The sequence below is a fragment of the Hesperophylax consimilis genome, chromosome 21 (assembly GCF_061612785.1).
Source record: "Hesperophylax consimilis isolate HC1 chromosome 21, BYU_Hcon_1.0, whole genome shotgun sequence".
Taxonomy (NCBI): domain Eukaryota; kingdom Metazoa; phylum Arthropoda; class Insecta; order Trichoptera; family Limnephilidae; genus Hesperophylax; species Hesperophylax consimilis.
In genome coordinates this window covers 22,166,521-22,454,878 of record NC_142856.1, presented here as the reverse complement: position 1 = coordinate 22,454,878, position 288,358 = coordinate 22,166,521, and the positions used below count along the sequence as shown (strand labels likewise).

Genomic DNA, 288,358 nt, shown 5'->3' with positions numbered 1-288,358 from the left:
ATAGCCCAAAAAATTTTTATGAATTAATGAAATGACTACAAATAACATCATACATGGCCAAATAAACGAAAAGCATTAGAAAGAGATATCCATTCAAAGAATATGTGTACGGATGAAACGGCTATATTATTATGAACGCCCCCCGTTTTTTGCCTCCTCGCAACACCAGTTGCGAGCAAGGCGATCCAATACCAAGTAATGCAAAATCAGATGTTTTTGGTTTGAAAATTTGATTGCTTAGAAATACTACAGATGCTTTAATTAAATACTGCAAGTAGAACACATCTTGGGCTTGTCAGCAATCGATCATTTTTTTGATAAGACATTTTATAAGCCTAGAAAAAAATAAAGTATCAGGCCTAAAAAAAACTCTCTAGTGCAAAATATCCCATTTACAAACCCATTTTCGGATATTTTTTTTATTGTATAATGTGGGAAATTAATTTTTTTATTTGATAATCGAAGGAAATTTTCATATTTGTACCAGAACTTCACAAAATAAAACAAAATATGCATTTTCGCGTTGTTAATTTTTACACGAATATCGATCGATTTTCGGGGAGGTAAGCATTGAATTTGCCATTGTGAAATAAACTCTATGTCGTCTGCGTAAGGGTTCCACGCTTTTATATTTAGTTACCGCCCTGCGCTGACGGGGTAAAGACGTTCTTTATGTTAGTGCCGCTCTGTTCTGTGAAATTTTTTCAACTAAAATCAGTTTACGTGTAATCGTTTTTTTTAATTCCTTGTTTTATACAATGGGGAGGAAAGATAATAAAAAAACTGGGTACGCTCAGTGGCCTAAAACAAAATACAAAAATATGCTTGAATATTTGGGTTAGTTCAATATATTTTTTTTCATAATTAGGTACGTAGAAACAATAACGCAAGAAATATTTGTTTATTTTATGTTATTATGTTTAGAAATAATATTAAAATAATAACAAATATACATCGCAAAATGAACGCACAATAAAATAAATTACAATCATTATTTAAATTTACAAAAAAATTATTATAAATCGGTCATCATCGATTATAATTATCGAACACGTTAGACTATTAGGTAAGATATACTCATGGAGTAGGAATTAATTTTTAATTTTCGATGCATGCAATGTCTTTTGTAATATACTTATTTAAATGTTTTTTACAGGCCTCTACGCAATCTTTCCTTTAAAAAGATTGAAAAATACTGCCGTTTCAATAATTCCTAATTATAATTTATTTAATTTAGTCGATTTATATGATAATACTATTTAAAAAACAACCATGCAATAATTTATTAATACTTCTTTCTGCCAAAAATATGTAAATAACGCACATGAACAAAACAAAGAGTAAAGAGTGTAGAGTGTAAAACCAATTTCAAATTTCGCGCGCTTTTGCGTACCGAAGTGGTAAAATTAATTAAATTAATTTAATAGTCATAAAAGGTTCCAAGGGTTAAGTTTATTACTAGGATTGTTATAAAGTGGTCAATTATTGTCAGTTCACGCATTACAGATTGCTTGTGTTTTATGTTTTATTCTAAATGGTCAATGAAGGTTTTGGAATTGTTCATTTTTCGAGTGAGTTCATTTATAAGGCTTAAAAAAGACCATGAGAGTCCTTAGATACTTTTTTAGGGATCACAATTATCCAGAATAATGATGTAAATCTCCAATAAGACAAACTTTTGATCGATAGATTGATACCATAGTTGATTCCTTTCCAAATAAAATTTTGAGACAATTGGCATTTATTATTGTGATTTACTTCACCTCGGCTTTTATTTCATTTTTATGTTTATAATTTGTCTTTGCGTAGCATTTGGTTTATTTTAAATTAAATTTGAGTAAGTATTTCATCCAAAAAATTTCCAGGCTTGGAGATTTTTAGTTTATTCCATACGTAGTAATGCAAAATCATGTGTTTTTTGTTTGAAAATTTGGTCGCCTAGAAATGTTTCAGATGCTTTAATTAAATACTGCGAGTAGAATAGATCTTGACCTTTAAAATAATCGAGTATTTTTTAGATCAATCTTTTTATAAGCCCAGAAAAAAAAATGTATGAGGCCTATGAAAACTGCTTTACAGATCAAAATCTCCTACTTACGAACTTATTTTTGTACATGATTTTATTGTATAATGTGGCAAATGAAGTTATTTATAAAATGATTTAAAAAAATGAAATATTTATGCCTGAACATCCACAAAATAAAATAAAAGGCACTTTTTGGCCATGTTTTTTTCTTGCATTAATCAAAACAGGCGGATGGTGTTAAGCGGGAATTTAAACCTTATCGCCATCTAAGTAAGGGTTGGTAGCGGCTCAATTTAAAATATTAAACGACGTAGTGCATCTCCTTAAAACACGGCTTCGCTACATTCCGTCCATTATTTAACTGCTAACAAAATGTTTGCATTAATGAACACTTCTCCTCCAACCAAAGCGAATGATTCTAATTCTGTATTGTAAAACATTACTGTGATGTTATTGGAATGTTATTCCTACTATGTTGGTATAGATAACCTACCTTATATACTAGGACCCACCTAAAAATTTACTTAATAAAAAATGATTTAAAAATTGTTGCATAATTTTACTACACAAACTGTACAAATTTTAAGAACATTTCTTTCTTCAAGACCCGAATTAATAAAACCCTTCCTTGACCCTCTTCCTTAATCCGCCCCGCAACCCTGCCCAACCAGTGGCGATATAAATATATATATACTATACATATATTTATATCGCAATTTATACTATACAACACATATACCATACAACATATATATATATATATATATATATATATATATATATATATATATATATATATATATATATATATATATATATATATATATATATATATATATATATATATATATATATGTTGTATGGTATATGTGTTGTATAGTATAAATATAATATAGTATAAATATAATATAGTATAAATATAATATATATATATATATTTATCCCCTCTCGTACTATGTTGATCTCGCGCGACGGTACGCCAGGTATATGTTGATCCGTTTGCATTTGTTGATCCACCCCGGATATGTTGATCCACTACCCAAGCTGGCATACATATGTAAATCCGTACAGATCAACTTGTGTCATCGAGATTTTGCTGTAAGCCACGCCCATTTTTCGGTCGCATATACATTTTACACGATTTATTTTGTTGATCTATATATTTCTGTCAAACTTGACGGCTTGCATGCGTTGTAAATTGAAAACCGCCGATTCCGCGCGCGTCGTGGTACTTTTTAGATTCTGTTAGAACATCCATATTCTATGAAAATGACTTTGTACTTAAAGAGGATAGACTGCCTCACGCGTATTTATATGGAAATGGAACTTTCGCAAACGTCAAATCCATGCTTAAAAAATCTTTTGAACTTGATTAAACAAAATGTAACTTTAATGCATCATTTACTACGTTTCGTGACTTAGCAGGGGTGCCCGGGTTCATGGGGTGAGATTTGTCTAAGTCATTTTATAAGAGAGATTTTGAACATTGATTGAATAAAATTTTATTTTAATGTATCTTTTACCATCTCTCCCGACGTAAGTTTCTTGTAATGATTAAGTTGAAACAAAGCGTAATATCCATAATATGTGCCTATTAAAATTGCGGTGATTAGATTGGTGAGAATTTAATTTTTCAAATTTTAAATTGAAATTGCTGAAAAATTTATTCCAATTTGTTTTTTACTAAACATGGCTAAAGTCATTTCAAGCACCGATTCCAACCAACGATGTTTTAGTATATGTTCGTCAATCAACAGGAGCCATAATGTCTGTAGGTACATCAGAGCCCTCGAGAATTATTACAATTATGTGTACCGCCGCCCCGGGAGCCATTTATTAGATAACCAATACCCCTACCATTACTCACCGCCAACGATTTAGCGAGATAGTTGTTTATTTTTTGTATTTTTTTACATCGTCTCCACACAGGAGGCCCTAAGGAAAATCGTAACCCTCAAGGCCTAAGTCATCTTTGTGAATGCTGTGTTGGGGGTATTTTGAAAGAAAGGAAGGACAGTGAGTTCTGGGAAGTAAATAGGTTTGATGGGTGGGTAGTAATCTGGGGTTCAGTGTGTTCGAGTGATATACATAAGAATCTAAGTCTCCTACTGCGTTGCAAGGCGATGCGTTGAAAGAGGACTAATCGATCCAGCCCACCACGCAGTTATTAGGCAGGCGCATCCGCCGCCAAGCCCCTCACATACCTCACCCCATAAACTCGGGCACACCTGATAAGTCACCAAACATATCAAACAACTTGGGGAGACCTATGGCAGAAGTGTGGGTTATCAAATAAATGGTTCCCGGGGCGGCGGTACACATACCCTCCTCCCAAATTGTGATAAACTTCTACTTTCAAATGTAAAACATAATTTAAAACGTACCTAAATGACGGCCTCCGTTATCGAGGGGTAAGGCTATCGACTAGCAATCCGAAGGTCGCGGGCTCAAATAAATTTTACTAAAATTAATTTGTACTATTTTACAATTAGTGTTTGGTAACCAGATCTGAATAGCCAGGTACTTTCCCACCTTCCTCTACGTCATCTCCTTCGAGGTCCACAATACCTTCAGTCTCACAACAACCCCAATTGGGGATGCCATAGTCTCACTGGCTCCAGACGGGAGCAGTTGGGACTCTGGTGTGGTATTCAAAAATTTTTTTTTAAGATCCACACATCTTCGGATCTACCGGATCTGCCCTGATGATGGACACTGCAACGCTGTCCGAAACGTCGGCTAAAGAAGGAGTTAGCGCAACACGGCATAACACCCCAAAAACAAACAACAAAAATGCTTTTGGCCGTGAGAATCTAAAAACTTACCAGACCTAAACTTCGTTGTTAAGATAATGCAGCTGCGTGGCCGCCCGCGGATATATCCCGGCCGGCGTTCTTTTGTTATAACAACACCCTGATTAGAATACATTTAATTGTTTTGTCTTTGATTTTATAAATATTTTTAATAAATTAAAAACGGCTATGGAATTCCACGTTTTGCCACCGCGTTTCCGTTTACTATTGATTACTTAACACGGCTAAATATTTCAAAACGACTTATTAACGATTCCAGAATGTACTTTATTTATTACTGTTTTAAAAATGTATCTGTTTCTTTAGACAATTTTTTTTTTATAAACTGCCTATAAACTACGTTTTATTACTTATCCACTGGAGCGATCTCTGTCATATTTTAGACCGGTCGGTGGCCGAGTTGACATCGCGTTTGGGTCCCACCCAGGCGCGGCGTAGTGTGTTCAATTCCTGGGCTGGCTAAGTCCTCCATCACAACACAAGCAACATTTTCAGCTGACTGTGGTGGTAGTAGGAGATTTTCAAATATTGCCAGGTTATTCAAAACCCGGGAATGTATGTCTTTCTTTTAAAAAAGTAGTTTATATTGTTTCCGTTTTAATGTTTTCGGGGGATAATTATACCAGTACAACTCAATTACTGTCAAACTTGTTGTGAAATCAGATATGAGCGCATCAGCAGAATGCTGCCTGCTCATTACATAATAATAATAATAATAATAATTGACCCCGTACTACAAATAAACCCAAGTTTTTTTTAAGTTTCTGTGAGTACAGCTCCCAAGTCTTGCTCAAGTGCATGTCCGTCCGTAACACTTAGTCAATGTACTTATTTGTTCGTTGTCCTCTTTCCTAATGTGAAGTTTATATTTTGATTTTAATTAATATATTTACACGTTGTTTGGGGTAAAGTTTTATCTCATTCATAAAAAAAACTTTTTCTTCTTCTGTTTTTATCGAGATTAAAGCAAACTATGATATTAAAATATATTTGTTTTTCTTTTTTTATTACATCAAGTAATTACGGTTCGTGATTAAACAGATTTTCTTGAGGATATATAGTGTATTACGTTAAAAATAATTGAAATTTTGAAGAGTAAGTTTAAACTAATTATAAAAACTGCTTTTCGTCATCGAAGTTATTGAAATTGGACAACTATGTGCCTAAATTCTACATTTCAATCAACATTCCGTTAATGCTGCAATGACCCCGGGGTCGGGGTCATTGCAGCATTTCACTCAATTGGTTTATGAGTATATAGCTTAATTTATATGAGATTGAAAAAAAATCGTATACGAATTTGGTGGGCAGTTAAATTGTCTGACGTTGATTATAAGTATTTTTATCGTAAACTTTATATGCAAGACGTAGAAAATGTTAAAGTCAAATTGGTTCAATTGGCTTTGGTCTCCTCTACCGATGAAGCAAGTGATTTCATTGTATAATATTCATTGGGCCTCTGTGAAAAATTCTTCACATAAAATATAATCGAAAAAATTGATTAAATATAATTGCATTTGTAACCACCTTGTGGTGTTTTTTCACTGAAAGATGCCGACTTCCGGTCATATTGTTTAAATAATATTAAATGTGAGATAATTCTTTTAAATAAGAAGATTTAATTTTATTTAGAGAACTTTAAAATATAACGATTTCCGGTAAGATAATTTATACAGAATATTAATATTTAAAAAATAATGTTTATTCGATTTGAATGATTTATGCCAATCATTGGGACTTTCTTTTCAAGAGTTATGTGATTATAAAGTTTACGATTTTTTTTAAATCCTAATAAAAAGTGATAATCGATAAAAATTGGGTGAATTCATTGGTTATAAAGTTATAACTTATAATATAGATCATTTTGTATGTCTCCATATTCAAATTCGGAGGTATGACTTTTTTATGTGACACATCTCACTAGAGCGCCCCTGTCTTTACACGTTAAATACAGAGAAACTATGTCGCCACCTAGTTGGGCAGCGTTATGGGGCGGGTTAAGGTAGGGTCTGTAGGAATGAATTTATTAATGCGGGTCTTAAAGAGGCCCGGATTATATGGAGGAGGAAAAACAGATGCCGATAGCTCGTTCCACATGCGAGCCGACTTACGATAAAACGAGTTGGAGAAACGACCCGTTCATATATAAACAGGCTCTAATAAAATACCCCTAGAATAGACACAGCATACGCACATTTCGTCATACATGATTTTACCGCACATATGCCTCAGGGATCTCATTTCTACAGTATTCAGTCTACTTTCAGCCTTCTTCTGCCAGTTTCATGCTCATTTCCATATATTAGGGTAGGTACCAGCACTCCATTGTGGACTTGCCGGATCGAAAGAGACTGGTTGAGGGATACCTTTTGGCCATAAAAATCTAAAATGGCGGCAAAAGGAATAATGTTATATGGTATATTTTGAACTTCTTGCCACCTCTCCTGATTACGCTTCGTGACTTAGTAGGGGTGGCCGGGTTCTTGATTATAATGGGTAATTATTTAAAATGGGTAATCAATGGATGATTGAACGCGGTTAGAGATAGCAAAAAACTGTCCAAAGAAGCGAAACTCCACGATGGAGTGCTGGTACCTACCCTAATATATGGAAATGAGCATGAAACTGGCAGAAGAAGGCTGAAAGTAGACTGAATACTGTAGAAATGAGATCCCTGAGGCATATGTGCGGTAAAATCATGTATGACGAAATGTGCGTATGCTGTGTCTATTCTAGGGGTATTTTATTAGAGCCTGTTTATATATGAAACGACCCGTTCTCATAAAGACAACATCAACTTTATTGTGAACGTGCGTTCCGCTCGTGACCGCCGAGTATCACGCACGTGCACCGGGGATCAATGCTGCTAGCTCCTTTTAACAGGCTCTAATAAAATACCTGTAGAATAGATTTCGTCATACATGATTTTACCGCACATATGCCTCAGGGATCTCATTTCTACAGTATTCTGTCTACTTTCAGCCTTCTTCTGCCAATTCCATGCCTCATTTCCATATATTAGGGTAGGTACCAGCACTCCATTGTGGACTGCTAGCTTCTCTTCTTTGGACAGTTTTTAGTTAGCTCCAACCGCGTCCAATCACCCATTAATTACCCATTATAACCAAGAACCCGGCCTACCCTACTAAGTCACGAAGCGTAATCAGGAGAGATGGTAAAAGATACAGGTTCAAAGTTTCCTACGTAACATTATTCCTTTTGCCGCCATTTTGGATTTTTATGGTCGAAAGGTATCCCTCAACCAGTTTCTTTTTCGATCCGGCCCGCCACGCAGTAGATGGGCAAACGCATCCGCCGCCAGGACTTAGACAAACCTCACCCTATGAACCCGTGTACCCCTGCTAAGTTATGATTTTTTTATGGATTTGTTTTTGCGAAATTTTCGTTTCAATCTAAATACGCATACATTTCTTATAAACAATTCAAGCAACACACGTCATTTTGATTTGAAACGGTACCATCTCACAGTCATTTCATGCGATATTCGACTCTAGAGACTAATACTTTGGGTTCAATATCACAAAAGATTACGGAATCACATAAAACCTTGTGATGAACAGTCCACCGATTGCCCCTTGATTGGTTCATTTAGTAAAACCATATATATGGACACAGATCAACTTTGTCTAATAACTTCTTACCTGAATCAACATACTACGGGAATAGATCAATATATATGAGATCAACATAAGTATGCCAATTTGGGTAGATCAACATAAATTGTGCATCCGATTTCCATACAAAATTTGAAAATTTTATTAACAGTATATCAAATGGTTTTTCTGGCAAACTGGCAACATTGATAATTATTGTACCACTGCTGTCAGTTCATACAGATGTATTCCATAATAGCCAAGTTATTTGGTGTTAAAGGTGGATCAACTTAGTCTAACAACTTCTTACTGGATCAACATACTACGGGAAGAGGACAATATATATATATATATATATATATTGTCCTCTTCCCGTAGTATGTTGATCCAGTAAGAAGTTGTTAGACTAAGTTGATCCACCTTTAACACCAAATAACTTGGCTATTATGGAATACATCTGTATGAACTGACAACAGTGGTACAATAATTATCAATGTTGCCAGTTTGCCAGAAAAACCATTTGATATACTGTTAATAAAATTTTCAAATTTTGTATGGAAATCGGATGCATAATTTATGTTGATCTACCCAAATTGGCATACTTATGTTGATCTCATATATATTGATCTATTCCCGTAGTATGTTGATTCAGGTAAGAAGTTATTAGACAAAGTTGATCTGTGTCCCTATATATGGTTTTACTAAATGAACCAATCAAGGGGCAATCGGTGGACTGTTCATCACAAGGTTTTATGTGATTCCGTAATCTTTTGTGATATTGAACCCAAAGTATTAGTCTCTAGAGTCGAATATCGCATGAAATGACTGTGAGATGGTACCGTTTCAAATCAAAATGACGTGTGTTGCTTGAATTGTTTATAAGAAATGTATGCGTATTTAGATTGAAACGAAAATTTCGCAAAAACAAATCCATAAAAAAATCATAACTTAGCAGGGGTACACGGGTTCATAGGGTGAGGTTTGTCTAAGTCCTGGCGGCGGATGCGTTTGCCCATCTACTGCGTGGCGGGCCGGATCGAAAAAGAAACTGGTTGAGGGATACCTTTCGACCATAAAAATCCAAAATGGCGGCAAAAGGAATAATGTTACGTAGGAAACTTTGAACCTGTATCTTTTACCATCTCTCCTGATTACGCTTCGTGACTTAGTAGGGTAGGCCGGGTTCTTGGTTATAATGGGTAATTAATGGGTGATTGGACGCGGTTGGAGCTAACTAAAAACTGTCCAAAGAAGAGAAGCTAGCAGTCCACAATGGAGTGCTGGTACCTACCCTAATATATGGAAATGAGGCATGGAATTGGCAGAAGAAGGCTGAAAGTAGACAGAATACTGTAGAAATGAGATCCCTGAGGCATATGTGCGGTAAAATCATGTATGACGAAATCTATTCTACAGGTATTTTATTAGAGCCTGTTAAAAGGAGCTAGCAGCATTGATCCCCGGTGCACGTGCGTGATACTCGGCGGTCACGAGCGGAACGCACGTTCACAATAAAGTTGATGTTGTCTTTATGAGAACGGGTCGTTTCATATATAAACAGGCTCTAATAAAATACCCCTAGAATAGACACAGCATACGCACATTTCGTTATACATGATTTTACCGCACATATGCCTCAGGGATCTCATTTCTACAGTATTCAGTCTACTTTCAGCCTTCTTCTGCCAGTTTCATGCTCATTTCCATATATTAGGGTAGGTACCAGCACTCCATCGTGGAGTTTCGCTTCTTTGGACAGTTTTTTGCTATCTCTAACCGCGTTCAATCATCCATTGATTACCCATTTTAAATAATTACCCATTATAATCAAGAACCCGGCCACCCCTACTAAGTCACGAAGCGTAATCAGGAGAGGTGGCAAGAAGTTCAAAATATACCATATAACATTATTCCTTTTGCCGCCATTTTAGATTTTTATGGCCAAAAGGTATCCCTCAACCAGTCTCTTTCGATCCGGCAAGTCCACAATGGAGTGCTGGTACCTACCCTAATATATGGAAATGAGCATGAAACTGGCAGAAGAAGGCTGAAAGTAGACTGAATACTGTAGAAATGAGATCCCTGAGGCATATGTGCGGTAAAATCATGTATGACGAAATGTGCGTATGCTGTGTCTATTCTAGGGGTATTTTATTAGAGCCTGTTTATATATGAACGGGTCGTTTCTCCAACTCGTTTTATCGTAAGTCGGCTCGCATGTGGAACGAGCTATCGGCATCTGTTTTTCCTCCTCCATATAATCCGGGCCTCTTTAAGACCCGCATTAATAAATTCATTCCTACAGACCCTACCTTAACCCGCCCCATAACGCTGCCCAACTAGGTGGCGACATAGTTTCTCTGTATTTAACGTGTAAAGACAGGGGCGCTCTAGTGAGATGTGTCACATAAAAAAGTCATACCTCCGAATTTGAATATGGAGACATACAAAATGATCTATATTATAAGTTATAACCAATGAATTCACCCAATTTTTATCGATTATCACTTTTTATTAGGATTTAAAAAAAATCGTTAACTTTATAATCACATAACTCTTGAAAAGAAAGTCCCAATGATTGGCATAAATCATTCAAATCGAATAAACATTATTTTTTAAATATTAATATTCTGTATAAATTATTGTCACATCTTACCGGAAATCGTTATATTTTAAAGTTCTCTAAATAAAATTAAATCTTCTTATTTAAAAGAATTATCTCACATTTAATATTATTTAAACAATATGACCGGAAGTCGGCATCTTTGAGTGAAATATAATAATGCAAAAACTAAAAAAACACCACAAGGTGGTTACAAATGCAATTATATTTAATCAATTTTTTCGATTATATTTTATGTGAAGAATTTTTCACAGAGGCCCAATGAATATTATACAATGAAATCACTTGCTTGATCGGTAGAGGAGACCAAAGCCAATTGAACCAATTTGACTTTAACATTTTCTACGTCTTGCTTATAAAGTTTACGATAAAAATACTTATAATCAACGTCAGACAATTTAACTGCCCACCAAATTAGTATATGATTTTTTTTCAATCTCATATAAATTAAGCTATATACTCATAAACCAATTGTCATAAACCACATAGTTGTCCAATTTCAATAACTTCGATGACGAAAAGCAGTTTTTATAATTAGTTTAAACTTACTCTTCAAAATTTCAATTATTTTTAACGTAATACACTATATATCCTCAAGAAAATCTGTTTAATCACGAACCGTAACTACTTGATGTAATAAAAAAAGAAAAACAAATATATGTTAATATCATAGTTTGCTTTAATCTCGATAAAAACAGAAGAAGAAAAAGTTTTTTTTTATGAATGAGATAAAACTTTACCCCAAACAACGTGTAAATATATTAATTAAAATCAAAATATAAAGTTCACATTAGGAAAGAGGACAACGAACAAATAAGTACATTGACTAAGTGTTACGGACGGACATGCACTTGAGCAAGACTTGGGAGCTGTACTCACAGAAACTTAAAAAAAACTTGGGTTTATTTGTAGTACGGGGTCAATTATTATGTAATGAGCAGGCAGCATTCTGCTGATGCGCTCATATCTGATTTCACAACAAGTTTGACAGTAATTGAGTTGTACTGGTATAATTATCCCCCGAAAACATTAAAACGGAAACAATATAAACGACTTTTTTTAAAGAAAGACATACATTCCCGGGTTTCGAATAACCTGGCAATATTTGAAAATCTCCTACTACCACCACAGTCAGCTGAAAATGTTGCTTGTGTTGTGATGGAGGACTTGGCCAGCCCAGGAATTGAACAAACTACGCCGCGCCTGGGTGGGACCCAAACGCGATGTCAACTCGGCCACCGACCGGCCTAAAATATGACAGAGATCGCTCCAGTGGATAAGTAATAAAACGTAGTTTATAGTCAGTTTATAAAAAAAAAATTGTCTAAAGAAACAGATACATTTTTAAAACAGTAATAAATAAAGTACATTCTGGGATCGTTAATAAGTCGTTTTGAAATATTTAGCCGTGTTAAGTAATCAATAGTATCCGGAAACGCGGTGGCAAAACGTGGAATTCCATAGCCGTTTTAAATTTATTAAAAATATTTATAAAATCAAAGACAAAACAATTAAATGTATTCTAATCAGGGTGTTGTTATAACAAAAGAATGCCGGCCGGGATATATCGCGGCCGGCCACGCAGCTGCATTATCTTAACAACGAAGTTTAGGTCTGATCAAATTCACAATAAAGTATTATTTTTTTAACGAAATTAGTTTTAATGCAGAGAATATCCAAATAAACCTTTTTTGTGTATAAAAACATATCGGCTTCTTTGTCTGGATGTGGTGTGATTTGATTTGTATTTTTTTATGAAACATTATTATGAAGCATCGAGGAACTACCAATATTTAAATAAAAAAATATTGAAGTGTTTTACGCTCTCCTCTAGCTGGTATAAGTATAACATGCAGGTGTTCGGTTCTACACAAACTGTGAAAAAAATCAGCTTCTCATTGGGTGGTCATGTAAAATGAATGTTATTCATTGATGTATTAATGTCTAAAAATATTAGTCTACAATAATAATATTGCTATTGTTAGAATAATATTGAAATTTTGCCATTTTGCCGTGCTAAAAACACTTTATTCAACTTCTCGAAAATAGCTGTAGATTTGTAGTTTTGAATACCACACCAGAGTCCCAACTGCTCCCATCTGGAGCCAGTGAGACTATGGCATCCTCAATTGGGGTTGTTGTGAGACTGAAGATATTGTGAACCTCGAAGGAGATGAGGAAGTTAGGAGAGTACTTGGCTCTTCAGATCTGGTTGCCAAACACTAATTGTAAAATAGTACAAATTAATTTTAGTAAAATTTATTTGAGCCCGCGACCTTCGGATTGCTAGTCGATAGCCTTACCCCTCGATAACGGAGGCCGTCATTTAGGAACGTTTTAAATTATGTTTTACATTTGAAAGTAGACGTTTATTACAATTTGGGAGGAGGGTATGTGCACCGCCGCCCCGGGAACCATTTATTGGATAACCTACACTTCTGCCATAGGTCTCCCCAAGTTGTTTGATATGTTTGGTGACTTATCAGGTGTGCCCGAGTTTATGGGGTGAGGTATGTGAGGGGCTTGGCGGCGGATGCGCCTGCCTAATAACTGCGTGGTGGGCCGGATCGATTAGTCCTCTTTCAACGCATCGCCTTGCAACGCAGTAGGAGAGTTGGATTCTTATGTATATCACTCAAACACACTGAACCCCAGATTACTACCCACCCATCATACCTATTTACTTCCCAGAACCCACTCTCCTTCCTTTCCTTCAAAATTCCCCCAACACAGCATTCACAAATATGACATAGGCCCTGAGGGTTACGATTTTCCTCAGGGCCTCCTGAGAGGATATGTTGTAAAAAATATAAGAAATAAACAACAATCTCGCTAAACGTTGGCGGTGACCTATGGTAGGGGTGTTGGTTATCTAATAAATGGTTCCCGGGGCGGCGGTACACATAATTGTAATAGTTCTCGAGGGCTCTGATGTACAGACATTATGGCTCCTGTTGATTGACGAACATATACTAAAACATCGTTGGTTGGAATCGTAGCTTAAAATGACTTTAGCCATGTTTAGTAATAAACAAATTAGAATAGATTTTTTAGCAATCATAATTTAAAATTTGTAAAATTTAATTCTCACCAATCTAATCATATAGGCACATATTATGGATATTACGCTTTGTTTCAACTTAATCATTACAAGAAACTTACGTCGGGAGAGATGGTAAAAGATACATTAAAATAAAAATTTATTCAATCAAAGTTCAAAATTTCTCTTATAAAATGACCCAGACAAACCTCACCCTATGAACCCGAGCACCCCTGCTAAGTCACGAAACGTAGTAAATGATGTATTAAATTTACAATTTTTGTTTAATCAAGTTCAAAAGATTTTTTTTGCATGGATTTGACGTTTGCGAAAGTTCCATTTCAATATAAATACTCGTGAGGCAGTCTATCCTCTGTAAGTATAAAGTCATTTTCATAGAATATGGATGTACTAACAGGATCTAACAAGTACGACAACGCGCGCAAAATTGGCGGTTAAGTTACAACGCATGCAAGCCGTCAAGTTTGTCAGAAATATATAGATCAACAAAATAAATCGTGTAAAATGTATATGCGAACGAAAAACGGGCGTGGCTTACAGCTAAATCTCGATGACACAAGTTGATCTGTAGGGATTTACATATGTATGCCAGCTTGGGTAATGGATCAACATATCCGGGGTGGATCAACAAATGCAAACGGATCAACATATACCTGACGTACCGTCGCGCGAGATCAACATAGTACGAGAGGGGATAAATATATATATATATATATATATATATATTGACCTCTTCCCGTAGTATGTTGATCCAGTAAGAAGTTGTTAGACTATGTTGATCCACCTTTAACACCATATAACTTGGCTATTGTGGAATACATCTGAATGAATTGACAACAGTGGTACAATAATTATCAATGTTGCCAGTTTGCCAGAAAAACCATTTGATATACTGTTCATAAAATTTTCTAAATTTGTATGGAAATCGGATGCATAATTTATGTTGATCTACCTAAATTGGCATACTTATGTTGATCTCATATATATTGATCTATTCCCGTAGTATGTTGATCCAGGTAAGAAGTTATTGGACAAAGTTGATCTGTGTCCCTATATATGGTTTTACTAAATGAACCAATCAAGAGCAATCGGTGGACTGTTCATCACAAGGTTTTATCTGATTCCGTAATCTTTTGTGATATTGAACCCAAAGTATTAGTCTCTAGAGTCGAATATCGCATGAAATGACTGTGAGATGGTACCGTTTCAAATCAAAATGACGTGTTCATTCGACTGTTTGTTGCTTGAATTGTTTATAAGAAATGTATGCGTATTTAGATTGAAACGAAACTTTCGCAAAAATCAAATCCATTAAAAAAATACCTACTGCGTGGCGGGCCGGATCGAAAGAGACTGGTTGAGGGATACCTTTTGACCATCAAAATCCAAAATGGCGGCAAAAGGCATAATGTTATATGGGAAATATTGAACTTGCATCTATTACCATCTCTCCTGATTACGCTTCGTGACTTAGTAGGGGTGGCCGGGTTCTTGGTTATAATGGGTAATTAATGGATGATTGGACGAGGTTGGAGCTAAGAAAAAACTGTCCAAAGAAGCGAAGCTAGCAGTCCACAATGGAGTGCTGGTACCTACCCTAATATATGGAAGTGAGGCATGGAACTGGCAGAAGAAGGCTGAAAGTAGACTGAATACTGTAGAAATGAGATCCCTGAGGCATATGTACGGTAAAATCATGTATGACGAAATGTGCGTATGCTGTGTCTATTCTACAGATATTTTATTAGAGCCTGTTAAAAGGAGCTAGCAGCATTGATCCCCAGTGCACCGTGCACGTGCTTGATACTCGACAACTGCTTGATACTCGACAACTCGACGGACACGAGCGGATTGATGTTATCGATACATATATGAACGGGTCGTTTCTCCGACTCGTTTTATCGTAAGTCGGCTCGTATGTGGAACGAGCTATCGGCATCTGTTTTTCTTCCTCAATATAATCCGGGCCTCTTTAAGACCCGCATTAATAAATTCATTCCTACAGACCCTATCTTAATCCGCCCCATAACGCTGCCCAACTGGGTGGAGACATAGTTTCTATGTATTTAACGTATAAAGACAAGGGCACTCTTGTGAGAGGTGTCACATAAAAAAGTCATACCTCCGAATTTGAATATAGAGACATACAAAATGATCTATATTATAAGCAATGAATCCACCCATCTTTTATCGATTATCACATTATTTTAGAATTTAAAAAAACTCGTAAGCTTAATAATCGCAGAACTCAACTCAACTTCAAATATTAATATTCTGTATAAACGATTGTTACATCTTACCGGAGATGACCAGATAAATCATCAAAATTATAATTCATCACATCTTTAAAAAGTTATGTAAAGTCATGGAAAGTGATGAAACAAAAACATTATTAACTGGGTTAAGTAGGTTAGGTTCGGTTAGGTTTAAATTTTTTATTCATCGTTTCTAATGACTTTACATCACTTTTTAAAGGTGTGTTGAATTGTCACTGTGTTGAGTTATCATGGAACCCTTACCGGAAATGTTTATATTTTAAAGTTCTCTAAATAAAATGAAATGCTCTTAAAAGAAACATCTCATATTTAATATTATACAACAATATGACCGGAAGTCGGCATCTTTCTTTGAAATAAATAAATCATAAACTAAAAAACAGCTACAAGGTGGTTACAAATGCAATTATATTTAATCAATTTGTTCGATTATATTTTATATGAAGTTTTTTTTACAGTGGGCCAAATGAATTCTATATGTGGCCAATTGAACCAATTCAACCAAAGTTGTCCAATTTTAATAACTTCGACGAGGAAAAGAAGTTTTTTAATTAGTTGAATAATAATTTTTCAAAATTTCAATTATGTTTAACGTAATACACTATCTGGCATCAAAAAAATCAGTCTAGTCACGAACCGTAACTATTTAGTGTAATAAAATAAAAAAATAAAATTATGTTTATATCATAGTTTGCTTTAATCTCAATAAAAAAGAAGGAAAAAAGTTTTTTTTTTATGAATGAGATAAAACTTTCCCCCAAACAACGTGTATATTTAACTAACTAACTAATTAACGATCACGCCGTTTCCCCGCAGGGGTAGACAGAGAGGACGGACCGCCAAACAACTCGGTCTTGGCACACACTTCTTGCCTCATTCACATTCATACATCGTCTCATAATACTCTTCTATTATTCTGACTCTTGACATGACCCGACTCGAGTATCTGATTCACTTGATCGTGCCATGTCTTCCTCGGGCTTCCCCGACTTCTGCTACCATTCACATTTGCATCATATATCCTCCTTACACTCCTATCTTCGCTCATTCGCTCTACATGCCCAAACCATCTAAGCGTCCCTTTCTTAATCTTAACCACACATACGCCTCAGGGATCTCATCTCATCTCATTTCATAAATATGAATTAAAATTAAAATAGCAACTTCACATTAGGAACGAACAAATAAGTACATTGACTAAGTGTTACGGACGGACATGCACTTGAGCAAGACTTGGGAGCTGTATTCACAGAAACTTTAAAAAAATAACTGACGTTTAGTTGTAGTACTGGGTCAATTGTTCTGGTATCCCCCGAAAACATAAAAACATAAACAATATAAACTAATTTTTGAAAAGAAAGACAAACATTCCCGGGTTAAGAATAACCTGGCAATATTTGAAAATCTCCTACTACCACCACAGTCAGCTGAAAATGTTGCTTGTGTTGTGATGGGGGACTTAGCCAGCCCAGGAATTGAACACACTATGCCTGGGTGGGACCCAAACGCGATGTCAACTCGGCCACCGACCGGTCTAAAATATGGCAGAAATCCTCCAGTGGATAAATAATAAAATGTAGTTTATAGGCACTTTATAAAAAAAAATCGTCTAAAGAAACAGAAAATTTTTTAAAACAGTAATAAATAAAATACATTCTGGAATCGTTAATAAGTCGTTATGAAATATTTAGCCGTGTTAAGTAATCAATAGTATCGCGGTGGCAAAACGTGGAATTCCATAGCCGTTTTTAATTTATTAAAAATATTTATGATATCAAAGACAAAACAATTAAATGTATTCTAATCAGGGTGTCGTTATATCCCGGCCGGCGGCTAGAGACGGACGCTTCGAGTCCTTTGACTCGGGCGCATTTACCGACAACAATCGGAAGTCGGGCGACGCGAAGCGAAGATGCCCGAAGCGAAGCGAAGTTCGTGCCCACACTATCGTATTAGGTCAACTTCGATCAATTGTTTATAAGAAATGTATGCGTATTTCGATTGAAACGAAAATTTCGCAAAAACAAAATCCATAAAAAAATCATAACTTAGCAGGGGTACACGGGTTCATAGGGTGAGGTTTGTCTAGGTCCTGGCGGCGGATGCGTTTGCCCATCTACTGCGTGGCGGGCCGGATCGAAAGAAACTGGTTGAGGGATACCTTTCGACCATAAAAATCCGAAATGGCGGCAAAAGGAATAATGTTATGTAGGAAATTTTGAACCTGTATCTTTTACCATCTCCCCTGATTACGCTTCGTGACTTAGTAGGGGAGGCCGGGTTCTTCATTATAATGGGTAATTAATGGATGATTGGACGCGGATGGAGCTAACTAAAAACTGTCCAAAGAAGCGAAGCTAGCAGTCCACAATGTAGTGCTGGTACATACCCTAATATATGGAAATGAGGCATGGAATTGGCAGAAGAAGGCTGAAAGTAGACAGAATACTGTAGAAATGAAATCCCTGAGGCATATGTGCAGTAAAATAATGTATGACGAAATGTGCGTATGCTGTGTCTATTCTACAGATATTTTATTAGAGCCTGTTAAAAGGAGCTAGCAGCATTGATCCCCGTTGCACTGTGCACGTGCTTGATACTCGACGGTCCGAGCGGAATACACGTTCACAGTTAAGTTGATGTTATCTATACATATATGAACGGGTCGTTTCTCCGACTCGTTTTACCGTAAGTCGGCTCGCATGTGGAACGAGCTATCAGCATCTGTTTTTCCTCCTCCATATAATTCGCGCCTATTTAAGACCAGCATTAATAAATTCATTCCTACAGCCCCTACCTTAACCCGCCTCATAACGCTGCCCAACCGGTTGGCGACATAGTTTCTCTGTATTTAACGTGTAAAGATAGGGGCGCTCTATCGAGAGGTGTCACATAAAAAAATCATACCGCCGAATTTGAATATGGAATAATTTCCTTTTGCCGCCATTTTAGATTTTTATGGCCAAAAGGTATCCCTCAACCAGTCTCTTTCGATCCGGCCCGCCACGTAGTAGCTGAGCAAACGCAACAGTGTACCCCTGCTAAGTTATGATTTTTTTATGGATTTGATTTTTGCGAATGTTTCGAATAGCTCTAAAGATGATTCTTTTAAAATCATCCCATATTTAATATTATAAAACAATATGACCGGAAATCAGCTGAACTAAAAAAACAGCTACAAGGTGGTTACAAATACTATTATATTAAATCAATTTTGTCATTTAATTCCCAAACAATGTGTATATATATATTCCTTTAAATTAAAATAGCAACTTCACATTAGAAAAGAGAGGACAACGAACAAATAAGTACATTGACTAAGTGTTACGGACGGACATGCACTTGAGTTTATAAAACTTGGGAGCTGTACTCACAGAAACTGGAGTTTAGTTGTAATACGGGGTCAATTGTACCGGTATAATCATCCCCCAAAAACATTAACACAGAAACCATATAAACTACTAAATGCGGTTTAAAGCTAACGAATCCACCTAGATTTAATCAATAATCCCATATTTCTAGATTCTATAAGTACCCACTCTATTGTGTACCTAGAGGTAAAACTAAGATATTGCACAATATTGGCAAAATATGGCAGAAATCGCTCCAGTGGATAAGTAATAAAACGAAGTTTATAGGCACTTTATAAAAAAAAATGTCTAAAGAAACAGATAAATTTTTAAAACAATTATGAATAAAGTACATTCTGGAATCGTTAATAAGTCATTTTGAAATATTTCGCCGTGTTTAGTAATCAATAGTATCGGGAAACGCGGTGGCAAGACGTAGAATTCCATAGCCGTTGATTATCAAAGACAAAACAATTAAATATATGAAATTCTCTGTATGAAATTAGTTTTCATACAGAGAATATCCAAATAACCCTTTTTTGTGTATAAAAACATATCGGCTTTTTGGTTAAGATGTGGTGTGATATGATTTGTATTTTTTTATGAAACACTAATATGAGGCATGAAGGAATTACAAAATTTAAATAAAATATATTGAAGTGCTTTTAGTTGGTATTACTATAAACTGCACGTGTTAGTTCATCTTCTGCCATGTTTGTGCTAAAAATACTTTATTCAACTTCTCGAAGCAAGCTGTAGCTTTTTGTAGGAAATATGATATCTGATTATAATATTGTCAATATTTCTTTTTTCATTTTTTACAAATAAAAACTTGTGTGAATACCGCACCAGAGTCATACAGTCCTAACCGCTCCCGTCTGGAGCCAGTGAGACTATGGCATCCTCAAAGGAGACCTCAAAGGAGATGACGAGGAGGAAGGTGGGAGAGTACCTAGCTATTCAGATATAACCAAAAACTAATTGTAAAATAGTGCAAATTAATTTTAGTACAATTTATTTGAACCCGCGACCTTCGGATTGCTAGTCGAGAGCCACCTCAAGTAGTTTGATATGTTTGGTGACTTAGCAGGAGTGCCCGGGTTTATGGGGTGAGGTTTGTTCGGTTCTTGGCGGCGGATGCGCTTGCCTACCAAATGCGTGGTGGGCCGGATCGATTAATCCTCTTTCAACGCATCGCCTTGCAACGCAGTAGGAGACTTGGATTCTTATGTTTATCACTCGAACACACTGACCCCCAGATTACTACCCACCCATCATACCTATTTCCTTCCCAGAACTCACTCTCATTCCTTTCTTTCAAAATACCCCCAACACAGCATTCACAAAGATGACATAGGCCTTGAGGGTTACGATTTTCCTTAGGGCCTCCTGTGTGGAGACGATGTAAAAAAATACAAAAAATAAACAACTTTCTCGCTAAATCGTTGGCGGTGACTAATGGTAGGGGTATTGGTTATCTAATAAATGGTTCCCGGGGCGGCGGTACACATAATTGTAATAGTTCTCGAGGGCTCTGATGTACAGACATTATGGCTCCTGTTGATTGACGAACATATACTAAAACATCGTTGGTTGGAATCGGTGCTTGAAATGACTTTAGCCATGTTCAGTAAAAAACAAATTGGAATTAATTTTTCAGCAATTTCAATTTAAAATTTGAAAGATTAAATTCTCACCAATCTAATCGCCGCAATTTTAATAGGCACATATTATGGATATTACGCTTTGTTTCAACTTAATCATTACAAGAAACTTACACGTCGGGAGAGATGGTAAAAGATACATTATGATAAAATTTGATTCAATCAATGTTCAAAACTTCTCTTATAAAATGACTTACACAAATCTCACCCCATGAACCCGGGCACCCCTGCTAAGTCACGAAACGCAGTAAATGATGCATTAAAGTTACATTTTTGTTTAATCAAGTTCAAAAGGTTTTTTAAGCATGGATTTGACGTTTGCGAAAGTTCCATTTCAATATAAATACGCGTGAGGCAGTCTATCCTCTTTAAGTACAGAGTCATTTTCATAGAATATGGATGTTCTAACGGAATCTAAAAAGTACCACAACGCGCGCGAAATTGGCGGTTACAAGTTACAACACATACAAGCGGTCAAGTTTGTCTGAAATATATAGATCAACAAAATAAATCGTGTAAAATGTATATGCGACCGAAAAATGGGCGTGGCTTACAGCTAAATCTCGATGACACAAGTTGATCTGTAAGGATTTACATATGTATGCCAGCTTGGGTAATGGATCAACATATCCGGGGTGGATCAACAAATGCAAACGGATCAACATATACCTGGCGTACCGTCGCGCGAGATCAACATAGTACGAGAGGGGATAAATATATATATATATATATATATATATATATATATAAATATACAGACAGAGGCGCTTTTGTGAGATGTCACATAAAAAAAACGAAGAGTTTAAAAAACAGTATTTTGTGCCTCCTGTAAAATTTGATAAATGGAAGAGTTATGCATTATGCCGATATTATATTATACCGGATTTTTGACAAATTTTACCAGTGTGCGTTTATGGGCGTAATTGAGTCTGGGGTTCGGATTTCTCTTATTGGTTCTTAAGTTTTTTATAACCCATGCCAATAGGCCGCGCCCCTTCCAAATTCGAAGGACATCTGGAATATGAGATCGTCTTAAAGCGGCCCACTGACGAGTGAGCATATCCGCGGCAAGCACAATCACAGCGAGCGACGAACATTTTTGTCATGCTCAGACTGCTCGCCGCGCACATGCTTGCCCGCATTCATTACCAACAAACGAGCAAGCAGAGTAGTAAAATACGACGTACTGTCGCTAGGTTGTCCTTCATACTCTGTCTTACTTTATTTTATTCTAAAAGAATTATGAACAATTGTATTTATTGAAGTAATAATTGATTTTTGATTTCACCACCTCCTAATTAAAGGCGCTGGCCTACTGGTTATCCAAGCACAACGGCAACTATCACAAATAAACATCAACAGTGTTCTGTTTGATTGAAGGCTAATTAGACACTGTGAGTCATAATAATACATAAAACCGATGTAAATTTTGTCAACGTTTTAGTTAGTGTAATGAGCGTAACTCGGAGACCACGGAATAATTAAGAACGTATGTATTTGATGAATGTACAACGCGAACGTATAAAAGCCCGATACGCGTGTTCATTGTTCTCTTCCAATTTTGATCGTCTTACCAGTTGTACTCTTTAATAATATACTTGTCGTCTAGGAGTTATTAATTATTGTACTTTGAATTTAACAAACAAGACACATGTTAGTTAGTTAACATGTAACAAACCAGAAGTTTTGAAAAAAAATGGGGGAAATGGCATAATGGTTAGTAAGCATTCTCATTTTAAATCATCGATATTCCCAGATGCTCACAGAAGTACAGTCAATCGAAATAAAAACACACTTTGTTGTGGAGGCAGTTACCTACTAGTATTATACGAGTAGTTGGGCAGGTACTTGAAGATGATGAAGCTGTTCAGGTGAAATTACTTTTTAGAAAGCAATTTAGCTTCAAAAGCCTTGTACAAAGTGTCCCTTTACAAAAACGACCGTGAAAAAAGATTATTTATTATTATTGTCATCGAATTCGCCCAAGCCGCCCACTCGTATCCGTAGGAGTATATTAGAAAAATGATGCAGAATTTAGAAATATCAAATAATTTTTCAATTCAATTTCGAATCAATTAAACCAAAAATTATTCACATCAATATAAGATTTAATTATTATGAAGGTTATAACCGTCAATACAATAAATAATTAAAGTTAAGTAAAAATTTAATATTCATTTAGAAATAATTATAAGTTTAGAAATAATATAATTATACCTGATATATCAATACAAATTTAAAATATCTCCCGAGTAAAAATAAATGCCGCCAACTGGAATTGAACACGTATCTTTAGATGTCCGGTCAGGTGCTCTGAACCACTAAGCTATGTCGGCTTTTTTCCAACCCGCAAATAATTCAATATGTACTAGTACATTAATCAAAAATTACTGCTTATTATATTTTTTATTCATTTAGACTTTTACAAAAGGTCAATGCGCATTCCATATGAATGAATTGAATTGAAAAGCTAGATGGATTCAGGAAGACAGAGTTTAAAAAACTTATTTTTCACAATTACCCTACAATATATAGACAATATTTGAAAATCTCCTACCACAATCTTTATATTTTTAGTATATTTTTTAGGATGATTTTTCTATGAAAAACTTTGAATTTCACATTCTTTATCTGCGGTTAATAAGACCGCTAGTATGAGGCCTAATAACAATGTAACATTCAACCAGGGTCGAATTAATCCAAGAAAAGAGCAGACACATAGGGCCCATAAAATGTATGGCCGAGGTTTCCAACCTCATCTGGCTCATCAACCACTTTTCAATAATATTTTTTACAACGCCTCTCCCTCTTCATTAAAAAAGTATGACCATATACGGAAAAAGCACGGCAGGCTTTTTAAAGTGACAATTACATATTTTGAACGGTACACATGCAATATTCTATGGTGTAGGTACCTATTACTCATTTGACTTCATTAGGAAAATGTAATTTTTTAAATGCCTCTGACCGTCATCTTTCACCGCCCCCCATTCGCTCCCGAGGCCATCACCGCCCCCCTAAATCGCTCCACCGATGCTCTCAGGGGAGCGATATCGCCCCCGTTAGGAATCACTGATTAAGGTCTTAAAATATGTCACTGTAATTGTCTGATACTCCTTTCCTTTTTCCCTTGAGTCAAGAGTGGTCGAGTTTTTCGATCAAGCTCATATCTCCTTATGTCTCCTTCTCATAAATATGAATAGTACGTGTTTTTAAAGGTAAACTTATCAAAGGAAAGTCCGGGACTGAATCCGCACCATCTTATTCTAATATATTCGAGGAAAGGAGAGCAAACCATGAGACCCATAGAGCGCCTATATTGGAAATGGTATTAGAGTGGGTGAAAGGAGGTTCTGTTTGCTCTGCGGTGTTAATCAGTTAGACCAACAAACAATAGAGCGATGCTGGAACACTAATTGGGAAAATAATAAGAAAATCTCGGCTGAAACATTATTTGCTGAGTGTTAGAAATCACTCCAGACTTCGGATTTTTCTAAAGAATTTTTTAAAACTCTACGTTAAAATTTGATTTGTTCTGTTTTTATTCGATAAACCACATAATGTCGACAAACCAATGTATTATTAGAGATAGGAAACTAAAAATAGAAAGAAAAAGCAATGTGTGTTGTTAAATAAATATTATAAGATATTATTTATTTGCGCGGATGTGCACGGATAGGTACTGTTGTTATCCTAATCTGTATCAACATACTCGTATTATAAAACTAATTTTTTATTTTCTGTATGTCCTTCATAAATATTACGAATCTCGGCAAATGTATATATTATATGCACAGAGATATAAATACAGTCCATCTAATGCAGTGATTTCCAACTTGAGCAATGTAACCTTGTTTAAAGTATCTTGTCGGGCAACAATGGTTAAAAGGGTTTTAGGATCGATTTAATTAAGATTTTGGGTGATGGGCATTCATGCTCGCTTTTCTACTCGGCCGAGTAGAGAGCGAGTGAAGCGCCAGTCGAGAATGCAAGTGGAGGGGGTAATTACTCGACCATTGGAGGGGACCCACCCTTTCCCGACGGCTGTGTGAGGAAACTGATTGTTTAACCTCTTTAGCCGCACACGTCAGGACTCTTATTTTTTTTGTAAAAAAAAGCTACATTTATTTTAAAACGATTCTAGACCCTCCAATGTCCCTGTATGCATGATTGTTAGTACGAAATAATGTATGCATACTTACATTAATAGTAACACAAAATAAGAACACATATAAAATGTGTTCGTCTGGTGGTTTGGCATCTAAAATTAAATAATAAATAAGGAGCACAAATTTTATAAGTGGAAGTATGATTGAAACATAAAAATATACAAGCCGCGTATCGAGGGCAGTTTACCCCACTATCACGGGGCGGTCCCGGCAAGAATGAGCGTGGCAAGCGGCCTGGCCACAACGATCCCAAGCACCCGCGTCCCTTAGACAGTTTTCCGAGAGTACCCTCGAAGAAATGTAAATGGGGGGTGGGGGGGGAGATACTCCCAAAGACCCTAGGGAATGAAGTGAGCCTTAGGCCACCGGAGGCAGGACGGAAGGGGACCGGGCTCGCGCAAACATTCCCCAGGCCCGCTCATGATGCCGGGGGAGGCACCCGTGGTTCGTGGGACAGCCGCCCCGGATTGATGTCACCTTACTGGATGCAGGAACAAGGTCTATCCGCCCCCATGGTGGGGAAATGAACAATACAGTACGATAGAGTTCAGTTCGACAACCTATTCATAAACCAATTTGTTAGTAACAAATAAGGCAAATAACAAACGTAGAAAATAAGTTGTGATCAACAACAAATTGACCGTTCATAATAGAAAAAAAAGAAGGGAAAAAAAAGATTAACATAGTATTAAAGAGCTAAAACACAAAAAGAAACAGTATTATCATTATCAACGCGTTCCTAATAAATAAGGCCCAAATTCAAAAGTAAAAGGAAGAATGTGCATAAAAAAAAAACAGTGTAAAGAACTGGCAAAAACGGTGTAAAAAGACAATATACACAATAAATGAATAAGAAATAATAAAACAAACAAATAAAATAATAAATGCATTGCGATCATGCCATAAGACAAAGAAAGTAAAACCAATGAGTATATAAAAATAAAAATAAAACACAAAGCAATCGCGCATAAACAATATTAAAGTTGTTATAGAGGAGTAACCGTGGAGTGACAGGAACAATACGCTTGGCACCTGAAACAAAGATGATTTTAATCTAAATCAGCAACTCTAAGCACAGGCCATCTCTCTACCCAGGACTTTACAAACTTTTTGAAACATTCAAAATTCTCTCTGTTCAACACGAGATCGGCATTCCATGCCGGTCTTGTAATCCCTCTCAAGCCATCCAACATTTCCTCTCGGGCATCCTTCATCAACTCGCAGTGCCACAGAATGTGCTCGGCTGTCTGGTTAGTGTCACCACATGAACAGTTCGGATGAGGAGGCAAGGTGAGACTATGTAGCCGCCCCCTGAGCTCCCCATGACCGGACACCAATTGCGTCATATAGTGATCCAGTTTTATGTGCGCCCCTTCCATTCTGCTTTTAACTGAAGGGAAGAAAGAGAAAGTCAATCTACCCTTCGTCGACCTATCCCATCGCTCTTGCCATACACTCAGCGTTCTATCTCGCATGGCTTTCAATAAGCCAGGAAGGGACACCGCTCCACCGGGTGTCAGTTCGACTCCCAGGTGGACAGCGGCCTTACCTCTTGTCAATGCCTTTTTTGTCAAAACTTCCCTAATTTTCAAGTCAATCGGCAGTGCACCAGCCAGAACCGGTAATGCATCATTAGCCACAGTCCTATATGCGCCCGAAAGAGCCAACAGGGGAGTCCGTTGGCCCCGCTTGAGGGCCAAGTGGATCAATGCATTATCCAGCCGGTGCTCCCACACAGAAGCGGCATACGAGACATGCGTCACGTAAACACCCCTATATATGAGGCGAAGTGCTGGAGTCCGCAATCCCCACTCAGCCGTTGAGAGCCTTCTCAATTTCAAGAATAGGGCCTGGGCCCTGCTAGAAACGCTCTTGACGTGCGCTAGGAACGAAGAAGATCTATCTAAAGTGACGCCTAAATACCTGGTGCTTTCAACGAAACGAATAGTGGAGCCTCCCATTCTGATGGTAGGGTTTCTGGCACGACTGAGCATACCCTTCATCAAGAGTCCCACGGTCTTATGGGGAGCGAAGTTCAGCCTGTTTCTCTTACCCCATTCAAGAATTTCACGCAGACCCTCTTCTGCTTTACTCTCCACTTCCTTTCTGCTGTCCCCTGAGACCAAAAGAAACTTATCATCTGCGTAGTCGACCGATATGCATCCTTCAGGCAAGGGTAACCTAGAGGAGTCGTCAAAAAGGATGTTCCACAGGTCAGGCCCGAGGACTGACCCTTGTGGACAGCCCATGTTAACGTCACGTATGATGAAAAAATCACCATACATCACAATAACCTTTCTGTTACGTAAATAATCACTAATAATATTGAACAGTAAAGGCGGGCAATTACGACTTTTCAACTTAGTTAAAATCATCGGCCACCACGCATGATCGAAGGCACCCGATATGTCCAAAAATATTCCAATTACATACTTCTTGGTACAAACCCTCACCCATTCAAGCGCATACTTAATGGCGTGCTCAGTGGACTTACCGGGGACGAACCCAAATTGGCGGTCGCAGGGTGGAGACAGGGTGAGACGGAGCCTATGTTTGATGATTTTTTCCAGTATTTTACCTAAGATTGGAAGTGAAATGATGGGTCTGTAGGCTCCGATATCTGTTCTCGGCTTGTTGTTCCCCTTTGGTATAATCCGGAGCACGCCTTTCTTCCATTCTGTAGGGAATACTCCTCTACGCAAGCACGTTTCCAACACTTGATAAAGCTCCTCTTTAGCGTGGATCCAAACATTCTTCGCTATTATGCCGTTCAATCTGTCAAATCCCGGTGCCTTCTTCGGACCCAAACCCTTAATTATGATTTCAACCTCTGCTCGACTTAATGGTGGTACGCCGTCCCCCTGGGCGAGGTCTCTAGGTGGAAGCCGTGACAGGTTTCTTACCTGTTGATGGTGAACACTTTCCCCATTAACTGAGTCTAGAGGAACTAACTTGCCCAGAAGTGTCTCAAGAGTGGAGACTATGTCAACACTCTCTGCGTTCCCAAATTACTCGACCAAGTCAATGGACTAGCCTCGATTCACTGTCTCGTCTGAATTACTCGCCAGCTACTAGGCCGAGTACTGACTATACTGATCACACCAGCCGAGCACTCGGCCAAATGCACTGTCTCGTTCAAGCATTCGGCAGGTGTAATTCTGGCATTACTTTGATTATAACACTATGAATAAGAAGTCAGTGTACAAAATGTTATCGATTTATGAATAAAACTGTAGATTAGTACAAAACAAAGTCTCGCGGCCACGCCGGGACAATTATTATAATGATAATACATATAAGTAGATACAAGATAATGGTAAAATCTGTAGAAATCGCTGATCAATAAAGTGTTACAAAAACGTGTTACTGTTTTTTCATGGTTTTTAATGGTTCTCAGCAAAAATCTTTATGTTTCACACTAATCTTTGTAATGTGATTTATGCGATGTACAAGTTCTAGTTTTTCATCAAATATAACTCGGAAGTCTGTAATTTTAGTTGATATCTCCTTGTATATGGTTTGTCGCATAATTGAATAGCATTGGAGATTTTTTTCGAGAGAAAGTTATTGATTTAAATTTGTTAATATTTAGAAATTGATTGTTAGTTACGCACCAAATATAAAATTGATTGAAGAGCTTGGCAATCATAAATGTTAATTTCTTTGTAATTTTTTTATGTCATTAGCAATGAGTATAATTTGAACGTTGAAGCAGGATGTTATGTCATTAATAAAAAGTAGAAATAGCACAGAACCATAATGGCTACCTTGTGGTAGGCCGCTAGGTGCGTACAATATTTCACATTTTGTCGTTTTCACGTTTATAAATAGTTTTCTTTTACTCAGATAGTTAGCCAGCCAAATAAGCAATTTTCCTTGTATTTCAAATCCTTTAGTTTGCGATAAAGTAATTATGTAATATTTATTGTTAAAAAAATCTTTGGTAAGTCAATTTTGATATGGAAGCAAATTTGTGGTTGTTGACCTATATTTTACAAATCCATGGTGTAGTTTGAATGCATCCCGGACGATAGCTTGTAATATCGGTGTCAACACCTGTTTTAAAAATATTAGTAATGTAACTTTCTCTTCATTTTGAGGGGAAATGTCCAGTTAACAGAAGTATATTTTTTTAATAACAGTTTTGCGAAATTCATTTTGTTTTATATATGGCAACGTTGTGATAACTTTTTGCAGAAAAACGGAACCGTTGTTTTATTTGAACACTTTTAAAAACAAAAACATAATGAATGATAAAAATAAAATAAAAAATGTGCCATTGATACAATCGCCATATACAAGTAAGGCACAGAAGGCCTGTGTTAACAGTGGTACTCTACAAAGTACACACACTTGCAAAAAGAACAATCAAACCGCGAGTTTTGACTTTGGTGCCCTCGCGAGTATGTGGTAGGTAAACCAACTAAGCCTCTGTTCGCCCGAAGCCAATATGAATGAAGCAAGTAAAAAATATTTGTATCATGAATGTTCTGCTAAATATTTAATTATTTTGAGACTAACAAAACAAATGTTTTAAATTTTTTCTTTTATGAAATGCCCCTAATTCATTGTTTTTCTTTTCAATGTTATTTTTTTTGGTAAAAATGGGTAGGCTTTGTTTACTGGAGTAAATACTAGTATGGTAGGCTGATTTAGTATGCATCAGTGATTGTTTTGCTTATATTATAAACGTTCAATAATGCATTCATCTACTAGGTAATTTTGGATTCTTTCATATTATATCTTTCACATAGTACGAAACATAACATGAAACTTCATGAAATGTTCTTTGTTTATTCCTCGAAATAAAATGTTTGCCAAAATGGATTCACTGAATTGAATATCCCATTCACGCAGCTGCCAATAAAAACATTATCATTTCTATTTTAATAATGTTACTTTTAATACACTTATGTAATTTATTAAGGCTTGTTGTATGTAAAAACCCTAAGAGCGTAAATAAATATTACATATTTGAAGCATTACATCACTCTCTAACTATAATAAGGTTTGTTTTTGAAATTTAATTATAAAACGTTTATCGTTTCAAAGCGTTTTAGTAACTATAAATCTCATGTTTTATTTTATTTTGGTTATTTATTCATGCAAAAATAACTTAAATTATTGGTTACATGTGTAAAAATGACATTATCATCAGTTTGAAGCTGTATAATATATTAAAACAGAGATACTTTAATTTAAATATTTTTGGTAAATCAGTATTTTTTTGTTTATTTAAAATTTATCCTTTTTTAAAGAATACCTCTATGGTAGAAAGCACAATACAAAATGATCAGTGAAATATCTTAATATTTAGTAGAACATCCATAACCCCAATTACACGACGAAGCACGGAGTCTTAATCCCATAGAACCGATGGTACATCGTGACTTTATGTTCAAATGCCTTTTTATGTATTGTTATTAAGTTTAATTTGTAGAACTCCATTTTATTTTTTTTATTTTTTATATATTCAATAATATTGTTATTGGGTTTATAAAAACAGTTTATTTTTAAACAAGTTCTGCTGTGTAATTATTATTACGCGTGACAGCTGTTTCGCCCTCTGAAGGCATTATCAAACTGCCTTTTTATGATTGAAAATACCCTTTGAGGATTATTTTGTTATGATTTTAATGTCTTTTTTTATGCAAGCAGAGTGAACATACTCGTTCGTACAATTTGACTTGAAGTAATTGAAATTTTTATAGTGTTTTGGTTGTTTTTGAAGTCTCGTATCGTTAATATTGTTTATTTTATATGTTATACATTATACATTATACATTTTTTGTTGTTGATTTGGTTTTCGATGGTCCAGGAAATGAACACATTATCGAAAATATGTGTTAAACAAAAAGGTTATTATGACGAAATAATTTATTTATTTAACTAATATTGCACCTTACTTAGTCTTTTTAAACTGTTTACTACCTGGTTTTAAAAATAATTTTGTATGTCTCTTCGTTCATAAATTTAATCTTCAACATTCTACAGTGTTTATGTTTCCTTATATTTTATGTAAATTTCTAGAATAAAATTTTTAATTTCTCGTATTTCATATTTTTTACTACTATTTAAATATTGGTTTCGTTTGAAATTCTTTTAACATATTATATTTTAATTTATATCACTGAAATAACACAAAAAAAAAAAATTGTACTTAAAACTATGTGATTCATCACCGGGTACTCCAGTAATTTATTTTTCGTACTGCTAATAAACCTTCGAAGAAATAAATACGTGTTGAAAACGTAGCTTAAAATAGTTTTTAATGACTCTTTATCTAAACTTGTGATATTTTGATTTTTTCTGCATGTACCCTATGATACATTCTACAGTATAGTTCAATAAAACCACTTGCTTTAATCAGTACAAAACTTGAAAGGTATAACGCTTTTTAAATGTAAAAACAGTCTCTACTAACTAACGCAAACAGTCCCAGTATGGCTTTACGGAAGGAAAATCGATGTTAGTCCTAGCGCCAAATATCTTGGATACATTATTACACATGACCTGAATTACATCGAGGATATGGAAAGATAAAGACAAGCGGTATATGTTAGAGCAGGTATATTTTCAATGCGTTTTCACTTTTGCAGTACAAAAGTCAAAGGAATACTATTCAACGCATTCTGCAGATCGCTGTATACATCAGAATCATAGATAGATTTCACTGCATTCCAATGGCCTAAGCTAAAAGTCGCTTACAATAATGCTTATCGCAAACTATTCTGACTATCCAGATACTGCAGCGCCACGGACGAGACTTTTTCAGAGTACACCTCCTGCAGAGCCACGGACGAGTGCACTCTTTCAGAGTACATCTCAGTCAGCGCATGTGAAGTTTATGGCGCAGACTACGGCAATCGAAGCATATCATTTTCAATTTATTAATTAATTTATTTATTGGACAATTTGTATAGCGCCGCTTTTGTGATAAGATATCAGATAGATATCACCACAAGGGCACTTTATTGTTGATGCAGGTATTACAACAAAATATAAAGATTAAAAAAATAAAGTGAAATCAAGTTAACCACTCGAACGATCGCGCGTCAAAAAACTTTTTTCTCCGATTGCTCGCGGTTTTTTGGCGACGATTTTTAATATTTTCCGCCAACATTAAAAAAATCAAACCTCCGAATTTTAATACGGAGACATCAAACTGATTGTAGTGCTATACAGCCAATGAATTCACCTATATTTTAATAAGTTTTCTATATTTTTAGAATTGATAGATAAATTTTTAAAAATTTTAAACTTTATAAATGCGTGAAATTAGCCTTTTTGTGATTTGAAATTGCCGCCAGTGGCAGTTTTAAATATCTTTATAGAATATTTTCTACGTTTTTATGTTCTCTATGGCCTGTTTGATAACCACTGATGCAAAAATATAATAGAAAAATAATTTTTTGTACGTTATGCTCTCTTCAAAAGTTTGGTTAGAAAATAATTTTTTAAAATTTGAGTGCGTGACGTGTCAAAATTGAAATCACTGTATTATACTATATAATAAATTTACCACAAAAACTGGTATAATGTTAGGAAGATACATTAACTGTCTACAATTATTAATAAGCATAGTTGCCGTGTTGGCTTTATTTTATTCATTTGATGAATTATACAGAGAGCCTATTTCACGATGTCAAAATCATGGTGCTACTTTTTAAATAATTGTAAATTAGAACTGGAGATTTGTAACCATGTTTTTATATAACGTGCAAAACGAGGAAATAAGGCTTAAAATGAGATATATATCATAGATATAAACATTGCCAATATTTCAGGGGGATACTTTGAAAGTTGATGAAATTCACCAATATTTGACGAAAAATCACTTCTGACAGCTACCTTAAGGTCAATCTACATAGGGTAAATCGGAATATGTAAAATGATGATAAATTTGTATATATATATATCAAACCTTTGTATGACCGTAGAATGGCAAATAAAATCATAGTGATAATTTTATATCTAAACGCAAAGGTATCGAAAAAAAATGGGGTAGGGAAAATAATTGATGGAACCAATAATTGATTTATTTATTAAGCCCTAATATCCTTTTAAATCAATATTACAGTTGTATGGTTACAATGAAAGAGCAGTATATTGATTTAAACATTGTTTACACACTTTGTCATAATAAAAATGTATTCAGTTTATTGGTTTATTCATAATTTAAGAAAATCAATACATAATATCATTGTGCCTCGCTATAGAGTGAGATTCTGAGTATCGCTCTGGTGAGGGACCACCATTCAGAATTGAACATTGCTTGAATTGGCTTAGTTATGTTTAGTGACTAGATCTGGAAAAGCCTCTTTACAGAAAAATTGACAAAATATAATTAAGACATAAAAATAAAACGAGTTATTTAATGTGTACAATAAACAGGGAAAAATGAGAATACCTGTGCATTTGTTAACATGCATATTTCAATGATCAGAATTGAAATATACATATTAAATGTCCACCGAACCTTATCATATAGAACCTTTGAGGACAACATAACATGAGACGTGAGTATGCGGAAAGAAATGATTAAGTCCAGCCATCCAGGCCATCATAATTGATGTTCAAACAAATTTAATTAAATTTATAAATTTGAATTTCATAACTAAAAAACCAAAAAATAAAAAAATGAAATAAAAAAAACCCTCAGCAAATCTATATTGTAGTGAGATATAGCTTCATGCAATCATAGCATAATGCCACATCACACACATCACACTTTGTAAGGGTCCTTTTGAAAATGTTATTTATGTTGCACCACGCACATTTCACCTTTTTCCCGCTACGGACCTTTCAGGATAGGTCGCAGAGTCTTTCCTTCAGCTATTAGGCCAATGGTCCGCACAGTCGTGTCAATTTGACTACGACAGAACAGCAGAAGGAGTTCATCCGCAACCTCACTCCTGAAGTTTCGGTACAAAATGCGTTTATTTTCCTTTGCTGAGCTTTGAGCCGTACAATATATACGCATTCTGCACCGAAACGCTTAGTAGTCTCCTGAAAAGCTTCTTGTACCAGACCAAGTTTAATGGGGAAGCCTGACAAAAGCTGATCTTTTCGGCCAACCCCCCCCATTACCTTATTATAGTCTAGTACGAGTTGAGGTTTGTAAGTCTGATTGATCTGCATACCTGTTGGTCTCTCTCGCGATCAGTTCAACGAAATCTGCATCAAAGATTTTAAGAAAGGCATCCACAGGTTTGCCCATTTCGTCGGTATTGAATGTTGGTCCTGGCGTGCATGTGAAAGTCTCCCTTATCCCAGTAAAACGTAAGATATCATTAGACCAATCGAAAGAGTAACCTTCAGGCGGCAGAATCGAACGCATTGCCTCACTATCTACCTGGTCTTGTCTACTAAAGTCTATGGCCATAGCGGAGTTAGGTGAAACGTTGATAATATTATGATAAGGTATTGGTGGCATGCAGAAGGTATCCTCATCGCTCTCTTCGTGGTCGACGTCGCTCGCTTCGTCATCCTCGTCGCTCGATCTGTCCATTTCTGAAACAACAGAAAACCCAAATTAATTTAATGTGTCTATATTACGATAACCCACTGCCTCTGGTACGGCTTATGACTCGCAATACGATGGTCGCGGGATCAAATCAAATAAATTATATTTGAATAATTAGTGTTATTTTCACACAAAATTCATTAAAAATAATATATATTATATTTGCGGCACGTTCCAGAGTGGAAGATACCCATAGTATCGCCCTGGTGTAAGACCCAATTCAGAATTGAAACGTTGCTTGAAATGGCTTTAGCCGTGTTTGGTGACCAGTTCTGAATAGCCAGGTACTTTTCCACCTCCCTCTTCCACACCTCCTTCCCCTACCCGCTACCTTCAGCCTCACAACATACCCCGATTGGGGATGCCATAGTCTCACTGGCTCCAGCTGAGGCTCTTGTGAGGTATTCATATAAAAAAAAATATAAAAAGATAATCAAATACTTGAGGCGGGCAATGTCAGGAGTCAGAATAGCACAGTCAGGTAGGTATGGAATGAAGAAAAGAGTGTGTGTGCCAAGATCGAGTTGCATGGTGGTTCATCCTCTCTGCCTACCGAAATGGCGTGAAGGTAAGTTAGTTACTTTATAACTCACGGTTTCCAAGTACAAACTCTTCTAGTACAGCTGCCTCGTCCACGTTACTGTTTCTGCCCATGTCTGACTCTGAAATAAAAGAAAACACAAATTTACAGTAGAATTTGGATATAATGACTTTGCATTTAACAGTCTACTGTTTTAAGTGACGATAATGTAAACTTTAGTAAGGTTTCATAGCTTTTAGTAGGAAAACGTATCCGTTTAAAGTGACCAACTACGTAAAGCGACCTATTTTAATGATAATTTGTCCGGTTACAAAACCCACCTACCAATACAGCCTCGCTTTTGACTAGGAAGCTCGACACAATGAGTCCCGTGAAGCGAAAGTGTTTTTTCAATTTAAGAAAAAAGTGCTGTATTACACCGTTTAGAAGCCGGTGAATCAAATGTAATCCTCGCAAAGAAGTTCGGCATGTCTTATTTCTCACTCTGCAATACCCAGAACAAAGAACAATACAGAAAAAAAAGATGTGTAATGATGCATCCACGTCATAACAACAATACATTTTGTATGTTTGTTATGTGGAATTTTTAAGTACTATGCTTATTTCCTGCCAATATACCAACAGTGAAACTGTGCTAGGGATATCAATATAAAATATAGATAATTGATTTTATATTGAGCCCCTGGTATGACATTTCAAAAAATAAACTCACCGTTCCCAAACGCCGACAATTCTTGGTAGAATGGCACGTCCACCCACAGCTCGCTGTGGTAGCCGGCCTCCGGAGAGAAGAGTTCCCCACACTGGAGTTCCCCACTCCGCGATGTCCCAGGTAACGGCTCCGAAGATGCTGCACGGATTGGCATAATTGGTGCATTGGGAGCCGTTGATTGGGTCTGTGCGGGAGTGGACATCCACGGTGGTGGAACGGGTCGTGGCAACGGTGAACACTTGTGAAAAGGGACACGTTGTTCTCTCCGGAGATGGAATTCTGAAAACACTGAAAACAGACGAAGTCTTTACACACTTTTACATGTAAAAAAGAGTCAACTTTTTGACATATGACTTAAAATAATTGGTTAGCAAATATCTGTATTAATAATGAACCAATTCAAATAAAACTTATATATATCTCTTTGTTTTGTGTCACTGTGATGGAATATCTTTTGACCGGTCAGTGGTTGAGTGGGCATAGCGCTTGGTTGTATTTAACTTTTTTTGTATTTAATATTTGTCAATATTTTTCTGTTTTTATTCAATATACTGCCATGTATTTTAATTTTGTTTTATTTATTTAATTATTATTTCGAAATATGGAATACATAACATTGCACTACCCCTGCATATATTAAGGAATGAACTGTTGTTATCTATAAAAATAAAAATGGAAATGTTCGTTTATTCAAAATCCTCAATTTCAGATAGTTTTTCACCGATTGATTTGAAATACGCATGTGTTTTTATATAATAATAATAATAATAAGTGTTTTATTATCTTTTTTTGTGTAACAAATAGATATGATGATATCCTCACTGGGATCTCCCGTGCTGAGGATATATGGATATCTATATCATATGGATGTCACCTGCGACAGATAAAAATAGATGTTTTTTTAAAACAGCCCCATCTGTTTGTTTCTCTAATTGCAGAGACAGACTGAGGTACAGTTAGTTATTATTAATATTCAAATAACCTCATTAAAGTGTTTATTTCAGTGGACATATATATAGGTCTGCTGCGTAGGATTACTAATCAAAGAGTTTATTGTAAATTTTTCCCAGGAACAATAGCCTTCCTACACTACCTTTCAAAAATTAATTTTAGGCACGAACTCAAATAAAGGATGCCAAAATATACCCCTGCTAATAAAAGGCCGCGTTTGAATAACCTTTGAATTTATTGGAGTTGTGAAATTTTGGATGAATGACGTTCCGAGATTTTTTTCCTTTTAATGCGTAACAGCTTTAGTACCCGGCTTTGCTAAATACACTTATTTCGCACAACTTACCAACATTAACACTCATCCGTGAACGATATTTTTTATGATTTATTTTAATTCGTCAGCACAAAAAACCTGTTTAAGGGTCTGCCGTGTGACATCGCAAAATAATATGTACATTTAGCAGTAAGCGACTTTCCTTCTGACTTGTTCAATCAACAGAAAATACGTTTTACAGGAAATAAATTTAAACAGTTACCAACGCCAAATTTTAGGAAGTTAATTTCGTACCGATAGCTTTTGCACGCTTCAAAATTGGCTTTACGGACAATGATTTTCAAAGATTTTCATATTGGTATTTTAACTATTCGCCTCCGTGGTTGAGTGCTTCCTTAGCCATGGATCCAAAGGTTACGGGTTTTATCCCAACGTGCGCAAGTAAATTTTATCAATTAATTTATAAAATTACAGAATTTAAAATTCTACATAAATATATTGTATATTTGCGGCTCGTTCTAGAGTGGTAGATGCTTTGAGTATCGATCTGATAAATGACAAATATTCAGAATCGAAACTTTGTTTTGTATTTGGTGACCAGATCTGAATAGCCAGCTACTTCCCCACCTTCCTCTCCTCCTGTCTTTCAGCCTCACAACATGCTCCTATGTGAATGCCCTAGTCTCATTCGCTCTTACACTCAAGTTGACGATCTGGCATTACAAAAATAATGTCCATATCATTTGAGAGCTCTAAATCTAATTATGTCATTATTTTTAACAAAAAAACTATTTAGGTATTATTTACTAAAGAACTCAAAATGAAAAATGGTATAAAATTTGCTTGTTTCATAAGAAATGTATTTATTTTGGTCTTCCTGAAAAAGTGAGAAAATGTTTAAAATGTAAACTTTGATTTACAGCCCTACAATTTAAAACATAGGGGTAAAAAGAAAATAAATTTAAAAAAAAATGAAAATATTAAGAAAAAATCGTATAAAAAATGCTCAAACTATTTTGAATTATGAACTGGTATGATCATTAATATAATATGAATAATTCGATGCTAAAGCGGTGATTCAAAATGACTAATTAACGGTTAAAAAAATTCAACACAAATATCATAGAAAACCGTTTAAGTGAACAATATACTACTAATAATAATGATAATATTTAGATATTTACTGCGTATAGCGCGGTTTTTATGTAAAATCACCAGAAGAACGCTCTACAGTTATGATTTCGTAGGTAAGATTTATTTTTATTAGTTACAAAAAAAAAACAAAATACTTTTCTGACAGTGTGACGATAATACCTACAATTTAATTCGTACATTTTTTTACAAAAATATATTCAGAACAAGAGAAGTAAGACAAATTCTGTTTTTATTTTAGCATCACTGTAGGACGACCGTACACGATTTACTAAAAAATTTGGTACAGCGTAGCTGTACCACTTAACAGTTCCGTTTACTCGTACATCAGTGGCTGTTCGTGGCCTATTCATCTACAGTTCAATTGGAGATTAAAAAAGGGATAAAAATTGCCCCTCTGTAAATCTTATGTTTGTCGCTCCAATAATTTTGTATATTTTTCCCTAGATATAAAGATTTTTCATCACATCATTGCCCAAAGGATTATCTACTTTGTCATAAACTCCCCACATGAGGCCCCGAGGCAAATAATTCCCCTCGGGGCCTATGTCTGCTGTTTGGAGGGTCTTTTTAGAAAAGGAAGGGTAAGAAGGAAAAGGTATGAGGGTTGGGTAGGAATCTGGGGGTCAGTGTGTCCAGGAGTGACAGATGTATGAATCCATTCCTAGCACTGCGGCGCAAAGCGATGTCCTGAGAGCTCTGCTGGAGAGGTCATAAGGTCTCCCTCAACCTATCTCTCCAGATCCGGCCTACCTTGCTTACACCTTGGTGGGCAGACGCATGTGTCGCCAAGACCCGGACAAACTTCACTCCATGCACCCGGGTATCCCTGCTTAATCATCAAACGTAGCGAACCACTCGGGGTTACCCATTGTGTTAATTATCCAATAAATGTTCCCCGGGGCAGCGGTAGCCTTATTCGCCTCCCAAATTGAAATCGCAACAAGATATAATTTTCTTATTATTCATAAAGATGTCTGTGGTTCATGAATGTATTTCCGTACAAGGAGAAAAATAAGTGTTGCTAATTTATTAATAATCTGGTTAAAAACGGGACTTCAGTATATTTCCGATAAATTTTACAAGTCAATTCTTAATGCACCTGCGTTTTTTTTAATAATATATAATGACGAAATGCGAAAATGTTAGGATTTTTATGAAAACTTGTTCCGATATCGTGACAAAACATTGGAATTTAACTAAATCCTATCCGAATTGATAGGTTTAACCTATCAATAATGGCCCGCAAACCCGTTTTTAACCGGATTACGAGTAATTTTAGAATATTTTTAATAATTAAGCAATATTTTTATCTGTAAGTTTTCTCCGAGAAGAAGTCACAGATTAAGATTTGTAACATATTGTAAAGTAAAACTATTTAAAAACAAAATATATAAAAAAGTTGATTAGAATTTCGTTTTTATCTATATCTATACCTATGAAAAAATATTTTTTCAGTAATTACCTTATTTCAATAACAACAAAAAACACGATAATCCCAGAAAAATGTATGATTTATTGCAAATTTTCTGTTGACAAATCTCATAGTCATTGCGCATCCGGGCAGCCAACAGATGGATAAAGTTTAAAAGCTTGCAAGGTTTACTGTTGATGAGCCACTAGTATGTTTTTTTATGAACTATTTCCTAGAACATAAAGTCGCAGAAAAAATTACACATTACCGGACGGGTGAATTTTTTTGTACTGAATTCGAATTCCTGTTTAAAATATGGTAAAATCATATTACTAGAATGTCTTCTTTTTATTGGAGTTCTGGACAAAACCGCCACTGGCTTAAACCATAATGAAGTGTGTAATTGAACTGCCAAGTGTCAGCCTCCTCTCAGGAGATCGTGTCCTGTCCAGGAAATTTGTCAGGCCATCAATTAACCGGAGAAAAATAACTGAAAACACAAACTGTCTCTCACTTTGATGCCTTATAATACCAACACTTAATAACACGTGGTTCTCGCAATACAAAACACTTCAGACTGATTTGACGACGCACTTTTTACGACAGGTTTTTTTAGCAATTTGTATAGCTTAATTTAACAATTATTATAAGTTTTATAATTGAGACTTCAATCCGTTAAGGGAAATCAATAAATACCACTAATTAGCTAAAGAATAAACATTAGCAGTTATTTGTTTTAGGTCGGTTAATGAAATTGAATTACATTCTTCAAAGGGTAACAATTATTTTACAAGCAATAATTATTCGCCTGAAACACTCATCCACATTGAAAAATCTCCTGATAAAAGATACATGACGCCAACGGGACTCGAACCCGTGTCCCTTCGATTTCCGGTCGACAGCTCCGACCACTGAGCTATGGCGGCTTATCTCTTACCCGCGAAATGATTCAATATATACTAGTGTTTCATTCAACAATTACTGCTTGTTACATTTTTTCACCTGAAAACAACCAACTTTATTTTATATGAGAAAGGCATTGTAAGTGCTAACTCTCTCACTAGATGGCGTCGAGACAAATTGTCTACATTTTTAGGTGAAATACTTGAACTTGTCAAATATTAATTATAAATTTTTTTTGGTAAACTAATGTTTTTTAAGACAAGATTTTTATGCATAGCACAAAGGGTAACAAACCCTGTAGTATTGTTACCCTTTGTGTTATGCATAAAAATCTTGTCTTAAAAAACATTAGATTACCAAAAAAAAAATTATAATTACATACTTCAACGTAATATTATCATATTAACTTGTTTGTTTGCGGCAATCAACGGGCTGTGGGTGTTTATATTTGAATGGTAAAATATGTTCTATACCTACAAATGGAAAAATTTCACTTTGTTGGTAAAAAGAAAAAAAATTGGCAAATAATAACATATTTATGTTGACGAATGAATTTTGAACTGCCATTCAAAAATTTGCCTGAGCTTTTGTGACATCACACCGAATAAGGGTTGTAATAGCTGTTACCTACGTCATAACCAAATTTAAACTGATTTTTATCGTTTTAAAAATCACAAAAATATAAAAATACAAAAAAAAGAAACTTCTTCAATAGTTGCAAATACGTTATAACCTACGTCATAATCTAAGTCGTAACCTACGTCATAACCTACGTCCTAACAAAATTCAAACCGTTTAGGAATTTTCGATTTTTGATAGGTTTCAAAAAATAAAAATATATTTAAACTTCTTACTGTTGCAAAATTACTTTTTCATTTTAATATAATTTTTAAACTTTACACACAAATTCCATTGCACCCATTGAAAAACTACTATAAAGTAGAATATTAGGACTTTTCTTTTTACTTGTATTTATTTATCTTATTTTATTGTATTATTTTCTTTTTAAATATATAAATAAAACACAAAGATTTCTTTTTGCATTTCAAAGCTTTTATAATATTCCTGTATAATTTTAACCCTTAAATGCATACTGTTGTAAAACTGCAACATACCGTTCAAACCACCTTTAACTCTTTGGTGTATACTTAATGCATGCCGTTTTAGAATTATCAAGTTCACGGTAATATATTTTATCGAGTGGCATCACCTTTTTTTTTCTTTCGCGAATGTCAAATGTCACTTTTTCTTCAACAAAGTGAAGATTCTCGAAAATTGGTTGGAGGTTAGAATTACAGTTTTGTTTTGCTGTTATTATTTTGATTTTCTTAGGTAAGTAGATACAATAATACAATACTTATATGTATTAACTCGTATTTTTCCGGTACACTTATTAGTTTTGAGAAATTTTTTCAGGTTTTTTATTTTTTTTTTCATACGTAAATTGTTCATATTATTTTTTATTAAATACATGGTATTGTAAATTTGCAACAATTTTTTTTAATCAAATATCATTAAAAAATTACAAATAAAATAAAGTCTCTATATTTCCTTGCATATGCATGTAAATATCTACAAAATATATTTTTTCCAGAAAATTTAATAAATCATGCATTTAAGGGTTAAATAATAATTTTATAAAACAGCAAAACGCCGAACAGTTCACTCATTTAAAGTTTTGCAATTTTTTTTTAAATAATTATTTTTGTAAAAAACGAACTAAAGCGATGGGACGATAATCTTTTTAAAACGTTTTTCTAACTGAATATTTCACTACAATAACTTCATGTTCAATTTTGTCATGAAAAAAATACATAGACTGGGAAATGAACTAATAAATGTCGCTGATATTTTCGATTTAAATTTGGACAAATTCAAACCGGAATTAATTCAGAACTAAGAATACTGTTGTTGTCAATTTAATTCATAATCGTTATATAAAAGCTTTATAGTGTGTAAATGTGTTTTAAATTTCGTTTGAAGTGGAAAATATAATTTACCATTGGTAAGCAATTTTCAAAAATTTTGCAAAATTTTGAGCTATGTTTTCGTCTGCGATGGGTAAAGCTACCAGTGAGCCTCACATTATCTAATCATATTTTATTAAAAAAAATACTGAATGTATCAATAATGCATTTTTTTTTATTTGCCATTTGTAAAAACAAATCTGGATATGGAATACGCCCAAAAACAGCGAATCTCTTAAATAGAATGTCACACCGGAATATTTTATTGTGTTAACAATATCCCCATTTGTGTCCTCGAATCTCAAATAACTACCGAAAGATTTGAAGTTAGAAAATATTTATTTTTTACGTGTGATTTAATCCTCGATTACTCGCGCGGTTCTAACTTCGTGAGCACTCGCGGGGAGTTGTGGCCACCCCACATACTCAAACTACATTTTTATACATATAGTATCATTTAATTTAATTATACCAGCATTTTATTATTTTGGGTTGTATGACGTAGGTATATAAAAAAACGTTAATTTTATAAATCAACTTTATTGCTGTTCTACAAATCATTGTAATAATCAGCCTTTTTAATCATAATATTGAGATCTTTCATCAAAGAACCAAAAAAAACCAATTTCTGATTTTTAAAAATAAACTTTCTCATTGAAAATCATAAATATAAGGGTTAATTAACGAAATCAAATAAAATTGTCTTACTTATCGTAACCTTGCTGATAAAGTAATCTCCGCAAAAGTATAACACGAGCACTCGCGGGGTGTCGCGACCACTGCCCCTCCCTCCCCGTGTCGACAGGTTTAAAGGTCACTAGAAGGTACTGAGACGTGCGGACTCGTAACTAGACAAATTATTCAAAAATGCGTGGGGTGCTGACATCACCCCGCACGAGTGATGGAGGGTTAAGTATCGATTAATCTCAGAGGCGAGTTAATCGAAAAGTACTCTTACAATTTCAGTTTTTATCTCCGAAAACTTTAAAAAGGTTACCCAAAGAAAAGTATAAAGTCATCCCATTACCAACGGAAAGAAGTTCGGTTATTTCAGCAGTTGTTGAAAGAGAATGTCATTACCTGAGGGAGTTAACAAAACAAGATAAAGAGTTTTTCACCAATAATGGTAAATAGTATGGAAAATATTTCAATAAGATATGAATACAATAAAAAGTTCAGGTATAAGATTTTAACTTCTTATATATTTTGTTTTGTTTTGTTCATGAACAATGTTATCTGAGAGGCGTGATTGTTTAAATATTTTCAAATTCTACATTTTTGACGCTCTTGTAGAATACTACAATACAGATAATACACACTCGAAACGCCTTTCATTTAGATTTGAATGGATATCAATGTCAGCAGTGACATAATACAAGCTTTTAATTATCACCCATTTAACACGCGCTCTGTCTCTCTTAATGAATATGAATGAAGCAAATCTTAGGGTGATGATTATTTAGTTGGTAATCTATGAACGAATATAGTACACTAACGTGTTATTGCATTAGACTACGATTGCCTGCAACATGGCATGCAAATACCTGCAACTATCCACCACATGATGGGAACTATCGGAAGATCAAAGCTGCTGCAACTTATGACCGTGGATATTGTCCATCGCTATATGATATCTGGCTTTAAAGGGCTACCGGCTTAGCTCCAATGCCAGTGGGTGGGACAGATGAAACGGGTAGACTGGGTGGAACAAGTGGGCAGGGAATTAGGGTGGCATGAAAATAAGTGGGTGGAAAGGCTCCACTGGAAAACCCGCAGCCTGCAAACAAAAGAATAAGCATCCCTTTGCAGAGGACAAAGGATTGGTGCTGCAGCTGGGAACGGAGAGGAACTTACCGTACTTGTCTTATTAATTTTCAAATTCGGATTCTCCTATCTTATGATTAATGTGTAAAGTAAAACAACGGTTCATAATTTTTGATTAGGGAAGAAACTTCAAACGTTTGTGAAGGTAATTTAATTTTGGAGATATTATGAGTTTGAAATTATTTGTTTTGGTAGGTATTTACCTCACTCACTTTATTTTCTTATCTCAGACGTAAGTTGACATTTTCAACGTTTGTACTAAAGTGTTTATTTAATATTTTTTATGCTTTTCATTCCATTATTTTCAGTTTTTTTTAAATGTTCACCAAAACCAGATCACTTTCAATCGAGTGCTGAAATTCTGGGACTAACTACCATAATATGTGCTTCCCATTGTCTAGAATACTAATGGATACTAATGTGTATCCTTCAGTGAAGATTTTTAAATCTATCATTAAATAAATACAAAATATTGCCCCAGTTCAGCAAGACAAGACATGTACAAGAGTCATAGTTTAATAATTAATAATTTTATTAATTAATTAAATTAATTTTATTCTTTTTAACTATTCCCATAAAAAGCCCCTAAAAAGGGTTTTAAAAATAGATAATTATGATTCTACACCAGAAATATTAAACGTGCATTTTTTTCAAGGTTAGTCAAAATTTACGTAAAAAATTTATATCTTACCAACATATATTATTTAAGCAATTTATGAAACCACCAAATCAATCTTCCGCGCCAAAAATTAATCACGTACTAAGTACATATTGAATTTTTTGGCGTGTTGGAAATAAGCCAACGTAGCTCAGTGGTCCAGAGCACCTGACCGGACATCAGAAGGTGCGGGTTCAATTCCCGTCGGCGGCATTTATTTTTACTCGGGAGATATTTTCAATTTGTTGTAATATTTCAGCGACTAAATATTGCTTATAATAATTTGGTATTCTTCTAGAATGTTTCCAATTTGTTAACCTTTAAAATAACTGTTTTGATATACTCAGTTAGTCGTCTTCTGAAGTGATAATTTAAAAGACTCTATGACATCACTTATTCAGTGTTCCCAGTGAGGTTCGTAACCAAGTGACGGAGATCTAACGTGGGTTGATCGGTTGATGATATCTGCCCACTCCGTTTTATTATTTGTAGTAGAAAATATGAAAATTTCCCAGTATTCTTCTGCAAATGAGCTGATATAATTAACTCGTTCACGAAAATCCAGTAACATCATATAAATTATAATAATGTATTGTATTAGTGAAGATAACTAAATTTGGTTTCCGTAGAAAAGTGTTTACGAGAAGGAAAATGATTAAAGTTCAGAAACTTATACCAATGAATTACTTAATTTATCGAAATTCGTTAATAAAATATGACATGTTGTGTTTAAAGAATGCATAAAAAGTACGCTTTTTCACAGATCTGAATTAAAAGAAGCTCGTCATATGCTAGGCGTTAAAATTAAAATTTTTAAAAAATTACGTTTCGGTTTATTTCATTTTTTAATCTCTGGGATGATGATAAAGATAAGTGGTATTAACATAAAAAATCTCAAAATATATTTCCTTTAAAAATAAACAAGTTTATAAAAACACAATGTAAATTCGTATTTTTTCGATTGGTACTAGAAGTGCAAGTCAATTTTTACCTATTTATTTATTTTGTGAGATATCACCTCAGGACGCTTTACAGATGATTTTATTTTATTTATTTATTTAACGCCTAGAGGGCTTTTACATGGTTGGTAGTATAATTTTAATTTGACAGATACTTTGAAACATAAAAAATAAGAATAAAATTACATTTGATAAAAGCTATGCAACAAGTCATTCAAACACAAGAAACAAAAACATAAAATTACAGCTATTTGTAGGTTTACATGATGTGTTTAGGAGTATTGTTGAAATAAATGTTTTAAATGATCCACAAAACTTGCCAAGTTGGTATTGAATATGTCAACATCACCCAAGTAATGATTTCCCATGGTGTAAAGTCGTTGTATCGGAGAGTGGGCAATGTAGTTACGCTTATGTGTGCTGCTGTAGAATATTGTATTTTGTCGTGTTGTTACTGTGTGTGTATGTATGTTTATAAGTTGCAAGAGTTCATACCAGTCGAATTTAGAGTTAAGTATTTTGAAGAAGAACGTTAAATCGTTTATTTTACGTCTATCTTCTAATGTACGAGTATGTATTTTTAGAGTATTTAAAAAGAAATTGTATTTTAAGTCTTCGACAGGGATGTTTAATTTAATGCAGGTTGATTTTTTTTTTATTTGATGCATGTATTACAAAATATATAAATATTACAAAAATAAAGTCAAGTTAAGTAAAGTAAAAAAGTACTGGAACAGGTGACACGAAGATAGAAGATGGAGACTCTGCAGCGAGAATCCTAGGTGGTGAAGAAATTGGACAAGCTGCTGCAGCGAAAGAGTCCACCGCGTCCACCAACAGTGCCAGCACGAGGTTCGTCGTCCGTCCAGATATGTGTCTGCTGCTAATAAAGCGCTGACACAATATCCTCTCATAGATATCCGACCTTGGCAGCACTGCTGTGACGTTCGACGAAGATAGAAGATGGAGACTCTGCAGCAAGAATCCCCACCAAAACAAAGTAATTTGTTCAAAATATTTATTTTTTTAAATTATGATCTTTTCTTTGTTTTAAACCACTTCATTTGAGTTATATAGATCTATTAATTTCGGTTGATCTCAACCTTCTTCAGGACAATGGAAATATAATAAAAAATACAGAGGAAAATTACAAGGTAAACAAAAGAGAAAGAGAAACAAATAAGAGAGGGAAAGATCATTGGAGAGGCTTTTTGAAGGAGTGGGGGAAGAGTAAACGTTATACAAGGAGAAATGAAACAACAAAATTGAACTGTCGGTTAACTGTTTGTTTCAAATTGGGCAATTATTTTTATGGATCAACTTTTTCTTATTATTTCGAAGGTTATACCATCAATTTAATATATCATTGAAGAAGAAGATAATACTAATTTATCTAAACGAAACATGAAACAGAAAAAACCATCCATACCTATTTATTAAACGTCATATTTGTAGATATCATATTTCAAATTTAGAATTAACAATATCATATTCCGACTAATTTTTCTCATATTTTGGCAGCAACTTTTTCTAAATGTTCACAAAGTTTCTAATGAAATTGGTTTATAACCTAGATAGCGTCTCGGATAAACATATCCGATTTTTGTTCATATAGAATATCAATTGCCTTTTTTTAAAGAATAAATTAATATTCAGGCAGAGCTTTAAAAATATTTTTTTACGGTTATGTCAGAACAAGACACAGAAAAAAAAGATAAGATAAGATTCACTTATAGGAATCGAACCCAAGATCTCTTGTCTTAATAACTTGACCATTAGGACTTATTTATTAAACGTCATATTTCAAATTACACCTTCCTCTTCCCCATCTCCTTCTCTTCCTCACTACCTCCAACCTCACAATATACTCCGATTGGGGATGCTATAGTCTCACTGGCTCCAGATTGTTGGGAGCAGTTGGGACTTTTGTGCGGTCTCACATTAAAAAAAATTATTGATGGTGTTTTATTTTTATTAAAAAACAACATTTTATTACCTATGACATTTTATTAACTAGCCACAGACGCCAAAATGAATGTCACTGCTAGAAAGAATTTCTGCTGAAGTAATATGATGAAAGTACTATCTATTTAAAATTTTATTTTTATTCTCCGATTGAACTCCCGTTCAGATATGCCACGAACCGCCACTGTATATTATAGTAGTATTACAAATTTAGAACAGAATGAATAGATGAAACTACAGACAGCAAAGACAAAAATAAAAAATGACATAAATAAATAAAAAATCTATCATCTGAATAGGTTCGAATATTTAGATAAACCTTTTCATGGATCAAGTTAGTAACACATGCCTACCTAACAGATATGTCATAACTGCTGTTTTAAGAAGCAATAATAACTGATATATCCTAGCAAAAAGTTACCGCCGTTTTATTCTGGTTCAAATACATTCATAAATAAAATCTTGGAAAAGCTGACTTCATAATGTCAAAGGGAGCTTAATTTTTCCTTGGGGATTAATTTCTCCTCAATTGATACCTCTTAAAAATATTAATGTTTGTTCTCCATTATACGAATTAAAAGCCAATACGTTTCAGGCATTGAAGTGGAATAGACTAGATGAACTTTGTAATATATAGTGATGAATTTAAAATAAATTTGACTTTTTAGTCCCTATCAGGCATGCGGAGGGTTAAAAATAATCTATTTAAAAGTAATTTAGGGATCCACCCCTCATACATTTTTCTTAGCAAGAACTTCCTCTCCTTTCTTTCCTTAAAAGACCCTCCACACAGCAATCCTAAATATGACATAGGCCTGTGGGAATTTATTTTACTCAGGGCCTCCTGAATCTGACTAAGCTTAAAAATGCAACCGCGTTTATCGTAATAAATAAAACTTAACTAACTTACAAGAATTTTTTATATAAACTCTCTTTTAAATATTTTCCCACTCAACTGGTCTTTCCCGTCTAACGATATTCTAATTCCTAATTCTATACTCTTACCCCTCTCCCCTCCTTCCACTTCTTCTTTGGTGTATACTTACTCCTGATGAGGTGAACTTCGTTCATGAAACATGTAGTGGTTGTATATAATAAAGTGATGTTAACAAAGTTATTTCTGTTTTAATAAAATAAATAATGCCAGCACAAAGTGATAAGCTTCCAGAAGAAATCTTCTTATTAAACGCTTGTTAATGGTCAAGTAATTTTGCATAACTATGAGTACTGTTAGCTGCAATATTTAAATATTCGCGCCAGTCATTTGGTTCGTTCTTATGCCGCCAGAGGTGCGCTATGTCGGCCATCTATAGCCACGTATTGGCAATTTTCAAAGAACGCGTGATTTTTTACAAACGTCAAACATAATCACGTAATTGTGGATAATTTTCATCGTAATGTAATTAATCCAATCGATTATGAACTTTCTAAAACATATTTTCTTAGATATTATCCAAAAAATATATGAGCAAAAACTATGAATTGAAGAAATCTCGTATTACATGTGGCGATCCTATTTCAGTATGAAATCGGGTCTTTTAAAGTCTTATTTTTTTGGATCCGGTCGCCTGGAAACTGAAATGAACCTTACGGTTGGTTAAAATTGAGGGACAGAGTGGAATTTTTTGCGTGCAGACCCCCTATACAAACATACGATTTGAATTCGACCAATGAGAGGGCCTAGACCGTCCAGACGCTAGCGTAATAATACTATCAGATGACGAAATGCATAACACATTTTTGTTTTATAATATATAACTTGTGATATTTTCCTTCTTCTCGCCATTCTTTTATTTGTTTAAAACAATATAAAATTTTCTTCTCTCTTGGCTATGACCGATATTTAATTTTTTTTTCTAAGGCTTTGCATATGTGTTCGCAGGGATGGAAAATTCCTCCCCTACAACACATAAGCCTCCATGAAAATTGGACCCTTTTCTTTGATATCTACAGAAAGCTACTGAAAGCTCTCTTGTACTATATATCTTTATAGACATATGTACTTAACTAATTAATACGTTATTTACGAACTTGAACGCAAATATTTCCGTATTTATATTGTAATTAAATTCCATCAAACGTTGTGTAATTTTTTGATTTATGATATAGGATTTTAATTACCTTCATTTTTGTGGTAACCCCCTTGGTTCTGATCGAGGCGTTGAGTTTCAAAATTTAATTGGTCTTTCCATTGCAAACCTAGACTTAAATGAATTCTCTGAATGAGCTAACTTTCCTATTGTAACTATTCTGATTCCTTGCACCCTAACAAAGTCGTAGTTAATCGAGGTAAAAGATATTATACATGTTTATTTGGACAGGTAATTTAATATAAACTCAAATGGTTAATTGTTAGTAAATTTGATTTTGGTAAACTCTTGTGTCTGTTTGGCGCCACTCCTTTATGATTCTGCTGCTATAAGGTACATGTAAAGATTGATTTAATAGGTTAATGTAATTAGTTAATTGCATATTTGACGAACTCGGAATAGCCCATTTGCTGGCATAATTTGGCTCCTTCCTCCTGCAAGTAAACGAGATGATCGTGGGTCAACGAGAAATTCGCACAATCTTTTGACACGGTTCATTGATTGGTGCCTAAGTCACCGCGTCCCAATAAACCTTCCACGTCATCATACACTGCCTTCAAGTTTCCCCTCGGGTCCCGATACCCCCAAATTCCGACTCCTCCTTGGACTACAATTTACTTAGGGCGAACCGGTTTCGTCCTATATACAATCATATACTCACGGTTGGTGTGGACTTACGGGTCGTGAATCCTCATTCCACGTTTAAGAGAAAATGCGAGAATAGTCCAGAAGACCTAAAATGCAAGCTGTATGCAGGTCCGCATTCTCCAGTAAACAGTACATAAGAAGATATATATGTATACATAAGTTTTTGGGAAAGGTTTATAACTTGCAATACAAGGCTATTTACCTCGCATCCCAAGCTCGGATCTCGTGCCAAGAACTCTGCGAAGTCCTAGGTTGAGTAACCGAATAAATACGTACTAATAGGGTGATACTAATAAATACTAGTAGAATAAGGTCTTATTGATAGTTTGTTTTGGAGAGCTATCGAACTCCAGGCTTTTTGTTTGGTTTTGACGTTTTTATTTAAGAGAATCGTCATCTCTATTTGGTTTGGTTAGTGGTCTTGTTGTAGGAGCGACCACTGCCTCCTATCTGATGAACTGTATTTGTTTTAAATTTTACCTCCAGGTTTCAACATTAATTTTGTTCATCCTATCCCGTGATTTTCCAATTGTTTCAAGTAGTTGGTTGCCACATTAGAGAGTACTTGACTCTCAAATGTCTCAGGCAACTGATGGGGTTCTGTATGAGCACCCAATCAATAATATTCAAATGTTTCGTATAATTATTCGATATAAATCTTACTAACCCGTGATTTTTCAATTGTCGATTGTGAATGATAGGTATTTGTAAGCACGCAGCTTCCAGCTGTTTCAGGTAACTAATAAAAATCTATGCGATTATCTAATCAACGGTATTCAAATGTTTTATGTAATTTTTCGATATAAATCTTGCTAACCCGTGATTTTTCAATTGTCGTTTGTGAACAATAGGCATTTGTGAATGACCCAAATCGCTCCACATTGCACAATGACATCCTGATGATCATCTAATTGCGGCCAAGGTCGTTTCCAAACTATTAGTACGAGAGCCCACGACCAAAATTTTTGTCTCATAGCAATACGGCCAAAACCGCATCAAATCGATAGATACGATTATCCTGAACTCGAAAATACCAATATCAGACATTTTCCGCGTAGCGTTTGATCTGACCGAATTTTCAAAATTGTCAAAGAATTTTACCGAACTGCATCATAGCAATATGTCTGATTTGCAGACTGTAGTTGAATGATAGTTCTGAGATACCGAAAACATATTTTTCAGACGTTAGTGGTGTAGCGCAAACCCGTAAAATCACTTAAAAAAATTAAAAATGACACAAAAAAAATGTCTCATAGCAATACGTCTGAAAATCTTTTTTATTAGTAAATTTTGGTTATTTGATGCGAACAAAACAATTTTCAGACGGAAATGTGAACGCATTGAATTTTGAGACCGTTTTGAAAATGTTAACAAATTTTACCGATCGGTATCATAGCAATATGTCTGAAAATTGTTGGACATGATAAAATAAGTTGTCCACATTTGCAAAAAATTTATATCAGACAAATTAAGTGTAGCACCTTCTCTATCAGACAACTTTTCGATACTCAGATATCATTTAAAAATCGTATTGAGGCATCTTGAATTTTCTGTTACAAACCAATGAATACGTTGCGACCCTGAATTTATTAGATGATAATTAACAAAGAAGACAAGGGAGATTCTTGAATATCTATGAAGGCTGTAAATTAAAAAAAATATTTAACAGAGGCGTCGGCCAGGCGACTCCAAAACGTTATTTTCGTTTTTGGGAGTATATGCTACACTTAAAGTGTCTGAAAACAGGTTTTTGGTAATCATGGCAGCAATACGAAAAGTTGAACAAAATAATTATCCGTATTGCTATGATACAGGTCGGCTAAATTTGTTGACATTTTCAAAAATGCGCTCAGGCTATATGCTACGCGCAAAATGTCTGAAAACAAACTTTTTCGAAATACAATTATAAAATCTATGTACATTTTCACTATCAGACGTATTGCTATAATGCCGACTGTCTTTTTTTTTGACACAACAGAAATGGCCTCCCACGCAGTTGCTACACTTTCGACCGTTACTACACACCTAGTCGGGTTCAGAATCATACAATCTAACGATTTTATAGGGTTTTATGCCGTATTGCTATGAGACATGGTTTTGGTCGTGGGCTCTCGTACTATATGTAGTTGACCCAGTTCCCCGTATGTTTTTTATTTGTAAACAAATAATGTAACCATCTCCTGACACACTAACCTAAATGTGAGATTTGTTTATTTTAAAATTCCTTAGAAGTCACTTGTGTCTCTTTACTGTTATTGTGCAATATTAATTAAAATATATATATTTTTTTTCTTTATTGAAGTTAAACTATTTTTTCATTTTCCGAATTTAGTAAATTTACTAGGTTAAATGAAGAATAAATATAAATATATATTTAAGAACACATATCTCGATTGTCAAAATATGTTAAATAAGAGTACATATATTAATAAATAAATATAAAATATATGATTCTACATAGTCTGGAATATTAATAAATACATATTTTCTTTTTCAATAATATAGATATGTCCTCGGGTAGGTATTAAAAATCGCTACCATTTCGATGCTTCGATTAATAAATAAAATACATATATATAATTACATTACTCATATATATATTCTTTATATACAATATATTATTTTATATTTATATATATATACACAAATACACAATATACATATTTTAATGTGAAATTCTTTGTTTTGTTATTTTAATAATTTAAATGATATACCATGATCAGCTGTGCCTCCTCACTCCTTGGGCCTGAAAATTATTTATAAAAGGAAAACTCACCCCCTACAAGATTTTTCCGGTTGGGTGCCACACAACAAATCTTGCCGAAAAAAATCCTACCTAATTAACTGTATTTTCCAACTAATTTCAAAATAAATCTTTTCGACTATTTATTCCTATTTAATATGTTATTTCTTGCTTGATTCATATAAATTAGTTGATATTTAATATTTGTGATATAGATGTGCCGGAAAAGTATAAATTATTTAGGTCGAACTATTTTTGTTATTTTCACTCCTTTTTAATTATTTTTATATAATTTTATAAGAAAATTCATCCCGAATTGCGCAAACTTTTAATTATTTCGATTCTGAATAAATTAAATATCTGTTAAAACTTTCTTCTAAATTGCACTGGTTTCATCAATATTTTAACCTATCCACAATTAGTTTTTTTTTTTTTGAACTTTTCTTTTTGAACAAAGGATTGGGCGTTTATTATTATTGAATCCTTTTTTTGTTTTGTGTTTCTTTTAAACTAAGATGAAGGTATTTACTATTAATAATTTAAACAAAATTATAATCTATTTTTAAATATTAATTCGCGAACACGTTAAAAAAAAACTCTCAATTAACTTTGAAAGTTTTCACTTTGAATGAAATAATAATTTTTAAAATTTTAATTAATTCACAATTCACTTTTTAGCACTTCTCACTTTACACTTTTAAGCACTGAATTTAATATCTATCATTTTTTTAACACTGTTTGATTAAATTAAACAGACTTATTAAAATTTCACTGATTTTAGCACTTGTACTCTTTCCGAAATTCTCTAAGTCCAGGGACTTATTCAAAATTTAACACTTAAAGATTTTTCACTGTTAATCCTACCAAAGAACGTAGTACTGCCACGTAACAACTTTTCAAATCCTCGGCGTAACTCCCCGAAAACTGGTCTGCACCGCCATTTTATACCTTTCTCAGATTCCAAAAGACGTATCTGAATTTCCTCTGATGATCGATTCTATCTTTTACCAACTCGCAAATCCGAACATCCCTGCCATTAATATCGATTGTGCTTCCATAAGATCTTCTGTCGTCCAGCTCTGGGCGGTAGTTAGTTTTTATCTCACGACTCTAAATCGATAGGGTCCGAATCGGGTAAGTCTGCGTTAAATGCCCAGTTTCCCTTTGTGCTACGGTCCATACAAAATGTAGTTAAAATATCATGGTTTTGTGTTCCTTTTTTTTCCTCAATTTGCGATAGGTCCGTCCTCAATAACAAATATATAGATCTCAATTTTATGCACCTCGTGTGAAAAATGCTTAAATCCATGTCGAAATCTTTACTATGCAGTTTCGAATTTCGATTTATCTAAATTCTACTTAATTTTATTGTCACCTATATGAGCTTTTCCATTTTCACCCGTACCTTCCCTCTTTATGTCGCAGATTTGAGTTTTCCTTATTTTTTTGGATTTTCTTTTATTCGCGACGTTTTCCTCCACAAATTTCTTCTTTATTCTTTTGTTATTTCTCATAACTCTATAACTAATTATTTTCCAAGTCGTATTTATTTATTTCACGGATAAATTTGAATTGTATCACTTTTCTCCACTTGGATTATTCCTTATCACCGTTTTTTACCCTTTCTTTTATCTTTTCTCCACTTTTCCCGATGTGTGTGGTCTCCAGGAAAATTTCATACTTCATCTATTATTAATTAATATATAATTTTCCACACTTCTATGAGAGATATACCTAATTAGACTCTGGGATATCTGTCATTTTTATTGTTTTATTCAATCTCCGCCCCATCCTCTATCTTTGTCATACAAGATTTCACATAAATTATATGTCTGGACACCTGTTTACGTCTCTGATTTTAGGTACTATGGTCGTTAATTTTATTTAATTTCAAACCTATTAATTTTAATCTCTTTTGCCTTATCTAAATATCTAATAAGCCCAACGTTAAAGTTAATCGCTTTTCTAATGGCTTATCACCTTAACGTAAACAAAAATCATGTTCGAATTTCGATTGTTTATCCTCTGAAATACACATGAGACCGTCAACCTTTTATCTTGTTTCGATCCCTCTGTAATCTTGTGTAACTCTAATATCTATCTACCCTGATAATTATGTAAAATGTCTACTTTTCCTGAATCTAATCTATCGCTATATGTTTAGTTTTATTGCTTTCCTCTGATACTCAATTTTCAAGTCCCTAGGACCTTTGTAGCAGCTCAAAATCTCTGTATTATCCTTCCATTCGGTCGCCGCACTTTTCTAAAATGTCTATTTTTTTTGCGAGATTTTCATTCAAAATTGATTTACCAATATGTCCGTTTCATCTTAAATTGATAACGATTAATTTCCATTGTTTCCAAAACTCTCACCTCTCTCTAGTACGATTTTTATCGAACTTGACACCCTCCTTCTATCATAAATAATTGTACTACAGTTGAAAATTCTGCCAGTAATTTCCCTAAGTTTTTCCGCCCTCTCTTATACTATCACGTTTATAATTTTTTCATTGCATTTTTGTGTGTGTGCTTTACAACTTGTAAAACTTCCAAAGCCCTCGATTTCAATGGTTCGATACCTCATAAATGTCTCAGTTATTGTAAACATTCCCAGGGCTTGTTCCCTTGAACGTCGATGTTTACTCTATAGTGCATTTACCTCTCATTTTTGTGGGAAAGAAGAAGCCATTACTTATCTTTTTTATTGCCGGTTCCAAAGTTCATTCCTTTGTCTGTAGTTGATGCACGCCTCTCCGTTCACTGATTGGTTATTCAAAATTTTTATCGTTCTTGACCAGATCTAATTGGTCGACAACCTTCAATATTTATTTTTAGGCCTAGAAAGGGGGTTCCTTTCTCGTGCTAGACGATTTTACGACCTCTCTGCTTTCGTCCCGGAACCTTGATTTAATTCCAACTATTACAGATGCCTATTGCAAGCAACTGAATCACTTTTTAAATCAACAGATGTCGCTAGCATGTCCGTTTTCATAAATAATTTGTATATTTTTTTGCAACTATGGTTTATCTGTTTTTTTCACTGTGATTTAAAGCCTTTCATCACAAACTTCACCAGTCTGCTTCGAGCTATCTAGATTACCTGACATTGAACACCAGATAATGAAGAGTGTATCCAAAATAATGGCAATATTGCTTGAATTGGTTAATTTTTGACCAGCAGAGCCTATTCGTGTTTTTAGTTGCCCGGGCAGCAGAAATACGGCGGATATAAAGCGGGATTAAAGACGTAATCTATATGATCTGACCTCTGGGGGCTGATCTTTGAAAGGAAATATCAGTTTCAGAATAATAAAGTCCTCAATTCATTTGTGGGGATAATACAATCCTGTCCCTTCCCCCCTTTAATCTCTCTCCCGCCCACTTTTGCCGTTTAATACCGTCGAGATTTAAATTCCTTCATACAGAGCGATTTATTGTCTACTGGTCAAATATATATTTTTATCATTTTATTATTATTTACTGGCTGCACCCCTCCACGTTGCTGTTGATCAGTTTATCTTTGCAGATAGAGCAACAATAGCGCGTGTTGTTTTTATGTCCAACATAAAGCGTTGTTTTAAAAATACTGTATTTACCTGTAGCAGTCTACAATAGATTTCATGTACCTACTCTGATGTGTGGCAGTGAAACATGGAACTGACAGAGCAAGGATGAGACCATACTGAATGCAGTAGAAATGAGATGTATGGTAAAACAGCTGATAATGATATAAGATACAATGATAATTATCTTTGCTTTATTCTGACTATGGGACATTTTTTAAAATTTATCTTAGCTTTATTTTCACAATAAGAGACAATTTTTAAATTTATATTTGCTTTATTCTGGCTATAAAAGAGATAGTGTTTTAATTTGCCTTTGCTTTGTTCTGGCTATAAGAGACAATTTTTTAATCAATCTTTGCTTTATTCTGGCTATAAGAGACAATTTTTTTTATTAATCTTTGTTTTATTCAGGCTATAAAAGACAATTTTTATAATTAATCTTTGTTTTATTCTGGCTAAAGAGACAGTTTTTTAATTTATCTTTGCTTTATTCTGGCGAGACAATTTATTTCCCTTCAACGAATATTTTCTCCTTGATTCTGCCATTTTTAGGACCCGTTATGAAAATATCTCTTCGTCTGTTTTAGAATTTGTAAAATCTATTTAGTCATTTTAATCTTGCGATAAATTGCTTTACTGATTCACACTCTTTTTGTTTACCGATAAAAAAATTTGCACGTTCTTGAAACAATATTTTTGAAACATCTGCATGATTTTCCAATAATGATAAGTTTTCTACAGGCAAATTCGTAATTTTCTAAGCAAAACACAAATCAATTAATTGTGTCAGTGTGCGAATGGGAATTAATACTGCCTTTTCTTTCCGATTTAATTGATCTTATCATCATTGACAATAAAAATATGTTTAAGCTGAAAAAAACGTCCCCAACTTCTAGTTCCCCTCTTTCAAATGACAAAACCTAGGCAGTTATAATGCAACCAGAAATCAACAAAACTTAACTCTTGACTTAGCTCTCTTGGTCACGCACTTTCGCGGACCATCTCCTGGCTCTGGTCTCCTCCTTGGTATCCTTATTGGTTATGGATCCTTTCCATTAATGAGGCTCCTGGTGTCGTGATCGTCCTCCTGGATGCTTTTGAATTTGCAGACTTCAGAACGTCACGCCTTTCCGTGGTGCTCTGCTCTTCATCCAGACTTCTTGGCTGCCAATTTGATGTTGAACTAGCGCCTTGATTTTTTGTATGGATGCCTACTGTAGTATTATTGGAACTTTAATGGTATTTTTGTTAATATAATTTATTGTGAATTCTTACTTTTGCAATTTTGCAGTGCCAGTATTTTTGATGTTCAACGATTTATTTTGCGCATTTCTTATTTCTATATCAACTGCGCAAATTTTTGGTAGACTATTCCAATTTATAATCCTTTTGTATCACACTTCTTCTTCAGAGACTAAGTGGATGATCTTTGAAATTTATAAATAACGAGTAGACTAATAGTAACAGAGTGTATTTATTTTTTATTTATTTTATTTAATACATGTTACATTATTATGAAATTTACATAAAGTAGATATAATGAATCACCATACTAGGCGGCTGCCTGTTTCATGGTGACCAATTGAGTGTAATTAATTTGTATGAAATATGAAATCTAGTGTAGACATATGAAATTAGTAACTATAGATGAAGCTAAAATTTTGGAAAAATTGTAATAAAAAGTAGAAGATAAAAATTAGAAAGGAGAAAGAAGTAAATTAGCAATAGATTGTAAAAATGTACATAATTATATATATAATTTTTAATATGTGTGCATGCAAGCACACATGTGTATATAGCAGCAGACATACCTATATACATATAACAGCACATGTATACATACACCCATGTATGTTTAATATTTACACTGTTTATTGTCACACTATTGTACAAGTTAATTGAAAGAAAATTACTGAAAAAAAGATACAATAAGAAAGCAGACATACCCCTTTTCACCTCGGTGTAATCATCCTGAAGATTGATGCTAAGCTTAAAATTGTATATCTCACATTTCATACATGTTTTGTTTACATTTTAAGATATAATTTAAACACAAGAATATTAAAATATAATTTTACTACTACGCAATGAATTCGACTGGGGTTTTAAAGATACTAAGGACGGGTTGTTTAACAAAATTATAACAATTTATCAAATTTTCAAGTTCAAGTTTCATGGTTCAGTGGCATCATAGAACTTATACAATAACAAAACATGAATAAAACTTTCACAAAACTTGAAAATTAACTTAATTAGTTGTTCAAATTTTGTGAAACAACTCGTTCTTAAAGTTTTCTTTTGAAAATTTAGTTTTTTTCTGTTCTTAGGTCCGTAGGAAGATCATTGGATGATTTTATACTTTTACATAGAATATTATGTTTTTTCAAAATATAAAATAAAAACTTGGAGAAAAAATAGAGTTCTACAAATTAATGTTGATAACGATACATTTAACAGATCAAATTCAATTTCTATACTCAGTCAATAGGTAAGGTCATCTGAAACAGCTGTCATGCGTAATAATAATTACACAGCAGAACTTAAACAAAAAGAAAAATATACTGTTAAAAATACAATAATAATATTACTGAATTTGTAAAAAAATCTTGAAATTAAAACGGAATTCTCCACATTAAATTTGATGACAATATTATAAGTATACTTCAATGTACTCAGTATTTCTCATATCCTTTCATATGAAATTTTCAATTATTTTATTTTGTGAAGAAAATACAATTTCAGACGGTCAGGTATTTATTTGTCTTGTTGCTTAAAATATCACCAAACGGTTGAGGAAAATAGTAAATCATTTTGACTTAATTTTATCATCCTAAGCCGAAAGAAAATATTATTTGGATCTCATTCTGTCCCTAGTGGGGCTAAGAAAACTTTTTATTCTTTCAGCAGATTCTTTGGAAAAAAATAAGTGAGGAAAAGAAATGACTTAAATGACTGAAGTATTTTTATGTAGACTGAAGTATTTTTTTGACATTTCAGGTAATTTTTTTTTAACAATTTAACTATGTGCGGCTTGCTTATTCCCTGCTAGCTAAAAATGGTAGGTGCGTACTTGTGTCATTCAGTCAAATGACACTTAACCCCTCGGGCCCAGAGAAAACAATCATTTATTTAATGTCAAAGGAATAAATAATGTTACGTCATCAAATATTCCCGGCTTTTCTTATTCTGAATCCGAACAACAGTCTCAACTGCTCTCGATCGTCTGGAACCATGGGCTATGGCATCCCGATTGGGGTGTGTTGTGAGCCTGAAGGAAGTGGGGAAGGGAAAAGGATGGTGGGGAAGTAACCTCGGTTTTTCACGACGACAGTCGGGCGCTCTGCCTCTAGACCGCGAAGCTGAGTTTGGAGAGTGACCTAAACTAGGTATATAATATAAGCTAGCCTACCTGGCTCTTAAAGAAATGTCTTCCGGATATAACGCCTATAATTACCGCAATTATCCAGAAGTCACTAGTAAATTCACTTGTACCGGGAACACTTAAAAAATCAATTATAACTCCGATTCTAAAAAAATAAAATCTTGGTACAGACAATACAGATAATTACAGGCCAATATCTAACCTACCATTTCTGTCAAAACTGCTTGAGAAAATCGTTGCCAAACAATTGGTAGGGTACTTGAACTCGGCCGGTCTATTTGCCAAAAATCAATCTGCTTATCGACAGTTTCATTCAACGGAAACTGTCCTTTTGCGGGTAATTTCAGATTTGATCATCGGAATGGAAGCAGGTAAGTTTGGTTTGGTATCTGTTCTTGATATGAGTGCGTCATTTGACACTGTAGATCATAGTATTTTATTAAATGTGCTTGAAACCGAATTTAGCGTTCGAGGTGATGTACTCCAATGGATGTTATCGTACCTGTCTGGACGAGTAGCTTCAGTAACTTTCAATAAATATATATCACCTGAAACTCCCATCGAATTTGGAGTTCCCCAGGGTTCTGTACTGGGTCCCATTCTCTTCATTCTATATACTAATCGTCTCGAACGACTCATTCACTCAGCTGGCTTTGAATCACAAGGCTACGCGAATGATCGTTTGATTTTCAAGTTTTGCTCCCCGGATGAAAAAGACGTCCTAAAAAACTAGGTGGTTAGTTTCATTGACACGGTTTCAAGTTGGATGTCTGTTAATAAACTCAAACTTAATCCGACAAAGACGGAATTTATTTGGATAGCTTCTCCTGGAAGACAAGCCTTCAGCGACTCCAGTCCAATCCGTATTCAGAATACAAATATAATCCCTTCTACGGAAATAAAATTTCTAGGTTTCACTTTAGACAATTGTCTTTCTCTGGAATCACAAATTTCAAAAACTGTAAGTGCTGGCTTTTTCCATCTAAGGCAGATAAAATCAATAAGGAGATGCCTTCCCTCTGATGGAGCAAAATCACTCATAAATTCGTTCGTTGTCTCACGTATGGACTATTGTAATAGTGCATATGCTGGCCTACCAAAAAAACGATTCAACAGAATCCAGTCCGTTTTCAATGCTGCGGCGAGAATGATTTTTCGTGAATCTAAGCACTGTCGTATAACCCCGCTTCTAAGGGATCGTCTTCATTGGCTTCGATGCCCTGAAAGAATAGAGTTCAAGATCTGTTTAATGACCTTCAAAGCATTGCAGGGAATTTGCGCCAGCCTATATATCGAAATTATGTGTCCGACAAAACCTAAGCAATAGACAGCTTACTCCGAGGTCAGCAGATCTAGATGTTACCAATCGTTTAATCAAACTTTCTCGGTCAAATCGAGCTGTTTACTATGATCGCTCTTTTCGTGTAGCTGGCCCACTCATTTGGAATAAACTTCCCCCAGCCATTACCAATATACAAAATTTGGCTGAATTTAAACGGGTTTTAAAAAAAAATTATTCAAAAAATCATATCATTTATATTCTCATGAATCTAAGCTTCTTTTCAATATACTATAATAAGCCAGGTTTTGAAGTTTCCGGTAATTGTTTGGTTTCGGTTTCCTCCTTATTGTACTTTTATGTTTAATGTCCACCTATTATATAATATTTTAATGTTTTCCTGTTTTATATAATATTTTAATTTTAAAGTTCTTATTTTTCGTGCACTGTTATTGTCTTTTATTGTTGTCCTCTACTAACATAGCACTGTTATTGTTAAATTTTATTCTCTGCTTTTCTGTAAGCCGTTTATTCTTTATTTCATATTATGTTATTAATTTTTTTTTTTAAAGGAACACAATAAGAAATTTAATTTTTAAGTTTATTATAGTTAAGCGCACTTGAAATGAAACAACACAAAACTGCGCTTTATAAATGCTATGTTATTATTATTACCAGGCTCCTATAGCAAAATGATCACGGTTTTTCGCGACGGTCATGAGTCGGTTTTACTCCGGTCCTCGAAATTGCATGACGCGCGTAAAGAAGTTTCACTTCAAAAATATTTTTATAAATTAGTGTCAGATATCTAATTTCACCAAAATGAATACCTATCCACTTAAGACACTCACATCAGCATCTCATTCGGTAATTCTATAATGTGGGCAGATTAAGGTTTTATCCAAAAATAGCGAAAGATACGCCGCTAATACGTGTCAACACTTGTGTCACAGGTTTACTTAGGTTGTTCCGACCGCACCGCCCCGCACATAGCGCCACGCACTCGTATGGCGGCGGATCATTGTTTGCGTTACGTCGGTACACAATGCTTCACGCGTATCACTTTCACGTTCTGATCTGCCTCAACTAAAGTTGACAGTCTCCGTGAGATGTGGCAGGAGTCGAAAACAATGATAACATTTAGGACACATCTGAAATTTTTTATTAGTACTTTTATTTTTCAGTTGTGTAAAAATATTTATTTAAATGCATCAAAATTGATTAGCTTGGTGAAAATAGACAATAATTTTATTAAAATACCGAAATTTACAAAGTATGGTAGATGTTGGTAATTGAAAGAGACCTGATTTCGTGTTTTACATCAATTGTATCATCTTCATGAACATTCTGGGGCTGTTTTTATGAACCGAGAACGTTATTTTCCAGAACATTTGACTCTTATTTCAAGTTCTATCAAATTCTCTAGAATTTCTTAAAGCATAACAGAATAATTTTGCGAGATAATAAAATTTGACTTCAGATATTATTTTAAGTAAATCTTATAACTTAAAAATAATCTAGATTAGTATAAATCGCTGGAAGATTGTTTGTTACTAGGACCGAAAACATTTCAGAAAAAAATAAAGGTGAATATTGTACATGAGATAATGGATGAATATGAAAATATTATATTTTCCTTTTTCCCCGACTGAACAATATTTGATTACCATTTATTATGTGATAATCATTTATTGGCTAACCAACACCTCTGCTATAGGTCATACCAAGTGGTTCGCTACGATTGGTGATTTAGTAAGGGTGCCCGGGTTCATCGGGAGAGATGTGTTCAGGATGCGCTTACCCACTAGCTGCGTGGTGTGCCAGATTGGGAGAGGCTGGTTTGAGGAGACCCTTTCACCTCTCCAACTTTTTTCTCCACCAATCGCCTTGCGCCGCACTGGGAAGGATATATCCATATGTCTGTATCTCCTGGATACACTGATCCCCAAATTTCAACCCAACTCTCATACCTTTTACCTTTTCAGAACTTTCTCTCCTTCCTTTTCTCAAATAATACCCTCCATACAGCAATCAAAAAGATGAGATAGGCCCTGAGGTAAATTATTTTCTTTAAGCCTCCTGTATGGGGTTAATGCAAATAAGGTCAGATCACGCCGAGATGTGGATCTGTGCTCAACGCCGTGCGACCGCGGTGAAGAAAAAGGATCTTCCAGTAAGATGCTCAATACCGTCGGTGGTGGAGATGAAAAATTACGCACTAGTGTGAGCTAAATAAAATAAATTTCAACGTACACAAAATAACACTAACAGACCAGTTAGATAAGCGTACAAAGAAAACATAAAAAACTCCGACAGTAAATTCAAGCTTTGGACAAAGACACTACCAGTACCATGCTATAAAAGCTTTCAACAGTGTAAAACTTGAAATTAAAATTGAGGAAAATAAAAATAAATTCACACACAAAATTACAAAATGCATTAAAGAACAAAAAAGACAATATTACCAAAATGTCATAGCATAAAATTAAAATAAAACCTACACGTAACACACAAAACCAATATAAACACAAATAACACATCTGCCCTGATGATGGACACTGCAATGCAGTCCGAAACGTTGGCTAAAGAAGGAGTTAGCGCAACACGGCATAACACCCCAAAAACAAATAACAAATATAAACACACATTACTCACAAACACACAAGATTATATGTTAAATGTATTATTTTCTAATTATTATTTTTTTGGTAAACTAATGTTTAAGACAAGATTTTTTATGCATAGCACAAAGGGTAACAATTATTTTTATAAGCAATAATTATTAGCCTGAAACACTCATCCACATTGAAAAATCTCCTGATAAAAGATACATGACGCCAACGGGACATAAACCCGTGTTCCATTGGTCCATTGGTTCCGTGTCCCGTTGGCGTCATGTATCTTTTATCAGGAGATTTTTCAATGTGGATGAGTGTTTCAGGCTAATAATTATTGCTTATAAAATTTTTTTTTTTTTTCTCTTTAAATGTATTATGTGGATTATATTTTCATATTATAAAATGAAAGCCTCAGCACGGGCAAGCCACCCAGTGAGGCCAACATTAGTGGAAAACTCTGAAATTTAAAAAATTTTGTACCAAATAAAAAAATCCATAGATTTGAAAAAAAAAATTCAATTCGCCTAACCAACTCCTACGCTCCATAGAAGTAATTTTTTGATCTGTTAAATGGAAAAAAAATAGATATTTCGGGCACACTGGACACACTTACCACACATTAATTCTGTGTTGCTCTTCAGTGGGTAGTGACTCTCGTAAAATATCAAAAAATCCCATCAAGTCCAATGAAATAAGGTTAAACTAAAAATAATTAGGTAAGAAATCTGTGGGTAGATTTAAAAATACCCAAGGATATTTTTCGTCGTGGAAATTCCTGCAAAAATTCCAGCAAATTGATTTAAAATTGGTATGAATGTCTGTCGACCCCATTAAGTTCCATCGGTTGGTTGGTCGGGACATTCAAATGAGATGTTAAACTAATGGACGGATTTGTGGGGTGTGCCCGTGAATAATCATCGCTTTGCTGTGTGTTTTTTCCTCTTTCCTCTTGTACGCGATGGATGGGGTGAAGATGAACAGTATACAGTATACACTGTATCGCTAAACGGTATTGTTGCGAAAAGATCAGTTTGATTTAGCGCCTGATTATGCAGATCGTTAAAAAAAATTGATTTGAATGGATCTCAAAAAAAAAATTTTTTTTTTAATTTTTTACTATACATTATACACTTTACAAATATAAGGTAAAAAGTCCCGATAAACTGCTTTTTAGCAGTTTGTCTAACGGGTTCTTTCATTATGAAATCTTATTATAGTGAGTTTACAGTTATATTTTTACAATTATATGTATAAAACAAAAAATTAAATTTTTTAAAGAAATATAGCAAAAAAAATGATGAAAAACATAAATAACAATTTTAAGTCTTTAGAATAATATATCATTGTAAGCTAATACAAATTAATTCTTTCAGTTAGTTCACCAATTGTTTGTTTTGGGTACAGTTTTTAATTTCAGCAGGTAACATATTAAAACAATTGGGAATCATAACGTTTTTTGTCCATATATATTTGTATGCTTATATACAATAAGTCCTCCATTAAAGTTAAAACGAGTATTATGATTGTGTTCTAGCCTGTTTATATATAAGGGGTTATTTATGTGCTGAGATATAATTTTGTACCACAGAATTGCTCTCACTGAAAGAATTTTTGAGACTCTGATAGAAGTATGGAATATTGTGCCTTTCTTTGTATAAATTATTTTCAGCTAATAATTTGACCAATGAATTTTTTCACGGATTGAACATTGTCGATTTTAGTTTTACAGGAATATCCCCAAGCTGTTATTCCATACCTTATAACAGATTCAGCTAGAGATAAATAAATTATTCGAAGTGTGCAGATTGGAACAAAAAAATTTAGTTTATACAATCTGCTCACAATAAATCTTAGTCGTGAACAAACTTTGTTTATTTGTATATCCCACTTGAAAAAGCAATCAATATGGACACCTGAATAAACATATTCTTTAACTAGTTCCATATTTTCACATGTACACATTGCAGGAATACCGTCGTGTAAGCAATCTTCGTATGTATGGGTCTTTATTTCTGGTGTAATATATACCTTTATATTAGGGGATCTTATGTGTAACAATTTAGTTTGTTTGGATTCATGATTAAGCCAGAGTCATGAGACCATTTTAAGAGTTCAATGTAGTCTTTTTGTAAAAGGTCTATACAAGTTTGGAAATCACTACTAGTAATCACTAAAGCAGTATCATCCGCATATAAAAAGTGATTTACATGTCTAAAAATGTATTTTAATAAAAGACACATATATAATATAAAGAATTGGACCTAATATGGAACCTTGAAGAACGCCGGCAAAAAACTTCTTTTTTTTGCTTAAAGAGTTTGAGTTTTAATTTCATGCATCGGTTGTTTAAGTAATTTTCAAAAAGTTTTAGTAGTTTTCCTCTTATTCCTATAATTTCTAGTATTTTAAGTAATTTACATTGGTCAATAGTATCAAAGGCTTTTGAGTAATCTATAAATAAGACTTGTGTATGTTTTTTACAGTTTAATTCATTATTTATCATGTTGGCAAATTTTTAAAGCAGCAATTCTGTACACCTTTTTTTGGAAACCTTATTGATTAGTATCTATTAAAGAAAAATCTTCTAAATATCTTATTTATTTTATTTGAATATATTTTTCAAGAATTTTTCATAGATGGTAAGATACTAATTAGTCTGTAGTTACCCAATACAGTGTGTTCACCTCCCTTATATAAAGGTCTTATAATACTACATTTTAAGTCATCAGGAATTTTTGCTTTAAATAAGATTCTATTTATAAAATGGGTTATAATTGGACCTAAGATTAAAATATATTTTTTAATATGTTTCATCGTGATATTAATATATAATCACACTTGCAGTGTCTATCATCGGGGCAGGTAGGCAAGCCATGCTTCTCAATTAGCTGCCAAACTAACAGAACACCTTTTCACGGTCGTTTTAATAATCAGGAACAACTTTTTCTTTTACTTTTTTGAATCAACCCATCAATGTAATTTATCAGTTAGACTTTTAGAAAAAGTCAATAGGTATAACGAGTAAATAAACATCGGATATGTTTTTCCGAGAAACTATCTAGGTTACAAAACAATTCATAGGAACTTTGTGATTATTTGTAAAGACAGTTTAAAAAATTGTGATAACTAACTAACTCCCCGCAGGGGTAGGCAGAGAAGACGGACCGCCAAACAACTCGGTCTCGGCACACACTCCTCGCCTCATTCACATTTATACATCGTCTCATACATACTATTCCATTATTCTGATTCTTGACATGGCCCGACTCAAGTATCTGATTCACTTGGTCGTGCCAAGTCTTCCTCGGGCGTCCCCGACTTCTGCTACCATTTATATTTGCATCGTATATTCTCCTTACACTCCTTTCTTCGCTCATTTGCTCTAAATGCCTAAACCATCTTACTCATTACGCTTACATCAGCCTTGCACTCTTTGCGGATCTCCACATTTCTCACACGATCATACATGGTTTTACCACACATATGCCTCAGGGATCTCATTTCTACAGCATTCAGTCTACTTTCATCCTTTCTCTGCCAGTTCCATACCTCACTTTCATACATCAGGGTAGGTACCAGCACTCCATTGTGGACTGCTAGCTTTGCTTCTTTGGACAACTTTTTGCTAGCGCCAACTGAGTTCAGTCCTCCATTAATGGAGTTACCTAAATTAAAAATTGTGATGATTTTGATAATTCTGAATTTGAAATATGAGATCGACAAATATGACGTTTGATAATAGGTCCCGATTTTCGAGTAGTCGATGACCCGGTAAGACAAGAAATCCTGAGTTCGATTCCTGTTTGTGACCGTTATCTTTTAATTTTCTGTGTCTTGTGCTGTTTTGTTTAGAATTGTTAGCATTATTACTTCTTCAATGATATTTTCGTAATTGCTTTTAACTTTTGACGAATAAATTAGTGATGAAAAATTCTTATAAATGTCACTATGGATACAATTATATTGTTGTTCAATACATCAGATGTACCAATCGTTAGTTGTTTAAAAATTATATAAATTAGAAAAAAAACTTTGCTTTTACCTTTCAAAATCTTATAACGACTTTTGAAAGTGATGATATTTCTATAAAGGTAGAAACAACATTATCTTGAAATGCTATAGATTTTGTGTGTGAATGTTTGGCGACATAAGATTCTAATAACGGAGATTTGCTCGACGCTCACATTTTAATTATATCTTATGAACGTATTACTAAAATCTAAAATATTTCTACAGGGATCACTCGGGAAGTTAGTACTAACATCTAAAAAAATAAATTTGATGCTACCGCTAATTTTATAGTTGAAAAACGTTTAAAATGATTAAAATATACCCCACGGAAAGATTGATTTTCTTGGCCTGCCAGGGCAAAGTCGATCGTAGGTCCATATGTTTCACAGGGCCGCGCACTGAATATTGTTTTTACGCTACTCCATCACTTATGTCGAAAATGAAAAGGAAAATTCAACCGCATGTCTGTCCCATACACTATATCCGCGCGTCGCATATTTTTGTGCACGGCTGCTTTACTTACGTCCTTAAGACTCTGGCTTTATTTTAGGGTTTTGTCTCTTCTTAACGAGAGAAACTAGGTGCTTGTACTTATGATTTATAAGCTGTGTTCTATTTTGTATATTTTTCAGTTTATATTTATGCCGATGCACAGAGTTTCTCACTATATTTGCTACAGTAACCGGATCTGACATTACTAAAGATAGTGTAAACAAGTCTAATAAAACAGCCAAACCTCTCCAACCGTCAATTTTGGAGTCAAGAAATCAAAATCGTCCTGAAAACAACACATCTTTTTCTCTCCAGAAAATCTAGGTAAATTCAAGTGTTTTAGCGCACAATGTTATTTATTAATTTATTTCTATCATAAACTGACGAACTTATTATATCTATGTACTGGGTGTCCGTGGGTAAAATACGCTAACTACGGCGGGGTAATTCTACAACATAGTACAAGTAAATAAGATTCTTTCGAAATTCCAACGTTTTAGGGCAGCTTTAAGGCAAATAAATTAGAATATTTTCATAATAAAAACACATAAATTTGTTTTTGACCACGATAGTTTTATTTTCACTCTACCGGTTTCGGAAGATCCCTTCCTTCGTCAGGAGAATATTTAAAACTGATCTACTACACAAAATATTGACACATAAATACAAAAATGTTAAGTGTTTGAGGGAGATGTGGACAAAGTGGAAGGGGTGATTACGGTAATTCCGGGAAGAACAGAGCGGTTAACTGGAAATACGTCAAGAATAGGACTATAAGACAGATTAATTTGGTTATTTATTATACTGGAGTTATTATTGAGTGCTTTTCTGATTTCAAGTGCTTCTAAATTATCTAATTTTTTGCCTTTATTACTACGGTGAAGAATTTTAACTCCTGTATCTTTACTAAAAGTATGATCGGTGGAAATGAGATGATTGGCAAACTCCGAAAAATTATTGTTATTTAAACATCTTAAAAGTTCCGTGATTCTAATATTTATATTTCTAGTTGTCTTACCTATGTAGAACGATGGACAATCGTTGCAACATAGTTGGTAAATGCCTGAGTGGCTAAATTTGTGATCTTTATCTTTAGTATTTTTAAGTAATTTTCCCAAGTTGTTATCCGTTATGCGTCTTCCAACAGAGCCAAGGGCTACCTATGGGAGCTCCTACCAGCCCACTGTTGGCAGATATTTTTATGAATAACTTAGAAAATAAGATTTTTAATTGTAAGTCATCACTCTTAGATAATGTTCTCATTTGGAAACGATATGTAGACGATATTTTTTGTATCTGGACGGGAACAGAGCGGCAACTAACTAAATTCCTTCTTCTTATAAATTCATTTCATAAAAACATTCAATTCACTGTAGAGGTAGGCAGTAATGCATCGATTAATTTTCTGGATTTAACACTAACTTCAATAAATAATACAATTGAATTTAACATCTATCGTAAACCGACATTCACGGATATAACTATACATAACACGTCAAACCACCCGATATCACACAAACATTCTGCCTATCATTCAATGGTACACCGCTTAGTAAAAATCCCACTATCAGCTGTTAATTTCGAAATTGAACTGTCAAAAATAAAACAAATTGCTCTAAATAATGGTTACTCGACACACTTAATTGATAAAATCCTGAATAAGAAACTTAAACTCATTTCGACGAATACATTTTTATTTGGTACACCTGAAACTAATAATAAAATCATAAATCCCTTTCAATGGCGTAAAATCTTATACATATCCAATTTTTCTTCACTTAGTACAAAAAATTTGCCTACCCACATTAAACCCGCGTTCTATACGGATAACAACTTGGGAAAATTACTTAAAAATACTAAAGATAAAGATCACAAATTTAGCCACTCAGGCATTTACCAACTATGTTGCAACGATTGTCCATCGTTCTACATAGGTAAGACAACTAGAAATATAAATATTAGAATCACGGAACATTTAAGATGTTTAAATAACAATAATTTTTCGGAGTTTGCCAATCATCTCATTTCCACCGATCATACTTTTTGTAAAGATACAGGGGTTAAAATTCTTCACCGTAGTAATAAAGGCAAAAAATTAGATAATTTAGAAGCACTTGAAATCAGAAAAGCCCTCAATAATAACTCCAGTATAATAAATAACCAAATTAATCTGTCTTATAGTCCTATTCTTGACATATTTCCAGTTAACCGCTCTGTTCTTCCCGGAATTACCGTAATCACCCCTTCCACTTTGTCCACATCTCCCTCAAACACTTAACATTTTTGTATTTATGTGTCAATATTTTGTGTAGTAGATCAGTTTTAAATATTCTCCTGACGAAGGAAGGGATCTTCCGAAACCGGTAGAGTGAAAATAAAACTATCGTGGTCAAAAACAAATTTATGTGTTTTTATTATAAATTATGATGAGCCACAAAGTGAATGCTTTTTACAATTACGTAGAATATTTTCTATTGGAAAATAAATATTCTTCTTTGGAAAAATATTGTAATATCGAAAATTTCGTTATTTAAATTTTTTACTTCTACCATCATGTATGTAGAATCACCTCCCGAAGTTAGCGCACTTTACCCCAGGAAACCTCGTATATATTAAATGTGCTACCGATTTGGGTACTCCTTTCCTACATCTACTGCGAAATACTATGACAATACATTATATTGATTATTAAATCTCATCTCATTTATTGTTTATTGTTTATTGCAGTATTTTAAGTAGGTACATAGTTATCTATGTCCTATTACAATCCTTATATACATATAATTATAGTAACACATTTAAAATGAATCAATAACATATTTTCGTAGTTAAATTTTAAATGTTTTTATGTTTTCTTCTAATTTTATTTCTTCTGGTAGCTCTCGAAATATCTTCAACGCTCCGTACATCAATGACTTTTGACTCTGTGTTTTTTTCCTGAAGGGGAGTCTCAATTCATTTCTTTTCCTCGTCTCATGTGTGTGTTTGTTCTGTAGTTTGTCAATTTTTCTTAGGAATTCACTAGACGTATGGCCATTGATTATCTTGTAGATTAAAAATATGGTATTAAAGTAAATAATTTGTTTAAATGACAAGATATTTAACTCCTTCAACATGTTCTTAATTTTTGTGTATCTATTTTTCTTCAATATGGTTCTCATTGCTCTATTTTGTAGAATTGTCATTTGTTTCATTAAACCGTCGTTTGATAAGAGTAGAATGCTGCTACAGTAATTTATGTGTGGTACAATAATTGCGCTGCACAAATTTTTACTGGAAACTTTGTTAAGGAATCATCTTTAAATTCCCAACAGTGAGATTTTTTTGGCAATTCTTTTAATAATTTGTTTTGTATTTTGAGCAAAAGTTAATTTGGAGTCAATTATTACCCCCAAATATTTCATTTCAAATACTTCTTTTAATACTTCACCGTCTATCAATATGTCTTTTTTTGTTTGCGTTACTTGTTTTCCAATGTTCATGAATTTTGTTTTGTTTACATTCAATTTAAGTTTATTTTTCTTCAGCCATATTGATATATTATGTAGGTCTTCATTTATATGGTTCATTATGAGTTCATAATTTTCTCCTGTTATATATATCAGTGCGTCGTCTGCAAATAATCTTATTTTACAATGTTTCAATACTTTTACCATATCATTAATGTACATTATAAAAAGAATAGGTCCTAGAACCGACCCTTGTGGTACTCCCAATGTAATCTTTACTAGTTCAGATATTGTCTCACCCACTTTTGTGGTTTGATATCTATTACTTAAATAATCCTTGAACCATTTCAATGCCTTTCCTTTTATTCCATTTTTAGATAGTTTTTTAATAATTATATCTCTATCTATCGTTTCAAACGCTCTCTGAAAGTCCAGGAAAACCGCGATCACATATTTATTTTTATCTGAGTCTTGTTTCCAGTCCTCCAGAACTAGATTGAGAGCCATTTCACAAGATTGGTTATTTCTAAATCCACACTGTTCTTCACATAATATATTCCATTTTTCTATAAAATCAACAAGTTGTTTTTTATTATATGTTCAAGTATTTGTTCATACTTAGGGAGCGTGTTTACTGGTCTATATTCTTCACATTTTTTTGTATTTTTTATTTTCGGTATTGGGATGACTCTTGATATTTTCCATGATTGAGGGAACTTTCCTAAGGTGATAGATTCATTTATAAAATTAAGTAAGTAATTCTCAATGATTGGTAATTATTGAATTATTAATTGTATTGTTATTCCATCAGGACTGAGTTTTGATTTCATTTGTTTCAGAATAACTTTTAATTCCTCCTTTGTTATTTTTTGAAATTCCAATTCTATATTTCTTTCTTCAATTTCATCATGAACATTATAGACAATTTTCGGAATACTCTCGTTCATATTTTCAATACTTTTTATAAAATAATTGTTGAATTTATTGGCTATATTTAACCCATCTGTTCCAGGGGGGATATTATGTCTTCATATGCAATACTGTTATTTTCATTTTTCATTAACTATTTTATTGTTTTCCACATTTTATTCTGATCTCCCCTTTCTTCCTCTATTTTAGTTCTGTAGTATTCATTTTTTATGCTTTTTAATTGAGTGGTATACCTGTTTCTATAGATTTTGAAGTTTTCCAGTTGTCCGAGCTCCTCGTTATTTTTGCTATTTTGTACAATCTGTCTCTTTCCTTTTGCATTCTTCTAAGTTTATTGTTGTATCATTTATTTTTTGATTGGTTCTTAGTTTGTTTTTCTGGTACAATTTTATCAATTGAATATATTATATATTTTTTATGAGTGTTTCTACCTTCATATCAAAATCTAATTCCATTATTCCATTCCAATTTTGTGCTCTGAGTTGTAGTCTAAGTTCTTCTTCGTCATATTTTGCATAGTTCCTGTAAACTTTGGTTTTTATAAAATGATTTTTCCGTATTTCTATTTTGCTCTATAATTTGAATTATGAAGTGATCTGTGATTCTGGGTGAATCTAAAAGATTTACCTGTAGTTCAAATACATTTGTTATCACCAGATCAATTAATGTACTTGATGTCAGAGTCACTCTAGTGGGATCTTTTACCAGTTTTTCATCCCATGGAACTCAATGATATTTTTAAGTTTTTTTGTATAAGTGTCTGCATTTTTATTCATGTTTATATTGAAATCTCCTACTATAATATTCGATTGTCTTTCTTTGATGTTCTCTGAACATCATTTTTCGAAGTGCGTTAAGAAATCTCTCATACTCGAATTAGGTGAACGGTATACAATACAGTAGACCCCTTTTTACTTTTATCGCCAACATCCACGCTGTTTTATCGTGTTGTTCATTGGTTATTATTTCAAATTTTATATTTTGTTTGATTAATAGAATTACTCCACTCGTATGTCTGCTATATGAGTTACACTTATAGTATTGTACTGCGGAATATTGATTTCATTATCTTCTATGTCTTCTGTGACATGTGTTTCACTTAACATAACCATTTGTGGCTTTCTCTCCTCTAATAATATTTGGAGCTCTTCATGGTGTGATATAAGGCTTTGTGTGTTTAGGTATAAGATTTGTTCCTTCAGCCTAAAAAATCGATTTTTTTCCTTTCTATTTCAACTTTTCTTTTATATACTGGGCATTCCTTACTTGTAGCTGAATGATTTGTATAAAGTTTGAGTCCCAATCTTTTATTTGTCATTATGCAGTTTATGCACTGAATATCCTCATCATCTGTGCATTCTTTTATGTCATGTTGTTTTGCACATTTAGAGCATGATTTTTGCATTCTAGTGCCTTGTGGTTATATCCATTGCACTTAAAACATCTCATTATATTAATGTTATTGTACACCCGGCATCTGTCCCACCCTATATATATATATATATATATATCTTTTCGGCCTTTATTATTCTCATGTAAGTGTTTCCGTCGACTTCCGCATATACTGTATAATTTATCTGGTCTCTTTTATTTTTAAACTCTTTTATGTAAGTTACTTGAATATTTGAACTTTTTTCGAATATGTCTTCATTTTGTGATTTTATTTTTGTTTCGATTTCCTCTCTGTCTTGCTTCTGTGTTATTCCAACAATTTATTCCAACATTAAATCAAACTCCTTTCTGAACATTTTTTGAATATTGTCAGATAGATTTTTTTCATTTGCATCTTGCGACACATTTGTTGTTGTTGGTGAGGATTTTGCAGTAGCGGCGGTGGTAGAAAAAGCAGAGCTGGTGTAAGTGGAAATTGATGCCATCTTATTGGTCTTGATTCCCTTTTTTGTTGTTTATCCATGACCTTTCTACTTTCGGCTCGGGTTTGTCTTGGAGACTTAGCTAGCTCTGGTCTGCAACTGCTCCGGATTATCGGTGACCTTGGCGTAGTTCCCGATTTTTTGAAGGGATCTTTAACCCCTGGGGGGGTACATGGGGAATCTGCCATTCAGAAATTATTGTTTTTAATGTCTTACATATCACTTGTATTGTTTTTTTGTTAAATGTTATGTTATGTGTTTTTTTGTCTGTGGAATAGATAGGGACGATTGTTTGATTTGTTTTTTTTTTTCTTTTAGTTTTTTCTATGGTCAGATCCAAAAGTTTTTTCTATGGTTTTTTCTATGGTCAGAGCCAAAAGTTTTATCTGTGGTTTCGTCTGTCAGTGGGTAGTCAGGTAACAATAACAGAACGTCTGAAAATGGGAGATTTTAAGATATCAATAGGACGAATGCCCTGTATTGGGGGCCCGAGATAACACTCGATGATGATTCTACACTTATGATTTACTATTTAAAGTTAAGATTGGGTCGAAAAACGAGTTATTTCTGTTAATTTTGGGATAAATTTCCAGAGTAACTAGGAACGATGTTCAGATTAGATAAACTTTTAAACTCTTATTTAGAAAAATAAAAGTTGAAAGTCAACTAAATTTATTAATGATAAGCTTTACACTCGAGTGTTAGACTCTCATAAAGGTAAATATGCTTTAATTATAATTTCAAATATGTGCTTATTATTTTAATTTAAATAATTATCCTGCATGTTATAGTAAATAAATAAAAAAAATTATCAAGTTTTGCGAGAATTTTAATTTACATTATTTATTTCCATTTATTTTACAGTTATATTCTTTTAATAAAAATAATAATAAAATCATTTTCTCATACATATATAAGCAAGATTTTCAATACTACTATACTTAAGTCAGATTGAAGTTTATATATTGTAAATGTTTTAAATATTATAGTGTTTCGTGAACCGGGAAAACCTGTGCTGAAATGTTAAAGTGTTTTTGTAGTTATGCATTGATTTATTTTATTTATTTATTTTATTTATTTATTTATTAGATACAAATAATTACATACATATTAAGGAAGCTTTGGCTGTCCAACTAGGAAATTTTCCCGTTTTAGGACAGCCAAATTGCCTGGTTTAGTTAACATTTGTACACGCTGCTGTTATGAATTATATTTCCATACTTTACATTAATAGTTACGCTAGTAATATAGTCTATATACATATATATTTATCAAAGTAATCAAAATAAAAACTTTTTCAGACATATTTGTACACCCGAATATTAGTTTTTTTTATGAAAACACCTGATAAATTTTATCAAGGTACATGTAATAATATGCAATTAAGGAACACTGTATCAGGGTACATGATAACATATTGGATTAATTCAATTTATAGTTACAATATAAGAAAAATATTAGGTGGGTTTCTTAATTTGATCGCTATTACTGTGCTGTGTATTAATTTACATAATCAAGGTACATATAATATAATATACATAATCAAGAAACATATAAACAAGGTACATGAAAACATATTGTATAAACATTATCAATCGCATTGTATAAATCAGATGCATGGTAGGAATTTTTTATTTAACTGCCAATAACAATGAATAAATGTGAGTACAGAACATTTTTGTTTATCTGTTGGTCATCATAAGTTCGCTTTCGACTCTTCCCAAGTCTAGAAGCCAATAATAAACTAATTTACGCAGAATGCTTATGCTTTTCGATTTCCATAAATCGGGTAAGAGGTTGAATAATTTTGGACCAAGGTAATAGAATTGTCTTTGGGCAAAGGATGTCATAGTAGTAGGTGGAACAACTGGATTCCTCCTTGAATGTCTAGTGTCGTGATAATGATCAATGGAAGGGTAGTGGTGACGTTGTTTTTGAGTGTGTAATATAATTTTTTTTATGTATAGTTGCCTGACATCAAGAACTCGTATCTCTTTGAATAATACATCACTGGGGTACCTAAATGGTTTTTTTAGGATGACCCTTAGCAGTGATTATGTTGTAATGTCAGATAAAATATTGAAGGAAAGAAAAAACAGATTGAAAATGTCTAAGTAAGATATCCACTTACTGTCAATAATTAAAATAAATTAAAGTGTTTCGGAGAACCTATGCTTATACTGTTACTGTTACTCGGTAATTATTAAGAGTTTGTATTTTGTGAGAACGTTTTAAAAGAAGATAAATCTTAGCGTTACTGCTAAAGGATGGTAACTTCATTTTGTGGTTTTTTTAGTGAGCGATGATTTTAATGTTTATTTATTATAAATCTATATCTGGAATCAGTTTGGGTCCCTTTTATGTCGGTAAGTAGGTACCTATAGCTACTGATTTTTTATTAAACTTGGTTACATCTTTTTAAAAAATAATTTATAGACATGAATTTTTTTATGAAAACCCTTTAAAATTACCTTATTTGTTTTATTTAATTTTGTATTTCATAAAATATAAAAAAAATCGATTTTGGTGATTTTCTCAATTACCATACTAGGCTCATGCCTGTATTATGGTAGTCGATAATGTATGTAAGAATAACAATAATAAAACGTTAGGGTAAAGGAAATTTTTATGGAAACACAAAAATTTAAAAAATTCACATTATTATAGAAACCATATTTAAAATTTTCCCAATCATATTAGAAACATTACACCTTTAAATTTATACGACGAGAATGCCAAAATTTTTATAAATCCTAACCACGAATTATTAGATTCTTGGTAAAATAAAATTTTACACGCAAAACACTTCAATTATCACAACCAAACGTATGTTGACAAATTTTCGTCAAACAAATGGTTGAGTATTGGAGAGTTGAGCGCAAAAATATAACAATTTATGCTTGCCATTCAGGATAGTCATTAATACTAAAAATTATAGGAAGCATATAATCAAAGATACAAATCAAATTGATGATTTATGTAGAAAATGTTTGGCTTTTCCGGAAACTATAGAACATATTATATCGGGATGTTCTATATTAGCACCGTCCGAGTATACATTTAGGCACAATCAAGTTATAAAAATAATTCACCAAAGTTTGGTAATTAAACATAACTTGATTAACTGCCGTAATATAATACCATATTATGAATACGAACCGAATTCATTTTTAGAAAACGAATTTTATAAAATATATTATGATAAAACTATACTAACAGACCGAACGATTAGTCATAATAGACCCGATAAAGTTTTACATGACAAAATTAAAAAAAAATAACTTATATCATTGATGTCGCTATTCCGAATTCCTGTAATATTCAAAAATATGTTATGAAAAATAAGAAAATACACAGATTTAGGAAATGAGATAAAAATAATTTGGCATTCTCAGACTATGAAAATATTACCATTCTTTATTTCGGCTACTGGCATTATACCTAGCTCTCTCATAAAAATTTAGGCGTATTAGATCTATCAATAAATTTATATATAAAAATGCAAAAATCAGTCATTTTAAATACATGTAGGATAACGAAAGATTTTTTAAATATTTATGTTGAGGGATCAGTAGGATTTATAGGCCCTGTTAGGAGTTCTAGCGAGCCGGATCCTCTGATATGAAAATATCTGGAGTCGGTGAATTATTTTCCCATTTGATCTCTGGTGACTTGACGTGTTGTTCTTGTATTGTTTTGTATTTATTTTGCTTATTAAATGCACTTGCATAATGTTGATTGACTAGATGATCATTTGTGGAAAAGTGAGTGAAAGTGTTTAGTTTTTCCTATGGGGAAGATTTAACCCGGACATAAAATCGGAAACATGAAGATAAAGATATTTTAATGAAAACACGTCTTTTTTTTAAAAAACAGGTAGGTACTTATTTAGATATATACATATTTACGCATTTGAAATTAGCGATATAAAAACAAATTAAAGAGTTAAAACTTTTCTCTTTAAACAGTGTTCAGTGTTACAGGATCGTCCCCTTTCAAGTAGCCAATGTTGAACACGGATAAAGGGATATATAATTAATTGTCCTTATATCGGTGTTCAATGCATTGTGTATTTTAGGATAGATAAACCTGAATTGTCGTTGAGCAAATTTGGTTCTAGTTTTAGGGACAACGCGTTCCAGGTATAGTAAAAAGCGGGTGTGTGCTTGATGTTGTGGAGACACCACCAGGTTATTTTTCCGTGCGTAGCACAAGTCTTAGTAAATAACTGGTTTACCAAACAACATTATACAGATTTAGAAAAAAATAACATTAACAATATTTCCCAAGCCCTGATTTTATAGTGAAGACTCTTTAAAATAAGTTTACTGCAAAACAACTTTTTGTAAGTTACCATTTTTGGCAGTAACCCCACGATACGTCAGTTAACAGGAAAGTATTTAAATAGTAATTAAGATTTTTTATGAGTCGAATTATGTTTGGTTTGATGTTAAATTTTGAATAAAGAGAATACCTTGATCTTTGATCTAGGCTGTGATATATTTTTTTGTGAATAATTGTGAGTATTTGTTTAGTACTTGTTTCAGTTTGTGATAGCTATTTCGACGTGCAAGGCAATTATCAAACTGTAAATTGTTTAATGACTTTAAATTTGAGTTTTAAAATCTTTTTTTGCGTTTGGATATATTCCTGCCCCATTTTAATTTGTATAACGCTTAGAGATAATTAATATAAATAAATAAATTAAAACCGATTTACCAATATGTTAAACCTACCAATTTAGAAACCAAAACTCTGCCAATAAAAAACTCAATATTATTAAATTTGATTTACAATAAAAATAGTAATTATGGATTCACTACTCTTTTATATATTATAACATAAAATAGTAGTGAGAAGTAAATATAGTATTATAAAAATAATAGAAAAAATCAGTGCAGATAGGTCATATAAAATAAGTCGCAATAAAATACGAAAAATGTCACATTTTCTTTTATCGCAAAATATGTATTTTCTGAAAACAATTTCAAGTGGGCTTATCGCGAGATGAAAGAAAATATAACATACAAAATAAACATTTCAAAAAATAATATTTATCCGAGGGAAAGGAATTTTTCTATTCTACTATTTCAAGAAACTTCATTTTGATAATCGTTTGTTCAAAATCTTATATGTCCGAAAGTTGTTCACAAAAAAAAATTTGATACAAAGTTGCATTCGAATACGCATGTGTTTTTATATACCTATACTATATAGATGTCTCCTGTGACAGGTAAAAAAATGTTTTTTTATAAAAAACCAACATTATCTGTTGCACGTATAAAAGCCACACGCTCTATTGTTTCTCTATCTGCACAGACAGGCTGTATCACAGCAACGCGTGGCGCAATTTATTTATTAACAGCTGGTTATTATTTTCTTTGTTGCGACCAAATTACTTATGATGCGGAGCTTATCAACTATAATTTACTCAGATCTAGTTGAAGTCTCCCGTGTTGCACGGGCTTTACAAAGAGTTTTTAAAAATAATGTGTAGACATTATTTTACTCTTTATTTTGGATGTCAAATCTTCAAAATTACATCAATCTTAGAATAAAATTGTAGATTTGTTCAAAAACAAACTCACCTGATTATATAGTTATAAACAATAGCGCAGACCCGTTAAAAATCCCAGGATATTGTAATTGTAAATAATTGCATTTTTGCTAAAAAGCGCAGACAACCCAATCAAGATTAACACTAAGAAATTTAAATAATACACATTTTAAATATTATAGAATTAAAATAATTTTCTGGAAAAATATATAGATATTGTACTAAATAGCTAGTCTGAATCAAGAATTCAGAGAGTACAAAGATTCATTCACCAGTTCCAGTTTAAAAAATGACAAATAAAATAATTTTCTGTCAAAATATTGTATTAATAGGTAGATAAGTAATGACACTGACTTAAATACAAAACTCCTACGAACCAGTTACAATCACTCACAGACAGACTCACAACCGATTTTTAAATATATATTTTTTAATGTAAATCCGCACAAAAGTCCCATCTGCTCCCAACAGTCTAGCCAGTGAGACTATGGCATCACCAATTGAAGTATGTTGTGAGGCTGCAGGTGATAAGGAGGGAAAGGAGATGAGAAAGAGGTAGGCGGTGAAGTACCTGGCTATTAAGATCTGGTAACCATATAGGGCTAAAGCTTTTCAAGCCACGTTTTAATTCTGAATGCTGGTTTTACACAAAGGTGATACTGGGAGTATCTTCCACTCTGGAACATGCCGCAAATACAGTATGTATTATTTTAAATTACTAAATTATGAAATATGCAGCACCTCATTCCCTAATGAACCATGCTATTTCAACATTTAATAATATTTGTCTAAACTCTAAAATTGATAATTTTTTCTCTCTAAAATGGAACCAAACGCTCATCACTCCTGGACAGCCTGAACCCCAGATTCCTACCCACCCCTCATACCTTTCCTTTCCAGACCTTTCCTTTCACCTCCTACCCTTACAAAAAAAAAAAAAAAAAATTAAATTCATGAACATACAACACAACAATTTTAACATCATTACAGCGGCGAGTAGCAGGCGTCCCCGGTGCGGGCCAAAACTGTTGGTAAATTTTGCCAACATTCGCGGCCTGCACACAAATTTAAATTCCGTCCATCACCATCTTTTGTCCCAACGTCCCAACCTTCTTTTCCTATCCGAAACTCAGATAGCCGAGCCGCCAGACTCCTCCTATCTGGACTGCCCGGGCTTTACCCTCGCAAGCAAATTCCGACTGAAAGGAGGAGTCTGCCTCTATAGTCGAGCTGACGTCAACTGTGTGCGACTATTGAGTCTGGAAAACTCCAGATTCGACATAATGTGGGTGCGCGTCAATCTTGCCAGTACGGCAAGATTCTACGCATGTCTATACCGCTCACCGAACCATAGCGAATCAGACACTTCCGAGCTCTTCAAACATTTGAGCGATACTATTGATGATCTCTTGCCCCGCTACCCTTCGGCCAAGTTTGTTGTTCTGGGGGACTTCAACGTTCATAACGAACCATGGTTGAAGTTCTCAGGCCCAACGGACTCGGCTGGCCGACAGGCGGAATCCTTTGCCATTTGCTACGGATTAGAGCAATTGGTTCAGGAGCCTACAAGGGTTCCTGATTTCCAGACTCACCGCTCCAATCTGTTAGACCTATTCTTAACTACTGTGCCACACGGTTATAAGATTGACGTCACAGCGCCTCTGGGATCATCTGACCACTGCCTAGTGACGACATCAATCCCCGTTAGCCTCAGACCAACCAATGAGAGGCTGAGGAGAAAAGTGTGGCACTATAGGTCAGCAGATTGGTTCGGTATGCGGGCCCATTTCAATGCTTTTCCGTGGTCAGCTGTTTGTTTTCGGACTTCGGACCCTTCAAGATGTGCCCAGGAGATTGGTGAAGTCATCAAATCGGCGATGGATGGCTTCATACAATCGACTACTAAAGAAACTGGTGTGGGCTCAAAGCCCGTGGTTCAGTCGACAATGCTCCGAAGCAGTTCGACGAAAAAACGCGGCTTACCGAGCCTACAACACATCTCGAACGCCCGAAAGCAGATCAGCATACAACAAATCGGCAAAGGAATGCAAGAGAATCATCAATAGGTCAAAATTCGAACACGACCTGCAGATCAGCAAAAAGCTGGCTGCCTGCCCGCATGGCAGCAGAACATTCTGGTCGCTTGCGGGCTCAATAGGTCGAAATTTTTGCAAACCCAGTTTGCCACCTCTTACCAGACCTGACGGCTCACTAGCAAACACCGCCACCGAAAAGGCAAACCTTTTAGGGAAAATGTTTGCGGAAAACTCGACCCTCGACGACGGGGGTGCTGTTCCGCCGTCGGTTCCTCACTGCGGCTTCTATATGAAAAAGCTGAGGATCCGGCATCGGGATGTACTCCACGTCATACGGGGGCTCGATGTTAACAAAGCTAGTGGACCTGATGGAATACCTGCCCTGGTATTGCAGAGGTGTGCTGCGGAAATAGTTCCAGTTTTGACAAAGCTCTTCAAAATGTCCCTGAAGTGTGGCACTGTGCCCTCTGGTTGGAAAAAAGCGGTAATTCACCCTATTCCCAAGAAAGGTGACCGCTCCAACCCGGCCAACTACCGCCCCATAGCGATCACATCAGTTCTGTCCAAAGTGATGGAACGTGTGATCAACGACAAACTGCTCACATACCTCGAGAAGAACAAAATTATCAACGACCGTCAATACGGATTCCGGCGGAACCGCTCGTGCGGTGATCTTCTCGCGTATGTGACGCATGTTTGGGGGCGGTGCCTGGAACGTCACGGTGAGACCCAAACGGTCGCACTAGACATATCCAAGGCCTTTGACCGGGTCTGGCACCGAGGACTTGTCAACAAATTGCATTCTTACGGACTTCCCGCATCCCTGTGTACGTGGATTGCTGACTTTTTAAGGGATAGGTCGATTCAGGCGGTTGCTGACGGTTTCACCTCTTCCTCGCACTCCATAAATGCTGGCGTCCCACAGGGATCGGTTCTGTCTCCGACTTTGTTTTTGTTGCACATCAATGACCTTTTGACATGTGCACCGATTCATTGTTACGCGGATGACAGTACAGTTCATGATAGCTTTTTGTTTGACAAGCCCCCAAAGGGCACACAAACTCCAACGGCTCGGAGGGCTTTGAAGCAGAGAATGGACGGTTATCTCGAGAGTATTTCCTCCTGGGGTAAAAATAATCTCGTCGAATTTAATGTTTCAAAGACCCAATCCTGTCTGATTACGTCTAAAAGGGATCCAAATGATAATCTAGTCTCCTTCAACGGAAGCAATCTTCCGAACAGGCCTTCCATTGATATGCTTGGTCTAACTATAAGTGACCAGCTCAGGTACGGGGGCTCCATCGAAGCCAGAGTAAAGTTGGCCTCTCAGAAGCTGGGCGTACTGTACAGGGCCCGCAGATACTTTAATAGTACACAACTGCTCACCCTGTACAAATCGCAAGTGCGCCCTACTGTCGAATTTGGCAGCCATCTCTGGTCTGGAGCCCCAAAATACCTGAAAAAACCCTTGACTCTGTGCAGAAACGGGCGGTCCGTTTGATAGATTCCCCAATCTTAACAAACGGACTGCAATCTTTAGAGCACAGGCGTCAGGTAGGTATGCTGTCCTTGTTCTATCGGTATTACAATGGAAGATGCTCTGAGGAACTAGCGTCATTGATCCCTTCGGCACCGGTGCGTAGTCGGGATACACGCCAAACGCGCGCCCAACATTTGTACACAGTTGACACTTGTCACATGAGAACGGGTCGCTTCTACGATTCGTTCTTAAGTTCAACAGCTCGGCTGTGGAACGAACTGCCGGCCTTTGTGTTTCCTCCCTCCTACAACATGGGACTCTTCAAGACCCATGTTCACTCCTTCCTCTCCACAAAAAGACCCTCCACACAGCATCCCCAAAGATGACATAGGCCCTGAGGGAAATTATTTTCTTCAGGGCCTCCTGTGTGGAGTAAATATATAAAAATAAAAAAAAAATCTTTTCTCTCTTTAACTCTAAAATTGACAATTTTTTTTTGTGACATATCTGTAAAGTGATTCTTCATATGTTGTGTCTGTATGTTGCTTCTGTGAAATGTTTTGTAAATGTTTTCTTCATACATTGTGTCTGCACATTGGGTTGGGTTGGTTATTTTTAATTTTTAATCTAATTTTTCTGTACAAAAATCTTTTTTTAATTTTTTTACTCTTCTATTTCAAAACTACCAATTGGCGATCCCTTAATGAGCTTAATAACTCATGGGAATACAACATCGTTTGTTGTATGTTTAAAAAAAATGTTTAAAAAAAAATAATAAAATATTTGTCTGATTCACTGCCCAAATTTATAAGTAGTATCATGTCAATAGTAGTGTAGCGCCCTTCGTGGCAGCCGGACGCTTCTTAACGCGTCCTAAGCGTCAACCGCTTTGTGTTTTTTTTTTTTAATATTTTCAAGGGAATTGAAGCAACATCCCTTTGAAATTATTTTATAATCAATCAATCAACATTTTAAATAAACTGATCAACCATTTATTAGAACTTTATAATATATGATTTGAGAGCAGTGAGTTAAAAGTGAATATTCGGAAATTTTATTCATAATATTCGACATTCCAAACGAACGTCCATTGATAAATGCACCCCAGATGTTATCAACGGAATTCTCGGAAACTCTGAAGGGCCTAGCAAGCTAAGCCCAGGGTAATTTACTATCCAGACCATCGCCTTTTATTGCGGGCAGAATGCACTGCTTCAATAATCACCAGGATGGACTCGCCGAACGTCTATGTGAGGTGTCAGCGCTTTATTAGCAGCAGAAACATACCTCGACAGCGGTACTGCCAAGGTCTGGTATCTGCGAGATGATATTCTGTCAGCGCTTTATTAGCAGCAGACATATACCTGGACGGATGACGAACCTCGTGCTGGCACTGTTGGTGGACGCGGTGGACCCTTCCGCTGCAGCAGCTGGTCCAATTTCTTCACTACCTAGGATTCTTGCTGCAGTCTCCATCTTCTATCTTCGTGTCACCTGTTCCTGTACTTCATTTTTATTAACTTAACTTCACTTTATTTTTGTAATATTTATATTTTTTGTAATACCTAAATCAACTGTAAAGCGCCCCTGAGGTGATCTCACAAAAGCGACGCTATACAAATTGTCCAATAAATAAATAAATGATATTATAAACTGTTCAATGCGCATACACACACACGTACACAACTATACACTACACCCGATAATAGCTGAATATACGCACCACATTTGAGACATTTCAAGAATACATCTCATATTTGTAAATTGTTTCATCACTGTTTGTTTCTGTAATATAAAATAAATAAATTACATTTGTTGTACTTCAATTTTTTATATATTTGTCAATTAGTTTTTTTTTCAATATTTTTTTTTTTACATCATTAAGTATGTACTTAGTTTTAATTTTTAAATCAACCAATCTATGTATATTTATGATTGGTCTGTTTTTTTCCTCGTCTTCTGTATATTATATTAATACTGTGTTTGTTCCTTAAATAAATAAAAAATAACTCCATTGAATCACATAAAATTACCTTGCGCACGCTAGGATTTGTGTGTCAATTAATACCTACGTTCAGTGAATCCTTCGTTCATTTCAAGTCACAGGGAGATGAAATATGACTGACTATATATTATTTATTTGATTTGTCCTATTGGAGAAAACGAGAAAAATAATATATTTGTAATGAAGTTAGTTAAGGAGGTCAGTGATACCACTCTCTTGATGTTAAGTACATTAAGTGGCAATACAGACTTGATTACTCCAGATGACCAATCATCTGCAGAGTGCTTTCTGATACTCCGCGGTCCCGAATGATCATTTTACCAGTTAATGTGGCAAATAATCATTCGGCACAGAAATGCTCTCAGGTTTGTTGGATAAGTGGCGAGTTTGAGATAATGTTGCTTAGTTAACCTTACATTTATTTAGCGTATTGAAACACATGTGTATTTTAAGGCAGCTTACCCAATAAGAAGTAATGGTGTAAATTGCCTGTAGGGTTAAAGTATTGGAACAAGTCGGAGAGATCAAAAATCAACGTAAATACTATTCAATTTTTTTATAATTAAAGTTCGTTCACCCTTTTCATGTTGCAAACATATGGCGAAACCTAGAAATATAAGTGAAACGTTTTTGTTGAAACTGTCAGCATCGACAAAAATACTATTTGTAGATGAATTATAATTACATTCATCTGCTAATGATTAAGGATGGAATGTTTCACATAATTTGAACAATTCATCAAATTTTAAAGTTGATATTTAAGTTCTGTGAAGGTTTTGTCTAAGTTCAGATATTGTTTCAGTTTTGTGAAGCAACTAGCTAATAAAGGTCGGTTTCAATTGAATTGTTTAAATTCTGTAAAACAACCCTTTCTAAGTATCGCCCTGGTGTACGACAACCATGTAGAATTGAAATGTCGCTTGAAATGGCTTTAGCTGTGTTTGGTGAACAAATCTGAATAGTCAGATACTTCTCCACCTTCCTCTTCAAAATTTTTCTCCTCCCCATTACATTCCCCAATTGAGAATGCCATGATGGCTCCAAGCGGTTGGGTGCACTTGGAACTATTACCACGCTTAAAACTTAGCGTTGGCAATTATATTTGTTCATATTTATTTTGAGGAATTGAAATGGTAAAGGAGGGATGAAAGTAAGTTAATGATGTAGAAATGATATAGTATCACTGTGGAATATGTCTGGTAAAACCATGCACGATCTTGCGTGAGAAATGCGGAGATTTGCAAAGAATGCCAGACTGATGTAAGCGTAATGGATGAGATTCATGAGGTTTTGGGCATGTGGAGCAAATGAACGAAGAAATTTTATTTTTTTATTTTTTTTTTATTGCACAACAGATAGATTATCCAATTACTGTACAATTCTCAATTTGACAATCTTAACACCTATGAAGATAATTATTATACAAAAAAAACTTTAGGCTATTTAAAGAAGAATTATATATATCTAGTGCTTCTGAGATTTCATTCAATAGCACCATTCCTCTTGTCATGCTATGTTGTGCTAGAATATCTGTTCTGCCATATGGTATTTTGAATAAGTCGTATCGACGACTACGGCTGAAGTTTTCGGGCACGTATAAACCATAGCATTCCAAGAGGAACGGGCTATCAATATAGTTATGGATTATGTTAAAACTAAGTATTGCAAGATTTGCATGACGTCTAGTTTCCAAGCTAAATCTATTTGTTGCCTCAAGTAAGTCCACATGGTGCATAAACCTTGGATAAGTTCCACGCATCCGCATATAGACATACCTGAGGAATTTTTTCTGGATTTGTTCCAGCATATTAATATACTTAGTTTGGTGCGGAGTCCACACACCACTAGCATACTCCAGCTTATTTCGTATGACGCCATCAAACATGGCTATCATTGCATCTGGGTCGTGAAATTGTTTACATGTTCTGGTGATAAATCCCAGGAGTTTGTAGCATGCTGTAGTAAGTCGTGATATGTGGTCCGAGAATGTTAGTTTGGGATCAAAGACGATACCGAGATCTTTATAGCTATTGACTCGGCATAATTTTTTCTCTTTAATGGTGTAATCAAAAACTACGGGCTTCTGAGAGCGGGTATATGTCATTGTTAGGCATTTTTTTATCTTAAATTCTAGTTTGTTTTTATCTGACCATTCTGCTATAGCATCAAGGTCAGATTGCATTTTTAAGCAGTCTTCGTAAAATATTATTTCCATCAAAAGTTTGAGATCATCCGCAAATAAAAGACATCTGCTATATTTTACACAGACCTGGATGTTGTCAATAAGTATTAGGAACAACAGAGGACCAAGGTTTGACCCTTGGGGAATACCTGACAAGGCGGGGAATTGTTTAGATTCCTGTTCATTTATTGATACATATTGTCTTCTGGATTTTAGATATGACGCGAAGAAGATAAGTGTCAGTTGATCGAAGCCAAGTTTAAACATTTAAATGAGACTTTTACGAGAATATATGACGCAAATGTAAATGGCAGAAGAAGTCGGAGCACGCCACGATCAAGTGAACCAAATACATGAGTCAAGAGAAGGGTATTCACGAGACGATATATTATAAGATAGTGATTGACGCAAGGAGTGTGTGCAAATACCGAGTTGTTTAACGGACCATCCTATCTGCCTACCTCTGTGGGGAAGCAACGTGATGACTGGTTAGTTAGTTTATTTAAAGATAGACAGACATTTTTGGTCTGAAAACCTCCTAATACAATATTGAACCCAAATACTCATTTGTCCACTAGGCAAATAAAAATATTTTTGTTTTATTTATTCAAGGAGAAAACAGATCGACAGTCACTAATACGACAACATACAACATTCTAAAGAATTCTCCTGTATCCTATATATATTTTTAACAGATTAACTTTAGCAGCATGTTTAAAAAAATTAACATGTTAATTTAAAGGGCATAATATTATTTTATATTAGTTATTTTGAGAAAAAGTTCACTTAGTCTATAAATGCACGTAAAATATCATGATAATGTTTTGTGACAAGTTATGGAATGGAATGGGTGTTGTTCCATTCTCTGCATATTCTGGTGGTGAACGTGCTTTATATTTAGGTGTTAGGGCATATGTCATCTTTGAAAATGCTTTATGAAGGGTTTCTTTAAGGAATGAAAGGAGATAAAGTTTTGGGATGGAAGGAGAGTATGTAATAATCAAGAGTGACGGACATGTGAATCCATCCTTCGCTGTAATAAGAGAGTCCGGCTGGAGTGGTCAAAGGGTCACCCTCAACCAGCTTTTCTTGACCCGCCACGCAGCTGTTAAGCAGTCCAATAAATCCCTCTCAGCCTCCTGAAAAGTCTCCCCTGAAAAGTCGGGGGAAGGCAAGGAGAATGTCAAACAAAAACTACCATTGAATATTGAAGTCAAGATAGATACTGAAGCAATTGAATAATTTGAGTTGATTTTTTTTTCTTTTTAAATCGTTTTGTGAAAAACATCGTTTTGTGTCATCAGTTTCCTTTAAATAGTGCTCCGAAATGTGATACCGAGGACTCTTAAAATAATACTATTTACCATACATCTAACTAAACATTTATTTTCATTTGGTAGAGTTTTTTAAAATCTTATACAGTAAATCAATATAAAATGTACGATAGTAAGGATCCATTGTTTTTTAATGTTAATGGGAAAAGAAAATTATTGTTTGTCTTTAGAGACATCTAGCTCTAAATGCTGAAGTTTCAACGTTTTCCACAGTTGCAGAATTTCCAAGGAACGTTTAAAATCCAACTTTCGGGAAATCCTAAAAGATGGCGCTATACACAATTCAGCCGAGATTCAGACCATTTATTATTTAAGTGTTTTCTTTTTCAAACAGGTCGTGAGAAAACGTTTCGACTTTTTATCAATAGAGCATTTCCAAAACTGGTACTAAGAAGCTGTTACAGAATAATCTCGCATTTTGAAATTTCGCAATCTGTGAAACCCATGGTAGGAGGTTTGAACCTGATGTTACATAGATGTCTCGAGTAAGTCAAACAAGAATGATGTGGCAAGTCGAACTCACGACGCCTGGGTAGGATCAAGACGAGATGCAAACAACAAATGACCGGTCTAAATATTTTTACATGCATGATCGGTATAAATTACTAAAAAATATTTTATAACTTATAAGGAACTTATCGCTGTGGAACAAAGTTGTAAATTGTCTTAATCATTGACTGAGTGTAGCGGATTCCTGTTTTGACTTGACCATTTTTCATTTCGACTGTCTGTAAATTTGTTTGAAATCGTCGTGTTTATTTTGATTTTCTAATCGCATTTTAACAATATCATGGTACCTAGCTGCGTGTAGAATGATTGAAAAAATGATTGTCTAAAAATAGTGACGTTTCATTGAATAAGTTATTTAATTCTTCATTTGAAATACAAAAATGTTAAGTCAATGGTACATAACTAATTAGTAGGTATTTAAGTACGTACTTATTAAATAAATAAAAATATATATAGATAGTACACATATTTTTCACAACCGACAAATAATTACTTACATATTACCTAATTTTTGTAACTGCCTTAATCATTTTATTTTTATATCTTTATTTTATTATTACTTAATATTCCATTCCAATTAGTTAAATTTAATATAATTTCAATACAGTCTACTTTATTTATATTCCTACATATTTTGTCACAAGCAAATAGTAAATTGGGGTTCTCAGCACGAGTAAGCACCCAGAGAGGTTACGAAATAATATTTTATATAGAACATTAGAAGAGATTTTCTTTGTTCATCCTCTCATTCAGAATCTCATTCATACAGTTTTCAGCCTACTTTTACATCATTCACATCAGGGTTAGTATCAGAACTCCATATTGGACTTCACTTCATTCTTTCTGATAATGATTAGAATTGTAAATGAACATATTTTATTTTCCGTAACAACTTATTTTTAAGATTATACCCAGCAATGTAATACAGGGTTTTCCAATAAGAGGTGTTATTTTGAATAGCCCGCTATTTCGGTAGATGCTACTTTTGAAGCTGTCATTTTTTTACCTTTGACAAGTAAAAACTACGCCATTAATAAAAATGGAACGATACACGCTTAAACAAAGCATTGAAATTATTAAAATTCACTTGAGTGAATCAAATTCAAATCATCTTGAGTGATGAGGCCCATTTCCACATCGGTGGCTTCGTCAACAAGCAAAATTGTCGCATCTGGGGCTCGGAAAACCGAAGAATTATTGTTGAAAAGCCTCTTTATCTTCAACGTGTGACTGTTTGATCATTTTATGGTCCGGCGGAGTCATTGGAACTTACTTACTTGAACAACAGTTACGGTGAATGGATTGCGCTATCGAGAGATGATTAATGATTTTTTATGACCAGAATTGGATCGTATTGATCTGGACAACGTACTTTAAACAAGACGGCGCTACGTGCCACACAAGCAACGAAACCATTGATCTTTTACGATTGAATATCAAAATAACACCTCTTATTGGAAAACCCTGTATATTATTGAAGAGGAAGATAATACTAATAAATCTAAACGAAACATTTATTTATTTTTTTTATTTATTTATTTAATACATGTTACATTATTATGAAATTTACATAGAGTAGATATAATGAATCACCATACTAGGCGGCTGCCTGTTTCATGGTGACCAATTGAGTGTAATTAATTTGTATGAAATATGAAATCTAGTGTAAACATATGAAATTAGTAACTATAGATGAAGCTAAAATTTTGGAAAAATTGTAATAAAAAGTAGAAGATAGAAATTAGAAAGGAGAAAGAAGTAAATTAGCATTAGATTGTAAAAATGTACATAATTATGTATATAATTTTTAATATGTGTGCATGCAAGCACACATGTGTATATAGCAGCAGACATACCTATATACATATAACAGCACATGTATACATACACCCATATGACGCATCCTCACGCATATAAACAATATATACACCTCTATCTGAGTACTTGGAATAGGCTACTAACACTATAACAATCACACATCAAAAAATCCCCGAGCGCTTTCCTGAAACTGTCGTATTTGGCTATTGATTTTATTTCTAACGTTAAATTATTGAATATTTTTGGAGCAAGAAAGTTAAATTGTCTTTGTGCCATTGAGGTTTTTATTGGGGGAATAGTATAATTCGATTTGTTGGAATATCTTGTATTATGTTCTTGTACAAAAATATTTTTTTTCGTATGTTTGAATTTATAGTAGGAGGATATGTTTTTGACGTATAAGGATTTTATGTTGAGTACTTTGAAGTCGTTAAATAAGTCCTTCGTGGGGTGAATATAGTGTACTTTGTAAATAGTCCGCATTATCAATTTTTGAGCTTTAATTAATGGATCTAATATCGTGTTAGAGCATCCTCCCCAGACTATTATACCGTAAGATATAATTGATTGGCATAAAGAAAAGTATACCGTTTTTAGTGTATTTTTATTAAGAATATTTCGTAATGACCTGAAGATATATGCCAGTTTCCGTGTACGGTTTGTAACATTTATTACGTGATCTTCCCATCGTAGTTTATTGTCAATTATTACACCCAAATATTTAATGGAATCTACTCGTTCTAGTGGATTGCACAGACAACTAGAGTTATCTCTACAAGAATGTATTTTTAGTGTATGATTGATTGAAGGCTGACTCGGAATATTAAGACTAAACGTTATATATTTCGTTTTAGTTATGTTTAAGGTGAGTAGATTATCATCCAACCACTGTTTAATAATTTGCAATGTTAGATCCGCTCTGTGAAATGTTTCTTCCCATGTCTTACTTTTTAGTACTAGGGCAGTGTCATCGGCGAAAGTGATTATATTGCCATCAATAATAGATAGTTTACATAAGTCATTGATATAAATGAGAAAAAGTGTGGGACCGAGTACACTGCCCTGTGGCACACCAAAGTTAATGCTAGTTGAATGGGATGGTTCATGCGATGGTAGCTTAACACATTGCTTTCTGTCTGTGAGGTACGATTTGAACCAATCAAATGCCTTATTCTTTATTCCGATTTTTTTGAGCTTGGCTAGAAGGATTGGATGAGATACTGTATCAAATGCCTTAGCTAAATCCAGAAATATTGCCAGACATTTATCACCTTTGTCTAAGGCTTGTGTTATATGTGATGTTAGTTCTAAAATAGCTGAATCTGTATTGAGTCCTTCTCTAAAGCCATACTGGTTTGACGAGAGTATGTTATATTTTGTAAGATGGTCGATAAGTCTTTTTTTTACTATTTTTTCAATAATTTTTGATAGTGATGATAATATAGAAATTGGTCTGTAGTTTGTTATGTCAGTAGGATTTCCGGACTTAAAAATTGGTTGGACTAGGGCAAGTTTGAGTTTGTTTGGGAATTCACCTTTAGTGAGACTGAGGTTTATGATATGTACTAATGGATGGATTATAAAGGGTTCAACTGTTTTTAGTATAGTTGAGGAAATTTTGTCATGATTGCACGAATGAGAGGGCTTTAACTGTCTAATGGTTTGAGAAATTTCATCGTAGTTGGTCGGGTTTAAGGTGAGTATATTATCTGTTTCACTGGCACATTGATTGATAATGTCGGCAAGGGCATTTTCATCGGTTGATGTCTTATTTAAAATCTTTGATGCTAGATTTTTACCGATATTGCAAAAGTATTCATTTATGTGATTGGTCACAGTGTCTGGATGGTCATTTAGGGAGGTGTCTTGGCCGTTGATGTTTAATTTATTGATTAGTTGTACTGGGTGATCAGTGTTAGATATTTCTTTGACGATATTCCAAATTTGTTTGTTATTATTACCAACTCTGGACAGTTTTTCTTTGTAGTAGTTTTCTTTTGTGGTTTTAATGATATTATTACATATATTTCTGTACTTTTTATAAAATATTTGGGCTTGAATGTCTGGATTATTGAGTAAGTTTTTGTGAAGCTTGTCCCGTTTTTTAATACAAAAAATTAGGCCATCTGTTATCCATGGTTTCAGTTTTTTATTTTTTGAATTATTCACATGGGATTCTTCAGTGACATCCTCAATATGTTGCAAGAGAGTTTCAGAGAAGGTATTAAAAGCAATGTCTACGTCTGTGGAGTTTAGAGTGGAGAGCCAATTTTCTAAAATAATTTTAGAAGTTAGTTTCTCGAGATTAATGTGTTTCTTTTTTATATTACTACGTGACGTTCCGGTAGTGGGTTTATTATGCATAAGACCAATTGCTATTGAGAAATGGTCCGTTATGGTTGATTGATATATAATTCCCTTTGCATTTTTTTTTGTTCGTAGAAATATGTGATCAATACATGAGTTACTAGTATCAGTTACTCTAGTAGGGGCATTAATATAAGAAATAAGCCCGTGTTGAGTCATGAGATTTTTATAGTCGAGAGTTTGTGATGCTTTTGGTTTAAGTAAATCTATGTTAATGTCACCGATCACCATTAGCTCTTCATTTGGTGTACAGTTAAATAAGGCCAAGTCTAAGGATTTAAGGAAGGATGAAATATTTTGGTGTTTAGGTGACCTGTATAGTGCAAGAATTGTGGTTTGGATGGTTTTTATTTTAAGGCAGTTGGCATTATCAATGATTAATTCAGAGATAATCGGGTCCAGCTCAGATTTTACATAGACAATTACTCCATCTGACTGTGTCTTATTATTTTGTGTATTGAAAACTGTAAATCCTGTAATGTTTTTGTGAGTGTAATTTGATTTGATCCAACATTCAGTTAAAATTATTATGTCAAAAATATTATTCAAATCGGCAAGTGTTACAAGAAGGTCATTATAGTTCTTATCAACGCTTCGAATGTTTGTTGAGAATATTTTTAATCGTTTATAGGATTTTAGAATATTTATGCACTTTGAGGCATCATTGGTTTCAGGAGAAATCACGTTACCGTGGTTTTCTATTTGTAGATTAATATCAATCATTTCGTTTGACTAGTACCAGCTAATTGTATCACGAGCATGTATGAAGAGTATGGGTAAGTGTGATGAATAGATAAGAACAAGGTTAGTGAACAAAGATGTAATTAAAACAGAGTTAGAGCATTTCCAGTAACTTTCTTTCCAAGATTTAAATAGTATTGAGGTAAATGTATTAAGTGTTGTCAAGAAACAACCGCAAATTATAATACTGGTGAGAAATATTCGTGTTAATAAAAGTGGTATTATTTGTTTATATGGTGAGAGTGTCGAAAGATAGGGCAAAACATTAGAATTTGTGACAGTAGTTATGTCAAAACTAGAGGAATCTGTTAAGGAAGGTATGAACACATTATTTTGGGTAAATACATTATTGATGATGGTGTAAATCATATAAAAACATGTGAGTAGGACAATACGTATGGAATGATCTACTGTTTTCTTATAGAATATTAAAGAGTCTTTAGTTTTTATCAAAATTAATAAACTATGGTAAGAGTAATTACAAGATAGATTAGCAATTTTTGCAATAGTTATGCTGTTACAAGAAAGTACGAATATGTTAATTTGAATGGTTAATAAATGGAAAATAGTTGTATGGATCATACAAAAACATGTTAGGAAAAAAATATTTACAGAATGATCTATTTTTTTCTTGAATAATGTTAAAAAATAATGTGTTTGGATGATAAGAAGTAAAATATGGTGAAAATGTTTAACAACAATATTAGCAGTGATTACAAAAATTATGTTCATACAAGAGAAATCTACTAAAGAAGGTAAGAATACATTATTTAGAGTATTTAAATTGTTAAGAGTGATACGAGACAAAGAGAAACTTGCAAGGAAAATAATATTTACGGAATGAACAAATTTTTCCTTAAAGGGTACTGAAAAAACTCGAGTTTCAAACAAAGGAGATAAAATATAGTAAGTAGCAAGATTAGCAATTATTACAATAATCGTTCTGTTACAAGATAAAAATACTAAAGACAGTAAAGATGCATTATTTTTTGTATATACTTTGTTACTAGAGATCCGGCACATATAAAAACTTGCGAAAAAAAAGATATCAGCCGAATGATTATTATTATTATGTAGCACAGTAAAGAATGAAATACCTTTTATCAACCGTCACAGTGATTGACGTTTTTGTCGATCGAGATCAAGGACATTTTTTATTGTGATGATTTTGGAGGTGTCCGTTTTTCTCAGCAGAATACGCCCCGAAGCCGTCCAGGAGTGTTTATAATCGTTTTCTTTTGAAAATTTTTTTGTTTGCGAAAGTAGATATTTTCCTTTTTGTGTCAGGTGTTCGGACACATAAATACGTTTGGCTTCTTGGGACAGTCCTAGGTCCGCTGTGTTTAGTTTATTTGTGGTGGTCGCAGTGGATTTTTTATATGCTTTAATTTTGTTAAGAAAATCATCACGTGATTTAATATTATTGAAAGACACTATTAATGATCTGGGATTCTTCTCGGACAGTTTCGGTCCTAGCCTATGTATCTTCGTAATTTCAGATTGTAAGGGTAGTGCGGTATCTCCATAGTTAATAATTTTGGATATTTTTTTTAGTGTTTCAATATGATTTTCAGTGTTTGATTCTGGAATACCTCTTATATCGATATTGCATATTTGGTTTAGGTACTCCAGTCGGTCAATTTTGTCTTCTTGTTGGGATATGGTATTTTGTAGGATAGAATTACGCTTATTTAATTCCATCATATCAGTATTGACTGTTTTCTATGATTGTTCAATGTCAATTATGCGCTTTTTTAAATCATCCTGTTGTTCCGATATAAATTGTATTGATTTAATAATTTCTTGATTTTGTAAGATGATCGATTCATATTTTTGGGCATATGAGTCTAGTTTTTTTTCAACAAATTCCATTATATCAGTTTTAAAATTTGATAGTTCATTAATAAATAATCCTGAAGTAAGAAGCCCATTGCCATCTGTGGTTGTAATTGATAAACTATCTGTCCCTTTTGGCTGGACGGGTGCAGTTTTTGGTGATTCACTCATCTGTTTACCTTGTTTGACGATAGATGGCTCTTCATCATTTAATAATAAAAAATCATTTTTTGTCATCTGCTTCAGTTTATTTTTTGGATGTTGAATGCATTTTTTACACTTCCATTGTGTATTTCTTGCACTTCGACGGGAGGATTCCACAATTTCCGCACAGCCGAGATGATAATTGCTTTCACAGAGACAACAGCATACAAAGTCTGATGGGGTGTCAATATTTCGTTGACATATGATGCACTGAGTATTCATTTTGGATGTTGTTATAAGCGAGATCTACGTAAAAAATGATTTTTAGATGATAGCTTTCAATATAAGATGGTAATCACTTTAGTTGACACTTGTTTACTTTATAACGGCAGAGTTTTTTTTTCCGAAAAGATTGACACTTGGTGACAGTTTTGTACTTGGGGTAAAAACAGTAAAAAACGCAACTCCGTGAGATAAGAATACACAGGTGTGATGCGCGATCCTCAATTTATTATAAATTAAAACTTTAAACTTGGTACACTATCTTTTTGTTTGTTGATTTTGTATTTGTTTAATGTGGACATAGAGAGACGTCAACACTAGACTGGGTGGGTATGTTGTACATGAAACAGAATAAGACACAGAAAAATAAAAAGATAACGGTTACAACTAGGAATCGAACCCAGGATCTCTTGTATTGACGGGACAGGTATCTTAAACAACTTGACAATTGATACCTAATAATTAAATTATTAAACGTCATATTTGTCCATCACATATTTAAAATTCAGAATAAACAATTTAATCTTACAACTAATTTTTCCCGCATTTTTGAAATCTATCTTTTTTAATGGAAACAAAAGTTTTAATCAAATTGGTTTGTAACCTAAATAGTGTCTCGGATAAACATATCCGTTATTTTATTCATAGGTTTCAATGGTATCCCGATAATGTGATCCTAGGTTTAATTCCTAGTTGTGCAGTTATCTGTTTATTTTTCGTTTAAATTTACTAGTATTATCTTCTTCAATGATATATATGTAAATTTAATTTTCCGACTTTATGTCCGGGTTAAATCTTACCCATAGGAATAACTAAACCCTTTCACACACTTTTCCACAAACGATCATCTAGTCAATCAACACTATACAAGTGCATTATATAAGCAATATAAATACAAAACAATACAAGAACAACACGTCAACTCACCAGAGATCAAATGGGAAAATAATTCACCGACTCCAGATATTTTCATATCAGAGGGTTCGGCATAAATATTTAAAAAATCTTTCGTTATCCTACATATATTCAAAATGATTGACTTTTACATCTTGATATATATTTTTTTATTTATTTTATTATTATTATTTATTCGATTTATTATTTAAATCTAGATAAGTTATGGTTGTATTCGAAAAAAATCACAGTAAAAAAATATAACACGTAACATGCAGGAATAAAATACATAGAATTCGTTTCATACTATTCAAATATGTTCCAGTAAAAAGTTCATGTTTTACAAAACAATGATGAAAGTAAATGAGTTCGGAAATTTTACTAATGGCGTCAGCATGAGTTGAAAGCTAAACGTAACCAATAAATAAATATAATATATAGCTTTCTGTACAATACTCCCTTATTGGTAGAAAAACCTCGTCATTATCATTCGACATATTACATTACATTTAAATTTTTTTTTTTACAGTATCGAAAATGTTTACAATATAGTAGATGATATTCTTAGAAGAATGAGATAATCTAAAGCAAAAATAGATTTTCATATGACGCTTAAAGAGACAAATAGCTGTTGTACGGGTATACCGAAGTAATGTTACCTCTGTAAAGCAAAATCTGAACACTTGTAACACAGTTATTAAAACATTTCTCATGAGAAGAATATTTTTGTCTCATTTTGAGTGTATGAAATTTTTGACACGTGTTTTCCCAAAAACCGCCCCTTAGTAATGTAATATGATATGTTTGGTATTTTCTAGAGAATGTTTGGAACATAGATAGGTGAAATAATGGCGTAACACATATTATAACAATGTCATGTTTGATCTACCGATCTAAGATAAAACCATTTCGGGGCTGAATCTCGAATGCTCACATAATAAAATTTAAATGCTTTGGCATTGTACAAATAAATGTAGGAAAATAATTGTTTCTGTTGAATACGACTATGTTATAATATTACGTGTATGTCATTGTTACGGACAATTTTTCTCGGCGTTTTTACGGACAGACTATGAAATCGCATAAAAGTAGACTCCGGCAGAATAGAGGGTTTTCGCGAGTCATCAAAAGATATTGTTCATCATTCTAAATCGTTTCATAATCATCCTACTTTTCAATGTAAACGAAAAATACAGAAAATATTAGGTTGTCGAATGTATCCATCCAAATACCCATATAAAATACTACGATTTCGAATGTATCCATTCAAATACCCATAGAAAATACTACGATTTCTAATGTATCCATTCAAATACCCATAGAAAATAATTAACGTAAAAATGATCTCACCATACATTCGTTAAACTTTTTTTTACTTAACATTAACTTCACACAGGAGGCCCTGGGGAAAATAATTTCCCTCAGGGCCTATGCCATCTTTAATGATGCTGTATGGTGGATCTATTTGAGAAAATGAAGTAGAGGCTTTTCTGGAATGGAAAAAGGGATGAGAGGTTCGTAGGGATCTAGGAATTAGTGTGTACAGGAGTGACGGTCTTATTAATCTATCTCTCCCGCTGCGGTGCAAGGCGATGGTTCAAAAGAGACGAGCTGGAGAAGTCAAAGGTCTCCCTAAAGCAGCCTCTCCCAATGAACCCGGAACCCCTGCTAAATCACCAAACTTAGCGAACCACTTGTGGTGACTAATGGCAGAGGTGTTGGTTATCTAATAAATGGTTCCCGGTGCGGCAATACCCAAAACCGCCTCCCTAATTTAAACATTTAGTTTGATTCAAAATTACAAGGTTTCGCAGATAAACTATTTACAAATATTGGAGACGAGAAAAGTGTTAACGTTAAGTCAAATATATTCAATAATCAGAATAAAATTGTAGACAATCCCCTTTTGAATATTTAACCATTTTTCTCCTTCTAATGATCATGTTATTTCCTAATTAACCCCCCCTTCCTACTTCTTCCCCTCCTTCATCAATTCTTCTACCAATTAGGCTTTACCCCTCTTCCACGCTTTCAGACTCCTCTCGCAATGTAAATTTATATTTAACATTAGTATACAAGAGAACACCTGACGAAGAAAACAATATTTTCGAAAAATGTAGCTCGACCAGCCCATCCCACCCAATTGAATGCCCATTCGGAGAATAAAAAGTTCCTACGTTAAAATACTTATTTGTTAAAAATTAAAATATTCAGAATTAAAAAACAAAAATATAATTACTCATTCGTAACCGAATATCTTCCTACACTGAAGTATATACTCGTATTTACGTGCCCTAAACTAAACACTTATTTTGTACAACACCGTTGACCAAGGAAAATGTATAGAAAACGCCAATGTCTGGTAAGACGTCGCCTGAACGAACACGTCGTTCTGTCAACAAAAATGACACATTTTAAATGGTTATAAAATTTTTATTCGTCAACCTAAAATAAAAATAAAAATGAATTCATTATCGGTATTATGCCGTGTTGTAGTACCTCCGTCTTTGGCCAACGTTTCGGACAGCAAAGCATTGTCAATCATTAGGGCAGATGTGGGCCGACGAAACTTTGGCTAAAGAAAAAGGTAGCGCAACATGGCATAATACCTTAAAAATAAATCACTAAAACACTTTGCCGTGAAAATCTTTAAGCTTATGTTAATTTCATCATATTTACGATATACCCATATTTATTTACTTTATAAATATGTATTTTTTAGTCCTCGATTTGAACGTAAACTTATACAAATATACCAGAATATTGTTACGCTGTTATTTTTGCATTAATTACCAGTATACAAATATACCAGAATATTGTTACACTGTTATTTTTGCATTAATTACCAATATATCGATATACCAGAATATTGTTACACTGTTATTTTGCATTAATTACCAGTATAACAATATACCAGAATATTGTTACATTGTTATTTCTGCATTAATTACCAATACACTAGAACATTGTTACACCGTTATTTTTTAAATAATTACGATTATACCAATATACCATAATCTTGTTACATTGTTATTTTTGCATTAATTACCAGTATACTAATATACAAGAATATTGTTACACTGCTATTTTTGCATTAATTACCAGTATACAAGAATATTTTTGTAATGTTATTTTTGCATTAATTTACCCTACGTCTTCCAAAAAACCAACAAATGTTTCTATTGGAAAAGTAGTGAACATCTTAAGATATAAAATAACCAATTTAAAAATATTGATTTTACGTACAAAAATTTTATTAATAAAAACAAATAAGATTTTATCTTCAATATAGAGGTGAAAAAATAAATTGACTTTTATTTACATGATTATTTTTTATGTGTATACTGCACAAGAGTCCCAATTGCGCTCAACCGTATGGAGCCAGTGAGACTATGGCATCCCCAATTGGGGTATGTTGTGAGGCTGAAGGTAGTGGGGAGGAAAAGGTGATGGGGAAGCGGAAGGTGCGGAGGACTTGGCTACCAGTGGTCACCAAAAATAGAAAATAACTGAGATATCTTAGAAATCTTACGTACAGCAGGGGGGGAGGGAACGTAATTTATAATTTGATTAATTTTCTACAATATGCATTTAGTAAACTGAACGAGCATTCCGAAATTACATGTACTTTGTCGTCGGCACTTGTTGGTAAGAATATTTTTAAAACTGAAAGGCTAGCTAATAAACCTACCTTTGGAAACTGAGAAAATTAAATATTGGCGTAACACCCCTGTTATCCTCTTTTGATCTTCTGTTTCCCTGATGTATCCCGAGATAAATTACCTCGGAATTAGATATTTAGCGTGGGTAGAGCCAGGACTACGGGGATTAAACGGCTTGCTTGCTAAACGAACAAACAATATTATATGGGAACATTATTATTATAAAGACACGTACATAATTGGAAACAAATTCCCAGCTTCAATCCATCAAACACTTCAGTGGGTAAGCAATGTCTTCGAAGAAGGCCATATGATGGCAATACATAAATTGAAATATTTTTATACCACACAATTTCTAATGGTTACTTGATTAATTTCTATTTTATTGAAGTGAAACTTCTTTACGCGCGTTATGCATTTTCGAGGACCGGAGTAAAACCGACTCATGACCGTCACGAAAAACCGTGATCATTTAGCTATAGGAGCCTAGCTAATATTATATACCTATGTAGATTAGGTCACTCTCCAAACTCAGCTTCGCGGTCTAGAGGCAGAGCGCCCGACTGTCGTCGTGAAAAACCGAGGTTCGATCCCCGCTTTAACTATTTTTTTTTTTCTTTTTGTGATTTTTTTAATACGAGAATGTGAAAATCAACCCACTCCCCGACATCCAATAAAACTGAAATTAGACAAGTGAACTTGTTGTCGAGGACAATGCATTCTATGATCTTTTTATGACATTCACGCATACAAACGCACACACACACGTATTTCTCTGAAATTGTGTGACATTATAAAATTGACTACAATTAATAAAGTTTCAGGCCAATGAAAACTTCTTTTAAGTGCCAAATCTTCTGTTCAAAAACCCCATAAAACATTATACAAAATAAAATATAGTATAAAACAGCTTTGCGGTTCGTTATTGCGCCCCATCCTCAATTGAAAAGTTATCCACAACTTACAGGACACCATGTATGATTATTTATATTGTACTCCAAGTAGAGAAGCTATCTACCGTTTTTGGAAGTCTTATAAGAATCAAAATCTTCAATAAATCGTGATTTAAGATAATCACTTAATTTTTTTTGTATACTTACAATGTGACACATTCAAATGTGAATTATAAGTAAATCAAAGGTCTTAATTATTATTCTTTCATTAATGACAGCAAACATAGAGTGAATACTGTAATTAAAGTTATTATAACACAATTAAAAATTAATTAATAACCTCTTAATTTTAATGTCCACAACCCTTTTAATTTACTGTGGAGTCGCATGTACAGTGTGTGCCAGTCAGTAGCGGTTCGTTGTCTTTTTAATTGGGGGTTCAGATTATCAAGAGAAGATATTATATTTGTATGTTGACCTATTTTTTTCAAGCCCCCTTTCACACAAACTTGCATTATCTTTTTTTATGTAAACAATACAATGTACAATATTAGGTATAACTAACAAGAATAACAGAAAAATCAGTAAATGCAACCGCTTTCTAGTCGAAAGCCGAAACTAAACTAGAAAAAGCGCAGCACAATGTTGCATCAATAGCGACTTGAGATAATTAAGACAAAATCTGTTTCCCAGAATATTTACAGTTGCCAAGCAAACGGTTGAAGAAATGCAAAAAGAAGAAAATAAAAATGTACAAAAAATACTATGAACCGCTAAAGAAAAATAACACTTATTTGCATCTAATATAGGTACTGCAAAGTTCAGGCACGATTAACGCAAATCATAAGTTTTTCTAGTTAAAGTCAAGTCCACGCTGATGGATGTTAGGCTATATATGGAAGTAGTTATATTTTAATAATTCTAATTTTTTCAATCAAATGTAACATTTTTAAATATTGTGTACATAGCGTTTTAGTTTATTCTTTTAATTAAATAAACTATTTAATTAAATATGCACAAGTGTTATTATGTCTTGTCAAGGTCAATATTAGTTATTCCTTCGTAACCAAATACTCGACAAAATGCCAAATGAATTGTGTTGTACAAATATGAAAACAATAGTAAAGGTTTTTTTTAACAAACGTTGATCTATAAAAACCTCATTAATATGAATAGTTTCACTTCTATGTACTACAACACAATCTACAATCTACACATCTGCCCTGTTGATGGACACTGAAAAGCTCACCGAAACGTTTCCTAAAGAAGAAATTATTGCTAATTTATTAAACATCTCTTCAAATTATTGGTAATCTTGTTTAAAACGGGATTGCTGACATTAAAAAATGAATTAACAAGATTCCTTGTAAACACTTAGGACGGGTTGTTTCGGAGAATCTGAACAATTCATCAAATTTCATCGTTCATTTTCGGGTTTTGTGAAAGTCTTAGTCAAGTTCTGTTTTTATATCATTGTAGGCTAGTTGCTTGACAAAACTGAAATAAAAACAGAACTTGAAAAAATCTTTCACAGAACTTGAAAATGAACGTTGAAATTTGATGAATTGTTCAGATTCTCCGAAACAACCCGTCCTTAGTGTTTAATATGTCATAATCCGACATCGTGATAATATATTCGTAATTTACTAAAAGTTTATCTGGAAACTAGTCAATTCATTTGAAGAGATTCTTAATAAATTAGCAATACTATTTAAAAAAAATTAATCACGACGATATTTTTGGCCGTGAAAATCTTTAATCATACCTCGTAAAAGATTTCAATAACATAGCAGTAGATAATAAAAGCGATGGTTTTTTTGTGCCACATCTAGCACCAACGTACGTTACATAAGAAAATTCCATAAGACTCCACCGGTATATTATCTCCTAGAAGTGAAGAAGCTACGAGTATCGTCTTCGTTCGTGCTCCCTGCATTAGCTCGGAGGATTAATCTGAGCGCTTTATTTATATGCTTAGTTGTTCAGTAGCTTAGGCCGTATTAACTGATATACAATCTTAATAATAATAATAAGTACAGAACCGCTTTAATAGGTATCTTTTGCCATTTTCCACGTACTGCATTATATACTAGTAGTTGTACTACAGTAACATTAGATCTCGCCTCCAAAATAATTTTAATAAATAAAAACAAAATTTCCTTTGAAATCATAGGATTTATATTTAGACTTAATTGTAATTGTAATGGATTTTGCGTAAAGTTTTAAAAAAAAAAATTGTAAAAAATTATTTTACATTTTTTTAATGTGAAACCTCACAAGAGTCCTAACTGCTCCCATCCTTCTGGATCCAGTGAGACTATGTCATCCACAATTGGGGTATTTTATGAGGTTGAAGACTGTTGGGAGGGGAAGGAGATGGGGAGAGGAAGGTCACGAAGTACCTGGCTATTCAGATCTGGTCACCAAACGCGGCGAAAGCCATTTGAAGCAACGTTTCATTTCTGAATAATATATTTTATTTTAATGGAGTTATTTGTGAAATTAATCAAATAAAATTTACATGCTCCATCTCGCTAGTAGAGAGCCTTACCCCTCGACCGAAATGTCAAAATTTTTCCAAAAGAAACGAATCTATCTCAATGACAATTCTTTTTTAAAACTTTTGTTCAGGCCCGTAGGAACGATAATATGTATTATTCCGATTTGACTGCTCGTAGTAGGAACCACGATCGTGTGAACTCTGGAAGGATAAAAAGGTAAAACGGCCACTATCTTGAACCGGAACCGGAACGTAACAAATAATTTAACAGTCAGATAAAATGTCAAATGGTCTAGAAAAAACAGGACTTCGCTACGATCGTTTCCAAAAAATATGTTTCTAATTTTCTCTTATTTAAAACAAAATCAAAAATTTCCTCTGAAATCAATTTACATTTGTAAGTAGGTACTTAAATATCAACCTACTTAGAACGAATTGATTCACAGAATTTTAACAATTCATCAAATTTCGATATCAATTCTAACAAAAGCGGTTCAACGTTCACCTTGTAGGTAAATTAAACTTGGGAAGAAAAATAACTAACAAAGCGATCAATTCTAAGTACGATGCATACCAAAGTGTATATTTGACAAATTTTTAAAATTTTGTTTAAATTTGTTTTTTTGTGGTTACGTATTATAGAATGTTATATTATAATTTTAAAATGCGTTTGTATGTAAATATATTTATATTATTATTTGTAATTAACTAATGTATAAAAGATAAAGTTTTTTATGCATTACTTTTTTTAAATTTTTTATAGTGAATACCTCACAAGAGTCCCAACTGCTCCCGTCTGGAGCCAGTGAGACTATGACATCCCCAATTGGGGGATTTTGTGAGGCTGAAGGTAAGTGGGGAAGGGAAAGAGGAAGGTGGGGAAGTCCCTGGCTATTCAGATCTAATCACTAAACACGGCTAAAGCCATTTGGAGCAACGTTTCAATTCTGAATGGTGGGCTTACACCAGGGCGATACTGGCGTATTTTACTATGCGTAATAAAACGTATTATTTTTAAGCAATAATTATTTTATCTTTTCCGATTTTATGTCCGGGTTAAATCTTCCCCATAGGAAAAACTAAACCCTTCCACACACTTTTCCACAAATGATCATTTAGTTAATCAACATTATGTAAGTGCATTATATAAGCAAAATAAATAAAAAAAACAATACAAGAACAACACGTCAACTCACCAGAGATCAAATGGGAAAATAATTCACCGACTCCAGATATTTTCATATCAGAGGGTTCGGCTCGGTAGAACTCCTAACAGGGCCTATAAATCCTACTGATCCCTCAACATAAATATTTAAAAAATCTTTCGTTTTTGAAGTGAAACTTCTTTACGCGCGTCATCAATTTCGAGGACCGGAGTAAAACCGACTCATGACCGTCACGAAAAACCGTGATCATTTCGCTATAGGAGCCTAGCTAATATTATAAACCTAGTTTAGGTCACTCTACAAACTCAGCTTCGCGGTCTAGAGGCAGAGCGCCCGACTGTTGTCGTGAAGAACCGAGGTTCGATCCCCGCTTTAACTAATTTTTTTTTTCTTTTTGTGATTTTTTTAATACCAGGAAAAGTGATAAAATGCTCTCGTGCTGCGACTTTTAGATATTTTGACTTTATGATATTTTGGTCGAAATATAGCTTACAAATCGAGCCGGTAGAGTCGCTCGGTATTTTGATTAATTATTTTTATTTTGAATAATTAAAATTACTAATCAAGGCCGATAACGCGACTAATTACCCTCGCAGACGTGCGTGACAAGTTTTTTTTTAGTAAAAAACACAGCCGTAAGTGAGTTTTTAAAAATTTAGAAATGTTTTTCAAATTTAGACTCCATACGGGTATGAGACTGTTAAAACACGATAGATCTTCTCCAAAACGGACAAATATAAGGAAATATTTTGAAAAACGACAGATATGACTTCACACTGCCGATATATCTTCGATTCGACCCTATGTAAAGCGTTAACGAGAAGTTATGTGATATTATTCATTTGCCGTGCTTAAAACAAAAAATTACGCTGGACAAGTCAATTGAGGAGTAAACGTTGTATACGCGGTTCTCGTCGCGCGAGATACCTCTCCTCGCGGTCTAGAGGCAGAGCGTTCGACACTCGTTATGCAGGACCCTTGTTCGAATCCCATATTTTTATAACTTTTAATTTTTTTTATCACATGCTACTTATAAATATGTCAATAGACAGAAAAAAATTGAGAATGAAATGAAAAGAGAGATAGAAGAATACTAAAAGTTTCATTTCTGTCGTGCGTAGGCTTGCCACAAACTGTATTTTTTTTATTATTATCTTATCGCCATTAATAAAATCTTCTTTTTTTTATTTTTTTTTAAAAAGCAGTCACTTTGTGGTTTGACATATTATTAAATATTTTTTTTTTTTAAATTAAACAAACACTTTTTATTTATTTTTGTTATTATTTATTTATTTATTTTTGTTATTATTTATTTTTGATATAATTTATATCCTGATGAAGCTTGGTTTAAGCGAAACCGGTCGATGTGTAAAATAATAAATATTCGTGGTTAAATACAAAGTGTTTGTTTTATTTTAAAAAATATAATGTCTAACCACAAAGTAATTGCTTCTTATGAAAAAAAAAAAAATAAAACACTTTGTTTAACCTTTTCGTCCCGGAGAGAAAAAAATCACATAAGATCCGAAGGGGGGTCACTAGTGACCCCAATTTGTTTTGCTTATTAAAGGATGTTAATGGCATAATATTGTGTAATTTGTTTTAGTAATAATTAGGGGGGAGTATATTCGAAGTGTTTCAGAAGTCATTATCAAAATATTTTCATAAATAAAGTCGTAGTTAATATTCTAATGAATTTAGATAATAATGCGCCTTTTTCCATACAAAACAGGGAAGGCGGGCCGATAACGAGCATAACTCCTCGATTCTGAATCTCGACTGGCGATTGGCGATTACATCGTAGCTAGTTTGTTGCACAGGGTGGTCCGTAAATGATGGATCTATTTATAAATACATATTTTTAAGTTTTAAAAATCTACCACTACTAAACTAGGTACGGATGTTATTTCGAATATTATGGAATATTTAGATGTTAGTGAAGGTTATAATTCCTAATTTATGATATTATGTAGTATATTTACATTTAGGGTCAAATCGTAGTGTTTGCCTTACCATAAATAATGGGTTCGTTTGTATGTCGAGGGGTTCGAAATACAACGAATTTTTCGAATATAGTGAAAAAAAGGTATTTTTAGAACTTAAACGTGGAGTAAATTTTATTTTACTGTAACCTCAGATATTCCTGTTTTTGATTTTTCTATATAAAACACCACAACAGTCCCAACTGCTCCTATCCAATCCTATGTGTATAAACCAGTGAGACTATGGCATTCCCAAATGGGGTATGTTGGAGTGGCGGCTCGGAACTTTTAGGTGTACTAGAGTTTTTTTAATTTTTTTTATAGTGAATACCTCACAAGAGTCCCAACTGCTCCCGTCTGGAGCCAGTGAGACTATGGCATCCCCAATTGGGGGATGTTGTGAAGCTGAAGGTAAGTAGGGAAGGGAAAGAGGAAGGTGGGGAAGTACCTGGCTATTCAGATCTAGTCACTAAACACGGCTAAAGCCATTTGGAGCAACGTTTCAATTCTGAATGGTGGTCTTACACCAGGGCGATACTTTTTATTTTTATTTTTTATAGTGAATACCTCACAAGAGTCCCAACTGCTCCCGTCTGGAGCCAGTGAGACTATGGCATCCCCAATTGGGGGATGTTGTGAGGCTGAAGGTAAGTGGGGAAGGGAAAGAGGAAGGTGAGGAAGTACCTGGCTATTCAGATCTAGTCACTAAACACGGCTAAAGCCATTTGGAGCAACGTTTCAATTCTGAATGGTGGTCTTACACCAGGGCGATACTGATAGTATCTTCCACTCTGGAACGTGCCGCAAATATACTATATATTATTTTAATTAATTAATTGTGAAATAACACAAATCAATCAAATAAAATTTGAAAGAGTGATAATATTACAATTAATAGTAGACCCAAAAGTCACGAGCCGGTACTGGTATTTTGTAAGGCTAAAGGTAGTGGGGAGGGGAAGAAGATGGAGAAAAGGAAGTTGGGGAAATAGCTGGCTATTCAGTACTGGTCACCAAACAAGGTCAAAGTTATTTAAAGCAACAACCTAAATGAATTCTAGTCAGTAAATTGTGAAATATCACAAAGATTAAAACTTACTTGCGCACACCGGGATTTGAACCCGCGACCTCCGGTTTACTAGTCTAGAGCCTTACCCTTCGACAACGGATGCTGTAATATTTATGAAAGAAAAAAATATATAATATCAAGTTGCAGGGCGGTAGATGCTTTCAGTATCGCCCTAGTGAAAGACCACCATGTAGAATCCAAACGTTGCTTGAAATTACTTAAGCCTATATGGTAACTAGATGTGAATATGCATGTACTTCCACCTTTGTCTTACCCATATCCTCCCCCTCGCCATCCCCACTATCTTCAGCCTCACAAAATACCCCAATTGGGGATGCCATAGTTCCACTGGATAGGACTGTTGGGGCTCTTGTGCGGCTTTCACACAAATTAATTAAAACCATAGCATTTTATGATTTAATTTAAAACATTGGTAAATATGCCGTAAGAAACTGCAATAAATACATGCCGACTGATTACATAAATTCTAATATTAAAAGTACAGAATAAATATTTTACAATCCTGAAATAGATATTAATTTATAAACACCATTTCATAAGTAGGTATGAATGAACTTCTTACCAGTCTGAAGATGCCCATAGCAGGGCGAAACTAGTCCGGTTTTGCAGAGAATTATTTACCACGAAAATTAAGAGAATTAGCAACTATAACCCAATATAAAATTTAACAGACGTTTGCGATAGACTTTTTAACCATATAGTACTCTGTTTTTATTCAAGTTCCTTCAAATTACTTAAAAATGTATACAAAATATGTGTCTCTTTCTGACCGATTTATTTTCCATGTGAGAAACAGAGACAGATATAATTTTAATGTTGTCTCTAAACATGAAACATTTACCGGATGCAAGCTAGACAGGCCGATCTTTGTCCGGCAAGTGAACATTTTAGCATCGCAAAAGGAAATACCAGTAGTGCAGTGTACGCGACCGGGAGTTAGCCCTTTCCATAAAATGCAACTTTTACGGTCCAGTTCGTAGCTCGCTGGATCGTTCTCGGTGGTGAGCGGATAGTGGGGATGGGGACGGGGGAATTTTAGCCGATGCTACGAAGCTGAGGTGCGGGGCAGGGGACAGGAATTTTGCCGGAATTTTGTACAAATTATTTAATATCTAAGAAACTAGAAATAAAATATATATTTTTTAAATGCAGATCGATAGCCAAATAGTTTTTTTAGGATTAACTAAATTACAGAGTATGTGGTGTAAAAAACAACTTAGATATAGCATAAAACTCTCGTTAGTGTAAGTGTGCTCCCCCCGTCCGGTACGGGAGTGTTAAAAAGTATTAATTATTGTAAATCTTACTAAGACCGACCGGTTTCGCTTCGTAGAAGCATCTTCGGGGTCGAAAATTTAACTAATCAAAAATACAATGGGTGTGCTTATAATATGTATATTATAATAGTATATTATGTCCAGATTAGAATTAAAGAACATCTTAGATGCTTAAAAAATAGTGGCTTTTCTGAATTTGCCAATCGTCTAGTAGTTAAGTATCACACTTTCAACCGGTGCTAATATTTTACACAAAAACGAACATGATAATGGACTAAATAAATTAAAATCCCTCGAAATAAAGAAAGTTGTTAAAAACCAAAACCCAATTAATTCTCAAAGCTATTAGACACATCGAACTGATTATTGATCAGCACCCTCATTGTATTTTTGATTAGTTAAATTTTGAACCCTAAAGATGCTTCTTAATTAAAAAGACAATTTACACGAGTGCTGATTACGGTAAACCCTATTAATCGATAAAAGGTTATACCATTGCTTCCATATCTTTTCCAGTACAACTTGTACAATATCTCAGCGTGCTTGTCGGAATTATTATAATTTTGTAGTAACCTACTGAAGCCCGTTGTATCTCACAGCAGACAATGAACCGATGTAAGTGGCCCATACATTGAACGCCGATATTGGCTCTATTTGTATACATCAATGCTGTTATTAGATCAATGAACCAATGAACTAGCAGTTTTGCAGTAAAATATTAATCAATCAAATACCAATTATTTAGCCAGAAGAGCCATTGTATTTATCCCATATGATGGATTGGTTTGTATTTTAAAATTCCATGTAAATTTTCTTTGACCCTATTTGCCATTCACCCTCAGTGCGGTGTTGAATAGTGCCAAAGCGATTGGTTCTCCGATTGCCTTTCAAAATCAGACACATGGCGTTTTCAACCCCAAAACATAAACCCAAATAAGATTCATTTTCATTCATTGTGGGCCGTGAAGTTCCCGGGAAGCTTTGTACGCGAAATCAATCAATTTATTTATTGAAATGGAAATCACGTTAAATTCGTTTTAACACGCTGGTGAAATATTAAAAGCACCGAGGGAAAAACATTTTTAGGTTGGTTAGGAGTTTTACGTGAAGTTTTTTTTGTACTTGTTCGTAAAGTAAAGAAGAATTTTGAATGTTGGCCGTTAGAGGTTCTAATCTTGATTAAATTTTGTGTTGATTTGTTTCAAGTGAAAAACAGTAATTCATGTACTTTTATTACTCCGAATACTTTATGTGATTTAAGGAAAACTGAAAGAAGCTTTGGAGTATGATAATTACAATTTTGAATTAGTTTGTTTATAATTAAGTGTTCCACTTTATTGAATCAAAATAATTTAAAAATTTTACTGTGTTAAAATTGTACCGCTCTTTTATATTGATTTTAAAATTTGCTATTTTTTTAAAGTCTTCCGCTGAAATTAATCATTAATTTTTACCAATAATTTACCTTGAAAAATGTCCTCCACAACACAGGTGGAAAAAAATTACAATATTTCATAAAAATAAACAAGTAAAATTGAAATTAATTTTTTTTTTTTAAATCCTACATTTTGTATCGAATTCATTTTGTTAAAAATTGTAAACTTTAGATGGAGATAGTAGGTAATTATTTAATCATAGTAAAAGTTTTTTGGAAATGTCAATTTATATTTTCTTTGAAATTTAACTTTGTCCAAATCTTGCTCAGCTTTTAAAAATGATTGAATCTAGATTGACAATATTTTGTTAGTGTGATATTTAATTTACGTAAATAAGTATTGGAATACAATGTAATTTATTGGACAATTTGTATGGCGCCGCTTTTTTGAGATATCACCTTACGGGCGCTTTATAGTTGATGCAGGTATTACATAAATATAAATATTACAAAATAAAGTGAAGTTAGTGTAAAATGAAGAACATGAACAGATGATAGGAAGATAGAAGATGGAGACTCTGCAGCAAGAATGCAAGGTGGTTAAGAAACTGGACCAGCTGCTGCAGCGAGAGAGTCCACCACGTCCACCAACTGTGCCAGCACGAGGTTCGTTATCCATCCAGGTATGTGTCTACTGCTAATAAAGCGCTGACACAATATCCTCACATAGATGTACAGCATTCTCAGTTGAAACGCATATAGGACAGTGTTTGTATTTTGTAAGAAGATAGATGACGAAAGTATGTTCATTTCATTCAGGCTACATTATATGCTTTCCAGTTGTAGCAGAGCAATGTAGTCAGAACATGATGCCGGAAGTTCGCTAAATGATCAGCAAACACCCGAGTTGCATGGACTCTCAAGGTTCTGCATACAGTTAGCATCTGTTAACCGACGGTTGTTGGGACTCTTCTTCTTCATCTTTTTTCGTCTTTTCATCAAAATCAGGAAACTCCAATAAATATTATATAAGCAGAAGATTAAAAAGTAAAATGATTTGAAACCGCAAACAACCGGCTGAAACCTAGTTTATTTATCTTTTTAAAGTTTTTATTAATTCTCCGTAGTACTGCTGGACAAATGGCAAGGTGAAATAATCGATTATCGGATAGAAATATGTCTGCAGTTAGTGTCCCGCTCAGACCGGAAATACGTCGCAAATGAAATGCTCTTTCCTGCCCCCTGGTGCTGCGGGGGGGAGGAGTGGGGGACAGGGGGAGAAAAGGCACCGGAAGTAGACGGAAATATCCACGAAGGTTGTATTGGACTGCCACTCAAAAATAATTATTTTTGAAACCGTGACGAGTTTTGTGACGTCGCGTCTAGAAATCAATTCAAATCTTTGAATTTTGTTGCGGAATATTCATAACGCGAAGACACATTGAAAGATAACCTTCAAAATGATATTTTAAGTAATTTAAAAAATCATAGGTACATAACTTCGTAGAATGTTAAAATATTGTATCTTCAAATAAACCTATAATCTTAATAAGTTTAAATATTGTATCTTAAATTTTGGTCGAAAATGAGTTTGGTATTGAAATGCATAAAACAAAGATAGCTTACATTTTTTGGATTGAAATATTGCGTTTCCTAAGTCTACACAGCTAAGCAAAGATGCAAAAATATATTGTAAATCCTCCATGTAATATTTTTATGAGCACAGATATTGTATCTCCATAAAGATAATATTTTTATACATCACATAAAGATATCATGAAAATAAACACTTATTTCTGTTTTACAAAATCTAATGTCCCAAGTTTGGCAAATTTTCTTTTTTTTCTATTTACGAAGACACAATATATTTCAACACTCAGCGATTAACTGGTAGAACTAATATATTCTATAGTTATTTCACAAAACATATTCGCAAAGCATAACCTACATAAACGGCGAGTTTTCCATATAAAATGTGTAGTCTTGTAAATGGCTTTGAAAAATAAAACCCATGATAAGCAGAAAAGGGAAAAGAGACTGAAGATAGAAATAATTTTTCCCTACCATTTCTCTTTTAAATCCTTTGTTTCGTTGCAACTAGAGAACAATATGGGAATTGTGACAGACAAATGACCTAGAAGGTTTCTCTAGTTACTGGAAAACCCTTCGCAAGGCATAATCTCAATTTTACAATATTTTTTACATTTCAGAGTTATCCAGTAATGTTGGCCTCGCTGAGTGGCTTACCCGTCCTGTAGCCTTCATTTTATAATATAAAATATAATGTACATAATACATTTAATGAGAAATTAATTAATTTTAAATATAATCTTGTGTGTTTGTGAGTGATGTGTGTAGGTTTTTTTTTAAATTTTATGTTATGAAATTTTGGTGACATTGTCTTTTTTGTTCTTTAATCCATTTTGTGTCAAAAATATATTTTTGTTTTCCTTAATTTTATTTTCAAGTCCAAGACTGTTGAATGCTTTTAAAGCATGGTATATAGTGTCTTTGTCCATAGCTTGTATTTACTGTCGGAGTTTTTATGTTTTCTTTGTACTTTTTTCAATTTTTATTCTTTATTAAAAATATATTTTCAATAATGTAATTACTTGTCATAATTCCGAATTTTGACTACATGGAGATGAATAAACAACAGTTTTCGTTGATTAAATTCATTCTTTGGTCGACACTGCTCAAGAATCAGTGTCTATAAAAACCCGAGTAAATATAGCTTTCAAGAAACTGGGCGACTTGTGTAGGGCTAGCAGGTTATTCAATAGAAACCACCTGTAATATACCTGATTAACCTATAATAATCCAATTTAACCTAACCTAACCTATAACCTAACCTAACCGTTAATAATCCAACCTAACCTAACCTATAATAATCCAACCTAACCTAACCTAACCTAACCTATATCCTAACCTAACCCAACCTTAACTATAATAATCCAACCTAACCTAACCTATATACTAACCTAACCTATAATAATCCAAACTAACCTAACCTATAATAATCCAACCTAACCTAACCTATAATAATTCAACCTAACCTATATCCTAGCCCAACCTATAATAATCCAACCTAACCTAACCTAACCTATAATAATCCAACCTTACCTAACCTTTAATAATCCAACCTAACCTAACCTTACCTACAACAACCCAACCTCACCTACAATAATCCAACCTTACCTAACCTATAACAACCCAACCTTTATCCTAACCTTACCTACAATAATCCAACCTAACCTAACCTATAATAACCCAACCTTTATCCTAACCCAACCTGTAATAACCTTACCTTTTTAATTTTTCTTTATTTATAAAACATACCAAAATATATTTATTTTATTTTTCGAGTTTAGCCAAAATAGTACCTACCTAGTATTTGCATAGAGTAAATGGTATAAAATCTACCCACTCGTATCAGGAATACCAACAAAAGAAAATGTTATCAACAGAAATCATTCTAGCTGTCATCCCATTCAACGAAAGTGAATTTTCGATTTACGTAATTAAAAATTAAAATGCTAAAATTAAAAATACCCTAAATGCAGTCAGAATCCTTTTATAGTAATGATGGTAAATCAGAAGGTTTTATTTAAAAATATTTCATATAATCCTTGTCCAGCGATTCTGAATAATTACCTTTTTTTTAAATCAACTCTCGTTTTACCATAGGATATTCGTTATCGTGCTGGGAAACGATGACATTGTCGATAAAACCTTTATCAATGTGCTTGTATCGAGGTAGCAATTTATTGTAATCTACAACAATGACTAAAATCTAGGTGTACAATTTTAGTCTGACCAGTAGGAACCCAAATATTTTTTTATACAGTAAATATGTTTATCGGCTTAAGTAAAATAATATTGGTTTTGTATAATCTAGCGCATACGGTGGGTGGCTGCGGATACATGTTGTGGTGTTAACCTTTAGGTGGGAGGATAGGAGAATATTAGAGTTTAGTTAGTTAGCGAAACCAAAGTAAGTAAATATTATATGCTGATTATTTTGTTTGTAAACAGTAAAGTTTGATTTGTGATTATTGATTATTTTATTAATATATCTCATAATGATATTAAAGATAAGAAGATGAAAAGATACCCTCAAGAAAGATCTCCTAATGTCATTCTTATTAGATCTCCTAATTAGGTAAACAAATACAATAAGATTTATCGAATTTATGCTTTTTTTTGCAGATACGTTCTAATAACACGGCATACATCCACTATCCGGTGACCGGATAAATCATCAAAATTATAATTCATCACATCTTTAAAAAGTTATATAAAGTCGTGGAAAGTGATGAAACAAAAACTTTATTAACTTGGTTAAGTAGGTTAGGTTAAGTTACGTTAAAAAAAATTTTTTCATCGTTTTTAATGACTGTTGAGTTAGCATGGAACCGTGGGCTTAATGTAAAAAAGGCGTCTACCTTAACCAGAAGATTGCTGATAGGGGTGATCTTTATTAGATGCATGTCAAAAATAATAATTTTCATTTTCATTCCAACTTTCGTTCCCCCGATTTAGAGCCCCGATGATAGCCGACCTCCAATAGGAGAGTGCCCAGAAAAGTAGACAAAATATTAACTGTTTTATCAACCTAAAATTATTGGATCATTGGCCGCTAAAAGTGCAAATCACTCACGCCTTCTACAATTTATTGTGTATTATTAGCCAAACGGTAGCATAAAGGTTAAAGGCCCGTCTAGTTAATATAACCCAGCGTGGGTGGGTGGCAGAAGAAGCAATTTATAGGCGGTGTTCAGTACAATGACGCCGTAAAACCTGCCCGAAAGTGTGCAGAGTGTGCTTTTTGGTGAGAATTATGTCATTTGCTTTTAAGTTTGACATAACGAGCTGTAACGAGAGCACACATTTTTTGCTTTTAAGAATTGACACAAGATAATTTTAAAAAAATACACCGTCCCGTTTTCTTGATTTCGGTATTTACGATTTATGTCTGAGGAGACCACAAAAAAAACAAAAAATTGGTATCTCTTAATATTGCTTTGCGGAAAGACCACCATTTATTTATAATGAATCAAAAGATGCTAAATTTTTTAAAATTATGTTTATTGTTGCGCATAGGTGATATTTGTCAAAAATTGCGCAATTTAAATTAACTAAATTTTGTTAATATTAAGAAGCTTCAGACAAGTTTGGTGACCACATCTATCTTTATAGACAGGTACTTGCCAACCGTCCTCTTCCCCATCTTTTCTTCCCCATTCCTTTAAGTCTCATAATATTCCCATATCCCCACTGGCTTAGGACAATCGTGAGCAGTTGGAACTCGTGGGCGGTATTCACATTCGCATTCACAAAATAATATATTTTTGCTCTAAAATCGAACCCACAAGCCCTGTTTTAGCAGTAGGCAACAACCTCACGTTATTATCAAGTCATAGAAAATGACTGCCGAAAGAACAAGTGACACTCTGGGAAATGAGAAATTTGAGTGGTTCCTAAACTTTGCAGTAAACCATGTAGTGACAGATGTGACCGTTTCCTTTTCTGATTTTTCTGTTTCAGATTTTCGTTTAGAAATCACTAATATTGTCTTCAATATTTAAGTATTACAATTTGAGGTTTTACTCAATAAAGTTATTCTGAAAAAATTAAAAATTTTGTGAAAAATTGCAAATAATTCCCTTCCTATTTTGTTTTGTTTTCTATTAATAGATGTAATTAGTATAAAAAAGAATTTAAAAATGGAGTGTTCAATTAATTTTAATTAAATTAAATAACCCAACTCACAGATTTGAAAGCCCTGCCGTGGATGCATCTTACGAGAGAATTCACATGAGAAATCAACAAATGTGCAAAATGATCATATTATTTTGTAGTTGCAACTGAGAGAGCTGGAAATACAATATGTTACACTAGCCAAATTATGCACTTTGCGCTATGCAGTGTCGACATGACGTCAAAACTGAAATATCGATGGCCTAGCGCACACATGTGTTAAGCAGTTGTATGTAGAAATGATTACGTGTTTTGTAAAGCATTTATCAAGATTACTGACTTTGTAAATACATTTTTCGTGGGGAATTTACAATACTTATTTCATCCAGAATCATTTTGTTGCTTTGTATCTTATAATTAACCCAGAGAATTCTTATAAATTGAAATTTCACATATGTGTGCGCTAGGCCATCGAAATTTTCTTTGTATGTATTTGAAACTCGCTTCCTATAAACAATATTTCGATAACTGATACATTTTTCAAAAGAAAGGAAATGAGGTATAAGAAATACAAATGTAAAATCTATTGGCACATGCAATATAAAACATCTCACATACTAATTTTTAAGTTTGTTTTAATGTAATACCGCACAAGATTCCCAACTGCTCCTGAAAGTCTGGAACCAGTGAGACTATGGCATCTCCATTGGGTATGTTGTGAGGGTGAAGGTAATGGTCAACTATACATTTTGTGATAAAATCACCTCTAGGGCGTTTTTTTGCATTCGGAAGGGAAGGTTACCTACCAGACGCGGTCCCGCGGTTGTAAGGAGAAAAACAATCACAACTAAATAACTAACCATTTTTCCGCATGGGTAGGCAGAGAGGACGAACCGCCAAACAACTCGGTCTCGGCACACACTCCTTGCCTCATTCACATTTATGCATCGTCTCATACATACCTACTATTCTATTATTCTGATTCTTGACATGGGCCGACTCAAGTATCTGAATCACTTGGTCGTGCCGTGCTATCATCATTATTAGTATTATTTTTTACTATAAAATGAAATTTTTTTTTAGTCATTAACTGCATAGCTGAGCACTGTTGCTATTAACGTCCTCAGAGACTTGACCTGACGCACACACCAAAACGACGCACGCACACGGTGAGTTTAAATACGTAGGCATACTTACATTCCCAATTCTAGAATACACAGATGCCATCGATAGAGTGGAGTGTATTTTATGTTTATTCCACATCCACAAAGGACGAAAGTATTAGAATTTCGCATGTGCGCATTCGGTCCCGTCTGCTTTAATCTTTGAATGTAAAATAAGCATCCGCCAATAGTATCAAACTTCCAAAAATCGACTTTAATTTTATATGGGAATAATGCACAAAAGGGCACACCCTATTTTGAATCGAGTGGTTTATTATTGATGATTATCTACTGACACTTTAGCTTAAATGACTGGAAGTTTATTAAGAAGACTTATTTGTATTATTGTATAAATTACGATTAACTATTTAATTTCGGATCTGTAATTTTGAATGTTGTGAAGTAGTATAAAATAGTAATCAAATAAGTATTTACAGAGCATATTTGAAATACTATTTTTGTCAGTAATTACTTCTTGTTTGATAGCCTATAGATATCCATATTCGATAGTATGTAGTGAGATAGTCATACCTATAAAAAAAATCAGAATGTGTATTACGGGTTTACATAATCATTTTACAATAAACATGACTTATTTTACAACTAGTTTATTATTTTGAATGTTGTTACTGTAAGGGCCCCATTCCTCCTATATCGGAGACTTTCGTAGCGCCTTTCAGAGAGCAATTCCATTGATGCATTCTCATATAAAGATACCTTATAAACTTTTTTGAATTTGTTTTAGTAGTTCTATCTATTTTTGCTGGTATCATCCCTTCTAAAAAAAGTTACCGGCTGCCACTGGTACCTGCCTATTATATATATTTGTGAAAACTAAACTATCTTTGGATTAGTCAAATATGTAGTTCGTTCATTCGCTAGTTCTGTTTTCATCTACCTGCTGAGGTAAATATGTCAAACTGTACAGTGAACAAAGTAATACCCTGCACCAGCTTCAAAGAAAATGTACTATTTTTTCAATATTCTCAAAAGACTTTCAAGTTTCTAGTCATTGATGTAGTCTCATTAAGTCAATGTTTCTAGTCGCTACATAATTTTGGTAAATTAAAAGTCTTTTATATTTAAGAAGAACAATGAAAATGGCTGCCTGCAACTAAGTACCTACAGCTTATTATAGGCTATTTTTTTCTGCAAAGCCGGTGTATGGTTACCACCACTGAAGAAATACACTGATAGAAGTGTGCATAGGGCAATTCCATGTGCCCGAAGTAAGTTAATTAAAGATCTGCGACTAATATACATTTAAAAAACCACTAATAAAGCACATTTATGACCAAAAAACCAAAAATTCAACAAACAAAAAATCCTCAAATCCCTAAAAATAAATTTCTGCTACTTCATTCAAAGCGGGACAGGGGTTCGATAATGACAAAAGATTGATATTTTACAACGATATATTATGGCAGGACTTCGTTCACCAACACAAAGGTGAACGAAACAGAGTATTACAACTTATACGTACGGGTACATGGTAAACATATATGGTACATGGTTATTCTACCTAATTACGACCTTTCTCTCTCTGAATTTATATTTAAAAAAAGGCACTAAATTTTATCATAGCACATGAATAGGGGTTAAAAGGATCAAGCTTACATAGGTTTCTTCTATCGGTGATGCGTGGTGAGGCATCAATTTTGTACCACGCGCTGCGAGCACGTTAGAACATGAATCAGCATGACTAGATTTGCTGAGAAATCCAATCAGGAGTTTATACTCCATTCCTTCTTGAAAAATAGTAATTTAAGGGTGCGTATCCAGATTTTAGTCTGGAAACTCTTTTCAATTTGGTTTTAACTTCCGCGGACCGCACGAGACATGCCCAGGATACGTGTGGTTGTTTCGAGCGCGGAATCATAAAGAGACCGGTCAACGGCTACAAGCCGCGAACCCGCGTGCGTGGTTAGTTCCGCCGATAGCTTGTGGTAGCATTATTGTTATTCTCATGATTTAAAACGGCTAACATATAAAAACATATTGCTTTAAAACTGCTCTAAATATTTTATATTTATTACTTTACTTAGAAATCTACATATTTCAATTAAATTCGTTTAATTTAACGTTATTTCAACACAGTCCATTTTATTTACATACATATCAATAAAAAAAACTTTTTTTCCTTACTCTTCAACTGAAATTAATTTCTTGAACAGATTTTCAATTCTTTTGGCATTATCTGGAGCTAAGGGTCCAGTTGACTGGTTAGTTAAAGGTTTGACCACAAAAATTTTCTTTCAAATTGATCACACTTCTACGGCATATTTGTTCCGTGGTTATCATTAATAGAGTGAGATATTAGAGCTGCTAAAAAGAGGTGAGTGTTCAGGGGTGTATTATTGGGTGGAAAGTGGGGGGAGGGGATAAATAAAAAGGGTGTGGAACCAAATACCTCGTTGAAAAACTTTAGGTTATTACAGAGTATTCTGTGTAACGCGAATCTGAGTTGCACCAGGACACCAATTTAGTAAGAGGGAAGTTACTATCATGATTAACATACGAAATTTAAGTGCTTATGAAAAAAAAAAATTAATTCGTTTGTTTTTTTTTTGCACTTCTATAGAATCTAACGCTTGTGTTTAGAAGTGGAGTGATCATCGTGATGAAAAGTATAATTTAATCTTTAGTAGGTATATTTTAATAACTACAAAATACCAATATCTCGTCTACGTATTTGTTTCATTTCATTTTGAGTTGAAAATTTTTATTTTAATATCACAAGACTGAAGAAAAAATGTGTAGGTACATGAATTTTTTTTTACATAATATGTACATGTTTTAATGTATTTTTTAAACTTATTTATTTCCCCTTTTCTGTAATTTTCGGAATTTCACACATTACACTATTTTAGAAACTTTTTAGAGTTGTTTTTTGTGTGTCAGCTATTTATTCCAAGCTTTTCTGAATCGCTGGCCACGGATAATACTAAATATTTTTAATAAATCCTTCTGATTTACCTTAATTACTATAAAAAGGAAATTGAAATGGGAAATTTTTAATTACGTAAAATGAAAATTCGCCATCTATGTATGGGATGACAGCCTGAATAATTTTGGTTTTTGTTATTCCTGATACCAGTGACTAGAATTTTTACCAATTACTCTATTCAAATACTAGGTAGGTACTATTTTGGCCGAACTCGAAAAACAAAATATTTATTTTTCGAGTTCGCTTATTTTATAAATAAAGAAATATAAAAAAGGGTTAGGTTATTATAGGTTAGCTTAGATTAGTGTAGGTTAGGTAAGGTTATTGTAGGTTAGGTTAGGTTAGGATAGATTAGGTTGGGCTGTGATAGGTTAGGTTAGGTTGGATTTTTAAATTTGAAAATGTCATTAACAGAAATTTTTCGGCAGTAATCCCATACAACTTAACTAAAAATTAAAACGCTAAATTAAAAAAATCTCAAATGCAGTCAATTACCTTTTATTGTAATTAGGGTGATCAAATGGTTTTATTTAAAAAAAATCGTACTATCCATTGCCAGCGATCCCGAATATTTACCAATTTTACATAGTGTTCTTCAATATTAAAAACAGATAAACTTCAGAGTAAAAAATCTCGACTCCCATACAAAATAATGCGCCGACTGAAAAGAACGTTGGCTTTTTGAGACAGTAAAATTAAAACTACTTAAACTATACAAAATTATTAAAACTGTTTAATTATTTTAGCTACAACAATAAAATAATATACTGATATTAAAATTATTATTACTAAAAAATAATAATAAATTAACGGGAGTTCCGAATTAAAATGTAAAATTTGTTTGGAGAAAAAATAAACGCTTCTTTGTTTATCCGAAAAATACTTTTATCCTAATAATTTATTATATCAGTATAAATCGAATCAAGTCAAACTAGGTAGAAACATTTAAAGTCAAATGCGAGATGATAATATAAAGGGTGATGTTAAAAGTTTGACGACTATCAACTGAATCAGAGAACAACGGAGAAAGGAATAAATCTCTCCTCTGCAAATATAAATATAATTAAAACTTAACGAATTCAGAAACAGGAACGTAAATAGATTATCAAGAAGCTCTTTACTAAAACTTTCTCCATTCTCCACTCTCGGGTTTTAGTCAAGGAACTTGTATTACGTTGTACATAGCTTCCCTTTGTCATGGTACTTTTTCGTTAAACTTATTTATTAAATGTAAAGTAGTATTTTTGAAGTGAAACTTCTTTACGCGCGTTATGCAATTTCGAGGACAGGAGTAAAACCAACTCATGACCGTCATGAAAAACCGTGATCATTTCGCTATAGGAGCCTAGCTAATATATTTAAAAAATATATTTTAAGCGGGGATCGAACCTCGGTTCTTCATGATGAGAGTCGCGCGCTCTGCCTCTAGACCGCGAAGCTGAGTTTGGAGAGTGACCTAAAAAAGGTATATAATCTCATCATGAAGAACCGAGGTTCGATCCCCGCTTAAAATATATTTTTTTCTTTTTACAATTTTTTTAATAATATATTTTTTTAAAGTAAAAAAATGCTTTTTTTAAAAGTGATAAAAGACTTTTAGATATTTTGACTATATAATATTTTAATCGAATACGTAATAACCGCGGTCTAGAGGCAGAGCGTTCGACACTCGTTATGCAGGACCCAGGTTCGAATCCCATATTTTTATAACTTTTAATTTTTTTTATCAACGATTTGTATTTTCTTTTTATGATTTTTTTAATAATAATTTTTTTTAAAGTGATAAAATACTCTCGTACTGCGACTTTTAGATATTTTGACTATGTAATATTTTGGTCGAATACGTAATAACCGCGGTCTAGAGGCAAAGCGTTCGACACTCTTTATGCAGGACCCGGGTTCGAATCCCATATTTTTATAACTTTTAATTATTTTTTTTAAGGATTTGTATTTTCTTTTTATGATTTTTTTAATAACAATTTTTTTTAAAGTGAAAAAATGCTCTCATGCTACGACTTTTAGATATTTTGACTATATTATATTTTTGTCTAATACGTAATAACCGCGGTCTAGAGGCAGAGCGTTCGACACTCGTTATGCAAGACCCGGGTTCGAATCCCATATTTTTATAACTTTTAATTTTTTTTATCACATGCTACTTATAAATATGTCAATATACAAAAAAAAGAGAGAATGAAATTAAAAAAGAGAGAGAAGAATACTAAAAGTTTCACTTCCGTCGTGCGTAGGCTTGCTACACACTGTATTTTTTTTACAGTTATTTACGCCCCAAGGGTTTTTGCATAAAACAAGTCTTAGTAAATTATATCTACCTATAAGGGCATTCAAATTAATAATAGTATGCCATCCCGGGAACAGTTTATTGGATAATCAATACTTTCTGCTGTAGGTTACCCGAGTGATTAGTTGCGTTTGGTGACTTAGCAGGGGTGACCGGGTTTACGTGGTGAGGTTTGTCTTGGTCTACCCACCGGCAGCGTGGCAGGCAAGATCGCGTGTGATTGGTTGAGGGAGACCTTCTGACCTCTCCAGCTGGACTTTCTCGAAACATCGGGACGGATTCATCATGCCCGTCACTCCTGGACACATTGACCCTCAGATTCCTACCTACTCCTCATGCCCTTTTCCGTTTGAGAGGAATTATTTTCCTCAGGGCGTCCTGTTTGGAAGTAAAGTAAAAAATAATACTGGCTATAACAAATACAAAGAAAAGAAAAGAATAGAACAATGTTAATAACAAGTAACTACAAACCCAAAATTTGGGCAAAAGAGCTTCCTTTACTATTGTACTAATCTCTACAGCAAAATCCTACTCTCATTCAAAGCTCGCAACAATAGTTTAACATTTAAATCTCAAATAAAAAGCTGGATACAAAACAGGGAGATCAGAAATAGATAATATACTGACAAAAAATACAATTTGAAACGGAAACCACTTAACTGGACAAAAAACACCTTGTCATACATTTAAAATTATTTCAGAAAAAAAAACACTATTCAATATATATGCAGTGGTTAAGGTTTGTTTGGCAATATCTGTCATAGCAACTATAATGTTTTTAGAAGCTTCTTCACCTTATAAAAGCGACAGCGGGAAGGAATTCGACAGTCCGTCACGAATTAGCAGTCTCCGAGTCATCAATCAGCAATCCACCGCTACACGGACCTACCACACCTACGCCCGGCTCTGCACGGATTATCATGGACTCTTCGGAATCACATCAGCGCCCTGGTCCCGGTCATCATTCTCAGGCTCCTAGACCCTGTCACTACCACTTCACCGGTCTGCGCCTCGGCCCCGCGCCATCGTCACCGGCTTGCATCTCCCGCACATCTGCCGACAAGGTCCATCACACCTTCGGCTACCCTGTTCACACTGTACCGGAAAGATTCCAAGTCTTCACCAGACATATCGACGAGTCCGGTCTCCATCAGCGCGGTGTCGACTCACTGATCGATTGACCATAGCCGTCATCGCCGCCTACACCTGGTGTCATCCTCATCGGTCTCAGTCATCTCCCAACTGCGAAATTCTACTGACTCAGAATAAACGCTGTGTCACAACAACCTATCATCTTTCATTCGTCTCCCTACCGGATCCCTAAATATATATTTATTTTTTATTATAAAGATTTTTAAGGACTACAGTTTTCAATTACCATACTAGGCTAATGTCCGTGTATGGTAGTCATACAAATTATACAATGTGTAATGGTTCCAATTCTTCTACATTTATACCTATATTGAAATAATGGTTATTTCTCCTGCCTGATCTGCAAAATGTTGTAACATCCTGGTCATTGTCCTTCGATTTTCCTAAGCTGTTGGTGGCGCCCTTAAAAGGACTACCTTAAGAGGAAACCCTAGCTAAGCCCTTCGATCCCCGCATGGAACATACGGCAAAAGATCTTAAGATTTAATTCGCAATAATGCCCCCTTTTTCAGCGTTGTGTTTCTTTTTTGGTTTTGAAATTCATATGAGATATGAACGGGCTATTAATGCATATATTTGTGGTAATCCTGGTTCGTTTAAATTAGAGTGAATGATCCCCTTACCATTGAAATTTTAAAAACTTTCCTATAAGACCGCGTGTTTAGCCTACTCCTGTCACCTGCAGTACGCCTAACTCTTATACAGTGGTAATCGCTTGTAAACCTTTCTTTTAAGCTCTTTCCTACCTTTAATAAATCCAAGGACATGAAATAGTTTCGTTATTGCATAAATTAGTATAGTATGGTATTGACATGCATAGTGCGACGGTTTTCGTCATCTCAGCTCCGGGGTCGCCTCCATTCTGTTTTACATATATTAATTTTGTTACTCGACACTTAATCTTTTATAGGGAAGGGACGAGAGGGGGGGGGGGGGGAGGAAGGGTAAACTATATGATTGAAATGTTTTTTTTTTGCAAATTACGTTGGCTCCTCCGCTGACCAAATACGAGAACGGTGGATGGTGATCAGAAATCAAACGCTGACTCCGACGTGGCTAGACTATACCCCATAGCTGGCGACCCATTTCATAAAGGTACCCTGACCTATCGGATCTATTCACGTCCAAGAGAAAGCGGATTAAGTCATCACGCCATTTCCGAAATCGCTCCAACGCCCATTCCTCCGGACGAACTACTTTACTGAGTCTAGATGGGGAAGGTAATTGCATCCCATATCATGATACTAACGCGATAAGTGTGTCGTGTAGGTTTTGCCTGATGAAGCTCAATCTCCCACGTGCCGTCAGACCTACAGTTCACCTCAAAGAAACTGCTGTAATTCCGCCAAGGGAGCGTTCCAGTTGGCTTACATCAGCTTCTCGGTCGACACCATTGGATAATGTGATAGCGCTGCGGACTTATTCCCACGTATCCCACGCCGTCGCCCTCCCACATGGATTTTCACAGACGTCCAAAGTGCCTTCAGACTATGCGCCCCAACTGCTGACCATGTTCCCGTTCATTACCAATTGGCATCACTATTTCCATTCCACTTTCGCGCCCCTTTTCCAACACGGCCCCGTCAGAGGAAGTAGCCCTCCCAGCTCTCCGTTGGTCCGATCCGCCCACGTTGGCAACCCCTCTCACGTGATAGCGTGAGAAAAAAAATCCTTCTGTCTAGTCCGTGTTTGTGAGAAACGGATTTGCAGCGACACTATCAGACATTACCCAACTATGAAGTTTAGTCGAGGGGTAAATTTGGGAATGGGGTAAGGCTTGAGGGTCATTATATTGATATTGTCGGGGAATCCTGAAAATTGACATGTTGGTTTTATGTACATATTAAAGTGGATTAGTAGTAAGTGTCAGTCGGCAAATATCAGCATCACGCGTTCTAAGTCCATCTGGGAATTTGGTTGAATTGAATCGGAAATAAAAAAACTTACCAAGCCCCTATCCGCTAAATAACAACATCTAGGTTGGGTTTTACACAACCGTTCCCATTTTGGGGGGGGTGTTCGCGAATATCACTAGATTTACCCTGAGCTTATACATAATATTTTTACCTCTACCTGATACATCCTCAACCTTATCTTCCTAATTTTGATTGTGTTACCCTCTATATTTGCCGTAATGAATGTGCTTCGATATTCCCTCCCTAACCTAGTAGTAATTGAAAAATTTTCGTTGTAACACGGCTTCGATCGAGCCCAAAACGCGATAGCAAGACACTTAGGTATATAGATTTTCAGTTATAATTTGACTTTAGTCCGAGGCTTCATTGAAGAGATTTTAATAATTTCGTTTATTTTTATCCGAGAAGAATATTTTGGGTTTATTATCTTTTGATTACAATCTTTTGTTTATGATCCGTGGCTTTATTTGAACCCATAACAATCGCGTTCAACTTTATTCGAGAAGGAATTTTAGCGTTTATTAATTTTAATTACAAATCATTTATAATCCGTGACTTTATTTAAAACATAAAATCGCGTTCAACTTTATTCGAGAAGGAATTTAAGCGTTTATTAATTTTAATTACAACTCATTTATAATCCGTGACTTTATTTAAAACATAAACATCGTGTTCAACTTTATTCGAGAAGGAATTTTAGCGTTTATTAATTTTAATTACAACTCATTTATAATCCGTGACTTTATTTAAAACATAAAAATCGTGTTCAACTTTATTCGAGAAGGAATTTTAGCGTTTATTAATTTTAATTACAACTCATTTATAATCCGTGACTTTATTTAAAACATAAAAATCGTGTTCAACTTTATTCTAGATGGAATTTTAGCGTTTATTAATTTTAATTACTGAATTTAAACCAATTAAACTTTTCAATCTGAATTTATTATTACGTCAAGGACACTGAGTCTAATTTCTTCAAACACTGAATTGAACTGTATGTTTTGACCAGAAAAATTCTAAGTCCAGAATAAATTACCAAAGTGATAATTCCTCGTAGCGCGGCGCGTATACTTCCTTAGGTCCTCGGCGACTTGTGACGAACTATCCGATTTGTGCCCGCGCACGATGTTTTATAACAGTAATTAACTACGCTTGTCATTGAAATCCAACCTTTATTGAAGCGTTACAGCCCTATCTTTCCTGCCCAATATCCCCTGTGTCACTTAAAACTTATCAGGTCTATACTTTTGCGTTTCTCAGAAAAAACGGACATTTGTTGTTTCACAACACAGGCCCGTACTGGTGAAATTCTTAAGTTTGCCTCATCTGGTAGGTGCCTTCTAATTCGTCAAAATTGACCTGTTTTTCTAATTTAAATTTTTTCGCGTTCCTATTTGGTCCGTGATGTGTGTTCTGATGACCTTTCCATTAGTGCGCTAAGACGTCCTCTTACGCGTAACTAGTCAAAATTTCCTCTTAACTTTCCGTTTTCGTTGATATATCCTACAGCCTACCTTCAGTCTTCTTTCTTCCGTGTGAAAATAGAACTCGCAACTCGCCTTTCGTCGAATTGAATGGTGTACACGTCCGTCCCTCCCTTTACCTTCTGAATCGATCACTTCTGACAAACATTCCCATTCCTCCGTATGATAAATCCCTTGCGTAAGGTTGTCTCTTACATTTCACATTTAGTCACCTTTCTTTTCCGTGGTTTAGTATAACTATCTCACCTCTCACCGATTATTTCAGGTTCCTATCGGTATCCGCTCTAGTTGATATGCCCCAGTACACATTATGTCAGCTATTTTTGTCCCTCGCCCAAGTCCGCTTCGATTTGATAACCTGTTTATTTCTTTGGCCAGTTTTATTCCTAGAATTATCACTGGATTTTCACGACCCCTCTCTGTAATTTTGGGTGTTAACTCCGGCGATACCTCCACACGCCAATCTTTTGTCTTTGTCCCCCAACTCATTTCACATTAATCAGAAGTTTCAAGTTCCCTTCATAACAAACCCGTATGTACTTGGTCATAATTCCTCTACTAATCGTTTTACTATTAATTTTAATGTGTTTCGTCTTCCATAAGCCACGTATAAATTTAGTACCTTCGTTTAACTGTTATTACCGTCTAAATGATGCAAAGCCATGTTCGAATTTTTTTCCAAAATCAACACTTTCGAGTACCAGAAATCGACAACCTTTTACTTCTTTTAACCTCGAGTAACAGACCTGTTGCCACCAAATCTCGCTTCGTCCGAGTGATGCTACGCCTCAAAAAAAGGTTTTGAACCCCTAAAATGTCAAGTGATTCAACCTTCGTTCGTTCACCTATTCATTTTGTGGGAATATTTCCAAGGTCGATGCTATATAAATCAAAGCCTAAACACGCCCCCTATCTGTAATTTCCTTTGTCCTGTCAGAAAGTCACGCCTCCCTATTTTTTATGTGACTATGATTGGGCAATCCAACCTTTTTGTCGCAACCCTAGAGGAAACCTCCCACCTTTGCATGCAGTTCCCTGTAATTCATATGTGTCTGTTCCGATAGATGGCTCTAATATGATGGTTTATATCATTTACCTCGGGAAAGACCTTGGTTCATCACAAATGTGATAAAAATAAAATAATATGAAGGCGAAAAAACTATATATATATTTTTTTTAAATTAATTTTTTGAGATAGTTTTAGAAATTCTTTAAAAAATTCTCGCCCCTTTCAAACATCCAGCTTTGAACACATATAGTAAATAGGGATATTTATTTATTTAACCCCCATAGGGCTTTTACATGGTTGGTAGTATAATTTTAATTTGACAAATATTTTGGAACATAAAAAATAAGAATAAAATTACATTTGATAAAAGCTATGCAACAAGTCATACAAACACAATAAACAAAAACAGAAAATAACAGCTATTTGTTGGTTTACATGATGTGTTTAGGAGTATTGTTGAAATAAATGTTTTAAATGATCCACAAAACTTGCCAAGTTGGTATTAAATATGTCAACATCACCTAAGTAATGATTTCCCATTGTTTGAAGTCGTTGTATCGGAGAGTGGGCAATGTAGTTATGCTTATGTGTGCTGCTGTAGAATATTGTATTTTGTCGTGTTGTGACTGTGGGTGTATGTATGTTTATAAGTTGCAGGAGTTCACAACAGTCGAATTTAGAGTTAAGTATTGTTATGAAATGAACTTTCTTAAAATTAAAACTTTCAACCCCGTAATATTTTCTTAAAATCAAGTACTTTGTATTTTTAAATTCTTTCATATGGCCACCCCGTGGTTGCGTTTAAAGCGGGTGTGACTATTATCGAAGGAGGCGGGGAAAAAGGGGTCCTCAGCTCCGAACGAAGGGAGACCGGGTCTCTTTGGATTTCAGCGCTGGTTGCGAGAGGTTGTTACGTGCTCCGCTTTGAATTCGAGACTTGCTTTGCTAAAACAGTGTTTGTCAATTAATTACTAGTACATTTCGATTCATTCTTTCTACAGTGTTTGTCAATTCATTACTAGTATATTTCGATTCATTTTTTCTACTGCCTGCCCCCTGGACGTCTACAATACTACATGCGGTATCGTTCCCTGCTTTATTCTATTAATTTCTGTATCTCCTTTCTTCCCAGTAATTTAACTTCATTTTTTCATTATTTTAACCGTCCACAAAGAGATTTAAGCTTTTTTTACGCGTAGATCTAAAATGCTGTAATATAGGTCTTCATGAAGACATTTACCAGCACCACAATAATAGTGTTTTATTTCAAAGAAGCCCTTTTGTTCTACCCACTTCTAGAAGGCGTATGTTCTCTCTTAAAACCAACGAACTGAAAACACGGAACCCTGCTGGAGCTAGCCAGGTATCCTTAATATTACATTTCTATACGCGGTTCGATTCCGTGGAAAGGCATTATCTAACACTGGCGCCCAACGTGGGGCTTTATTTGAGAGAATCGCTTTCCTGTTGTAACTTTTTATTGTTGTCGTGATGTGCATATATGTGTGTAAATAATTGTTTTTCCTACATCTAGGTACCCCTGTGTTTAAAGTCAACGCGTGTTTTGCATTCTTCGCCATTTTTTACTCATAGCGTCAGTGTGTTTAAGAGCCACGTGTGTTCTGTAATCACCGCCATTTAATAAACATTCGCGAACTGGTGTTTAAATTCAACGCGTGTTTTGCATTCTTCGCCATTTTTTTTACTCATAGCATCAGTGTGTTTAAAGCCCACATGTGGTTGGCAGTCACCATTTTGTAAACGCTCGCGAACTGGTGTTTAAATTCGACGCGTGTTTTGCATTTTTCGCCATTTTTTTTACTCATAGCGTCAGTGTGTTTAAAGGCCACGTGTGTTCTGTAATCACCGCCGTTTAATAAACGTTCGCGAACTGGTGTTTAAATTCAACGCGTGTTTTGCATTCTTCGCCATTTTTTTTACTCATAGCATCAGTGTGTTAAAAGCCCACATGTGGTTGGCAGTCACCATTTTCTAAACGCTCGCGAACTGGTGTTTAAATTCAACGCGTGTTTTGCATTCTTCGCCATTTTTTTTTACTCATAGCATCAGTATGTTTAAAGCCCACATGTGGTTGGCAGTCACCATTTTGTAAACGCTCGCGCCGTTTCGTTTAGCCCACACATGTTTGGCACGCATCGCCATAGAATCATAGTGTCCTTTAAAAAAAAAATAAGAAGAGTTTCGATAAATATTTAAATCTTGCGACGGTTTGCGTTCAAAAAATAAAATAAATTTCCGCGTGTTTTCCTAACAATTTATAATTTCCTTCCTACACTTCCGTGTTTATTTTCGGAGCGTAGTTTCGGATTCATTCAAGTAATATAAAGTTAGGTTATAGAATAAACTCAAAGCGTAATAATACAGGTACCTACTTGTGCGGTTATATTCGTGTAAAATTTAAAGACAAAAGATTTTGAAGGTTTCTTTCTCATTTTAATATTGCTAAATTGGGTTTTGGAAAAATAATTACTTCCCAGAAATACGTCCAAGGTGGGCCGGTAGCCTTTTATGATACCTGGAAAAAACCTAAAATACGTTAGTAACAGATTTTATAGGTCGTGTTCATTTTAATATTGCAAAATTGGGTTTTGGTAAAAAAAATTACTTCCCCGAACTGGAAAAACCGCGGACAATAATAAAGGGAAAGCGCGTACCTGGAATCTATTCACTACTAAGTTTTGTCTCAATAGTACACAAGTAATTCTAAGAAATCAAGTCGGCTAATTTAAATAAAATTAATAAAATGGACGCCTTAATTCGCTTTAAGGAAGGCATTATCGTCCACGTTGATTCTTCAAGCGTTCCGCAACTAAAAAGGGCATTGAGAAAACGTGGTATTGTCGGGAGTAAAGATTTGCCAGCTTTGCAAAAACAAGCCCGCCAGTTTAACAAGGCTTTCGTTCGGCGTATAAAACCCGCAAACGACAAGGTTGATCCTATGCCGTGCGCTGATACGGAAGTCCTGGAACGGCCAGTAGAGATTAAGTATATTTTGAAGGAAACAAAGGTGACGAATTTCGCTTCATGGAACCTTAAATTTAACGGAACGACCGATGTTAGAGAATTCGTAAGCCGGGTGGAGTTATTCACCATATCCCAGGGTGTTAATTCTTTGGAAGTTGCTAAATGTTTCATCGAACTTTTAACGGGAATGGCGCTGCTATGGTTTCTCTCCTTACCGAGAGAGAGTTTATCCTGGTCCGATCTTAAAAAGCTGCTTCTAAGCAAGTTCGAACTGCCCAATTCTAAATGGGAACGTAAACTCGAAGTTTACGTATCCAAACAAGCGCACGGGAAGACGGCTAGAGATTTTTTTTATTGAAACGCGTCATAAAAACCACATGTTAGAATCGCCCATGTCGGAAGAGGAGCTGGTGGAAACTCTCAAACGTGGCCTCCTCCCCCAATACGCTAGTATGTTGACCATGCATAGCAGTAGCTCTATCGAAGATTTAGAAACCGCGTGCACAATATTCGAGAGCTACCAGAAACAAGCTTCGCGCCCGCCCCGTGAGGTGAGATCGGGAGGAAATAGTTACTTCAATAGCGTGGCTTCATCAAGCCCTGCAGCTCTACCGGCAGACCCCGGGAAAAATAGCTCAGACAGCGGTTTTCGCAATACTCGCGAACAATATAAACATATGAGGGCGGGCGGTGGCCGCCGTTACGAAAATACGCGTAATAACATATCCTCCCACCCGTCACCTCAGTCAAGTTTTCTCCCCGCGGGAATAGATTTAACCCGACCACCGCCCAGAATACCGAATTCAAAAAACTAATTTCCAGCCACTCAAATAGCCCCCTTCCACGACAAGGTGACGCTGGCCGTGGACGTATTGAGTGGCTAGATGACCAAAAATTCTTAGAAGAAACGGCACATCTTATGGAAATTGAATGCATTGAAGCCGTAGACGGTCGCCCTTACGCGCAGTTTACTATAAATAATGTGCCCTTTACGGGATTATTAGACTCGGGGGCAAATGTTAGTTGCCTAGGAGGAAATTCATACGCGTCATTCATTAGTATGGGAGTACCAATGAAACCGTATAGGTCTCCGGTGATCACGGCTGATGCAAGTCACCAAACCGTGTTAGGTGCGTTATCTCTGTCACCTGCAGTGGATACACCGCTACTATAGATTTTTTAGTCATGCCGTCATTATCACCTAAATTTATCCTTGGTACCGATTTTTGGAGATCCTTCAACGTGGCCCCGAAGATCATCACTCCGACGGCGAAAAGAGTTCCTTTATCACCTCCGAAAATAGACGAGATCAGAACTCTTATCCCAGTTGAAAATCTTACTGCCTCGCAGGCCGATAGCTTACAAAATATCACGAATAAATTTCAAGATATCTCCTTTGAAAAATGCGGCCTCGGGCTGACTCACCTTGTCGAACATAGCATTGAAACCACGGGACCGCCAATCAAACAAAGGTACTATCCTCTTTCACCGATCAGGCAGCAGCAATTGGAGCGAGAATTAGACGAAATGTTAGCACTAGGCGTCGTGCGTCCGAGTCGTAGCCCCTGGACGAACCCTACTCTGATTGCGACCAAAAAGAACGGCTCGGCCCGCTTTTGCCTCGACAGCCGCAAGCTCAACTCGGTGACCAAGGCTGACGCTTATCCTCTGCCATTCATTCACCGCATTTTAGACCGATTGAGAAATGCGCGGTACATCTCCTCAGTAGATTTAAGTAAGGCTTTTTGGCAGATACCGTTGGCTAAAGCCTCGTGCGAAAAGACAGCGTTCGTGATACCAAACCGCGGAATGTTTGAATTTACCCGCCTACCCTTCGGGTTGCGTAACGCGCCGGCCGAGCTTCAGAGATTAGCCGACAAACTTTTTGGACCCGAGTTAGACGAGCAACTTTTTTGCTACTTGGACGACCTTATAATAGTGAGCGATACCTTTGAAAAGCATATAGCCACTCTCCACTTGGTGCAGGAACGATTAAAGTTGGCCGGGTTAACGATAAATTACGAAAAATCTGAATTTTGTAAGTCTCGCCTCTGCTACTTAGGGTTTATCATAGACAACGCAAGGCTCCGCACCGACCCAGCCAAAGTAGAAGCAATAGAGAATTTTCCCCGTCCTGTAAATTCCAAGCAAATCAAATCATTCATTGGGTTGGCTGGATATTATCGGCGCTTCATAAAAGGTTTCTCTGACATAGCCGAACCACTGACTAAACTCACCGGTTGTAGAAAAGGCATAAGCAACTTTAAGTGGTCCGATTAAGCCGAGCGGGCCTTTGTAACTCTCAAAGCCGCCTTAGTATCAGCACCGGTGCTAAACTGTCCGGATTTCAATCTCAATTTCTGTGTACACACAGACGCTTCAAATGTGGGCATTGGGGGAGTACTTACGCAAAATTTTTCCGATGGCGAACACCCCGTTGCATATTTTTCCCGTTGCTTAAATAAAAATGAACGAAACTATGGTGTCACGGAAAAAGAACTTTTGGCGGTACTGGAGTCGGTACGTTATTTCCGCGGATACATAGAAGGCGGAAAATTTACTATAATAACGGACCACTCGAGCTTAAAATGGTTACACTCTCTAGATAACCCTTCTGGGAGACTGGCCCGCTGGGCCACACGTCTTTCGCAATACTCTTTCGATATTGTTCACCGACGAGGAGCACTTAACGTGGTACCGGACGTCCTTTCCCGCGTTGAACCCGGAAAAATATCAGCTGTCAGCACGCCACCGGCTACCACCGATACCTGGTACCTAAGCACTTATAACAACTGCCTAGAATCCCCGCAGAAATACGCGAACTACACTATCCGCGAAGGGCAGCTATTTCGACACTGCCTTGCCGCGCTCTCTGTACGGGAGGATTATTCGTGGAAACTCGTTGTACCATCCGAACAGCGGCAAGCTCTAATAGTAGAAAATCACAATTCTGATAAAGCTATTCACCCCGGAATATATCGCACTTATAAAAGGCTTAGCCTAAGACACTTTTGGCCGGGACTGTATCGCCAGGTGAGCAAATACATATCGAAGTGCGGGATATGCAAAGCATACAAGCATAGCACGTCCGCTCTTCTGGGACATATGAGCACCCAGAAACGTGTGGACAGACCTCTACAGGTGTTATCCATGGATCTGATAGGCCCTTTTCCGAAAAGTTTCGCCGGGAATATGCATATGCTTAGTGTCGTAGATACGTTCACCAAATTTTGTTGGATATTTCCGTTAAAAGTCGCCAAGGCCGCAGCTATAATCAAACTTTTAGAAACACGTATTTTTTTACTGCATGGTGTGCCTCTCACCGTGATATTAGATAACGGGAAAGTATTTATTTCACGAATATTTAAGAACTTTTTGAGTAGTTACGGAGTGCCGGACATATTTTACAACAGCTATTATACCCCGATGAATAACGTTGTGGAACGGTATAACCAAACGATTGGCACGGCCCTGGCCATAGTGGTAGAGAAAAATCAACGGACATGGTGTAAACATCTGGATAAAATTCAGGCGGCTTTAAATAATTCCGTAAATCTAACCACAGGATATACGCCGTTTTTCTTGGATCACGGCTATGAGCAGGTACCACTCGGTGGCCTTCATAAAACTCCATTCCCCAGAACCACGCTAACAACGAACGAATACGCCGACCGGCTAGAAGAACTATCCGCCGTTTACGGCGATGTCGGTCGATATTCCGTCGGTGATACGGTTTGGAGGAAAAATTTCACTCCGTCAAATTCCGCTGCTTACTTTTCTACCAAACTCGCCCCGCGCTTTGTGAAGACTAAGGTGATTAAAAAGGTTTCCGACGTCATATATGTGTTGGCAGATGAGTCAGGAAAAATCTTGGGTAGATACCATGTAAAAGATATAGTTAAATTAGGTAGCTCCGCGGAGAACCAGATCGATTCTCCTATACCCTAACCCTAATCCCTAACCCCTTAGGAATTTAAAAACAACAATTGGCAACCTACCCCAATTGGATTCTTGGAAAAATCTGTTTGAAATCTGGTTAATGCGATGAATATTGGAGAGCCAGTTTTGTTGACTGCCCGGATGGGAAAATATTCTATTTTAAAGGAAAAAAAAATTCTATTTTAAAATTCGCAAGGAAAGATAAATAAGGTACAAGTACTCATTGAACATGCACATCCACACAATACACGGCGCTGTCTTCGAGGGGGCCCCTTCGAAGGCAGTGTATACAGACTCCAACATCACAGTCACTCCGGAGTAATTAACCGGAGGCGGCTAAATACACGACACTATCTTAAAATATTCCTACACACAGTACGACATTCACATTGTGTCTGATTCGTACCCAGTTCCTACTTGCTATTAATTTGGTACAAACTTCACCAACTTTATTTAAAATCTGAAAAAATTATAAAATAATAATTTGTGACTTCGATCCTACGGTTGCTTGTTAGCCATAAACAAGATGGCGCCCATATCGGTATATATATTATTATTTAATAAATTCCAACCCATTATAATCCATTGTATACGAAAACTTCAAAGTGCAATGACTTGCGACAAAATATTTTTAATTTGTTTTCTTGTTCTTGTGTTGTTCATTTTGGGAGGTTTTTTGTATGGATGCAATGATTTTCCACACAAATAAATAAGGTCCACAGCACTTAGTATTTGAAAGATACGTCTCGTATTATACCTATGTCAGCAATTCTTACAAGATTTCTGGCGATATGTAGGTCACTAAAGGAGGACGATTTTGATTTTACTCGTATGTTCAGCTACTCTTCAAACAGCTATCTGGACCATTAAAAGGTAGATATGCTGATTAAAAAAAAAAAAAAACTAAAACGTTGAAGCCGATTGCACCGAAACAAATCCGTACCATTAAAAGGTGGATATTGATTTTCGTGTGTGTTTTTCAACTTATATTGTTTGTTTTGTGTTATTTCTTTTCAGCTACTCTTCAAACAGCTATCTGGACCATTAAAAGGTAGATATGCTGATTTAAAAAAAAAAACTAAAACGTTGAAGCCGATTGCACCGAAACAAATCCGTACCATTAAAAGGGGGATATTGATTTTCGTGTGTGTGTTTCGACTTATATTGTTTGTTTTGTGTTATTTCTTTTCAGCTAATCTTCAAACAGCTATCTGGACCATTAAAAGGTAGATATGCTGATAAAAAAAAAAAAAAAAATAAAAAATAAAAAATAAAAAAAAAACCACTAAAAGGTAGACGCCGATTGCACCAAAACAAATCCGTACCATTAAAAGGTGGATATTGATTCTCGTGTGTGTTTTTCGGCATATATTGATTATTTAGTGCTAATTAATGATTTTAGTATGTTTTTCGCCTTATGTATAAAATATAAACATATGTGTGTGCGTCACGATATACAATGGGAAGTTCTGCCTATATACTGCTCCCCTGTGCAACTATATTTACTATTCAATATTAGTTTCTCACTCCTTATGTGAACGCGATTTTTTTTTTTGGTTCATTGCCCACTGCTTATTTGCATTTTTTTAATATTTTCTTATGTTTCGCTTTCATGTTAACGCTTCTCCTTGAATCGTTCCCGCCCGGGATCGAGACATCTACGCCATGACGAACGAGTTTACGCTACTGCTTGCGGCCCTTTGCAGAGAGAGCCAATGCCATCACTTGAGAGCCGATGCCATCACTTGCTGCTGTTGCTCTTACGATTGTCACCATCACTTGCTGCTGTTGCTCTTACGATTGTCACCATCACTTGCTGCTGTTGCTCTTACGATTATGTGCACCGTATTACCAAAAAAAAAATGTATATATATAAATAATAATTTGAAATAATAATATGTAACTTTTGGGCGTAGGTTTTTAATGCTGAATCTCTATGTGGATGACTTCTTTTGTAGCTTTTGTCAAAGGGGTCTTGAGCGATTTAGAGTCAAAAAACTTTCATTCCCACGGCAGTTTTTTCGTTGTGTTTTCGGGGAAGTGTTATGAAATGAACTTTCTTAAAATTAAAACTTTCAACCCCGTAATATTTTCTTGAAATCAAGTACTTTGTATTTTTAAATTCTTTCATATGGCCACCCCGTGGTTGCGTTTAAAGCGGGTGTGACTATTATCGAAGGAGGCGGGGCAAAAGGGGTCCTCAGCTCCGAACGAAGGGAGACCGGGTCTCTTTGGATTTCAGCGCTGGTTGCGAGAGGTTGTTACGTGCTCCGCTTTGAATTCGAGACTTGCTTTGCTAAAACAGTGTTTGTCAATTAATTACTAGTACATTTCGATTCATTCTTTCTACAGTGTTTGTCAATTCATTACTAGTATATTTCAATTCATTTTTTCTACTGCCTGCCCCCTGGACGTCTACAATACTACATGCGGTATCGTTCCCTGCTTTATTCTATTAATTTCTGTATCTCCTTTCTTCCCAGTAATTTAACTTCATTTTTTCATTATTTTAACCGTCCACAAAGAGATTTAAGCTTTTCCTACGAGTAGATTCAAAATGCTGTAATATAGGTCTTCATGAAGACATTTACCAGCACCACAATAATAGTGTTTTATTTCAAAGAAGCCCTTTTGTTCTACCCACTTCTAGAAGGCGTATGTTCTCTCTTAAAACCAACGAACTGAAAACACGGAACCCTGCTGGAGCTAGCCAGGTATCCTTAATATTACATTTCTATACGCGGTTCGATTCCGTGGAAAGGCATTATCTAACAGTATTTTGAATAAGAACGTTAAATCTTTTATTTTACGTCTATCTTCTAATGTATGTATTTTTAGAGTATTTAATAAGAAATTGTATTTTAAGTCTTCGGCAGGGATATTTAATTTAAAATTTATAACACGTAGAAATTTTTTTTAATAACTTTTAATAGATTTTATATCGGTGCTCAATGCGTTGTATATATTAGGAGCGATGAACCAGAATTGTCGTTGAGTGAATGTGGTTCTAGTTTTTGGGACCTTGCATCCCAGGTTTGATGAAAAGCGGGTGTGTTCTTGATGTTGTGGAGCCACCAGCTGGTTATTTTTACGTATGTAGGATAAGCTTGTCTTAGTGAATATTTGGCGAATATCTAAGACCCTGATTTAAGCAAATAGCACGTTGGAGGGGTGGGTAGGTTGGCATTTAAATATAATTCTCAGTATTAGTTTTTTTATTTTTTATTTATAATTACTTTATACTATCCATACTACTAAATGTTAACCATATGTAAATGAATTCCTCAAAGATCCTAGTTAAGATATCATTATATCCATTTGTTACAAATAAAAAACAAAAAAAATACTTTACGGAACTAGCATTTATTTGCAAGCCTATGAAGCCTTTGTACTGGGGAACGAGTAATTGTATTTGAAGAATAAACAAAGAACAATTCTGAAAGTTCCATTTGATTTGGTATGTTCATTCATTGAGCCATTAACTATGGTTCTTCGGCGAGATAAGTCGGTTAAATGAAGTAATTTCAATAAATGAACATAATTTTTTTGTTTTTTTCAAGCTTTTTTCAGGCATGTATCAAAATATTGAAAAATTGCGAACAAGAACACCACTATTTCACATTATATATTATTATCATCTTCTAAATCTACTAACTAGACATAACTTTTTTTTTCAAAATTCTTAACTCTAAATCGACTGTTGCGAACTTCTGCAACTCATAAGCTTGCAGAATACACGACAAAATACACTATTCCACTGCAACACACATAAGCGCAATTACATTGCGAACTTCCCAATACAACGGTTTCACACTAATACAATACAGTGATGTCGATATATTTAATATTAACTTTGCGAATTTTCTGGATCACGTAAAAGATTTATTCCTAAATAGAAGTTCTATTTTTTTAAACCAGTCAAATCGGTGTATATTTTAATTTATGTTCTTTTTTTTATTTTTGTTTCTTTCATATATTTTTTAATGTAATTTATTTTTACTATTTCTTTCTTATGTTTCAAAATTGTCTGTCATCAAAATTGTACCACCTTTATGTAAAAACCCTCTGGGCGTTAAATAAATAAATAAAAATCTTTATTAAAAAATTTATGAAACCATTTTATAACCATTAAAACAGTCAAAATTGCAAAACAGTCAAGTCAAAAAAGGATAATTTTTTCTGTAATTGTAAAATTCAATTGAAATAAAATAAAAAAATTATTCAACGCACGACGCGTAGGTAAACACACATGGCCGGACAGTACACCAAATTACTAAAACAAAGTCAAACTACCCGAATTTAGCCTCGTATTGCCACAGCTCGACACAGAACAGGTGTGCACAATTGTGCTCACTCAATCACACTCAATACGCTACGTATACACCAGCCAAACTGTATACCCGTCGACCACTTTGCAACATATTCAATTCATTTAAAATTGCAGCATACCTGAGACTTCTTGCGGCACACAGTTTGGCAGACACTCCTCTAAACACTCCGACCGCATTAATTAGAAACTTTAAATTGGTTGTTAGAACCTGATGAAATCAGGACATATAAACCACTCTTGCAAGATTTTTTACAACAATTGTTTTTTAAATTTTAATTCTTCTCATTTCTAAATCTGTTTTATACTCAATTGGAGAAGATCCTAGTTATTCGGGGTATTCTTATGAAATCGTCTCATCCAACTAAATTTCATGTTTCTTACAAATAGATTTAGAGCATGCTTAGGATAGAAAATTCAGAATTTTCGGAAAGATATAAGTCGTCAATATGTTTATATTTGTGGTCGGCCGAACATTTTGTGACTTTACTCAACAACGCAGCGGTACTGCAGCCACGTCATTCGAATTATGAATGTTACGAATCGTTTCTCGAGTGACGTCACAAGACAAAAGCTCATAACTCCGTCATTTTTGTAATTATCGGAAAAAAATTGCAATTTCGTATTGTAGAATTTAATTAAAAGAAACAAAATATTGGGAGACGACCTAAATGGGGTCACCTTGTAGAGCTTTTTATCATCCAAAAGCCTTTCTTAACCTCTATTTCACCTGTCATTGCGAGGACAAATTATCTGAACCCACACAGGTCGAAAATTTAAACTCTTTCAGTTTGTCAAATACGCCAGTTCTCGTTATTAATTAATCAAAAAACGTGAGTTAAAACCAAATAACACCACAGTGGTCTCGTAATGATTCATACCCGAAGAGAGAAGTCCTCTGCTAGAAATAAATCCGGTGTTGGTACCGTAAAATATAATTATTCTTTACGTAAAAAGGTTTAAAATCGATGTCGGCTGTGGGGAGGTGATTTAAAATTTTCATAACCTCTGCTAAAAATAGACAATTCTGCAGGGAGGATTAAATTTAAAAAAATTGTGCCAATAATGCTTCCAAAATTACGTCCAAAATGAATAGATGATTTTATCTAATTTACAATTTATAGTAGAGGTTTTTTATAAGAGTAAGCGATATAGCATTGGATCTTTCAAACTCACATTTAATACCATCGAATCAACGATCAGCGACATTTTTACGGTCCCAGTTGATCGTAGATTCGTATATAGATTCGTAGATTCGTAGAGATCGTACACGTGTCAGCTTTTGGTCATATTTTGATTAGCTAGCAAGCATAACTTTCTCACGCCCGTCTTCTCTCCTCTCCACACTCTCACGCTCATAACATTGGGAATGCCATGGTCTGACTGGCTTCAGCAGTATTAACTCTTGTGTGGTTTACACATTAAAAGCACAATGTTATACATTATGCCGTGAGAATAACAATGCAAGACATATGAGTAATTAATTGTATTAATAATTAGGTAAAATGCTTCCACCTGCCCATGATATATCACTATTTATAAAATATGTTTACTTCCGCATGGACCTACTTATCTTTTTACTTCATTGTCAGATAGAATGACTATTCACGTAATCCAAATCCTCATTGAATGGACCTTTGAAAAGGACGAAATTCTCTTCCATTGTACCCGTATTTACGAAATGTCATGGGAATTTTTGTACGGTTAATATGTTTTGAACAAATGGAAAGAGTACCACAAGGACTCTTTAATGGATACATGTTATTTTAATTCCTTTCGGCCTACACAACCCACATACAAAAATAAGGTGTTAAATCTATCTATCTTCTATATTAATAAAAATGAATGTTTCTTTGTTGTAAAATACTGAAAAACTACTAGACCAGGATCTGATTAATGCCAGGAGTGTTTAGATAGTGGTGTTCGTGGTATAAAAAGTCGAGAAATATTTCTTCACTGGAACAAGGTGCGGAGTTGAATTGAAGTCAATAAAATGTAATTTTTCAACAGTTGGATTTCACAATACTACATCAAGTGAATGGTAAAAAATACGGGGACGCCCGAGGAGGACATGGCATGATAAAATTAATCAAATAATTACCTGTGGTAAAATGTGGCGTACTTGATGAAAGAAGAAAGGGGTCTGAGGAGAATGTATGACTTGGAAGTCAATGATAGAAGAATTCGAGGACGTCCGTAAACTTTTTTGTTTATTTAAGATAATATTATTTCTACCTAAAAATTAATCCAGTTTTTAGGTATATATAAGAATTTACAACGCCGGATACACGTCAGCTGGTAAGATACATTTTACTTTACATTTATTTGTCAGTATGTATAAATCTATTATTCAACCAGCCTTAAGACGTAACCGGGCGTTGATTTTTCCATACAAACGTAGTCCCCATTTATCTTTCTGAATTTTAACCCTAGAGCAAATATTTTTTTAACATAAAATAGATATCGGCAACTTGCGTGTCGGTACGTTTTGTTTTTTTTTGATAAATTGCTTCTTATAGAAGTTATGACCTTCCAAAAATCAATAAAATTGCCTGATTTAAACGCAGTCAAAAGACGTTCAGTCTACAAACTAGACAATATATTTGAAAAAAAAGCAAAACGGTCCGATATAGAATAGTTTCTTCTTATGTAGTTGGTAAAAAAAAATTGAAAATCGATTAACTTTTGGAGGAGAAAAATGGGGAATACAAAACCTCGATTTTGAAGATTTCATTTAGGTATTTGTAGCCCGAGCTGCATGTGTCCCTTTCGCTCAGTATTCGGGAGGTAAGGGTCGGGGGACAGGGATTAGATAAATACGTATGTATTTGTGCGAAGTGATGTCACGTAGTCATAAATCGATATTCGATATTCTAGTGTTGTGTTGTCCCGAGTAATCGATGTTTTTTTATTATTTTTTTCCGTTTGGTCGCTTTTGTGTTTGTTTGGTGAAGTATTCCGATATTCTTACTTTAATTTCATATGTTTACGTAAAATAATATCTGTAAAAAAACATCCGTTACGGCCAGACCAACTCCTAGGTGATTTCGTTCCGTATTGCCAATATGGATACAAAACACTCAAATGGATAATTTTTTTTAAAATAACTTTTGGGTAACTAGCATAATATTATAATTCTTCAATAAATTTCAAATTCTCCAAAATAGGGCAATGAGAACAATACTCAGACGAAATAGGTATTCAAAAGTAGATAAAATGTTAAACGAACTAAATTGGCTAACGGTGAAACAGATGTTGACCTTGAACACGATGATATTTTTACACAAAATTGTAAACAACCTGCTACCCAAATATTTTTCGAATAAAATTGTATACAACAAGGACATACACAAACATAAAACTAGGACGTACAATCAAATTAGGCTACCAAAGAAGGACAAAGCGAATACCCAGAATACTATATTATATAAAGGGATGAAATACTATAACGCGCTGCCGGAAAACCTTAAGTCTGCCCCAATTGAAAAGTTCAAGATGTTGTGTAGGAGCCACATCAAGCAAGAAAAAAAAACATAGTATATTTGTATGTAATAATTAATTAGTCATTTGTAAACATAAATGTACAAATTACTAAAATAAAAACAATAAATAACCCATAATGTATTTTGTTATTTTATTTATTTAACTTCTATTTCGACAAATAAATATACAGCAAAGTGATGTAGCGTAGTATATCGAATTGTGTCGGTGCACTAGTGTTGTCTTTTCCCGAGTTATTGATATATTTTATTAGTTTTTTTTGGTTTAGTGACTTATTTCGAGTATACCATACTTGCCGATCTTACTAAAATTGGACCAAATTCAATTTGTATACGTCAAGTACTATAATAATTTTCAATTTGGGAGGTGTTATAGGTACCGCCGCCCCGAGAACCATTTATTGGATAACCTCTGTCATAGGTCACCCCAAGTGGTTCGCTACGTTTGGTGACTTGAGCAGGGGTGCCCGGGTTCATGGGGGTGAGGATTGTCCGGGTCTTGGCGATATATGCATCGGTCCGCCAGTTGCGTGGCAGGCCGGATCGGGAGAGACTGGATGAGGGAGACTTTTTGATCTCTCCAGCCGGACTATTCCGGAACATCGCCTTGCACCGCAGTGGGAGGTATGGATTCATATGATGGTCATTCATGAAGACATTGACACCCAGATTCCTACCCACCCCTGATGCCTTTTTCCTTCCCAGGACTTCCTTTCCTTTCTTTCCTCAAAATACCCTCCACACAGTATCCCATAGATGACAAAGGCCCTTAGGGGATTTTTTTTCCCTCATGGTCGGCCGTATATCCTCTCTCCCTTTGAGAACACTAAGCTATATTATCTATAAGTAGATATAGCGTATTCCATCCCTACCATTGTTGTGCAAGGGGATTGTTCGAGAGGCAGGCTGGAGTGATCAAAAGGTCTCCCTCAACCAGTCTCTCCTGATCTGGCCAGCCACGCATTAGGTGGACAAAGGCATCCCTCGCCAAGACCTATACAAAATAAGAATAATTACACAATAATAAGATTCGTTCCGGCGTGGTCGAGTGGTAAGACTCGACTCCCAATCCAAAATTCGCGAGTTCGAACCCGGCGTGCGCAAATAATTTTTATTTGATTAATTGATCTTATTTCACAATTAATTAATTAAAAATGTTTCAAATGAGATTCGCTTACATTGTCTTCAGTGATTAAATGAGATTTTTTGTTTGTTAAAGGTTTTATTGTACAAAATTTTAATTGTTTTACAAAGAGATAATGAAATTAAAACAATTTATGGTTTAGATCTTTCTCTCGCCGGTAAATTTCTTGGTATGCGACCGTCAATTATTTCTGGTAAAAGGCATTGGTGGTAGAAGTCGTCCAACAGTGGTTTGATTTTTTTCCAGATTGAATCGTCCCTCTCAATTTTTTCATACAGTAAACCTTTAGGACTCCACACAACAAAATAACAGTAATTACGACGAGTAATATGTAACTGGCCTTGTACTTGGTAGAAGTAATTGTGATTCCGTTTTAATGTTAAAGCATTATCTTCAACTTTACAGTAATCAATTTTCTTTTGTTCAATTCCCTCTTCTGGTGACATGTGTGCTATATTATAAGGGCATTTAACTTCAATTATAGAATCCTCACCGATGAGGCCATCCGGACTTGCCGCTAAAAAGTTTTTGTTTTCATCGATAAATAGTCCACAGGCGGATACCTGTAATTTCGTTTCTTTTGTAAATTGCTCTATTGCTCGGTTTTCATTTTCTTATATTTGGACGAGTATTATAACAAAACCCTGTAGCAACCCGATACAGAATTTGGTCGTAACATGGACATGTACCTAGCATGAAAGTCAAAAAATCCTTAACTAACAATGAATAAAGATTTTTTTTAAATATACATTTTTAAAAAGATGCCATTTGCGTGGTGATCTGTTATAACAAAACACAGTAGGAAAAGTTGCGCCGTTTAGTCATGACATTTTCTATTATTTTCGAGTTACAGGGATATTTAAATACTAGTTCATTTTTACTCATGATCCGATTTTCAGAACCCCGACATGTCTGGAGGTAGAGTGGAAAAAAATGGAGGTTTCCTCCACAACATTTGATTTGCAGTGTGGTGATTGGCAAGGGTGTTATGGCTTTCATGTCATTTTCAAAATTTTAACGAATGGCATTGGCGTTGGCTCTATTAAAAAAACACAATAATAAGATTTGTAAAACAAAATAGTGAACAAAAAATTGCAATATTATATCGAAAATTGGTCACTTGCGATGTTTATGTGGTAAAAATTGGTAATTTTGGCCAAATAAACATCGCAAGGGAATTAAAACCTGTTGATTTCAGGAATTTTACTAAAATAAAAAATTAATATTTTATTTTAATACTTTTCCCTGTCTCAAACAACTTGAATTGTTTAGTTAAGTTTTGATAAACAAAAAAGATAACTATCTGTCCAAACAAGTATTTTATATTATTTTTAATTGATTAATTTAGCAAAACGACACAAATTAATTTAATAAAATTTACTTGCGCACGCCGCGACCTGCGGATTCGTAGCCAAGAGCCTTACCCTTCAACCACGGAGGCAGTTCAAATGTACGCACCTACACATTTTAGTAGGTGTACCTATATGGGTAGTAAGATTTTTTTTAATTTTTAAAAGAAAGACAAACATTCCCTGGTTACGAATAACCTAACATTTGAAAAACTCCTACTACCACCACATTAAGCGGAAGATATTGCTTGTGTTGTGATGGAGAACTTAGCCAGCCGAGGAATCGAACATGGGACGCCCGAGTGGGACCCAAACGCGATGCCCACTCAGCCACTGACCGTTCAAGTAAGTAAGAGCAATACAATAAATTATGAAATAATGTACCTAGGCCTCCTATTTTATTACGAAAATGTACCTATTTAGTTCCTTCAGTCTAAAACTGGTTTTTAGATTAGGCAGAATAGATTTTGAACAATTATTAAAAAATGTCATCTGAGGCTCATGTATCTCCGCTTTTATTTCTTGCGTGATATTTTGTGCGTGCAAAGACAATATGTATATAATAGCTTATTTAGGTGGCTAAGGATGGAACGTCCCGTCACAAGAAATTGATTGTTATTCTTGCACACACATGCAGATAGTCCTGTAACGACTTGCGACTTGCGACTTGCGACTAGCCGCCGCGGCCGGCCGGCAAACATCGATGTAATAATAATATGATACCACAAAGCGAATTGGCAAAGGAATCATTATTTGGCGGGCTTTCTCGACGGAGTGCGCCAACAACGCGCGAGCTTCACACACTCACACATCTACAACACGATGACTGACCGTAGCACAGAGCGGAATAGCAATAATTGGGCTAAATACCTATTAAACAAGTTTTGGAATTACCGGAATTCCTCTTAAGTAATTTAGTTCCCTGGAGGTGAAATGACTACCTCAACACAGGCTCGCCTTACTAGCCTAGTGAGGCAGGTTATAAAAATCCTCAACTTTATTTAATTGTTATGTATTTTATATATTTACATGTTTATAGTTGCAAATTTATTAAATAAAGATATAGTTAAAAGTCCATATTTTTATATCGATTCTACAATAATCAATGAAAATAACATTACCGTGTCCACGCCCGTTATGACTGCTCAAACTTGAAAATTGCGCTCCTGAACAATTTATGAATCTCAAGTGATTTGGCACTTTTGTGCTCCAAAGGGTCGTAATGTCGAACAAACAGAAGATACAGGTATATCTTGCGATGGTGTTTGAGTTCCAAGTTATTTCGAGGCAGATAATTATCTTTAATATCGGAAAAGAAGGAGATTAACGAAACACGAAGGTGCAACAAATCAATTGATCACAAAATTGCACAATGGCAATAAACCACTTAATCAATAAAATTGAAATTTCTTTCATTTATATCCGTGAGATAATGTAATGAGTTTTATCATTATTATAATTATCATTGACAAACTGGCGAAACTAAAGATTGGGTCAATAATAAAACCATTTGGTTGTTATTTTGAAATGAAAAATAGTCAGGAAAGCAATTAATTTACAATTTGGTGAAGGATGTTAGTAATATTTACCATTTGTAACTATTAAATTAGAATTTGTTTTCACTCGTTCCATATTATTAAGCCGTACATTTTAGATTTTCCTATAGTTACTGAATTGGTTTAAATTCAACGAGGTCATGCTTGAAAAATGCTTTATCTACATCACCGCGTATCGCTTTTTTAATTAACTTTAGGATTAATTCTGCATCATAACGCTTAGCTGATAGTATCAGTCATCGATTTTTGGTTCCATGATATTTAATCAAAATGAAAATTCAACACACCTGTAAAAAGTGATGTAGAGTCATTAAAAGTGATAAAAAACTAGGTTAAAACTAATAGTTTTATTTCAGCACTTTTCATGACTTTATATCAGTTTTTGTAGGTGTATTAAATTGTCATTTTGATGATATACCCTAAAAATACTTCTGTTTAAAATACTTATATTTATTTTTTAGAACAACAAGGTTCCTAACAGAATAATAGAAGAGTATTTATGATACGATATATCAATGTGAACAAGACATGGAGTATGTGCCAAGACCGAGTTGCTTAGTGGTATGTCCTCTCTGACTACCCCTGCGAGAAGACGGAGTGATGTTTAGTTAGTTAAAGTTCCTTTTGCAATTGAAGAGCATCTTATAAAACTTTATTTCTGTTTTCAGAGCAGGAAGGTTCCATTTTCAAATTTTACTGGCAACTTTATTCTTTCCGCCATAGATAAAATATTTTTCGAGGGACATGGTTCCAATTGCGTTGTTATTAGAACTCATTTGCCGGCCGCGCGAATTAAGTATGCGGACAATTGTGTACCAAGTTGCCTTACGTATGCTCGTACACAGATTACAACTGTTGTTTACAAATAATTTCAAAAGAATTCATGTTTTGGTCATAATTTTTTTTTAATCTTGTAAAATATTTAAAATGATTTTTTTTTCATACCGACCCGAGTGGGATTATTCTTACTGTTAACCTACAAAACCAGGGTACGTTTGACGTCACTTATACCCCGTCAAATTTCGAGCATTTTGGTGCCTTGTAAAAGAAATTTATTTAACAATGAAATCCACATTTATAAGTGTTTTTTAAATACTGGTATTTTTGTTAGATGGTAAACTTTCATAATTTAAAAAGATGACTGGAATTCCCTACTGAATCATTCCTAGGTTTAAGTAAAAACGTGGAATTTAGCAAAAAAATATCAAATAATCAAATAGAACCCTCGTTTCATTGAGTATAGAAAATTTTAAAGCAGTTTTAAAAATGTTTTTTTTTACTTTGTTATTTGTCTAAATGCTACGTGTTTTTTTGCATAAAAATTTCTTAAACCTAAAGAAAATTGAATCTCAATATGTTCGTCTCATTCAATCTTAAGAAATATAAATTCAGTCTACTTATGTTTGTACTCACAAAACTCGAAAAGTAGTCGACCGACATCGATGATTCTGATCTTATTAGTGCCAACAGTTTTTAGAGAGTGGTTGTAATGGTAAAAAAAGTTGAGGATGCCCGGAGAATACTTAACGCAATATCTCCACACTGGAATGCGATACAGCTATATATATGTGACATAAATAAATTAGCAATCGTGAAGCATTGTGGGGTCCACTAGTCCATAAAGTTTATACAGTAGTATGTAGATTTCAAGAGTTAAAATTTAATAAACTTTTACTACACAATATCTCAGGTTGGTAGATTTCAAGAGTTAATATTTAATAATCTTTTACTTCACAATATCTCAGTTTGGTAGATTTCAAGAGTTAATATTTAATAAACTCTTACTACACAATTTCTCTGTTTGTTAGATTTTAAGAATAAATATTTAATAAAATTTTACTACACAACTTCTCTTTTTGGTAGATTTCAAGAGTTAATATTTAATAAAATTTGAGTACACAATATCTCAGTTTGGTAGATTTCAAGAGTTAATATTCAATAAACTTTTACTACACAATATCCCAGTTTGGTAGATTTTAAGAGTTAATATTTAATAAACTTTTACTACACAATATCTCAGTTTGATAGATTTCAAGAGTTAATATTTAATAAATTTTTACTACACAATATCTCAGTTTGGTAGATTTCAAGAGTTAATATTCAATAAACTTTTACCACAAAATATCTCAGTTTGATAGATTTCAAGAGTTAATATTTAATAAAATTTGACTACACAATATATCAGTTTGGTAGATTTCAAGAGTTAATATTCAATAAACTTTTACTACACAATATCTCAGTTTTGTATCAACGGTATCAGGATAACAAATGGCAGATAGAACATTTTTAGAGCAAGTATATAGGAGAATTTCGGTTTCACGTTACAGTCCACTCCACAAGTCTCCCGGTGCAATTGCCATTACTATTGCTGCGAGTATTCCCATCTCCTGTTTCCGCTGAATTTACTCTAAACATTATTTGATATCGAAGCAGTATTATACGTTTTTCATGATAGTAATAGTAACCGGTGACCATGTACTAAAGAGCCAATGCGAGGTGTTGGGCATCTGGGAGTTTTGAAAATACATCGTCACGAAAATGTGTAAAACAATTTTATAAACATATTATAAATGTATTTATTAGTATTACCTTCTTATTCATTGATGGATATAACCTTCAAGATAAGATAAACATAAAATTGTGGCAGAATATTCATTAAGATTTTTTTTAAAGTCAAAAGGCATCCCATATAAATAAAAATCGGCTATGTTTATCCGAGACACTATCTAGGTTACAAAACAATTTCATTAGAAACTTTTTGATCTTTTAAAAAGGTAGCGGCCAAAAATATGGGAAAAATTCGTTGCAAGATGATAATGTTATTTCTGCATGGTTTTGTTTAATAAATAGGTCCCAATGGTCGAGTGGTTCATGCCCTGTAGTAAGCGATCAAGATAGATTGAGAGGGAGATATCTAAATACGAATGTTAGAGGGAGTTCGATTATATTAAAAAATGATAATAAAAAAGCGAAAATATTAAAATATTTAATACAACACCACTCGTTTGAAATAGAGCAAAAATCTCTCGAAAAATGTTGCATTTATAGATACACTGTGAATTTTTTCATGCTTATAAGATATTAAATAACAGAACAAAAGGTGTTTTAAATAATTTTCAGAACATAGTTTGCTACTTCAAAAAACATCCTTTTTCTTAAGGAATTTCTTTCTTAAAGAAAACTCTTGCATCAAAGCATAAAAAAACTACATACAAATGCGCATACGTGATTTCATTGTCAGACGCGAAATACAATGTTTGCCGGATTAATTTTTTTATTAGTACCTATTCGAATCTAAACTTTTACAGTCTTTATACAATGAGTAATAAAACAGCGTCTAACAGTTGTGGAGTGATTTTGTATCAGTATTTGAGACAGGGTTTTAAAGAGATAAACATTCTAAGAAAATTGCAAAAAAGTACATTTTGGTCTAAGTGTCAGTCTTTTGTCTTATTGTCCCGTGGGCACGATAATCTGAGGTACCTACCCACCTGGTTGATCTTACTCCGCTGTGAAGTAGCTGGTAAACGTCACACCGGGGACCTTAAATTACATCTTTATTGCAATTAATTTCATGTTTCAACAATAAATTACTGAACACCAGTGGCTAAATTCGTTTTCAAGTTTAGCAGTAAATAAAGCTATTACACAGTTGATGTGATTTTGTATGAGGATCTCAAATGAAGAGTTTTTATTTATTTCTACACTCGGATATAAAGTTTACAGGTAAATAATAAGTGCAAGTAATGCAAAACATCTAGAGCCAGTGAGATTACGGCATTACCAGTTGGGGTATGGTGTGAGGCTGAACGTAGTGGGGAGAGAAAGGAGATGCGGAAGAGGAAAGTGGGAGTACCCGGCTGTTATATCTGGTCACCAAACGCGGCTAGTGCCATTCGTTGTAATTGTCTTACACCAGGGCGATACTTATTCTACAGGGTTTACCAATAAGAGGTGTTATTTTGAATAGCCCACTATTTCGGTAGATGATACTTTTAAAGCTATCATTTTTTGACATTTGACAAGTAAAAACTACGCAATAAATAAAAATGGAACGATACACGCTTCAACAACGCATTGAAATTATTAAAATTCACTTGAGTGAATCAAATGCAAATCATCTTGAGTGATGAGGCCCATTTCCACCTCGGTGGCTTCGTCAACAAGCAAAATTGTCGAATCTGGAGCTCAAAAAACCAAAGAATTATTGTTGAAAAGCCTCTTTATCTTCAACGTGTGACTTTTTTGTGCGGTTTATGGTCCTGTGGAGTCATTGGACCTTACTTTTTCGAAAATAAGGCTGGAGCAACAGTTACGGTGAATGGATTACTCTATCGAGAGATGATTAATGATTTTTTATGGCCGGAATTGAATGGTATTGATTTGGACAACGTTTACTTTGAACAAGACGGCGCTACGTGCCACACAAGCAACGAAACCATTGATCTTTTACAATTGAATATCAAAATAACACCTCTTATTGGTATACCATGTATCTTCATGGCAGTAGAGTGCAAGGTAATCAGTAACTGTATGTAAATGGTTAAGTAGTAATGTTTTCTTAACACCTCACTAGGAGAACCTGCGCTAACTAAACTAACCATCACGCCATTTCCCTGCAGGGGTAGAACGGACTGCTAAACAACTCGGTATTGGCACATACTTCTTGCCTCATTCACATTCATACATCATCTCATATATACTCTTCTATTATTCTGTCAAGACTTGGCCCGTCTCGAGTTTATGATTTACTTGATCGTGACATGTCTTCCTCGGGCGTTCCCGACTTCTGCTACCATTCGGATTCGCATCATGTATTCTCCTTACACTCCTTTCTTCGCTCATTGGCTCTAAGTGCCCAAACCATCTAAACACCCCTTTCTTAATCTTAATCCTGCGCTATGTATAGTATATATACAAGCCCCCTTACGTATAGACATGTTTTTAAAGTTTACACAGCTGATAATAAACCATTAATTTGCCCATACATTAATGTATTGTAAGGGACGCCGGTGTGAGGGGGCGCAATTCCCCACGGGGCCCGTCGTAGAAAGGGTGCCTTGGAACAAATCGGCGTTAGCTCAGGTGGTAGAGATTGAGTTCCATGACATCAGGGATTAGGTCAGCCAATTGGGCTTTTACACGAGGGACTGAAGGCCAAACAACCACTCCATATTCGTCAAAGGAAACGCAATGAATGGGATATGAAAGTATATTCACAAAGCACATTTATATAACAGAATACACACATGAAAAGAGTAATAAACATCCTGACATTTCTAGCTTTTCGTTGGGTCAATCTCTATTGGTATTTTAGGTACTGGCTGGCAAGCTTGTAGGTGAGCATGATTCAACATAAAAGGCACATACAGGGGAATTATAGTTATCAGCTTACATGGGTTTTGCAGGATGAATCTCGTACTTGTTGAACCACAATTAGCGGTCATCGGCTGTACTGTACGCGCTATTGCGCGCACGGTTCTTCATCGTGATTTGGCACAGAATTGATATAGGTTTTATAAAGTACTTGTGCGAGAAAACAGTCGTTAATTTAGGCGCGCTTATGTTTGCGTCTCTGTTGGCGGTAACGCTCACATGTTATCAAGGCCGAGGCCAGATTGCGAGTGGGGGCGGCCGTTGGTGAATGCCCGCGTGTGTGGCGTTGTGCAGTTTACCAACCTCACGGTGCACGCATGCGCACCGCGAACAATGGTTACAACTGATAGGTACTAATTTGAATTCGCGGGAGTTTTGAACGTGTCAATTCGTTACGTGACACATCCCCGCCCGCCCGAGAAAAAGCGACGTGGCAATGAAGCAACAGGCTTAAAGAATCCTCTTTTACTTAAAACATGCCACTGGCTTCTCAGAGAGATGGCTTGCCAGAAACCAGAGAAAGAGAAAGATAGAGATGTTCCTAACTAATTGAGATTTTACAAATGTGAAAAAAAATATGTTTTCGTATCAAGAGGTGACTCTGTATAGTCCATTCAGTGCAATAGTACTGAATACAAATCCACTGATACAAGAACATGTTTGTGCAATGTGACAGAAAATAACTTTTTTTGAAAACAATTGACCTTTCATGGTCAATGTTATCGCTGAAGCGGTAACAACGTAAGGTTTTCAAAGAAGAGAACATAGTGAATATATTTCATTGAAGGGTGAAGGGATGATGGGAGAAGGGGTGAGAAAAAAAAGATTCGTGGATGAGGTTTGTCCTATTTGACAGACGATAAGCCAATGCTTATCGTACTATTTCCAAATCCGCGAATAATTTTCTACAATATGTACATGGTGAAAGTGATGACGAAAAGAAACGGTTGAGTATAGAAATCTGCTGAAAACAGGCTAGAGTCCAGATTCGATCTTCAGGAGAGAGCGAAATATATTTGACAGCAGGTTTCCTGACTCATTACATTTACAAGAAAGTGTGATGAAACATAACATACAACATAATACAATTCTAGTCTTTCATGTTTATTGGATGAAAGACTAGGGGTCGATTTAATCTTCTACAAATTTGTGAGAAAATGACAGACCCTTGTTCAAATTTCACAAACCTGGGAGTTTTCTTATTCGTTTCCCAGCCGACGAGTTAGGTGTTTTTGTGTCATGTCCCGATTGATCTCCTACGACACGATACCTCGTAATCAAAAGTGAAGCCGATGATTAGTCCATGGTCAATGGATAGTAGATAGTTCTTGGGTTTAGTTACAAGAAGTCCACAGGCATCAATTCGACCAAAATTTGCTGAATGCACAGCTTCAATGTTATTTTTTAAATTTCTCTTTCAAGAGGGAAATTTCCTGCTGTTTGGCAAGTTTAACAAAGGTGTCAAATGTTTTTAATGACAAGACATATCCGGGTAAAATGATCTACGTCAGGTAGTTCAAGTATAAACAGGTGGCAATCTTATTTAAGAAAAACCAATTGATATTATATCGTTCACACGAATCACGGTAAGTATTATGACGTCTTCACGTATCATGTAAAAATTGAACGATTTGAAAAAAGACGAGCCCAGTATTGAAAGGGTGTAAGACGGTAGGTATTTATAACAAAACATTGAGAAAAATTACTTATTCGCTGCGTTGGCGAAAAAATAAGTGATTATGACGAACTTCTCGTATAGCATTGGATTTTATAACGTTCGCACGTATCATGGTGGATTTTATAACGATCTCTCGTATCATGGTGGAAGACAAGTTTACGTTCAAGTTGATGAAGAAGTTTCCATTTCAATACAAACGGAATATACACAAAATACACAATAAACATATACGGTGATGTCGATAGTTATTGGTACTAGCATAATACAAAAAGTAACATGACAAGCAGATACAATTGTACAAGACATGTGATGTGATAGTAGTATTACTTACACAGTGCACAAATATAGCGAAAGAGACCTATTGGTTTTACTTACTCTTTGCTTACAATATACTGTGATGACACAACCCTAAGTTGAGTTTACACGGTATGTGATGACACAAACATAAGTTGAGTTTACGCGTTGTGTGATGACACTAACTTATGCTGAGTTTACACGGATGGTTGGCAATAATACAAGACATATGTCAACAAGGATGTTTTATACAAGACAAAAAAGTTGTGAATATAGCGAAAGAGACCTATTTGGTTTTACTTACTCTTTGCTTACAATAGAAAGGTTTGTAGTGGTTTATTTAAGACCTGATTGGGTTTTACCTACTTAAAATGACCACACAAAATGAGCAAGGAAACACACTTGGTGTTACCACAGTTGCCACAAACACGAATGTTGTGAACTATACATGTTATACATTTTTATATACAAAAGGGGCACCTTGAGACACAGGATAACTTAATATGAGTGACCTGGCTTGGTGTATTTTAACAAAGCAAATTAATGTCATTCAAGACAAAATAAAGTGCGACAATATAACAGGTTTAGGTCAGTAAGTTGAGATCCTATGATTTTACATACTCAATGTGACCGAAAGGTGTTATGCATGGTACAATGTTATTGATGAGGAAGACAAATTGCAATTTGTCATTCTTTACAACAACTATTTTCAGAAATGACGTGTCAATATCAAATTCTGAAAAAAGACAAGAGCAAATGGGATAGTTGAGCGCCATTCAATTTTGGTAAAACTGAAAAAACTTTAACATGGTAATTGTAACTTGTATTTGTCACACCTGTGTAACTTGAATCAAATGACGATACCGAACTGGAATTACACACGCATTATGATTACAAATTACAGGGGTTGAACATTCACCTCAATTGGGTGCATGTTGCAAAGGGACATTGTTTTATGTACGATGAAACCCACTAGAACAAATATGAAGGACAATTGCGAGAACATGGGCAAAAAGAAACAATAATATAAAGTGATATGACAAGAGAACTTGGTGTGTTGGGAACAGGGAATGGAGAACATTTTTGAGCATCACGCGTACCAAAAAATACAAACCGACATTGAGGAGGTGTCTCTTTTCTGAAATGATCAGTTTCAAAAAAGGTGTATACATAAGAAAAGGTGAAATGTGAGAAAAGAATAGGAACAAAAGTTTATATACAATGAAATAGTGTGCCGAGGTCAAGGTTACAATTGACACTTATTGTACCTTGTCGTGTAAGATTTACTTACGACAAACCATAATGGATGATTAATTTATGAAAATCAAGAACATAATGGTCAAAAGGCTAATGATTTCGACAAAAAACGAATAGCACTTTGGTAGACGGCTTGTGAAATCAATAGTACAAGTCATAAATAGTTGTTTATGCGAAGTTTGTAGTGTATGACAGTGGTTGTTTCTGCCAATGAGGTACAAACGTAGGGACAGGAGCGATGGTTTCTATTGTTTCCATATTTCCAGCCTTGACAATGTCCTTTATGTGGTAGTTGCCTATGTGTTTACCAGAAATGTCGGACAGGGTGTACACCAAATCTGAGATTTTTCTCAGTACTTTAGCCTTGATTCAATTCAATTTTCAATTCAATTCAATTTGTTTATTAATTTCAAAAACATTACAAAATTTGTTAATTTTAAAGCGTTTTTAAAATAATTTTTATAATAAGAATTAAAAGATTAATATTTACAGTGTGTATATTAACTATACCAGTGATAATAAAGCTTGCCTTTTAAAGGAAGCTTCATTGATGGCAAACATGTCGATATCCGAATTGATTCTGTTCAACAGCAAGATTGCTCTCCCCACAGGCATGACCATTGGCAAGTTAGTTCTGCAAGCTGGGAGATAAAATAGTCTATGTTGTCGGTGACGTAGATAACCATCGGGAACATAGAAATGAATGCTCTCCATGATGACCGAGTTTTCAAACCATCCACGAATCAGTCTAAAGAAATGTGTAGCAATGCGCACATCTCTCCTGACCCGTAGATAGTTCATTCCGAGCATACCCAAAATAAAGTCAGTGGGATAGAGCCACGGGTAGTAGCCATACTCCCTCATGTAGAGAAATCTCAAGAATTTCTTCTGAACTCTCTCCAACATGAGAGAATACTTTACCTGGTGTGGACTCCAAATCACCGACCCACTTTCAAGTCTACTCCTTACTAAGGAATTAAATAAAACTATAAGCACCCGGTTATCTCTGAAATTCCTTGCAGTGCGTAGAACAAAGCCCAGAATTCTAAGTGAAGTGCTACATGCCGCCTCAATATGAGCATGAAATGTCAGTCTACTATCAAACATGATTCCAAGATCCTTCATTGTCGAGACACGTTTCAAACTTCGGGCGTCCATTGTATACCGGTAATACCAGGTATGACTCGCCCTAGTGAATGACAAAATTAAACATTTAGAAACATTAAACTCAATCCGATTTATTTTACTCCATTCAACAATTCTATTAATGTCTGACTGGAGTTGATTGCAGTCTTCTAAATTTAGTATTTCTAAGAAAAGTTTCAAGTCATCAGCGAAGAGAAGAAACCTAGAATGCAGAATCACTTCTGAAATATCGTTTATAAATATGGAAAAGAGGAGTGGGCCTAAATTACTGCCTTGGGGTACCCCCGATCGTACAAAGAAATGGTTGGATTGGAATAGTCCATGAGACACAAACTGTTTCCTGTCTGCAAGATAGCTAGCAAAAAAAGTAAGTAGTCTTATGGAGAATCCTATTGTAGCCAGTTTATTGAGTAAAACGTCGTGATTTACAGTATCGAAGGCCTTTGAAAAATCATTGTATGAACAATCTACTTGATGGCCTTTGTCTAATGATTTAGATACGTAATCCGTAAACACCAATAGGTTGGTTTCTGTCGATCGACCTTTTCTAAATCCATGTTGTTCAGAAATTAGAAACGGTTCAACTTGTGGTAGTGCGAATTTATGAAGAATCGATTCGAACAATTTAGCCGGTGCAGATAGTATTGCTACCGGTCTGTAATTTTCCACAGAAATCTTTATGCCGCTTTTATAAATCGGACAAATTTTTGATATTTTCCACAAATCAGGAAATACACCAGTTTCTAGGGAAAGGTTAAATAAGAAGCTTAGTGGCAGTTTTAAAAACTCGGCACAACCTTTTAAGAAGAATACCGGAAGAAAATCTGGACCAAGTGAATGTGTATTTTTCAGTTTCCGAATTGAAGATTCTATATCCGATTCATCAATTTGACCAATATCGATATTTTGGGCTCTCTTTACATTCGACTTTGCAGCGGTATTGATATTTAGAAATGGAGACTCATTACTATACACGGATTGGAAGTGTGTTGCAAATGCGTTAGCTACATCCACTCCTCGAACTTCCCGATCACGATGCATCATGGTGTCTTGAATACCACCATCTTTACGTAGTGATTTGACGTAGTCCCAGAACATCTTTGGATCATGTTTGATATCGTGTTCAATGGAATTTATATATGATTGGAAAGCAGTTTGAATGTTGCGCCTGACCACGGCTCTATGCGCACTGAACAGATCATAGTCACATCGACAGCCAGAAGCCTTCCACTTTTTATGGAGAGCATATTTCACTTTAATGCTCGCGATGGTATCTCGACAGAACCATTTCGGATATCGACGACCACCTCTACTGGGAGGTTTTCTGGGAAAACAGGCATCAAAAATACTATAAATACTAGCATAAAAATGGTGTACAGCCTCATTTATAGTGCAATAATTATAAAGTTCTTGCCAATCTAATTGGCTTATCATATTATATAACTTATCAACATCACCTTGTTCAAAATTCCATCCACAAAAAGCACGCTTGTCATTTTTAGGAATTGTTGTAGCCTTGATGTTGTTTTTACATGAAAAAATAAATTCTAATGCGGGATGATGTTGATCTTCGGTTAAAAGAGGAGAAGTGCTATGAATAACATGTATGGCTGTATTGCAATAAATTAAATCTAACACTCTTGAATTTATATTTAGAATGTTATTGAATTGGGAGAAACCGAAAACGGCGCATAAAAAATTCAGGTCGTTTTCAATATCCTTGCTACCTCTTGATGAGTGTAGGTTGAAATCTCCTAGCACAATTACATTTTTTCCACCAATAACATCTACATTTTGATGTATTTTGTTGAAAAACAACTGATATGTGTCAAAGTTTGACGCAGGTGGAAAGTACACAATACATACATAAGTTACACACGAATTAAATGTAATTTTAACCCATAAGTCCTCGTTGACAGTTTCCAGAGCAGGTAAGTGCTCTGCCTTAATAAGGCCATTCTCGCTCTTCGCAGCTAATAGACAGCCTCCTCCCTGCCTACGGCCACTACCATAATCTCTGTCTTTTCTAAATACTATGAAACTGTCATCAAAGAGCTCTGGATTGAACACACTTGAGTTTAGCCACGTCTCAGTGAGTCCAATTACGTCATAATTGTTTGCCAAAACATTAGAAAAAAATGGAGCGCATTTACTTTTCATTCCTCGAACGTTTTGGTAAAAAAAATGTAAATTATTTGTATGTCAACTGGGTTTGAAACCAGGAAGCCGCGGGGTATTCACTTTATTTTCCCATTCTTTCAAATACGAATATTTGGGCCAATTTTCCGGTTTGAGTACCTCACTTTTAATGGACATAGGAATGCCTATCTTAAATGAGGCGTATTCTCCTTTAGATTTTATTTTATTCACTTTAAATGAGGCGGTACTCACAATAGATTGTAAATATGCAGATAAATCACTACTCGAAGTATCAGGATGTAACGGGTACAGGTGGAAGTACGAATGGGTGCTTTCATCCTTTAGATTTCCTCTTATAGTAGCAGGCCGTTTCTTGCGACCAACAACAGTCCAGGGTTGGTCACAATTAGCCGGAGATTCCGTCGAGCATGATGGCCCTGCCGAGGTCTGCATGCTCGAGGGCTGCGTCTCCTTAGTTGGTTCGTGGCCATCAGAAGTTCCAACAGATGTTCCTGCCAAAGATGTAACTGATTCAGGTTGCTGGCTGTCCTTTTGGCAGGTAGGAATCCTTGTCCTTTTCTCCTTACTCTTTGTGCCAATATGGAGTTCGGTCGAATTCGATCCCTTAACTTGCGAGCGGGTGACTCTGCCAGACGGTTGATAAAGCGGGGTGCCAATTTGGCAGAGAAGTACATGGCACCTTGTGACAATGTGTTATTTCTTCTCCAGACAATATCTTCTTTATTAAAAGTGACATGTTTCCTGCGTAAGTTGTATCTGTCCGCACTTTTTTGGTGGGCCAGTAATAAAGCGTTTGTTACTTCGCTGTAGATAGCAGAGAGTTCTTCTAAACGGTGGGCATATGTTTCTACAGGGTCTTCAGATGAGGGGACCGATGATGGAAAATCAATATTCCGATGTAGAGAGCCGTGAACAATTTGTTCCATGCCGTGTTTGAGGAAGAATGGGGTGTAACCGGTTGTAAGATTTACCGTGTTGTTCATAGCTGCTTGAATTTTTTCCAAGTTTTTACACCAAGTGCGTTGGTCTTTATCAACTAGGATAGCCAGGGCAGTGTTGATGTTTTGGTTATAACGCTCTACAGTGTTGTTCTGTGGTGTGTAGAGAGTGTTATAAAAGATGTCCTTAATGCCGTATTTGGACAGGAACTCCTTAAATTCAGTTGCGATGAACTGTTTTCCGTTATCCACAATAATTGTACGGGGGGTTCCGTAAGGTATAAATATGTGTTTTTCCAAAAGGCTTACGACTGCAGATGCGGTGGCTCTTTTTAAAGGAAAAAATCCAACAATATTTGGTGAAAATGTCCACTACACTGAGTATATGCATGTGTCCAGCATAACTTCTGGGGAAAGGTCCAATAAGATCCATTGACAGAGATTGCAGTGGTCTATCGGCGCGTTTGGGTTTACCCATAAGACCAGCAGGGGGTGCGGTGCTGTGTTTATAAGCTTTGTGTTCCGTAACGCCGATCGCTTTTGACAGGCTGTGTAATAACCAATCGTATCGTCAGAAATTAAACTGTATAATTTAATTTCGCACATGTCAGCTGGAATCACGGAGGCCGTGGGCCGACCAGTCGCACAAAAACCGTTCGTCCCGTCATAACAACATTGCCGGTTCCTTATCGAAATAATTATCTTACGTATTTTTTATCGCAATTTAATCTAAAATAACGAGTGCTACCAACCACGCTAAACGTTCCAGTGCTGACAGATGATGCTCACTATGCAGATTTCACCATCTCCTCCCGGTAAGTTGATTGTGAATTAACGTTATGCATTGTGTTCTCGCATCGCCTGTCACAAGCTATATAATTAATTTATACCTTATCTGTGTGGAATAGCCCTGTAAAGGGCGGCTATTCCAACCCCTGTTCGTTTTTCGAACATTTTTGGTGCCGAAACCAGGGAACTTTAAGATTATTATCTATCTATGCCAAAACGGATAATGCTGTGGAATGTTTCTTAAATTTTGAATAATAATCAATTCGAACAGTAATTAGGTAGGTACCTAGCTCTTGAGTATTTACGACCTACCGCGCATATAATTGTAATAGCTTATATTATTATTATTTATTTTCGTTTCGTTTTTGGGTACGTTTCCAATCGTGTTTATTCAACATGGCCCCAGCAATTCAAATATTGCGCCGGAAACGGACATTAGCGAATAATAGATTACTCAAGACACATGAAATAGCAAAAAGCGCTTTGCACGATGCAACTAAGTGCAACTTACTGTTAGCGCATTATACTACTCTGGAAAAGATAGTTCTTGAATTTGAAACGTCTCACGCGGAAATATTAGCTTTAGATGACACAAACGAAATTGATGAGGATAAAATTCGCGAAACCTTTGACGAGATGTATTATCAAATTGTTGAAATTTACCAGGAGTTAACCAGTCAGCCTCTCGATTGTAAGACCGCGAATGCGTGCACAAACGTTAAATTACCAAAAATAAACATTCCAATATTTTCTGGAAATGTCAAGCAATGGCCCGAATTTTACGACATGTTTAACGCTCTGATTCATGAAAACAAATCTTTATCCAACATCGAACGCATGCAGTATTTGTTCTCATGTTTATCTGGAGAAGCTTTAGGGTTAATTCGGACATTTCCAGTACAAGGAGCTCACTACGTTGAAGCATATCAAAGATTAATCGCGCGCTATCGTAACGCGCGTGAACTCGCATTTACGTGTTGGCGGGAAATGCTAAATTTAAATTTTCCGCCTACCGATCCTTTTGAATTTCGTCGCGTGTTCGATGTATTTAATGAGGATTTAACAATTTTAAAAGAATTGGATCTCCCAATAGATAATTGGGACTTCGTGCTTTGTTATTTAATTCTGTCGAAATTAGATTCACCTACAAGATGCGCATTCGAACAACTTCAGTCTCCTACCGACCTGCCTTCATATTTGAAACTCAAAGAGTTTCTTTATAACAAATGCGAAGCTCTTGTACGAGACTTACATTTTTCGACTCGCGATAGCAGTACTATTGACAAACCTCTTGAACGGAACTTTAATCAGGCTGCCAAAAAACTCACTTCAACGCTTCTTTGCGATCTTAAGAAAGGACAGCCTAAAACAAATAGGTCCTCGAACTCCACCACTTATCTGAAATGCTCCTGTTGCGGGGAAGACCACTCCATTTCCAAGTGCAAGGTATTTGCACTCAAGTCAGTTCACGATCGCATACAGTTTGTTCAATCACACCGTTGGTGTTTCAATTGTTTTCATTCTTCTCATTATCTTAAAGATTGTAAATCTTTGTTTACATGTCAAAAATGTCAGCAAAAACATCATACTTTGCTTCATCGAGACGAAAACGCTTCTTTGGAAGATCAGCATCAACACTCCACGACGTCTACGGACCAGGAGACGTCTTCCGACTCTAAAATTCAGGTCCTCACCAACTTAGGAGACAAGTCCATAGTACTATTGTCAACCGCCAATGTTGGCATTCGCGATTCATCCGGCCGTTTCCAAACCTTTCGCGCATTGATCGATTCGGGCAGTCAAGCTCACTTCATCACCGATCGTGCTGCGGAGCTCGTAGGCATCCCTCGTCAAGCCAGTTCTCAGAGAGTTAGCGGCTTAGGCCAATCTTCCGCAACCACGTCGGGAGTCATTCAATTAGAGATCGGTGTTAAGGGACGGGTTCTCTTCAACATCAAGGCACTTACGCTGCCTAGTATCTGCGGCAACATGCCAACTGTTCGTCTAGATAAGTCATCGTGGCATCAGTTGAGAAACTTGCCTCTTGCCGATCCTGACTGTCATAAACCGGGACCGATTGATCTTCTTCTGGGTGCTGAGGTTTTCTCTTCTCTTCTGAGACCTGGTAATGTGAATGGTGGTCCACGTCAGCCATCAGCTTTCAATTCTGCATTTGGTTGGCTTCTTCTAGGTTCAGTTGGTTCGAACACTGCTCACGAAACGAAATCTTTCATCGTTACTAACGAGGACCGGCTTCACGAAGAGGTCCAGCAACTGTGGGAGTTAGACACCATTCCCCAATCTTCACACCTTACTCCTGAGGAACAACTTTGTGAACAAATGTACTGCACTGACCACTCACGGGACGTATCTTCGGGAAGATACATCGTATCCTTGCCTTTCCGAGAAAGGGGAAGGGATATCTCTTTCCCAGGGTCGCGTGAGATCGCTTTACGCAGATTCCATTCACTCGAGCGCAAACTCATAGCAAATCCAACCTTACGTGAACAACATTCTGCTTTCATGACTGATTATTTACACAGTGGTCACATGACTCGTGTTCCTGGAAAAGATTTGCACAAGGGAAAGTATCACACACCTCATCATTGCATTCTTCGTCCAGGCAGCGCTAGCACTTACCTAAGAATGGTTTTTGACGCCTCAGCGACGGATGTGAACGGATCCTCGTTAAATGATCCCTTGCTTATCGGTCCAAAGCTTCAAAAGAACCTGTTGGAGCTTTTACTAAAATTCCGTTCACTATCGGTAGTGTTTACGGCTGATGTACGTCAAATGTATCGCCAAATATTGGTTCAAGAACCAGATCGTGCTTTCCAAAGAATATTTTGGCGTTTTCATTCGTCGGAACCCATCCAAGAGTACCAACTAAACACTGTAACCTATGGTGTCTCCTCCGCCCCATTTTTAGCCTGTCGTACTGTCAAACAGTTGACCAAATATGAAGGTTATGATTTACCGCTAGCGCGTCGTGTGCTAACTTCGGATATTTACATAGATGACATCGTCACCGGTTGTAACAGCTTGGAACAAGCTCAACAAACGAAAACCGAAGTTATCGAGCTGTTCAAACGAGGTCAATTCGAATTGCGGAAGTGGGCTAGTAACAAACCAGAATTCCTCGCCGATCTGCCTCCGGAATACTGCCTCAATTACTTGCGAATCATGGATGTTGACGATAAAGTCCAAATATATTTGGTTTGCGCCAAGTCTCGAGTCGCCCCCACAAAAAAGATTTCATTGCCTCGCCTTGAACTGTGTGCGGCAGTTCTTCTAGCAGATCTATTAAAATTCGTCAAAGATTTATACGTACCATTGCTTCCGATCTCCAATACCTTTGCGTGGTCGGATTCAACCATCGTGCTCGCCTGGTTACGTTCTCTTTCGTGTCGCTGGAAGACTTTCGTGGCTAACCGTGTCAGTTACATTCAAGATGCCCTCGAAGGGACTTCCTGGCATCACGTGTCATCTGGAGATAATCCAGCGGATGTCGCTTATTGTGGTCAATCCTCAGCCGATCTGATCGATCACACGTTATGGTGGGCGGGGCCTTCGTGGCTGATCCAGTCATCCGATTCTTGGCCGTCGTTCGATGGCAATTTCGACGAAATTGAACTTCACTCTGAGGAACGAGTTCGATCTTTATTTGTCCAACAGGACGAAAATCTGGTGGACCTATTTCTAGTTAAATTTTCTTCGATTCGGAAGATCCAACGCATTCTCGGTTACTGTCTTAGATTCATCTACAACCTACAGAATAACGAATCTCGTCGTTCGTATCTTCCATTAAACCGTGCCGAAATTCAAACTTCAATTTTGACAGTAGTTAAACGCACTCAACATCTACATTTTAATGATGATATCACGCGCTTGAAGGATGGCAACCTTTTGTTGAAACGAATGCGGAAGCTTAATCCCTTCATTGACGATCACCGTGTGCTCAGGGTGGGTGGCAGGTTATCTCAATCTGGGCTCGAATTCGAGTATAAACATCCTGCCCTATTTCCTCGCGAATCTAAGCTTACTTCTCTTGTGATAGACGCTCTACATCGAGAACATTGTCATCCAGGCCCCGACGGCGTTGTTCGTATCGCTACGGTTCGTACATCGAATGGTTCTCTTCTCACGAGACCATCAACCAAATTATGTCCATTGCCTAGTCAATGTGACTAATCATCTTCGCTTCCGCGGCGCATTCTTTCTTATCATTTGCATTATTATTATTAATATTTTTTTTTTCTTTTTCTTCTCTCTTTTCACTGTCTCTTCATTCACGCAACGTTCCACAGCATTGCCCGTTTTGTTTCTAAATTTTCTTTAAAATACACGTTGTTGTATTTTGGTGGGCGGAATGTTCCGTAACGCCGATCGCTTTTGACAGGCTGTGTAATAACCAATCGTATCGTCAGAAATTAAACTGTATAATTTAATTTCGCACATGTCAGCTGGAATCACGGAGGCCGTGGGCCGACCAGTCGCACAAAAACCGTTCGTCCCGTCATAACAACATTGCCGGTTCCTTATCGAAATAATTATCTTACGTATTTTTTATCGCAATTTAATCTAAAATAACGAGTGCTACCAACCACGCTAAACGTTCCAGTGCTGACAGATGATGCTCACTATGCAGATTTCACCATCTCCTCCCGGTAAGTTGATTGTGAATTAACGTTATGCATTGTGTTCTCGCATCGCCTGTCACAAGCTATATAATTAATTTATACCTTATCTGTGTGGAATAGCCCTGTAAAGGGCGGCTATTCCAACCCCTGTTCGTTTTTCGAACACTTTGCAAGTGTCGCATTTAGAAATATAATTTCGCACTTGTTTGAAAAGACCAGGCCAATAATATTTCAAGGATATTTTCTTATATGTCTTGAAGGTTCCGGGGTGTATGGATTCCGGGGCACTGTGGTTGTTGAATATTATTTGTTCTCTTTCTTCAGGAGGAACAACCAGTTTCCAAGCATGGTCTTCGAGGATAGACAAAGGAGGTTTGCAATTACGGTACAATTGTCCTTCTTTTATGATGAAATTGGGAAACTGTTGAGGAGAGTTAATGCAACCGTTGAATATCTTTAGATACCAGGTGTCCTTAGTAGAAGAGATGGGGGCAGTTGGTTCGGTGTTTAGGAGAGCAAGCTCGATTCTTGAGAGTGCGTCAGGTACAATGTTGTCGGCGCCTTTGCGGTGTATGACATCGAAAGTGTATTGAGACAAACGTGATGACCAACGAGCGAGTCTACCGGATGGATTGTTCAAGGAGATTAGCCATTTTAGGCTACTGTGGTCAGTAATTACAGTGAATTTGCTACCATCTATGTATCCTCGAAAGTGGTGAATAGAATCCATTACTGCCAGTAATTCTTTTTCCGTTATTCCGTAGTTCTTTTCGTGTTTGTTTAAACTACTGGAAAAGTAAGCTACAGGGTGTTCGCCATCGGAAAATTCCTGTGTTAGTACTCCGCCGATTCCAACATTAGAAGCGTCTGTATGGAGCGTGAAAGGAAGCATAAAATCAGGACAGTTCAGCACGGGTGCTGTTTGTAGAGCAGATTTCAAAGTGATGAAGGCTTTTTCGGTTTCAGGGGACCATAGGAAATTACTGATGCCTTTGCGTGTACCAGTGATTTTGTTTAGGGGTGCTGCGATGTTGGAGAAGTCTTTGATGAACCTTCTATAATAACCGGCAAGTCCTAGAAAACCTTTGACTTCTTTTGCGTTTTTGGGTCTGGGGAAATTTGCCATGGCTTCAACTTTAGCTGGGTCCGTTCTCAGACCTTTTTCGTCGACAATAAAGCCTAAATAACGCAAGCGGGACTTGCAGAATTCTGATTTCTTCAAATTGATGGTGAGACCGGCGAGTTTGAGTTGTTGGAAGACTTTTTCCAGCATTTCAATGTGTTTTTCGAAAGTGTCAGTTATGATGATGAGGTCGTCTAGGTAACAAAATAAGTTGTTATCCGATTCTGGGCCGAATAGTTTATCCATTAACCTTTGAAGTTCGGCAGGGCTGTTTTTGAGGCCGAATGGTAACCTTTTAAAGTGGAACATACCTCTACCTGGTATGACGAATGCAGTTTTTTCACAAGATGCAGCGTCTAATGGTATTTGCCAAAAAGCTTTGCTTAGATCAATTGAAGATATAAACTTGGCGTTTCGTAGTTTGTCGAGGATGGCGTGAACAAATGGAAGTGGATAGGCGTCAGCCTCAGTGCAAGCATTAAGTCTTCTACTGTTGATGCAGAATCGTGCAGAGCCGTCCTTTTTTGACACAAGTAGAGTTGGGTTTGTCCAGGCGCTTCTGCTAGGAACTACCACGCCTAAACTCAACATTTCGTCTAACTCTTTTTCCAATTGTTTAAGTTTCTGGGGAGCTAGGTTATAGTACCTTTGTTTGATGGGTGGCCCAGTGGTTTTGATGTGGTGTTCGACCAGGTTAGTTAGTCCTAAGCCGCATTTTTCGAAAGATATTGATTCGAATTTGCTGATCATTTCTTTTAATTGTTGTGATTGAGCAGAACTTAGATTTTCGTAAGGTATTACTGTACGAATCTCACTGACTTGTGTGGAGTGAGAGGTGTTGTTGCAAGTGTTAAATACCTGGGGGGCGACATTAAAGGCCTTCCAGAAGTCTACACCGAGGATGAAGTTCTGGGATATCGAAGGAATTACTAAGAAGTTGATCGTGATTGTTTTGTTTCCGCAACTGACAGGTAGTGCTAGAGAACCTGTGACAGTTTGAGCTGTGTTGTCTGCGGTTGTAACGTGTGTAGAATGCATTTTGATTCTAAATCCGCAATTGACGAAAGGTATGTGTGCATTATTGCCGAGGCAACTAATAGATGCGCCACTATCCATAAGTCCCGAAAAGGTGACATTATTGACGGAGAATTGAGCGTAGGGTCTTCCGTCTTGAGCTTCTTTGCAACTAACAGTTGAAAGATGTAAGGCCTGGTTGAAGTATTTTACGTGTCTCAACCACTCTATCCATTCCTTAGGCTTTGGAGTGAAATGGATTCCCGAGAGGTTGGGTATTAGTTTTTTTGTTTCTTGTTTACCCAATTTGGAGGGGGTTTCGAAAAGTCCGGTGGAGGTTTGACAACTTTATTGGGAGCGTGTAATCTCTCGTGGTTGTGTCTCGATTTTTTGAAAATTTCTCGTAGATTGTCGCGAGGTGGAGAGCGATTTTGGGAAGAATGTCTCTTAGGTGCTCTGGTGTCCCGGGGTTCTTGGAGGTTAGCTTGCCTAAAACAAGTAGTTTGAGAATGACCGGTTTTTTTGCAGAATGAGCAGATTTTTCTTTCATTATATTCCGGTTTGATACCAGAGGATCTTCTTGGTTTGATGATTTCGTTTGCATCGTTAGAGTCCTTTCTTCTGTTTTGGTATGTTTCCAATAGAAGGCAAACGTAGTTAAGTTGGTTTATGCTGAGGATTTTTTGTGATGTAATGATGTTCTCATATTTATGGAGGAGACCATCAATTATAACCGGCAAAAGTTCGTCGTCCGAAACAGGTGAAGAGAGCCTGGCGTTTGTGAATTCAGCTTTTTGTATGAAGTTGGCAACTGATTCGTTCGAAAGTTGCTTGATTGCAAACAGCGACAGTTTTATTTTGTGCTGTGCTTCCTTTTTTCCAAAATTGTTGATGAGGGCTGATTTTAGTTTGGGCCAAGAATCTGCCCTTTTTTTGTGTAATTTGTGCCACGAGAGTAATTCGGGAGCAATGAGGTCGATAAAGTTGCGATGTAGGATTTCTATGGGAATTCCTCTGACTTGGGCAGTTTCTTCTATTCTGTCAATAAAATTTTCCACATCGGAGCGACCGTTGAACTTAATTTTCCAGGAAGTTAGGTCGTAACTTTTATTTTGTGGAATGACTGGTGTTGGTATGTTTTTAGACTCAGGTGGTACTGGTGTAATTATTTTTGCTTCCACTGGTTCGGGGCAATTGAAACGTAAATTCCTGATGTATTTCTTGTTGAAGTACAAGGCGTAATTTATGAGTGACTTCTTTGATTTGTTAGTTTGCGACAGGTCCCTTTTACGAAGAGCTTGGAGTAATATTTCTCTTTTTGATTGGAAAATGTTGGTGATTACACCAAATGTAATTCCTGTAGGTGCAGTGGGTGGATCCATTTTGAAGGTTTGCTTGATGTTTGAGAAAGAAGACGATTGTGTTCCGGAATTTTTGAAGTGTTTTGAATTTTTGAAAATTTGGCCAGGACTTTGCTTTGTAAAACTGTGTTTTTTAGTTTCACTAGTCACTTTCACTTGTTGAGAAAAAAAAAAAAAAATTTGCCAGGACTTTGCTTTGAAATTGAGAATTTTGAAGAAAAGGAATGAATTTAATTTCACTTTTTCACGTCACTTGCTGTAAGGATAACACTTGTCGAAGGCACTTGGAAGGTTAACACTCGTCGAAGGCACTTGGAAGGTTAACACTCGTCGAAGGCACTTGGAGGGTTAACACTCGTATTTGCACACTAGAGGAAAAAGCAGTTGTACCTATAATTTATTAGGAATAAATGTGTAATTAGTGTTGAGACAAACCCGTGCTTTTATTTAAACTCGTTGGAGGAAGGTGATTTGTCTGTAGGTAATGTTTACTATGCGAGGGACATTACGATCCTGAAATGAGCTTGGAAAAAAAATAAACAAACACGAATTCGTGATGTTTATACTTGCTGAGAAACAAAAACAACTCTGTTGTATTTGTTTTTGGTTGTCGTGTCTGTTTTCGTGACGCGGCAAAGTGTGAACACGAAGGACCGCCATTTTGTGAAGCGAGTTTTGCGAGCGCGCCAAAAAAACGGTTTTTTGGGACGGTTTGTGGACATTTGCTGAGAAGGAAATCACATGTTGTTACAAGTATAATGTACATAGAGAGGATTTCAATTGACGAACATGAGGTAGTCTGTTGTTGGCTTGAAGGGATGACAAAAAAAAATTGCCCCATGTTAGGCGACAGTGTAAGGGACGCCGGTGTGAGGGGGCGCAATTCCCCACGGGGCCCGTCGTAGAAAGGGTGCCTTGGAACAAATCGGCGTTAGCTCAGGTGGTAGAGATTGAGTTCCATGACATCAGGGATTAGGTCAGCCAATTGGGCTTTTACACGAGGGACTGAAGGCCAAACAACCACTCCATATTCGTCAAAGGAAACGCAATGAATGAGATATGAAAGTATATTCACAAAGCACATTTATATAACAGAATACACACATGAAAAGAGTAATAAACATCCTGACATTTCTAGCTTTTCGTTGGGTCAATCTCTATCGGTATTTTAGGTACTGGCTGGCAAGCTTGTAGGTGAGCATGATTCAACATAAAAGGCACATACAGGGGAATTATAGTTATCAGCTTACATGGGTTTTGCAGGATGAATCTCGTACTTGTTGAACCACAATTAGCGGTCATCGGCTGTACTGTACGCGCTATTGCGCGCACGGTTCTTCATCGTGATTTGGCACAGAATTGATATAGGTTTTATAAAGTACTTGTGCGAGAAAACAGTCGTTAATTTAGGCGCGCTTATGTTTGCGTCTCTGTTGGCGGTAACGCTCACATGTTATCAAGGCCGAGGCCAGATTGCGAGTGGGGGCGGCCGTTGGTGAATGCCCGCGTGTGTGGCGTTGTGCAGTTTACCAACCTCACGGTGCACGCATGCGCACCGCGAACAATGGTTACAACTGATAGGTACTAATTTGAATTCGCGGGAGTTTTGAACGTGTCAATTCGTTACGTGACAGTATATTTATCAGTTATGTAAAATATAAAACAATTTTATTAGTAAGACGCTAGGTACATAACTAATGTTTATGGTAAGCGGACAACTCAACACAATGACAATTCAAAACAACTTTAAAGTGATATAAAGTCATGAAAAGTGATGAAACAAAAACTACGTTGAATACTTTTAAGGTTGTGTTTAACTGTCGTTGTATTGAGTTATCATTAAACCATTCTTTATATTATAGATCGCCAATCATCGATTATTAGAAATTAAAATGAAATATTTAATTAACCCACGATAATGCGTCCTTGAAAAATGGCTAAAAGCGAACATATCTAAATGCTATTGACGTCATCCTATACCGATCGCGACGCCATTGCAGAGTAATGCGACGTTTGACATTATATATTGTGACGTCATCTGATTCAAAATCGAATAGCGCGCTTGACAATTTGAATCGGGCCCAGTTTTACCAGAATTCTTTTTCTCCTGAAAACACTCTCTTCCAAAACTTTTTTAAATTTGGGAGGCGGGTACGGATACCGCCGCCCCGAGAACCATTTACATACATGTGTTATTTACATTTATAGAGATTTACTCTTTCTTATTAAAACTGCTTATGTTTTACGCATGCCTAGTTTATCAATACCTAAAAGTTTTCAACTAGCAATAATCGCACCTCGGATAAACCTCATTGGTTAGGATATCGCCACTGCGCAAAGTTGTATTTTTTGATATGTTATTATTATGAGATTTAGACGCTACCATTAATGTAAATTTAAAGTTCTTACGAAATTCCTGCTTTAAAGTAACTATATATGGAATGCTCCATGTAAATATTGATATATCTTTTTTTATTTATATATATCTTTTTATTTACATCTTTGATTCTATGTAAATTCGCACTATCTAAAATTAAATCAAACTCCCACCACCTCAGAACAAGTTCAGCCTAGTGAGGTGGATTATACCAAAAAAATGTATGTTAATTTATTGGTTAATAAATAATAATAATATGTATATTTGTATAAATGTATGTGTATGTGTAAGCATATATATATGTACCCGCCTCAGTACAGAAATCTTCTAGTGAAGCGAGTTACTTTCATGTTTGTATTATGTTATTGCAATAAACGCCCGGGTTGCCGGCAATTAAAAAAAAATATTATTATTATTATTGGATAATCAACAACTCTAAACTCTACCATAGGTCACCCCAGATGGTTCGCTCCGTTTGGTGACTTAGCAGGGGTGCCCAGGTCCACTGTGGGAGGGATGAAGTCTGGACGGGCGGATGCGTCTACCTACCTGCCGGGTCGAGAGACTTGTTGACTTTCTCAACCCATCGCCTTGCACCGAAGTTGAAGGAATGGTTTTATACGCCCGTCACTTTTGGACACACTGACGTCCAGTTTTCTACCCACCCCTCATACCTTTTCCTTCCCAGAACTTCCTCTCCTGCCTTTCCCTAAAAAAAACCCTCCACACAGCATCCTTTAAGATGATATAGGCCACGAGGGAAATTATATTCATCAAGACCTCTTGTGTGGAGCCAATGTAAAAAAGAAGATTAAAAATACGCGTTTGAAATATCTCTCTATATGAATAAAAATGTTAATATTCATTTGTTCAAAATCTTAAATTTTGACACTAAGTTGCATTCGAATACGTGTTTTATATACCTATATTATAAAGATGTAGGTGACAAAAGAAAACATCTGCTACACACGCTATTGTTTCTCTATTTGCACAGACAAGCTGAGCCACAGCAACGCGTGCCGGGGTACAGCTAATTAAAAATAAAATCTTATTTTATAAGCAATAATTATTAGCCTGAAACACTCATCCACATTGAAAAATCTCCTGATAAAAGATACATGACGCCAACGGGACTTGAACCTGTGTCCTTTCGATTTCCGGTCGACTGCTCTGACCACTGAGCTATGGCGGCTTATCTCTTATCCGCGAAATAATTCAATATATACTAGTGTTTCGTTCAACAATTACTGCTTGTTATATTTTTTCACATGAAACAACCAACTTTATTTTATATGAGAAAGGCATTGTAAGTGCTAACTCTCTCACTAGATGGCGTCGAGACAAATTGTCTACATTTTTTGATGAAAATACTTGAACTTGTCAAATATTAAAAATAAAATCGTCTGCAGTTTTAATAATAAGTGTTGCAAGTATTGTTGAAAGCTTGGTATTTCGATGTTTATCAGCCGTAAAACAAGGAATGATAGCATAATAATTATATATCATAAACATAACGAGCCTCCTGAGAATTGACACCGGAGACTGATCCTTCTTTATGTTTTGACATTCGCCGGCCCCAAGTGTAAAAGTAAGGGTCATAATTTCCCACGTGAAATAATGGTACAGAGTCCGACACCTGCAGTATGATGTGGTCAAAGCTCTCTTTGTAATAAATAGCTGTCATGAAAAAAAGAATTCTATTCTTCCTGATTGAACTATTTTTAAAATGTATTTATTTATTTACCAGCCGAAGTCCTCGGTGTTGCCCGGATTTAAGCTGCATTTTTCGAAATCTGATGCAAACAAAAAATGGCTAATTTTTTTTTTTTTTTATATATTATTGATTACATTTTATGATTTTGACTGTTCAACTAGGAAGGATTCCCGTTTCAGGACAGTCAAATTTACAGGATTCAGTTATCCTAGACGAATACAGGATTTAAGACTAAATTTAGCTAAAATAGGTATGTTAAAACGAAGATACATAAAAAGATACATAAAAAAGATACATAGAGGCGTTCGTGATTTCAAATAACATTTTTGAATGTCAAGTGTGCAAAATTTCATCAAGAAGTATCAAAATTATACTTTAACGGAGTCTAAAATGAGATGGGGCTGTTTTAAAAGTCACCTACCACTTGAAGGTCAAGTGTGCAAAATTTCATTACAATTTCGTAATAAAACTGTAGTTTTGTGTAGAAAACAAACCACTCTTTTCTTATTTAATATAAAGATAGATTGCATAATAGTATTTCCAAAAGATAGTAATTTGTACAGCTAAGCTACAGCAAGTTTTATAAGCATCAAATGATTTAAAATCAATTTAATCCTTTCCTGATAAAAAATACCTTTTTTGGGACAAAACACGGGAACAACAAAGAATTAACAATAAAAATAAAAACAGGTAAGAACAACCATGGAAGCAAAAAAGTTAATTAAAATAAAAATACAGCAAATTGAAAAGATTCCATAGTTTTTTGCCGGACTCTGTTAAAAGGTGTATTTTCATCAATTTAACGATTTGCGACCGGCAATAACACCGAAATACTGTTCTTATTAACCTTTTTACTGCCCCATTTTAACCCCCCCTCCCTCCCAACACGCACCATCGTAAAACCAAACGGCATCTGCCGGACCTCCTCAGAACTACGGCTCAAGCCGTTTTTCCAATAATTTATCTAAGATGGACCCGACTTGGCCTTACTTCCATTCCGCAAAAACATATCCATAATCACTGAACAGAAAATCTCTAGAATTGTGATAAATTATACCGATTTTAAAGAAAAAGGTGTCCCAAATATATATACGACTTTTCGAATCCTGACCTCCAGAAAAACCAACGAAATTGATTAATTACTTAAGAATATATACCCAAATTTGATGAATCAATTGCATTAAATGATGCTGTCTGGCAGGAGAATTATGTCAGATCGGTTATATTACAAATAGTCATTAACAATTTAACTGTCAGCCCTGCCGTCGTCGCCACTATTAAATTCCATGCACCAACGAGTAATACAACCAACTATCAAACACATTCATTATCTAATAGGATGGATGATCTGGCCAACAGGTTTGAGGGTACTATTGATATATTTACTGCTCCATTATAGAATTAAGCGTAATCTATACAAGCGCTTTGACGAATCTGAATGCAGAATCTTAAAAATTAAAGAAGCGTAGATAATGAACAGGATTTTCCAATAAGAGGTGTTATTTTGAATAGCCCGCTATTTCGGTAGATGTTACTTTTGAAGCTGTACTTTTTAAACATTTGACCAGTAAAAACTACGCCATTAATAAAAATGAAAAGATACACGCTTCAACGACGCAATAAAATTATTAAAATTCACTTGAGTGAATCAAATGCAAATCATCTTGAGTGATGAGGCCCATTTCCACCTCGGTGGCTTCGTCAACAAGCGAAATTGTCGCATCTGGGGCTCGGAAAACCCAAGAATTGTTGTTGAAAAGCCTCTCTATCATCAACGTGTGACTGTTTGGTGCGGTTTATGGTCCGGCGGAGTAATTGGACCTTACTTTTTCGAAAATGAGGCTCGAGCAACAGTTACGGTGAATGAATTGCGCTATCGAGAGATGATTAATGATTTTTTATGGCCGGAATTGTATGGTATTGATCTGGACAACGTTTAGTTTCAACAAGACGGCGCTACGTGCCACACAAGCAACGAAACTTTTACGATTGAATATCAAAATAACACCTCTTATTGGAAAACCCTGTAGTCTTAGAATTTTATCTTACACTATTTTTTTTATTTCTAATTTATTTAATGTTACTGTTACTTGTTTTAATGGTACTCTTTCATATTTAGTTAATCAGTTAGACATTAATTACTACATGCTTTAAAAACTTGTAAAAAAATTGATTAAAAGTAAAAGCTCATTACGTACATTCTTTTCTTAATGTAATATTAATATTAATAATATTTGGATGATTTGTGTAGCGCCGTTTTTGGGCAAAATGTCTATCTTATATAGATAACTGTAGAAATGTATGATATATTTGTACAGCGGCCTTGAGGTGATTTTGCACGAAAACGGCGCTAGTCAAACTATTATCACTATACTTTGGACAAAAACACTACAGATTCCAGGCTATAAAACTATACAATTCACTTCCAACACAATATAAAACATCTACTCTTACAGAATACAAAAAACACATATGGAACTGGCTACAATCGTTTTAATATTTAATTTTTTTATATTTCACTTTTTTTTGTTATAACTATGGAAAAATCGATTTTATATTTTAATTTTTATTGTTACTCTGTGTAACTAACTCCACTGTATTGTTTTAGTATTATATAACTTTAAAATTGAAAAAGTCCTCCACAACACAGATGAACTCCTAGCGTGGAGGACAATATACTATACCTTTGTAATACAAATATATTTCAGAATAAATAGATAAAATATTCACTGAAAAAACCTAGTAGCTGAAGCTAAACGTCGCTTACGATAATGCTTATCGCCAACTTTTCCGCCTACCGAGATATTGCAGCGCCACGGAAATTTTACTGACTTTCAGAGCATTTCTCCACCAGCCCACGGGAAGCTTATGGCCCAGATTACGCCAGTCGAAGAATTCCGATGGAGTCCCCCCCCAATGGCCTGCGAGGAGACGGGGAACAGTCAAATATCCTTCCATAAAGGGCTATTTGCATACATTTTTGTGATAAATATTTTTCATAACTTTTCTGTTTTTGTTGTATGTGTTGGTGTTGTTGTTTTGTCTATTTTTCTTTTAATTAATTGAAATTGGAAATTCAGCATAGACTCTAAAATAAATAATAATTACTAGCAGTTAAAAATGCACTCCGCGGGTTTATTGTTGCTAGGCCCTGCGGGCGACACTTGGTTGGGCTTCGCCCAGTTTAAGTGCTACTAACAACAGTTAATCTATAATAACCTAACCTAGCCTAACCAAACCTTACCTAACCTATCCTAATCTAACCTTTAATAACCCAACCTAACCTAACCTAAACTAAAATCAAAACGCTTTATTTAAAAAAAAAGTCGTATTAAGCGTGGCCAGTTCCCGACTAATTGCCTAAATGGGTAAAGCTAAATTAATACATATTATATAAATAAATATACCTGGCAAAATGATTGTTTTATTATACATACGTAATACATAAGTACTAATTTATTATAAGGACTGATTTATTTATGAACTCACCTGTGGGGAGAGCTACGTGCTTTTTGAATGCGGTAGATAAAAAAATAGAAAAAAGATTAAAAAAAGTCGCCGTGTGGACATATCCACAGTTTGATAATGGCCTCAAAAGCCGAAACAGGCACGTCACATTAAAAACTGTAAAAATAACAGAAATACTTTCAGAACTTAATAATTATCATAACATTATTAAATTTGATTTATTTTAAATTTATTTAAAAAAATTAAATGGAGTTCTACGAATTAAACATCAAAACAATAAATAATATTAAAAAAAAGATTTATTTTTTGTGTCCTATAGCGCATTTGCGAGATTTATGGCATTTCATATACACTGCATAAATGGTACAATTATAACGTCTTAGGCTATATTACCTGTAATTGTTATAAATAAATGTATAAATTATATATAAATAAATAAATGTCAGATTAGAGATTTGTTGGCTAATTTTACAATCAACAGAGCGTTTATAGCTTCCGACTGTGTGTTTATGTTTTTTTTTATTGGGTTGGCAGTGCCTACACTTCTTACAAACAAACGCGTATTATGCGCGAACTTCATATCGGTGTTCTGTCAAAATGGTGGGATATTATTATTTTCGTAAAAAATATTAAATATCAATAATTTTCAAATGGAAAGAGTTGTTGTTTTTTGTCATTAAGTTAAATCAAATGTTTTTTGTTTTTAAATACGTTATATAACGGTAGTTGTAGGTAAATAATTGTAAAGAAAGGTAAAGAGCCAGAGGTGCGCTCTGTCGGCCAATATGGAAACTACTTCCGCGGCCAGTAAAACACGATTTATTTATTTATTCCAATGTGGAATTTAGAAATTTGAGATTTGAATTTGACCAATCAGAGGGCCGAAACCGTCCAGACGTTGGCGTAATAATACTATCAGATTATAATCTAGGTAGGAACCCAGCTGTAAAATCAAACATATATTTTTTTTAATGAATTAAGAAAGAATTTCAATAGATAATAAATATTTTACCAATTTAACCCGTAAGATAAAAATGTGATTACTGCGGACACACAGACACGCCCACTATACATATGTCGGTTTATCTTTCAGTGTTCCGAATAAAGTCCACATGCTATCACGTTCTTGCAATTTGTTGCAGATGCGAGGCGAGACAATATGTGGGCCCTTTATTTGTTTTTCACTTGTCTAGTGGCGGAAAACACTTTCATTTGGAGGTCCTTTTTGGAATGTGAAAATTAGAAAAAAAACAACGTAAGTAATCAAGTAAACGAGATTAAAATGGAGTTTCATCTCGTTTACTTGACCTAAAAGATTTTTTTTATTTTATTTTTATAGTGAATACCTCACAAGAGTCCCAACTGCTCCCGTCTGGAGCCAGTGAGACTATGGCATCCCCAATTGGGGGATGTTGTGAGGCTGAAGGTAAGTGGGGAAGGGAAAGAGGAAGGTGGTGAAGTACCTGGCTATTCAGATCTAGTCACTAAACACGGCTAAAGCCATTTGGAGCAACGTTTCAATTCTGAATGGTGGTCTTACACCAGGGCGATACTGGTAGTATCTTCCACTCTGGAACGTGCCGCAAATATACTATATATTATTTTAATTAATTAATATATTATTTTAATTAATTAATTGTGAAATAACACAAATTAATCAAATAAAATTTATTTGCGCACGCCAGGTTCGAACCCGCGACCTTCGGAATGGCAGTCCAATGCGTTACCACTGGACTATGCCGGCCGTCAAAAAATGGATCTAGATTGCATTAAATAGATTCAGTAATGTCGATATTTGGTACTTTAAAATATTTAAGTACGTACATTGCACGTCGTTCTGATGTGAAGACGAATTTTTTAAACGCAAAATTGTTCTTATATAGATAAGTACGTATTGTGGCTGATTTTTTAAAAATATTCATTAGACGGTTTACTGAAATCTCTCTTCAATAACACTGAAGAGAAAGTCACCATAGTCTGAATTTCTTGTCTGGATTAATTGAAGGTTCAATTATCTTAATGGCTGTAAAAGTAGGTATAATCAAAATAATTTTTTGATACTCTCTCCTTATATCGAAAATACCGTCCATTATATTTAATTCGCTTAACAAATACATTTTATTAAACACTTGCTGAAGTAGCCGACGTATCCTTGCTCTACACAGAGTTTTTCAAAATCAGATGTAGGCGGTAATTTTCCACCTACCTTGAAAGTCAAGTGTGCAAAAAATTTCATCACATATAAAAAAATAATTTTAAGGGGTGAGAAAGAGAGTTTATAATGTTTTTTTAAAGGTGTAGACAGAGACCTCCCTCTTGTTTTGAATGACAAGTGAGCAAATCAATCTAAGAAAAAAAACACAGTATTTTTTTTAACAAAGCCACAAAACCTTCAAACTACAAACCCATACCAGACACTCTACTTTATAATATATATATAGAAGATAAACTTACCAAAATATGTTATAGTAATAATAATAATAAAATAAGAAAATACACAGATTTATGAAATGAAATAAAAAGAATTTGGCATTCTCAGACTATAAAAATATTACCATTCGTTATTTCGGCTACTGGCATTATACCTAGCTCTCTCATTAAAAATTTAAGCGTATTAGATCTATCAAAAAATTTATATATGAAGATGCAAAAGTCGGTCATTTTGAATACATGTAGGATAACAAAAGATTTTTTATATATTTATGTTTAGGGATCAGTAGGATTTATAGGCCCTGTTAGGAGTTCTACCGAGCCGAACCCTCTGATATGAAAATATCTGGAGTCGGTGAATTATTTTCCCATTTGATCTCTGGTAAGTTGACGTGTTGTTCTTGTATTGTTTTGTATTTATTTTGCTTATATAATGCACTTGCATAATGTTGATTGACTAGATGATCATTTTTGGAAAAGTGTGTGGAAGGGTTTAGTTTTTCCTATGGGGAAGATTTAACCCGGATATAAAATCGGAAGTTTTATTCCAAAATGTTGGGAGGTTAGTGCAATCCCACACGTCCCGTATAGATATACATTTTTTTGTATAATAGATATAATAAATTAACAAATAAGGACAACTATGCAGGGTGTGGTCTTGAGTGCGCTTGGGCCCAGAGCTCACTCAGGAGTGGCGCTTGGTGCTGGTAGGCTGCGGTCACCAACGTGTTAGCGGAGGCCATTAGCAGCATCCTTTATGCTACTGTTTGTAACAAGATAGCTTACGAAGTAGTAAAGGACGACAAAGATTTCTCCTTATTTTTTGCCATAGCCTAAAAGCACGTGATTTTTTTTTTCATTAGGTACACGTAAAATGAAACTAATTTTAATTTGGTATTAGAGACTGTTTTTATTGGAAACAAAGAAAAACAAAGATATCATAATCTCGGTGCTCGGAAAACCGTCATAAAGAAACAGAGATTCAAAGAAATGTCAGAGGGACTGCGAGAGCCTTGCCTCTGGAAGACGGCCACCGTGATCGAGATGTAAGGCAATAGCAATCTGTTGGTTGCAGGATCAAATCTCGGCGTGCGCAAGTAAATTTTATTTGATTAATTTCCATTTTTTCACAAATTACTATTTTAAAACAATATATAGTGTATTTTTGGCACTTTTTTAATTTATTTTTTTTGGGTGTTATGCCGTGTTGCGCCAACTCTAAGGGACATCGTTACACATCTGCCCTGATGATGGACACTGTAACGTTGTTCGAAACGTTGGCTAAAGAAGGAGTTATCGCAACACGGCATAACACCCCAAAAACAAATAACAAAAATCTTAAATCGTATTTATTTGTGGCACGTTCCAGAATGCAAAATACTCTCAGTATCGCCCTGGTGTAAGTCCAACATTCAGAATTGAAACGTTGCTCGAAATGGCTTTGGCCGTGTTTGGTGATCAGATCTGAATTGCCAGGTACTCCCACACCTTCCTCTTCCCCTTCCCAATACTTTCAACCTCACAACATACCCTAATTGGGGATACCATAGTTTCACTGGCTCCAGACGGTTGGGACTTGGTTTTATACTAAAAAGGGGGACAATGTTGTCGTGATTATTTTTGGGTAATTATGCGGTGTTATTCTCCTTCTTTTAACCGTAATCTATAACGCTATTCGAAATAAAATAATTACCCAAAAACTAATCACGATAATTACTTTACAAGGTTCACTGTTTCTAAAATTTATTGTAGCATTCGATATATTATAACTAAATAGTCAGCACGTCCAACAAATTATATATTCTTTTGAAATTTAAATCTATAAATGCACGAATTCTAATAACAATTTCGATATTCCCGCAATGAGTTTATTAACTCCTGGGAGTACGATGCTTTATATAATATACTATATTCTGTATTGTATACTTTTAATAAATAAAAAAAAAAAAAAAAAAAAAAATAAAAATAAACAAACAATAGATTATATTTTGCCAGTGTTGACCAACAAATGCCATGCCATTTTAAATATAAGATCGAGACTCGTTCGAATACCTTTTTTGATTAGGGTATTTGATTATAATTATTATAATTCAATGTTTTACCTTACTCTCCTGTTTATAACTTTACAATAACACCGATCACATTATGCTCACAGAACATTATTTCAACAACCAACTCACCGACCCACCTCAAACCTTTTACTAACCTTATTGGTTTCTGATTGTTTTTCCCGCCAATAAACTTGTTCTCAAAACAAAAACCTGTGATTCTGTTTAGAGCATAAACGATAAATTAAGTTATTTTCTCAATGAATGTGGGGAGATTTGTGCAATCATACGCCTCACATAAAACATATATATGATAATAATACAACATTATCACAATAATAAGAATAACAAAACAATACGTTAAGCATTAGATTGATGGGGCCAACAACTTTCTCCAGTGTGCTGTGATGTTTGAGTCTGGACTCTGGAGGGATTCCATGATAAGGATATTTTGGAGTTGTTTGTCCTCTCCCTTAAGAGGAAGCTACAAGCCAAAAATGTGTATATTTTTGGTATACCTTATATCGTAGGTAATAGGCATAACAATTGCTTGACAAACGGAGTCTAGAAACGTTCGATTTCAAGCACAAAAGTGGTTTTTATTTATTTTGTAAATAATTTTATAAGAGAGCAAAAAAGTTAATCAACTGAAACTGTCACAGATAATTTAGCTAAAATACTGTATTTTTTGAAGTTATTTCCTTTATTCGTTCATACATTTCTATTGAAAAAATATTGTTTTTAGTAGTTTACATTTATATTTTTTCTTGAGTAATTTATTTTTTATTTGTATTCTACTCAACGATAGGTAAACCTTCAATTTATATAAAGCATATTTTTGGTATTCATAACGTACATAAATTCGTTATAAAAAATAATCAAAATAGTGATTGGGCATAATTCGCCTTAAACCTGCTACCCGGTCTCTTGTGTGGGCTGCAAAACCTGGTACTCACCCTTCTGTGAGCTTGTTGGAAGCGCTGCAGTATCTGGGAAGGCCAAACATCACGCGGTAGACGTTGTTATACTGCGCGCGTAGCCCTTCACGCTTGCCGAGCCACGCAAATTTAGCGCGCTTTCAGCGTGGTCTGTCACAGGTTTAAATATTAGCATTATTTTTATAAGTGCGCTACAAAGCCGAAACCTTCTACGGAGCAGTTTCGCTATTATCGTCGACGTTACCGTCGTCCCTCAGCTTACTGTTGATGATGTTCCCTAGACACTTTGTTTCCTCTACTACTTTCAGAAGCTCACCGTTCAGGAAAGTCAATGAAATGCTTTTCGGACCCTGTAGTACATAGCAAGTACGGAAAAATTTTAATCAATACTGAAGACAAAATATGATAATTTAAGCCACTCGGGTTTTTTTAATTGAGATTTAAAAGGTGTTTGTCCATTGAATCACCATACAAGACAACTGCCGGTTTTATGGTGACCAATACATTATAGTTATTTTGAATAAAGGTTTATTAGTAAGGTTATGGGCCTTACTTATAAACGTGTTTCAAGCCCTACACAACAGATAACCAATCCTTAATGTAGAGTAAATGGTTGTTTCTCAGCTGCACAAAATTTAAAACACTCCCATTAGTAAGGGAGTAGAAATATTAATATAGGGAATACATGTAGTTTTGAATTAACGTTTTGATTTATTTATAACAACACCTTCGTCAAAAACTAAAGGGGTAACATATTATCTACTAAATAAAATTAAAATAAACTTAGCCGTTATGGTTTTTCCTGTTTCGGAAAAACATTTACGTTGGAGTGAAAAAAACACTTTACTCTGTTTAAATGGTCAGGATTTTTTTGAACTTTATAAAAGCCTATTTTAATAATAACCTATTTTCGTCAGATCACACTTTTAATATAATTATATAATATGAAAATTTGATAATTTAAAAATATTATTTTTATGATTTAATCTTTTTTCCTCTCACTGGGATCTCCGGTGCAGAGAATTTCATTTACATATGATTCAAATTTGGTAGTATAGATAATATAATGTTATTATAAATACAGGGTTTACCAATAAGAGGTGTTATTTAGAATAGCCCGCTATTTCGGTAGATGTTACTTTTGAAGCTGTTATTTTTTAACATTTGACAAGTAAAACCTACGCCGTTAATAAAAATAAACGCTTCAACAATGCATTGAAATTATTAAAACTCACTTGAGTGAATCAAATGCAAATCATCTTGAGTGATGAGGCACATTTCCACCTCGGTGGCTTCGTCAACAAGCAAAATTGTCACATTTGGGGCTCGGAAAACCCAAGAGTTATTGTTGAAAAGCCTCTCTAACCTCAACGTGTGACTGTTTGGTGGGCTTTATGGTCCAGCGGAGTCATTGGGCCTTACTTTTTCGAAAATGAGGCTGGAGCAACAGTTACGTTGAATGGATTGCGCTATCGAGAGATGATTAATGATTTTTTATGGCCGGTATTGGATGGTATTGATCTGGACAACGTTTATTTTCAACAAGACGGCGCTACGTGCCACACAAGCAACGAAACCATTGATCTTTTACGATTGAATATCAAAATAACACCTCTTATTGGAAAACCCTTTATATTGAGAAGTGTTTTTTTCTGAAATAATTATTGTTTTTTGTTCAGTTGAGTGGTTCCGGTTTCAGTCTGTATTTGGTGTCAGTATATTATATATTTCTGATCTTTCTGTGTTTTGTATTCAGCTTTTTATTTGAGATTTAAATGTTAAAATATTGTTGTGAGTTTTCAACGAGAGTGGGATTTTGTTGAATAAAATTACAGGAACTATTATTTTGCATAAATACGGTATATTTATTAAATTACACAATTTAAAAGCAGAAGATTAGGAAATCTTTAAAAGACAAATGCGTCAAAATACTTACTTAATAAATTAATTAAGTACGTATCAAATACATTAATTAGCTAAGTATCAAATAAATTAATTAGGTAAGTATCAAATAAACTAATCTAATGAAAAATGTTCACATTATGGTCCCATATTTAACTTGATTCCCGCAATAACGACCCGGACTAAGTATTTCAAACACTCGCTTGTACCTAGATGACTTTAAGATAGTAATAGGTACGCAAATGTAGCGAATCTATTTAACCGTACAGAAGCTGAGTACAAAAAGGCTATACATTTCTTTTAAATTACTATGAATTAAACCTTAATCTACTCATACTTGCTTATAATATTTTGTATGAACTTTTCTTTCTCCTTCTAGAGCTTGTATTAATTTTATACTTTCTCTCGTCATTTTATGATCGAATGCCACAGTTAACCTTAAATTTACAAAAAAACAGTTTAGTTTATGTGGTACTAACGCTTTTGAATAGGGAATCAGACGATTTGTCTAAAGGGATCATCTCAATATCAATTATTTTTCACTTCATCTTTCTTCAGGCATCATAATATTGATCATTCCGGTTTGAAAGTTACAGAACACACGTGAACTCTGGCGGATTAAAAAGGTAGTATCCAACACGGTGAACCGGAAACGAAACACACAAATAAATTTACCGATTTGTGAAATGCCAAAAAGTCCAGTTAAAACAGGACTTGCTCAGTCAATCAACATCACCAGGCTGCGCTCAGTCTATCAACATTGAACATTTCCCATCACCGAATGCAATTAATCTTATGTAAATCGATGTTCGCTTCCGCAAGAACTTAGTTTCACGCATCCTTTGAGTGTGTCCTTTGAGTGACCACTTTTCGTCAGGTATTAATATATATTAATTATTATTAATAATTCAGTATTAATCTTACGCTCGTAACGGCAGCCCGCACGGTACTGTCTTCGCGCTCCCGTTACACCGCAACGTAACACTTTCATGACGGTAGAAGAGTTGTTAAATACGCTAAAAAATGAAGTTCAAAAAATACAAACCGTTAAAGACTCGAAAACTAAAACAAATATCGAAAAAATTATTATTGATCTTGACAATGAAGTGAAATCTGAAATATTAAAAATGCAACAACAAATAATTCAACTACAAGACAAACTTATCGAAAAAAACGACCAACTGGTGGGAAACTTTGAAAAAATAATGAAAAGCGCATCAACACCATCCTATGCACAGGTATTATCAACAACCAAAGTCACTCCTCGAGAAGAAGAGAGATTCTCAATCATCATTTCGTCGACCAAAAATAATGCTAAAGCAGAAGAAATTGAAAAGATAATAAAAAAAGAAATAAATTTAAGCAACATAAAGATAGGAATAAATGGTTTGAGAAAAACAAAAGAAGAAAAAATAATAATATCATGCCCAAAAAAGGAATATGCAAATACCTTAACCGCCGAAATAAAAAAACTGAATACCGATTTGGTGGTAAATGAAATTCAAAAGAAAAGACCAAAAATAATAATAAAAGGATTAAAATCCAATCTTACTGAAGACGAAATAGTTTGCGGAATAATTACCCAGAACGAAGGAATTGAAGATGTTTACAAGGAAAGTGAAGACAACAAAATCACACTTATAACGGAGATAAAAAACACAAACATAAACGAAAAGCAGCGCCAGTTCACTAGCTACATCATGGAAACTAGTGGCAAAATGCGAAAAAGTCTCCTTGCACTCGGTAAACTAAATATACAGTTTCAACGAGTAAAAATTGAAGATTGCGATCCACTGACTCAATGTTTTCATTGCTGTATGTTCATGCATACGGCTAAAAGATGCCTACACCGAACCAGCCCTCCAATTTGCCCACACTGCATGGGCGATCACATCCTTTCAAAATGTCCGGGAAGAGAAAAAACAGTACCAGCATGTGTAAACTGCACCAGACAAAATTCTAAATATGGAGAAAAAAACACCACGGACCACGCAGCCAACAGTATTAGGTGCAACTATAGAAACAAAATGCTGAAAATTGCGAGGGATCGCATCGATTACGACTAATGATGCATATTATTAATTACAAGTGTAACGAAAACCTAAATAATATGCACAATATTTCAAAAAAATATTACGAAAAGCCCGCCCGCAAAGTGTTAACACGCAGTGATAATGTACAAGCAAACACATATAATATTATAATTGCAAATGTGAAGTGTATTCCCAGCGCCAACATTATTGTTAATTTTATTACTACCTCAAAATGAACGACTTTATAATAAACGCAATAGATAATTCATATAAAATAGACGAAAGGATTTTTGACACGGTAAATAATACAAACGATTTTATAGATATAAAACCTACAGCCAGCCTAATAATAATACACATGAACGTTAGATCTTTGGAAAAAAATTTCGAAGAATTTCTAATAACTATTAAACAATTAAATAGACTTGACTGTATAATACTATCAGAAACGCATTCATCGAGTGAAATTAATTATAATATACCGGGTTACTCGTACTATGCAACAAAATATAAAATTAACAGAAATAGCGGCGTCGCCATATTTGTATCAAATATTTACGCTGTCACAAGTGTAAATGAAATAATGGTGAATAATGTCAATTTATTAAACTTGGAGATAAATTTTATGAATTATTCATTTAATATCATTGCTATTTATCGGACACACTCTTCTGCTATAACCACATACATAGAAGAATTAAAAAAAATATTACAACATCATAGAAACAAAAAAACAATACTCATCGGAGATATTAACTTAAATATCGCTAATGACTACTCCTCTAACGATAAAGATAACTATTTAAATATGTTAGCAGAATTAAATTACATTTCATGTATAAATTCATACACCAGAAACATTATCGGACAGCGACCATCTTGTATCGATCACATATTCACAAACACCAAAGATATACAAAATATATCATCTGCGGTAATTAAAACATCTGTAACGGATCATTTTGCATGTATATTTAAATATGACTACAAACATCAAAACCTCTCATTACCAACCACAACGGCCGTTAATAATACTGATAAATACAACTATAGTATTAATATAAATTCTCTCACTAAAATATTAAGTAACGAAAAAGAATGGCAAGAAATATATCAATGTAACGATGTAGAAGAATGCTGCAAAATATTTGATAAAAAACTGAGTTTTCACATAAATGCTTGTAGAAATATTAAATCTAACAAAACATCTTCAAAACTAAAGCCAATCAAACCATGGATAACTCACGGATTAATCATCTCAATTAGACACAAAGAAACACTCTACAAACAATATACAAAACAACCGGAAAATATAACATTACAAAAACATTTCAAAGCTTATAAAAAAAAACTTACATATCTAATAAAAAACACAAAGGATGACTACTACAAACAAAAACTTGAATTATCTGGAAATGACAGTAAAAGGATTTGGTCCATCATAAATGAAATTGTCGATAAAAAACATTTAAAAAATAAAACAATCAACAATGTAAATCATAATGATTCAAAAATCTGCTGTAAAGATAAACCTCTAGAAGCCGCAAATGTATTTAACAATTTTTTTGCTAATGTAGGAAAAAACCTCGCTAAAAAAATCCAACAAGGCCTTACCCCAAATGACCCAAATACTACAGTAAATAATGAGCATAAATTTGAATTATTTCAACCAACAACACCAGAAGAAATTGAACAAATTATTACAGGTATGAAAGGAGGTTCTGCCCCTGGTTTTGATGGGGTCACAATACAAACACTGAAATGTATAAAATCACAAGTATCAAAACCATTAACTCATATAATCAATACAAGTTTTCAAAGCGGAGTTTTTCCATCCATGTACAAACAATCTGTAATTATACCAATATTTAAAACCGGCAATCCGGAAGAACCAACCAATTACCGCCCTATTTCTTTACTATCAAACATTGCAAAAATATTTGAAAAAATTGCCAAAAAAAGAATAACTCAGTTCATAAAGATTAATAATATAATTCACGAAAATCAGTTTGGATTCATGGAAAACAAAAGCACAAAAGACGCCATTGCTAAATTATCTAGTACCATACAAGACGCTTTAGACAAATCATTAAAATGTGTTGGTATTTTTGTTGATCTCCAAAAAGCCTTCGACAGCATATCTCATGTCAAACTAATACAAAAATTAAAGATCGTAGGTTTTAATGACACAGCATTAAGTTGGCTAAAAAGTTATCTTCACCAAAGAACACAAGTTGTAAAAATTAATCACGCATCTAGTCTACCACTCACAAGTGATTTTGGGATACCACAAGGTACTGTTTTGGGTCCTTTACTTTTTATCATGTACGTAAACGATATTTTCAAACAAAACCTCAGTGGAACAGTTATATCTTACGCAGATGATACAATTATCATAATTAAGGGTAATGACTGGAAAATTGTAAATGAAAATGCAAATAATGACATCCAAATCCTAAAAAACTGGTTCGATACAAATCTACTTACAATTAACGCAAAAAAAACAGTTTATATACCATTCACAATAAATAAATTCAAAACTAACCCCAACATTCATATAATAATACACAACAAAAAATGTAACAAAGATGTTTGTAATGAATCATGTACCATACTAAACCAAACAACTGAAATAAAATACCTCGGTGTAATTGTAGACCAACATATGAAATGGAACAGACACATATGTGAACTTGTTAAACGCATTAGAAAATGTATCTATATATTCATTAGATTAAGAAATGTTCTCAAGATAAACAACCTGAAAAAAGTCTATTACGCACTAGTCCAATCATTACTTCAGTATAGAATCATTGGGTGGGGAGGTGCATATGAAAAATTTTTAAGCTCTGTTAAAGTGGTACAAAAACTAATTATCAAAGTAATTTTGAAAAAAAAACCAACTTTCTCTTCAGCATCATTGTTCAAAATTTTCGAAGTACCAAAAATTGAAGACCTCTATAAAAAAGATGCAATATTACAAATATATAAAGAAACTGTAGTAAAAAAACTTAAATTTAACTCATCCTTAAGGCATAATTTTAACATCCAAATTCCTCTATTTTCAACACAACAAATGCACAATAACTACATTTACAAAGGCATAATATATTTTAATAGTCTTCCCGAAGAAGTGAAAAAAATACCAGATTTTATTTTATTCAAAAAGAAGGTCAAATTTATCTTTAAAAAAAATTAATATCACCTATCAAATGTTATAACTTCAATTCATGTTTCAACCAAAATTAACGTCACAATCCTCTTTTAAGTTTATATTTATTGTACTGTAATAATGTTAATTACTGATATAAACATGAAATAATTGTCAAATAACTCCTACGCCAAGCTCAAGAGCTAGCACTCTTCATTGGAGTAGAAATTCAACAACATATGTTTTACACTATTACTTATTTTTAACTTATTTTATGTACAATGTAACAATGTTATAAGTTAAACAATAAAAAAAAAAAAAAAAAAAAAAAAAAATGTGGGTGCTTGTACGCCTATCCGAATGCCTATGTTTATTTCACCTTTGGTTATATACACGGAACGACTGTGGTCCACTGCCTCACAGTAAGCAGCCTTCAAAGCCTTTATGACCTCAACTACCTAGCCATACTTAGGAACGTGGTTTCATTATGAACAATTGATAAACAACGGTGTTTTTAAAAACCCTTCTAATGGAAACTCACATTCAACAGCCATAAAATAGTTCACAGAAAAAAATATACATTGCTTGTACAGCCAAAAAGGGTTGTTCATCTGTTGTCCAAGCTTGAAAAAGATTTTATATTTTTATTTATTGGACAATTTTGTATAGCGTCGCTTTTATATCGTCGTATAACTCAGGGGCGGATTGCAACAATAACATTTGGCTGTCATCAGTTGTTTTGTTTTGCTCTATCTAAAATTAATTTTTTACCATTCTTTTTTGTTTTCTGGCAAAAAAAAGTGTAGTGTGTTGTGCCTTGAGGTTTCTTCTCCCTCCTGATCTTCCAGGAGTCACTTTTCGCTGCTGATTTCCAGATATTTATAAACTTTTTTACTTCTGTCATTTTTCATACTATTATTGTAGTTGTTTACTGTTGTGAATAATGGAGGAAGATTTCCCTCCTGGACCCCCTACAAAGCCCCCAGATCCCTCTCCAGACCCCCCAGACGGGGAAAATGTAGAAATTTCTGACAGTGATTCTGTCATATTGACTTCTACCAAAAAAAGGAAATTTACTCCTTCTTCCCCAATAAAACTTGACTCGCCTTCGACTTCACTGTCCCCACCAGCACTTTCTCAACTTCCTCCAACAAACTTTTATTCTCCTCATTCCCGTGGCCCATTCATAGCATACGCCCAAAAAACTGAGCAAGGAAAAACCATCCACCCTCTTGAATTTGGCAAATTCCTATCAAATAGCAAGAATCTTTCAATCAAACCTGGAGGTGTAAAAGCCGAGGGTCGCTTCCGAATCTCCGTCGAATTCCTCTCAGGGCCAGCTGCCAACAGTTTCATCAAAAATATCTTCATTTCATCTAATTCAAAGTTCAAGGCATATATCCCTACTTTCAATGTCACTCGCATGGGCCTGGTCAGAGGTATCTCGACCGATCTGTCCATCGAAGAAATTCTGTCTTCACTTTCAACCCCCCAACACATTGGCAATCCCATAAAAGCCAGGAGGCTAAATTACAAGGACTCCTCTGAGGGTATAATTACCTGGAAGCCCTCCCAATCTGTTGTTATCACCTTTGAAGGTCAATCTCTTCTCTCCCATATATATTTATTCTTCAACTCATTACCAGTTGAAATGTATACATATCCCACCACTCAATGTTTCAATTGCTGCCGTTTTGGTCATACCAAAGCTGCATGCAGATCTCAACCCAGATGTTTTAAATGTGGAGAAAACCACGCAGCTGACCAATGTCCTTCTTCCTCCTCACCTAAATGTTTTAACTGCTCAGGCTCACATACAGCTATCAACACATCTTGCCCAGAACAATCTCGCCAAAAAAATATTAAAATTTCAATGGCCTCTCAGAACTTGTCTTTTCTGCAGGCTTCTAAATTATTCCCGCCTGTCAAAAAATCATTTGCTGAGGCTTTATCCAGCAACTCCTCATCCAACCCTCTTCCCTCCACTACAACAACTTCTTCTCGTTCAACTAAATTCACATACAAAAACGCTATCTCTAAACCGGCTCCTGGATACGATCAGCAACAACACAACTCACTGCTCTTAAATCCCAATGGTTCACCTCTTTCAAATGCCACAAATGGGTGTGCAAATAATTATAATCCGTCCTCAATGAACTCTCTTAAACTTTCTGAAAAACTCTCCCAAGACAATTCTTCATTTATCCAAACTCTTATTATGCTTCTAATTGACCTTATTTCTTCTCAAAGTAATCTACCGTCCAACGCTGCTACTATTATTTCCACATTAAAATCATCTATTCAAAATGGCTCTTCAGGATGTCAGAATACTTCAGTGGAATAGCCGAAGTGCTATTTCTAACAAATCTGATCTCCTTAACCTATTAAATTCCAACTTTATTTCTTTGGCTGCTATCTCGGAGACTTGGTTTACTCCATCCACCCACTTTAATGTGGGAGGGTATTTCTGTCTCCGCGACGATCGCCCGGAAGGTTCGGGCGGCGGTGCTGCCCTTTTTATTAAAAAAATCCATATCATTTTCCCCAATAAATAATATCAAACCCCCCAATGCTGACTTCCAAATGGTTGCAGCTAAAATAAAGGACACATCCTTTATTTCAGTCTATCTTCCCCCAACAGCCCACTTCAATAAACAAACTTGGTTGCAAATTGTAAGTCAACTAAGCCCTCCTTTCTTTATATTAGGCGATTTTAATGCCCATTCCCCCGTCTGGGGTTCTGCTTTCTCCGACCGAGATGGTCGAAGTGTGATGGATTTCCTAGATCAATCCAACCTTTTCCTTTTGAATGACGGATCTCCTACTAGGATCTCACGCCCCAGCACAAACCCCAGTGCAGTGGATCTCTCGATATGTTCTACTAGTCTGGCTTCTCTCTCCTCATAGGTGGTGTCCCCCGACCCTTGCTCCAGTGATCATTTCCCGATCATCATTACTTATCAAACTTCTTTCCAATCGGACAAGTCTCATATTTCGACAAAGATTAAAACGAAACACACCAAATGGGATGAATTAAACTCTCATATGGACAAGTTCCTACTAAATTCACCCGCCACCGATATATTTTCCGTCAAAGATGATTATAATAACTTCAAATCAATGCTCATAACTGCAATAAATAAATCAAATCCTCCCCCTAAAACTAAATCTCTCAAAAAACTCCCTCCAACTCCCTGGTGGGATGAGGAATGTTCCAAAGTAGTAAGAATTCGGAAAGCTAAATCTCTTTCCTATCGTTACAATATGACTATGGAGAACTATCTTATATACAAAAACGCTGAATCCAATGCCAAAAGGGTATTGAGGTCAAAAAAAAGATCCGGATGGTACAACTTTTGCAGTTCAGTATCTCCGAACACTCCAATTTCGGAAGTTTGGTCTATGATCCGAAGATTTCGATCCTCCTTCAGTTCACCATCTCCTCGAGCGTCCCATTCTAAATGGATAGATGAATTCTTGGACAAAATTGCCCCCCCTTCTGTTCCTAACTTAGATGAAATAACGCCCATCTATAATACTCCCATGTCTAATCATTGGCTAGACTCTCCATTCACCTTAATTGAGCTAAAAAATTGTTTATCAACAGTCAAGGACTCATCTCCAGGCAGAGATGGTATACCTTACAGCATAATCAAAAATAGTAATGATAATGTTCTAAACCACTTCTTAAGCATCTTAAATAAAATCTTCCAGACTGGTATAATGCCTGATGACTGGAGTTCTCAAATAATCATCCCTATTTTAAAAACAAACAAATCTCCAAATTTTGGATCCAACTACAGGCCAATCGCTCTTTCATCCACCCTCAGTAAACTTTATGAAAAATTAATTAAAAACCGATTAGAATTTTTTGTCGAGAGTAAACAGCTTCTCTCTCCATCTCAATTTGGATTTAGGAAAAAAAATCCACTCAGGATAACCTTGCCATCATCAGCACTGATATTAATTTATCAATTTCTAAACAGGAAGTTTGTCTTGCCGTCTTTATAGATATAGAAGGCGCCTTTGACAATGTTTCCATCCCAATCCTGAAAAAAAAACTTCTAGGCCTTGGCCTTCCCCCCATGTTTGTCCAATCAATTATTAATCTATTTCTAGATAGAAAAATTTTCATTGAACTTCCAGATATTTCTCCTCAAAGTAGGTCTATTTGGAAGGGTTTACCACAAGGCGATGTATTGTCCCCCTTACTGTATAATATATACACATATGATATGCATGTCACTATTCCCCCACAAATAAAAATTATCGAGTTCGCAGATGACATAGCTTTCTTCTTATCATCCAAAATCATCCCTCTTGCCGTCAAATATCTTAACGAAGCCATGAATGCCCTTTGCACATGGCTCACGTTACATGGTCTTGAACTTTCAATCCAAAAGACTCAGTGTGTCACCTTCTCAAACCGCCATAAAAACCCCCCCGTTCAAATTTTATTTAAAAATTCTCCAATCTCCAACGCTTCTGAAGTAAAATTTTTGGGAGTAACATTTGATAGGAAACTTAAATGGTCTTCCCATATTAATAATTTAGTTACTAAATGCGAAAAAAATTTAAATATCATCAGATCATTATCTGGCGTTTGGTGGGGAGCTCACCCTACTTGCATTAAGTTGCTTTACAATGCACTTATTCGAAACCATCTCGACTATGCCTGCCCACTTTTTAGTACTGCCTCAAAAAATGTACTTAATAAATTAGACAAAATTCAATCTAAATCTTTGCGAATAATAACTGGAGCGATGCAATCGTCACCCATCAATTCCCTTCAAGTAGAATGTTCTGATCCTCCTCTTTATTTAAGGCGTCAACTATTTGCTGACAAATTTGTTCTTAAATGTTTAAATTCTAAATGTCATCAGGTTATCCCCAGCGTCTCGTTGTTCATTGACTCAAACCATTCATCTACAATCAGAGCTTCAACTAAACCTATTCCTGACATCTGTAAAAATTTTAAGTCTCTCTCAGAGCTCCACATCATCCAAAATGATCTACTTCCCTTATACAAACTAAAATATAGTCACGTCACCCTATCCCCAACAATATTAGAAGGGATTGGAATCTTTAAAAGTCATTCCAATCTCCCGGCCCGAACTGTCAATAATATGTTCAATGACATTATTTTATCTAAATGGCCCAACTTTTCTCTTTTATTTACTGATGGATCCAAATCTCCCGACTCTCCTAACTGTGGTATAGGTATTAACGTTTACCACAATAATTCTAATGATAGAATATTTCATTCAATTTCAAATCAATTTTCAATATTTTCAGCTGAGTGCATTGCAATAATAGAATCTCTCAAATATATAATCAAAAATAATTTTGAACATTCCCTCGTTCTCTCTGACTCTCTCAGTTCCCTCCAAAAACTTAAATCCAGTCCTCTTCTTCATCCTGATGATCATTTTGTATGCCTTATTCGAGAGATGATAGCATCCATTCAAAGCTCTGGTAAATCTGTAACTCTGATTTGGATTCCTGGACATGTTGGTATCATGGGTAATGATATTGCGGATGCCTTGGCAAAACAAGGAGCGTCCAACCCTGTTGTTACCCTCGTAAACCACATTCCCTTATCTGACATTTTTTCCATCATCAAAGAAAGATCCCGCAATGTTTGGTCAGAGTATTGGCACATTGCTAGTCAATCCAAGGGAGCCTGCTATGCCTCAATACAAAGGACTATACCATCAAAACCGTGGTTTCAGCAATTCCCTCATTTTTCCAAAAAAGAAATTTCTTCACTCATTCGAATGAGGATCGGTCATTGTTCCGTTCCTTCCCATCTTTTTAAAATTCACGTCCTTGACTCCCCAGATTGTACATTCTGTGGTCTAGAAGTGGGAACTCTAGATCACATATTTTTTGGTTGTCCCTCTCTAAACAAATATCCTCTCTTCTATCAAGCCTTAAATAAAATTGCCTCCCCTCCATTCAACATTTCATCTCTTTTAAGTCTGAACTCGACTCCAATTTTCATTATAATTTTGAAATTTGCCTATTTAAATAAAATTAATATTTAAATTCACCTTTCAATACACCTTTCTCAATAATTTTAAATGATGGCCAAGAACACCCTTGAAGGGTGAAAGCCAGAAATAATAGAAAAAAAAAAAAAAAAAACTCAGGGGCGCTTTACAGTTGATGCAGGTATTACAAAAAATATGAATGTTACAAAAATAAAGTGATATTATGTTAAATGAAATGAAGTACAGAAACAGGTGACACGAAGATAGAAAATGGAGACTCTGCAGCAAGAATCCTACGTGGTGAAGAAACTGGACCAGCTGCTGCAGCGAGAGAGTCCACCGCGTCCACCAACAGTGCCAGCACGAGGTTGGTCATCCGTCCAGGTATGTGTCTGCTGCTAATTAAGCGCTGACACAATATCCTCACATAGATAACAGACCTCGGCAGCACCGCTGTGACGTTCGGCGAGTCCATCATTCATCTCCATGTAATCTTGTTACTGGTGATTGTGTTAGTGGTGCATTGTGCCCACAATAAAAATTAACGGTCGGGATAATAAATTTCCCTGGGATTAGCAAAACACTTGTTAGGGCCTTCCGAATTTCCGCGAATTTCGTTGAAAACATCTGGCGTACCTACCAAGTTCAAGTTTTTAGCAGAATTTTCGTTTATTCACTTTTAACACTTTTTTTGATAACTGGGTGCTAAGTTTATTCATTGATTGTCTGATTTAAAAAATAATTTCAAAGGTATGTTGTTTCATTTCTCTTGAAAATATTTTAAAAAAACACAAAGCGGTTAGAGGACGCAAGGACGCGTCCTGATATTCTGTTCTTTTCAACAGGCTCACGTTTTAACGTTTACTTTATTTATAAAATACCTTACGCAGACCTGTGAAAAATCACGGGATATTATATTACCAATTTTGAAAGAATTTTTTTTTTAATTCGTGTCATGTTGTATCAATAGGTATCTACTTTATCGGTAGTCTGAATTTTTCACACGATCAGTTCTAATTTTGACTAAGACAATTAAATTCAAGGCCAACCCTAGTTCATTTAACCGGAATTATAAACAAAAATTAAAAAACAAAGCCTACAGCAAAGATTTTTTCCATGTCAGATCCATTAATTCCATAGCTAGTAGTTCAGAATTGCGGCAAAGCTTGACAACCAAAACCAAAGATTTTCGTGCCTTATGTACTGACGTTCATGTTCGAGATCCATTTCCTTTTGTCGTAACGAGTATTTTTCCAGAGAGAATGTCAAAATGTAAGCGTTTGAAGTTTCTGAATAAACACTATTCTATAATATTTTGAACGTTGCGAGATCGGAAGAAGTTGGTAATATCCCTGTTGTGTTCTTAGCGATAAACAATGCGTCTCGTCAAATGATCATCGATACCTTTATCCTGTTAGATACATTAGTATCATTAATTTATTGGATTGTGACGAACCTCTCTTTAAACTACGTACCCTGTATATCGATATGCCCATATCGCCATATTACCCCCTTATCGACATTTCTAACCAACCCGTGTTGCATGTGAGATGAGTGTACCTTTTAGGCCCCCGCATACCCAATTTCTACCGAATTATTTTAGTTTTTATTTCTAGTTCACTCTTTAAGTGATATTATCTTTGAAAAAAACTTTTTTTAAAGATAATATCTATAGATTTGTTATGCCAAAACGTTAATTATATGAAATTCCCTCGATAGAAAAAATCGCAAAATAAGCTCGGAAAATTGTTAAAAACACTTATTGTTCTTTTTTATTTTTCGGAATAACTTTATTGAGTAAAACCTCAAATTTTAATATTTAATTATTGAAGACAATATTAGCGATTTCTAAACGAAAATCTGAAACAGAAAAATCAGAAAAGGATACGGTCACATCTAGGATTCGAACCCAGGACCCTTGTCTTTCCGGGACACCGCTCTACCAACTGAGCTAATGGGATCCTATCCCCCTCGGTCACCAACCCTTGCGATCATACATAAAGATAGTTGCCAATAAAAATGTGCGGTGAAAAAAAATGAATACAATGTTGGTAGTTATTATTCGAAGTATGATACAGTTAAAAGTAACCGAGGGGGATAGGGTCCCATTAGCTAATATTGTCTTCAATAATTAAAAATTACTTATTGTTCTGTTATTTAATAATGTTACAGCAAAAAAAATCACAATATATTATTAAAAGCTACTAAAGCATTTGTTTTATTGAATATTTTCACTTAATTAATATCGTTTTTAATATTAGCGCGTTTCCTCTAACATGTGTATTAACATATCTCCCTTTCAAACCATTTTTGAACGTTTACTACGGGGCCTTAATAGGTTACACGCATTGATCTGAACTAGTAAGAATGGCCCGTACATTTTCTTATGTGAATACCATGCACTGGACTAACAGCAAATAATTTTACCACACTTTAAAACTATAAATATATACTTATTATTACAAATAATAATAATTAATTATACATTATCTTCTACTAAATTAACATATTATTATTTACATATACTTATTTTTTTATTATCTCATTAATTTACTAACATTTTTTCACTTAACTAAAAGAATTTACCTTATTCTTCTTTTTTTGTTCATAATAATTATTCATACCATCCGCTTGTCATAGTCAGTATGGTCACCCTATGATTGTAGCTGACAAGCCACCACAGATACTTTGTAATACTTATTTATTTTACAGTATAATTTTATCAGCCCCAACTATAACCGTACTGCCCAGATGTTATTTTAGTTTCAATAACTTATTACATAGTGTTTATTTTTGGAATAATTTTGTAGGTTTTTATTTTTGATGCACACATCTATTTACATTAAAAACATCATTTTTATATAAAAGATTAAAAATTCGAAATATTTATGCTGAGGAATCAGTAGGATTTAAAGGCTCTGTTAGGAGTTCTACCGAGCCGAACCCTCTGATATGAAAATATCTGGAGTCGGTGAATTATTTTCCCATTTGATCTCTGGTGAGTTGACGTGTTGTTCTTGTATTGTTTTGTATTTATTTTGATTATATAATGCACTTGCATAATTTTGATTGACTAGATGATCATTTGTGGAAAAGTGTGTGGAAGGGTTTATTTTTCCTATGGGGAAGATTTAACCCGGATATAATAAACAATTTTAAATACTAATTGTTTTAAAAAAATATTTGGAAAGCTATTTTTGTAAGTTCTATCGACGCTATTAAAGATTTCTCCTGTTTCTGCATATTGGTTACCTAAGCTGTGTACAAATGGTTTATTGGAGTTTATAAACGAATTTGTATTAAAATTATTGTTGCAGTGAAATATATTCTTAATTCGCGTGACTTTATTAAAAATATGAAATGAAATCAATTGCAATAATTGCCTATCAATTGTGGAAAAAATGATTTTTAAAACAAAAATGACATCACATACCAATTTTCTGTCTAACAGCTTTGCCAATTTTAGAATTTTAAACAGTTCTTATTGTTTTCATTTTCAATACGAATAAAGTTTATAATTTTTGGTATATTTTTTTCAGTGGAATATGAGTGAACCTCATAATGCGGTGACTAAACGGGTGATTTATTATTTACGTTTTGATTAATTTTTAACTTATTTTGAAGGTACGAGTATCTATCAATGTAATATAAGAAGAATATAATACTAATAAATCTTAACAAAACATGAAACAGAACAAGATACAGAAAAATAAAAAGATAACGGTCACGACTAGGAAATGAACCCAGGATATCTTGTTTTACCGGGACAAGCGTCTTAAACCACTCGCCTATTTTTTTAAAATTATTTTTTTAATTTTTAAAAAGAAAGGCAAATATTCCCGGGTTACTAATAACCTGACATCATTTGAAAATCTCCTACTACCATCACAGTAAGTGGAAAATGTTGCTTGTGTTGTGATGGACGACTAAGAAAGCCGAGGAATTGAACTCAGCCACCGACCGGTCAAAACGTCTTAACTTCTTAAATATATATATTTATTTATTTATTTATTTATTTATTAGATACAAATAATTACATACATATTAAGGAAGCTTTGGCTGTCCAACTAGGAAATTTTCCCGCTTTAGGACAGCCAAATTGCCTGGTTTAGTTAACATTTGTACACGCTGCTGTTATGAATTATATTTCCATACTTTACATTAATAGTATAGGTCGGGCTCTCGGAGCAGCCTGACGCGTTTTGGTCGGTCTCGTCTTTCTTCGACAATTACAAGTGAAATTTCATATATTCCGCCCTTAAAAGTGTCAATAAATGTTCCTTACTGTATTTAAGTTGCTTAAGTGTACTAAAAACTAATTTTACTGTGACCAGTGTGGACGTATAACGACTTTAAGAAAAGGTGACAAATAATTTTGTTAATCCTAAGATGTGTGAATTCCTGTGCCTATAATACGAGATCAGTGCTTTGAACATTCACCAGATGTGATCATCCCTTCGGCCCTTGCCCCTTGCCCCTCGTCCACCCGCACCAATACTGCAAACCCCGCTGTCCGACGCATACAGTGCTTATTCAGTGCCGTTATAGAATGTGGGCCATATGACATTGCTTAGGCCACAGAATCATCGTTTCTCGGAATCTACCCTGAACCCGCACAAGAAAAGAGTCATTTGGCGACTCATGCAACCCCTGCCGCAACCTCCGCTCCCCACCGCTCGTGCCCTTCCGCGCGTGGAATAATGACATCGGAAATGAAGGATGAAATCGGAATGAACCCGCGCTCTTTGGTTTGCTGTCTACATGGAGTGTTTTAAAACAATTATATAGTGATAAAATAACTATTTTTAGTGGTAGTTTATTTGTTAAGTTAAATGTTATATTAAGCGTATAAATATGTATTATTTGTTTTATGTGTGTAACGATATGATAAGTTGTATAATTAAGATGTTTAAGTAGTACTTGGAAGGGAATGGCCGACAAAGATGTCGATGAGGTTCGCTATCCATCACATCGCCAACCCTTCGGTGGCGCAAAGAGGAGGACGGAACGTGATCAATGTCGAATTGGTACATGGAACATTAGAGGAGGAATGGAAAGAAAGATGAACGAACTGTGTGATACTATGGTGAGCAAATGTTTGGACGTACTTTGTATAACAGAGAGTATGAAAAAAGGTAGCGGTACAATGCAGCATAATGATAGGCTCGTCATTTGGTCTGGGAGACCAGATACGGAGAGGGCTTGTCAAGGTGTTGCAGCGCTACTGTCTCCCAGAATGATTGAATGTATGTTGCAGTATGAATGTGTAAGTCCGAGAATAATGTGGATCAGATTTAAAATCGGTTTGACAAGGGTGTTTCTTGTTATTTGCTACGCCCCTGTTAATTCTGAAAGCGATGAAGTGAAAGATGATTTTTGGACTGGTGTGAATGTTGTAATGAGACTAAAAAATATGAACGAAAGGATTATAATGGCAGGCGATTTGAATGGGTGGGTGGGAATTAGACGTGACGGATTTGATTCGGTCTTAGGTATGTTTGGGGATAAAAGAACGAATGACAACGGGAACAGAATGCTTGAAGTATGTTTAGAGTGGAACCTGTTTGTGTCGAATACTTTCTTCGATCATAAAGGTATCCACCAATATACGTGGGAAAGAGGAAATGAGAGGTCAATTATTGATTTTGTAGTAATTGACTCTAGATTGAGAGCTGTTACCGAGGACACAAGAGTTTTCAGAGGGGCTGAGGTCGAAACTGACCACTTTCTTGTAGTGTCGAGAGTAAACCTCTTTCGCGGTTGGCGCTCTAAAGTGAAAACGGTACCAGCTCCGACAAGAGTCAAAATAGAAAAACTGCAAAACGATAATGTGAGAAGTAAGTATGTGAATTGTGCAGAGATAAGATAAGATAAGAGAAACCCAATCATCAAAATGGGAGACTCCAAAATCAAGTTCGTAGAGACAGTAAAATATCTTGGAGTTACTCTAGATCGATCGTCCTCCTTCTTAGCCCACGTTAAGAAAGTCTCCACTGAGGCCCAGGCCCTTTTTCTGAAGCTGAGGAGAATCTCCACTACGGAATGGGGATTGAGGACACCAGCGATCCGTCTCCTATACAGGGGGGTTTTTGTGGCGCAAGTCACTTATGCCGCCTGCGTCTGGGAACATCGTCTGGATAATGCCCTTATACTCTTGGCTCTCAAGAGGGGCCAGCGAACTCCCTTGTTGGCACTTTCTGGAGCCTATAGAACAGTCGCTTCGGACGCACTTCCAGTGTTGGCAGGTGTCCTGCCAATCGATCTAGAGATTAGGGAAGTGCTTACAAAGAAAAAGCTGACTAGGGGCCTCCCGGCCAACCACCTCGGTGTAATTATTACACCAGGCGGTGCTGGGACCCTACCCAGTCGACTTAAACAAATGCGAGAGCTGTCACTCAAAGAGTGGCAATCTCGGTGGGATAGGTCGAATATGGGAAGATGGACCTTCTCCTTCTTCCCATCAATTAAACTCAGAATGGAAGGGGCTTTCATCAAACCAGACCACTATATGGTTCAACTGTTGTCCGGACATGGGGAATTCAGGGGGAGACTTCACAGACTCTCCCTGTCACCCCATCCCAACTGCGCCTGTGGCAATACGGACCAAACCGCCGAGCACATTCTGTGGCACTGCGAGATAATGACGGATGCGAGGGATGAATTACTGAGAGGCCTAGATGTAATCACGAGACCGGTTTGGAACGCCGATCTCGTTTCGAACAAGACAAATTTCGAATGTCTGAGGAAGTATGTTAAGTCATGGGTTGAGAGATGGCCAGCTTTGAGAGTCGCTGACTAGAGTAAAATCAATCATAACCTGGTGTACTTGCTCCTGACTTCCTTGACCATGATTTGTATACTCTTTTACACCCTCGCCAGATTTTGCTGATAATTGTTCTTCACCCAGCTCAGATGATAAACACCAGACCCAGGAGCTGCAGCTCCCATCTTTGTGGATACCTTGGAATGACAAATAATATATATATTATTATTATTTTTTATTTTTTTTGCTATGGAAATTGTAGCTTCTACCAATTCTCAATTTCTCTTTCATACTTTTGTTTTATTTTTGCTTCATAATTTTCTTTATAGTTTCCTCACATTTTTCTTATGCTTTCTTTTCTTATATTTTGTTATTCAGGTTATACACCCATATAGAAGACATCTTTAGGGGCAACACGAGTCCGGGATGAAACTGAACATCAATGTTCTGTCAATGTCCATTTTCCCCACAAGGGGGTGGATAAACCTCGTCCCCTCATACGGCCAACGGACAGACCCCGGAAACAGGATATCCACAAACCTGACGCGCCTCCCCCGAGGACAGTAGCAGGTTTGAGGGATGGTCGGTCGACCTTAGGGGATCTTCCTCCCCGCCTCCGACGACTCGACGCATCTCTCCCTAGGGTCTTCGGGTATCCACTCCCCCATCTCCCAATTACACTTTCTTCAGGGCACCACCGAGAAATCGGCTAAGGGGAGCGGTCCCCTGACTTCGTAACCGATCAACCCAATCACCAACTGACTCGCCTCGGGACCGCCGAAAAGAATGTGGATTATTCCTCTCCGGACCAGCACCAGATGTTTTTCGTTTATACTTTTGTTTTCTCTAAATTACTATGCACATACTATGTAGACAAACAGTCTACACCAGTTGTTTTTATTTTTGTATTTATTTTTTTCCTCTTCTACTAACATAGAAACAGAGGCAAGTACTCTACTAACAAACTAACATTGTACACAGTAAGCACTCGCAGACTGCTTCCCTAAAAACGTATGCGGGGACATTCGAGGTTTAGCTTCGTTCTTATTAAATGTAGAGTCGTTCTTAACAAAAAAATTAGCGTCCTTGCAAGAGCCCTGAAGGGGTAACCATAAGCTACCTATACCGGGGCGGGTAAGTGGTGGGATCCTCGAATGTGCAGAGATAAGATTGAATGCGAAGGAAATGGATGGTCTAAGCATAGACGAAACATGGAACCACATAAAAGTGTGTCTTTGTGAATCTGCTAGGGAGGTTTGTGGAATAAGTACGCAAGGTAGGAAGAAAGGTGATGCATGGTGGGATGATGAGATTAAAGCACTGGTCTCAGAAAAGAAGAAAGCATGGTTGTGTCTGATTGCGGCTGGCAGTGCTTCCAGCGAAGAGAAGTATCGAGCGAAAGAAGTATATAAGGAATGTAAGAAAAAAGTAAGAGTTGGAGTGAAAGAACGAAAGAAACGCCTGGAAGAGGAAGAAGGAATGAAAATGACAAACCATTTCCAAGAAAACATTAAGTTGTTTTGGAAAGAAGTCAAAAGGTCCCGGAGTGGCCCAGAAAACGGAAGCATGAAAGTGATAAAATCAAAAGATGGAAAAATGTTGACGAATGAGGAAAAAATAAAAGAGAGATGGATGAATTATTTCGAGGAAGTCTTCGAAAGCGAAGTGAATGACAGTGATTCCAGTGGCGAATCAGATATGAATGACGATGGAGTGAATGTTACCGAAATTAGCATGGATGAGATAGAAAGCTCGATTAAATGTATGAAGAATGGTAAGGCTGTTGGGTTTGACAATATTGCTGCTGAATATTTTAAAGGAGGTAGCCGTGTAATTCTCACATGGTTGTGCAATCTTTTTAACCAATGTTTAAAGGAAGGTTACACGCCTTTAGATTGGAGAAGGGCTGTGATCATGCCATTATACAAAGGTAAAGGGTCACGTATGGAATGTGGGAATCATAGGGCTATTAGCCTGCTTAGTTCAGTTGGCAAGCTGTATGGTAGAATTTTGATTGAAAGAGTAAGAAAGGAAACAAAGGATAAAATATGGGATGTGCAAGGTGCTTTCATGAGTGGAAGGGGGTGCATGGACCAGATCTTCTCATTGCGTATGCTCACTGAGAAGTTTCTGGCAAAAAACCAGAAACTTTTCTGTGCCTTTGTAGATTTACAAAAAGCATACGACCGAGTCGACAGGAAAAAGCTATGGAAGGTGTTGTCCAAGTATGGAGTGAATACGAATCTGATTCAAGCAATTGCGTCTCTGTATGAGGGAAGCGTTGCATGTGTTAGGGTAAACGGTGGTTTTACGGGGTGGTTTGATATCACAAAAGGTGTTAAACAAGGCTGCGTAATGTCACCGTGGTTATTCAATCTATACATGGATAATTGTATGCAAGAATTGAAAGAGGTGGGATTGGGCGCAAATTTGAATAATTTTAAAGTATGTTGCCTGTTGTATGCTGATGATGCGGTGCTGATTGCTAATAGTATAGATGATCTACAGTCTCTCGTGTCTAGGATGAACGAAGTATGCATGAAGAATGAGTTAATGATGAATGTAAGTAAGTCTAAAGTAATGGTGTTTGAAAGAGAGAGTACGAAAACAGTGTGCAATATAATTGTGAATGGGGAATACTTGGAGCAGGTGGATGAGTTTGTGTATTTAGGAAGTATGTTTACGAGAGATGGGAAGGCTGACAGAGATATCGAAAGAAGGGTAAATGCAGGTAATTCCGTTAATGGAGGACTAAACGCCGTAGGCGCTAACAAAAAATTGTCCAAAGAAGCGAAGTTAGCAGTCCACAACGGAGTGCTGGTACCTACCTTGATGTATGGAAGTGAGGCATGGAACTGGCAAAGAAAGGATGAAAGTAGATTAAATGCTGTTGAAATGAGATCCCTGAGGCGTATGTGTGGTAAAACCATGTTTGATCGTGTGAGGAATGTGGAGATCCGCAAAGAGTGCAAGGCTGATGTAAGCGTAATGAGTAAGATTAAGAAAGGGACGCTTAGATGGTTTGGGCATGTAGAGCGAATGAGCGAAGATAGGAGTGTAAGGAGGATATATGATGCAAATGTGAATGGTAGCAGAAGTCGGGGACGCCCGAGGAAGACATGGCACGATCAAGTGAATCAGATACTCGAGTCGGGCCATGTCAAGAGTCAGAATAATAGAAGAGTATGTATGAGACGATGTATGAATGTGAATGAGGCAAGGAGTGTGTGCCAAGACCGAGTTGTTTGGCGGTCCGTCCTCTCTGCCTACCCCTGCGGGGAAACGGCGTGATGGTTAGTTAGTTAGTTAGTTACATTAATAGTTACGCTAGTAATGTAGTCTATATACATATATATTTATCAAAGTAATCAAAATAAAAACTTTTTCAGACATATATATATATATAAAACGTCATATTTATCTCTTTATATTTATATATCTTGTTCTTTTTCACGTTTCGTTTATATGTATTAATATTACCTTCTTCTTCAATCATTTACGTATTATTTGACTTAAATTCGCCAGACTGCTAAAAATCAATGCGTATCTAGCGCAAACTATTTCGTTGTCATCTAATTTCCTCGAATAATAGTGTATGTAAATGAGTTCGGCGTGGGTTGTTCCGCTCGGCTTGGTCACTTCATACGTCTTCCTTGGTGTGACATGGTGACACCTATTGGCGTGGTTGTGAACCATGGGCACGTAATCCCATGGATGAGGGGAGGAAGCAGATGTGATTATGGGAAGAAAACAGAAATGTCTTTATCATGCTAAACGGTTTTCTTAGTCATTCATATAAAGGTCACGTGCTTAAAATTACATTATAATGATTTGGGATGATTTTCTATCATTTTTTGTCGTTGGGTAAACCGTTTGTTATTCAAATAGTGGTCGTCGTAATAATGATTAGGTTTCTTAAGAAATTTAGTCACATTTATTGAAATGATCACATATTCGACGGGCAAGGGGATAAGTCGAGGATTAGTCGAGGGATAAGGCTCTGGACTAGCAATCCGGAGGTGGCGGCGTCAAATCCTGGCGTGGGCAAGTACATTATATTTGATTGATTTGTGATTTGTATATTAAATGTTTCATAAATAATTTATCGTGTCTTAACTAAATAATTGAACAGCAAGTAAAAGACTTAACAAAATGTAAGTCAAACAAGAAACAAAAAAGTGTAACAAATTAAGTAATTAACGAGCGGTTAGACCAGATAGTTTTAGCTAGGTTCCTCACAGATACCAATGGACCGATACCGACACAGACATGTCTGTCCCCAAGACATACAGAAAAAAATCGGTTAAAAAGTAATCTGCAATAAAAACCATTGAGACGGGAAAATAAACAAATAATAAATTAGTAACATATTTCTTCATGTCTGGAGCTGGCCACTGGCCAACAATAATTGCGTAAAGATACCAGTATAATGTAGTAAGTTTATCTCATGGTTACTAAATGCACCTAACTCATAGACTAAATACCTAACTACATCATCAAACATACTTATTTTGCTTGTGGGTCTGTCTGCAAATGAACTCGAATCTGTATCGAATTTTAAATTTTTACTAATTGTGTCAAGAATTCAAACAAACGATAAAGTTTCATCATTTAAAAAAATCATTTAATTCAATTTATCGAAAATTGAAACTGTTTTTTATTTTTTTCTATTTAAGAAAACACAGATACAGACACTAGCAAACATGACAGTAAAAAAACATTAAGGCGATGCACTACGTCGTGTAATATTTTAAATTGAGCCGCTATCAATAACAACCCTTACATAGATGGCGATAAGGTTTAAATTCCCGCTTAACACCATCCGCCTGTTTTGATTTATGCAAGAAAAAAAACATGGCCAAAAAGTGCCTTTTATTTTATTTTGTGGATGTTCAGGCATAAATATTTAATTTTTTTTCGATCATTTTATAAATAACTTAATTTGGCACACTATACAATAAAATCATAACGGAAAATGGGTTTGTAAGTAGGAGATTTTGAACTTCAAAGTAGTTTTCATAGGCCTTTACACTATTTTTTTCTGGGCTTATAAAAAGACTTATCTAAATAATACTTGATTATTTCAAAGGCCAAAATGTATTCTACTCGCAGTATTTAATTATAGCATCTGAAACATTTCTAGGCGACCAAATTTTCAAACCAAAAACACGTGATTTTGCATTACTACTTATGGCATCGCCTTTATTGAAGAATTCGCCTGCATTCTAACTATTTCTCACAGATTAACAAAGATGTGTGTCAAGAATTCAGAAAAACTTTAAAATACCTACCTTTAATTTAATATTTTAATTTACTTCAAAATTGAAACTGAATTCTCAAGAATTCGGGAAAGCGATTAAGTACCGATTAGTTTTGTAAGATTTTTTTCACAAAAAGTTATTCAATTCTTTATTTAAAATTTGAATTTCATCTGCTTAAATTTCTTAGTGTTAATCTTAAAAAGTAAAGTGAGGTGTCGTAACTTTTCAAGTTTCTACGATTTTTCAATTTTCGAGAAGGCGTTAAAGATTTACTAACATAATATCCCGTAATTTTTCACGGGTCTGGGCTAGTTACTAATAACTTTGTGTTGGTATTATGGTATCTAAGTCACTCGTGACTTCAATTGCTATAGTGGTGATTATGTAATAAGTGAAGAACGCGGTAATAACAGAGTCTACAACCCGCGGCAGTGTCGGTTGGATGTAAAGGCACCTCAGGCTTCAGGTGATGTTGGGGTTCCTTTGAACAGACTGACACCAGAGACGCTTGTATGAACTTGGCTACACAATTACGATCAGAAGTTAGGTTATATGGCCACCTATGGTCCGTGAGCTTTTTGGCGCAATAAATTCCACATCTATTTTCATCTACAAGACTTCATATTTGTAGTTATGTATAGGCAGTGGCGGCTATCTCTAAATTCAGTTAATCTAAAAATAATAATTATCAATCGATAATCATATCATCGAAAATCAAAGCAAATAAGAACTCGATTTTTTTTTCTTTGTCACGTGTCATAAGTCGCGGGGTGCGGGCGAATTCCATATCGCTCATCGAAAAACGTCACCCGGAAACATCAATTATCTATACGTGCAGAGCGTAGATGTCGACAACATTATTGAAATTTGTCAGAAACATGAACGGCGCTCGCCAATGCCTCTTAAACTCTTCGGTGAGATGGCGCCACTGGAGTTTACAGTTCGCATACCGATCATTCCAGTAGGTGATTCCAAAAATTTGATGCCGCTGACAGGGAGGATTGACGAATCAAAGGAAGGCATTCATCTAACACTGCAACCAGCGGTGGCTGGTACTAAAAAATGGGTGGTGCGCTAAACACATTGTCAGCCCATCCTCTGCCCTACGCTAGGTACAAAATACAAACAATTTTGGAGCCTATGCCAACCTGCTATAATTGTCCGTATGCGAGCTATGTACTATGAGCTAGGTTCAGTGGACACACTTGTTATTTACTGCATTTAGTATCATACTTAAGTCCGTCGGTCAGACGTGAAAAAAATGCCATGAGCCTTTTGAGAAATGGAAATTCTCGAGCAAAAACCAAATCATATCAAAAATCACTAATTTCAATACATACAGTTATTCACAATGCTTTTTGATATCCGAAAACGTTAATCGTCGAATAAAATAAGTTAATCTTCGAATGCAGAAACACATAAGCGTATTATGGTATGCAAGATCGACGTTTACCTTATCGATCAAGCATACTATTGGGTGAAATGTAGAATAAAATAAAGGTGGTTAGATTTCACGGATTTGTATTTATTGAGTTAACGTTAGAATTTAGAACATATTCACACGACACTAAATATCAGAAGAGGTATAGGTGAAACACGCACGCGAGTGGCTAGTCCAGGCCAGCACCCAGCAGGGAATGGCGGACGCACGAACTTCCACTCAGTAGACAAATGCGCTGCGTACGTTGGGGATACCATTGGAAAAAATAATATTTTGTGGCTACTGAATGCGCGCATGATGATTGCCTATAGTATGAAGGATAACATAGTGACAGTACGTATGTCGTTTTCTACTACTCTGTTCGCTCGTTTGTTCGTCGAGAAGTAGGAAAAAAGCTGCCCACTGACGGGCAAGCATGTCCACGGCGAGCAGTCTGAGCATGATGTCTTGCATCATATCCGGCAGATATCCATACAAAAATACTCGTCGCATGCCTGTGACGTCATGCTTGCCGCGGACATGCTCGTCCGTCAGTGGCTCCAACTGCTTCGCGAGGAACGCGTACAGAAACGAGGGGCGTTCATAATAATATAGCTGTTTCACCCGAACACATATTCTTTATGTAATGACTATCTCTTTCTAATGCGTTCCGTTTAGTTATCGATGAAGCCATTTCATTCGTTTGCACATATTCGTTGTGCCCATGTTTTTCTTGCGTTTCGTTATTCGATTTCAATCTAGAAAAAGGAACGTTCTATAATTTTTGTTTCATTGTATGAAAATAACGCGTCTTTGTATTTATGTAAATGATTCTTCGTAGCCATCTGGGTGCCAGTCCTGATATTATTGTTGAAATTAAAGATAAATTTGATGTCATTATTTTTGTTTTTTTAATTTTATTTGATACACAAACAGAACATTTAAAGTACATTCTTGTGGTTAGTATAAAATAAATTGACATATAAATATAAATTTCCCTAGACTAATGTGTCTGCAGCAATCACATTTGCACATTCACTGAAGGAAACATAACAATAACAGTATTCTTTTATACAAAGCTTAAAATTACACAAATTACAAGACATAATGATTTAAAAAAAAATTAAACTAGGTATATAATAGAAAATATCAACCATCAAAAATCAACAAACGATATTTGTTTTTAATGTTTTTTTTTAAGTACAGAAATCGTGGAGATATCTTTTGAAACAAGTTTTATTATTTACGAAAATATCTACGCAAGCATGTGTTTTAGAAATATCGTTGTATTATTGAGACATTCTAGACATATGATTAAAATAACCAGTGTTATTGGTAAAAAATTTTGTCCAAAATATGTTAAGATTTCTAGTGAATTTGGGCCTAGCGTTTAACTTGATTTGATGGACTATGTTATACTTGATTATTCACAATTTTGTAAAGCATTAAGAGGTTATTTATGTTTCGTCTTTTAATTTGACTCTCTAATTTGAAATATATAAGTCTTAGTTCGTGACCGTCTAGTAGATGGTAGAAACCTGATCGATAAGACAAAATCCGTGTAAATTTTCTTTGAACAGATTCAAGTGTATAATTCAACCTGTGTGATATAATGTGGATTCCAGACTGTTGACCCATATTCAAGAACAATGCGGATTAACGAATTGAATAGAATTATTAGGCTATTAGGATTCTTGAACAGTTTAGTTGGTCTTAAAATAAAACCAAGTAATTTATTTGATTTACTTACAATGTCAATGTGCTGGTTGAACGTTAGATTGTTTTCGATTATAATTCCTAAATCTTTGATCGATTCAACTGTTTCCAGATTGTGACCAGATATGCTATATGAATATAGGGTTTTGTTGGTTATTTTATTTTATTTGTTATTTTTTTATTGTGTTTTCTATTCCGATACTGTATTGTATTTTGCAACAATAATATAGTGTAATAATAATGATAATAATTTAAATAAAATAACTTTGTTTGAATACCACTTTATTGTACATATTTATAACCAACCGATTTCAGTTCAACCCGAACCTTCATCAGGGTTAATAAAAACATATTAAATTAATTACAGAGGTGTATGGGTACTTGGTTTAATGGTTTAATATTGAACTCTCTATAATCAAATCTATCGCCATAAATAACGGATATACCCATACCTTAATTGATAAAATCCTTTCAAAAAAACAACGACTCATATTTTCTAATAAATTCCTGTACAATAGTATCCCCAACATCGCAGTAAATAAAAACCACGGTTAGCGTAGAATTTTATACATTAATAATTTATCGTCCTCGTGTGTTTTAAAATTTCCAACAGAAATTAAAGCCGCTTTTTATACAAATAATAACCAAGGTAAACTTTTAATTAACTCCAAGGATAAAAAAAATAATTTAAGCCATTCTGGCATCTATAAACTTAAATGTAATGATTGCGAAGCATTTTACATTGGTAAAACTACAAGAAATGTTCAAACGCTGGTAGTCGAGCACTTGAGATGCTTAAACAACATATGTTTTTCGGAATTTGCAACACATTTAATAGATAAAGATCACTCATTTGATAAGCCTTCAGTTATAGATGTATTACATAGAAACGGAATAAAAAAATCCCTTAAAGTCAATAAAAGCAATTTATTAAATAAACAATTAGATTTAACAAACAGCCCATTTTAAATATATTTCCATTCCCTGCACCTATTTTTTCCCCCCTTTCTCTGACCTAAGTCTTCCACCCCCACCAAATTTGATGTTCTCTCTCCCTCTTCCAGCTTATCTATAAGTACCCATACACCTCTGTAATTAATTTAATATGTTTTTATTAACCCTCATAAAGGAGCGGGTTGAACTGAAACCGGTTGGTTATAAATATATACAATAAAGTGGTATTCAAACAAAGTTATTTTATTTAAATTATTATAATTATGTATACAAATAAATAAAAAAAGGAATAATAATGCCTGCTTCAATAAATTAAAATAAATGCTTTAGTTACTTTTGTAGTTAAGTGCAATGCACATTTAATATCGTTGTGACGCTATTTATATTAGAATATTAAAATTAAAAGAATCAAAAGATTGAAGTTAATGTAGTGTACTGTTGTAACAACAGGTAATGAAGAATAGACATTAAATATTTGGACAACTGTTCACGGCATATTACAGTCCTTTTTTTAACTTCAATCTTTTGATTCTTTTAAAAGATTGAAAAAAAGGACTGTAATATGCCGTGAACAGTTGTCCAAATATTAAATGTATTTGGACAACTGTTCACGGCATATAACAGTCCTTTTTTTAACTTCAATCTTTAAAAAAAGGACTGTAATATGACGTGAACAGTTGTCCAAAAGATTGAAGTTAATGTAGTGTACTGTTGTAACAACAGGTAATGAAGAAGAGACATTTAATATTTGGACAACTGTTCACGGCATATTACAGTCCTTTTTTTCTCTCTCTCTCAAACTATGTAAACTGTAGTTGTACGGTTGTTACACAAAGGTAGACAGTACTTATCATTAGACTAGATATTATTTAATTTATGAAAAAAACAAACAGTTTATTTATAAACAAGTTCTGCTCTGCGTGACAGCTTTCGGATGGCAATATCAAATTGTGGTGAGGCCACTTACAGATGACCTATTTATATTATTTCTACTCATTACGAAAATCAAATTGCTTTTAATTTTATTACCAATGCTCGTTTTGATTTCTGAGTAAATTATCTGAAATTATTGATGGTTATTACCATATAAAGTTTCCCCGCTCATTGTATTGTGTAAATTTTACTAAAGGTCGTTAAAGCAAGATATTACCAAATTAATAATTTGATTAGCGTTTTTTGTTTTTGTTCTCTCCGTGGCTTTGTCTTTGTTTTCTTGCTGTAACGCGTAATAATAATTTAATTACACAGCAAAACATGGTTATAAATGATGTTGTTTTTTTTTTTATATGAACTAACTAACTTACCATCACGCCGTTTCTCAGAGGACGGAATGCCAAACGTCTCGCCTTCTCCTTGTTTCATTCAAATTCGTAAATCGTCTCATACATACTCTTCTTTTATTCTGACTCTTGACATGACCCGACTCAGTATCTGGTTCACTTGATCTTGCCATGTCTTCCTCGGGCATCCCTAACTTCTACCATTCAAATTCTTGCCATTTTTTTTGTTTATTCGTTACATGTACAAATCAACTGATGGTCCCTTTCTTAATCTTATTCATTATTTCTTATCTCATTTCTACAACATTCAATCTACATTCATCCTTCTTCTGCCAGTTCCATGCCTCACTTCCATATCAGGGTCGGTACCAGCGCTACATTGTGGATTGCTAGATTCGCTTCTTTGGACATTTCTTTGCTAGCACCAACCGCGTTCAGTCCTCGATAAATAGAGTTTTCTTCTTTCAATATATCCATCAGCGAATATATAAAAGAAGAACCAAAAATTAAAATGGAGTTCTACGAATAAAACTTGATAACCATATTTTATGCATATATCCTTGTGGACTAAATAACTAATAATTCCTTCAAAAACCTCAAAGCTCCAAAGAATGGTTTCATTGTAGAATGAATGTGAATTTTCTCCCGGTAATAATGAACGTTCCCGGTGACCGCCTAGCATTGGTGTTTTCCTGCGACGGACAGATCGATTCTGTGCAGAAACGAGCGGTCCTTTCGAGAGATTATCCTATCTTGATTGCAATCTTTAAGGCACAGTCGGGTGGGAATTTTGTTCTCGTTCTACCAGTATTTCAATGAAAGATGCTCCGAGGAACTAGTGTCACTGTTTATTTCGGCACCGCGCCAAACGTGTGTACACGGGTACCTACAAGAGAACGGGTAGACAGTTCTAGGACCCGTTCTTGGGTTCAACAGCTTGGCTGTAAAACTATTTGCCGACATCGATAAAACAACATGGGTTTCTTTAAGACCCAGGTTCACTCCTTACTTTCCACAAACTTTAATTATTAGCTTCTTCTCTTTCTTTCCTTTTCCTACCCTATAACTAACATACTTGAATAACGCGTACTCATTTTCAACTCTCACATTACGTGGATAATGTGACATAATTTTCAGATATTAATGCTTTAAAATCATGGTTCGATATTAACCTGCTCCCATATAATGCAAAAAAAAACAATATATGTCTTATTCTCCTTAAAGAAAATACCTGATCAGAAAGTTAGTGTTATAATCAACGACAAAAAATGTGATAATGTAAACAGTAAACAACACGATTCTATTTGTACTGTCATCAACTCTTTTTCTGAAGTTAAATATCTCGGTGTGATCATTGATCAAAACCTGAAGTGGTACAGCCACATTACAGAGCTAGTAAAGAGAATAAGGAAATGTATATATATATATATTTGTTAGGTTAAGAAATATTCACTTCTTCAAATTTTGCAATTTCACTTTGTGGCACCATTTTATTAATAAAATAATTAAAACACTTTGTTTTTACCACGATAATCTTTATTTTTTATATAAAGTCAACATGTTTCGAGAACGATGTTCTCTTGATCAGGACAATTAATGTACAATTAATGTACTAATTAATGTACATTAATTGTCCTGATGAAGAAAACATCGTTCTCGAAACATGTTGACTTTATATAAAAAATAAAGATTATCGTGGTAAAAACAAAGTGTTTTAATTATTTTATTAAGAAATATTCAATCAAAAATGTGTACTATGCCCTTGTCTACTCTTTGCTTATCTACGGAATCATAGGCTGGGGAGGATCCTATAAAAACAATCTAAACTCTGTAAAAGTTTCACAAAAAATCATCATAAAAGTTACAATAAAAAAATTCTACCTTCTCAACAGAATAATTGTTTCAATTGTTTCCAGTACCAAATGTCAATGACATATTTAAGCAAGCTTCCATTATAAAAATGTGCAAAGAAATAAATAACAAAGAATACCAAGAATTTTACAAACTAATGAGAAATGGAAATCAATTTATTACACATAATTTTAAAACAACACAAATGCAAAACCATTTACCAAGCCATAAAAAACTTCAATAATCTCCCTTCTGAACTGCTTTGTATTGTCAACCAATCAGAACAATAAATGAAAAATTGAAAAATCTATACTGTATACAAAAATATTATTACAAAATAAAACCTATGTAAGAATCGTGGCTCCCTTATCAGACACAAGAATTCCTCTTTTCTGATAAGGTATACATAACCAATAATTATCTAAAATGCAATATTGTTAAATATTAATACATCTATATTTCATTTTTACAGTAAAAATTAAAAAATATATATTTTAATGCTCATCGTAAATTTAGATGAGTTCTAAGGAATTGGCAAAAGGCGATATACCCGACTGTGCGCACATAAATACATTTCGTAGAAAGCAGCCAATTTGCGTTTTAACATCATAAATGAAATGATAATAAACTTTGCTTAGTAACCACATTATTAGCAATATACAATGCTATCGAGCAATGCTGGGAATTTGGCTATATCTGGGTAGAAAACTTACTTAATATTTTTTTTAGGTGAAACCGCACAAGAGTTACGACTGCTCCCAAGTGAGACTATATCATCCCCAATTAAGGTATGTGATGAGGCTGAAGGTAGTAGGGAGTCCAAGGAGATGGAGAAGAGGAAGATGGGGAAGTATCTGGCTATTCAGATCTGGTCACAATTGATCTGGTTTCAATTCTGAATACTGGTCTTACACAAGGGCGATACTGAAAGTATCTTTCTTTATATTATTTTAATTAATTAATAATTTTAATTTAATTAGTAATTTGTTAAATAACACTAATGATTATGATTAATCAAATCAAATGTACTTTGATATACTAGGCAATTGAAGTGTCATCTGGTTCAGATATTAAAATATTATAGCATTTCACTACATTAAAATAATGATGACCAGATAAATCATCACAATGATAATTCACCACATCTTTAAAAAGTTATATAAAGTAGTGGAAAAAGATGAAACAAAAACTTTATTAGTTGGGTTAAGTAGGTTAGGTAAGGTTAGGTTAAAAAAAAAATTTTCATCGTTTCTAATGACTTTATATCACTTTTTAAAAGTGTGTTGAATTGTCTTTGTGTTGAGTTATCATGGAACCTAAAATAATATATAGTTTATTGCGGCCCGTTCCAGAGTGGAGGATACTCTCAGTATCGCCCTGGTGTAAGACCACCATTCAGAAATGAAGCGTTAATTGAAATGTCTTTGGTTGTGCTTGGTGACAATATCTGAATTTCCAGGTACTTCCCCACCTTCCTCCTACCCATCTCCTTCCTCTCTCCATTACCTTGAGCTTCACAACATACCCCAATTCAAGTTGCTATAGTCTCACTGGCTCCAGACGGTTGGGAACAGTTGGGACTGCAAATTCCAAAGAAATTTGGTTTAATCCCAAGGCTTTTTATCATTTAAATTAGTTTAATTTATAAATTTTGTAAGTCGTTCAAATTTATTTAAATAATTTATGAAGCGGAAATTGAACTCACGCCTTTTCTAGTACAAGCTACAATAACTGTCCATTAAGCTGCAGATGCCGTAATAATAATTGTTGTTACTACCTTATCAAAGCAATCTGAGTTGGTCACCTGTTTTATTGTTTGCATCAAAAGAGTTTTCCTGCTTGTCACCTTTCACTGCAGTTCCAAATCAATTAAAATTAAATTCAAATTAGTGCATTATAAAACTAAATCAAATTTCACGTCTATTAATGCAATTTTCATGAAGTAAAAATGGCATTCACTTTAGAACTCTTCTATTTTTTTCGCGAACAATCAAATCGAACAAAGTTGTTAAAAAATAATTAGTATCGGCCATTCCACGTTATTAGATGTGACATGGAAATTATATAAATTACAAACAAATTTGGTACATTTCATAATGTTGAACAATCGAGAATTATTTGATGGCGAGTAGATAGTGGCAACTTAACTGATGAAATGTGGGTATAATGGGCAATTGGCTCCAGTTAACTGATTAAGTGCCGGCATGACTTGAAAATGAAAGTTATTGTTCTGAAAATTGAAGATTCTGTAACGTTGGTGTTGGAACATGCAACCATTTGAGTATTTGTGTCAATGGTTGTATTGACCAGCAACCGGGACGCACACCGCAAGATGCAGACGGCTAGCGGGAATAACAAACGCAGTTCTCAAACTCTCATTGCTTCTTTATACATAGTGGAAACAAGTCTTCAGAAATATTACCACGGTCCGCGAAACGTACACGGAGATTTTAGCAGACCACACTGCTAAATATTAGCTTAAAGAATACTTCTGTTGGTGGACTGACTATACCACCCGTACGAACCACAACAGCACAGAATCACTATGTTTATAAAAGGAATAAAATTATTTAATCAATTACCCGCTAATATAATTGCTTTTCAAATTGTTTCCAGTACCAAATATTGATGATATATTTAAGCAAACTTCCATTATAAAAATGTGTAAAGAAAAAAATAACACAGACTATCAAGAATTTTACAAACTGATGAGAAATGGAAATCAATTTACTACGCCAATCTTTAAAACAACTCAAATGCAAAACCATTATATTTACCAAGCCATAAAAAACTACAATAATCTCCCTTCCGAATTGCGCTGTATTACGAACCAACAAGAACAAATAAATAAAATCAAACTTTTTTTCCAAAAAAATTTATTGTAAAAAAATTATTATAGTAAAAAATTTATAGTAAAAAAAAAATATATATATATATTATATATAGTTTACATTTAAGAATCTAAGTAAGAATCGTGGCTCCCTTATCAAGCACAAGAGCTCCTCTTTTCTGATAAGGTATACATGACCAATTATGAACCTAAATATTATATTTTGAAAAATATGTATGTATTAATGTAACCCATATGATCTATATTAAAATAATTATTAAGAAAAAAAAAAAAAATATGCGAACAGAAAAAAATACGACAAATATTAAAAAAAATTAAATCATATTTTTATAGAACCACCATATAATTTTAACTTCCTTTCAGATATCTTCTTGACTGTTTTGTTATTCCTGATGTTTTATGTACATCCTATATACATTTCTTGTTTTAATTACGAGTACCTTTATAATCTTAAAAAATATTATATCTAAATCTCTAATATGTTAAATTCTTAAGTTTTTTAAGTTATTGATAAGTTGTCCCCTCCTAACCACAAGCGTCAGCTTTTTTAGGAGAGTGTATAAAATATGCTTTAAAATGTTAAAAAAATAATAATAAATAAATAAAGAAAATTTTAAAAATTCATCTTTTAAATAATTTTTAATTTTTTTTTCTAATAAGTTTTGGGAAAATTACGAATGTATTATCACGATGTGTTTGTCTGCAATCCCGTTTTTAACCTGACTACCGACCATTTAAAGAGATTATTAATAAATCAGCATTACCTATTTTTCTTCGTGTAGGTGGTCCATTTGTTTAATACATCTAAGAAGATCTCGCAAGGTTATTGAAACCACTGATTATTTTATCTTCTTTTGGATTCCTTTCTATTTTAAATTTGTGGGACTCAAGGTAGTGGGGAGGGGAAGGAGATGGGGTAGAGGAAGGTTGGGAAGTACCTAACTGTTCAGATCTGGTCACCAAGCACGGCCACAGATATTTGAAGCAACGTTTCAATTTTGAATGATGGTCTTACACCAGGGCAATACTGAGAGTATCTTCCACTCTGAAACGTGCCGCAAATATACTACATATTATTTTAAATGGGTTATTTGTGAAATACAAGTTAATAAAATAAAATTTACTTGCGCACGCTGGGACTCCTGTTTTGACTCGACCGTTTTGCATTTCGCCTGTTTGTAATTTTTTGCACGTTCCGGTTTCGTTTCAAAATGGTAGCCGTTTTAAGTTTTTTTTTCGTTTATGAAATCGATGTGTTCTCATTCGCATTTTTTCAATATTATGGTAACGACTTGCAGGAAAGAAAGTTTGATGAAATAATTTTCACTGAAATAGTTAAGTTTCTTTGGATAAATTTGTTAAAATTCCTTATTTGAAATTTTAAATGTTACCTAAATTTTTATTGTTTAAAAATAATTAGTTAGCTATTTAAGTTGAAACTATTTACAAATCTTCTTAGATAACAAATATACGACTATTCCGTCCCTGGCGACCAATTATATCGATTACTCTACTTAACACTTACTAAATAAGATCGACAGCCTTCAGTTTTTACTTTCTTCATACTGACTACTGCCTTTGTACTGGTGACTAGCTGCGGACAAGTCGAACAAAAAACTTCGATTGATTTGTTTCGAGGGCATTGACCCCACGTGTAACAGATAGTATTGATTGGTATTTTACACTTCAGTAGATAGCTTATGTAAAGGAATATACATTCACGTGATTTAGTAATTTTTAACGCAATTTATTTGTACGAAAAAGGTTTCCTGGACTGGCAAGTTATTAGGCTGGTTTACCTATTTTTACAATATGTATTAAATTCACAAACAAAGAAAAACATTTTTGACAAATGCTTAGGAATAACCAATACATTTTTTTAAAATTAACTACACTACTCGAAAACCTATTTATCTGATGATTACAATCGGGAATTACTTAAATAACAAAGATTATTTGGTGATAAATAACAAGTAGTTCTATGAACAGAAGACCTCGGGTCTTAAAAATAGGTCTCTAATTTTTTCAAATTTAAAAAATCCAATTCAAAATCTCTGCCGAATTTAAAAGATTTGTAAGTAGGTACTTAAAAATGTTCCTATATAATTATTTAACTTCATCTTTTATGTCAAAACGTCACTGACTCTGTCAATTCTATTTCAAACTTTCTTCGGGCAGGGTGTTATGCCGTGTTTCGCTAAATCTTTCTTTAGCCAACGTTTCGGACAGCATTGCAGTGTCCATCATCAGGGCAGATGTGTTATTTGAGGTTGTGGTGAAATGTGAGCTTATGTATGAGGTTGTGATACCGTGTTGCCAGCTCCAACCTTCTGAGCTAACATTAAAGTATCATTTTTTTATTTAAAGTGGTTTTCTTCGTTTAGCTCTGGTGTAGCCGTCAATTACCGGATACCAGGAACTATTGAGCTTAGCTCCATCGTCTCTATTAATGTTCACGGGATTTTTATGGATTTAAATGGCCTCCGTAATCAGCCGTGCTCTATAAGTTTTAGGTCTCCCCAGGACTTCAGTAACAAATCCAAAGTAATGCCCGGTGTCAATCAAATGCTCGGCAATTGCCGACTTGTCAGGGTGGCCGAGTTTACAAGCTCTGAAGTGTTCTGAGATCCTTTTGGAGATAGTCCGCTCTGTCTGGCCTACGTAGACCTTGTCACATCCGGAACAGCTGAGTTTATACACTCCATCTGTTTCCAGAGGAAACTTAGTCTTTGCAGACCTCAGTAAGTCCTGTATATTTGTCATTGTTCCGAAGACAGTCTTGATACTTTCCTTTCTCAATAGCCTGGCAATTCTGTCTGTCACATTGTGTACATAAGGCAGGAATGCACAGCCTTTCGACTCTTGTTCAATTCTGTCTTCGTTTGGTGCAGATTTGGCTCTTATGATTTGCCTTGTCTGACTTGCTGGGTAACCGTTATGCTCCAGTGAATCGGTCAGCTTCGTAAGTTCCGCTCCGATTTTATGTTCTTCACATATTCTGGTCGCTCGGGTCACCAATGTCGGGATAAGTCCTTTCTTCTTCGCTGGGTGGTGGTGCGAATCAGCGTGCAAATACCGATTCGTATGGGTTGGTTTCCTATATACAGTATGCCCTAGGCTACCATCGTATGTTCGCATCACCTCCACATCTAGAAAAGGCAGGATTTTATCTTCGTTTTCCAGTTTCATTGTGCATTTAATTTTGCTGAGGAGAGAATTAAGATTTTATAATTTTTTTTTTGATGGTTCAGGATGGTTACGATGGTTCAGGAATTCGTTTAGTTTCTCCGTTCCATGAGGCCAAATGGCGAAAACATCGTCGACGTAGCGCCACCATACTTTAGGGACAGCCGAAGCTGTGTCGAGTGCCACTTCTTCAAATTTCTCCATAAAAAAGTTGGCTAGTACTGGCGACAACGGACTGCCCATCGCAACTGCCTCCAATTGCTCAAACAGCTCACCCTGAAACGCAAAGTATCCCGTTTTACCGTTAAGTTATCCCGGACACTGCAATGCTGTCCGAAACGTTGGCTAAAGAAGGAGTTAGCGAAACACGGCATAACACCCCAAAACAAAAAACAAAAATACTTTTGGCCGTGAAAATCTTAAGTCATATTCTTTGGGCAGGTTTAAAAAATAGTAATTGACTGACCATTAAAATGGCCACCATCTTTAAAAGGAAACTTAAATTAAAAGCAAATTTACATGCGACAATATGCCAAATGGTCGAAATAAAACAGGCTTCAATAAATACCTGTATGTAACAATCTCTTACACATATAGTTGTTTAGTAAGTATGCAGAATAACTTAACAATAGAGAGCCATGCAATAAATATTTATTATATAACAATGTTTTCCAGATAGCGAATGGTAAAACGATTGTTTTTTTACCATTATTATTCATCAATGCAACAAAAATATATCAAATCAATCCATCAATCAATCAAATATTTATTATATAACAATGTTTTCCAGATAGCGAATGGTAAAACGATTGTATTTGTTACCATTATTATTCATCAATGCAACAAAAATCCCATTATGTTTCATAATTGAACTTGAACAAAGAAATAAAAACCTGCATTAACTTCAAAAACGATAAATACGACGATATCATTCATGAATTATCGCAAATTATGGATACACCAAAACACGTAAATAAACTCAAGGAGGAACTGGCAGAAAAATTAAAAGCAATTGCCACGATAGAAATTCACCTGGTAGATATTGAAAAATGATCCCTGCTAAAGAGTGTAGAAACAAGCGGTTTAAAATTACAAAACAACATACCCCATTCCCATTTTGTGAGGAGCATTGTGTGAGAAATAAATTTCTTTACACGAGGATGTATGGCTACTACCCATAGCTTTATCCGGCCAACTTCATTTTGAGAATGCTGGGAATGATCGATTTATGGGTCAGGAGGGATGTTATTACACATTTTTTCAGACGGATTCTTGGATGGTTTGAAAACTCGGCTATCATGGAGAGCATTTTTGAAGTGAAACTTCTTTACGCGCGTCATGCAATTTCGAGGACCGGAGTAAAACCGACTCATGACCGTCACGAAAAACCGTGATCCTTTCGCTATAGGAGCCTAGCTAATATTATATACCTAGTTTAGGTCATTCTCCAAACTCAGCTTCGCGGTATAGAGGCAGAGCGCCCGACTGTCGTCGTGAAGAACCGAGGTTCGATCCCCGCTTTAACTATTTTTTTTTTCTTTTTGTGATTTTTTTAATACGAGGAAAAGTGATAAAATGCTCTCGTGCTGCGACTTTTAGATATTTTGACTATATGATATTTTGGTCGAAATAAAGCTTACAAATCGAGCCGGTAGAGTCGGTCGGTATTTTAATTAATTATTTTTATTTTGAATCATTAAAATTACTAATCAAGGCCGATAACGCGACTAATTACCCTCGCAGACGTGCGAAACAAGTTTTTTTAGTAAAAAACACAGCCGTAAGTGAGTTTTTCAAAATTTAGTAATGTTTTTCAAATTCAGACTCCATACGGGTATGAGACTGTTAAAACACGATAGATCTTTTCCAAAACGGACAAATATACGGAAATATTTTGAAAAACGACAGATATGACTTCACACTGCCGATATATTTTCGATTCGACCCTATATAAAGCGTTAAGGAGACGTTATGTGATATTATTCATTTGCCGTGTTTGAAAACGAAAATTTCCACTTGACAAGTCAATTGAGGAGTACACGTTGTATACGCGGTTCTCGTCGCGCGAGATACCTCTCCTCGCGGTCTAGAGGCAGAGCGTTCGACACTCGTTATGCAGGACCCGGGTTCGAATCCCATATTTTTATAACTTTTAATTTTTTTTATCAACGATTTGTTTTTTTACTTATAAATATGTCAATAGACAGAAAAAAGAGAGAATGAAATGAAAAGAGAGAGAGAAGAATACTAAAAGTTTCACTTCCGTCGTGCGTAGGCTTGCCACACACTGTATTTTTTTATGTTCCTGATGGTATCTACGTCAGCAAATACTTTATCTCCCAACCTGCAGGACTAACTTGCCGATGGTAATGCCGTTGGGGAAAACCATCTTGCTCTTGAACAGAATCAATTCAGATATCGACATGTTTAGAATAAAAACAGCTGCTTTTAAAAGACAAAGCCCGTTGCTACATTTATAGTTGATACCCATTGTCGGTCATAAAATTGCCTGAGTCCTCCTTAAATTATATTGAATCCTTGAGAGTGAATTGCCTACACGTTTGATCCTTCCTGATCCATCACGAACGTTCCAGTTAACACTATATGCTTCACCCTAATAAACGACTAATATAAAAACTGTCATGATGTAGATGACGTCACAAAATTCTTACCGCCAGATGTTGTAAATCTTTTTAAGCATTTTTCAGGATTTTTAGTTAATTTTAAAATAATTGTAAAACATATTTTTTTAACATTTTCAAAATGTTTTATTAAAAAACGCGTTAAAATGAACAATTTTGTAATTTAAAAAAATGATAAACTGAATTGAATTGATTTGAAACATGTGGTTTGGATATCTCTGTGCTTCGACATGATAAGTCATGTCAGGATAAGGAGATTAGGTAGTAAGCTGGTAAGTGCAGCCTGGTGCAGCCATTTTGGATGATTTATAGAATTTATACAATAAAACACTTTATACATCATCCACATTCACGGGACTTTTGCCTAATTAACTTAGCATGACAATCATATTATAAGGTTAAAAGTGGAACAAAAAAGGATTACATGTAGGTATATATAGTTAAAAGTTAAAGGATATTTCATGGTTAATAATTTAGCAACGTGTGTAAAATATCAACATTTCCTGCGAGGCAGTTAATAAACCTGTTGAGTCTTTCTAGGGGCATCCGCATTGGTATGTTAGTTCTGCACCTGGAAAGAAGCCCATGTTATCGGCCTTACGTGAAATTAACTTTAGTTAACATTATAGGAACATTTTATTTTCCAACGAACAAAAAGTTGTTACGGGTTCTTTGTGAAAGAAACAATATGGGGTTTCATTGTATTTTTGACAGTTTGACTGATATTTACAAACTCCTGGATGCCTTGGATGGAATGTACATACATTGCGAGCTGTAAAATAAAGACTTCAAATTATGTACCTACTTGAGAGTTTTTGCTGTCGTGATAAATGGTACATAATAATGTGAATCGATAATAAATAAACTACTAATTCTCAAAGATAGCTATAAAAGAAAGGGATGGTATCAGCAATCCATAGTTTTTTATTTGTTTTTTTTTTTTAATTTTAATTTAGTGAATTTTAAACCAAATTTTACTAATTACTATTTAATTGTAACTTATATACTATATTTTATCTTGCATAGTGTGACTCCTACAATACATCTTCATCCATTTGTATAGTAAACCATTTTGTCATTATTTTGACAGCCTGATTTCATTGCACATCCTTTTGCTATGGCTGTAGATGTCCTTGTTGAATATAATTTTGTTTGAAAAATATTTTGGAAACTGGTTTTTTATTATACAGGGTTTTCCAATAAGAGGTGTTATTTTGAATAGCCCGTTATTTCGGTAGATGTTACTTTTGAAGCTGTCATTTTTTTGACATTTGACAAGTAGAAACTACGCCATTAATAAAAATGGAACGATACACGCTTCAACAATGCATTGAAATTATTAAAACCCACTTGAGTGAATCAAATGCAAATCATCTTGAGTGATGAGGCCCATTTGCACCTCGGCGGCTTCGTCAACAAGCAAAATTGTCGCAACTGGGGCTCGGAAAACCTAAAGGTTATTGTTGAAAAACCTTTTTATCCTCAACGTGTGACTGTTTGGTGCGGTTTATGGTCCGGCGGAGTCATTGGACCTTACTTTTTCGAAAATGAGGCTGGAGCAACAGTTACGGTGAATTGATTGCGCTATCGAGAGATGATTAATGATTTTTTATGACCAAAATTGGATGGTATTGGTCTGGACAACGTTTGCTTTCAACAAGACGGCGTTACGTGCCACACGAGCAACGAAACCATTGATCTTTTACGATTGAATATCAAAATAACACCTATTATTGGAAAATCCTGTATAATGTATAAATATTATCACTTTCAAGGTGAAAAGTATAATTGTGGACTAATCGTTTTATTTTAAATATTTTTATAACTATTCATTAATTAATTAGGTCAGTTACAAATATAGTTTATGGCTTTTGCCTTCGTGTTAAACCATAAGAGGTGAGAAAATTTCACGGAACAAAATATCATCCCGCAATGGAAAAGTTAACTTTGTGGGGATGGAATATTGGCTCAAGTTTCAGGAAGCTAAGCAGTTCTAACCACATTACCCTTTCCCCGCAAGAAATACGAAGAAGAAAAATGACTTCATCCTTAGTTAACAACGTAAATTTTGTTTCCACCAAACAGAATTTTGTGACGAGTTCTTTGTAGAAGTAATAATCTTTTTTTTTTTTAAGAAAGGTTCCGAAAAAAAAATGACGTTCAAAAAATATTTAAAAATATTGTATCCATGAGACATTTCAAGTTCGAACTTTTATTATAACTTATTAAAGACCCTTTAAGTACGGAAATACGGAAGAATAGCGAATCAAAATATCAGGAGTTCATAATATACTATAGATACTACACGATAATTGTGAGTTTGTCGAAGACAGAAGAATGTTTAATAATATTTTAAGTATATGACAAGAAATCGAAAATCTCAGTGCAAGTGGTGAAGAACGGTTGACAAACAGAGGTGGGTTTACTTTGACTTTAATTTTTTATAACTTGTAAATTCTGTACATGATCAAAAAGGAGCATAAATAATAATTTTGTAAAAAATTTTCACTGAAGATAATTTTTTATTTTATATTATAGAAACAAGCAGTAAGTACATGATTTACAGAGATGAAACAATTTACAGGAATAAGATATTTCATGTTGGGTAGCTATGATATGCTTCCTTGTTATGTCTGCTAAGTGGTATGCTTATTCCTTAATTACCAGGTGACATGTGTAGTTTATAGGTTTGTGTGTGTGACGTGTGTAAAGTATGTGTGAGTGTTTGTGTTTGTGTGTGAGTGTTTGTGTGTGTGTGTGTATCTGTATGTATGCGCATTGAATATTTTAAATTATTGACATGATGCCACGTTTGAATTTCGGCAGTGAATCCGAAAAATGTCAATGTTAGAGTTAAGACAAATATTATTTAGAGTATGAAGAGCTCGGTTAATTGGCGAATTATAAACTGCATTTGTTTTATAATTAAGCTTGTGAAATAGAATTGTATGTCGTGTACGTCTTAAAGGTATGTTAAAGTTAATAAGGGACAGAAGTTCAGTACAGTCAATGTCATTGTTTAAAATTCTGTGTATAAATATTTAGTCAGCTACTGCTCGTCTTCGCTGCAAAGTTTCAAATGTACGCTCAAAGTTATTGTTGAATTTAAAGGTAATGTATTTTGTAAATTTGTTTTGGATACGTTCTATACTATCTATGTAAAGTTTATATGATTGAGTATTATATAAAAACAGCAAAATTGTACTGTTTATCAAAAATTTTCTTCATAGTAGAGTTAAATTGTAAATATGTTCAACTGCATGGTATACCTATAGTTACAAGAAGGCTATAGTAACACACCTCAATAATATTAATAACTAAGCTAAGCTACTGTTCTTCTTCATTGAATTTCTATATAATTAATAGCAATTTTTTTATTTCTTGATTACTCTTGCACTAAACTATTATGTATATCAAATGTTTGTAAAAGCCCATAAGGGTATGGAATATATAAATTAATTATTTATTTAAAAAAAAATCATTCAGGTGGGTTGTTAGTTCTGCAGTGTGTTAGGGTTTTTAACGTCTAGCTTGTATGAGACGAAACTATGTGCGACGTCTCTACAAAATCTGAAATATACCGATTAAAACCTGCAAAACTGTTTAAAATGTCAGGCCGACCATGAGCGGGTAGATTCCTCCGCGCGCTCGGGAGATGTTGCGGAGTGAGGGGTGACAAAAAGTTAATATTATGGCAAATGTCAACCGTATAGGAATGTTGGGAAAGTGTTTGGCTTGTCTCCCAGCTGTGCACTGTTGCTGAAGGGATCAATGAAGCAAGGATTATAAGGAACAGAGAAAATCTGTTGTGATTACTTTTATGTTTATCTGAGAAAAAAATAATAATTAAAGAACTTAAAAAAATGTTTGATCTTTTGTCTTTTTATTATTATGTTCTGAAATAAGCAGAAAGACGTCGCGGTAGATCACTACCGGGAAAACGCTGTTCGAGAGTTAAAAAAATACTCCGTAAAGAGGTTGCAAAGCGCAAAAGTGTAATTTGAGAATAATGAATCTGAGAGAAAGAGAAATACCTGGAATTATCTTTCATTTTCAAGAGAGAACCTTGTCTTAATCAATTAAATTACATTAATTTTACGTTGTTATCATCCTGGCTGTAAATGTTTTTAGAACATTATTATGAAAACATATTTTATGAAATGTCATGTTCTCACAAAAGGAGATTTTTTCCAGATCTTGGAAATTTTTAGTTATTTATAAACGTGTTTCAATTTATAAGTCTTGCAACCATGGCTATATTTTTTGACTGATAGAAGTGTTAATTTTTTTAGATTTACGCAGAAAAACGCTTCACCATCTAAAAGTCCCTTTCGTTACCTGCAACTTTTATAGGTTCCAAAAAAGTAATTTTTTGAGGCCTCTCCGTTCTTGTTAAATTATTTATCTGGTCAAAACAATTCGTTAGACATTTTACAATTAAACTCATATATTTCATACGTAAGGAATCGCCAATACAAAACTTATATTACCGAATTGAATAAATTCAATTAAAAAAATATATCGGTCGTATTGCCTATAAGATCGGGACTTGCTTTATTGACTCATCAATAACTCAATACAATACCAGATCGAATACCTTATTTTACATACAATATTTCAAATCAAAATACGCCCAAAAACTCTGTACTCGGACGTATCTGCAGAACTTATTGATATTTTCCACATTACCCTAAAAACTTATAAAAACAAATTAACCTTAAAATGTATCGAAACCAAAACGATTATTTTTTATTGTTCGTCTATTATTTTCATTAATTTTTTACAAATAATTTTAAATATCTATTTTTTTCATTACCTTTAACCATATAAAAGATTGTGAATGGAATTTAACTGGTTTATTATATATTCAACTTAAGGTCCTTAGTAGCGTTCAAACATGGCTTGAAAGGGAGGTATTATATAAATACGAATTTTAGATATTAATTAAATCAAAATAGTGAAAATATTTAATAAAAAATTACTTGCTTGAAAAAAACAAAAAATCTCTTGAAAAATGCTTTAGGTGCATTTAAAGATAGACTGCGAATTTTTTCATGCCTATAAAATATTAAAAAATAGATCAAAAAATGTTTTAAATAACTTTTGTAGCTTTTTTTTCTATAGAATTTCATACAATTAATGTTTCGGCAAAACAAATGAATAGATTATTATCTTCAAAAATTTTTTTTGGAACTTAACTTAAGGAGTTTACGAGAAACTTGGGTAATCGGAGGCTTAAATGTAAGTATGTGATTAACTAAAACGACTGGAGTGATTTCTTGGCATATTTTGCCATATTGCAAAAAGGTTTTGAGAGATCCTTTGTCATAATGTGCCATTGAACCTAAAAAAATGGGACAGTCGGCGAAATCCAGTTGGTTTCAGTGGCTTTAAACCACAGTTTCATTTGTTGACATATGAATATTTTGAGGAATGGTATTAATTAAATAATATGGTAAATGTATTTATAAATTACGTCACTCACTTTTGTTGTTAAAACAAATATAATTCTGATTGAAAAAATTTCATGTACGAACATTAAAAAAATACATAAAATACCAACCGGTTTCGGTTCAACATGAACCTTTCTAAATATACGTGCAGTATGAATTTATATAGTTCCGAGGAAAGTTAGGGCACAACCGAAACTGGTTATCATTTTTTTACTATCAATATAATGTTTTTTTTCATGTGTTTTTAGATATCTGTCTCGCTAGGATATACCTGTGTCGAGACAGACGTATTGGATACATAAATGAGTATCTACATGCATAACTATAACTACAATATAAATAATTATAAAGTTGTTTACATTTTAAGCCGTGAACACATAATAGAATGTGTAGGTTATCGTACAGGGATGACAATGTTTAATTTAATTATTGAACACAATATTAGCGATTTCTAAACGAAAATCTGAAACAGAAAAATCAGAAAAGGATACGGTCACATCTGGAAAGACAAGGGTCCTGGGTTCATGTCCTAGATGTGACCGTATCCTTTTCTGATTTTTCTGTTTCAGATTTTCGTTTAGAAATCGCTAATATTGTCTTCAATAATTAAATATTACAATTGGAGGTTTTACTCAATAAACTCATTCCGAAAAATAAATATTAAATTTTTTTTTTAAAGAAAGACAAACATTCCCGTGTTACGAATAACCTGACAATATTTGAAAATCTCCTACTACCACCACAGTAAGCTGAAAATGTTGCTTGTGTTGCGATGGAGGACTTGAAGGAGCCAGCCGAGGAATTGAACACACTGCGCCTGGGTGGGACCCAAACGCGATGTCAACTCGGCCACTGACCGGTCAAATATATTATAAATGTATATGGAAAAGTTAAGATAAAATAGTTAATAAAATAATAAATGGAAGTTAATATAGGCAGTATAACCTTAGATAACATATATAGTAGGGTGTCCCAAAAAAATCAAAGTTGTTATTTTTGAACGCATACCCTCTAATTTTGTTTTAATATTGACAAAACACTTATAATTTTTTTTTCGTTTACTTTGGACAACTGCAACCCGTGCCGACTTGCATCGAAAGATGTCAGTACTTGTATATTAAGACGCCAGCGAGCAAACGTGTTGATGAGCTTGTAGTAACTTGCTATTTTGTAAGTAAACGAAAATCATTCGTTCAGGCAAGATGTTGTTAGATTTACGCACTTCTAAAAAGAGTATATTTTTAATAGGAGTCGTAAAACACCAAATATCGGGTTCTAAACTGCCATCTAATGGACAAGTTCTTGAAGTTTTCTTCTACAATATCCGGAAAGTGAATTTAACTGTCAATATATACCAAATATAGCCATAGTTGGTATTAAAAGCTGTGATTGAAGTAAAAATCCGTCAAGTGACTACAAGCCCTGATATACCACTCTTCAAAAAATTTCGAGATAACTGTAAAAATGTTGATCCCGATAAAATTCAGTGCTACAGAGAAAATCTCACATTGCACCTAACCGCTTCCGAAATCGATGATTTGCTTGACTTTTACCATACTGCACTGACAACAAAAATACTTGAAGATGACTATTGAGAGTTTTTAGAGCTCTGTGTGATAGTTTTAGGAAGAGATACAGCGAGAAAATTTAAGATTCGGCCTCCAGGTGCTCGATGGATGACAAATGCGCTTTATTCCTTGAAAATATCATTAATTTGTGCGCAATTTAAAATTACCGGTAAGGATAAGGCGGCACTTTTAGACGTTTGCCCGTTCATAGTAACATCATATGTCAAGCCATGGTTACAATGTATTATAGCAGTTAAAGCACCTTACCAGGACTTTTGCTTTTTGAAATCGATGAAGGCTTAAGAAAAAATTGATGAAAACATCTCAATGGCAGCTTTATTTCTGTTCAGTAAGCAGTTATGGTATTTGACCGATGAAGAATCTATTTTATCGCTGTTTGACTACGCTGTGGATCAAACAACTAAAATAAAAATGCTCGAAATATAAAAAAAAATAATTTATCAACCCATGACAAACGTTACATCCCATCGAAGGAAGATCTTGATTAAATTGTATGGTAAGTTTATTAAATACTTTAAATTATGTTTTGTATTGAAATTTTTGTTCATATCATAATTTAGTGACTTTTTTCAGAGAAAAATATTTATGACTTCATTTCAGTGAAGAACAAGTATTTGTTTGATCGTCTGAAAACAGATGCCAGTTTTCTTAACGAATTCCCTACGATGTGGTCAAATAATGCTTTGTATCAAGAAGTCAGAAAGAAGGTGTCGCCGCTGAGGGTAGTGAATGATACAGCTGAAAGAACTGTTAAGTTAATGCAAGATTTTCATGGATTAATCTCACGGTCGAATAGGAACAAAAAAATTTTTTGTTACGATGCGTTCAGGAACACCGGAAAATTTATCCGGACTGTAAAAAACAAACTATGAAGACAAAATTTAATCAACAAACCATTTTTAAATATAAAATACTACATAATTGAACATTTGTGCATTTTTAAATTTTATTTATCCGACAAAAATGAAAGTTGAAAATCCTTCCATATTAACTCTGTACCATATGTTTGGCATCAAGTCGGCACGGGTTGCCGGTGTTTAATCAAAATAATATTTATTATATGAGTTATTGGGATCAAATGAAATAAAATAAGAGGGTATGCATATTTAAATTCATGAAAAAAAAATTCTTCCTTATGTCCTGGGACACCCTAATATATAGCAATATTTAATACATTAAATGATAGAGGTCAATCAGCATCTAGTTGGAGTACATACTTATAAAGGGGTTTTTATAAAAAAATTGATCTTATATCTGTCTTGGCTGATGATCCAAGACTTGGTGTCTGTTTTACATTTCAATAAAATTGTTTTCAGTCTAATGGCTAGTGGAAGAGCATTGTATAGTCTTGTTGCAAAATAGCAGTTTGGACATTATCAAAAGCAGTGTTGTGTAGAGGTATGCTGAAGAGGTATGCTAGTATGTTTTTGGCATAAAGTTGCCTAATGTCAATAACACAAATTTTCCTAAAGATTTCATTCCAGCTGTGCATTTTGAGGATAACATACCGATCGGTAGTTTGAGGATAACATTAACATTACTTAACACATGTCTCACTGGCTCTAGACAGTTGGGAGCCGTTGGGACTTTTGTGCTGTATTCAAATAAAAAATATGGTAATTTTCTTGTGCACAATTTCAAAGTTCTGATTTAAGGGGTGGGAAAAGGGGAGGGGGTTAGTTTTTGAAATCGCATGTAGCTGGTGATCTTCCCCTTGTTCAGTGCTAAATTTCATCATCCTCGAAATAAAACTGAAGATTTGTATTAAAATTAAATCCACGCAACCCGCCCGCCTCAAATATTCTTTCTCATACAAAATCCACGCAACCCGCCCGCCACAAATATTCTTCCTCATACAAAATCCACGCAACCCGCCAGCCACAAATATTCTTCCTCATACAAAATCCACGCAACCCGCCCGCTACAGATTCTCTTCTTCACATAAATTGAAGATTATTAATATATTTCTATTGTACGAATCAAACCGAGGGTTAACATAAAAAACCTACGGTTAACATAAAAATCAAAAAATATCCCGTAACAAACTATATTTTTTTTAATTGGTGACCTACTTGCACCATCTCTTGAACCAAACAAAGAAAAAATAAACGTAGTATTAGGTTTGACAGAGAATTAAAACTTTCTCCTCAGGGACTGACGTCATCAGCGCCAACACCTATTTACCTCGTTTATTAACTGTTCTAAATGAAAAAAACAAAAAAATACAGTGTGTGGCAAGCCTACGCACGACGGAAGTGAATCTTTTAGTATTCTTCTCTCTCTCTTTTCATTTCAGTCTATTTATATTTATTTTTCACATATTTATAAGTAGCATGTGATAAAAAAAATTAAAAGTTATAAAAATATTTGATTTGAACCCGGGTCCTGCATAACGAGTGTCAAACGCTCTGCCTCTAGACCGCGGTTATTACGTATTCGACCAAAATATCATATGGTCAAAATATCTAAAAGTCACAGCACGAGAGCATTTTATCACTTTCAAAAAAATTATTATTAAAAAAATCACAAAAAAAATACAAATCGTTGATAAAAAAAAATTAAGAGTTATAAAAATATGGGATTCGAACCCGGGTCCTGCATAACGAGTGTCGAACGCTCTGCCTCTAGACCGCGGTTATTACGTATTCGACCAAAATATCATATAGGTAGTCAAAATATCTAAAAGTCTTTTATCACTTTTAAAAAAAGCATTTTATCACTTTAAAAAAAATTATTATTAAAAAAATCACAAAAAAAAAAAATAGATTAAGCGGGGATCGAACCTCGGTTCTTCACGACGAGAGTCGCGCGTTCTGCCTCTAGACCGCGAAACTGAGTTTGGGGAGCGACCTAAAAAAGGTATATAATATTGGCTAGGCTCCTATAGCGAAATGATTACGGTTTTTCATGACGGTCATGAGTTGGTTTTACTCCTGTCCTCGAAATTGCATAACGCGCGTAAAAAAGTTTCACTTCAATATTATATCATCCAATTTCAGAAAAAAAACATGTGTGTGCAATATTGTCAGTTAGTAGAATACATTGTCATCGATAACGAGTCTATCTGCTGAGTTTCAGCTCAATCGGGAAGTGAGTTAATTTCCACCTCCAAGATTTTTTCCATTTCAGTCATTCATTCAATTTATTCATATAATCTAGAAAACGGTGATTTAATAAATTTAAGGTTTGTCTCGACAGACCTATCCAAGTGAAGCGGAAAAACAATAACGTCTAACAGAACTGAACTTCCAAGAAGTCGTTGGGCAAGAAAGCCAACAGAAGCAGTGACTAAATGACATGACACACTTAAATATTAAATAACTGCAACAGTAGAACAGTGGGAGAGTGTTGAAGTGGGTTGGGGGGTCAGTTCGCCTCGGTGCAGCGATTTAATGGTACAAATTAAACTTATATAAAATAAAGTTTCCTCATTGTTTTTTCCTACTGCATTGATATAAAAACTTCTGGATGAAATAAAATACATCTTTGTCTGTTTCGTATTTCCAATAAATATTACAATAAGATTTGTGAGCTTATATAAGTAATCAAACATGCTAATTTCGGTTGATGTGGAATCGGTGCATCGGTGCAAGCGTGAAGTGATTTGAATTATTCCTGCGTAAGTAAAATCATAACATGAGATAAGCGATGAAGTACACGGAGAATACTTAGGTACTGATATAAAATATTGCAAATTTACTAACAATTTTTCGTAAGTCAGTTAAAAACGGGATTGCAGGCCCTTGACGAATAAATTTACAGGATTCCTGTTAAACTTTAGTAAGAACGCAATGTATTATAGCAATGTTGGAACACGTGTTCATAAAAATTATCTTTTCGTATTTCGACATCATATTATCAGGGCAAATGCAGGTGCATGAACACGTGTTACGATAAATTAGGAATGAACTAAAACTATAACAGGAAACGGCTCACAATCCTGTTTTTACCTTGATTCAAATAAATCAGCAATAATCGTTTTTCTCCACTTAGGTAACAAAATGATTTTACTTTAATAATAATTCTTTAATTTAAATATATATTTGTGGTGTTAAAATTTTTGACAGCTATAATTTTTTCCGATGTTTACTAAGGACGGGTTGTTTCACAGAATTTGAACAATTCTTCGAATTTCAAAGTTGATATCGAAGTTCTATAAAGGTTCTATTCAAGTTCTGCCGTGATTTCAGTTTTGTGAATCAACTGGCCAGTAATGATAAAATAATATAACTTGAATAGAACCTTCACAAAACTTGCAAATTAACTTTGAAATTTGATGAATTGTTCAAATTCCATGAAATAACCCGTGCTTACAGTTTTCATTCGAAAAGCAAATTTCTGACAGCCCTCTAATTTTTTGACAAAAAATATTTGTTTTGAAAGGAAATTATCCTGAAAATATTTTATAAATACTGTCACCTTTACAGATGCAACAATTATACTATCCCGTGATTTTTCACGGTCATCCAGCGAAGAATAAATTTTTTAAAGTTAGTGTTCATCTGCATCATTGAATCAACAAACTGATGTCATTGGAACAACAAACTGGTGTCATTTGATGAACAAACTGGTATCATTGGATCAACAAACTGGTAATTATTACCTATACGGCAGGCTGATTGGGAGTCAAATTAATCATTAGAGTACCAATCTCGTTACTGCTGCGCCATTGTCAAGTAGGAAACCAGATATTCGTCGGCAATCTACCTGTAATAAATGACATTCTTAGAACAGACCAGGTGAACAAATCAATATCAGATGTAGTTTTGATACGCAAATTACACTTTAGTTTGATATTTACCCAATTTCGTTAAAACCACATCTTTAAGAAAAAGAGAAATAAAGAAGCGATTACTTCCCTGTCAAGAGTTCACGCATTTTAAATAATGGATGCAAATTTGATGGTTGTTCTGAATCTGTAACTGACAAATTTTTATTCATGCACTGATTCAGCTATAGATTGGTTATCATCATATTTTAATTAACACGTGACTTGGGATCAGTCTTTATTTACACGAAACAAAATTAAATATATTTTTTTATTCTAATACTCGTACCATGGTCGAAAAATAAGTAGCTAATGGATTATTTATTTTACATCAGCTCCACACAGGAGGCCTTAAGGAAAAATAGTCCCTTAGAAAAAAAAATCCTATGTCATCTTAGGGAATGCTGTGTGGGCGGGTCTTTCTAGGGAAAGGAATGTGATGAAGTTCTGGGAAGGTTCCCGAGGGTTCCCGCTTTGGTGCAAGGCGATGTTTCGAGATAGTGCGGCTGGAGAAGTCAAAAGGTCTCCCGATCCGGCCCATCACAAAGAAGGTGGTCAAATGCATCCACCGCCAAGACCTAGACAAACCTCACACCGTTAACCCGAGCATCCCTGCTAAGTCACCAAACGTAGCATATTTGTAAAATGTGTATTCAAGAATAGACGTAAATAAATAAAAAATAAATAAATAATTCAAAATCAACTAGTATTTTTCGTACACCGATTATTACTTATTACATTTTTTTTCACCTTTTTGTTTGTTTTGAAAACAACCAACTTTATATTTGTAGGAAAGGCTTTGTTAGTTCTAAATCTCCCACTAGATGGCGTCTAGACATATTATATCTTCATATATTGGTGTAATATTTTTGATTTGTCATTATCATATTATGATAAACTATCGTTTAAAATTGGAAGCTTTTTTGAATTTGTATGGGTGTTTCCCTTGTTTAAAATAAAATAGTGGTTTATAAGATAAATAATTGTTAGAGACTTCTGGAATGTTAAATTTATAATCTTATCTCTATTTTTTCATAAAGCTTTTCTATTTGAGGCACTATTTAAAAATTATTGGAAAACCGTTTTCCATTTTAAAATAATGAATACTAATTGGTTTCCGAAAAATCTTGGAAACTCGATAGATTACTTCTAGAGCATTACTTCTGCCTGAATCCACCCTAACATTACATGGATGACTAACAACTCTTCACTGCCCAGTACTGTATATAATTGGGTAAATTCACGGTTCATAATTTAACTTTTTGGGAAATTGGTTTAGCCCTTTAGGGAACCTATTATGTTAAGTACCTTCCAATAATTGAGGATCACCAGAAAACACCCTTTCACTGTCCTTCAATATAATAAAATGGGGACATTTTTATTAATAGTATGATATTCATTCGGTTACATTTACTGATAAATGAACAATAAAATTTAATCGCGTACCCTTTACTTTTTACATAGGCGGAATTTTCAGAGAACTGATTACAGCTTCGTAGGCAGTGTTGAATGTTTGGATTAGGTCGTTGTGATTTGTAAAAATCAATACTCTCATGATTTAGTTTTTGCAAGCCGGTAGGAGAAATCAAAAGGTCTCAACCAGTCTCTTCCGATCCGGCCCACCTGGCATCTGACGGGCGACGCATCCGCCGCCAAGACCCAAACAAACCTCATCCCATGAACCCTGCTACCGTAGCGAACCACTTAGGGAGATCTTTGGCAGGAACTTTGGGTATGCAATAAATTGTTCCCGGGGCAGCGGTACAGATACCCGCCTCCCAAATAGAAAATAAATGTTGTGATGCTTAGTAGAGTGGGGAAGAGGAAGGTACCTGGCTATTCAGGACTGGTCATCAAACACGGCTAACGCCATTTGTCGGCCTCCATATTAGAGTGGTTACGAATATCCGTTTTGACTACGAGTCCAGAAAACGCGGTTTCAAATCGGCTCGTGCTCAAGTAGATATTATTTAGTTTAGTAGAGTTATTTTACAAGTTATTTATTTAAAATAATATAATACATACCTAGTAAATGAAAATGGCCTTGTAAGCCGAAACAGCTGTCACAATAATAAAAAACTAAAACACTTGCAGAACTTAATAATAATATTATCAAATTTAATCTAAATTAAATTTATAAAAAAATTAAATGGAGTTCTACGAATTAAACACAAAAACAATAAATAAATAAAAGAAAATTTCACTGATAATAAACAACTCCTATTAGGAAAGGGCACCATAAGAAAATGTTTACATGCTTGTTTGATAACTTTTGAATTTTTTTAATGGTGGGTAGGTACCTATCTGTCATTTTGGAAAAGCATTTTACTATGAACAATTTTATTCCTTGATTTGTAAGCTAAGAGCGATGAAAAATCTCATTTCCTGTAGATTATTCGCGCGGTGACAAACCTCATCGCAAGATTTACATAAATCAATATTGAGACGTCTAGAATCGAGATGATTCCGTCTATCCCGATGTTGTCAGCAGTTATGATCACTATTACCGCTATAAATAAACATTGCAACATCGGAAGGTGTGCTACTTTTCTACGTTTGCAGACACTTTTTCCGGTGACTACAAAATTGAAATTATACACCAAAAATCTCAGTCAATAAGTACTTGATTAGGCGTAGTAAAAATTGGGTTATGTAGGTACATATATTATAAAGAAAAAAATCGATTACTAATGGTAGCTATAGGGGATAAATGAATGATTTTTCTGTTCTATGTTTTTTTTATACAACTAGATTATTTGAAAAGGACTTCATTCTGTGGCATTTATAGTTGGGAGAAAGGTTCCCTCCGACCAAGGCGTTTATATTGATATATGTATATGTGGCATATGTACACAACGGTCACCGGATAAATCATTACAATGATAATTCATCACATCTTTAAAAAGTTATATAAAGTCACGGAAAGTGATGAAACAAAAACTTTATTAACTGGGTTATATAGGTTAGGTTTGGTTAGGTTAGGTTAGGTTAAAAAAAAATTCATCGTTTCTAATGACTTTATATCACTTTTTAAATGTGTGTTGAATTGTCACTGTGTTGAGTTATCATGCAACCGTACACAACATCACTACACCCATCCAAAATCATAATATCTGTCTTTTGTTTAAATGTTTTCATAAAACCTTAAGAATCTTAAACGCCCTGTAATTGGTCAGCGGGTTCTATTACGTCATGGGCCGATCGGCCGAGTATCTACATTAAAAATGCTGACAGCTTTATGTAAAGTTGTGCAGCGTACACTCACACACGGGTCACTAACGCGGTAAACAAATGATTATAAAAGAATTTTGTGATTGGGATTTCTTGATTTCATTCCAACCCGAGTGGGATTGACTTTACTGCTAACCGACCAAAACGAGGTACGTATGACGTCACGAGTTCCACGCCAGATTTTGATAGTTTAAAAAAATATTAATTTCTTAATAATTATTTAATCATGGCAAAAACATTAATTCATAATCATAATTTGGGTGTTACTATTGACTGCTACATGAAATGGGATGTACACATTACTAATGTTTGTAAACGTCTACGGTTTATTGTGGGTAGAATTTATAAAATAAAATATTTTGTGTCTATAAGTACTTTAAAATTAATCTACCTATCTCTGGCTAAATCCACAATCCGTTATGGAATCACTTCTTGGGGACATTCTTGTAAAACTAATATAAGTTATATCCAAACAGTACAAAACTCCCTTACAAAATTGTTAATCTATAAATATACCAATGCACACAGAAGCGACACTAAATTAATATAGAAGTCTCTGAATGTTTTACCTGTCAGAGGATTATTGTTTTATAATATTGTAAGTCAACATCTTATATTGTCTGATTCCTTGTATAGGGAAAGAGTTTTCCATAAAAAAAATACAAGATTCACCCAAAATGAAGGATTGGTGGTCCCGAAATGTACCAATAAATACGGTGAAAGAACCCTAAACTTTATTGTACCCAGAATATTTAATAAACTACCAATGCCAATTAAAAATATAAACGTTTTTACAGCCAAAGTCAAATATAATCTAAGGAAATGGCTATTAGATACTGAGGATCTATATTGATGCACTACTGAAGACCTTGTTTTCCTAATTGGAATTCACATTCTAGGGAAATGGAAAATCGTTATAAATTTGTATTACCTTATGTATATTAAAACCATAGAAGTACTTGTTGATTATATTCATTTGTTCATATTAAATTCATTTGTGCTTGTGTTGTTATATGAGGCTTATACTGCTCACATATTTATATTTATACAATTCTGTAATTTAACCAACTTATCATTTATTGTTAATTTATCATCAACATTATAAATACCTACATACAGTTTACCATTGTACCATGTTATTGCAAAAATGTTGTCATTATGTACCTGCTGACAAACTACATAAGTAGTTTAGCAGGTTTGAATGTTAATAGAAAAAAAAAATGTAACCAAAAATAATAAATCACACATTTTAAATTTATTGGCCATCTACATGAAAGTTTATCAAAAAGTTATGTGTTCTAAAACAGTGCTACAGCCACACTGAATCTGTAAATTTATTACATTACATAATGTTTAACAAAAAAAATAGTTTCAAAATGTAAATTCCCCGTCACGCATTCTGGACATTGTTATCTGACTGCAAGTTGAGTGACACGAAACTGTATTTGTTGTTTTGTTATTATTTATAATAACGGTCTACGTAACGTGCTGGTAGAACCGCCCACTATGAATAAGTTTAGTATGTTCGAATTTTATATGAATTTCAGTCCAGAGCCACGTAGTTACGGAAACATCAATAAAATGGGATCGTAAAATGCAAATGTAGCACGGTGGTCACCAAGGAAAAAACTAAAAAGCCTTTTTGATAATAATTTCATAAAATACTTCTAACAAACCCGTCAAAAATGATGTTTGATGTTTTTGGAAACCAACGAATTTTATAACTTTTTTTAAAACAGGTCGCAAACCGAATTAGTTCGTTCTACAGTCCATTTTTAATGAAAAGGACTTTTTTTATAAAAGTAATGTTTGAACTATTTTAATATTATATATTCATTAAAATACAAAAAACTATTTATTTGTATATTTGTTCCAAATCCAAAACAAAAACAGATATAGAACTAAACAAAAATTCACCATTTCTTGTTTTCCTTCGTATTGGTTTGTTCCAACTCGAACATTGTGGACAAATAACATAGCAATACTAAGTTTTTGTCTAAAAAAAATAGTGTTTATTTGCTTGATGTCCATTATTTGTTCTATATACAAAAACATGTAAAAAATAGTGTGGCGTTTTGTATTTTTAGAACACAAAATAACGCAATAAAATCAAAACGCGCCTAAATAGCTTTTATAATTAGTATTTATAAGATATATTTTAATATTATAAGATCGGTCCACTATTTAAATTGAGTAATATTTGATTAATTTTTTCACCATTTTCGCTTAGTTATTATCGTTTTTTTAAATATTAACGCGAACCCTCTAACCTAACGTTTTTACTTATCTCACATTTAAACCATCTTTGAACGCTTATTACGGGGCCTTAATGTGGTCTGTAGAACAAACCAATATTCTGTTAGAAAGGTGCATTAGTTGACGAATATCTCGGTCAGACTTATAGGTCTATAAATTTAGTAGGTAGGTTATGAATTTTAATCATCAATTCTACAGGATCAATTTTACAGATCTAAATCATATCCATTCAGTAAACAAGCATAGAGCTAAAATAAGAGGCGCTACTGCGTACTAATACCTCGTCCAGACTTGTTTCACTATAGAACACGATAAGCGGTGCGCACTGCACGTAGACCGAATTCGGTAGGTTTAGTAGTGCGTTGGGATAGTTGGAGGTAAAAAAGCGTAACCTATTTTTTCGCTTCATGTCTCATCTAAATATGATGCATCAATGTATACAAGATACTTTTAAATAATTATAAGCAATTAATTAGTCGCCTGAAATATCAATACAAATTGAAAATATCTCCCGAGTAAAAATAAATGCCGCCAACGGCCAATCCCGTTGGTGGCATTTATTTTTAGAGATATTGAGATATTTTCAATTTGTATTGATATTTGAGGTGACTAATTAATTGCTTATAATTATTTTTTATCCTTTATGCCATGTATAAAACCTTGTATTATAAATAAAAATAGATTCAATTTACCATATAAACTTTCTGATCACTCTATAGAATTGCAGAATTATTATTCCTGAAAATAATTTTTTTTGAATGAATTTGCTACAGTTTTGGATAACGATAAAACATGTTTTTAAAGAACAGTCGTTTTGGTTATTTTAAAACAATGCAACTGTAGATCATTTTTGAACAAAGAGATACAAATGTAACGAATTGTCATATAAAACCACTTTATTAGAGGAAAAACGCATCCATCTTACTAACAGAATGGAAGAAATATTTTTTTGATTGTAAAAATTCCTTCTTTTTATAGTTTTTGCTAATTATTAAATACTAAGGAAGACAGAGGAAAAACAGTAATAGAAAAGTTTTTGCCATTACTCCTTTCATTACTGGTCTGAAATTTTATTTTAACTAGTCCTAGTTATGTTCTTGTCTAGTTAGTATAACGAGATGAAGTGCAGAAATGTGTGAACTTGGAGCAAGCTCCAGAACGAATTAACGAACGCTGTGTATTTGCGAGCCGAAACGCGAGCCGAGCCTCAAATTATGAGAAAGAACGAAGCAACCGCAAGCGACGTTTCGCGGCATTTGCTGTTGCTCTGTTCTTTTCCCATAATACGAGCTACGGCTCACAAATAAATTCGTGCTATTAAATAAAATATATCAATTTAGTTTTAATAGTAGTACGGGTGCTAAAATGAGGTTCTAAATATCAGTTTGTATCATTCCATTAATGCTACAAATAATGTATGCACAATTTATGTATGGAGAGTTAGAAGAATGTCTAAACTAGTACCTACTAGTAAAGAATTTTTAAAAACTGTAATTTTAGATAATGCCTTTGCTGCCGTGCTACCTTTGCCTATTATAGATGTTTTTACTAAAATCCTTCCGTAATGTCAGAGTTGACATGTTAGGTAATTAAAAACTCTTCAGTGTATCTCTAATATTGGAAATAAGTTTACACCACGCGATGTACAATATATATATAATGGTACGTCACTACTCGAGTCGGACGGTTTCGGGTACTACTTAGTACACAGTAGTACCTAGGGACCTAGGCCGTGGTAAAACCTACTGGACACTTCGGCCGTTGCCTAGAGGTCACCACTGTTGTATCGAACGTCATCAGCATCATCAATATAAAATGTACATCAATTATAAAAAACACAACAAAATGCCATCATATTTACCACTGTCGAAAACTATGTAAAACCTTCCATAAAACTAATGTTGATAAACCTGCCTTACATATAGGTAACTCATGTTTAAAAACCTGCCCTGCCGTTTAACGGTAAATTTTATCGCTCGGACCTAAAAGGCAGTTGTCTCGCTTCAACTCAAGCAACCATCTTACTCTGGCTAGGCAGCCGCTGATTGGCTAAGCACAAAACCTGCTTGAACGGCCCACGTGTATCCAAGAGATTTGTAAAAAAATTCAAATTTGCAAGCCCTTCCTGTAATAATAGGAAACAATGTTAACTAAATAATTATATACAAAGATACTTATATGTTAATTAAATAAGCTCGAATAGAAATAAAATATGTTACACGTAAGATAATTATGTAATCAGCGAAACTCTGAAAATGTTACAGAGATTTGACCACTTATCTTGTAGAATATGTCTTATTATAACTAAATAAACAATATTGCGACGATGTGGTTTTGGCAGGGCGACAGAGGCAGATAAGGTCTAATATTATAAAATATTCCTATATTTCTGAGATAAACAGATTTTATCCTACAAACGTGGCGAGCTTCATAGCAAGAAAAAAGCAAGCTCGTTACGGGAATTTCATAATACAATCAAGGGTCGGAGGCGCGGTCCTATAGAATCTTATAAAGGCGCCGCAAAAACCGGTCCCTGCCCATTCCGCCATAAGCCCTGGACCGAGCAACATCTACCGCTGTCCGCTCTGCCTGACCCGCTTCGCTACCTGAGAGCAACACGCTGTGTTTGATTTCAACCCGGTTCCCCCCCCCGCTCCACTTCCGCTGTCTACTGCAACTGCCTGCTGCTGAGCTCGCTGCTCACCGACAAGCCAACGACGCCCCGACGTCGCGGCGCCTCTGCCTCGGGCTTCACTGAGCCTTCCCAACAGCCAGCCTCGGAGAGAGGATCTGCCATTGCCTACTGAACCAGCCAGCGCCCCGCAGAGCCGTTACCGACTGAGCCTGGAGGGATACAAGAAGTTGCACCCGCAATAAAAACCAACCGCTTTTATAAAAGCGTTCTTTTCAATGTGCAAATTACAAATGTCGAATATATCGTCTTTCTCAAGACGCATTCATTTATGCAAACATACAAGAGTCGATATTCCCTGGATCGAGGGGACTGAACGTTGCCGACTGAGCCAGCCCGCCTGCCAGCCCGCCTGCCAGCCAGTCCCGGAGAGCCTTCCCTCCAGCGTGCGGTCCTGCTCACTGGCCCCGATGTCACAGAGCCGTTACTGACTGACCTTGGACGAATACAAGGAGTTTTATCCGCAATAAAAACAACCGCCTTTATAAAGGCGTTCTTTTCAAAAGCAAATTACAAATTTCGAATATATCGTCTTTCTCAAGACGCATTCATTGAGGCAAACATATTACAATAGTCGATATTCCCTGCATTTTTATGATATTTTAAATAACTCTGTAATGATTCAAATGAAATACCTCAAGTGCTTTATTTGAATCATTACACAGGACAAAGGCAAATGTGTGCCGGTGCTTATATTTTACAGTTTTTTCTTGTGCAGGCAAACACGTCCCGTACTACTGTTGTGAAGGTTGAAGATGTGTCAGTGTTCCGCGTTAAGGCCCCGTAGTAAGCGTTCAAAGATGGTTTGAAAGGAAGATACGTAAATGCGAATGTTAGAAGGAGCACTAATATTATAACAACGACAATAATGAAGCGAAAATGGTGAAAGTATTTAATAAAACACTTAAAAATCTGAAAATCAGCAACTGTAGTTGCATTTAAAGATACACTGTGAATTTTCATGCCTATAACATTAAATTGCAGAGTAAAAGTGTTTTTAATAATTTTCGGAGCTTACTTTGCGATTTTTTTTTCGATGGAATTACATACACTTAACGTTTCGGCATAGCAAATGTATCTATATTATTTTCAAAAACTTTTTATTTTTAACATAAAAACTTAAAGATTTAAAGAGAAACTTGTTATAAATTGGTAGAAATCGGATGTACGGGGGAAAAAACCGAAGTTTTATGAAAGTTTTTCACCATACATAAACTAACTTGTTGAAGAAATATATCGGATTCAGTAACGTTATATGAATCGCAAATAACTTCTTTGATAGTCCGAGTTAACGCTTATCATTCCATGTTCAGAAAATCGCGTACCTTTAATCTCCGTCTTTACAAGACAAACAGATTTCCCTTTTCTACCGATTGTGTTGACTCGACCTCCTAATTGTCCTAACTCGCTTGAATGAGGTTTTTATACCTCTTTCTCTCCAGCGTTCAGTTTCGCTTTTGCAAAATGATATCGTGCTGAGCCTAGCTAACTCTGAATATCCCTCGCCCCTGTGATATTGCACACAGTAAAATAAGGCCTTCGCTTTGGGGTTGATCTACAATAAATCCCTTAACTTCACGTTGTGTGATTTGTTAATTCGAAGCCCACCGTTATGGGGTGGTAGGTATTTAATGTCTCCTTTCCATGGTAACTCCCGGTTATTTTTAGCCAAAGTGTGGGGAAAACGTCCATCGACCCTCAGCGAGTTCTACAAGAAACGAGTACGTGTCTCACCTAACTTTCGAATACTGGACCCTATTACTAATTGACCTAATAGTTTCTATCGTATCTCTACAATTTCCTTGTATCCCCGTCCTTACCTAATGTTCCCGTGTTTATAAATTCTAGATTGTGACATAGGACCGTACCCCCTCCCCCCCCCTTTGTGTACGTGCTATTAAACCCTTCGTTGAATGGGGTGTTGTTTCCGCATAAGTACTGGGACTCCCTCGTCGACCTCTGTAATGGTGTACTGAAACTAGATAGATGGATTTAGCTGTGGTTAGTAAACTTTGGGTGTTGCGGATGGAAGTGGAAACGAGAGAGAAAGGAGATGGGAACGGATTGAATGACGAGAAAAGGTTTTTTTTGCAAACTGGGTCGGCACCTCACTGCCCCAAATGAAATGGTCGCTATTCTTTCAAATGCAAAACCCCAAGAACCAATACGTGTCTGGCTTTCCCCGAGGTCTGGTCTAACTTCTTCTTATAGTCGCCCTGACACCTCCGGACCGCTCACGTCAGAGGGAGAGGTAATGCACCTGTTGGAATATCCCAAATCACCCCGCCCCGCTTCCTCCGACGGACTACGTTACTGACTGTAAAAGGGGGATTTCATTGCGTCCCTTGTCATGATGCTAAACGCGTGCATGTTTCAAGTAGGTTTGTTCTGGTGGGGCTTTCAACGTCCACTAGCCGCCAGGCCTACTATCCACCTCACGAAGGCTGCTGCAAAGGATCTCGAGGGATTTCCAGTCGAGTTGCATCAACCTCCGGGTAAACCCCGCTTTAGTATGTGTTCGTCCTCCGATTTTGAACCCTCGTTCATCACGCCGACGTCCCTTCCACGCGATTTTGAAAGACTTGGAGCCCGTTCAATTAAACGCCTTCGCAGCGAACCAAGGCCCAAACATTCCAACTCGACATTAATTTTCATACTGCCTCTCGTGTCCTCTCACCCGACCCGGCTCCGCGAAAAGGGATGACCTTCCAAACTCTTCGTGATTCTCCATACAACGTTGACGCCCCGAAATCGCGTGATGAGGAAAGTAGAAAATCTTCTGAGCCGAGGAAGTTGTGTGCTTTCCCAAGACAGCTTACGGACAACATACTCCAACGGCGAGTTCTAAGCCGAGGCCAAAGGTATTTAGGAATTTGTTAGTGAACATATAAGGTTATACAAATATTATTAATTTTATTTTTTTATTTGTTTTGAGCATGAGTTGGTTGCAGCTAGTCGCTTTCATGTTGATTTGAGGTGCCTCTGCGCGGCTGCCAACTCGGTAGAATGTACGACTTTTGTCGTCAGACACGATCGTCAAGTGATTTATGGGGGTCCCTTTTCTTCCTTTTGGGCCGTGCGTCGACACTAACTGCTTACAAATAAGTAGGTCATTGGCCTCGTGCTAAACACAGCTGTTAGAAGCAAGCAAACAGTTCTAAATGTGATATTATCTTATCAGTACCGCAGCCCTGTCCGAGCTGCTGGTTGCAGCCCCTTCTTCGTCGCAATTTTAACGTTCTGGAAATATATATTCATGCGAGATCACTTACCCAAAATCGTAATATTACCAGTCCAGTCGGGATATCGACGACATGTACATTAATCCACGTCCAGGAACTGTAGGTATGAGTAGAAGCCCCAAGTGGTACTCCTCGTAGTGCGACACGTATACTTCCTTAAAGGTCCCTGGCGATTTTGTGACGAACTATCTCAAAATTCACGAAAAGACTCCAACCCGTGAATTTAGTATTGTCTAATTATGAGTCTACCCTTTTTTTCTTTTTGGTTGAACCTAATTAAATTTTAAAACACTTCAATTATTCCAATTAATATTAAAACCACTCTTACTTCGTGAGAATGTCTTGATTTTCTAAATACACAACTTCACTACATTTAAAACTCTATCAGTTTAGTTTAAAAATGGCACGCAAAAGCTGTCGCGACATTAGGATCTCGAAGACCGACTCCAACCAAGTTAAAACGAAAAAGCCCCTGATTTCCTCCAAACAACCCTATTTAATAATGTTTTCTTTCGAATCAATCGACTTAAAATTTGTGCGACTTTCGTCTTTATGAATTCGAGGTTTCACTCCCCGCTAAGTTTAGAATTGCATAACCCCGTTTCAGGTTTTTTCCCGCCTTCCGATTTGAGGTAAACACCTCCCAACCTGCCGAGGCGGGTACAGGCCCGCACTCGGTGTCCTGACCTTCAGGCGCCCTCCCGTAATTGGTGTTCAGCGATGTAGACGATTGCGCAAAATTGTTTGATTATTTTTTCTCGTACACGTGTTGTGTCCGTAATATTGGTTGATTTCCGGCCTATAGACTAGGCGTAGCTCATTTCTATATCGTTTTTTTTGAAATCTTTCCGAGAAATTCGCTATTGATATGGATAATATAATCGATAAATTATCCCAACTAACGGAAGCTTTTCACCTATTATGTCCAGCGCTTGCGCAATACAGTATCCTTCCTTGTGTGCTGCCTTCTAGCATTTGATTGGTGTCTACACGATCCGTGGGTAATCCCAGGACACATATACCTTCCTCTCGGTGATGACATACGTAGGCATTCGTTCCAAAATTTGATTTGACACGTTTTTGTAATTTCGCCTACCTGTTTTGACTCTTTTCGTGATATCCGCCGCATATCTTCTGGTAATCTTTCGTAACCCATCGCTGTACACTACTCGAGTCGTTGAAACCCCTTCCATCATGAGCTAAACTACCTTTCGGGTTTCTTTTCGATTCCCGGTCCTTTCCTTTCGGTGATCTACGCCCATTACATCCCTGTTTTTACAGTTTTTTGCGTCTAGTTTTAGCCCCACCCATATACTCTTTTCTCGCTTCATCCAAGAATTTCAATATATTATCCTCGTAACTTTGTTTACGCGCAAAAAAGGTCGTAAAATTTTGATCGTTAATCAAAGACTTCGTGACCCATTAACTTTTATGTCTTTTCTTAATTACCCAACTTGCATCTCCCCCGTGTTAATATAATTAGGCAATTTCGGCCAAACGTCCTATCTTAAGTTAACATTTGTGTTCACTATCGCCACTTGAAACAGCACTCAGAAGTTCAGGGAACGTAAACAATTCTCTCTACAAGGATCGCCTCGTAATATGTCTTCTGGACCAAACATTCTAAAACACCCTCTTCTCCCACCAAACCGTCACCCCCTTTTTTCGTTATCGATGGTTGGGTATCGCTTCGTTTCTGCCTTAGAATGCAAATTTATCGTCGATTTCCAAGTGCATTTGCACGCATCGTGAGACCGGATCCCAAGGTTAGCTCAACAGTAAATCAACCTAGAGTGTTTCGTGTCTTCAGACCGCCCTTAGTCTCCGTGATTGGCGAAAAATTATTTAATTGATTTTGGGAATGGTCTGATTCGTTGAAACCCAACGCGCCCCTTTTCAATTATTACGTGGTTAACACCTATTACCGACGTAGGTTTCTATAATAAAGCTTCTAGGATGTCCCAAAGATGTCCATAGTCTGTTCGTTTCTCCCTATTCTCTGAACGTATTTTAATTTATAAAAAAAAAATTCTTTACGTTCTTTTACCCCAAACATGTCCATTACACGATGTACACATTAATTTGACTTAAATTACTAGGATGTTGATATCTTTAACTCAACTCTACCTGACTAAAAGGAGCCAAAAAGTCATTAAACTATTGAGCCAAAACTAGACCACTCAATATATCTTTCCATCTACTCCCTTCCTTCGTCTCTTTATCCTTAACCTATATTCACCCCTCCCACCTCCCTCTGTAATAAAATAACTCTATTTATATTGTCACACTTACATAATTTTATATAAGCAGAAGGTTCATAAAAGTCACTATAGATTATAATCGTATTATTATATGTAACCTATTATTAAAAATTTTAAAACTTTCTGAAAAAAAGCTTCACTAAAAGCCTCCTATCTTAATCCCTTCCAGTGTGGTAGCTACTCTAAGTATCACCCTGATGTAATACAACTGTTTCGAATCGAAACGTTACTTTTTATGTACCGCACAACAGTCCTACATGTTCCCAAATGTGTGAAGCCCATGTACGATGACATCCCTGGGATGTTCTGAGGCTGAAGGTAATGGGGGGGGGAACGACGGGAAAGAGGAAGGTGGGATATACCTGAATTACCAAACACGGCTAAAGCCGTTTCAAGTAACCGAAAGTATCTACCACTCTGGAACGTACCGAAAATGTACTAAAAAAAAAAAAAAAAAAAAAAAAAAGTGAAATTTTCACACAGCGCTGTTTATTGTAGCACTATTTGCTGCAGCACTGTTCACTGTTCACAGTTCATTGTTCACAGTTTACTGTTCACTGTTCACTTTTCACTCTTTACTGTTTAAGAGTCAGCTGCAGGCTGCAGCACGGAACAAGTCACCGAAACCTCATCCGTACCAGTCACTTAGATTTCTAAGCTATGAAGTGCAGCACGTTCTCTACCGCGTAAATTACGCAATCTGAACAGTATTATATATATATTTTAAAAACTGCATAAAATGCATTATGTCTGAAGCTAGGTTTGTATGGCTATTATTCGATAAGAGTTGAAATTACAGAAGAAATAAAAGAGAAAATCACTTCGACCATGAGTCGGTAAACAACTCGTATTATTCGAAAAATTAGTATCGTGTCACTTTATTTCTTTATGAGTTATGATTTTCTTGATTATTAGAAACATTGATAATTGATAATAAATAAAAAATATTGACGAGAAACAAAATAAATATGTGAAAAACTGATTTCGTGAAAACTTTTAATTCGTTGGGGAAATTCATCATAAGCCTTTGAAGCCGTTGAAGCCTTTCAACTTTGTTAATTTTTTGATCATTTAACCCCTACATAATACAAAGAAAAAACTTTGTTTTCTCTCTTTTCAAAGCTGTTTTTATCATATTATGTCTGACCATAATATAAAAAGAAGATAGAAGGAGTATGAGTAGTTATGACGACGTACTAGTGTTCCCGAAGTGAGCTAATTTTTTCCTTACTTATTGAAATTCAATCTTGAAAGAAAGACAATAATTTCATTTAAAAATCATTCACATAAATAAATTAGCGACATAAACTTTCTTTGAAATCAGTGTTACCAGGGATTATTTATGCTGCAATATGCTTAGGTATACATAAATTTTCTTTCAGGTTTATTTCCAGCCATGTCAGAGTAAATCTTATTAGAATCTACTTCAGTTAGTTATAACATTAGCTGACGTATTCCCGGCGTTACCCGTGATTATGAACGGTTTGGAGTTAAGTTTTGAGGTTGTGAATCACCTGAATGTGGGTCCATTTTTAAGCCCCCGCATACTCAATGGTGGTGCGTAAATCTTTCGTTCGCAATTGTGCGGGAGGTTGCGGTAAGTGCGATAAAGACTTAGACAAAACAAAAACGAATAGAATTTGCCTTAGTGTTTACAAGAGGAAATGAGTGGGAAAGGCCAAAGACTTACCCTTAGGTCTCGTCCTCCGTAGCCGCTGGTTCCTTTACACTTATCAGCTTGCATACAATTAAGAGAAATTACCTTTAACACTCGCTCACTCAACACGAAAAAACAGTGACATTCACTGCGGCGGGTAAAAACGTTTCACTGGACAATTGTGATGCTCCAAAACAATCACAGCCGAGTTCAACATATGCGGGTATTCACAAAATGACACGAATGTTCGCGGTGACCAAGATGCAAGGATAACAATGCTCCTTGTCTTTTGGCCCGGGTCAAGGAATTGTGACAAGGGGCAAAGGGGGGATGAAGGGTACACATTTTATGTCTATTCAATTTTAAAACCTCACGCGCAACTACCCAATTTCTACCGATTTATAGCAAATTTTTCGTTAACGCTAAGTTTTTAAGTTACAAAATAAATATTTGTTATTTTTTAAGATAATATCCATACATTTGTTACGCCGAAACGTTAATTATATGAAATTCCCTCGATAGAAAAAAATCGCAAAGTAAGCTCGGAAAATTATTAAAAACACGTTTTGATCTGTTATTTAATATGTTACACGCATGAAAAAATTCACAGTGTATCTTTAAATGCAACTAAAGCATTTTTCGAGAGATTTTTTCGCTTAATTATTATAGTTTTTTAATATAAGCGTACTCTCTCTAACATTCGTATTTACATATCTCCCTTCCAAACCATTTTAGTATGTTTAATAGTGTTGGACTATTTGTTTCACTTGATCGTGTCATTTATTCCTCGGGTGTCCCCAACTTCTTCTACCATTCTCTTCCACCTCATATTTGATGTTAATGGTATTATAGACAGCCCTGATTTATTGAGTCTAATTACCTTTCATATACCTACAAGATCTAGTCGATCTAAAATTATTTTTAATTGCAACAAAATAATCAGGACTGAGTCATTTAGATACTCGCTTGTACCTAGATTACATGCAGTTGGCAATGTTTTCTCAGATGTAATTGATGTGTTCAACTGCACGGAATGTAGTTACAGGCAGTTGAACACATCAAGGTTACAGGCTATAATAACATACCTCATAAATAAATATTAATGTTCGCTTTTGTTATATTAGTGCTAAATTATTATAATTATATCACATGTTTGAAAAAGCCACTATATACGTTTAATATAAATAAAAATCGATTCGATTTCGTTCAAATTCGATCGACTGCATATCCGAATTTAACACTTTGAAACTAAATAACTTTTTTTTCTAAATTCATTTGTTTATGAAGATTTTATTGCACATGTCCAAACCATCGAGATATAGATGTACAAAATTTGTTGGGGGATCAAAAAAAATAGTGGTCAAAGTCACCTTTCGGAGAGGGGTGACTTTTGCATACAATTTATAAACTTATTACAATGACACCTAGGCACATGCGTTTAAATAAATAAATAAATAAATATATCCTTACACCCTTTCATTAATTCATTACTGATATACACTTTATCACACATAAGTATTTGGTACACTTGGTCGTCCCATACCTTCCTCAGGAGTCCCCAACATCTTCTGCCATTCTCTTCCACGTCATGCACTCCTCTCTCCATTCATCATGTACGCCTCATTTAACCACAATGATTGTTTTTTTTAACTGTAATATAAAGAATATTAGTTACACTGTACTTGTATATATTTTAAAAGGTATTATTTATTTATTTATTATACGCCTATAAGAGCTTTTACAAACATTTGTTAAAGTGAACATAACAATTCAGTGAAACAGTAATCAATATTAAAAGTTGCATTTAAAATTATACAGAATCCATACAGAAGAATGGTATTATGCTAAAGTTAATTGTTATTATTACTGAGGTATGTTATTATAACCTTCTTCTAACTATTTCCATGCAGTTGAACACATCTACAATTTCTAAGAAAACATTGCCAACTCCATGCAATCTAGGTATAACCGAGTATCTAAATGACTCAGTCCTGATATTTTTATTGCAATTAAAAAGAGTTTTGGATCGACTAGTTCTTATAGGTATATGGAACTAATTAGACTTAATAAATCAGGGCTGTCTATAATACCATTAACTATTTTATGAATAAAAATCAAGTCGGAAACAATTCTTCTATCTAAGAGTTTTATTAAGTTTAGTTATTTCATAAATTATTATTGGTCATGTATATCTTATAAGAAAAGAATAACTCTTGTGCTCAGGCATAAGGGAGCCACGATTCTTAATTTGATTGTTGAATATAATATGTTATGTATTAAATAAAAAATATATGTTTTTAATGAGAGTTTTTTTAATAAATTTTTTATTTGTTCTGGAAGGTAATTATATTATGAATCTCCTCCTCGGGCGTCCTTGACTTCTTCTGTTATTCAAACTACTGCCTAAAAACTCCTGGTACTAATAACAACCTTTGAAATTATAATCAAAACTGGTCCAGTAGTTTATGAGTGCATTTACACCTTAACATCACCTACGGACATCACATTTTATTTATATAGATAAATCGAAATAGCCAAAATCTAATGCTAATTAAACTCTGGGTTCAAGACGATGCAATACATCGTGTAATGTTTTAAATTGAGCCGCTATCAATAACACCCCTTACGTAGATGGCGATAAGGTTTAAATTCCCCCTTAACACCATCCGCCTGTTTTGATTTATTCAAGAAAAAACCATGGCCAAAAAGTGTATTTTATTTTATTTTGTGGATGTTCAGGCATACATATTTAAATTTTTTTCCATCATTTTATAAATAACTTAATTTTCCACATTCTACAATAAAATCATAACCGAAAATGGGTTTCGTAAGTAGGAGATTTTGAACTTTAAAGCAGTTTTCATAAGCCTTTACATTATTAGGCCTTTACATTATAAAAGACATCTAAAAAATACTCGATTGTTTCAAAGGCCAAGATGTATTCTACTCGCAGTATTTAATTAAAGCATCTGAAACATTTTTAGGCGACCAAATTTTCAAACCAAAAACACATGATTTTACATTACTACGTATGGCATCGCCTTAATTAAACATTTTCTATTCTTCTACGAGATCAAAAATATGCTTTTATTTTGACTTATTCCACAAATTGTCAATTTAATAGTATTAAATATATATATATGTATAGTATAGTATATATGTATACTAGGGTGTCCCAGGACATAAGGAAGAATTTTTTTTTCATGAATTTAAATATGCATACCCTCTTATTTTATTTCATTTGATCCCAATAACTCATATAATAAATATTATTTTGATTAAACACCGGCAACCCGTGCCGACTTGATGCCAAACATATGGTACAGAGTTAATATGGAAGGATTTTCAACTTTCATTTTTGTCGGATAAATAAAATTTAAAAATGCACAAATGTTCAATTATGTAGTATTTTATATTTAAAAATGGTTTGTTGATTAAATTTTTTCTTCATAGTTTGTTTTTTACAGTCAGGATAAATCTTCCGGTGTTCCTGAACGCATCGTAATAAAAATTATTTTTGTTCCTCTTCGACCGTGAGATTAAGCCATGAAAATCTTGCATTAACTTAACAGTTCTTTCAGCTGTATCATTAACTACCCTCAGCGGCGACACCTTCTTTCTGACTTCTTGATACGAAGCATTATTTGACCACATCGTAGGGAATTCGTTAAGAAAACTGGCATCTGTTTTCAGACGGTCAAACAAATACTTGCTCTTGACTGAAATGAAGTAGTAAATATTTTTCTCTCGAAACAAAAGTCACTTAATTATGATATGAACAAAAACCTCAATACAAAACATAATTAAAAACTACTTAATAAACTTACCATACAATTTACAATCAAGATCTTCCTTCGATGGGATGTAACGTTTGTCATGGGTTGATAAATTATTTTTTTTAAATTTCGATCATTTTTATTTTAGTTGTTTGATCCACAACGTCGTCAAACAGCGATAAAATAGATCCTTCATCGGTCAAATACCATAACTGCTTACTGAACAGAAATAAAGCTGCCATTGAGATGTTTTCATCAATTTTTTCTTAAGCCATCATCGATTTCAAAAACCACAAGTCCTGGTAAGGTGCTTTAACTGCTATAATACATTGTAACCATGGCTTGACATAGGATGTTACTATGAACAGGCAAACGTCTAAAAGTGCCGCCTTATCCTTACCGGTAATTTTAAATTGCGCACAAATTAATGATATTTTCAAGGAATAAAGCGCCTTTGCCATCCATCGAGCACCTGGAGGCCGAATCTTAAATTTTCTCGCTGTATCTCCTCCTAAAACTATCACACAGAGCTCTAAAAACTCGCAATAGTCATCTCCAAGTATTTTTGTTGTCAGTGCAGTACGGTAAAAGTCAAGCAAATCATCGATTTCGGAAGCGGTTAGGTGCAATGTGAGATTTTCTCTGTAGCACTGAATTTTATCGGGATCAACATTTTTACAGTTATCTCGAAACTTTTTGAAGAGTGGTATGTCAGGGCTTGTAGTCACTTAACTGATTTTTACTTCAAACACAGCTTTTAATACCAACTATGGCTATATTTGGTATATATTGACAGTTAAAATCACTTTCACAAAACTTCAAGAACTTGTCCATTAGATGGCAGTTTAGAACCCGATATTTGGTGTTTTACAACTCCTATTAAAAATATACTCTTTTTAGAAGTGCGTAAATCTAACAACATCTTGCCTGAACGAGTGATTTTCGTTTACTAACAAAATAGCAAGTTACTACAAGCTCATCAACACGTTTGCTCGCTGGCGTCTTAATGTACAAGTACTGACATCTTTCGATGCAAGTCGGCACGGGTTGCAGTTGTCCAAAGTAAACGAAATTTTGTTTATAAGTGTTTTGTCATTATTAAAACAAAATTAGAGGGTATGCGTTCAAAAATAACAACTTAAATTTTTTTGGGACACCCTAATGTATACATTGTATACATTGTACTTCATTCAATGCAAGTTTTGCATTGTTTTTTTTTTGTTATATCTAATTGATAATAATTATTTGTTCGGACTTTTTACGATATGTATTACTTGAATATATCCGTTTTTTTAGAGTGGTTTGCTTGTAATGGATTGTTTTTTAGAGGCCAAATAAAAAAGTCTGCAATCTATGCCAAACTACATACGCATTTTTTTGTGTTTGCCTATTGTATTGCTTACATGTACAATTGAATGGGATTATCTATATAAAACTGATCGCTGCAACTTTTATGATCTCATTTACTGTATCAGTAAACATCCAGTAATTTTCAGAATTATTTATATCTTAAAGTACTGATTCATTTCCACCGGAAAATATTAATTTAACTAAAAAAAAACATTGTAAAAGCTATATTTCAATTATGATAAACTACTTGTAGTCTTGTAGTTCACTTGTATTGTTTATACGAAGCCCATATTAAAAGAATAGAAAGAATTAAAAAAAAAATTTAAACACATAAATTATAAACTAAACATACACTTCTCAAATTATACCGAATCCATTAATTTTCATAATTTTAACTCCCTTCAAACACGACGCCTAATTTTTGATCAAATCTTATTATTTAAAATCCTAAATAATGGTCTGGACTCACCAGAACTTACCAATTTAATAAATCTTCATATTCTGTCTGGATCAACCCGACAATCTCATTTATTTTATCTATCCTCGTTTAGAACAAACATTCGAAAGAATTCCCCAATTCCTCGTATATGTGCACAATATAATACTAAATTTTACAGCATTGACATTTTTGGTAATAACCTAAAGAAATATCGATATGAAGTAATGCGTACGATCGATTATTAATATGAGAGTATGGAATGTATCGGGAGCATCTCCTATCCTCTTTCTATTTTCCTTTTCCTCTCCCCTTCCTTTAACACCAAATTAATTTTAAGATATTAAAACTTCATTTCCAATGAATTTAGCAAAAGAAACTTCTGTGGCTTGACTTCAGTTATCTAGGATATTTATATCTATCATTGTATATTATTGAAAAGCTGTTTGTTTCTTACAAATAAATAAATAAACATGTAATAGATAGTTCGTACTACTTGTTACTAGTCGTATATTTTCATTCCTCCAAGGAGGTTAACTTACTAACTTACTTATACAGTGTTTACAATTATTACATTAATTAAATTTTCATTGGGTATTAACAGTTAACACTACAATTAAAAATGTTGACGGCGTACGTAAATCAATATTAAGTTGTTACTAGGTGGAAATGTTACAGGTGAAATAATGGAAATAATATACAAAACATAGTAAAAATAAAGCTCAATAAAGCAACTACATAAATTTAATTTCAATTACTTCTGTTTACCATGACATCATATTATTTATTTATTTTTTGGAATAACTTAAGGCGATGCCATACGTAGTAATGCAAAATGATGTGTTTTTGGTTTGAAAATTTGGTCGCCTAGAAATGTTTCAGGCGCTTTAATTAAATACTGCGAGTAGAATACATCTTGGCTTTTGAAACAATCGAGTATTTTTTAGATAAATCTTTTTATAAGCCCAGAAAAAAAAAATGTATAAGGCATATCAAAACTGCTTTAAAGTTCAAAATCTCCTACTTACGAACTCATTTTCGGTTATGATTTTATTGTATAATATGGCAAATTAAGTGATTTATAAAATGATCGAAAAAAAAATTAAAAAATTATGCCTGAACATCCACAAATAAAATAAAAGGCACCTTTTAGCCATGTTTTTTTCTTGCATAAATCAAAACAGGCGGATGGTGTTAAGCGGGAATTTAAACCTTATCACCATCTACGTAAGGGTTCTTATTGATAGCGGCTCAATTTAAAATATTACACGACGTAGTGCATCGCCTTAATGAGTAAAACCTCAAATTGTAATATTTAATTATTGAAGAAAATATTAGTGATTGTTAAACGAATATTTGAAACAGAAAAATACATGAAGATAGCAACCAATACAACTATGCGATGAGAAATAGAGAAAATTTTGTAGTTTTATTCGAAGTATGATACAGTTAAATATGACCGAATGAGATAAGGTCCCATTAGCTCAGTTGGTAGAGCTAGAGGTGACCGTATTTTTTTCTGATTTTTCTGTTCGCTAATATTGTCTTAAAATAATTTATTGTTATGTTTTAAATAAATATAATATGTATTTAACTAATGTCCATTTGCTACAGGATTTAATTTTACCTAACTTTTGTGACCATGAAATTTAAACCTTTTTATTTATTTGTCAGTTTATAATTTTAATCTATTCTCATAATGTGTACAAAATCTATCTCATATCCTTTACATTTGATTATAATAATAAATGTTTGCTTACAAATTGTGTAAGTTGCTTATATGATCTAATCTCAAGTGGAATAACGCCCTGGATAGATTAACCAAGTAAATATATTGTTTAAGGTTAAGGGTTAATCTGGTCGTATTAGAATAAAGCGCACTCGGGGTGAAATATCACTAAATTGTGCCACATAAATGAATAGTTATTAATAGGACATCCTTGGGGTAATCCCACAAAGCGCACTTGTAATTAGGTTGGAACAAGTCGGTAATCTATGAAGAGATATTGAAGAAAGGACGGTGTTGGAGGTGACGTAAGGCGAGTCATCAGCTGAGATGGCTCGAGCCCATTGCAATCAGTGTTCCAATTCTCCGGTTCGAATCAATCGGATTTGCTACCATTCCCTTTGCCGAAGATCTGGCTGCAACAACGATCGGGGCTATAAAACCTCTCGGCGCCGCAGAGAAAGTGTCACTCAATCATTGTCCATCCCAGCGTCCAGTGCCCAGCCAACATAACATCGTGCCTTAGTTTCGGTCTTGTTGTAAAAGTGCAGTGCAGTGATTTAGTTCATTTATCATAATGACTAAATTGAGGGGTTCCGGGCTCCTGCTCGGAGCCATATTGTTTGCTTTAGCTTTCGACTCCAGTTCGGGATTCTTAATACATAAGAGGAGTGTTGCAGAAAAAACCCCAAATGCACAGCCCATCACAGTGCGTAGTGTAGATCTAGTAGCAGCGGCCGAGTCCAGGAAAATTGAAAGTCCTGTGACGGCCGCCATCAAAGATTCAATGAATGGTGCCGAATCTAGGAGAGTTGTTAAACCAATCAGTTATACCTACGATTCTAACTACGCTGCTCCCTTAGTTGATGCGCAGGTTGCCTCGTCAAATAGCGACGAAACGCTTGATAGACAGCGAAAATACAATGAGAAGAGGATGGCCAGTATGACGGCCAAGCAGCTGAGCAAACCCAAGAGCTTTGCTATAAATGGAAAAGCTGATCAGAAGTCAGCGACGACAATTCTGAAACCGGTGTCAAATATAAAGCAGGTCGGAGCTGTTGATCTCAAAGCTGATTTGAAGCCAGCAGCGACATATGCTGATGAAGAAGAATATGGAGAAGAATATGAAGATTCCTATGATCATGACGGTGGCGGTCACGGAGGTGGCGGTGGAGGTCATGGAGGCGGTGGACATGGAGGAGGTGGTCATGGGGGCGGCGGTCACGGAGGTGGCGGTGGAGGTCACGGAGGCGGTGGACACGGAGGTGGAGGTCACGGAGGTGGCGGTCATGGAGGTGGCGGAGGTGGTCACGGAGGCGGCGGTGGCGGAAAAGGAGGCGGAGGAGGCGGTGGACACGGCGGCGGTGGTCACGGAGGCGGTGGACACGGAGGCGGCGGTGGCGGAAAAGGAGGTGGAGGAGGTGGCGGACATGGCGGAGGAGGTCACGGAGGTGGCGGCGGCGGACACGGAGGCGGCGGCGTAGGCAAAGGAGGTGGTGGTGGCGGCGGTGGTCACGGAGGTGGCGGTGGCGGTCACGGAGGCGGAGGAGGCGGACACGGAGGGGGAGGTGGAAGCAGTGGCGGAGGCGGTGGCAAACACGTCAAGGGTGAGTTCCATTAACTAATGTTCAATCGTATTACAACCCAAATCGCACGTATCAACGTCGATACAATCAAAAAAGTACTTTTACTAAAATTAAAAAAAAAAAAACATTTATTTAACTAATAATTTTGGATACAAAATCGACTAACGCTCAAAAGGATTTCAGAGTTAAGTGCCTACCACTCGGTGAAGAGCTACATTGTTCCTTTCCAAGAATAACATTGTTTGCCAACCTATCGAATATTGATATTTTGAAGTACGAATTCCAGCCCAATATGAGGGATTTAGGATTAATTTATAAATAGCCGAGCTTTACCTGGATTTGGGAAAGCTCAACCACCATTCATCAAATTAAATAGAGCTTAACGAAGAAAAAAACGTAAGACGTAAATCTGTCAATTCTGGATAAAATACTACGAGTTTACATTATTGGGTACCCCTTTCGTGCGTTTGTGTAAAATTTGACTACTCATACACATGTAAATGCCTTTACACGGGCTGTTTACAAACGAAAAATTAATGAACGGAAGGAACCTAAAGCATTTAAATTCAATTTTATTGATGAATCCTTGATATTGCATTACAGAACAAATAGTATCTAGCTGAGCAATCAAACTATTTCGGTCAGGAACCTAACCTAACCTAACTTTGTCACTTTTCTTAGCTTAGTTTAGGATCGAAGGATCACGGGATCACAACAGGGGGCCCTGAAGAAAAAAATTCCCTTCAGAGCCTGTCATCTTTTGTAGAGGATCTTTTCAATAAAGGGAAGAAGATGTAGTTCAGGGAAGGAAAAAGGTTTGAATATGGGGGTCAGTGTGTCCAGGAATGAAGGATGTATGAATCCATCCCTCCCACTGCAGTGCAAGGCGATGGGTCGAGAGAGTCCTGCTAGGGAGCAACTAGTCTCTCCCGATCCCACACGCCACGTAGTAAGTGAGCAGACGCATCCGCCGCCAAGACCTAGAAAAACCTCACCACATCAACACAAGCACCCCTACTAAGTCACCAAACGTATCGAACCACTTTAGGCTACCAAAGGCAGAGGTATCGGTTACCCAAAAAAATGCTACCCGGGGCGGCGGTACCCATACCCGCCACCCAAATTATAATGAATAATTATCAAGCTTACTTTAAATCTTGTTTGGTACAAATTTCTCTTTTGCTCTCAAAGGCATTAATAATTATGTTTCAAAATGGCGAGATGCCAGAATTTTCATCACTTTTCAAATCCTGTGGTTGCAAAATGACTGTTATAACCGATTCTTTACAAGTAATAGTTTCTGATGAAACTCGGTGCAACGAATTCCGGTTGCATAATCTGCAATGGATTCAGCAGGCGGTGGCGGAAAAGACACTAATTGAAAATAGGCTAAAAGAAATTCCATTGGAAATGTAGGTCCGTCTCCCATTCTATTCAGCAGAGCCTCTTTCCGGCAGAAATACAGCCTTCAATGGCTTCAAAACGCTCCGACACATTCTCATCTGATTCGCCTCTGAAAAGCGGGGAAATTAAACAAGCTTTTCTTTTTGCAAAAGCTCTCTTTTGTAATAAATCGGGGAATACAATATTTCGTTCCCTTGAGACAACTAGGTTCTATCTGACGTTTTAGCCATTATTTACTTATTTTGCACGAGGTTAGAATTTTTAACATTTAAAACCCTATTTATAGTAAACAACTTCTATGTTCGTTGATAATAATTATTATGCAACAAAGTTGTGTTACAATTATTTATCATATTATTATTTTGAGAATTCAGAATTAACAATATTAACTTGCAACAAATTCTTCATAAATTTTTGACAGCTATTGTTCTGTTTCTTGTTTCGTGTTACCTTCTTTTTTTATCATATTCATTGATGGTTATAACCTTCAATAGTTTAAAAATAGTTGTTCCCATAAAATTGAATTAATTAATTACTTTTAACATACAAAGGACTTTAGACAACGAAGCGAGATTCTGCTAAGTTAGTAAATAAAAACAACAAATACAGATAATGATAAAGTCAGTTAAAATAAAATATGACGCGTAAAGCAGAACAAAAAACTACCTAATTCATAGATCAAAATGATCTGTTTAATATGTACTTGCCCCATTTAAGTTTTTAATTTCCCTTGAGAATGTAAAGATGTACCTTGAAAACATCTTCGTAAATATTTATTACAAGACAAAGGGTATGTTTGATGTCTGCCAGGGTGAGGATTAGATTCGTATTAACGGATTGTTAACGGACTTTAACGGATTGTAACGGATCAACAGATGTTTCGGCCTTCTATCATGTCCGATGTTCATGTGTGAGTCCAGTCATACGAAAAGCCTGAACGTGAAAGATTAGCTAAGTGATTTTGTGATAGACAGAATCAGCGGAGGTTTGTGTTTAAGCCAAAAATAATGAAGTTGCTTATTAGAATTTATATAAATGTAGTATAGGCTTTACTGTTGAAGTCATTTTGTATTAAAACTTCATCCCTAAATAAATTATTTAAGTAAATGTACTCTGTATTTAGGTGAAACTATTTAATAGAAAAAAAAAGTTGTCGTCTGATATCGCTAAGTTTATTTTTATTAGTGCCAGGAATGTTTAGGGAGTGGTTTTAATAAAAGAAGAAGTCGAGAATACCCTAGTAATACTTAACGCAATATCTCTACACCGAAATGAGTTAAATCAGTGAATTAAAGTCGATTTAATGAAGTTTTCAAACAGTAACATTGTGGTATACAGCAGCGAAAGATGGAAGAATCGGAGACACCTGAGAATAATATTACACTATTACACTTTTACACTATATTTATATACAGTAGGAATGGCGCTAGAAGTCGGATCAGATCCCAAAAAAGACATTAGACATAAGACATCTACTTAAATTAATTAGGTCCACTAGTTTTTTTATACAATAGCAACTGTTTTTTCATCTGCAAGATTTGTAAAGTAAACTGAATTATTGTTAAAGTCTTAATGATAACCGTTGACAAAATTTAATTATAAAGCACGCACTATCAAAACCAACCCTTTTTATCATTTTTTAGGCAGCACTATGTTTTTTCTTCCTACCATTTTTTGCTTCAGTTGACACAAGTAATCAAATATTTTCATTAATAACGACTTTAAAAAAAGTCAACGTGCGTTTTTCATTCAACGTAAATTTACGCTCTGCTAAACACATTTACATTAAAATTCAATAGAAAAACGTTGAACTTAAATTAAAAAATTCGTAAGGGCTTGTTTAAGAAAGTAAATACATTGATATATCATACCTAGGATAAGCTTTTGTAGTATTTTGTTGTTTTATATATCGATTTTATTTGACAATTAACACTTTAAACATCACCTACAGAAGTGAGTGCTCCTTTTCGTAGCAGTATTATTGATTCAGGATATCAATGTTTCCGCTCAAAGTGTTCGCTAAAACACCTCAAAATATCAATATTATTATTTTATTGGTACATTAGCAGATTTAAAAAAAAAAAAAAATCCGTGGTTGAAGGGCAATCCTCTCGACTAGAATCTGGAGATCAGTGGCTGAAATCCCGGCGTGCGCAAGTAAATTTTTGTTATTTAACAATTCATTACTTTAAAATAACATGTAGTATATTTGCAGCATGTTCCAGAGTGAGACCACCATTCAGTATTAAAACGTTGCTTTAAATGGCTTTAGCCGTTTTTAGTGACCAGCTCTGATTAGTCAGGTATTTTCCCATCACCTCTTCCCCGTCTCTTTCCCATTTACACTACGTATTTGCAACCTCACAACATACCTCTCACCGGCTTCAGACAGTTGAGAGAAGTTGGGACGCTTATGCGGTATTCACAAAAAAACTGTGACATGTTTTATATAATGCCCTGCACTGCTATCCTAGTTTTTAGGAAATCAGACTGTAAATCGAATCTAAAAAGATTCATTTGAGCTTGCTTACAAAGATTAATCTCGTAGATTTTATACTAATAAATTCTTGGAAAATAAATGTTTCATTTCCAAAGCACAATATGTACCCTTATTTCACGTTTACAAGAGCCCACCTACTTTAGAAAGCAATATATTAAATTCCTATCGTATAATAAATATGCCAATATTACTGATGTTTGAATTTCCTGTTAAGATGGAAGTAATATATATTTAATTTGAGGATATCAGAGTCGTAATTTTTGGCAAGCTAAAAAATACATCATGTAACTGAGATTCCACATGAGATTTTTCTGGCACCCTATTTATATTTTGTGACATAAATTATTTCTTGTTTTGTAGTTTTTAGAATAGGTTTGATAGGACAATAATATTTACTTTAAAGCTTTCTTGATGCGATTCAGATCCGATTTGATCAGAAATATAACTAAATTGAATTACAACAAACATTCTGAAATACGATAAATTTCGTAATTAAAATAATATAAATCAACATACATCAATGAAAAAAATAAGTAATTTATCTATCATGAACGGAATTAATTTACAAAACAAGAAATATTTGAAAGTGGTGTTTTTTTAGGTCATTGTAAATTTTAGAATGATTTACAGTGAGTTTTAGATATTTTGTTCACAGAATGCACCTAAAGTACCTTCATTAGTAGTTCTTTAAACAGTAGACCTTTTTTATATAATAAATCAATCAGTAACTTCCTCTGAAATCAATAAGTAGGTACTTACATACTTACTCGTATAAAACCATATATTTTATGAAACATTTTTTCGTTTTTCAAGTAATGAATTATACAAATTGTCCATAAAAACGTCACTATTTTCATGACATTACTTTTTTCAATTATTTTTCTCGGGCAGGTAGGCACTAATAGTGATAAATGCGATTAATAATCAAACCAAATAAACACGACGATTTAAAACGGTCACCATACAAACAAATTTAAAGATAGACGAAATACAAAAACTGTTGAGTTGAAACAGGACTTTGCTTCAGTCAATAAATACCAACCCAACATAATGGTTTTTGAAAAAAATATTACTGCGGGCAATTGAATGCGATTTAAACATGTCGCATTGTAAACAAACATGTTTTTTAATGAACGTGACACACTTGTTGCTTTCCATGGAAATTCAAAGAAAAGTGGCTAGAGTTTAGTCCATTTTGTAACCTAAAAAATTGAACGTATCCTAATCAATACTCGTAGAATATTTAGTAGTGTGACGGTCAAAATACGACCGTGAAAAATAACGATGTTTTCGAAAGAATGTATCTTAAATCTAGGAATTGCCTTATACCCTTGTAAGATTTATGAATAATCTAAAATATTCCTTAGCACAAGTTCTTCTTTCGAGTATTTTCTCTCACATTATGACTATTTCTGCTCTATGTGTATCGGTATTGAAATTGAAGGAGTGCTTTTCGTCGTAAATATATGCTTATTCTCCAATCGGATTTCCTTCACAACTAAGCTTGTTTACAGCGAGAGCTGTCTGTTTGGCTTTTCAAAACAAGTTTGCCTCTCTTGTCAGAATTTTTTACCTGAAATTTTACAAAACGTAATTTTTTTATAAATCACGTTCGACCAAACTCAAATAACTCACGCAATCTGAAAAATTCTGAGAAATATCATGTTAATTATTTAGAAATTATTACTCATCCCTATTAAATATCCCTGCTACGCATTTCAGTGAAGCTATTTTTGTTAGGTTCATCACCGTATTTTTAGAGAGCAAATTTTTTTATGACAATATTTCAATGATTCTTCTAGATGCTTCTCGTTTAGAATAACACTTAACACAATCACAATGATTACATTACAAATAAATAAGGCGTACTACGCGTAAAGCCTTCTTATTCCATACATGATCGATGGTTTGACCGGATAATATATTTGTGCCATACGTTATAACTCCCCAGCCTCCCAATTTGCTCGATCAATAGTACATAAATTCAGATTTTTAACATAATCTTCTAAGGCAGTGGTTTATAACCTTTTCAATAATTTATGACAATAACATGATAAAATATTATTAAAAACCAAAAAAAAGTTTCTCGTTCGGAATCGAGTTTCCAGCAAACATTTTGTTAAATAGTATTAAAAAAAAATTAAATTATATCAAAAAATCCACTGAACCAAGAAGAAAACTAAAAGTGCCTTACATGGAAACAATATGTTCTATTTAGGGCAAAATCTCAGCGGTCTGTTTCATTTACTCTAGCCTGACATGGTAGATTTCCATCCCATTTGAATTTCATATTGGAAATTTAAGCCTCGATTGGGCACATATGTGCATCACGAAACACACCACAAGGCATTTTTTGTGTTATTCTTTATTATTTTATAGAACCAAACAGAGCATGGCAAGTGATACATTTTGAATAAATCAAATTAAACCACTAAATGCCATAGTTTTGGTAAAAAACTAATAAATTTGGGCGACTGGTTAAACATTGAAAAGAGTTGAATGTTTATTGCTAAACAATACCACCTTACAAATAAACGTGTTTTTAATTTAAACAACTCATAAACACTCATTTGCCCTGCATTAATGGTTGTTTTATCGGTTGTGTAAAATTTAAAACACTTATTTTAGCAAGGCCCTTTGTTGTACTTGACAAATTTTGGACATAGCAACCAGAAATTTGATAAATATTTATTAAAGTATTTGTGAAATGTGTCACTTATTTGGCTTATTCCATTAGGTACCTACTCCATCCTCCTCCCAAACTTCTAACACTTAACCCACATAACCAACCATTTTCTTAATTATTAAAAAATCTGTTATTTCTGTCAATCGTTTTCAATACTAAATGTTAAAAAAAATTTTCACCGGAATTACTGCAATTTTTTTGATAATTCATTTTGCCAATAGATATGCTACGGTTGTGCATCACTGTTTCAAGGCATCATTCTGAATCTGTCTGCAGCTTGAAAGGTGGTACAGAATGGAGGGAGGCTGTGTAGTCGTATTCTCGTGAGATGAATATGATGGATGACAGATGACAGATGACGGGCTGTTCCCTCTAACAAGTGACATCATAAAATGGAGTTTTATTTGCTGGGATAATGACCCATGTGTACGGTTTAAGAAATGGGAAAAGGTCCTCAAATTCGATATCACAAATTGTTCAAAATCGTGCAATAGTTTACTGTTTTACAATTTGAACGACTTTGATTAACAATTAAAAACAATTTTTTTTAGACATATGTACTAACTCTTAAAATTCTCTACCCTGAAAACCCCTCACTATTGAACAATTTACTGTAAAAGAGATCTTTTCTAAAAAAGTTACTATTCTGTAGCGACGGGTCGTTCATGAGCAAGCTCTTGATTGAGCTATATCTTTTTGATGAGCCGTATTCATACGGCTCCCGGTAAACCGTACCACGGCTCAATTGAACGGTTACTCATTCTTTTCAGGAGATATTTTAGAAAAATTGCGCCATTAAAGTTATCCAAGTATTAATTGTAATTACATACTCGGAGACGTGAACAGTGTCTGTCAGTCCAACATCTTGACTTGAAGATATGTTCGTTAACCTACTAAACATTTTATTTTTGTCATGGAAAATCGTAAGCTGGGAGATGTGTGTCTGATAGTTGGTTGTGTATGTATTGCAGAAAAAAATCGTCTTGTATTTCTAGTCGGCACATGGAATTTTATATTTAATTTAATTTCAGTACTTGCTTTATTCATAATCATACATCGTTTCATTGATACAGTTCTGTTTGTCTGACACTTGATCGATTTCAAGTAATTGATTCGCTTGTTCGTGCCATGTGTTCTTCGGGCGTCTCTGTCATAAGCGTCCCTTTCCTAATCTCAATTAAACTAACGTCAGTACATTTTTCAATCGATTTTAATATTTTTGTTTCTATCTTACATTCTCTAAGAGTAAGTACTTCATAAAGAACAACTTGCTTAAGTCGGCTCTCCGTGAAATTTAAAAATATGTTTTTTTAAATTTTACCTCTTCTCTCTACCCAAACAAACTGAACTCTCTTGAACAATTCGAAATACAGTACATTTTTTTAGATTATCCGTTAATTCATCACAATATTCACCGTCTACCTTATATACCAATATTAAAAAACATTCACTTTGTGAAAACGGGTCCTATTTGAAATAATAAGAACTCCATATGGTTTATTACTTCATGATCAGATGACGTTGAAATATCCCACATTTTGAGTTTTAACATTTTTCGCTGGTTTTTCACTGACTCAATCGGTCAAATTATTTTATAAATATTTGTATATTTCGTTTATTTATATGACAAAAATAAGCCCAAAGCCCAATTGACATGGATTTATAGTGCTTGGATAAGTATTGAGAGAATTAAAAACAAAAAACATATATACAACTAACTTCTGACCTATAATGGGAGCTGTAACGCTATCAAAAACCTTGCCTAAAGATGTAGGAAACACGGTATAATAACACGAAAAATTCAATATTTTAAAAGTAAATAAAATATCACGAACTCTCGTGACGATGTACAAACTGTTCTCGATGAAATGTAAATCAATTTTTGTGAGCTTGATAACTTGTTGATAATGCGCAAATATTTTTTTTTTTATTATTTTCAGTTCGTTGCTGAAAGCTCATGAAAATATATTTCTCACTTTGGGAATGTCTCATAGAGTTTCTCGGGAAAATAACACACAATTTGCTCGCAAACTGGGAACGACAGAGGCATGTTCAGTTCGTTTCATGCGTCTCCGTCTAGTACGGGTACATTACCTTGGGTTGACGGGGGGGATGTGCTCACTGTTCAATAATATGGGGGTTAGAAGGTTTGGTAGGGAAATAACACCATATCTTAGTAAGGGAGAAGATTATTCTTCACACCAGGGCTGTGAACGCACAGGGTGACAAAGAGGGGCGATGAATTTTTCTGCATGTTCATGTGATTTTTAGTTAATCTACCAGTCCTAGGCCAATTGATCATTTTACAAGACCCGGGTCGATCACGATCTACGGTGATCTTTGATCGGGTACTTTTAAACATAGTTGTGTTTATGAAGGATAGATCATATATGTATATATTGTGATGACCTGGTGTTTCTAGTGCTGGAAACAAAAAACAGCCTATTTCAGTTATCTACCCTTTCTTTTTTCTTGTCCAGATTCGAGAGGCCCTGTCTACAAAATTTATACACTTGTATATATATTACTATATTTTATCATCAGCTTCTCTCGTTTAGTATTAGGGAGAAATCACAGTACAAAGAATTTTCCCACTGGAATAAAATGTTTTTCCGGGATAAAAATTAGTCTATGTCACTTCCCAGTTCTCCAACTATTTCTTTGCAAAAAATAACGCCGATCGGTTGCTCGGTTACAACGTGAAAGAAGGACAAACAAAAACACATTCGGATTTAAAATATTAGTTAGGATTGTCGCTCGCAATCGATCAAATAATATCAAAGGATATATATTTATTTTGTAAGAGACCGATTGATCGGTTCGTGATCGGGTCAAAATGATTGGGTGATCGTCAAAATGACGCGAGACTAAAATATGCTTACAATCCAACGAGCAGCATATGTCTTAATTAAATGCTTTCATATTATTTTATAGTTAACACAAGACTGTATTTAATTTTTAACGATCGTGCAGAGATAATTGCTTTTGATTAAGTAGGAGGAAGAAATTCAATATGGATTTTTCTAACCTTAGTTCTTCGGGTTAAATCAACAAGCTTTGTTCAGCTAATGTTTACTTCTTTTTTTGTATGTATATTTTAATACATATAAAAAAATAATTTATTATGTCACCTTTCTTGAAAATAGTTGGTGGTGTAATGGTTAGAATACCTTTAAAGCAGTTGATCGAGGTTTATTTCGCAGCAGTGGGATTTTTTTTTAAATTAAAAAATTTTGATTTTTTTTCACTTTATAAAAATATATTTAAATTGCCAGGATGTTCACAGGTCTAGTATTATACTGTTGACCATGATAGTAAAATCATATCTCTTTAAAAATTAAATAATAAATTTGTGACGCCCCTGAACAATTTTCCACATTTCAAAATTATGATATAGAAGATTATCCTGAAATGATATCTTGTTGATGCCAAGGATACCTTGACTTTGTAGAACGTCTTTGATCGTTCAGTTTTCAAAGAAGTAGAAATTAATTTACTACAATATATTGATATTTGCTTTCTTGATGTTGATAATTGCGCATCATTAAACTTCTGAAAATTGTTTACAGCCGAAAACTCTCTGTAATCGTAACCAATAAATTCATCGTCTTGCGAGAATATAGTATATAATTTAAGAAAATATTAAAATTTCAAACCCGGCTAGTAAAATCAGCGAACAATTTCATTTCATTGCTAAAAGGTGGAAAATTTATTTATTTTAATGAAAAAAATTGAATTAATTACGTACCTTTTCAATAACATTTTATTCACAGACTTTCAATCTTCAATGAAAATTATGTACATACTCGTATATGTAAAATTTCGTCAAGCTTAGCTATTTTTCGAAGGCTTCACAAGTCATAAAGCACAGTGAAGTTAGTGATTTTTTAAATTAAAATAACTGATACCTTTAGAATAAATCCGTAAAATAATTAATACCATCATAATAAATCCCTAAAATAATTGATACCTTCAGAATAAAAAAAATAACGAAAACGCGTTCAAAATAAATTTAACGAATATGATTGAAAACTTGTCTCTTATGCGATATTGTTAGGAACGCCGTAAAATCGATCGAAGTCTAATTATTGATACCTTTCAACTTTTTTTTAACCACTTTTTAATTAAATTTTTATTTTATGTGAACACAGTACAAATGTCCCAACAGCCAGGAGCAATTGGGGCTATGTTCCCTGAATTGGTTATGTAAGCCAAAAAGGGGTTTAGAAGAGGATAAAGAAAATACGAAAAAGGACGGTTTGATTATTCAGTTCTAGTCTTCAAACACGACGAAAGCCATTTCAAGCATTTATTTCTGAATGTTTGACTTTTACTAGAGCTATACTCAGAATATCTACTGCTAATTTGTTAGTTAATCAGCCTCGATTATTACGAAACTTTATACACACAAATTCTTCAACAATGCGTTTGAGTGTAACCTTTATCCCCTTTACATAAGATCACCTCTTATCTGCAACATTTGTTGGCCGATGATTTATTTATGAGGGTGTTCCACCTCCCTTCCCCTAGTAGGGTGGCCCACGCACCAGCCACCACACCATCCCTGAGTGGGTGTTTCCCCCGACGTGGGATGATCACATTCTTGTGAATACCGCAACCAAATAACACGGATCCAGCGACACATGCTATACAATCTGACCCTGTAAAAATAGCTCGTGCACCACATTGTTAAGTTTAGTAACCACCATGGTCTGTAGCAAAAAAACCTGAAATAGCCATGAATCAGTGCAAAAACGGGTGAACCGTTTGAAAGATTCCCCTGTCTTACTGAACAAATTGTAGTTTTTTAAGCTTGTACGTCTAATTTAAATTCTGTTCTGTTCTACTGATAGATCAATGGTTGATGCTCCGAGGAAATAACGGTAGACATTAAAAATTGTCACATGACTCGTTCCTGTGTTCAACAGTTAGGGTATCTGTATTTCCTCTGGCCTACAACGTGGGATTTTCAAGATTTAATTTCATTCCCTACATTCCTCGAAAACATAATCTCTAAACAGCATCAACAAAGAAGACACAGGCTCTAAGAGAAATTCCTGCCTCTCCTCGGGGCCAACTACGAAAATACAATAGCAAAACATTAAGCTATTTATAAATGCAATTGTAACAAAAATAGCAGTTTAATTTGAATACAATGGTATCGCTGCTATAATTGCGCTGATGACTTTGTCATTTAAAGATGGAAAATAAATTACATTTGAGCTCAGCACAACAAATAATAAAACTTATTGTCCGCAAATAGAAATTGTGAGGATATCTGTTTTTACAATTAAACTACAACGAGGACTATCTTTTTTATTGTATCGGAAAGTTTTCCAATTTGATTCATTAACATAAATGTGAAAAAACAAGCTATTGAACGAATCAGAAAAATATTAATAATATATAGGTATTTTCGTATTTAATATCTTTTAAAGTATACAGCACTTGTTATTTGTGTTTCCCACGCTTTAAATATACTAAAATAAAAGCGATTTGATAAAATTAATTAATGCATCTTTTCATATTACTACCGCATCAGAGTCCCAACTTCCCAGTGGGAAAATAGCATCCATGTTGCAAAGCTAGAAGAAGTGGGAAGGGAAGTTAATAAACTAACTGGCTAATCAGATCTTGTAACTCATCAGGAATAACGCATTTTCCTTAGTGTAGGGAGATCTCCTAGTAAATCCTATTTCATTAAATTTTGCAGATTCATTGACGAGTTTAATCGAATGAAGAACATTTGAAGAAAAATCAGCGCATTTCTTCAGGGGCAAACCTGCAAGATTTGAATACACATTTTGTATTTAATCATAAACGAGCGGAGATGATTTTGTACTAATACGCAAATAAGAATTATATTAAAATTCGTGGAATATGAAAGTAACGTAATTGGTAATTTATTGGTTTTCAAAAATTATGATTTAAAATCTGTTATATTTTACGTAGAACTAAAATATACTTCAATTTAGAGAATTGTTGTCTGGAGAATGTGTAGCGAAATGAATAGAATAAGGAAACGATGTCATTCTAGCAAGATATGGCAGGAATATTTCGCTTTGAAGCTCACATTACGAAATAATACTTTATTTAAATAAAAAAAATTCTATATACAAATAAAAAAATATAAATAATTTAAATAGCAATACACGCATTGATGATTGTAGCCATTTGTAGCTCTATGAATACAGGAGAAAGACTCGTCCGTCTAGACTTCTGTATTATATTATGAGTTTTACTTTGAACTTTTAATTATAAACCGATATCTCGGTATGTTATTTTGAAACATGATTTAATCTCCTACGTAAAATTACTTACAGAGGACAGAGTGCTAATATATTTATTTGTTTTTTTACAGGAGGAGGAAAGGAACATAAATCAGAGCACCATTCCCAACATGGAGGCAAGGGAGATAAGGGTTATACGGTAAATATGACTTAAATTAATATTTTTCAGCACTGCAATGAGGTTTCAGCAAAAATCTGTTCAGATTGAATTGAAAGATATCCCCACAAACTATCGGTAAAACAATATCTCATGGGGATGTCGGAACACATTATTATTTTTTTATACTGTCGCATTTCGTCATTATATTTATCTAATATTTTTATAACGAAATGGCTTGCCATCGCTCCGTGGAGGAATGAGTTAACTTTCACTCTTCTAAAAAATAAAATATCAGTAAATTTATATAATGTTAAAGTGTAAGATTTGAAAGTAGATCTTAACCTGTATGTAACACTTTTTGTGGAATAAAAGTCAAAGACTTGCTTCTGAAGGTTATTCCAGATAAGCACAAATCCGCCCCGGGAAGAGACGTGAATTGTTAATGTCGCCCAAATCCTTCGGCTATAGCCGAAAGGAGGAACCTGCGACAGTGCTGGAATTTTGCGGTTTCCTTCAGAAAAATAACTTTTCTGGTATTTATTAATTAATTTAAAAATGAAAAAAATATTTTAAAGTTTCGTTTCAATAATTATTGCAACAATATCCGTGTATATTGGAATTAAGTCATCAAAATAATGCATTATCTCATTGCTAGATTGCACCAGACTTCGTTACTCACATAAAAACAGCATATAAACATTTACATATGTTTTTTGATTGTTGTATTGTTTTTATATAGAGTTGTGTGTATGTTGAGTTATTTGTATTTCACCACGCATGTCTATCTGTTTGCTGCAGGGTTCCCACAAGCATAACAAGGGGCAGACAGGGCACCACGACAAAGAGGGCCACGCTGGCCACTATGCCGACAAAGGCGGACAGGAGAAAGGACATCATGAGGCATCCGGACATCACGGCGAGTACAACAAGGGAGAGAAGGGAAACAAGGCTGCGTCGGTAAGAACTCAACCCTGTTTTTTTTTTTTTTTTTCTAAACACCTTCAGTAAACTTTTTTAACACGCGTGCATAGTTGTGATCATATGACAACCTACACTTGGTCTAGAAAGCAGCAGGTTGTAGAAAAGCTAGGAAACGCTTTCCGAACGCAAAAAAAACTACTACAGAAAAAAAGGAATCATGTCGCATAATCTAAAAATTTAAATTTACGTTTGATTGATATAAAAAAATCAAAATGTTTATTGAAATATGCGACTTACAAGACTCCATTAAATTGATTTCGTGATGCTTTGCCGCTCACCCAAAATTACGTAATTTGTAACATCTGTTGAGTAAATTGTACCTATCGAAATCCGGCTTAAAGTGCTTTATCAATGGTAGAATATACAGGTTTTAAACATGCCCTTTTATGTCATTTAGATTCGTAAGAGAAAACTTGAGACAAAATGATACTTTTCTCCGCAATAATTGAAAGAAATGCGAACGTGTGGATTAGTCTCCTCCGCTCCTCAAGAAGTAAAGTAAATTCCTAACTAATAAGTCAGGATTACCGCGGAATTACTATGTTCTGCTGAATGTTGTTGGCTCGGTTAACTTTGTCTTTATTGCCAGTATTCCTTGGATTCTGTATTCAACTGTTGTGCTAATGAAATGTTATTTGGCCTCGAACCTTACAACTGCCGAGGATCAACGAGCTTATTTACGCAATTATAACGCACATAAAGCAGCACAGATAACTTATACTTGCATTATAAACTGTTAGAAGTCAGTGTAATTTATCGGTTAGCTTACAGCTTTGGTCGTTTCCAATCCCGGGTTAACTTCTTTCATATATGAAAAAAAAAATTCTGGAATACCTCAAGGTCGGTCATTTGTACCTACATTATTAAAAATAAATTTGTCAAAGTTACTTTGAAAGAATCTATAATAATGATTCCAAGCGCAACACTCTGTTTTCATTCAAATTCAATATGAAACTGTTAAACGTTTTAAGTACATCCAACAACTTTTCGAAAAATGTTTTTCATTATCCTTTAAAATTACTTCGGGTGTTCAGCGAATAAGACGAACTGCTTCAAACCTTAAACATCTGTCCACTGACAAATATTTTTTTGAGTTACCAACATTTCCTACGTTCTATTCATTATCTATTTTTGCATCAATCACTTATTGCACCGAGAATACGTTAGAATGTTCTCTCTTGTTACACCTGCTTTTCTATGACACGTGCTGTACACATTTTCACCAACAAACTCCAATATGGCGGAATTTTGATTTTTCTCGCTGAAATTATTTTCAATATTCCATTAAAAAAATTGTCCAATTCCAAGATAAATTTAATTAACTTTACGTTTAAAGAGTTTGCGAAATTTGTTTACAAATATACGCTGAACGATGCCAAGATATTTAATGGCAATGAATATTATTGATTCTGCCAGGCTAGCATAAATAATGATGATAGACAAATTAATTTGTTTACAGCCAACCTATTTGAAACACGTGATGATAAGATGATAAACATCGGCATAGGAGTGTACTTTTCCCCACTTCCAAAGAACAAGTAATCTCTAATAAATACTATCGTGATACGGTGAATCATTTAAACGTAGTCTAACACATATTTCTTTAATTACTTTTGCGTCAAATAGACCAAGAGGGATATCCTGTGTATTCATCACTATCTCCGTTAAGGCTTCGTAGTAAGCTTTCAAAAACAAAAGAAGATAGTTTTAAAAGGAGATATGTTCAAAACGAATGTTAGAAGGAGAGCGCTAATTAATAAAAAACAAAAAAAAAACAATAATAATTTGGCGAATATTGTGAAAATATTTAAATAAAATATGGCTGGCTTAAAATACAGCAAAAATCTTTCAAAAAATGCCTTAATTGAATATCAAGATGCACTGTGATTTATTTCATACAGAAGAAAATGATTTTAATTATTTTCAGTGCATATTTTTCGATTTTCTTAGAACGGGGGAATTTCTTATAATTACCGTTTCAGCTCTACAAATGTAGAGATATTAACTTAAAAAACAACATGTATTTTTTAGCAACTTAAAATGGGGGGCGTAAATAAATTCCCCGAATTCACAGGGTTCTAGTTTTTCCTCCTTTTGAGGTAGATTTTTTCACTTCATAGTTTAATTTCCAAAAACTACCATGCCATTTTATTGTCATACCGTAAAATTTACTTAATTAATTAAATCATATCAATTGACATTTTTGTAGACAGATCAAATACAAATCAATTTTACGAGAATATCGTTAAAATAACAATTTTTATCAATTTACATTACATGTATTTCAATTTCCCAACAAGAGAGTTATTAACGAGCACGAGTTGGGAAAATATCGAACAAGCTATTTAAACGAATCAAAGAACACACGGGAACGTTGAAATGAAATTTGTATTTTCCGTTGGAAAGCTTGCAAGTAAATTCGATGTAGGTAATTAGTTACAATGTGCAATAATATGTTCATTTTTTAGTAACCCTCCATTTCTGTGTAGTTATTTATGATAAATTTTCGAACCCCTAATATTAAGCCACCGCATTACGAATTTCTACCGATTTATGACATATTTCTCTTCAACCCTTTAAGTTTTTAAGTTATACAGAAATAGTGACATACATATGAACAGAAATTGTTGTAAAATATCACTGTTGCGGTTACCTCATTCAAAAGAAAATTTTCGTTTCAAGTAATTGAAACGCAGTATTTTCCATTCTCCGAATGCAAATAGTTGTATTTTATAGTAAAGTTGAATCATTTGTTTTTTCAAAAAAATATTAGTATAAGCTCTTTACAGAATATAATAATGTAATGGTCTAGTGTCGGTTATATTCTGTTGAAGGTTTCTTTTAATCCTTCATAAGGTTTGACTTTTGCGGTAATCCGTTAATGAATAGTTTGGCCGAGTGTTTAATTAATATATAGCCACAGAAAGTTTCAAAACTACGCATACTCTCGGTTAACAGAGATCTCTACACGAAACATCGGAGCTAGATTAAGGTTGTACGATTTAATAAATACTAAATGGTCTCACCAGCATTAAAAAAAAGTGAGAATGCTAGGAGGTTAGCGGTCCACAAGAGAGCGATGATACCATTCCTGATATATGGCAGCGATGCGTGAAATTGGCATAGAAAATATTGAATTAGACTTTGTTTAATGTGAATACCGCACAAAAATCCCAACTACTCTAAAGCATCTAGAACCAATGAGACCAGGGCATCCCCAATCAGGGTATGTTTTGAGGTTAAAGGAAAGGGGGAGGAAAATGAGATTAGGAAGAGGAAAGTGGGGAACTACCCTTAATCACGGATGCCATCAATTGACTGGCCGACTGATTGCTGTAGAAATAAAATCCTTGAGGCGCGTGTAGTATACAAATCTCAAATTTGGTAATGAGAAGATCCATAAATAAATGCAAACCCGATAAACAAGATTAAGAAAGAGACTTTCAGATGTTTTGGACATGTAAAGGCGTTCGGAGTGGATGAAAAAAGGATGGTCAGGAGAATATATGACAATAAGTGAATGACAGAAGATTTCGTGAACGCCAGAGGAAGATACGGCACGATCAAGACAAACAAATACCTGTATCGGGTGTTGTCTAGAATCGAACTAACACGAGAGTACGATGTATGAGACGTCAATCCAACACCACCTTATAAAAGTATTTCTCTCGAAAGCTTTTTGTTGAAACCTTCGACTTGGTACATGAAACGCGGCATTCAGTTTATTTTCAGTGTTTGTTGAGTCACGTACGCTATGTAGATATGAGTATTAGCATAACAACTTCATGTGATTCCCACCAGTTGCATTCAAGTGGTTCCGCTAATTTACAACGTGTGTTCACCCAACGATACGCCCATACAAAAGCTTTTAAGTAAAGCAGCCGTGGGTATCGAGTGTGGGGTGACCAACGTTTTCATTTATGAAATAAACATTTCTTATATAATTAAAGTGAACTAGTGGACCCTCCAACGCTTCGGTATTGCCAATGTTATTTTCAGGCGTCTCCGAGTTTTTCCATCATTTACCACTATATACCACAATGTTACTGTTAAATAACTACATTACATTGACTCTGTATCATTAATTCAACTCTGTATCTTATTCCAGTGCATAGATATTGCGTAAAGTATTCCTCAGGCGTCCTCAACTTCTTATACCATTCAAACTACTTTCTTAATACTCTTGGCACTAATAAGAACAAACTTTGAAAATTTCAGCGATATCAGTGAACTACTTTTCGCGTTTTGCGAGCACAAACAAAAGCAGGCAGAATTTACGTATATATAGATCATGAAATTTGAAGTTCAGTAGATTTACCCTAAAAAGCAAAATTATCATTATTTGAAACAGTATTATTTTTTTTATATGATATGATTAAAATGTATTCATAATATATGAAACAATCACACGCACACCGATCGTGATTTCAAGGCGTCACTTAACTTCTAACACAAATTGGACCCTGTTTGACAAGGCAATAAACCACATTTTTACATTTAACTTACTATCATAATGTTCTTTAAAAAAACTAGCATAATAATGTAATAAAATTAATGTAGTTCATCAATCACCTGTAAGAGTGGTCACCCTGCAAATGTTATACTGGGTTATCTGGTAATTTAGTGACTGCAGTAAATTGTACCACTAACGTCACCGTAATGTGTAGTCGATGATATTATTGCTTCGGTATAAATTAACTTCCGTCAAATAAAGGGGAAATTACTTTTTGGGGCTGTATTGATAGTGAATATTACGAATTGAAGATAGGCAAAATGGTAGGTAGGTATCATTTTAAACGTTCCGAATACAGAATGTTTAAAAATATCAGAAAATTGAACAACTTATTTTGATACTGTACACTTTTCACCATAGTTTTTTAGAATCTAGTCTTCACGCATATGTTTTTACCGCTTCTTGACGATTTTTAAACGTCCAAAGATATCAGTTTCCATTCGTTAATCTAATAAATTCCTATTGTAATAATAATAATTGGATTATTTGCGTAGCGCTGTTTTTGTGAAAAATTACCTTACTGGCGCTGTACTAATATGAATTCCTAGCCTCTATCTAAATATTTACAAAAATGACCAGAAAACCTTAAAAATTCTAATTAGGTTTAAATTCGAAATAGTTGATCACATTTTTACTCACGGAGGTTTCAGACTTTTTTTAAGTACAGCATTAGCTCGATTCGTTTGCTCACAGCACATGAAAGCTTTTAAAGTGACTATGAGTACTAACTATGGCTAATTTATATGATTTGGTGTGCATTTCTGCCATTTATGGATTTAACTATCTGAAAATATATGTTTGAAGCTAAGCTCTTAATTCTGTCGAGTCTGTAATCAGTCTTAAATCGTGTGACACTTTATATCAGGCTTTGGATCTTGACACTGCTAAAGCAAGCTCACCGAACTTAGTATCTGGTGTGCGCTTTGATTCTTTTAACCTGTCGATAGCTGATGACGCTGACCTAAGGGTTAGCTGTCGTTAATTGGCTTTTTTTGGAAACGATAAGTAAGCCGGATCCACACCTTTCAGCAGAGCTTGAACTGGATTCGTTCAGAACATTTACGCCATTAAGATTTTTATAGATGCTGCGAAATTTGGGATACACAATTATTATATTATTATTTTTTATTTACTGAAAATGAAATTAATAGTTTGTGTTAGGAAGTTTCAAAAGCAGAGATATCGCTTTCCACGAATCTGGCGCAAATATCCGTGGACTTCCTCGTCATTTAACCAGGATTGGCTCTCTCATTTGTAGATAAAATAAAGAATACTAAAAATACCTTCGTTGTATATTAATGACGCCACTGGTTTCGTACCTTTTGGCTCAAGCCCATTTAACTCTGTCTCTGTCTCTTTTACATCTCATCTTAAGCTCTGTCTTACGCCTGACATTTTACTTTGTATCGCCATCCAATTTTATTTTTATAATGATTTTGAAACACAATTTAAGCGAAGAATCCTCAGAATTTTGGATCACGAAAAACGCCCACCTGCATTTCTTATGTTTTTCAATCTTACTACAAAAGTTATACTTACCCAGTTTATAAACCTGTTAGAGATTGTTATTACAATTTTCCCAAACTCAATTACTGGAGAACTCATACAAGAAATCTTATGACTTCGATACGTTTAAGAGAATTTTTCAAATACAAACAATTTATTGCTGTTATTGCATCGGGGTATTGCATCCTCAATTCAAACTTTCTATGACTGTACGATAACTTATTGATATTGGAAGCAGGTAGTTATTTAAAAATGCTCATATAATATTGCTTTACAATAAACTTGCATCGTTTTCTTTGTGTTGGAGATTGAACTAGTGATTAACGTATTGTTTCCTTCTTATTTTGGAATATTAACAAATTATGTTAGTCCAATATTTCTATTTTGGGCCAAGGCCATCGGGTTTTAGTATTCTCTCTAGTTAAGTATCTTTCGTGCTTTGGTTTAGTGTACAGAAGGACGATTCCAATTTTATTTAAGGATGAGGACTTGTCTTTAACCTTATAATTAATTTACTGTCATCGCAATATACGAAAAAGTCGATAATTTTAACATTAATGACAATTCTGCTATCATCCAAGAAAACTATAATCCCACTTAAGGCGAAGCTTAATGCCAAATCACTATTTTTCTTAATCTTTATAATAAATTGGTGTACATTATGAATATCAAAAAATATGCTTTATATAAATTGAAGGTTTTCCTATCGTTTTGTTTGAGTAAAATACAAATAAATAAAAAAAAATTACTCGATAAAAAATATAAATGTAAACTACTAAAAAAAATATTTTTTCAATAGAGATGTTTGAACGCGTATAGGAAATAACTTTTTAAAAATACAGTATTATAGCTAAGATTATCTGTGACAGTTTCATTTGATTAACTTTTTTACTTTCTTATAAAATTATTTACAAAATAAATAAAAACCAGTTTTGTGCTTGAAATCGAACGTTTCTAGACTCCGTTTGTCAAGCAATTGTAATGCCTATTACCTACGATATAAGGTATACCAAAAATAAACAAATTTTTGGCTTGTAGCTTCCAAACTTAAAGTTAAAATCGTTAATAATTTTAAGGTTAAGGCCAATTCCTAGTCCATAAGTAGGACTAGAATCTCCCCCGAAAGCTCTATATACAAAGCACATATCCTAGTGTACTTAAATTTTCTTTCGCTTCGTTCAATGTTCATGTTTCTACACTGTGAAAAAATTTGGGCGGATAAATCGAGAGTTCAAAGGCAAAAGTACACAGGAAACAGAAACTCGATTAAATTTATAATAACAGCTTTATATCATTCACTTATTGAAATACAAAGGTTTAAAGTTAGAACATTATCAAACACGTGGAAAGTTTGTTGATACAATAATCTCATTATCTAGGCTTTCCAGCCTTCTGGGCGTACTCAATAGATTGGGTAATAGGCTCCGATGGGGTTTACATTATTTGAAATCCACTTATGCAGAAATCCTCCCTTAACTATCTTCAGTAGTTAACTAATACAGGCGATGCGACAATAATGCGCCAAGATCAGTCTGCGGATATTATTACAGTCCATATAAGTTAGTTGGAAAGTTAGCTCGGGTTCCGGTTTGTCACTCGCAACGTTAATTGTATTGATATTCACACTTTAATATCATTAACCCATCGACAGCAGATACAAACGATTTAATTTTGTTACTCCACTATGAAACGATTCATTTGTACCGATTCATATTTCACACTCTTTCAACACTGCCTTAAGTCAAATTGATTTTATTTACTGAATTGTGAGTCGAATACATATTTGAGAAGGTCATCATTTGGTCACAATTTCTGCTGTGTGGAATGTCTGTAACTAAGTTTCAACTCTAAAACTCGGGTGTTCTTTGATTTAACGCGTCATTTTCACAATTCGATCTGATTTATCGATATTTTTTACGGTTCTCACTAATATCTAAATATTATGAAATAAAGTCTCTATCCGCGTCTGTCTGTTTGTGCGCTTAGTTTTTCTAAGTTATTCTACGGATTTTTATAGGGTTTTCACTATAATTTGGAGTTTTTTTTCAAAAGCATATGATATTTATAGAAAGTAGACTAAATTCTCCGTGCAATGCCGGATACACGTCAGCAAGTACTGTGAGAGAGACAGAAACTGAGCCAAAACGTACAAAACCAGTGGCGGCATTAATATACATGGAAGTTATTTCTAGTATTCTAACGAGAGAACTAGTCCTGGTTACATGTCGAGGAACAAGTCAACGGATATTTGCGCTATATGCTATGTGACCTAAAAGCAAGTAAATAATAATTTAGTTCTTCATTATCGTTAACATCATACGATTGACAAACTTATTATGTTTTCATAAAAACAGTTAGGTACACATTGAAAGATTTACGTAAAGGCTTGAAGCCCAGACTCCTCTGCCGTGAGAAAATACTTAATTGATTGGTTTGAAATAATTAAAAGAGTTTATTTATAAACGCGATCAAACGGAAAAAAAATCCTTTAAATAAGTCATTATGACGTGTAATATTCGGCGGAATTTCTCAAAAATCTCTTTCACGTGTTTTATATCAGGTTACTGAGGAAAGCATAATGTAAAAGATCATTTTTCTACTCTCGGCACACAATACTGTTCAGCAATACATACGTCATTACTCAAAATTTTCATAGCCAATGTTGTTTAAAAATAAACCATTTAGGTTCCATTTACAATTTTTTCCAGGACGGATTGTTTCACAGATTTTGAACAATTCATCGAATTTCAAAGATTATGTTAACATTCTGTGATGGTTCTATCTAAGTTCTGTTATTATTTCAGTTTTGTGAAGCAACTGGCCAGTGATCATATGATAATAAAACACGAATAGAACCTTCACAGCACTTGAAAATAACTTTGAAATTTGATGAATTGCTAAAATTCTGTGAAATAACCGGTCCTAAAAATTTTGAGTAAAAAAAGAAAAGATTTGTTTTAAGTTACGCACATTGTAAAGTTTATTTCAATTTGTTTTATTATTATTTTATATAAAAAAAAAATAATGGCTTCAAATATAATTGTATATAATTATGATATAATTTTACCATAACCTACTTCACTTTAAAGAAATAACCTCAATTTGTACATTGTTCATAAGTTTTTCTGTTGAAAGTGATTAGTTTCACAATGTCGGTACCGCTTCGTTTAGCGTTTGATGAAAGTAACATCAAAGTAAATACTAGTAGAACGAATTCCGTTTTACTTTGTTTTCAGAATTTGTTACGGTTAAAAAGTTATATTACTGCAATACTGTAATGAGATCAAGCATTTTCATTCAATTACGTTTGTCAATCATTGAGTTACTTTAAAATTCTTCTAACTTATTTGCAATTTGTTTTTGTTCACTCAATTACAGTATTTTTTTCAAATCAGTTATGGTATTTTAATATTTAAGTTGTGCTGTTTAAAGTATAAATAAATAAAGTAACATACCAGGAATATTTTATTTCTAGGTGCAACGTTTTCCCCGATCTCAGATATGTGACACTATACAGGGTGTCTGAGATTAAATGCACAAACGTCAGGAGGTGATTCTATATGATGGTAGAAGTAAAAAAAATCAAAAATTCTTTGTTTTTTTCATATACAAAAATATTTTTTATTTTTAGAAGAATATTATTTTCTCCACCCAAAAAAAACAACTTTTGTACTTGAAAACTACCTTAAAAAGTTAAAATTTCGAAAAAAAATTTTTCACATGTAATATTATGTAGAATCACCTCCCGAAGTCTGTGCACATTATCTCCCGGACATCCTGTATATTTCCCAAAAAACTCCACGGTTGTTTCTCCAGGTGTCCTTCTCCTTGGCTACTTCAGTGGCATTTTTATGTGGTACCCCACAAGAATCCCAACTGCTCCCAAGCATTTGGACCCAGTGAGACAGTATGGCATCCCCAATTGGGGATATTAATTGAAAAGGTAGTGGGGAAGGGAAGGAGATGTGGAAAAGCATTTGGCTATTAAGATGTGATCACAAAACACAGCTTAAGCCATCTCGAGTAATTTTTGATTAAGAATGGTGGTATTTCACCTGTACCCTAATGAGTATATCGTTCACGACATGCTTTCACTTTTGAAACGTGCTGCAAATATCTATTCTATGTGTTTATTTTTGTTTAATAAATAACTGTGAAATGACACAAATCAATCAAAAAAATTTACTTGCGTTGGCCGTGATATGAACCCGTGACCAAAGGATTTGTAGCCTAAGATCGTAACCATTCAACCACGGAGACTTTAGTTTACGTCTAATACAAATCCAGCCTTTTGAGTTTGTGTCCCAAAATTTGTCTTGAACGTATTCCTATCATTTTATGCGTATTTATACGTATTCACAGTATTTTATACGTATTAACAGTATTTTATACGTATTCACAGTATTTTATACGTATTTTCACTAATTCACAAAACCAAGGCCACATAATGCTGCACGGGTAACGGGAAAAACGACATATAAAAAACGGTTTGTTTTCCAACAACCCCCTACGACTTCTGCTCATTATGTTATCAAGTTATTAGCATTAGCCTTCATTGCGTTCGGCAAGCTCTACACTCCCGCTGTGCTCCTGGTAGATCTGTGGTTCATTCTCCCTATACACAATTTCAAACACGTGTTTCTAATATCTATGACGTTTACATAGCATAATTTGCTATTTGTTAGGCGAGGCAAGATTTTCTAAAATAATAACAAATTTGTATCTACAGTGAAAAGACAAAAGCAAACAACTGTTCAAACATTATACGGGAGGGATAACAAATTGAAATAACGTATTTAATTTTACGGGGTGCATGTTGGTTTTATCACACATTGTTGCTCTAACCTAAATAAACAACTAGATCCCTCTCTTAGCTAATCTATTAAGGGGTATTCTTGTTTCTTAAAATCAGTTTTGTTTATGCTTGTTGTAATAAACTCGACATACAGTTGTGTAAGAACCTATATTAATGATTCTAGATGGATTTAATAATAATAATAATTTTAATTTAAGCATTTAAAGGTCCGGAAATAACAGAATATACGTTTCTTCGAAAGAAGTAACCATTTATGATTTATAACTTTATTAAAAATAGTTCTTTTTAAAAACCCTCGCTCTCGTCTTTTTAGGAATACATATCTTAGCCTGACACGGTCGAAAAAAAATGCTGTCTCATTTTATTTTATGGTGTGAAATATGCTTTAAAAAGTGTGAGAAAGACAGAATACTACACTTTCAATATGCATTTAAAAATTATCATAAATGCTTCCGAAAATTTGAAATTTATACAACATTTAGGATTTTGAAAATATTTGTCTAGGCTTGCAAATAAAAAATAAATATTTTTAATGCTAAACGAATAGAAGTGAAGTCACATTAACTTTTATGTTATTGCCTGTGTCTAATTAAATGCTTATTTTAATTTCGTGTAGATAAGTATCTAATTGTGTACAGTTTACATTTAAACCATCGGTAAGCGACATTAAAAACCATAGCTTTGTGTGCGTTCAAAATATTGCTGTTTATAATTGCAAATTTCCATTTGTAATACTAAAATCTTTGCTTTTCTTCTTTCAGGAGTCTTAAGTTTTATTTTGAAATACGTTAAAAAAAATTGCGAATTTACCATTCATTAAAAGTACACCTTCTGCCATTAGCCGCTAAAATCCACATTTTCGTAATTTTTTTCAAAATTAGATAAACTTTGAATATTTAGGCGTCCGTGAAAAATTCTTTCCATATATTTTTTAAATGTTGAGAAAGCTAAGCGGTGTCTTTTTAAATATGTACATATATTAATGAGTACATCCTTTCATCTCTTACTGGTCCAAGGACCAAAGAAAACAAATAGTCACCGCATATTTATCAATCATAACGCTAGAGTAAAGTTATGCGGTAAAGAGAAGCAAAAAATTGTAACTTGTGGTGTAACAATGGGACAATAGGGGACAAATAATATTGCTTTAATTGGCAACACCTAGATGAATTAAATGAAAAATAGTGTAACAAGTTGGCTTGTAGAAAATGCTTTAAGACAATAAGCCTTAGTATACTGTTGTATTTTTTACGTATTAAGAAGTATAAATAAATAAATTTAAAAAAATGCGTGATGAAGGACCGTGGTCCAAAAGAATATCTTCCACTTCTGGGGCAGGACACAGAATTCAACAATTATTCATCGTCTTGAATTCCTAAGCTCTCCACTCAATGAGCCATGGATGCAGATGATGCAGTTACCTAGCTGATAAATGATCTTTTAATTTAATTTTACTTAAATTTATTTATTTTTTTGCATATTTATCAGGTTTTTAATATTATGTTATCATAACGTAGTTTTTATCATTTTATTTTTATTCTTTATTATTTTTATTATTCTCTTCACATGTAATCCAATCCTTCTTGATTAAAAAACTTGAATAATAATAATATTGGGTGTTCAGAAAATAGAAGTACTTTGTGATAGGAGATACATCTACATCCCGTTTCTTTTTTGCATTTTTTGAAAAGTATATTTTGTTAGATTTATGAAAGTATAAACTATATTAAAGAAAAGCTGCACATATTTACTGAGCAATTTTTAAAAATGAGTAATGTAATTTTTCCATTCAATGACAAATTTTAAATTTCCGCAGTAGTTTTTGTAACACACTTCTGATTGTACTATAAATTCTTCCAAAATTGGTTACAATCGTAATGAAAAAAAAATGTTCGTCTTGATTAATTTCTACATTGAAACTGTAGTACGTCTTGTAATTAGTAACGTGAGGTAACGAGACTGAAAATTCCATTATCTTTGCATTCGGTGGTAAATTAAATAAAAACCTTTTTATCTTTTAAATAAGACCCTCCATGATAAAGTCAATTCTTTGGTAAATCATAAATAGCATTAAGGAAACACTGTGATTCATTTTTTCTCTTATTTTTAATATTCAAGTATTTGAAAGTATGAATTTTAAGTAACCGCTATAAAGTTTATCTCGATGTTCTGAAAATTGAAAAATACGTTGGCATTTTTTTCTAATTTATGGCCTACATAATTAATTAAAAATTAATTTATAATTTCAAAATTCAACTTCAAATGTATATATTTTAAAATTAGCTACGCGTCTGTTACACTTTTTTGGAATTCCAAAAACAACGCTTAGAAAAATATGTTCCATAGTAAATTATTTTAGTAAATGAAAAACCACTTAACAATTGTATTTACAGATAATTGAAGTTATTTTTTTTTTCATTTTAATAAACAAAAAAATTAAAACCTTCAAATTAACATATTTCGCAAAAATGAAATATTAAAAAATTTGGCCTAAATAATTTGAAAGAACAAATAAATATTTAAAAGACGTGAAGGTGTAGACAATTCAATGTTTTTCTCATAAAATTTATTTCCTTTGTCATTTTCTTTCCATGGACACGACCCAAAATAATGATTAATTAAAAATGACTATGACGTTTTTTTCTTAGATGCCTCGT

The 288,358-nt window shown here is 34.7% G+C and overlaps 1 pseudogene; it reads right to left on the bottom strand.

Annotated features, from left to right (window-relative positions):
* Nucleotides 1-173,094: 173,094 nt before the first annotated feature.
* On the bottom strand, nt 173,095-173,246 carry LOC149413745 (U4 spliceosomal RNA; annotated as a pseudogene).
* Between the last annotated feature and the right edge of the window lie 115,112 nt (nt 173,247-288,358).